A 288,358-nucleotide genomic window follows, 5' to 3' on the forward strand; every position below is an offset into this window, starting at 1 on the left:
TTTTATAACATATTATTATTAACTATAGTCCCCGTGCTGTACAATAGATCTCCAGAACTTAGTTATCCTGTCTAACTAAATCTTTTGTCCTTTGACCAACATCTCCCCATTTCCCCCATCAATAATTCCTTGCCATCAAATATGCACAGTCTCTTTCTCATGTTATAGTTGTGAATATTTTTCTCTATATAAGTATCTTTCACTAATTGAGAAAATGAAATCTAGACTGAGAGCACCACATGATTCTTACCTCTGGGGCATTCTGTTTGTTTATGATACTTGTCTCAAAACTGGATTGAAAAGGAATGTCTACATTTTTTTCAATAATGCACCAAAGAGACTTCCAAATTTTCAGAAGTCTAACAACATTTGAGTATTTGGCATCATACAGAAAAAAAGAAACAACCTCCATGATAAAAACTTTCATGTTTCATCTTGGTTAATCAATGCCTGGAAGGAAGCGAAGGAGAGAGGGGACAGGAAGAAAGAAGACAGTCAGAGAGGACAGAGGAGCAAATGAATATTTGTGGAGCACATTTATGAGCTTGGAACTGTTTGGCACAATGCAATACCAAAAATTAGTGTATAAAATAATGTTCTCATAGAGGCTGAAAATTGAGTCAGAGAAATTGGACATGTGAAACAACTAGAAAATAATTAACAGCTATATTATACCCTATAGATAACTACAATAATAATTAAGGAAAAGAGAGACCAGGGAAGGCTGACGAGATCAAAGAAAAGTCAAGATTAGAAAATGGGCTTGAAAGCAGAATAGCATCTCGATGAATGCAGAAATTCCAGACAAAGAATGCAGAATGAGCACAGGCAGCAAGGGGAAAGGAGCACAGCATAAAGTGTGACATAGGGAGAAAACAAGACCCGTTGGACTAACATGAAGGTGATTAACACAATGTAACAATGACAGCTTCTCTATATATTATACACATATTGATATGTGCTCATTTGCATTTCTACATGTAGATGCTGGGGGAAATGGTCTGCCATCCACAGATTGATTTCAAGCTCTTGGAGGGTGGGGGCCATATCATCCATGACCCACCTGATCCATTTGTAGCATCTTTCAGAACCTCCCTAAATACATCACAGAAAGAAATGGTAGTACCAATTCACTGTCTTTAGATGGAATTCTTTGTGAAATAGTTGGAAGAATCTTACAACAAAAATTACATGTATTCTTATGTCTCTATAAGGTAAGTAGATAAAAAGCTTTTATCTGCAATTCAGACAGGATGAATAAAGGTGTTAAGTGACTTGTCCATGATGTGTTTCTGGCTAAATTCCAGGTGACTCTCTGTAATTATTTAGCTTTTCAGGTGGCTTTGGAAATTTCTCCTCCTCCGTCCCAGCAGAGAGCTTCCTTTGTCTTCCCCACTCCTGCCGCAGGGCTAATAGGTCTGTGATAGCAGGCTGCAAGGGTGTCATTAGCCTCTCCCCACTCCAGCAGCTCACTTCTCGCCAAAAAGAGCTTCAAAACAGTTGGCTAGAAGTTTCCTATTTGATTTTTTTCCCCTAATTTTTTTAAACTTTAGTATGGTCTGGTTTTCCTGAACTGAGGCTATACATAGAAAAATTCAACTGGAACCTGAAGGTACCATTTGATCTATTCAACCATCTCTCTGTTTGAGACCATTTCAGGCACAAATCAAATTTTTAACAACCTTCAAATACAGGAACCCAATGCTTGCAGTATAAATTATCAGTCAACCCATGTTTTTAGCTCAACTGAGATAGGAGAGATATTGAAATTTTAGATCCTCTCCTTTTCGGACAATTCATGTATATAAAATTGCAGTCATTTCTGTTGTGTTGGAAATAGAATAAGCCTAGAAGTCAAGAAGGCTGCATTTTAGACCCAATTCTGCCAGACCTTGCTATTTAATGAAGTGGAAAGAGCACAGAGCTTTAGAACAGTACAGATCTGAGCAAAAATACTGATTGTGCTGTCTGCCACAGAGGAAGTTACTTAACTTCTCTGATCCAGCTGTAAAATATAAACAGTGCTATTTATTTCACAGGGTGATTGTAAGGATCAGATGGATTAGCTTATAAAAAAGCAATTAACAGTGCCTTATACAGGTGGTATTCAGTAACATCAGTTTCCTATCTTGTAAAATGAAGGAGTTGAATTAGATGAGCTTGAAGGTCCCTTCTGTTACTAACATTTTATGTTTCTATTATTTTTTTCCTAGGTACTATAAATTGTATACCAGCCTGGTTCCCTCTCCTAGCCTCCAAGCTGCACAGCTGCAAACACTTAACTCCCACCTGTAGGTTTAATATAGCTCCAGGCTCTGCGATTCTTATGACCAAATTTCCACATCGTACCCCATTTTCAAGAACTGGGTCACTGCCTGATCTCCTGCCTTGTACTCTACTCCTCCAGGACTTTAATTCCATCCTTTTCCTTCCACTCCTCTCATGATGTGAAGGCCAGTTCCTGAGCCCTATAACCATGGCATGATCAGAACTACCTGCTAGAAGTCCTCCCTGCACCAACCACCTGCCTGCTTGGACACTCACTGCTTAACGGATGCCAGTTTGACAGCCCTAACCCACCAGCCAGGACATCTGTCTACAGACCACTGCCAGGCCTCCCAGATACCAGCTACCCACCTGCTGGCCTGTCTCACAGCACTTGCTGTATGAAAACCCAGCCCTGTTCTCTCTTGCCCATCTGAGCCTAACCCATTTGTGGGTCCTGAACTAACAGCCTGAACATGGGCTTGTCATAGGCATGGCACTGACAGTAACACAAGAATATAATATTGCTTCTTATCTCTAAAAAGAATGCATGTTCTTTACATGTTGATAGGAACTATCATAATCTCTATATTTAGTTTATTATGTGGCCTATTTTTTATTACATAATTTGTTCCTTCAGTAATTTGCATTTTACGGAGGTAAAAGTCATACACAGAAAAGTGCACAAAACATAACTGCATAGCTCAATGTATTATCACATATCAAACATACCCAAATAACCACCACCAACAAGCTTCTCACTATGTCTTGCTTGGTGGAGAGACAGCTCTGGTGTCTCTTACTCTTCTTGTAAGGCGCCAGCCCTATCAGATTAAGGCCTTACCCTCAGGATGTCATTTAACCTCAACTACCTTCTAAAGGCTCTATCTCCAAAATATGAGTCACATTGGGGGTTAGGGCTTCAACATATAAATTTGCGGGGAAGGGAACACAGTTCATTCTGAAGCTGCTGTAGTAATACACAAAAGTAACAATCGCTAACCTTTATTTTGTGGTTATATATACCAGTGCTTTACCTGCAATATCTCATTTAATCCTCCAGCATCCTATCAGGCAATTACCATTATTGTCCACTTTTTACATATAAAAAACAGATCCCCAAAAAGGTTAAGTAAGAAAAATCAGAACATGACTTCCTCCTGATTAAAATTCTCCAATAGCTTCCTATTATTCTGAAAATTATATCCAAACTCTATCCCATGATGTACAAGGCCTTCCTCAGCCGGCACCTGTCTGCCGTTTTGTCCTTACCTCCTACCACTTTCCCCCTCTACTCACTGCACTCCAGCTATATTGGTCTCTTTCTGTCCCTCCCTCACACCAAGCATGTGCCATTTCAGGGGGAGTACTTCGACACTTCATGTTCTATCTAGAAAGTTCTTTTCACAGATCCTTACATGTTCAGCTGTTTTGTGATTTAAATCCTAAATGAAATACATCTTCTCAGGCCGGGTCACCCTCTCTATCTGCCCCTCCCAAATTATCCCCAACACAATGGTCTGTTTTTAACTTTCTTTGTAACACCATTTCAAATTATTTTCTTATCATTGATTTTACTCTACTTTTGGTTGTCAATATGTATTATTTCAATGGCAGAACCATAAGGATAAAGGCCTTGTCTTTCTTCTTCATCCCTTTATCTCCAGTGCCTAGAACCTGGCACATGATGGTATCAAATACATTGAATAAATGCATGAATAGATGAATGCATAAATGAATGAATGACTTGCCCATGGTCACATAGTTAAGTAAATGGTAGAACCTAGATTCTAAACCATTTGTTCTCATGTCAAATCCTACAAAGTAATGTGTGAAAGAATTTATTCCAAAATTATATGTCAAAGTTAAAAACAAAGAACAGATTAATTCTTGGAAGGATCTAGTTCAATTATAGTTACCATTTATGAAGGCCTATCCTGTGCTATGCAGCCTGCTAAGACTTTCTACGCACTGTTTATTTAATCATCAAAACCATTCTGTAAAGCAGCTGTTATTATCCTCATTTTGCACTGAGGAAATTGAGGCTCATAGAGGTTGAGTAATTTACCCATGTCACAGCTAACAGGAGACTGAACTGAGATGGAACCCAAGTCTATCTGTCTCCAAAATTTGAGCTATCATACTCCAAGCCATAAAAATTGAGTCTGTTTTAAAATAATGTGTGACATTGTATATATTTTCTGGTCTGAATATGTATTTCTTTGATACTTTAAAAATAAATTTAAAACAATTTGTGTCAAAAAAAATAATATGTAAATTTTATCATCACTCCTGACATTATTCTTATCTTCAATTCTTTTTCCCTCTAGAGAAATAAGATGTTATTTGATGGTGAGATTTTTCCAGCAATAAAATCTAATATGTTATATAGAAGGATGGTTCCACTAGACAGAAATTATAGATGGCAGATGTCCAGGACTAATTCATTGCCTTTTAAATGAAATAGCAAGAATGTCTTTGAAGAGACATTTACACTACCTAATAAGTAATCTTCCAAAGTGTAGTGCATTAGAGATTACTAACCAGGACAAACTGCTAAGGTTAATGAACAATGCTAATCTGAATCCATCTGCATAAACTTTTTCTATTCAGGATTTTTTTATTTCTAGTTTTCTCTTGAGATGGCTGTTTACAAGCTGAAGTAGAAATTAGAGACTTGCAAAGAGATATCAGACACTGAACACTCTTTAAACATCTATGGTTGCAGAATACTGACCTAGACATGGGGGAAACCAATAACAGAGAAAGTCTCTTGACTGTTTTTTATCCAAGTAGCCTGTCTCCAGCTTTCAACAGAAGCAGACAAGTTATTATCTGTTAGGTAAAGGATTCTATAAGGGAAACAAAAAATCAAAAACATACACAACTAAAACAAGTTGCCTATGCAACCCAGCAATGTTGACACGTAAACAAGTCAGAATGAGTTGCTAAACTGTATAATATTCTAAAGCAAGTAAATGAAGGAAAGACTACTGCCACTAGAAAAGAGGGGTGGGGGTACTAAGAGCTTCCTACCAACAGCATGGAAGAACATACCATTATGGCAGATGCAGCACACAAATCCAGTGCACCTAATTTCATGACCTTGAGGACACCAGGTGCTACCATCAAAATGGATTTTTCTTCACACTTAAATTTCTCTAAACAAACACTAACGCTTATCATTCCATTCAGTGCTTTCACTTCTCTCTCTAAACTGCTGTTGACAGAAGGATTATATTCAATGATGCAGACGTTCTTCGGATTCTCCAGAATAAATCTACAGACTAGATCCAAATATCTCTTTATTATTCTTCTTTAATATACAAGCAACATTAAAATCCACCTCTCTCAAAGACAAGAGAAAGAGTATGGAAAATGCCTCCCAATCCCACCCTTTATTTGTACCTGTTGGTTGTCTTTCTAGATGGGTAAACTGCCTTCCTAGTCTCTAGTCACTTCCCAAAGCTTTCTCTCATAACTACCACTGTTAAGAGAGTTTGCTTTCCCTCTTAAACTCAAATATAAACATATCTCTTGCCTACCCAAAGACTCTAATAATGCCTATTTTCTACAGAATAAAGTTCAAACTTTCCAGCCTCACCCTTCAGGCCCTCTACAGTTTGGCAATTTCTTACTTTGTGTGCAGTAGACCCCACTTTATAATTGTGTACTCAGTAACGCAATTATACTCAGTTCCCTAAATGACCTCTAGAGCTATTTATTTCTAGGCCAGTATTTCTTAAACACCGGTGCTCCAATGGGCTTCCCAGAAATAGTCTGGGAAATAATGTTCTGGCTTTTGCTCAGGCAGTCCCCTCCCACTGGACACCTTCTTTCTCCACACGTCCAAAGTCCTAAACTTCCGTGGAGGCCCACAGCAAAGTCTGGCAAGAAAACAAACAAATCTCTCTTTCCCTCAGTTACAGATCATGTGGAAGCTCTCTTTTATCCTTTTTTAAGCAGATATCTGAAGAATGCTTCATGATTTACAAAAAAAATTTCATATATATTGTCTCTTCAAATTATCACGAAAGTCCTGTGTTTCTAGTACTATTTTCTTAGAGAAAGAGGAAGAGATTTTTCAGGACCTCAGACAAATTACTTCTACCTGAACATCATTTTTATTTGTAAAATAGGAATAATAATAACACACGATTAAGGAATCATTGAGAATACTGTTATTTTTAAACCAAGGTACTTATTTCCAAGAACCTTACATAATTTTCAAACACAGAACATGAACTGATGAACTGTAAACAAAATTTGACTGGCATATAGAGTTTGGCCAGCACGGTATTTTTTTAATTGAACTAATATTTAAAAATTAAAAGAACTAAAGATTAAAATCCAGAACAACTATCCGGCTTCTCTTTCTTCCCTCAAAAGAAGGAGAAGGAGAAGGATTAACATTTCTATGTGACAGGACAATAACACCCTGGAGTTGTGTAGCTGATGTTCCCTTTGAAGGAGGCATCGGTCTCCAGTGTGTCACAGTCCCCATCACCTCTTATTGTCTCTCTGACACTAAAGCCAAGTGTCAGCCCCCATTTATCATTATGCACTGTTATTTTTCTCATAGAAGAGAAATGCATCTCAAATGTGCCTTATCAGAATTGGAAAAGTGAAGGATAATCCAATAGGAGTTCATGTTTCAAGAAAACCAGGAAATAGCACAAACTCTGTGGAACAAAAAACTATTTCTACACATTTAAGTCAAAGAAAGTGAATCCGTGTCTGACACCTGGGCTACTTCACTTATTTACATTACCAGCTTGGTCCCTGGAGGCACTTGGATTTGCAACATTTGGTCTAGACTGTAAATCCCATGGACAGAGAGACAATATTGTGTTGTTACTGTTTATTGCCATATCTTCCAAACCTAGAGCAATGCCTGGCACAAAGTTGGTCCTCAATAACTCTTTGTGGAATCAACACAGTCTAATGGGAAGGGAGGCAGCTATTTAAAAATAATAATTGCAATTGCACAGTGGCAAATGCTGTAGAAGAAGTACGATGGAAACACAAAGGACTTTGCCTCCTCATCCAGCATGACATAAAATAACGGTGAGCACAAACATGTCTATGTCTCCTTGCACATTACTTTCCACATCACTCCCCACACTAAATGTAAACTTCTACAGCAGGGATGAGTAAATGTTTTCTGTAAAGAGCAAGATAACAAATATTTTAGGTTTTTCAGGACATACTATCTCTGTTACAACATTGAACCCTGTCATTGTAACACAAAGGCAGCCATAAACAATATAGAAACAAATGAACATGGCTGTGTTCCAATAAAACTTTATGTACAGGCAGTGAGCCATAAGTGACCCATGGGCCACAGTTTACTAAACACTGTTTTAGAGGACAGGAACACCTTTTTATCATCTTTGTAGTTTGTTGAGTTGAACTGAACAATTTGGAGAACTCTATCATTTTGATTTTGGACTCATTGGGGTGGGGGGTACTTGGAGCAATAGTAACAGACAGTAACCACCGCCAGAAAAATGCTGCTGCAGAAATGGAAATAGAACATTTTCTATACAGCTTTTTAATGGAAACAAAATTCTCTGGAATTTCACAATTAAAGTCCAGACTCCATACTACTGTTTGGTCTTCAAAAGATCCAAAGGAATATCAGTTTTAAAACAACAGTACTGGTATAGAGACAATTGACCTTATTTTCTCTGATGAGAACTCTAGGAATGATATATACTGAGATTATATTGCTTCCCTAAGTTATAGTTTAGATACTTGGGGTAGAAAAAAAAGATAACAAATGGACACCATATTATACATATTTAATATCCTCTTAGTGGGAAAATAAGCAGTTTTTTCATCAAAGAAAACACCTCCACGTAGACATTAATAGTCTTTTTAGTCCTGACTGTCCCTGATGAGCCTGGAAAACAATTGTTCTATAACAGAAAATTAGGGAAAGTACAAGGAAAAGAGGGAAAATAAAGAGACAGAAAGAGTAAGTAAAAAGGGAGAGAATAGGAGAATAGGGGAAATAAATAATAAGAAATGGAGGAGAAAAGAGAAAAGGAAGAGAACAGTGGGCCTGCCATGGGGAGTGGCAGACTGTCAGTAATTCCTTCAAGGTCAGACAAAGATTCCAGGGTCATGAATGGGTTTACAATACTTCTTAAAATCTATTCCACAGTATCTTTACAGAAGTAAGGGTAATTAGTGTATTTCAATTCTGTGAAACAAAAAAAAAAACCTATTTTAAAACTCAGAGCGAATGTAAGTGGTTCAGTATTACCTTGGTGTGTCTGAGTCCTTCAAGATCTGTGCTGCTGTGTACTGTTCCTCCATCACTTGAGACTTCTGTTGTGGAAGAGTCACCCTGCACATGCCAATGAAAGAACATATAAGGGCCATAAGATAGGCCAGAAATTACTAGAACTGTACTGACTGCTATTTAACATAACGCGTCGATCCAGTCAGTGACTCCAGTGAGAACATGACTCTTGAAAGTGTAAAAGCGGTGTCACAGGAACTCCAGAGGAAATTAACTTTCATGTTCTACACTCTGAAATCAATGTTAAAAACAAAGTGGTGAGAGATTAATGTGTCTTCTTTCTCCTGTTTGTTCCAGGATAGCCACCAGGTCTTTAAGTTTTCTTCCCAGCAGAATTCATGCTGCATGGCCAAAGAAGAATTTGCCTGAAGATTATGCATGTTTCTGGATTTTTTTTTTCTCCCTAAAAGCCTAAACTCATTTAGAGAGTTATGCTAGGTCTGTGGGGAAAGAAGGGAAGGAAATCAAATGAATGCTTGGAGGAAAAGCTTTACCCAAGGCTAGCAGAAAACAGACTGAGATCTGTGGGTTCCACAATGAGGAGGTTCCACGAAATGAGGAGATAGCAGGACCCCTGAAAGGAATAACTGCATGGTATATATAGGGACTGGATGCTAGGTGCCTGGGTATTAGTCTCACAAAGACCCAGGCTACAGCTTGTAACAAAAGTAGCAGATTCTCTCCCCTTCATGGGCTTATGTGGGCTTGGGCAGAGATCCATTTGAACCAAAGACATGAAAATCCACCCTCCGCCCATCCCACCCTAAGCAGCTCATTTGCCCAACCCTGAAATGGAGAACTCCAATAATTACTGAAATTTAATTCCCAGCCGATATAGTGAGATAAAGGTTTGGGTCAGATTAAATTTGATTTAGAGAAGTAAAATAAATTTCTTACACCTAAGTGTTGGGGTGGAATGAAATTCATTGCTGCTGTAGCACTTTTTAATGAGTCACTTTAATTTTATACAGTTCAGTCACATCTCACATTAAATGCAAAGTAGAATCATTCTCATTCTCAGCCTCCTCCACTCCCAGCTCATGAGCTACAAGGTGTCAGACATAGTTCTAAGCACTTTACTTCAACCCCGTGAGAGAGATACTGTTATTGCCTGCACATTACAGATGAGGAAACTGAGGCAACGAGAGGTTAGATAATTCACTGAGGTCCCGCAGTTTTGAACAAGAGAACCAGGACTCAAAGCCGGACAATGTGACTAGAGAGGCCACGGTCTTCCCCAGACACTGCTTGCCTGGCTCCTCAGGCTGGGCAGAGCCTCTCCCCTTCAGACAAGGGAAGTCTAAATGACACAGAACAACTTCTTTGTGCCCTCCAAGTCCTGGTGTAGCAATGTCATAGCAGATGTCACAACTTTCAACATTAAAACAAAATAAGCCTCAATAAATAGCTGCTTGTTAAATGAAATCTCTTTGACAATCTCCAAAAACAGAAACTTAAAACATCTTTCTACAATAGTGCCTATTCTAGTGCATTTAAGATTTTAGAAAGGAGTTCTGACGTCCAACTAGTTCTCTTTTTTATCTTTCCATGGAGATAGAGAAAGCCTTCACAGTCCCTCTCTCTTTAAAGCACTGTGTGACCTTCCGCGGACGTGGGCGTGGCTCCGGCAGGGAGTGAAACCTACCAGGAGTGGCTGGGCCAATGGACTGTCACAAGACCGACTGGGATGTGGGGAGGGAACGTGCACACTCACGGCCTTGTCTGTGAAGTGACACGCCCCCTTCCTTCTAGACGCAAGAGGATGACCATGGTTTGCAGGATAGTAGACAGGGGGCGATGGGGAGTGGGGGAGGAGTGTTGTAAAAAAGAAGCAAAGATCTAATTAAAATCCCAAAGAATATTCTCAGTCTAATCTCCCTTTTTCTCAGCAACCCGATTTCAGCAATTATGTTGATCACTTTAAAGCCTCCTCTTGTTCATAACTTTGCTGATTCTCACATAGGCTGTAGACTGTTTACTCTAATTGTGTTCTTATTAACATCCCCATTTTAATTGACTAAAAATAAGACTTTGACCTTCCGAAATAAATGACTGCTTATTGCCCTTCCTCCAGGGGAAATTAACTTTGGATATATCTGCAAAGTATGTTTAGGGTGATCAGTCCCTTCATTTTTCTTCCTGTTTGTTTCTTCAAGGTAGAGTCTCCTTTATCTTTTCCAGAAGAGACATGAGGGCAAAAGATCACTGGACCCCAAAGAAAACATCAGGAAGCCATAGTGATGAATGGAAAAGGTTTCTGAAGGAGAATACAAAAGTGAATATTCATTTTCACAGACCCACTGATCTATTGCTTCTATTTTAGGAAAGAAATCAAATAATGAATCTAAAGTATTTTTCTTAATATATGCCAGTCATTAAAAATGACACCATTTAATTTCATTTTTTTTATATAAAGAGAAACTATCATTTGATCATTTCAGGGGGGGAAAAAAGCAGGATTATGCTTGCTGCCAAAAAAAAATTTTTTTTCTCCTTTGAAAAGTGGAACATGAAGAAGCAGGATAATGAGGTTTTTTGTTTTTTGTTTTTTCTATACAGACTGAAGATTAAAATATGAGTTTAATGTTTAAATATGAATAAAACAAAGATCAAAAGACCTATTTGTAAAGACTTAGGGAACCTAACCCAAGATATCCCCTGTGTCTTTACAAATGTGTGTAATAAGTGATGTGTCAGTGCCAAATAATAATTCTATACATTTTATTGATAATTGTCTTCAGCCTGACATATGGAAGGAAATATAATAGTTGCAGAGAATTGCAGCAATATATTTAGTTCCTTTAAACCTCTACTTCAATCATCTTTCATAAAGTAAAAGAAATGAAAGGGACTTTGTAAGACATACAAAGGAAACTAAACTTATTGATATATGCTAGGAGACCCAAACCAATTCCTTTCATCCAGAAACACATAATTCTTACTGCAGATCAGCCTCCATTTTTTTAGATGAGCAGTCACTCCCTCCTTTTAGAGCTCGGGAAGAATAACTATCTCTGACCATGTGTCACTATCATTAAAACTAAGGCAATATGCCCACCCACCCATTGCATATGAAAAAGAAAAAAAGTAAAAAATAATAATCACCAGCTTCTAAGCACTGACTTTTTATTTTGTTTACAGAGCCCCATGAATCTTCCAAAATTAATGACAATGGATAAACTTCCTCAAAGATTTTGCAGGATGCTGCTGGCACATTTCTGCAAGGTAAAGAGATTTACTTTGCCCTCAGAGGAGGAAAAAAAGGAGGGCTTAGAAAAATAAACTAGCTTGAAAATAAAATTATAAGGCTGAAGAAATAACATATGAAAGAAACATCCCACCTAGTCTCAATTTTAATCATCTCAAAACCTAAAGGAGAATTAAACTTATTTATTTCCACAACTGAGGCCATTTTTGCTGAAATTGGAAAACCCAGTCATCTTACAAAAGAAAGAAAATAAATTGTAAAGGTTCTGTGCTGTCCAGAGTAAATACTACATATTGAACAAGAAAGAGAAAAAATGAAAATGAAGCTCAGTGGAAAAGAATTTCAATGAACATATTCCCCATATTTTAATAATTAATTCATCAACATCCAAACTATAAAAATTTTCTGGCAAAATATTTCCTAAATCCATAGCTAACTGCAGGAAATTATAAATAATCTACAATGTTTTGAAAGTCAAGCATCCTTAAGATATTTACTGGCAATTATTCACAAATAAGCAAATAAATGGTCTTTCTGCCCATTATGAACTAAATACTGATGAAACAGTAAAATTCATTCAATCATTCTTTCACTCAAAAAATATTTGTTAAGGGTCTACCATGTGTTAAGCATTTTTCTAGACACTGGTGGTACAGCAGTGAATGAGAAGGGAAAAAACTCAGCCAGAAGGATGTAAGAATAGGGTTTAAATTCCAGTAAAGAAAGACAAAAAAAAAAAAAAATGAATGAATGAAATAAGACAAATGCATGTTAGGTGATGATAAGAACTATGGAGAAACAAGGCAGGAAAGCATGATGGGAAGTGCTGGGGTGGCAAGATTTGAGGAGAGTGAAGATGAGAAAACTGAATAATTAAGGCCTCACTGAGAAAGGAGCATTTTTGCAAAGACCTGAGAGAGCAAGACATGTTGATATCTGGAGCAAAACCATTCCAGGTAGAGGAAACAAGTTCAAAGATCCCGAGAGAGTGGTGTGGTTGACATTTTCATGGGACATCAAGGAGTGCAGTATTCCTGGAGCAACATGAGGCAGAAGAAAGTAAAGACGGTATCACAGAGGTAGGAGAATGGGCTCAAGATCATGTATTTTTTCAGGCCATTGTAAGAATTTTGACTTTTTCTCTAAGTTGGGAAGTTTTACAAAGGACTCAAAAAGAATGACATAATCTGACACTTTAACAGGACCACTCTGGTTGCCTTGTTAAGAAATACCACCAAGGGCCAGCCCATGGCTCACTCGGGAGAGTGTGGTGTTGAAAACACCAAGGCCACCCGTTCAGATCTCTATATAGGGATGGCTGGTTAGCTCACTTGGGGGAGCGTGTTGCTGACAACACCAAGTCAAGGGCTAAGATCCCCTTACTGGTCATCTTTTAAAAAGAAAAAATAAGAAATAACCATTAAGAGAAAGGAGCAGCAGCAGGAAGACCAGAGACAAGCCTGTTACGTTATCCAAATAAGACATGGTGGTGGCTGGGACCTGAGTGGTAGTAGTGAAGGTGGCAATTGATTACATTTTGGATGTATTTTGAAGGTAAATCAACAGAATACACTGATGGGATTTTGGAGGCACAGGGTGAGAAAGGGGAGTCAACTATAACACCAAGGATTTTGTCTGAGAGGGGTCAGCCAAACGATTGATCCTAATCCTTCGTGTTTCCCAGGATTCGTACTCTTCCCATGGCTTCACTGTGGGCAGTGTCATTTCCCCACCCCTTGACTATGGGCTCAGCCATGGACTTGGGCCAATAACGCGTGTGTGGAAGTGACTACCTGCCTGTTCTGAGCCTAGGACTTAAGAGGCCTTGCCTATTGTTTCTTGCCCTTTTGCACTTCCACCATCAGCATGAGAAGAATATGCCCTGACCATCCCTCTTATTCCAGGAAGATAAGAAACAAGTGGAGTAGAGCAGCTCAGGGACCAGCAGATCTGTGGTGAGAAGTAGAGCTGCCTTGGCCTCTGACACCTGCAGCAGAGGTACCTGGCCAAGCCCAGTCTAGCTCAGCCAAATCCTAACTAACCTTGGACATGAGAGTAATAATAAATCATTGTTGTTTTAAGCCTTTGAGAGTTGGGGTGGTTTGTTATGATGCAATGGCAAACTGACACACTGAACAACTTAAAGGATAAGGTTATATTTACTAAAATAGGGAAGCCCACAGGAGGAGCAAGTTTGGGAGGAGAAAATCAGAATTTTAGTCTTGAACATATTAGAGTTGCCAACTAAACTTTAAAATGGAGATTGAATAGGGATTGCATACACTAGGAAAGAGGTCTAAGCAAAAATATCGATGTAAGAGTCATAAGAGTTTAGGTGGTATTTAAAGCCATAAGACTAGTTAAAATCTCAAACGAAGTGAATATAGATAAAGAATAGATAATAAGATCCAAGTCTTGAGACACTTCAATGTGAAGAAGATAGGGAAATAAAGAAGAACTAGCAAAAGAGACTCACTGGGAGCAGACAGAGTTATAGGAGAAAGTCTAGAAGGGGATGGTGCCTGGAATAAAGTGAGGTACAGAGTAGGTGACCCACCAGACCAAATTATGTACTGATAGATCAAATAAGATAAAAACTGAAATGCTACCATTGGATCCTGCAATGTGGAGGTCTGCTGAAAGTCTGTGATGGTCTAACGAGTTTTGGTAGAGTGATAGCGGTAAAAGCTTGATTGGAATAAGTTCAGGAGAAAGTGAGAGGAGAGAAAGTGGGCAGTATGTCTAGATGGCTCTTTAACAAGTTTTGCTATATAGGGGAGCAGAGAAATAGGGAAGTAGCTATAGAGAGAAACGAGATTTCAAACGGAGTTTTTAGGGTTTTTTCAATACGAATGAGGATGGTTTTTTCATAGGCTGATAAGAATGATCCAACAAAAGAGGAAAACTTGATGGAGAGAAGAGGATCACTGATAAACAGGAGAGATGGCAGAGCACATGAGAACTAATGCTAGAAGGTGAGGGGTGCTGAGTGGAAGCACATGGAAAGTCTCTTTGGGTTGCCTATATTTTCTCAATGGAATAAGAAGCAAGATCAGCTAGGAGAGAGGATAGAGTAGGAGATATGAACATTCAAAGAGAGACGACCAGGAGTGAAATCATCAGCTAGGAGAGTGGAAAGGTAGATGGGCTACCCAAGGGCAGGCTGCAGAAGACCCCCTCGAGGTGAGTGATTACGAGTTTAAAGTGAGACCAATCAAACAGTTGTGTGTCTGTCTACAAACATGTTCTGTTACATGGGTGTAACCATAGAACAGGAAGATAATTAGATTTATCCAGAGTGAGAATTTTCCCCGACAAAACTTATAAAGCAAGAGAGTACGTAAAGGGAAATGAGGGTGCAGGTGATGGAGTGATAATGATTGACTATGGAATTTTAGGTGGAGAAGAAGGGAAATGTGTACAAGAGGGGAGTGAGGGAAAGTGGAAACATTAGGTTTAGAGTCATGGTCACTGAAGAGGGCTTCACAGTTGGGATGGTGATGACAGGAAGCAGTTGTTTGAAACAAAGTTGATGGTGAGGTTGCAGTTATTGACAACCACAAAGCTGGGGTGGGACTTGGAGAACGAACAGCTGCCCAAAGGGTGGAGGGCAACATAAGTGGAGGAGGGGAGGTAAAGGAAGTGAGAAGGCAATGTGCTGGAAGATTCATCTGGGCTTAGATATTGAAATTGCTAAGAGTTAGGTCAAGAGAAGTGTCCGAGAGAATGCCAGTGATGTAAAAGGTAAAATCTTGCAAGAACTCAAAAGGGTTTTAGGTTTTGCAAAGTATCTGTTTCATACCTTAACTGAAATCATAGCATGTAGCATTCAAATTCCTGTCTGAATCACTGAATATGGATCTTAGAAATACAATAGAACTCTCTTAACCCATCTGCTCTTAACCAACCTTCCGCATTACCCAGTGCTTCCCATTCCCTGCAAAGCTCCTGTTGAAACCCAGAGCCATGAGAAAGCCACTGGCAGAGACTGCTCTCTGGACTGCTTACCCAGCTCTTCCCCCACCAGTTCAGCCTGATGCTTGCCAAGAGTCATTTATGTTTGTTCCCAACACCGTTTATGCCTCTTAAACATGTTTTTGTAATTAATTACATCATTTAATGAAATATGTAAGTCAATGATATGTGAATGCAAAAAAAACGACTTCTTTTCAAAACTATATTGAATGCTAAAAAGATTTTATAAAGATGTGCCATTAAGAAATATGCTGTCGGATTAAGTGTAAGACAACTGTAAAAATAGTTTTAAACAATCATAAAAATATAGAAGATGTGGGCACTCAGATTGCTTTACTCGTATCTTTGGGTTCTTGCTCCACTTACAGAAGCCAAACTAGAACTCACAGACAATGAATTATGGGTGTGCTTGATGCAAGAAAGATGACACAGAGCTGCAATCAGGGGGCCCACACTAAAAATGAAGACAGTGGGTCTACATCAAGATATTGGGAAATAAATACAAGTTTATGTTCTTAAGGTAAGTAAAATCTTAAGTAAATCTTACCTTTTTAAAAGACATTCCATGCTATAACCAACTTCTTCAATTAACCTCTTTAACCATGTACTGTCCTTATTCAATTAGATTAAAGGGCTTCTGATGTTACTTTAAACAGTACCAAAATTTAGACAAGCAAAACACAGAGATCAAATGATTTATTCCTGCAGTAAGTCCTTTGTGAACATTGAAAAAACATTACTTGGATGAACTGGACAGTGACTTTGATTTTTGTTGTGATTTGTGTAAAGCCTCATAATTATTGGAATGGAAACAATGTTTCAAGAGAATCAGCTACACACTCACCTTTCAGGCAGGCTACTCCTGAATTCCTACATAGATGAGACTCTCTGCATTGAAGTTTCCCTTTGATTCCTTTTATGTCAGAATAAGAATTGTGCTACAATAAATTATGTTGTAACATTACATTCATCATCTACTAGTGTAGGCTACATAAATATGGTTAAGAAGTAATTAAATAATTAATCTGACTCACTCTGGTTCAGAAGGATATGTCACAGTGTGGCACAGGAAATATAACTACTGCACAATTGACCCAGTATTTCTGCCCAACTACAAAACACTAGATGAAACTACCATAACCAGGCAAGCCACAGAACAGAGAGAGACTGCAAAAGACCTTAAAAATAGGAAGAACATGGCTAGGGTGGTAAGGAACAGATGAGAAGCATTTAGCATGATAGGAAAGAAAAGCAGTCTCCTGAACACTGAGGGACTCTATAGTTTAAGAACCAGAAGGAAACTAAAAATTTGCTACAAATAGTAAGAAATGTCCTGTTCAAAGGAAGTAGCCTTCTAATGTAGAACAAGAACACTATGAAATACACAGAAAAGGATCAACAAAACTTGGATGGCACAGGAGAGAAAACTGGAACCAAAACTGTTCTCTCAGCCACAGTTAGCTAAGGTCTGTATTCATTCTTCAGTGAGGAGGAATTGAAATTCCAGTCTTACCATCATCATTTATAGTTTATCATATATGATTATACTTAGATTAACCAGATACTAAACTCTATATAGTTTTCGTTTCATATGACGAATTCAATCAAAATTAGTTCAAAGTTAAAGAACCCTTCGAGGTATTATAAGAGCTATGATTCAAGACTGAACTACACCACTATTGACTATTGCAGGCAAAATTCTGACACCCATTTGAAAAAGATATCTTTTTCAGAACAATTTAGTGACATGTATCAGGTACTATTAATTCTTCACACCTATTTATCATTACATTGAAGAATCTAGTCTATGGAAATAGAGAGGAAACAATCATTTATACACAAAGATTTAGAAACAACCCAAATTAACAACTTCAGGGAAATGGTTAAATTATGATACATTTAGTTGTTACTATTGGGTCTTTCATAGGACCAAATAAGTTTTAAAAAATGGGCAATGCTTATGTGTGCAGGGCAGAATATTTGTTATTTTGAGAGATGGACACTTTGTTCTTAACATAATAGAAAATGTTTCCAGATGGGAGAAAAGTAGCACTGCTCATATTCCTAAGCCAGTCAGGCAAGTGGCATCAATGAGTGAAATGGTCATGTCTAAGAAATAATATGGAACAGTGATAGTGGGAATATCTGTGGCACCCTGAAGAGCACTTGCCCATCTAGACAGACAACCAATACTCAGCTCCTGCCCAATTGTAGCCAGATATGTCCACCCAGTGTTGCCATCTCTTCTGATCTGTTTTCCAAAAGAGCTAATCACCTAGATTTTGCTCTGCTTTCTGTATACTGGCCAGTATTGTAAGGGTCCATTTTATATTAACACAAGGGATGCCTTGCATCTGGCTTAGAGGACAAAATAAATTAAGAGGCCTAGTGAGTGTGCTTTTTCTGTGACAAGGAGGCTCTCTAGGGATAGCGTGGAAAGGTTAGGGCTAGTCAGAATCACTAGCTAAACTGTTCTGCAAAAGAGGTTAATTTGAAGGGGGGGAATTGACAGAGAGAGAGAAGAGGGAACTGGAAGCCAAATAACGTAGCAGTAAATGGAGTAAGGACTTAGAACATGAATTTTTAAAAATACCCAATTCACTAGGATTGCTAGAACCTCCAGCAAAGTGTGCCATGCACATGAAAGTCTTGGATGATGGTATTATACTCAAAGGACAGCAGCTGTTTGTTCTTTCACCTGGATTGGTGTGGGGTGAGGAAGAAGAGAACCACTCCAGGAGTTGAGAGATGAGTGAATTTCAAGGGTTTAATAAAATAGGAAATCAGAGAGCAGAGTACCATAAAAATATAAGCCTCCAAGAGGTGACAGAAATCATAGCTAGGGCACTGGACACCCCATAAGACATAAATTAGTGAGTGTATTAAGGTAACCATACCTGCTATCTCAAGATCTTAGTGATTTAAAGCAATAGAAATTTATTTCTACTTCATATCACAGTTCAGTTGGTGGTGAGTGACAGGGTAGGAACTCTGCTCCACACAGTTATTCAGGTCCCCAAGCTAACAGAAGATGCAGCTCATGGATTCCAGAGTCACCCTGGGCATTCAGCTAATTCTTGATAGGAGAGTAATAGTAGGGAATCACCCAAGATATTTCTAATTTCCACATTCTATTGGTCATAACTTAATCATATGGCCACACTGTACTTTCTATAAAGAAAGTTAAGAAATGTGATCTAGGTGTATACACAGGAGGAGAGAAGCACTGTATTCTCTGACACAGTGAGTTCAAGCCAAGTTGATTTATCATGAATTTTATTTATTTATTTATTTTTGTGGGCCAGTGCAGGGATTGAACTCCAGACCTTGGTGTTAGCACCATGCTCTAACCAGCTGATCTGACCACCCAGCTCAAGCCAAGTTGATTTAAATGTCAGGAAAGTACTTAACATGTGGAGGATAAATGAATGGATGGATGAATGGATGGTGGATGGAAGGAATAAAGATAAGAACACATGACTTGAAGGAGAGAGAGAAAGACAAAAAGAGAAAAACAGAGAGAAAGGAGAGAGAGAATCCCCACATATTTGTGAATGTATTTACATGTCCAGATTATGTGTATGTGTGTGTGTGTGTGTATTCATAAACAAATGGGTAGTTTGTATGCTTTGCCCCTTCTTAGCTTCTCCCAGAACCCCTGCGATGTTCTGTAGTCCACATGAACCTGCCTCCCAAGACAAGGACTGATTAAACTGGGGTAGACAGCTTACTCAAGCTAGACCAATAAGTGCCCCATTCAAGAGAGTTTTAATTGAGGTAGAGGAGTTGTAGTTGGGTTCTTCAACTAGGAAGTCATAGCAAAGGCTGCTAGTTGTCCACCAGTCCCCTTTGTCTATACACAATAGGGCTGTGGCTGGACACAGTTAATTCAGCTAGATTTGACATCTCCCAGCCTCTTGGAATTGATTATGTTTATGTGGTTTAGTTCAATTGAAAGGACTTTGAGGGGAAGTCAGGCACACAACTGCTGGATTAAAGGTAAGCCATTTCTTCTGAACTATTCCTCTCTCCACCCACTCCCATGTATTGGAACATGGACATCCCCATTAACCAGCTTCAACCAGGCTAACAGTACAATCAATGCTCCAGGGAATGGAGGAACAAAAAAGATGGAAGAAACCTAGATCCCAGAATAACTGCATTGAGCAGGCCTGTCTCATCAAGCTAAAGTAAGATAGAAATAAACTTCTTTTTAAGCCACTGTGTTTGGGGGGCTCTTTGATGCAGCAGCTCAGTGTTTACTGAAACCTATACAAAAGCCATGGAAAGCCAGAAGTGGGGTAGCCATACATGTCCAAAGCTGAGAAAGCCAGTCTTCAAGAGCAGAAAAATACCAAAAGGGAGCAAATATAAGAAAACATTCTGCCTCACAGAAATGAAGAGATAAATTGTTACAGCTGTCTTTTCAATTACTAGTTACATTCGTTCTTGATGTTCTTGAATTTCATCAACAAACGTCCATTTTTGCTTAAGATAGTTTGAGTTTTTGTTGCTTATAACAATGAAAACCGCTAAGGCTATGACAGAGCAAGAATCAGAGCAAGGAATACACCAAAATGTCAAAAGTGGTTGTGTCTGTGTGGTGGGTATGCATATCACTTTATTTATCTATTTTAATTTTTCAAACATCCTGTAATGAAAAGATATTAATTTTCTAATAGGGAAAAGGTTATATTGTAAAAGTTTCTAGTGCGAGAAAGGACAAATTGGAAAAATAGTCCTTCTGATAGAATTCTCTCTTGCCATATTCTGTCTGGGTGTGCCAGATATTACAAGAATGACGATGCTCTTTACCAAACATCCATCACGTGAAAGGCACTGTACTAGGAATTTTTAATGTGTTATTTCATTTAATCCTTGCACCACACATATGAGGAAAATAATAGTATCCCCATCTTAAGGATAGGAAAATTGAAGCTCTGACAATTTAAGTAACTTTTCCAAGGGCACAGAGCTAGTGACCTGTAGCGTTAAGATTCAGACTTCGTAGAGTTAGGATTCAGAGTTAAGATTCTGCCATTTCTTGTCACTAGGTAACAAATAACCAATGCTTCAAAAAGGAAAGAAAATTACATGTGAGGGCCCCACCCAATTTTTTTTCCAGCAAGGAACTACTTTGCTTCTACTGGAAACCTTGTCATTAACAAGGAGACTAAAGATGTTTACTTGCTTATAATCCTCCATGAGAGTGGAGCTCCTGGAAACTGGGGAGTTGTCTGGCTTTTTCTGTAACCTCAGGCCTGTGGAAGGCACCTGGTCAAGAAGAATGAATGACTTTAGAAAGTAATGTGGTGATATTTTTCCGCCATTGATGTTTAGTTCTGTAGTAAATAATTTGGGGCCATGCAGATTTAGCACCCTTCTACTTAGCAGTGAGGAGAAAATTGAATGTCAACTTGAATAAGCCCAAAGATACTAAAAATAAATGGTTTTTTTTTTAATTAATTAATGAGGACTGTGAAATCTCTAAGACCATTAGAAAGAGAAACTCTGCTCAAATAAGCTTTCTATTCTAGGAAGGGATTCCCTTCTTACTGGAAATCTGTTAACCTTGTAAATAATAGAGGGTATAAAGAAGCCTTTTAAACCTAGTATCACCAACCTGGAGTTTTAAGCAACTCAGACAGTACCACTGTTGATTCCTTCAAAACTCTTCACTATTTACCTTGTGAGGAAGTATAAGATGTAGATGAAGCTGTGTAAAAAATCTAGATGGTAGAGCCATAGTTTTAGAAGATCTCTCTATTATGGTAGGAAGAATTATGCCCTTCAAACATGTTTATGTCATAATCCCCAGCATTTATGAATATTTTAGGTTACATAACAAAAGAGAACTAAGGTTGCTGATGGAATTAAGGCTGCCGATTGGGTTAAGATGGCTAATCAGCTGGCCTTGAAATAGGAAGATTATCGTAGATTATCCAGGTAGACTCAGTATAATCACGAGTCCTTAAAAGTGGAAAAGGGAAGCAGAAGTCAGAGAAGATGTGACTATGGAAGCATGATCAGAGTGACGCGATGTAACTATCCACCCCACAACTGCGGGCTTTGCAGACAGAAGAAGGGAGCCATGAGCCCAGGAATGCCACAGCCTCTGATAGCTGGAAAAGGCAAGGAAACAGATTCTCCCCTCCAGCCTCCAGAAAGGAGTGCAACCCTATTAGCATCTTGATTTTAACCCAGTGAGAGTGGTGTCAGACTTCTAACGATAAAACATAAGAATTTGTGTTGTTTTAAGCCACTAAGTTGATGGTAATTTGTTATAGCAGCAATAGAAAAATAATACACTATTAATGTGAGAAAGCTGCTTGTGAACATGGGTAAATGAGAAAGCAAAAATTAAAAGGAGACTGAAGTGAAAGAAAATCTATCTGCTGGTATGGCTCAAACTGGCATCTAGGGAGGTTTCCTAGAAGTGGTTAGAGGGAGGTGCAATTAGTAATGGAGGAACAGAGGGAAGGGACTGATGTGATATGATAGGAGGACATGCAGAAAGGCTTGAGAGTGTTAACACACTCTCTAGCAGATAAATCAGCTCTGACAACACCTAAAAAACCTTTAATAACCATATGACCAAGGAGTATATAGGTTTTGTGTAGTCTGGGGAAAATCTGTCCTGTTCATATTTGCACACACACACAAAAAAAAATCACAGAATCATGTTAAATGAACTTTGGATATGAAAGTAGTCTTGGAAATTATATAATCCAATTTTCTTTTTATACACAGAAAGAAACTGAGGCTCAGTGAGATGAAATGGCTTGCCCAGGCTAGTTAATGTCACAGCCAATACAGAAACACAGTTCTTGAAATCAGTAGATTTGCCTAAAAATTGAGGACCTGGTTGCAACTTCATGCTTAATCTATTTCCTAATAAACTCTAAAGATAAACTATTGGAGCAAAATACTTGTCTCTGGATAGTAATAAAACATAAATTACTCTAAATGCCAGCCAAAATGGAATATTAATTTTGGCCAGGAAGAAGGAGACACTCTAAGCTTGAGAGACACCACATCTTTGGGAGAAAAACAACTTTTTCAGAGTCTTGGTAGCTAAGCACTGTGAAAACTCCCAGTAATTTCCTTAAGCAAGGCCCTTTCATCTACCCGCATTTTGGGAATGGAAGGGAGCCCCTTTGAGATCCTGGCACTAGTCATGTTTCTTCCATGGGTATTATAGCCCAGTTGGTCTCAGCCAACCTCAGTAACAATGACAAGGACAGTAATAATATTTATAGCAGCTAACATCATTGAGCACTTACAGTGCTCACTGTCATGTACTACTACAGATGTTTTGTGTGTATTACCTCATTTAATCCTTGCAGTACCCTGCAAAATAGAAAATATTTTGTCTCCATCTTACACTTAAGAAAACAGAAGCACAGAAAGGTTGAGTAATATGTCAAAAGTCATTCAGCTACTAAGTGGTGGAGCTAGAATCTGGGCCCAGAAAGCCTGACTCTGGAGCAAGGCTGTGGACAGGCTCTGAGTTAGCTCTTTCTTTACACAGTGGACTATATGGGGGCAAGAATCAGGTCTTACTCATCTATGTGGTCCCAGTGTCTGGATTGTTTCAGCATGAATAGGGCAGAATAGCACAGACGTCAGAGACCGGGTGATGGGGCCAGTCATTCCAGGTTATAAAAAAAATGGCACCAGCACTCAGAATAACCTTGGGTAAGTTATTTATCTTTTCTGAATTTCAGATTATTTATCTTAAAAAAAAAAGAGCATAATGAAGAGCTCTACCTCATATGGTTGTTGTAAAGATTAATGATATAACACATTTAAAGGGCTTAGCCTAGCATTGTGTATTTTTAAATAATAAACAAGACGCTGCACAACTGGGAGTTATTTTTTGTTATCTTTCTTTGCCTTTCAAAATTATTTTTTAAATATTTTGAATACCTGAATGTCTTCCAAGTCCCCTCCCAAGTATAATGAAAAGTCCACTTAAAGAAGAACTTTTTAAAAAGTTAAAGAGAAGAAAACAGGTTAAGGAAAACATCTTTCAAAAGGTGTTTGACTCCCTTGAAGCTCAAAAGGGAAGCCAGCCTGTAATTTGGTAAAACTGGCAGTGGTGGTGAAAAAGAACTAACAAAATCCAGACCTTTTATGAATGTAGATAGGAGTGTATCGAGATAGGTAATCCACAGAGAAATCACTCAGATGGCTGAAGACAGTTCTGCCATCTATCAGTAGATATTCTTTTGCATAAATCTCCCTGTTCCTTCAGGTACTGCTCATATAATACTAGTTTCCAGAACCTGCTTTATCCTGGCCATCCATCAAAAAAATATTATTGAGCATTTACTTTGTGCAAAGCATAATGCTAGGTCTTGTGAGCACAAAAACACATAAGGCATGGTCCCCATCCTTAAGGGATTTACAGTCTACTTGAGGAGACAGAATATGTCCATGCAAAATAACGAAAATAACAAGTGCCATAGATTAAACATGAGGTAGAGAACACAAATGGGTTCCTCTTTTAATTATTCATGCTAGTCACTAATGTTGGTAGTTTTTCTCTGTGAACTAATAGACATCTCTCAAGGGTTGATCAGTTCAGTAGTTACTCTTTCAGAGCAAGAGAGATCAGAGACCAGCAAAATGCCCAAATTCATCCTACTATCTTCTCAGTTGTCTAAAATCTCATTCTGACAGTAGATGATATATTTACTTACAGATCTGTCTCCCAGCTAGCCAGGGCATTAGTTAAGGGAAATTCCCATATTTTGGCACATTTCCATATCACATAAAGGGGCTCAATTAATAGTGGTTAAATAGAAGGGTATCTACAGTTTATTAGAAAAAACTGACATTACTGTCCAAAGTTCGAGACTTTATCTTATTTGACGTTCCGTAATTTTCCCCGTTTGGTCTGATAAACCCAGTCATAGTTACACTCAATTATTTGCTAACAGCTATTACATAGCTCTGTGTAATCAAGAAGCTGGTTTACATGTGTCTAACATTTGCCCAAGGCATGGGTAAGGTCCAAGCGCACGCTAGGAAGAAAACAATGCTGTCCACGGCCACTCTGCAGGGACCTGTCCATCCTTCCAAGTGGCGCATGCTGTTGCCTCTTCTTGGAAAGCTCTTTCCTACCCCCCATCGTGTCCATTTATTTTCTTCACAAGTTTCTTCACATCTTATACATCATTCCCTTAGGAAAGATTTCCCAGGCAGCCTGTGATACTGCCAGAACCAATACATCTCCTTAGTAGCAATCACTATACAGACAAGCTAATGTTTTCCATTAATTTTTTGATTATTTTATTAATGTCTGCCTTCTGTTTCAGATTATAGTATCCATGTATGGGTGTAACATGTGTATTTTGTTCACCGTTATGTTTACATCACAGAGCAATATGTTTTGTAACATGCATATGTAAACACACACACAAGACACATTGCCCCATGATCTACATATACGAATGTGTAGTTGGTACTCAATAAATATTTTGAATGAATTCAACAAACTTCCTCCATGAATCTTAAAGGAAGATATGAGAATGATGCTACAGGCTCATAAGCAAAGAAATTTTTCAACTTACCACTTGTTCTGTTGTCTTATCACCCCAAGGAGACATGAAATGTGTTTCTGGAACAGCAGTACCCCAAACAGTGCTTGTGAGGGCCATATTGCCAGTCTACACCTACGAGGGGCAAGCCATACACTCTATAGCTCATCAAAAGGAAAATGCAGAGGGAAGTAGCAAGAACCTACCCACATCTTTGTGGTTCTGACTCTTTTTGATCAGGATATTAAGTTGCCTGGAAGCATAGGGCTTTCTCTCCCGCGCTAAGCACTATCACTTCCTAGTCAGCAGACCTGACATCCCCTCCCTCTTCTGCCTCTGTGTCTTTGTGTTTCTCTTTCTCTAATGCTCTTTCTCTGTTGCTCTGTTTCTCTCCTGGACATTATATATAATACAAATGTAAGAAGGCTCTGAAAGGCAAAGAGAAGTTGAACCCCCTAGAGAACTTGGGACCTGAGAAATAAGACAGCAGTGAGTTCCCTGGGTTTTCTTTTTGCTTTATGTAGTCCTAGCCTGAATGCTGGAGAAGCCAATAACATAAACACACCAACAGGTGCAGACCAAAAAAAAAAAAAAAAAAAAAAAATCCTCAGCAAAAGCCACTCTCACTAACCAAAGGACACGAAAAGGTACCGTCCAGAAAGACAACACCACGCTACTGCAGCCAAAATGGCAGGAAAAAAATGTGGAGATGTTAGAATTACATGACAAATATTTTTATATTTGATTAAATATATTAAGATGTGATTAAAATGCTTTAAGAAGCAATTATGAACATACTTGAAACAAATGAAAAATAGAAAGTCTCAGCAAAGAAAGAAAAAGTCTTAGCAGAGTTACAGAAGATACAAAGAAGAGCCAAATGAAAATTTTAGGACTAAAAAATACAAAAAACAAAATAAAAAGACAATGGATGGGCTCAACAACAGAAAGGATAGGACAGGGAAAAAAATCAATGAACTTGAAGATAGAATAACAGAAATTAAGCAATGTAAGCAAGAAAAAGAAAGCAGACTGAAAAAAAAAATGTAAAAGAACTCAGGACCTATGGGACTATAACAAAAGTTCTAACATTCCTGTCACTGGAATCCTGAAAAGGGATGAAAAATAAGGCAGGGCTAAAACAGTACTCAAAGAAATAACGCCTAAAAACTACCAAAGTTTGACAAAAGTGATTTAACCTCACTGGTAATTAAAAATGCAAATGAACAATAAGATGATCTTTTTATTCTTTGCTTCTCCATTGGCAAAAATATTTATGATTGATAATATTAAGTGTTGGTAAATAGATAAGAAATGGGGATTCTCATAGTTTTGGCATTTGAAATTGGTGACACATTTTTCATGAAGCTTTTTGTAAAAGGTATTTTGGTTATCACTATCAAAATTATAAACATTCCCTGTTGCTGAAATTCTACTTCCAGAAACATATTCCATGAACTAGTCAAACATTCAGAAATAAGCACATAAACTATATAAAGGATACATCTTACAATATCATATATAATAAAAAATCAGAAAAAAATGCCCATTAAAATGGAAATAGTTAATGAATTGTGGCCTATTTGTAGTAGAGATGTTATGCAGTTGTTTAAAAAAAATAAGAGGTACACTTACACATTTTGACTTGGAAAGAACTCCAAGAAGAAAAATGCTAGTAAAGAAACAATGTATACTGCAACCCCAAATACACCCCACAAAGGTGTGTGCTTGTGAATACGATGCATAGCAAGTGGATGCAGAGGATCCATAAGTGGTTAACAGTAGACCCAGCTCCAAGCTGTACTTGCTTGGAAATTTGCATAAATTGAAAAAGAAAGTATCACTATCAAAGATGGTGTGGAAGGACTGGTAGAGATTACGGGGAGACCAAAATCTCCTTAAACCAAAGATTGACAATTGCCGAGTTGGACGGGGGAGGATAACAAAGGGGAATGCTTATACTTTGTTCTCCACCCTCTGTATCTTTGACTCTTCCCCAATTAAAAAAAAAAAAAGGTAGTGATGTATTAATTGTATAATAAAAGAAAAGTTACAAAGATATAACCATATGGTTAAAAAAGAACATGAGTAGAATAATAACAGCTCACATTTATTGGGTATCTATAAATATCATGTGTCAGTCATTTGGCCAAATGCTTTTCATGTATGTATGTTTCTATTCATGAGAACCCCGTGAGATAGGTAGTAGGCACCATTCTAAGTGTGTTAAATACTTCATCTCATTTCATGTTTTCAGCCACTGTATAATATCAGTACAATTATCAGTTCCCATTTCACAGATAAAATAGAGTGCTTATGACAATTACCCTAGCTGGTAGCAGAACTGAGTACCCAATTGGGTTATCTGACCCCAGCATCTATACTCTCAGCCCCTAAATCACAGAGAAGAAATTCACACATCTGCTAAGCCTAAGCAAACCCATTTCCTTACCCACACTAGAAGAATACCGACGGCTATAAAAACTTTAAACCTGATTCAGGAAGAAGAAAAAGAAAAGTGGTCTATAAAATAAAAAATAGATATTTTTAACTATTTGTGTGTGTGCCTCTAAAATACAAGGCAATGTGATGTTGTGTTCACACAAATCCCCCATTACATTCTTTTTAGCTTCATTTTATGAATAGCAATTACACTAAAAATAATATATATTAAACTAATCCTGACAAAACAAGCTAATTAATATTAATGTGCCATTATCTAACTTTCCTTGGATTGAGATAGGTAATTCTAAATGATAAACTATGATTAGCTAGTGAAACACTTGATTAGCTAGTGAAACTCATTAAAAAAAAAAATACTACACATCTCAAAAAAGAGAAGTGGAAGCTATGAAAATCTTCAAAATTTGAGTGTGGTCATTCAAAGACAACATTTTTAGTAAAGGTAGAGGCTTCTACTCTGAAGTATCAGTGAAGTTAATGAGTACTTTATTTTTAGGATTAAAGAAGGCATTTGAGCCTCTGCCCTTATTTTTCAAGGTTGCATAGCCCAAACCATCACAGCACTAAGGTCACAGTATACCAAGGAAAAATGTTTTGGAAAAGTTTGAGACAGGAAAAGAAAGCAGGATGAAATTTTCCCATAGTAATTCCCACAAACCTCTCACATATGTGACATCTGGCTAGCCAAATGGGATTGCATCTGTTGTCTCAGCCTGGCTTTCAGGTAGTGTCTTAATGGAAACTAGGCTGCAATAAAATTTACCTAGCTCTTAAAACAAAGAAACATAACACTCCCGGAACGAGGCAGGAATCCCGGTAGGAGCACAGACTGCATATGCATGCAGCTTGCCTGGCTCTGCTTGTCATTATGCCCAATGCCCAGGTGCTCCACAGACACCTCTGGAGGGGCTGAGAGCTCATCTCTGCAGAGTCCATAGCTCCTTAACCCTTAGTTAAAGGGCTTCCTCCCTCAGCTTCTGGAACCACACATTCCCCGGCCTGCTACCTCCCCTGAGTCTCCTCCTCTGTTTCCCCTGTCCTTCCTTTCTGGCCACCACTTCACTGTAGAGTCCCCAGGGGGCTTTTCAGCCTGTATCCAAGATGATGTCAAGTACAAAGTGGTTAAGGAGCGGCGAGAGGGGCAGAATGGGTGGGCCAAAGGTGGTTCACCCCTAGTACGAGTTCACTTTACCCACTCTAAAAACTGGAGCATTTGGATGAAAAGCCAGCAAATCCAAAAGGGCATGATAAAAATGAGACAAAGAAGTAAAAACCAACCTCTCATATCCAAGTCTGACCATTTAGGATCCAAGGACAAGCTCCTTTAGAGATGGTGATTTTCAAAATGGAACAATAGTTGTAGTCTGGATGGTAACAATTTATTTGCGTTTCTGCCCAGCCCACCTTCTCCCAGATCTGCCTTCCCACCCACAGGTGAAAGTCTCTGCAGCCAATTTTAAACCACATTACCCTCCCACATTGGCCTCAGTCAATTAAATCGAGAATGGACAGCTGACCCACACTGGATCAATCAGATTCTCTTTCCCAAGAGTTTGGAATTTAAATTCAGAGGTGAGGAGTCTGTCTTTGACTAAACCTATAACATAAACTCAGGAGTTATGAAGTCACCATACTCAACCATGCAGATGGGTAAGTAGAAAAATCTCATCTGCAGAGAAAAAAGAATAAAGGAGAGTCATGAACATAGTATGAAACAGATGTGCAGAGAAGGCAGAGGTGAAAGTGGAGAGGAAATTCCAAAATCTTTCCAGTTATCAACTCTAGCCCCTTTTAGTGGCCCCACATCCCTGCTCTTGGGTTCCATGAGTCACATATAATAATGCTCCCCCTTGTTTGCCAAGAGAACCCAAATTGTACAAATTGTACAAAAATAAAAGTCAACAAAATAAATGTTTAGGAATGGAAAATAAAGCTAAGACTGGACTGATCTTTAATTATAAACCTCACTGAAATGAGGTGGGGTGTTGCAGGTCAGTTCTCCCCATGCCTAACCGAGTTCCTCATGGAAAGGCAAGCTATGCTGGCAATTGCTCTGTGTCTAAGCTGGTGGTTAGAATCAGCATTCCTTTCGACATTTTTTAGTTCACAAAAAAAGATGAAAAAGAGGCAAGAATAAAGCTCAAAGTGAAATTGAATCCAGCCACTGTTCCCCTTACCATTTTAGAATATTTTTCTAAAAGTGCATTCTCCAGAGAAGAGGACATCACAAAAGAAGCAGATGGTTACTTTAAGGCAAACAGGAGACACTCCATATTGCCTTTCCCTCGCTTCTTCCTTTAATAGGAAGGATTTAAGCAGTTGTGGTTATTCCTCACATACATTTCAGCCATCCTGTTTATGACATGCAGAAGACAGACAGATAATTGCACTACTGCACTACAAAACAAGCAGCTGAATGTGGAACGGGACTGAGAAATGGAAGCCTTGCCAGTCAGTGTTAGTGAATCATTGCATGAAACGAATTGTTCACTGTTTGCTCGGTCCATTAGCTGCAAGGTTGAAAGGAATTGCTCTCAACACGTAATATTCCAATTTCCTATATTCACTCAGCACTTCCCTTTCCTGTTCGTCAAATAAATTACATTTATATTCTGGAGTTAATTTGTTCCCTCTGACCAGGACTTTATTTTCGTAAGAAACAATCCTAAGCAATTGCTCTCTGAATTGGAGCCTTGGGCAGGCAGTATCTCTGACATAGAGGGGATTGTTTGGACCTTCCTTTTAGAAGATGGTCTAGTGACTGGAACCTCTGTAATGTCTTGAGTCACCACTCTGCCCACTACTTCAGTTTTTCTGAGACAGTTGTGGAATGGCTCAGAGCCAACTTGCCACAATTCAATATACATGACTATGATCGGTCTGTAAATGAGATAGTCTCATTCTTATTTTACAGAAAATAGAAAGTGTCAGTAAGTCTAAAGCAAGCACCTAGCTAGCTAGCAAGCAGAGAAACCAGAAGTTATACCTCTGTTTACTTGATGTCAAGCCCATATTCTCTTTACCATACTCCGGGAGAGAATTTTTATTTAAAGGTGCCCAATCCTGATGAAAACCAGATCTTCCTAAGAGTTACAGTGAAAAACTGGGACAGCAAAAGTCTTGTCCTGTTATCTAAGCTGCTCTCAGCTTATGTTGGACTCACTTTGATATTCTTTTTCCATGGAGCAAATCAATGATTTACAGATTGAATCTCAAGTTTTCACCTAGAACCTGATTAAACATTTGTGCTGAGCTATTTTGCTGGCCATATCTCACTGGAAGAAGTCACACCATTCCCAACATTAAAAGAGGATTAACAGGTTGGGCATCCCATATTTATATGGCACAGGCTAAGCCAAACAGACACAAATAGTACTTCTCCAGGAAGGTGTGATTCCCAGAACCAAGAGAAAAAGTGTGAACAAAGCAAATCTAAAATCTCCTGCCTTTCCTCTTGTGCTTTTACCCAGGGTGTTAGTACTTTTTTGGTGTCAGTGACAGCAGCAGAAAATTGAGAGCAGGGGAGGAAGAGCCGCTTATCAGCTCACAGACCTGGAAAGTCCAAAGGTACATCCTGCTACAGGTGCAGCTAAATCTGTGAGCTTGACAATGTCATTAAAACATTGCCTCTATCTTTCACTCTTGGCCCTGCATTCTGTATATGGTGGCCCACAGAAATACTAGATTCACATTACACTGCTTTACAAGCACAGAAACAAGCACCTCTTTCTCAATGGTTTGAACTTAATTGACCCAACTCAGGGCATGACCCATCCTTGAACACTGGGCAGGAAGATATAATATCTCATTGACCATACCTTGGTCATAAGCCCACCCTAGAACTGACAGGTAGAATCAGCCCCACCAAAGGTATGGACTAAGAGTCAAGGGCAAGATTCACAAAAGGAAAAATGGGAGTGCAGTCACTGGACAAAAAAGGTATGGATGCTGGGCAAACAACCGCTGGTCAGTATAAGCAGAGCAACAACCACCCTAAAAGGCATATCTCTGTCCAGGCTAAGAGTTCATATGAATAACCAGGATTTTTTTCCCTCTGTTCTCATGCAGAAACTCCAGAGGCAGACTCAGTCTGGCAATTAGGTGTCAGCTGATCACCAATTCAAATGTCCTGGAGTGGGCTGTGCTGATGATCTGTACTTGCAGTAATCATTTGGCTGGGTGAATCAAATTATACTCTCCAATGCCACTTCAAATCAGAATTGCTATGTCTGCACTCATTTTCAGCAGTAAGTATTATCATGCAAGTTATTTTCTTTGATATTTACTATATGTGGGCAAGGGAGGAATTTAGGCTTCTTTTAAGTTCTGCTCAACAGAAATGACCAAAAAGTTTTAGAGATTTGTGAGACTAATTAGGATCCATTCCAATTTAATGGCTAGGGTTTCACACTGAAATGGATAAGAGAACATGTTTTGCCATTGCAAGGTAGAGATTTTTCTTCCAACTAGCTATCTGATTTGGGAGCCTCATTCTTTCATAATGCCATATGCAGTGATCAATCAGACGTAATGATCAAAAGGAAGTTTGCCTCAATCAATCCCGATAAACAAATAGCTGCTATAGTGGCAAACCTAATGTGTTCTTCACTTCAAATTCACTTGCCAATAATTGGCCTCATTAACGTCTGTGAAGTTAGCTGTTCACTAAAATTGGGCAAGCTGTACATTAGATGTGTTCAGTGGTTTGCAAACCTTTGGGAATAATAGACCTACTGAATCAGCAACTTGCTAGTTCCGTGGAAATGAGCAAGCTAAAATTTAAAGAGACTACAAGGGATCTCAAAGGAGTGAAGGAGAGACCAGAAAATTCCTACCACCTTCCTATGATTAATGTTATTTTTCCCAGTATATAAAATGAGGGCTAGCTTTGTATCTTTCTTTAAAGATTTGACTTTGACAGCAAATGAACTTGATTTCTTCATGCCATCTAGCTTTCAAATTACCCTGCCCACATCTGTCAGATGTTTTTGTTGTTCAGTTATAAAAACTGTATCTAGATTGGATTATGAGAATGCTGTTTGCAGGCACCGTAACCACAGATGCCCTTGGGTTGAACATCAGGCTCACTGCAATCTTCCCAAAGAAGGAAATACTCTTCCAGCTGCTGTACCAGATCCATTCTTCTTGGAGAGAGGAAGAAATCACAGCAAGTGAACCTTTCTGGGAATATCTGAAACATGCATTTGGGGAGATGGGAGGCAGAGAGAAGCATGGAAACAGACTTAACTAATTCACTTACATTTGTATGGCCTATACCTACAGAAATGGCCAAAGTGGACAGTGAACACAAGTATTTAGTTTGTCTGAGGCGAGGGAGTTTTTCTGGCCTGAATTACCCTCTATGTCAGCACCATCACCAACATTCACCAATAATGTCTCATTTTCTACTTCATTTTTGCTTCTGCCGTCAGTATCTCTGAGTCACAACAGCAACAACAAAAAAATTGCACCTGCTTTCCAGTCTGCTTTCCAGTCTAGCTTCCTTAAGAGATAGCCAGAGAAAGTTTAACATGATGTTCTTTTTTCAGAGGAAGCTTTAAGTATTTGCAAGAGATAGAGAATATCACGAGCTGACTGCTTTTCCAGCCAAATGAGAACCAACCCTGGTACATTCCAGTTTCCCCAGTTTTTCATCTGATGTTTCTCACCCACCCACTTAACTTTGTAACTTATTTAATTACAACTATTTTTAATAATGTCTACCATGATCCAGCAAAATATTGACTTTGCAGATCCCCAGTATTGCAATGACCTCCTCATTGGTTTTAATGCTTCTCTTGTCCCCACCCCTACCCTCCAACCCCCATACAATACACTTCCAGACAGCAGCCTGAATAAACTCTTACAAATGTAAATCAGATCTTGTCACTGTCTTCCCTACAGCCCTCCAGTGACTTTCCACTGCGTTTAGACTACACCTGACCCCTCTGGAACCGTGTACAATCTCCTTCTTGCCTCCCGTGCTGCCCTTGTATCATTCCATCCCAGCACACTGCAATCTGTTTCATCTTCAGACACATACACCTGATTTCTGCCTTAGAGCCTTTGGTCTTGCTGTTTCCTCTTCCAGGAATGTTCTTCCCACAGCCCTCTTCGTGCCTGGCTTCTTCTCATCCCCTAGTTATGGTTAAAGGCCTTCCCAGGCCACCTTCCTTCATCTCTTTATCAAATTGCTCTGTATCCAAACACCCTGAGTATTTTCTTCATAAAACTTGCCACAATTACAAATCATCTGGTTTTTTGCCTGTATATTCCCACTAGAATGTAAGTTCAAAGTGGGAATAAACCTCCCTGATCTTATTTATCACTACATCTTCAGTGTCTAGAACAATGCCTGATACACTGCCTGATATGTTCTAAGAGACTGAATGAATGTTTTGAGACCTCAAGTCACATCATAAAGAATCATTTCATGTTCCAGAACCAGTCTCTTTTGAACATATGCAAATCTAATATTAGAAGAAGCAGTATCCCACTGTCAATTCCCTTGACTCTTCCCAGAATATGGCATTCTGCATAAGAATCATTTCCCAAAATAAGACAATGTCTTTGGAAATTGAAGGAGAAAAAGAAAAAACTCAGACAGACTGCAAAACTCTGGGGTGCTTTCTTTTTCATTATAAGTAAGACAAGGTTCACGAGAATAAGCATCAGCTCATGATTCTTTAGAAGTTGAAAATTAGATCAAATGAATTGGACGACAACTACATCTTGTGTTAATGTTTTCTTCCTCGAATGAAGAAAATGAGATGATGTGAGCCATGACTCCATTTGAAAATGAAACTTTGTATTTCTATTTACCTCCACATTAAAGCACACTGTTTTTCATCTCAGACTTTCATGTTGGTAAATGTTGCAATACTTTACATTCATTAGGCTCAGGCCCATTTACTATGTGCAAGCAAGACAAGCACAGATGTACCATCCCCAAAAAGCATCATTTCTAAATTACACAGTAAATAAATGAGACTAAGCCAGAAATGCAAGTCTCATGACCCTCACCATTAATGTAAAAACAAACAAATGAAAAAAAAAAAAACCTTGGGTCAAAGTTCCCCATTCTTAAAAATGCAATTTATAAACAGTCTATTATGTTCTTATTATGCCAAGTAAAATGAGCATTCCATAATACACTGGAGGCCTGACCCTAACTCATAACGGACAAAAAATGCTTCAAGAATAAAACTGGACTAAGATTTTGGCTACTTTTTGCAAAGTGTGATGCACAAGACACTTGGTCTTGCTATGAACTTTGTGTTGATTTCTAATTAGCTGATTACAGAAGTCAACAGCAAAGCCAAAATAAAGTAACAACTCACAGTGAGATGACAGTGAGCAAGTGTCTTTAAATTTATAATTGCCCTTGGATCTATTTAATTTAGCTTTAAGTCATGAGGCATAATTGAGACAAATGGTTACACTGAGCACATATCAGATATGACAAGAAGCTGGCGGTGATTATTTTGCTGCATGATTTCCATTCAGGGACTTTTTCTGCCAACGCTTTTCCTATAATGACGATTAAATTTTATAGGGATTTTCCCACCATTAGCTGTAATAGTATTTGCATGTTAAATGCTCACAACAAATGAAAACTATGATTCCACTGTTTCACAGGGTGAAAACCATGGTTACTGCTATTCCAAATGGAGAACAAATCTAAAAAGAATCAAGTAATTCCTCCTCTTTGTATGATACCTATATAAGCTCTGTGGGAAAGCCTATCTACTTTGGAACTCTTCTATTTTTGACACAAGATAGATTCTGCACATGTAAGGAAACTGAATATTTCACCATAAGCCAACCAAAAAATGTCTCAAATGTTATTTTTGTTAAAAGGATTTGTTTACAATTAAATATAACTCTCCCTAAAGTACACTTAACTAAGAAGCTCCCATTTAATGGGGCTAGAAGGGAAAAGCTTGATGGCTACTTATGGTTGGTTGGTTGTTTTTTAAATGAAAAAATATGACAAAACTCTAGGATTTGTGTCTAAAAGCTACACCAAAGTATAGAAACAACAGGGAAGGCAGATGTTAAGAGTTTCTTAGCCAATTTTCTCCTCTGAGAAAATTCAGCAACTAGTTCTAAAAATTGGGAGATTTTTTTGTTCTGGATAATTATTCTGAATTATAATTTATAAGTAAATAGTTATTCAGGGTCATTTAGATCTATCAAAGCAAGATATAAGAAACTATATATTTGTGGGCCTATAAAACTATTAAAATAGACAACCACTTGATCATTCTAGATCTTTTTAATTTGGTTCAGCTTGCTCATCATTTCTCTACCACCAATAATTTTTCAAAGCACTATCCCCTTCACTTATAATAGCATTTAAATTTTATGACTGTCACATTCCATCCACCAAATCCCTTCTCAAAAACTCAGCCCTTCTGAGAATGTTTCAGAAGGAAAGATCCACAATAGTTAAGATAGCCAATATTCAAACCTCTGAATTGTCATTTTGATTTGGCCTCTCCCTGATGTGTATTTTAACTCTTTTTCATGTTCCTCCTGAATATATTTAGTCCAAAGAATTCTGATCCACAATGGGCCCCATATGAGAGTATGAATTAGTTTGAATTATATGTAATTTCTTATTTTAAAAATATCCTTGGAATTTTCAAAAATACATATTTTAGAATTACTAACTTAAAAGTTACTTTGTCATATTTCTTCTCTCCTTTTTCCTGTCTCCTCCTTCCCTCATCCAGTATTCCGTACTACTAAATGTAGAATCAGAGGAACAGTGGTAGTGTTTGGTGAGGGACTCAGAAGAAGATGAAATTCATCAGTCCTTCAGCAGTTGTTTATTTGTTCACTTAATCACCTGATTTTATCACTTATGAAAAAAAAACCATCAGAAATTGGCAGTGTATCACTATCGTTTGCCCAAAAGTACTCAAATTTTGGGAAAGTGGGCAACCTCCCACAGATCTGTCCTGGTTCAGGGCTCTGAAGGGAAACAACATATGTACTGTTGGCAATCCTTGATCACAAACCAAGTGCTATTTAGTGATAAACATTAGTTTTGATAGGCATTAATTTCCCTTCTCTTTCTACATATAAACACTTGCAAGCACCAAGTCAAATTTCTCAGCAATCCAAGAAGAAAATGCAATGGACTGTGAGTGCTGGTGCACAACAAACTGTGCTACTTTGGGCAAATCACTTAGCTTCTCTGTGACTCAATTTCCATATCTTTGAAATCAAAGATGATCTTTATAGTTTTATGATGTTATTGTTCTCTGACCAGAAAAATGAGTTAAACACTTGAGTGTGCTAATTCACTTTATTACAGAGTAAAATTTGTAGCCCCAAGATTTACTCCCCACTGATTAGCCTTTCCTAACATCCTTTCTGGAAGTATTATCTTCCAAAAGACTTCAGGGAGCTTGGCACAACTCAGTTCAACCAGGTCAATGCAACTTATATATTCCATTTGTAAAAAGTTTTCTTTTCTTGTGTTGTATAAATACTCAGCCTAAAAATCATTCCAACCACCATGTTACCTCAACAATTTTTGAAACAGAATACCGAATCTTTTGTTACTGTGATGGGAAGTTTTCTACAATTCTGGGTCCATCTCAAGTAATGCTATGAAAACACTGCTACTATTGAAAATAGAAACCACTTCACTGCTATTTTCATTTTATCTAATGAACACAGAGAAAAGGCTCAACTCCGAGGAAGAAAAGAGCATAAGCTAGAATCATAAGAGGACTTTTTGTTACACATTTTAAATAGATGCAGTTTGGTTAAGGATGCTAAGCAGGAATGTCAAATCTATTTAAGACATTTAAACATATCACAATCTTTCATACAATGAGTGTTTATCTGCCATTGGGTTTCTGATGGTGTTTTACACATCAATATGGTAAGTTACAAGTAGGTATAGGATATACAGAAGTGTGTGCTTGCTAACCAAGCCATGACACAGAAAGTTTATTGGTGTTCTATGACATTGACTGAATTGCCACTAAGCCAAAAATGATCATGCTGGCAACAACACTGGTTCCAGGCATCAAATCCCCAGATATTGGTTCATTTTGTTTAAGGCATCACACACTGTGTTCAAATCGCTGCGGAGGTCCTGTACCACATTTTCAATACTTCTGGTGTCTTTCAGAATTTCAATACTCTGTGTGTAGGGATTGAAGTAGACTGAGAAGGGACGAGTAATTGACTTGGCAAAGTCCCTGCAGAATAAACAGAAATAGAAGGATATGTGATCAACCCCCATTGGTATAAGACATAGATAAATAGAAGGAAGGAAACAGAGTCAGAAAAAATAAAAAGTTGTTTTCTCTAGAAGGAAGAAAAGCAAGTTTACCTCATCTTTTCTTTGGCTTCTTCAAAACTTTCTGAAACAAAGTAGGCTTCCTGGAAGGTGGTGATAAGGCATTCCTGCAAGCAAGTTGTCTTTGGGTCAAAGGCTTTCACACACGCCTTGTCAGAAAGAGCATGCTGCAAAACACACCACAAAACCCTTTGATCACCATAATGAGATTCACAAAGTGCGTTGACGTCACGTTTCTACAACACAGTCAGTAGCTCAGCAATCCTACAAAACTGCTCAGTTATCAGCCTGCCATGAAATATAGAACTTCCCTGTGTGCAGGATAAATTGGGTGTTAAGTATCTTTTGGTGTGTTTTATTTCTTTAAGTCTGTTAGGTGCTGAGGGGGAAAATGAGATTATGGAGTTATTATATTAACTATCAGCCAAATTCATACTGAAGGACAATTCAGAGCTGTACCTCAACAGAAATGGAATTTTAAATCCATGCTATGAATAGAAGCAGGGGCAGCATAAATATGCTCCTAAATTTATTGCTGTAAGCAATGTACTGAAACTTCACTTAACTGGCAGAAGTAATAATTACCTTCATGGGGAGGTAATTGGGACTCTGAACTATTTGTGGACTCTGCGAGACATTTTGAGGCCAGGTACTATATAACAACAGTGTCTGGAGTGGGCCTGTATATTTAAGGATATATTTGCAAAGCATTCATTTACCTTCTACCAAGCACAACAGAGCAATATACAAAAAATAAATACTGCCAGTTGGGGGGAAAAAAAGAGCTAATATCAATAGTTACATTATGCCCAGAGCAAACATTAGAAAAACAGGAAAGCCAGTATAATTATTCTTTGAACTATCATTAGCTCTGTTCACCTCACTACTTGACTGGTACTAAGAACAGCAAGAAACAATAAATGACTGTATTCTCAAGGTAAATTTAGTGATGTTCAAAGTTAGTGGTCATTTCCTGCCACATGCCACCCGCCTATTTATAGACCAGACGGATAGTTGTGAAACATAATGTGCATAAGCATCACTGAGGACCCTGTGAAAATGCAAATACTCAGGCCTCAATTGTATTTGCTAGGTCTCAATGAAACCCAGAAATCTGCATTTTAAAGGCATCCAAGGTAACTCTGACATAAGTGGTTGTGAACTATATTTTGAAAAATAGTGCTCTAGATCCTGTCTTTTTCTTAATTCCAGGCGTAAATTGGTTGAGGGAGGGGGCAGAAAGCAAAAGGGGGTAGCAGAAACTGCCATGAACAGAGTTAGAAAACTGGGGCTGTTGCCCAGGTGCTGCTGCTAACTGCTGCTGACTCAACAAATCATTTAACCTCCCAATGCCACCGTTTCCTCCACATAAATGAGAAGTTTGGGCTGGATGATTCTGAAGACATTCTCTATTCCAGGCTCTGGATTTCACCCAAAGCACTTTTCTACCTTCTCAATCGCTAACAGCTAAGATTTCCGGAAGAAATTCTGAAAACACTTTCCTGTTCAATATTCTTGGTACATTCCCTTAACAATTTCAAAATGCATGGAATTATTTCCATCCCTCCATGAAGAAGGCTGTGGATCCCTAACTCTGAAAATGCAATTGAGAACTAAAGTACAGACATGTAAGAGAAAGGGCACACAGCCCTACCCCATGTGTGATTTGCTTTGCCACAAACTTCTGTTGTCCAGATCAATGCATATATGAATCACAAAATGCAGAGGGCGTCTCAGAATGAACTCATATTTTTGGCCCACAGAGCAACTTTATTATAAGCAGAAGGTCATTACACCTGCAAATGCATTTCCGCTAGATTCAATGCAATGCAGTGAACATCAGGGGATTTTGGTTCCACATGGCCAATAATTCTGTCCACATTTTAAAAACAACTTCACAGTTTCAAGAAACAAAATGTCCTTTCCTGAGAGCTGTTGCTTCTCTGCATAGAATTGGCTTCCTATTGGCTTGCCGTGGTTTTCAGAATTATAAGTTTTCTTTGCAGCACACACTCTGGTTACATTTAACTGTAGTGTGTTGCTCTAATCATCCATTCATCAATCATTACATATAGAGGGAAGGACAGTGGCTGACTCAGTGTTTTCGATCTTTCTACTCTCTCATCTCTGCATTCAGGGGCATGGATGACAGTGTGGTAGCAGAACAGGCTATAATAACTTTTACGTCACAGCTCCCCTGGGACATCCCTGCTGAGCCAAAGCCTTTTCATGGGGTCAAGCACAAGCACAAGAAGGAAGTGAAGCTCATCTGCTTGGGTCTCCAGTGCTTCCATAGGACATTAGCAACCTTGGCAGTCAGTATGTTTAGAGGAGGCCTCCAGAATCGATGTATGCAATAACAGAGATGGAAATCAGTGTGGCTTTAGAAAAACTCATCATGTCATGATTCCACTGGATATTCAGATGACCTCATTTTGTCATTTTAACAGGTAAAGGGGATTAGAGCAGATGAAGAAAAGGCCCGGAGGGCAGGGTGCTCTTCCCAAGACTTCAAGAAAAATCAGTGAGTTCATAGCATATAATTTGAGGCAAAGACCATTATACAATGTAGATCACACTTGCCTAATATAATATTTTAAGGAAAACTGGAAGTTGATTGTTTTCAGCTCTCAAACATGTAGTCTATGCTCAGAAGCCTGCTGTGCATGGTATGCTAGTTACCTGCTGGGGACCTCTCCATACCTACTGGTTATCTGATATGGGACCAGGGCTGCTCCTTGGCTGTTAACAAGTATGGGGATAATAATGTTACTCTTGCTGTTATTGGCCTGGATAATGGACAAGAGCCTAGAGTTGGGGGGAATAGCCAATGGATGAGACCAGTATTGGTGTCAGACTTATGATGTCAAATGAGGGAACTGCCCAGGTGGGGCTGCAGTTTCCTCTCTGGTAAACTGATGATGAGCTCTTCACTTGATGATGAGCTCTCCTGTGTAATGACTCACTGAAACATCCCTGCAGGCTATGAGGTCTCCTATCCCTGAATACCACAGTGTGGCCCAAGGGGTGTAAAACAGCATCTATGTCTCTCTTGATTCCAAAGTCCAATACTCTGGTTTCTCTTCAGATCGTATAAATCTTTCGCCTTTTTTACCAAAGTCCACTGCCCAGGGGAGAAGCCCTACTGAGTTTGCTTCTCAGCTCCTGCCCATTTCTCTCTCTAAGCTGCCTCAGTTTTGAGGAGCAGCTATTGTGCCCTCTCCTCTATGTCCAGAGTGGATTCTCTGTAAACATTCAGCCAAACTACTTGATGTCCCCAGGGTACTGTGGTGAATCCTTCCTGAAGTGTTAACAGTCTGATATCCTGAAGTCTGCAAGAATTAATCCAACTTCCTGCAGCGAGAAGCTTTATAATGCTGACAGAACGTAGCTGACAGTCTTTTACTCTCAAGCTTTTTTAAAAGTGCAAGAATGCTTGAGAGACACCAGCTCTCATCTGAACCCTCTCTACAAGGACTATTTTGGATTTACCCATAGTGTTAAAGACAAGGGTATAGGACTGGGAACAGGGAGACTGGGTTTTCAATGTAGCTGTCCCAGAGGCTAGACTAATCAAGTGAGTGAAATTACCTCAAGGGGGCTGCAAAGTCTTCTGATAAACTGAAAATATTGATCTACATGAATTCCAAGGCTCTTCTTCTGATACAATTTTTACAAGCCTGCAAGTACCCAGCACTCACACCATCATTCTCTCCCTCCATTCCAGACATGATAAATTGACCATAGCACCTCTCCCATGGGCGTGGGGTTGGCCTTTCCACCCTTCCCCACGCAGGTGGCCATTACCAATTAATTGGCTTTAGTGCACAAGTTAAGACTTACTTTTCATTCTAGCTTCTTTTTTTTTTTAAAACAGGAGAAGCAGGGGCCTTTATTAAGATATGGTGGGGGGTGGAGGTGGAAAGGCAGAGAGAGGCAAAGGGCCCTTGGGAGCAGGAACCTGCCCCTCCCTGCCTCCAACCCAGCACCGCTCCCCTTCCCAGGTCCCTTTCTCCACCTTCCTCCTGCCTCTGGGAACACACAGCACCAAGAACAGACAACCCAGGCCCTCGAGGGCCATGGCTTGGGGTGGAGTACAGAGTCCAGGCTTCTCCCTCCCCACAGTGGGAGATCTAGAGAGCTCAGTGAACCCTCTTCGCTTCGTCAAGACAACGTTGGGAAGCTCCTTCTCTGTCCCCCCAACAAAACAAACTCTTATTCTCTACGGTTGGGGAAAAATAATAGGGATTGGACCTCTAAGCAAGACGGAGGCAGAGGCTGAGCTAAACTCGCAGGGCCAGAGGTGAAACCCCCAGGGGAATTTCTGAGACTCCACTTTTACACTTGCTGTTTCTCCACTTTTCCTTCCCAATGACTCTGGTGAGCAGCTCAGAATCTGGGACCAGGTGACGGATGGGACGGTGGGGTTCTGCCCCAGAGACATCTGTAGGCTTCAGAGTGAGGGTTTCCTCAACACCAAATTCTACATGTACCCAGTGCAGTGCCCACCCATGGTCGGGGAGCAGCCACTGGGGCCTAGTAAGAGTAGCCACCCTTGGGACCAAAGGGCTGTGCAGGGCCAGCCAGCTCTGGGAGGCAGGTGGGGCTCTCATCCAAGAGGGACAAAGAAACTGTGTCCTCCTCACTGACCAGCTGGTCAAGTTCAGCCTAGAGAGCTGGACACTGATTTTCCGGGAAGGCTAGAGTGACGAGGGCCTCAGGCTGGCACACAAACTTGTACATGTAACGCTCGCCAGCCTCCTTCTACGTGATGCCCTTCTCATGAGAGTGCTGAAGTGAGCAGCTCGGCTTGTCATAAATCATGGCCAGCCAGTTCTCCTGGATGCCCCAGAGTCTGGCAACCTCCTCAGGCTCAATTAGTTTGAACTCCATTCTCTGGCCCATCCAGCCAATGAAATGGGCATTTGTTGGGTCATCCAGCAGGGCCACCAGAAACTGCCACAGCTGCAAGGCACCCCGGTGCTGGTAGGGCAGCACCTCTCCGAACACTCCAAGCCCTTACTGCTTGATGTCTCCTTGAAATTTCTCAGGGACAATGCAGACATTATCTGGGAATGGTTGCAGAGTTTTCTCATAGCCATAGCCCATGGCCCCATCAACAGGAGAGAGCCCAGAGAAACCTTCTGGGTGGAGGTACACTGATACACAACCAGGGTCATCTGAGTCGTAGGCAAAGTCCATCTGCTCCTGTTTGGCCACCACCCCTGCCCCTGGGTACCTGTGCCCATTGACCTCACCCTGGTCCACAACATGGTGGCCCACCTGTTCATACAGATGGTCATGGTATTCCTGCTTGACATTCTGCAGAGAGTAGGGGGGGCAAGGCTCCGACAGCTGGTGTTCGTAGGGGGCAGGTTCCCTCCCTCTTATTCCAGCCTTTTAATATAAAACATCTCTCTCAACATCAAAAATTTCCCAAAACCCAATTGTTAGTAGATAATATAAGGTAGTTAAGAGTACAGGTCTTTAAGATAAAGAATTCTTTATCCTAAAAATAGAGGTTCAAATCTGGCTCCATTCCTAACTTCGTAGTTTTGGGCAAGTTACTTTATCTCCATAAGCCAATTCCAGTATTCATCTAGAAAATGGGAAACTAACAATATCTATAATCCAGGGTTGTGGTCAGAATTAAATGAGGTAACAAATACAAAGTGCCTGGCATGGGAAGTGTTCAATATATTCAGTCATCATCACTAACTCAGTGCAGAGATGAAGCTTTGGTGCACGTGTGTATTCAGCCATGCCTTCCACCATTGAGTGGAACTCCTCTCCCCCAGGGGTCTGGAACCCATAAAGAAAGAAAAATGGCCCTAGCTATGAGACTTCCAGGTCCTAGACTGCAATAGTGTCTGCCCTGGGTTCATCAGTTAAAAATCTTCCTTCCTTCCAGACACCCGTGTTTGCAATGACACAGAGTTATCATCTCAACCCTTCTAGATGTAAACCCTGTGATCCTCACTCTCTATATTAGGACTGGTTAAAGTTGTAAAAAAAACTCAAGTGTGAAGTCAGGTCTATGGGTAGTTTGAGCCCTAGATTCTGAGTAAGAATTTCCAAACACTCCTAAACTCACACCACAATCATCTTTTCCCACATCAGAACAACAAATATTACATTCTTACAAGGGTACTTCAGAAAGGTTTGTAAAAAATATAATTAAAAGATATATAACACCAAGGTCAAGGGTTTGGATCCCCATACTGGCCAGCCACCAAAAAAAAAAACAAAAGATAAAATGAATCTTTCCTCGCATATGTATACATGCATTTAGTGTGTTAAGTAATATTTTTTTAACCTCCCTCAAATACTCATCTTGCTAACAAGCTAAACATGGCATTGATATCCCTACTGTCAAATTGGCCAACTCTGTACCAGACTTTTCTTTAAATCAGTGATGCTGCAGGTTTCATCAGTTTGAATAAGCCGCAGGGGCGAGAGCACAACCTTCCTCTTCAAGCAACCCCCTTGTAAAGGCTGAAGACACAGTTTTCCAGCTCCCAGTCCTCCAGCTTTGTCATCACTAACGGTGCTAGCTGCATGAAAAGAAGGGGAGGAGGAAGGGAGGGTGGGCTATCCGAACAGGGTAAATATGTGGGAGCTCGGCAATGCTGAGTCCTAACTCCAGCCATGCCACTGACCTACCGGCTGACCTAAGAGAACATGCATTCCCCTGGAGCCTCTTTTCCACAGGCTGGCAGTAATTCTACCCACCTCCCAGAGTTGCAGCAACTGGTAGTAAATACAAACGATTGTAATAAATATAAAGCTGTTCTGAGAATGCTGATTAATAGCTATACAAAGGCAATACAATAAATTCACCATGCAAGGATATCCTAAAACTAAAAAGCAAAAAAATACTAATTATTAAATGTTCTTAAATATTTGCTTTGTTATAACCTGAAAAACAAAACAGATATATTTACATGTAATATTCTAGCAACTACTATGGGGTTGGTGCTAAGGCCATTTACAAAAAGATCTAATCTCTGGGTCGACCCCCTGGCGCACTAGGGAGAGTGCGGTGCTGGGAACGCAGCAGCGCTGCCGGTTTGGATCCTATATAGGGATGGCCGGTGCGCTCACTGGCTGAGCGCGGTGCAGATGACACCAAGCCAAGGGTTGCGATCCCCTTACCGGTCACAAAAAAAAAAAAAAAAAAAAGAAAGAAAGAAAGATCTAATCTCTGACCTGAAAGAAACAAAGAACTAGACCTTACCCACACCTATGAAAAATAAGTAGAAATTGCCTTTTGCTGTTGAAATGGATTAATTTTCTGAGATAAGACTTAGCCAATTAATTTATCAGCAGTTATTTCCTTACAACCTAAAGTGAGCAAACTCTACTGTTGCTTCTCCATGAGCATTGGGTTCAACAAAGATCCATGTCAATCACTTTCTTAAAACTTCCCTACTAGATTCCAAGTTCCTTGAATTCTTGGGCCATCAATTTTGTGTTTGTTGAAAAAAGTGAATGAATGAGCAAGCAAATAAAAAATGAAAAAATGATAGATTTAAATAGTTTCATCAATTCTAGGATAGAAAGAAAAAGGGTGAAAGGAAAGATACATGTTAGACTATAGGTAAATGGTAATCAATTATCCTATTTCAATCTCTACTCTTATGTCAGTTTTCCAGAAGACTTAGATCATTATGAGCTGCTCTCCTCAGTGATGGAAGGTATGGAAAAGCCCCACCCAAACATGCTTTTGAAAGGCCTGAAAGCACACCACAGAACAGATCATTAGAACAAGAGAGAGCGCAACCATTGCTAAGGGAAAAATAAAAAAAGATCTTTACGGTTACCATATTTATGTTAGCTTTAATAAGCTTTTCCACATTTATTTTGTTTCTGTCTTCAAAGATAAAAATAACCATTGTCAAAAATAACAATAAGAAGAGAGAAAAGGGAAAATTATCCTCCAAACTATAGATATACTATTTGAAAGTACTTGGCCAGCTCTGAAGAGCAATGTGTATGCCTCAGAAAAAGTTAGCCTCTTATAGCACAAATTTTAGAATGCGTTCTGTCCAAGAAGAGAAGGTGAATTGGAGACATTTATGTCAAAGTTATAAAGATTATACCAAAATCTCCAGCAACGTAGCTGGGACCTACATTTGGGCTGTAATTACAACAGCATAAAATATTTTGCTGCCAAAAGTAACTGTATTCAAAACTGTAAGCGTGTTTACACAGCCGTTATGATAATGCTGTTAATAAAGTTATCCCTACCTGGGCCAAGGATCATCATTTGTTCATTCAAATAAAAGTGAGGAGTATGCACAAGTGCTGTGAGAGGGCTCTGGGTGCAGGTAGGAGCCAAGCAGGGATGGCTGGGGAAGGGTGCTTTGGAAGGGCCTCATGATATGCATTCTCTGTGCACAATCAGAAGGTATTTTTTATAGGAAGCATTTCTGAATTGTAAAAATGGTCCAAAGGAGCAATCACAGGGATACTGGAGTGTTGAACTTTGAGAATGGAAGAATGCTAATGACTGGAGGTGATGGACTAGAACGGGAAGATGAGCACAGCCACAATGCCCTTCGGTATACGTATTTCTGGCTGATTTCCATTTCGATGACTCTATCCACACCGATAAGAAAAAAAACAACAGATTCACCCCAGTGCTGCCTACACATGCCTCATTAACCAGACCAGAAGACCCTGTCAAAAGTTGGGGCCATGAGAGAGATTTGTTTCTGTTTCTGGTATAATTTATAAACCACCTGAGAAGAAAGTAAATAGATGTAGTTCAAGAGCTACATCATCTTCTAACTTACTCTTTTTTCAGAGAAATCTAGAAGCACCCTTTTGAGGGCATGGTCTTACAGGGATATGACATCGTTCCACTGCTATGGATTTGGCCACTGCACTGAGATTAACCCCAAATGGATTTTTCATTGAGAACTTAGTAAAAAGAATTTTACCACATTACATGAGTTTTTTGTTATGTTAAACATTATCTTCTATTGCAGCCATGCTGAGTCTCAGACAGTTCCCTAGATGGTCCAGGCAGCACACACAGTGTTCTCTGCTGACTGATCTGTGTGGCCCATCCTTTCCTCGTTCACCCCTTCCATCCCTCAAGAATCAGCTTGGGCAGAGCCCCCATCCAGAAGCCTTCTCAAGCATGGTCTACATGTGCCAGGCACATTTGTCACATTTTTTGTATTATCTGGTTGGTGGTTAATCTCTTGCACTGGAATATAAACTCCTTGATAGCAGGGATCCTTGGTAATATTGCCTAGTGGTTAAGCGCCCAGATCCTAGAGCATGGACTGCCTGGATGTGGGCCCAGCTCCAACACTTATTAGCTGTGTGACCTTAGGCAAATTCCTAATGTCTGTTTGCCTCAATTTTCTCATCTGTGATGATAATACCACTTATCTCATTGGGTTGTTGTGAGAATTAAGTGGATAAATATGTCTAAAACACCAAAAATACTAAGTTCTCTTTAAATGCATAGTGGGGTTGTGGTAGTTATTATTTTCTTATTATTCCTCATCATCATTTCTTTTAATACATATTAATTTTGAAGAAGCTGAAATAACCTCAAACTCCCCTTTAGGAAGTAGATATTGGGGAGTCCATAGAAACTGTGGAGGTGACAGAAATCAGAGTAGGCAAGCCACCTTCGTGAGTGAATTTCAATCAGTAGGATCACTGAAGGCTCGCTGCCCACTTTTCAGCTCTAAATTTAGACCAGCCATTTGTTAGCCAACATTTGAGCATACATTTGTCATTCCTGTTGATTTCTGCACATGGCTACTCATCCATCCATTTGAGTCACACCACAAACCCAGAAAGGCATTACCCATTTTCAGAAGTGCAAAAGTTAGGTCGGCACCCACATCCAAGGTGCCAAATCCTCTATGTTAAATATTTATGGGGTATCTGTGAGTAGAAATGCTCAGACAAACAAATCAATATTTTCCATGACCTTGAACCAGTTTGCTTGAAAAGGATATTTTCATTCAGAGCTTTATACCTGTAATTCCCCAATGGAGGAAAGTAGTCCTGCTCCATATGCCCGCAGTTGCCCTTCTTGCTTGCAAAGGCCAAACTCAATGGTGAAGAAATAGCACTGAAAAAAAAAAAGGCACACATCTAGTGAACTGGTCAACAAGTTCTTCAATAAAATAAAATGGTGCATCATGCATAATTTCTTCAGCATTATCAACTTAAATACACTTAAATCAAGAAAACTTATTGAAACCTATTCTCTTGCTTAATTATCTCTTCCTAGGCTTAAGGCATATGGAGAAAGTATTCACTACTAAGAGCCTTATGCTTCCTGGATTCAGAAAACTTATGGGTCAAATTATACCCCCTGAAATAATTTTTAAAATGAAAAAAAAACAGATTGAGAAATGAATGAATATATCACAGTGATAATGCCATGAGAATATTTACCAAATCATGTTTCAGTGACATAAATAAATTCAGGCAAATGTGGAAAAATAACTTGGAATCCAGTAATCCCAAACTTATTTTGCAGTTTGTTCACTCAACAAACATTTGTTTAGTACCTACCAGGTGCCAGAGCTTGGTAAAGAATTGTGGTAAAGAAAAAAAAGAGGAAGCATTACTACCTTCTGAAAGGAGAAGCATTTTGCATTTGTGAACAGTGCTGGGGGAGTGAAGTTCATTTTCCTGGAGCACTGCAGAACCCAGGCTGCTGTCAGGAACATCTCTCTGGATTCCCAGATTTAATAAAAGCCCAGGCAGGAGTTCTGGGCAGCCTCCACTGCCCAGCAAAAGGCAGGAGCACTCACAAGGTCCTAGGCAGGTGCCATGGGGAGACCTCACCACCCCCAGAAGGCAGGAGCATGCTGAAAAAACTTCTGTGTGGGTGGTCCACCACAGCTACTGCCACAGCCATGGTCACCACAAAAGCGGCTCACTGCCACAGTAGCAGCCACAGCCACTATGCAGGCAACCTGACAGCCACTCAACTGGTGGAGATACAAGGAGAGTGACCAGAGGAGAACAGAAAAAGAAGAGGAAGTCTCTCTCTTCAAAACCCAGTCCAGAGTAATAGAAGAAACAACTGCTCTACCAGATGACTAGATATCAATGTAGAAATACTGGAAATATGAAAACCCAAGAAAATATGACACCACCAAATGAATACAGTAATTCTCAAATACCAGACTGTATAGAGCAGGAAACCCTTGAAATGACAGAAAAGGAATTCCAAGCGACAATCTGAAGGAAACTTAATTATTTACAAGAAGACTCAGATAGACAACATAAAGAAACAAGAAAAAAAATCCAGGATATGACGAAGGAAATTTACAAAGTGATTAATACCTTAAAAAAGAATGTGACAGAACTCATGGAACTGAAGACTCATTCAATGAAATAAAAAACATAACCAAGAGCTTAAGCAGCAAGCTAGAACAAGCAGAAGAAAGAATTTCTGATCTCAAAGATAGTCTTTTTGAAATAATCCAGGCAGACAAAAAAAGGAAAATAAATTTTTAAATGGAAATCTAAGAAAGCTAGCAGACAACCTTAAGCACATAAATATTCAAATCATGAGTACTCCAGAAGGAGAGGAGAAAGGAAAAGGCATGGAAAACCTACTCAACAAGACAGTAATAGAAAGCTTCCCATGTATAGGGAGAGACATGGCCATTCAGACTCAGCAGGCTCAAAGATCCCCAGATTCAACCCAAAAATATCCTCTCCATGATACACTATAGTCAAACTGGCAAAGCTCAAAGACAAAGAGAATCCTAAAAGCAGCAAGAGAAAAGTATCAAGTCACCAATAAGGGAGCCCCTATTAGACTAATAGCAGACTTCACAACAGAAACTCTCTAGGCCAGAAGAAAATGGGATGATACATTGAAATACTAAAAGAAAAAAATTGCCAGCCAAGAATAATATACCCAGCAAGGCTACCTTCACAAATGAGGCAGAAATAGTGTATTTTCCAGACTAACAAAAACCGTGGGAGTTCACTACCACATGACCAGCCCTGCAAGAAATCTTCAAGGGACTCCTGCATCTGGAATCCAAAAAACAATAATCACTACCACAAACACACAAGAAAGAACAAAACCCACTGGTAGAACAAAAATGCAAACAAGAAAGGGAAAGAAACTAAATCTTACTACCTCAAAGAAAAAAAAAAACACACACACACATCAAAGACAAACAAAAAAAAGGGAAGAAAGGAACAAAAGATACATAAAACATCCAAACAAAAATTGATAAGATGCCAGGATTAAGACAATGCACTTCAATAACAACTCTAAGTGTGAATAGGTTAAATTCTCCACTCAAAAGACACAGACTGACTGATTGGATTAAAAAGCTAGACCCAACTATATGCTGTCTACAAGAGACTCACCTCACCTGTAAAGACATACACAGACTAAGAGAGAAGGGATGGAAAAAGATATACCATGTAAATCGAAACCAAACAAGGAGGAATAGCTATTCTTATATCACATAAAATAGACTTTAAATCAAAAACCATAAAAAGAGACAAAGAGAAACATTATATCATGATAAAGGAATCTATCCAGCAAGAAGACATAACAGTCAATAAAGGAATTCCAAGCAACAATCTGAAGGAAATTCAATGAGACACAAGAAGACTCAGTTAGACAACATAAAGAAACAAGAAAAAAAGATATATGCACCCAAACTGGAAAACCCAGATGTATAAAGCAAACACTATTAGACCATTATAAATGACTAGCAAATTTGAAAACCTGGAGGAAATAAATAAATTTCTGGACAGATATAAACCATGAAGAGTGAACTAAGAAGAAATAGAAAACCTGAACAGACCAATAACAAGCAACAATATTGAAGCAGTAATCAGCAGTCTCCCAAAAAAGAAAAGCCCAGGACTGGATGGTTTCACTGCTGAATTCTACCAGACATTTAAATAGAAATTAATACCAATTCTCTTCAAACTATTCCAAAAAATTGAAATGGAGGCCATTCTCCCAAAGTCATTCTATTAGGCCAGCATCACCCTGATACCAAAACCAGACAAAGATACAACAAAAAAAGAAAACTACAGGTCTCTAATGATTCTTTGTATTTTTGTGGTATCAGTTGTAATGTCACCTTTTTCATTTCTGATTTTTGTTATTTGGAACTTTTCTCTTCATTTGTTAGTTAGCCTAGCTAAGGGTCTGTCTATTTTGTTTATCTTCTCAAAAAACCAACTTTTTGTTTCATTGATCTTTTGTATCTTTTTGTGGGGGTCTCTACTTCATTTAATTCTACTCTGATCTTAATTATTTCTTTCTGTCTACTAATTTGGGGATTGATTATTCTTGTTTTCTAGATATTTGAGGTGTAGAAAGAATGAGACCCCAATATGATAATAGTTTGGGACCTGAATATCCCTCTCTCAGCATTGGACAGATCATCTAGGCAACAATACAAGAGAGAAACACAGGATTTAAACTACACTTTAGACCAATTGGACCTGGCAGATATCTACAGAACATTTCATCCAACAACCACAGAATATACATTCTTCATTTGGGGTCTTTTGTTGTTCCATATGAATGTTAGGATTTTTTCTATTTCTTTGGAGAATGTCATTGGTATTTTGATGGGCATTGCATTGAATCTGTAGATAGCTTTGGGTAACACGGACATTTTCACATTGTTAATTCTTCCAATCCAAGAGCATAGAATGTCTTTTTTTGTCCTGTTTAATTTCTTTCAGCAGCTCTTTGCAATTCTCATTGTAGAGATCTTTTACCTTCTTGGTTAAATTGATTCCTAGGTATTTTATTTTTTTGGTAACTATTGTAAGTGGACTAGCTTTCTTGATTTCTTTTTCTGGTAGTTCATTGCTGGAGTATAAAAATGCTACTAATTATTGCATTTTCATTTTGATTTCTGCAAATTTACTGAAATAGTTTATCAGCTGTATGAGTTTTTTGATACAGTCTTTAGGTTTTTCTATACATAGGATCATTTCATCTGCAAACAGGGACAGTTTGACTATCTTTTTTAATTGGGATGCCGTTTGTTTCTTTCTCTTACCTGATCACTCTGGCTAGTATTTCCAATACTACGTTAAATAGAAGTGGTGGGAATGGGCATCATTATCTTGTCCCATTCTTTAGGGAAAAGCTTTCAGCTTTGCTCCATTCAGGATGATGTTGGTAGTGGGTTTGTTATATATGGTTTTGATTGTGTTGAGATACTTTCCTTCTATACTTAATTTGCTGAGAGTCTTTATTATGAAGGGATGTGGAATTTTGTCAAATGCTTTTTCTGCATCTGTTGAAATAATCATATGGTTTTTGTGTTTGACTTTGTTGATGCGGTGTATCACATTTATTGACTTGCATATGTTGAAACATCTTTGCACCCCTGGGATAAGTCCGAATTGATCATAGTGTATAATTTTTTAAATATGTTGCTGTATTCTTATCGTTAATATTTTATTGAGAATTTTTGCATCATTTTTCATCAATACATGGAACATTCTCCAGGGTAGATCACACGTTACATCATAAATCAAGTCTCAACAAATTTTAAAAATTAAAACAATTTCAAGTATCTTTTCAGACCACAATGGATTAAAACTAGGAATCAATAAGAATTAAAACTCTGAAAACTATACAAACACATGGAAATTAAACAACATTCTCCTCAATGACCTGCACTCCCATTGTTATAGCAGCTCTATTTACAGTAGCCAAGAGTTGGAATCAACCTAAATGTCCATTGACAGATGACCGGACAAGGACATATGGTATATACACACAATGGAATACTACTGTGCCATAAAAAGGAATGAAATTCTGTCATTCACAGCAACATGGACAAACTTAGAGAAAATTATATTAAGTGAAATAAGCCAGGTACAGAAAGAGAAATACTGCATGTCCTCACTCCTAAATGGGAACTGAAAAAAACAAAAAAAGAAAGAAAGAAAGATACAACAACCACAATATTTCCTTGAATTTTCAAAAGGAGACAACAGAACTGAGGCCACCAGAAAAGGGGAGAAACTGAGGCCACCAGAACGGAGAGGAGGAGTTAGGGAGAAATTGTTAAAGGGCCACAAAAAAATGTTTACATTGTATAATGATAAAACAAAAATGGATAAATAAAAGTAATATAAAAAAATAGAAAAGAAAATCTGAAGATGGCTTGGTAAATAACTAATTAAGCCTTAAAGATCATCGGGGGGGGGGGGGGAGAGAAACCAAGAAAGCAAGAACATGTGTATGTCTACCAAATTACCAAAACTACAATTTTGGTATGATTTTTTAGTGAAATCTTAAAAGTATACCTATGTTTGCATATGTATATGCATGTGTGGGTTTATATATAAAAGTGTGTGTATTATTATATATACACATATAAAGAAATATACACATATCTAAATAACCATTTCATTGGCCTGAGTTTCATCAGCATCAACTTCGACAGCTTCCCCAAGATATTAAAATCTGCAGTTCCTTTCTGGGTTTAAGAAATCAACCTAGAAAGACAGAGAAATCTCTGCACAGGTAACAAAACTCACGGTGCTGTTGAGAGAGGCTGAAATCACACTATTTTTGCTCTGAGAGAAAAGTGAGAAGCTGACAACAAGCAATAAAAATTGCATCAAATTAACACTGTCCTGCATTAGTGATGATAGAGAACTGAAGGTGTTGAGAAGGAGAATTTAAACACTCCTGAAAAGGGGTAGAAAATAATTATTATTTCTAGCCCTGGCAGTTTGCTCTATTTTTACCTGAAGGCTAAGATGTCCCTTGGTTCAGAAGGGTTTTCTATATTTTTTCAATGCAAGGATCATCTCTGAAGTTGAGTGATCCAGTGCTCTGCAGCCCTGGGTCGTTACCCAGGTCATGAAGCTTAACCTCCAGAGGCAAAATTTCCTTTCCTGACTCACTTCCCATAGAGGCTAAAATGACAGCCCTTCCAACCCCAACACAACTAGCAATCCTTTTTACTCTGTTCCACCTTTTCTTTCTTTTCCATCACACCACTTTTTGACATAGTCTGTAATTTCTGTGTGTATGATATGTATTATTTATCATCTGTCTCCCTACATGAGACTTTAAACTCCTCAGCAGCTATCTCTGTCTGTTCATTTAGAACAGGGTTTCCCAACCTCAGCACTATTGTAAGCTAAGACTGCATAATTTTTTACTGTGGGGGGCAGTCCTGTATACACTGTAGGATGTTTAGCAGCATCCCGGGCTTCTAACCACTAGGTGCTGGTAACATTCTGGTTATTTTTATAACCAGAAATGTCTCCGGACATTGTCAAAAGTTCCCAGGAGGTGACATCACCCCTGGTTGAGAACAACTGATCTAGAAAAATGTTTAAAACATAGTAAGAGCTTAATGAGCATTTTGTGAATAAATGACAGTGAATGAATGAATGATCTCGAAATCAGGCTTGTGAATGGCAGCATAACCCGGAGGAAAGAAATACATGAGGAGACCTGAGTTCTAATCTAGGCTCTGCTTATAATTAGCAATGTGACTACACCCTTTTAGGGCTGTAGCTCTCCTGCCTGTGACATTCATCCACCCATTTATTCATCTGTTCTACAAACACTTCTTACGCAACTATTATATGCCAGACGCTGCTCCAGATGCTCAGGATACACGATGAGCAAGACAACAAAGTCCCTGCTCCCATAAAGATCACATGAAGACAGGCAACAGCAACAACAACAATAAAAATCAATAGGCAGGAGAACTTCAGGTGGAATATGCTCTATAGATGATAAAACCATGGCATGTGTCAGATGTTAAGCAGGAGACATGACTATTTTAGACAGAGTGACCAAGGAAGGCCTCTCTGAAGTGATGATATTTAAGGTGCAAGCTGCTTAACATGTAGGTTTTTTAAGAGATTTAAAAGGCAAAAGTGCAAAGATCTAGGGGCAAGAGTTTTCTCAGCAAAGAGAATAGAAAGTGCAAAGGCCTTGAGGCAGGGATAGATCTGTATTTCCAAGGGCAATGGGAAGTTATCAGAGGCAGGAGAAAGACATATCCAGATTTAGCTTTCAAAAGATCACGGTGGTGCTATGTGGACAATAGATGGTAGAGGGGCAAAAGTGGAAGCAGAGAGACCAGTTAGAAGGCAATGGCAGCCAAGAGACAAGAGTGGTGAGTGCAAAGGAATATGACTTGACCCAGGGATGGCAGGGGATTAGGAGAAGTCAATATCAGAGGCCTCATGAGGAGTACCAAGATAAGAGGTGTGAATATAGGTTGAAAAGTTAAAATACAGCCCTCAAGTCTACCATCCAGAAACATTTGCACAATCCTGGGTACCATGAAGAGAAGTAATTATGTAGTCATAGAACAAAAGGCTTGGAAGAGGCCTTGAAGTTCAGCCCTCCTATTTTACCAAAAGAAAACTCAAGTTTAGGAAGATGAAGTGATTTATCCAGGACCAAACTAGATGGTGATGTTTAAGAGATCTAAAGCTTAGTATTTTAAAGAGCTTAACATTGATATCTGTCACATTTTAAAGTTTCTAGGTAAAACATTAATACATGTATGACTTTCCTTTGCAACCCAATAATGGAGAAATAAAAGTTAAAACAGAGGAAAACTAGAATCTTATGGTATCTTCTTAATGGGCTAATTTTCATAATTTACATTGCATTTATAGCACATAACATGAAATCCTTGGAGTTCTAACATTGAATATAGAAGAGTTTGTGAAAAAATGTGCTGTCATGTTCAAAAGCATCGAAAATACACATATGAAGCTAGCTACAGGAGCATTTAGGTCAGCCAATTAAGTGCATTTTTAATTTTCCTTATACTACATCAATGCATACATAATACATGGTCATGGTTATGATCCAAATCAAAACAGGCTGAGAGAGCCTCTGAGAAAATCTGTAGTGCCATGCATACGGTCTTCACATAGATTTGGAAACCTGTCCTATTTTAAAGCAGGAATTAAAAGGCCTGCACCAATTCAGCTAAAGATTCAGAGCTAAATCTATCACCCAGTATGTCTTCGGTTAATGTGCTTCTAGAATCAGGGCAACCTCAGAGGAAGGAGCCATGGTGAATCTTCCTTCCCACTGCTCAGAATGTTCTCTGGCCCCACACCTCATCTGGGAGGACTTCCAGGAATTCTGCCCTTACTCAGCTCCATCTGCTCGTTTCCTACCTATCTTTCCTTTTGGTTTCCTGCTATCCTCAACCAAAGAAGGCCCCTAGGTGCTGCTTCTACAGCCCACTCTCCTCTGAGAATTAGACCTTTGCTTTGAGATGGCTTTCCATTTGCAGCTCCATGTGTGGCTAACAGATAGAGAGAAATGGTAAATTGCACCTGAACCTCAGATGTTAGCAAAACTTGAATTACGAACTTGCTGCGGATAATTTTTTCTCTTTCTGTTCTCAATACTGATGAAGACCTCAAAATGCATAGGGCAAGATCACTAATCAGGAGGAGGAGGCAAGGGCACATGTGTACTGTCTGGTTTTAAATGCAACGCCTGATTAAAGTTGAACTGGATGACCTCTTCAAGACCCTTCAGAATTCAAAGATAATTACTTCTTGAAAAAATTTTTTTAAATATAATTCGTTTTCTCAGAGAATTCTCCAGATTTGGATCTATAATACATTCTCTAGAGATTTACCAAACAAATATCCTACCTATTATCCAAAAAAAAAAAAAAAAAGAAAAGAAAGAAATTTTAAAAAATACCCCAAGCCTTATAAGAATATCTGCAAAAGAGAATCGCAGTTTGTTGCCCACTAAGGTCTTTTAAACAGAAACAAATAATAACACTAAGACTAATACCTCCCAAATTGAAGGATACCTTTCATCAAAGCTGATGTTCACAAGTTCCAAATCTTGCATACCACTAATAATATGTAATTATAAATTTTTTATTTGAATATAATTACATATAATCATTAAGTGAAAACCCAAACAGGAATGCTAGATTGTACCTCTGCCATAGAAGAAAAGCAGAATTATTTACATACATATACTCACTAAGCAGAAAAAAATGAGTGACAATCTGAAATCCAAACAGGGCTGTGGAACATAGCTTCTGGAATGTGCTCAGGAAAATGAGATAGGGTGCCCAATGCTGCCATCTTCGGATCACTACTGGTACTACACCATTCTGGCAAGAGTTCTGGCACAGCCGAATGGACAGCGGTAAAAGCTTGAGAGAACCATGTCCACAGACACAGAATCACACCAGCAAAATATGTAACGGTCCCACCTGGTGATTTACAAAAGCACTTCATGCCACACCCTTCTTATGTTTGGTGCTAAGTCCTTGAATCTATTGCTAAGGTCACATACTCCAATTAAAGACATGTATGACTTTGAAAAGGAACTCTTGATGGGAAAGAAATTTCCTGCTCCACTTTCCCTCTTGCCTCTCACCTGCCACACCCCCGTATGCCTAGAAATAATTACATAACCACTTCCTGAGTCATTCTGTATTCATAAATTAGATAAAAATGGTACACTCAAACTTTTCGGGGGAAGCTCGAGTGTCCAACTTCTTTCACTTTCTCCAGGAAATTGACTTACACACTTAATAAATTCCTATGAATGAATGAGTGATACATTTTCTCTGTAACCTTCCCTAAAAACTTGATCTTGCGTATTGGTAGCACATATTTTTAAATAATCCCATACAACATTTCACATCCAGAATTCCATTATCCACATATGCAGCACACCGGTAGGAAGCAAGAAGTTAGCAAGCAGAGACTGAAGAGCCCTGACTGAGATGCACTGAACTTAACAAAAAGTTATGTGCTAAATTGGATATAGTTTTCTTATAAGAGAATCTGTCAGGCTGTCACTCAGATCCTATTTATTCTTATCTTGTTCACAATTCTAACAAAGCTTAGTTATGTACCTTCCAATAAGAGGGAAGAAAGAAAAATATACAAAAAACAAACCCAACATCTCAAAAAGCACAGAAATATAATATTTGCTATTTGGGTAAAGAACTGTGAATGCTTCCATACTTGAAGTTATCACCAATCAACAGAATTCAACAATGATGCTACAACATCAAGATAGTAGGGAAACTTAGCCAGAAGGCAGCCCCTGTTAACAAAGTGTTCTCATATACATTATCTTATAACACACTGTGAAGTAGAGCTGTTATTGTTATTTCCACTTTATAGATGGGAAAACTGAGACTCAAAGTTCAACTGATGTGTCCAGGTTCCACAACTAGTGGTTGGCAGAGCCAGGAATCAATCTAAAGGTTCCCAACTTCAAATCCAACATTCCTTCCTCATCAGTAACTGCACCTGTGGATGCAGGGCCACTCTTAGCCAGTCACACTGGCACAGCAGTTCCTGTTGTTGAAATACTGAAATATTTCCAGGATAGGTGTAAATAGCTATTACCCCACACTTCTCAAGTACTCCCATCACCCACACTGCCCCAGCCTCTTTCTGGGTTCTGTCTCCTACACTGTCCCCACCACCGCCATCACTCCCTCATGATCTAGCAAATAAAGGCTCAATGCCTGTAGAGCTGAGACCTCTAGGCCCTTGCTCTGACATTAAGTCTAGCAAGCATTCATTCTATTAGGTGCCCATGTCATAACAAAAGGGTAAATCCCAGAAAGGAAGAATGCCACTCTACGAGGTTCGAACCTCAGGGGTCTGCACCTCTGGTAAGTACAGACAAAAACACGTAAATGGCATTCCATATTTCTGTGCCTTCCTTTCACAGTGTTCTTGCTAAGATTTTTCCATCTTACCTCAAACCAGCATGTCAAAGTATAAACTCGCAAAGTTGTTGCAAAGGTAGAGACCACTCAAAGTCCCCTCCCACCCGCCCCTCTACCACCCACCCCCAGCTACTAGAGTTTGAATTGTAGCTATATCAAAATATCAGTTTATAAGAAGCAAGTGTATTCCTATCTTCAGCCAAGATTCCTTAATCTTGATTAAATTGCAAATGATAATAGAATTGGAACAAGAATGAGGCTTAGAAATGCTAAGACAATAAAAATCAATGTTAGGAAACAAAAGTGGTAATGGAGGCTGAGTTGCTTAAACCAGGGAGGTCTCATTACCCCTGAAATGCTCCCTTCCCCTACTATAATACTCACTTAAACTCACACCAGACATCAGTTTAGGGCAGAGAACTTCCCACCAGACATCAGTTTGTGGTGGTGTTTCTGCAACCATTTAAACTCCAAACACTCCCAAGAGGCACACATAAAGCCAATTCACACTAGGATGTCAAAGACTACTCCAGTGCTTTGTTTTGCAGAGTAAGGTTGAGAGGGAGCGTTCTCTGGGGAGAACTCTCTGGGGCTGGGCTTCAAGAGATAGCAGGAAGGGTGTTTTTGCTTGCTATGTTATTTTGCCCTCGGATAGTACTATGTAAAATAAGAGTGTAAAAAATGCTAAAAAAATTAGAGCTGGAAGACATTAGTGTTGGTCCTGGTGTTGGTCCTGGTGTTGGTCCGTGGTATTACTTCCCACCAAAACGATCTTCTGTTACATAGTCCTGGGACTACAGCTGCTCTGCAATCACAAGCCACTCATGCTACGTCTTGAAGCCTCCCCTTGGCAAAAGGAAGTCACTGCTCTAGTGCTCACAGTTTTGGGCAGTTACTGTATAGATTCCAGTAAAACCCATCCAAATGCCTTATGGGACTATGACTCCACCTAGATTTCTATTCTTGTATTTTACCATATACTGTCCTTGAGCCTCTAAAGGAAAAACACCATGTAAGAAAATAATCCAAGTCATTTTCAGAAATGACTTATCTGAGGGTGTTTTATTTCTCCCTTCACAGGGCTTACGTGGGCCTTTTTCACGGGCTTGTCCTGAGCCCTCAGGCAAAGAAATTTCTTACAAGGGGGTAATAGATCAGGGTAATCTTAGGCAACATTCAGGAAGGTTGTGCAACCATAGTACTCTCAGCCAATGAGGAAGTGGGAGGAGGGACTTGCACACTAGGGAATAAATTGCTTGCTACAGCCCTTTTCCGTGTACCTGCCCTTCAGACACCAGAACCTGATAAGGCCGTAATTAAAGTCTTGCTTCACTGTACCTCATGTCTCCATGTCCATCATCTGGCATTGGACAGGTGAAGGCCTTTCTCACATACCATAGCTCTTGACAGGTTGCAATTGAATCAAACCACATTTTTTAAATTATATGTATTAAATTCTACTGTACAAAGCTCGAGTTGAGATTACAAAAGTAGCTAAAGAGATGGTCACTATGCTCAAGAAAAGCATAATGTGGATGGAGAGAGAAAACTCATGAAAATAATAAAGCTTTCCTATTTTTAATCCTACCACAAACTTCTCACTCTGTCTTGACATTGTGTTTGTTTATCTGTCTCAGGACATGAACAATATGAAGCTTGTGTTGGACTTTAAAGGAGAAATGGGATCTTAGATGGCTGTGGGAAGAGAAGTTACTAGAAAGAGAAGTATATTTCTTGGTCTAGAACAGAGGCCCGAGGTGTGGGGAGAAGGCAGGGGTGAGAGCAGGTGGTTTAAGGGAACCTAAAATGCACATCCTAAGAAGGTAGAGGTAAGTCTAGCATAAATTATGGAATGTACCAGATCGCAAGCTCCGCAGGAATCAGTACAGACTGGCTCTTTTGCCAAGACAGATAAACAACTGGAGAAAAAGAGGAAAAGGGTCAGGATTTGAGTAACGTCAGCTAGAAAATGATGACCCTGAATTGTGAAAGCAGCATACATTGTCTCGGGTTAAGAACAGCCATTGAGTGAATTAAAATGTAAAAACCTCGGCTCTGAGGAAACATTATGGCAAACCTTGTGGAAAATTGATCATCAAATATAAGAGGAACATCCATAGAGGGAAAAAAAAAATAGCATCAGCAGAAAACAACTTTTATTGAAGAATACGTTGACATAGGCAATTTTCAGCAGCACTGTTTCAGTTGGAATTTTTCTGTGTGTTTCTTAACTGTTTTCTATATCTTTTTGGTGGCTCTCAAGAATAAATGGAGGATTTTTGTTTAAGTGCCCTCTGCCCATTTCAGTTTTATTGTCCCTTCATCAGCTTATCTGGCAGCCTTTTCAACTTCAAAGAAGGCCACCTGACTTGCTATCATTTAACATTTACTAGTTCCTACACCAGGCATTAATGGTATTTTCTAAAATAAAAAGAAAGAAAAAGAAAAAAGAAACATCCCCTAACCTCTTCCTCCCACTAACAGGAATGTCACATATTCAGTTAACATCAGTGCCACCTAAGCAACTGGTCCACCCCTAAAATTTTGACAAGGTCCAAGACACACCCATCTCCAGGGCTCAATGTCAGGTCATAACGGCCATGTGGTAGCCCAGTGACAAACCTTCACTGATCCCACTGCCCTAGAGTAAAGGTTTGAAATTGTTCATATGACAGGAAAGACCCTCCATGATCCAGCCTCCACCTTCTTCAGTCTCATCCTCAACCCTCTTCCTCCCACCCACTGGGGAACTAGTGACAATTACACAGACTAACCTTGCTCTCTTCAGCTTCCCATCTGAGCCAATGTGTACCATGTTCTCTCTGTCTGGAATGCTCTTGTTATCGCCCAGACCCTTTGTCTAATTCCTGCTGGTCTGCCAGGTTAGGTGCCCTCTTCCCATCCCCAATGTAGTACTCATGGATTCATACTGAAATCACCAGTCTTCTTACCTGTCTCCTCCATCAGACTCTGAGCTTCCTGAAATCAGGGATAGGGTCTGACTTGCTTTGTTGTTGTAGTTTAATGTCTGGTTTCTATCACCCTGCCTGACCTGTAGCAGGTGCTCAGCAAATATTGAAAGAAGGAAGGAAAGACAGAAGAAACTGGCCAAGCAAGAGGAGTTTCCCAGCAGGCCATGCCAACAGGATCAGTGTCAGCCTTCTGGATCAGGAATCACTAATCCCAGCCTATTTATCAATAGTAAAGACTTTGACAAGATGGAGACCCTTCTACAGTAGCCATCAAATTGGTTTCCACTTACAGATTTACAAATAAATCTCTTCCTTGACCTCTTTCTATGTTCCTTGTAACAACAACCAATGGCCCTTCATGCCAGTGGGGAAGGGAGGAGCCAGCCTCCCTGCCACAGTCAAGCCCTGAGCCATTGCAGGCATTCAGGAGCATGGGAGAAGGCTCATTGGCAGGTATTTCCTATGGAGGCTCAGCAGTCTTGTGGTTAAGTGGCTCCTGGCCTCCTTCAATACAAGCAGCAACTGAAAACTCATTGATTCTGACATCTGGATCCTCATCTGAAAATGTCAGGAGGAAAGTTCTTTAGTTTGCTATTTCTGAAGATTGTAGCCAACTGGAGACTAGCCAGGGAAAATGCTGACTGTGTTTGGTCAGGGTACGGAGGAGTTTGTGACAGATCCAAACACCAAAGTGCCTCAGGTCCCAGACTGCTCAGAATTAGCAGCTACAAGGAATTTCTGTCAGCATCACCGCCCAGACCTTCATTTAGCAGAGGCTGACACATAAGATCAGGCAGATGCTGTTTTCTTCTGGAGATGAATCTGTGAGATGTCCATCCATCCAATTCAGTTTTCCACAAAATTATGTGGCTCTTTAAGAAAGGGTATTATGAATAAAAATAGGCTGTTTTTTATGCCTTCTAGATTTGCAGGTATTTTGAGCTTCACAAATCAAAAGCTAGTTTTATAGTCAGCAATATTACTCCTTGGAACCTGGGAGGAGGGTATGAGCCTCAGCACAACATCTCTCTAACAAAGCAATCCACAGAGTTTGGTTCTTTTAAAGCAATTCCATCTTTTTCCAAACTACCCTTGCTGAACCTATTATGTAACTATCTACCTTGAAATGGCTCAACTTCACTGTGAGCGCACGCACACACGCACGCACACACACACACACACCCATCATTTTCATACCAGGTACATGGATCAGCATTCCATTTATACATGTGCTTAATCTACTTTGCACAGAAGACCTACTTAAGCAAATGCTGTAGGTTTGGAAGTGCCCAAGAACTGACTTTTATAACCTAAGCAATTCTGAACTCCTTGAAGGAGAAGAAAACTGATGTGCACATTCTCAGACATTCATCCTTTGGCATGACCTAAAATGTTCTGCATCAAATCACACATTCTCCCCAGATGTGGTGATTTTAAAGGTCAGCTCTTGAATACTAGTATGAAAAATGAGGTTTTTACTGACTCCCAAGTGAGCTGTGGGGTAGTCAACACTGCCTTTAGAGGGCCGTTTTATTTTTATCTCTGCATTACTAAAAGCAACACCCTCCTAGATATTAGGGCTTAAAGAGCTTGCAGTTTCTCACCTATTTCTTTCCAGGCAAGAACGGGAATCCTGGGAGATGATTACATGACTGAAAACTGATGAGAAAGGTATGTTTAGTGGGGAGAGCCATTCTCACTGCTCCATTGCACTGAGCAGACTTCTATTTTAAGTTTTCATTAATGAAGTCATGTTTCTTTTCTAGTCACTAACCATCACCACTACCATCATCATTTCTCACACTCAGAGTTGACACCAACCATCTATACATGTAAATGGAGCTGAAAAGATAAACCTGTGAGTTGGGATCCCTGTCACAATGAGGGTCTGTAGGTAATTGAACCTCTAGATGGCATTTAAGCTCATTTGAGCTCCGCTGTCTCTAATGATAATCACTGCCAGTTATTGAAGCCTACACTCCACCGGACACAGCGCTGAGCACTTTACATCATGCTCACAACAACCCTGACAGGCAAGCACTGTGAAGGTAACATAACATGGTAGTCTGAGCACATTGACTTTGGAGTGAGAGACCCAGGTTCAAAGGCAGGATCTATCATTTACTTGACTTTGGGAAAGTTATTTAACCATTCTGAGTCTCAGGTTCCTTGTCTGTAAAATGGCGAAAATAAAATAAATAACTATCATTTATTGAATTCTTACTATGTTCCAGTGCTAAATTCCCCATTTCACAGATAAAAAAACTGAGACTTGGGTTTAGAAACGTCTGCAAGTTTAGGGGCAATTCCGAGCTGGACTGGAATCAGGTGTGTCTGATACCCAAAGTCCATATTGTTTTCACTATGCCACACTGTCCTCCTTCTGTCCTCAGAGTGTCTGAACACTACAGAACCCCAGAATTCACATTCACACCGTGTTCTTGACAGATGAATTTGGTGCATGCCAGGAAACATGGGGATTGTCTCGCTATCCTGCAGCCATCCTTTCATCGCTTGCCCTGGGGTAGGTGTTGCCCCTGAACCAGCCAAGTAACACAGCACAGGCCAGCTGGAAGCCATTGAAGAGTATAAACCAGTCATAAAAGGAAGCCAAGTCCTCTGAGTCTTACAGTAGGAAACAGCACTGCAATTAGCAGAGATCAAGAGAGCAGAGACTGTGATGAATGAGACTAGGTTGGAAATACAATACCCTGTGTTTATATTCAAAAGTCATATTCCAAAGCACAAAATTAAATACCATACAGTATTACTCTAAACTACAGTAATCTACTTAATTTGATTTATTCACATTATTTGATGGACACAAAGTTATTTTAGCAAGGGATAGTGAAAAATCATGAAACAGAATAGAATGGTATGACTTGAAATATTTCTGGTGTCTCATGACAAGCCATATTCTGGCTCTGGCTACCAAGAGAGACAGTGTGTTTGCCACTGCTTAAAACAATAATCCTCTGTTCTCTTTCCCTTCTAACCAGTGGAGCCTCCTCAACAATAGAGGAAGGACAGACAGGTGACTGAAGATGAAGTTCCAATTCCAATTGAGGATCACAAACCCCATCTAATGGGATAATAGCAACTCAGTTCTGGCCAATTGTCCCCATGTGTAAGGGCAATCTGACTGCCAGAGAGAAGATAGGAATCGATGTTCATGTGATAGCTTCTGGTGTATAAATGTAGGCAATTTTTTTTAAATGTAAGCAAAATGCAGGCTAAAATATATATATTATAAATATTTTATAAATATATATTCCACGGACATTAGCCAGACCAGAAGAGGCTGATTTGTAATCCCTTTAGAAGACAGTATGATTTAAGAGCCTGAATTCCACTTCTGTAACAAAAAAAATTGCTTCTCCAGAACACTAAGCACATGCCTTGACTGCCTCACCTGGTCACGACTTGCCCTGACACCGTAAACTCCTGAGAAGTGGTTTAGTCTGCTGGAACAGGACTCAGGAAATCTAATAGCTCAGCACCTGCTAGTACTTGGCTGTATGGTCTTGGGCAAGTCATTTAACTTGTCTGAGCCTCCCTTTATGCATCTATATCTGGGATTCCTTTTCTCACCAAATTTTTATTGTGTGTACAGCACCATGTGGATACCACGACTGTATTAAGGAATGTTATGAGCCCTGCCTATTTTGAAAGGTCATTGTGAGACTCACATGAATAAACCGATGTCAAATGCTAAATAAATGCAAGAGCTATAACTTAGGTGAAGGTTTGCTGATCTGAGGCAATAAAGACCATAGTCATCTGTGTGGCTGACTCATCCCCTCTCAGGGCTCTGATTCTTCAGAGAAATTACATTCTGAGTATGTGATTGTGGGCTTAATTACAGGTCAACGGTTCCTGAAACTCAATCTAATGAGCTTTCCAATATGGAGACAGCCCACTAAGATGTAAAAGTTTCCTGAAGTAGTAACTTCTATTCTATCAGTAGGCATAGATAACAGCAAATTAAAAATAACTAGTTTGACTACTGAGAAAGCCTTTCCCAGGAAGACACCTTTGATTATCCACCTCACTCCCTGAACCCACAAGACTGTAAACCCCAGAAAAGTAGGACCATATCCACCGGTTTCATGGTTGAATTCCCAATGCCTGCCACATACTAGATGCTCAGCAAATATTTACTGAATGAATAAATGGGCCATAATTGATCCTATCAGAGCTGCGAAAAAGGTATTTATGAGTCCAGCAAGGTTATGCATTTGCTACACCACCTTCGCAAAAAAGCAGAATCCAATGCCCCTTTTCTTGCCCATTTAGCATTGACTTTTATCTTGGAAGAACCAAAGCTTCTAAATTAGATTTGAGAGAGGAAAAAGTGAACAGCCAAAAATAAAGTTTCCATGAGACCTAAACATTTAAATGTTTCTAAAGTATGCCATTTTAAGGTACCTCCCGTTGTTTTATTACAGAGAAGTTTTAAACCTTGCTAGTAGACACCGACATAGGGCCCCTGTGTACAAACATGGAAATATATCCAAAATGCATCAAAACTAGATGCAAACAACATCTTTGGGAACTCTTCCAATAGCTTCTTAGCATCCCTTTATGTTAATGCAGGCATCTTACAGCCACACTGCAAACACCTGGCTTGAGTTCTTGGAAGCTTGAACTCATAAGGAGGAGCAGCCAAGACTTGAAACCTTAAATTTATTGCTTTGTTTGATTATTAAGGAAGGGTGCATGTATTCATGAACAGCATCACTCCTAATCTGCTTGAGAAGTTTAGTCAGGAATTCATCTTTCATGTGCTCTCACTGGCACAAACAATATTTTCTCATTTGTTTTCCTAAGCTATTTCCTGAAACTTGCCTTTCTCTAAGTTCACTCAGGGGAGGTATGCTATTAACTTGGGGGAGGCCTCCTCTCCAGGGAGAAGCTTGACATCTCTTAGGGGAGACCTTACCACTCTTACTTATGGTTTAAACACTTTATGTTGCAAAGTAGCATGCTATCTCCATCGAAAACTCCTTTGTAATATAAACTGCATGGTCTGCATTTCAGGAGGGAAAACCTGAGTTGCTGAAAGTTAGAGAATTACCCAAGGTCACATGGAGAAATAGAAAATCTTTCCAGGGGCCTTTCCTAGATGCTAGTGCTAACTGATATGACCACCTAGATGTCTAAGGGTACAATCACGGGAAATAAGCTAGCTTGCATTTTTTGAACACATCGCACTGTGCTTTGCAGCTTCATAATGCATCATCTCATTGAGTCTCACAACAGTTCTCCAAGATTAGATAATATTATGAGTCTCATTTTAAAGATGACAAAACAGGAGCACAGAAAGTTTAAGTAATTTGTCCAAGGTTACTTACAAATATTTTCTCCTCGACCAAACTCTAGCCAGGTTCCTCTGAGCTCTTTTTCAACTAGGCTTTAACTTTGAGGCTTCCATGCTCATCTCTGCATTGTCCAGTTCTATCAAGAATCCTGCTAAATCAGTTTAGCCAGAATCCCCCAACCTTGTTTTCCGATCCACCTTCCATATCTGGTCAGGTTCCACACCTTCCACCAGCCCCCAGGGGATGTCTGATGATCCTGGCCTATCTTCAATAAGAGTCCTATTAGGCCAGTTAAGCCAGAATCCCCTCTTATCCCTAATGTTTCTCTTAGTAATGCTCCAAGCACTGACCACTCCCCCATCCTGCTCTTTGACTATAAATTCCCACTTTTCTTTGTTGTATTAGGAGTTGAGCCCAATCTCTCTCCCCTACTGCAAAGCCCCATTGTGGTGGTCCCTATCACAATAGTCCTGAATAAAGTCTGCCTTACCGTTCTTTAAAAACAGTGTCATGAATAATTTTTTTTTTTTTTTTTGTCTTTTTTTTTTTTGTGACCAGCACCCAGCCAGTGAGTGCACCGGCCATTCCTATATAGGATCCGAACCCGCGGCGGGAGCGTCGCCGCACTCCCAGCGCCACACTCTCCCGAGTGCGCCATGGGCTCGGCCCTGAATAATTTTTCTTTAACATCACCCAGCCAGTAAATGACAGAGCCCGCATATGAACCCACATAATTTGACCCCAAAGCCTACACTCTGAATTACCACTGTACTATGCTGTCTCGCTAGCAGGTCCCTAAGGTGTACAGGCTCAGGAAAACGACACAGTAGGGATCATTCTACTTTACAGATTCCGGTTTCCCTTTTACTTCCTACCAGTATGAGTATCTGAGAGCAAATGCTATGGGGAAGCTTTAGAATACTTTTGCTACTGGCAGATGTTTATGATCTTACTCAAAAGCTTTGCACCCCATGAATATGTATAATCAATAAAAAAGAAAAAAACAAATTTTTTTTTAAAAGAGAACAGTAGGAGGGGTGAATATTAATTAGACTGGACAAAAATAGCATTCACTGGTGGTGACAAGACTAATGAAAAATTTGAAGATTGAGGAAAAATACATTGAAACCAATCCTTTAATTAAAAAGTGGTATCTGCTCATTTTTTTCTCAAAAGAAAAAGAAGGAAAAGCAAACAAAACTCATTAGCCACATGATGTTCACTAAAATACTTTGCAGCTCAGCTGAGCGTAAAGTCATACACCCCATATTTCTTGACTGCTTCCAATTCGTGCTTCCTTTTGTAGATATAAAAGGTAAAGTCTCTCCTGACAGCACAAGTGTTTGATAAATGGAGGAACACTGTTGTTCCTTTTTCCAAAACCAGGACTCTCTTTTACTAAGTTCTTATTTGACGTGGCAAAATGGCTTTTCAGAAAAACTGGAAGGCTATATGCTAAAATGTTGAGTGGTCACTGCTACTGTGTTAATACAAGTGATCTTTATTTTCCTTCCTTATCCCCTTTTTAAATGTTCTACAATGAATTTGTCACTTTTGTAATACGAAGGAGAAACAAAGGTTTTTGTAAAGACTAAAGACTTTTCAGTAAGAAGTTCCTGAGTCACCCTGCATCAGCCTCCTCTTCGTTGCTGAGAGGATGATTTTTTTATGGACACTATAAAGGGCAGACATTCAGACCCTGAAAAGAATGATGAGGCCCCCTGGGTGATTGATTCCTCTCATCCCTAACAGCATTTCTTACTTACACCTAGTCTGGATTCAAGCCCTCAAATGACAGCATTTCCATTTCCTGGGAGACCTTTCCCCAGTGTGAAATCCACCCATTGGAAATATTCCAGAAATTCTCATCCTTACAGTGACAAGCATATAAAACTAAACAAACTGCAGTATTTCTAAGAAGAGCGCAAAGAGATTTTTAATCACTGAGTGTTCAATCTCGTGTCGTTTTTCTTATTGTGCTACCATTCATTGTGGTGGCTCATAATGTACAGTAATACATTTTACATCTACTAAATATATTCTGGGTTTTGATATCACAGTTCAGAAGAATAGCTTTGGAAATCCTTTTGACTCCTTTATTTGAAAACTCTATTTGTGGAATGGGGTAATTAAATTCCTATAGTTTAATATACCATTACTTCTGCTATTCTAGCTCATAAAAAATCCCAACTGTCTTCTTTGTGCTTTGCTAGAAATGGAATTACACCAGATATTTCTGTTAATACAAGTCTAAGGTTTTAAGAGCCTACCCCATTGCAGTTAAAGCAGAAAACTCCTTCTTTTGTACGTCTTTATAAAATTAAAATGACTGCAGAAATCGTCTGTGCTTGATGAATGCATTCTAGCTCACTTTGAGAAAAAAAAGTAAGAAGGGCTCAATGTCAAGACTTTTGAATCACGGGAAGAACTGGAGCTTGAAATGACTTTAAAATTATTTAACCAACAACACAGCTCCTTCGGTGCAGTTAGGATTTCTTAGGTAGTGGTAAGATCAAGTACTGCCAGATCTGGATATAAAGTAGATGATGTCATGGCATCCACCAAAAACGTATGTCATCTCAATTGCTTCTGATTCAGCACCAGCTCGTACGAGAATATCCCCATTTTTTTTTCTCTTTTAGGCAATATCTTTATTTTATTTTTTTTAATTTTATTTTGTCAATATACATTGTGGTTGATTATTGTTGCCCCTTATCAAAACCTCCCTCCCTCCTCCCTCTTCTCCCTCCCCCCCAACAATGTCCTTTCTGTTTGCTTGTCGTATCAACTTCAAGTAATTGTGGTTGTTATATCTTCTTCCCCTGCCGCCCGGTTTTGTGTGTGTGTGTGTGTGTGTGTGTGTGTGTGTGTGTGTGTGTGTGTGTGTGTGTGTGTGTGTGTGTGTGTGTGTGTGTGTGTGTGAATTTATATATTAATTTTTAGCTCCCACCAATAAGTGAGAACATGTGGTATTTCTCTTTCTGTGCCTGACTCGTTTCACTTAATATAATTCTCTCAAGGTCCATCCATGTTGTTGCAAATGGCAGTATTTCATTCGTTTTTATAGCTGAGTAGTATTCCATTGTGTAGATGTACCACATTTTCCGTATCCACTCATCTGATGATGGGCATTTGGGCTGGTTCCAACTCTTGGCTATTGTAAAGAGTGCTGCGATAAACATTGGGGAACAGGTATACCTTCGACTTGATGATTTCCATTCCTCTGGGTATATTCCCAACAGTGGGATAGCTGGGTCGTATGGTAGATCTATCTGCAATTGTTTGAGGAACCTCCATACCATTTTCCATAGAGGCTGCACCATTTTGCAGTCCCACCAACAATGTATGAGAGTTACTTTTTCTCTGCAACCTCGCCAGCATTTATCGTTCAGAGTCTTTTGGATTTTAGCCATCCTAACTGGGGTTAGATGGTATCTCAATGTGGTTTTGATTTGCATTTCCCGGATGCTGAGTGATGTTGAGCATTTTTTCATATGTCTGTTAGCCATTTGTATATCTTCCTTAGAGAAATGCCTACTTAGCTCTTTTGCCCATTTTTTAATTGGGTTGCTTGTTTTTTTCTTCTAAAGTTGTTTGAGTTCCTTATATATTTTGGATATTAATCCTTTATCAGATGTATATTTTGCAAATATTTTCTCCCACTCTGTTGGTTGTCTTTTAACTCTGTTAATTGTTTCTTTTGCTGTGCAGAAGCTTTTTAGTTTGATATCATCCCATTTGTTTATTTTTCCTTTGGTTGCCCGTGCTTTTGGGGTCATATTCATGAAGTCTGTGTCCAGTCCTATTTCCTGAAGTGTTTCTCCTATGTTTTCTTTTAAAAGTTTTATTGTTTCAGGGTGTATATTTAAATCCTTAATCCATTTTGAGTTGATTTTAGTATATGGTGAGAGGTATGTGTCTAGTTTCATTCTCCCGCATATGGATATCCAGTTATCCCAGCACCATTTGCTGAAGAGGCAGTCCCTTCCCCAGTGAATAGGCTTGGTGCCTTTGTCAAAGATCAGATGGCAGTAAGTGTGTGGTTTGATTTCTGGATTCTCTATTCTATTCCATTGATCAGTGTGTCTGTTTTTATGCCAGTACCATACTGTTTTGGTTATTATAGCTTTGTAGTATAGCTTAAAGTCAGGTAGTGTTATGCCTCCAGCTTTATTTTTTTTGCTGAGCATTGCTTTGGCTATGCGTGGTCTTTTATTGTTCCATATAAATGTCTGGATAGTTTTTTCCATTTCTGAGAAAAATGTCTTTGGAATTTTGATGGGGATTGCATTGAATTTGTATATCACTTTGGGTAGTATGGACATTTTCACTATGTTGATTCTTCCAATCCAAGAGCATGGAATATCTTTCCATCTTCTTGTATCCTCTCTAATTTCTCTCAGCAGTGGTTTGTAGTTCTCATTATAGAGATTCTTCACATCCTTGGTTAAATTAATTCCTAAGTATTTTATTTTTTTGATGGCTATTGTAAATGGGCAGGCTTTCTTGATTTCTCGTTCTGCATGTTCACTATTGGAGAAAAGAAATGCTACTGATTTTTGTGTGTTGATTTTGTATCCTGCTACTGTGCTGAAATCATTTATCAATTCCAAGAGGTTTTTTGTAGAGGTTTTAGGCTGTTCGATATATAGGATCATGTCATCTGCAAACAGGGACAGTTTGACTTCATCTTTTCCAATCTGGATGCCCTTTATTTCCTTCTCTTCTCTGATTGCTCTGGCTAGTACTTCCAACACTATGTTGAATAGGAGTGGTGAGAGTGGGCATCCTTGTCTAGTTCCTGTTCTTAAAGGAAAAACTTTCAGCTTTTCCCCATTCAGGATGATAGTGGCAGTAGGTTTGTCATATACGGCTTTAATTATGTTGAGATACTTTCCATCTATACCTAACTTATAGAGGGTCTTTGTCATGAATGAGTGCTGAATTTTATCAAATGCTTTTTCAGCATCTATAGAGATGATCATATGGTCCTTGTGTTTGACTTCATTAATATGGTGTATCACATTTATTGATTTGCGTATGTTGAACCAACCTTGCATCCCTGGAATGAATCCCACTTGATCGTGCTGTATTCTGTTTGCTAGTATTTTAATGAGGATTTTTGCATCTATATTCATCAAGGATATCAGCCTGTAGTTTTCTTTTTTGGTTATATCTTTACCTGGTTTTGGTAGCAGGATGATGTTTGCTTCATAGAATGAGTTTGGGAGATTTGCGTCTGTTTCAATCTTTTGGAATAGTTTGTAAAGAATCGGTGTCAATTCCTCTTTGAATGTTTGGTAAAATTCTGCTGTGAATCCATCTGGTCCTGGGCCTTTCTTTGTTGGGAGCCTTCTGATAACAGCTTCAATCTCCTTTACTGTTATTGGTCTGTTCAAATTTTCTACGTCTTCATGGTTCAGTTCTGGGAGCTTGTGTGTGTCCAGAAATTTATCCATTTCCTCCAGATTTTCAGATTTGTTGGCGTATAGTTGTTTATAGTAGTCTCGAATGATTCCTTGTATTTCAGATGAATCAGTTGTAATATTGCTTTTTTCATTTCTAATTTTTATTTGAATCTTCTCTCTTCTTTTTTCTGTTAGCCATGCTACTGGTTTGTCAATTTTATTTATCTTTTCAAAAAACCAACTTTTTGATTCATTGATCTTTTGTATTGTTTTTTGGGTTTCAATTTCATTAAGTTCTGCTCTGATCTTAATGATTTCTTTCTGTCTGCTAACTTTAGGTTTGGATTGTTCTTGTTTTTCTAGTTCTTTCACGTGAAGTGTTAGGTTGTTCACTTGCCATCTTTCCATTCTTCTGAGGTGAGCATTTCATGCAATAAATTTCCCCCTTAATACTGCTTTTGCAGTATCCCACAGGTTTTGGTATGATGCATCATTATTTTCATTAGTTTCAATAAATTTTTGATTTCCTGCTTGATTTCTTCTTGGACCCATATGTCATTAAGTCGAATGCTGTTTAATTACCACGTGTTTGTATAGTTTCCAGAATTTCGTTTGTTATTAATTTCTAGTTTTAATCCATTGTGGTCTGAGAAAATACATGGGATAATTCCAATTTTTTTGAATTTATTGAGACTTGATTTGTGACCTAATATGTGATCTATCCTGGAGAATGATCCATGTGCTGATGAGAAGAATGAATATTCTGAGGTTGTTGTATGGAATGTTCTGTAGATATCTGCCAATTCCAATTGGTCTAGAGTCTTGTTTAGATCTTGTGTTTCTCTACTGATTCTTTGCCTAGATGATCTGTCTAATATTGACAGTGGAGTGTTCAGGTCCCCTGCTATTATGGTATTAGTGTCTATTTCCTTCTTTAGGTCTAATAGAGTTTGTTTTATAAATCTGGCTGCTCCAACATTGGGTGCGTACATATTTATGATTGTTATGTCTTCTTGATGGATCAGTCCTTTTATCATTAAGTAGTGTCCCTCATTGTCTCTTTTTATGGTTTTTAGTTTAAAGTCTATTTTGTCAGATATAAGAATAGCTACTCCAGCTCGTTTTTCTTTTCTGTTTGCATGGTTAATCTTTTTCCATCTTTTCACTCTTAGTCTATGTGACTCTTTATGGGTGAGGTGGGTCTCTTGTAGGCAGCATATAGTTGGGTCCTCCTTTTTAATCCAGTCAGCCAGTCTGTGTCTTTTGATTGGGGAATTTAAGCCTTTTACATTAAGAGTTGTTATTGAAAGGTGTTGATTTATTCCTAGCATTTTATTGGTTGTTTGGTTGTCTTAGGTGTCTTTTTTCCCTTGCTTTCTGATTTACTGTTTTTATGGCTTTTGGGGGTTTTTTTGTTTGTTTGTTTTTAAAGATGACCTGCAAGGGGATCTTAACCCTTGACTTGGTGTTGTCAGCACCACGCTCACCCAGTGAGCTAACCGGCCATCCTTATATGGGATCTAAACCCGCGGCCTTGGTGTTATCAGCACCACACTCTTCCGAGTGAGCCACGGGCCGGCCCCAGAATATCCCCATTTTAAAGAAGACATTTGAGGCTCAAAGAAATAATGTGTTTCTTTGTGCCTAACCTCAGCACAAGGTTAGGAAGTAACAGAGCAGGCACTCAAACCCAGCCATGCTAACTTCAAGTTCAGATTCTTTCCACCACATCACACACTGCCCATCAAACTTCCCAAATAGCGTCTTCATGCAGCTCTGACGAGGGCTGAGAGATCTGACCTGTTGACTGTGGTGCTACTGGGTGGATACAATGAAGTGGGTACAGAGTAGGGCAGGTTCAGCACTCACTCCACACATGAACAGAGAATGAAGAGTGACCAAAGGAGCTCTATTTTCATGAGTTTCCAAATGCCTAAAAAATAGGTGTGTTTTGTTTTGTTTTGTTTCTCATCTGCAGTTATATGGTCACTCTCTGAGGCCCCTAGGATATTGTTATAAATGATCAAGAAAGATTTGAGTTGCAAAAGTTGACAACTATTCCAGATTGCAAATGGATTTGTTTCTAAACACAGTGGGCAATGTATTCATCTTCTGTGGGCCCTTTACTAATTTCTCACTAACTGCCCCCCCTACCCCAGCTCATTTTTTAGAAGTCCAAATAACTGTGGTGTTTTTACCATAATGTAAAGATAGCAAACACCTCATAATAGGAAAAAATATATATCATAAGTGAAATATACCAAACAAATAGAGAAAAACAGCCTTGGCTACAATATCAAAGGTCTCAAAAGAGTGTCAGTCAGAGGGAAATATGGGAGCCCCCAGGTTGAAAAAGACCGAGGGAAGTTAGTGGTGAAAACAATGAAAAAGGATAGAAGTTAAGCTCTATGGGGCTAAAGAATTAGTGTTCCTTGCAAGATACTACTTTTCTATATGCACAGCAGACATGAAAGTGAAAGTAATGAGTTAGAATAGATATTATTAACTTTTAATTAAGTTACTCAGAAATAACACAAACTGATCATCCACCCAAACATCTCAATTAAGAATGTATAAAAGTGCTTTCCTTCCAGCCCTTCGTCAGCTTTGTGTCAAATGATCCAAACAGCTGAACTAGTTCAAAGACTCTACATGAAATAAGTAAGCCCGAGGCTTATTTCAAGCTTGCTATAGAGATACTAAAATGGCCATTTTTAATGTCACCCATGTTCAAAAAGAAGTACAGCTGGATATAAATCTTTTAGCATCTGAAGGTTCCCCACCCCCAGCCAGGTAGGCAACGACAAGCTAATGTCCTCCACAGGCAGGAAAATACTAATTAGCAATTCATAAACCAAGGTTCCCTTTACAATTACACTTCTAATGTGAATTACAGTTGATTATTAGTTTAACATTGACTGTACATTTCATTACCACTCTCAGCATGAGAAAGTACTGGTTATACCTAGAAATTGAAATATATTTGATTCATAGTCATCAAAAGCCCCACTCAATACAAACTCTTTTACTTGAAACAAATAAATTATTTGTTTTGATAAAGGAAAGTGGAAACAGAGCTCCATATTATTGATTTCCTGACACTACTTTTCTGCAAAAAATTTAGCTGATGATCAGGTCTTTGCTCACAATGAATTCCAACCTTTCAAAAAACATTCTAGACTTGTATCTCCTGAACTGTGCTCCTTAGAATATTAATAGCTTGGGATGCTAATATGCATCCCATAAAAAGAGACTGCTGTGACCAGATCATGTATTTTCTGTTTTGTTTATTTCCAAGATTTATATTGCTTTTCAAGTATGCCCCTTAGCCTTCAATATCTAAATGTTTAGGTTTCCAGCTTTACTGTTGTCAGAGCTCACATGGGGCCACAGGTCTCTCACCCTTTGCCTGGTCATATATAGAACCAATTTATGATCACAGTTCATTATCATTCTCTCTGTCTCTGTCTCTCTGTTTCTCTTTCTCTCTGTCTCTCTTTCTCTCTCTCTTACTCTCTCCCCTCTGCCCCCTTCAACTAGTGAAATCCGTGGTTCTGCTTATAATTGCAACACTGGCCACTTTTCCTTACTTGGCTGGGAGTATAAACAACCACTCTCCCTTTGCACAGCAGTTATCTTTTTTTAATGTTATTTTCGACTGACAAATCATAGCTGTATAAATTTATGAGGTACAATGTAGACAGCATTAACATTAATAAAGCAAATGTATTTCACAGGGCCTAGCCTCCAAAGCCCTGTAGTTTTAGGTTTAGCCTAACTTTTTAAAATTACACATAGAAATGTTAAGCTTGCAAAAGACAGGAAAATTTCCCTGGGCTAAAGTCTCTGTTGTAGATAAAGAATTGTAACACAGCAACATTGCTGGCTCAAGGACAGACGTCCTTGGTGCAGGTTAACCTACTGATTGATATGTTAAGAAAGTTACTTGATTGTTATGTAAATAGGCTAAGGAAATTGCTGTAGGGAAAGAAAGTGTTTGCTAAGAACAAGCTTTTGTTGGTGGACCGACTTAACTTTTTATAAATTGCATTATGGAATGTCACTTTGTTATTTCACTGATGTTACCAGCTTCTATTTTTAAATTATACTTAGCCATAACTCCACCTATGTTCCTTTTCTGTAACTTTCTGGCTGGGAGAATAAATACTGAGAAAGAACCCCAGTTCAGGGTTATTTTTCCAAGGAGGAATGCCTCTCTCATGAGGGCTCCTGGAATGTTAACCCCTTTGGGACTTCTCACTGCTCAGAAGAAATGGGCTTTGAGTAATCCTTTGCATCTCTGTCACCCAGGGAGAGAGAGGTGACAGCACAACATGATGTTTAATATATACATATCTGTCACCTAGTTTACCTATCTTTTTTTTATGGTGAGATATTTGAAATTTACTCTCTTAGTTATTTTGAAATGTATAATACGTTATTACTGACTATAGTCACCCTGCTGTGCAATAGATCTCAAAACCTATTCTTCCTGTCTACCTGAAACTTTGTACCCTTTGATCAACAATTCCAAAGTTCACTATTTTCACATTTTAACATTTCCAAAATAGAGCTTCATCTTACAAACAATGTCAAAAAATTTTGCTAGCTGAATCTTTTTCCCCCTAAAAAACAAACACAAACAAACAAAAAGCCACTATGTATGTTTTACAATCAATGGCATCTTAGAATGGAGGACATATGGTATGTTTAAAAAAATAACTTTTTATCACCTTTGGAGATCACTCTGCATTATTATCTTATTAAAGGTTCTGAAAGGTCCTATATTTCAAAAACATAGCTGTTTATTTAACCCAGTGTTTCTCAAATAAATTTTTTCCATGCATCCCTTCTTCTCAAGAACTCATCATGCCCTTTCATGAAGCTGACACTCTGGGAACACATTCTGGAAAGACTGCTTCTTCCTTCCTCACCCTTGGCCAAGACTCTCTCCTCATCAGCATTAACATGACCCAGTGACAGAATCTCATCAGTCAAAAAGTGAAGGTGAACACATTTCAGGGTCGACAGAACTGAATGGACAACCTAAAACTATCTGCAGAGGGAAAATTCCAACTGGGCCAGTGCCGATTTATTCTGCTTGGGAAACATCTGTGGTTATTCATACTGATTGCTTTCTCCTACAGATGATGCACAGCTTTGTCTGTTTCAAATGCCTTTATGATGTGAGAAATGAATAGACCGAATTGAAGCCATCTGCGTCATAGGATGGGATGCACCATTTGCTGAAAGATGTCCGTTTATGTTTCCTAACACGTGTGGGAAGGGAAACCAATACATTTCTAAGTCTGGTCCCTAAATTCACCTGATCAGTAAATGTTTGTAATTCCTATAAAAATGAATAATAGTCATATGGAAAAACAGTAGATGGAAGAAGAGTGTGAGAGCAGATACACAAAATAGAACCACAGGCATGGCTCTATTTTCAGGCCTGGAATGAGTAAGTCATAAATGAACTCATCTCACATTGAACAATATTTATCTGGTAATACCCTATTAATCCAGTTTTTAGAAAAAGTATCCAAATATGGAAATAAAGCTGAAAGATTACCATGCGCCTTTTGAAAGACATACTGGAGCATTGTCGAACAGGCCCACCTGTCTAAAGTGTCACCTGCTTGTCCTGCTACCAAAGTGTGGGTCTTGGACGAGCAGCATGAGCATTACCTGGCATCTTGTCAGAAATGACAAATCTCAGGCCCCACTCCAGACTATCAGAATCTGCATTTTAACAAGATCCCCACGTTATTTTATACACATTAGTTTGCAAAGCACTGATCTAAGAGAGAGAATCTTTCTCTGACTTCCTATTTATTATTGATTAGGGTCCACACTCTGTAAAGTTAAATGTTAACTTGTGAAGACTGATAAATCGCAAATTATTTTTGTCTACTAGACATACAAAAGATTTCTGCTTAGTAGAAAAGACAACCTCAAGGTTACAGTTGTATTGCCCTGTAGAGCATTAACTATTTTGCATCTAATTCCAGTATTCTTTCTTTCAGTTACTACATATTCTCAGTTCCTCAAATTCTTCTTTGAACTAGATTTGCCATCCTACTTTTCTTTCACTAATGAGTAAATAAGCCTTTGACACCTTCTTAGTGCATATGTATGAGAGTCATGTTTGTAACTGTTTAAAGTTATCATTCAAAACCAGTCACCTCTCAACTGTAATAAGATACTTATCTCTAACAAACACTGTAATAGCCATCTTTTCTTGGGAAAAATATTCCATTGCCCAGCAAACAGTATTAGAGAATGTACAATGTGAAATAAAGATGAATCTCGTATGGGCTTGTCCCTTAAAGAAGGTACAGTCTAATGTAAAATTGAACTAGATACAAGGGCTGGCCACTGAGAGCCTGCGGTTCTGTTTCAGCTTGCAGATATGATTTGCAGCCAGAGAACCTTTTGTTAAGTTTGAATTTTTGAATTTGAATGCCTTTGGGCATAATATATATTCTCCAGTTCTCTACAGGCTCTAATACTCTTTCTTATAGCAGGCTGTTTTCACATATGTTTGCTACCTACCTTGTCACTGAAAGCATTTAAAGTTTACAAGTCCCAATGTACACACTAATCTATTAAATTCATTTTAGCCAGACTACAGTGGGAAATAGCTGGTCTCAAAATTACAGTGCACTTTAAGCAGCCCTTATTGAGAATATTTTTGCATATCTCTCATGCATAGACCTTGGACAACTATGGTGAGCGTGAAAAGAGTACAGCTGCCAAAACCAGTGGCCTTATTCATTATCCACCCGAGGGCAAATTATTTACAAGTATAACAATGCATTTGAAATACATTTTCCAAGCATCATTATCAATTTCTTCAGATATAAAAGAGTTTCATTTAAATGGTTCTCAAAGCATAGAAACCATTGCCTACATAAAACAGCGAAGATAGCTTCATTCTTGAAACTGAGCATTATTAAAAAGTCAAAATAAATATCATGCAGAAATATAGCAAGGAGATACAGCAGTCACAGGCAATATAGCCTGGTCCCTCTGAAACTCAGACCCAGAAGTTCAAAAGCCTCTTTGGACAAAAAAGTTTGGTGGTGCCAATTAGTCCTAGGGGAGGTTGTTTTCTTCCTTCAGTGGATTTGTTGACACTATATCACAGAAAGTTATTAAGTGTCTGCTTTCACTAGGCATGACTCTCTTTTTCATAAGTCCTTAAATTCACTAAACAAGGAAAAACAGGCACTATAAAAAAAAGAGTCATTAATAATATAAATCTCACCTAGAGTAAAAGAATAATACAGCCTGTCTCATTGTTCTGCATAAATAGTGATTTCCGTGGTTTTCCATTTGTCCTCTCTTATATCTCATCTCTCATTTTCCTCTAGTACTTCTTCAAGAAACTGAATGCAAACAACTTTGAGGAATTAGCTAATAATACCTTCACTTCTCATCTGGCCACCACTTCCTACCACCATAGAACGTTTTAACCCCTGTCAGTAAACCCTAAACTCTTAATCTCTTAGTCTTTGCAAGTGAGTCATTAAATTTGCCTTCTAGCTTCAGTATATGGCTTGAGAGTCATTAATATGCATGTTATACAACAGGTTATTTATTCCAGGGTTTACTTTGAAATTGCCTGGTTGGAATCTAACTGCATTTTCTTTCAAAACTATCTTCCGGCAGTTTTCTATTCACTTTGTGTTTAACTGATGGATGGGATGTGGTTCTAGAAGTCAATAGCAATTTTAGCATTATTTCAGGAAAACTCTCCCTAGCCTCCTCACACCGTGAGTCTATCCTTGTCCATACTCTCCACATCACACAGAAAAATCTTCCCAAATTCTTCTTTTGTCTGCAAAACACTATTCTGAGTAAATGTGCAGTCTACAAAATTAGAAAGAATTGAAACTGTGAGGCTTGTGAGAGACAAAGGCAGAGGGAATCAGGTTGGGGGCTCAGGCAACATCAAGAAAAGAAAAATGAGTACATCAGCAAAACCATGAGGAAACACATCCCCCCTCCAAATTCTCCACTGCATTTAGAAGAGACTTGAAATCATTTGCATTAAAGTCTTTTGCAAGTTTACTGTCTTTGTGGTGTTGTTTTTTTTAACCGTCAGAGCCACTGCTGGATTGCAGGTGGGTTGACCTCCTTGGGAGACACTTAAACCTTCCTCACCTATCACCAATTATTTCCTCCATAGAGAAGACCATCACCATCTCTTCTGCTCCTGCCCCCAATTCTGAATCCCAGTCTCCAACACTGAACTCAGAACTCATTCACAAAACTGGGAAGATTCACCTTAAATCCACATCTCCTACATATCTGCTCATGCATATGAATAAAAATGTTACTGACTGGGTTTTCTGTATTTTTGTGTGAGTTCCTTGAAGCAAGTACTACCTCTTTGTCTTTTTCCTATCCCTACTGAGGATTCTTTAGCCACTTAAAGAATATCTGTTAACATACTGTTAACTTGAACTGGCTTTTGCAAAAAGGCAGGTACACACCACAGAAAGGACAATGAAAAAAGAGAAGGAGAAGGAAAGAGAGAGAGAAAGATGACTAACACGACTAATGACGGAATGATCTCTACCAGATGGAAGTGTTTTTAGCTGTTGGAGCTAGGACAACCCAAGGCCAAAGGTATTAGAATTGTGCTAAGGAATATAAGTTCCTAAAGAAAACCTACTCATCTATAAATCTGTTGGCCCTAGTAAAATAGGTTTCAAGGTACAAGTATTAGTTTTCTTCTTGCAAGTGTAAAAGAAGAAACAAAAAATACTGGCCCCCCAGAGATGTGCATGCCCTAATGCCCAGAACCAGTGAATAAGGTACCTATGTAGCTGTTGAAGGATATTGATCTTGACATGAAAAGATTATTATGAATTATCCAGTTGGGCCCAATATAATCACACAAGCCCTTAGAAGCAAAGGACCTTTCCCAGACATAGTCAGTGAGAGGGAGAAGTGACAACAGAAGAAATGTCAGAGTGACGCAATGTTGCTGGCTTTAGAGATGGAAGAGGGAGCCGTGAGCCAAGGATGTGAAAAAAAAGCTGAAAAAAGCAGCAAAACAGACTCTCCCCCAAAGCCTCCAGAAAGGAACACAGTCCTGCTGAACTACAGAGGTTTCTTATTCTGACTGAAACTGTCCTTTATTCCCCCTTTCCCTCTTCTCCACTTGGCTGACTTTTTATCATCTTTCGAGACTCAGCATGAACTTCCTTGTCTCTGAAAAATCTCAGTTATATCTATATAGGCTAAAGTTTCCAAAAAGTGAAGAGGATCATGTCATATTTCTTGTAAATGCAATTTGAATGACAGAATTAATTAATCATCATTTGAACAAAATAAAGGACAATAAAGCTGCTTTCTTGTCACTACTGTTGAAAAAGGACAAAGAGCACTCACTAGGATCCACCTACATTCCCATCCATAAACTCCTACGTTATTTCTTCTCCTCATCTGTTTGGACACATGCACACAGAGTCAGCTCCACACAGCCTGGAAGAGTTGAACCTTAGTTTGTGGATGTTCGGAGTCAGACCCGTCAGCAATATGTCCACTCCCGATCAAGGGTATGAGCTGTAGGGAGTCGAAGACTGAAACCAGAAAATTTCAAGGGATATTTCAAAGGCTTGAAAAAGATTTCAAAACATGGAGTTTAAAGCCAGAGCTAAAGCTTGAGAACAAAATAACAGGACGCATAAGGCGGTGCTTTTAAAATATGCCCACAGTACTTTGACACTCCTTTTTCCAAAAGGTGAAACCTAATTTCTCTCCGCTTGAGTGCGGACTGGAGTGAGTTCCTTCCAATGAATATAATATGGCCAATTTGAACAGCACTTGATCAACTCACAAAAGGCATTATGGCCACCTCTCTCTCTCTCTCTCTCTCTCTCTCAAGCCATAAAGCTACTCAAGTAGCTTATGGAGAGCCCCACATGGTAAGGAACTGAGGCCTCTGCCAATAGCCACATGATCAAGCCATCATGGAAGCAGATTCCCAAGCCAACATCTTGACTGCAATCTCATGAGAGTCCCTGAGCCAGAACCACTCGGCCAAGCTACCCTCAAATTCCCAACCATAGAAACTATGAGATGATAAATTTTTGTTGTTTTGAGCCACTGAGTTTTGCGGTAATTTGCTATACAGTAATAGGGAGCCAGTACACATGAGATATAATCCCTATAACAGAGGTTACAAATTGGAAATCAAGTCCAGATTTACAAATATATTTTTCAAGGTTAATAATTATTGTGAAGTTTGTTATGAGCCAAAATTTACAAATCATTAAATTACATTTAGAGATCTAGATTGTCAGTGTCTCTCAAAAATTTGAGAGATCTGGAAACACAAAGCCCTGCATGCCAACTGGCAACCAACAATGGAAGCTGAGGACCAGCCTTCTGCTATACGAGAGGCATGCTCTCCCTAGATCATCACAGTCCCCATGAACCCCTACCCATCCCCATACTGACACCAAGGGTCACTGCCATTTAGATGGCTTTTGTGCTGCTATTTCTCTTTTAGTAGAGAAATATTTCTCAGTTCCCACACCTATACACAAATAGGAAACAAAAGATATACTGAAAGGGCTATGTATTTTAAGAAATCTAGTAGAAAACATATTTCTTGGTGGGAGTGAAGAATATTCTTGCATATCTAATATCTATGTGTATCTGTGCCAAATACATATAATTTCCCATTTTTCTTCCCCTGGTGGCTTTTCTCATTTAGGCTAACGGACTCGTCCCTGTAGGTAAATGAGTTTGCTAAACCTGCTCTTTCTTTTCCTGGGCTCTGAAACGGAGCTAAGGTAAGGCATATAAGCATGCTAGATTGGCTCTTCAACATCTTAAAGGCAGCAGCCAACATTACACCTTTCCTCTCATTGCTTGTTTTAAGATGAATGTTGCTGATACCATAGCATCTATTAAGTATTTTTCTGGTTTTGTTCTTAGAACAATTGTTCAGTTCCTTATTGTTGTTGAGTTTCTTATTGCAAATTATATCTGAACACAACAATATCAACTAGTCAAAGAGATAATACCAGGTATAGCCCCAACTTTACCATGAATGTATACCTTCTGCTATTACTAACATTTCCACAGGAGTCAGCAAATTACAGCACACAGGCCAAATGTGGTCCACCACCAGCTTTTGTAAATAAAGTTTTATTGGAATACAGCCACACTTAGGTATTGTCTGTGGTTGCTTTCATACAACAGTGGCTGAGCCAAGTAATTGCGACAGAGACCTTATGACCTGCAAAGCTAAAATATTTACTAGTTGACCCCTGAACAAGAAGGATAAAATATGAATATTTTGGTGGTCAATAAGCCAAGAATTCACTATCCTTCAAAAAACACAAATGGGAAAGGGTAAAATCACCACACGCTTTCCAGAACATTTGCCTTATAATTCATAGTCAATAACTCTGAAGCTGTCTTTTTCTTACAAATGGACATAAATAGAACAGTTTTTAAGTAGAAAATGAACTCACTGTGGCTAGTTTCTGAACATCTCCATCTGATGCTCCCAGAGACGCCAGACCTATTTCTTGTGAAAACTGAGCAAACTTAGGATCCGCAAGTAGTGGAACATGTCCCAAGAGTTCGTGGCATGTGTCTCTGACAAGAAAAACATCACAAAGATGTGTTATATAAGAAGCTGTAAACTACCACTGGTAGAACAACATCTAAAATCCTAAATGTAACCTTGTTGCTATAAGTAATTATAGTTACTGTATTTCATAAATTCTAAGACTTTTAAATCATATTTTAACATCTCTGAAATTTGGATGCATCTTATAATGCATAGCATCTTAATTATGATATACAATATCTTAATAAAATAAAAGCAATGACTATTTTCAAGTGCTTCCTATATGCCAAGCACATGTGGTTTTATTACATACATTATGTCTTTTAATCCTCAAGACAACCTTAGAGAATTAAAGTAACTTATTAGTGCAAGATCAGGGGTGGGCAAACTACAGGCCATGGTCCAATCTGGCCCAATGCCTGTTTTTGTAAATGAAGTTTTACTGGAACATAGCCAAGCACATTCATTTATGCATTGTATATGGCCATTTTTTACTACAGTTGCAGAGCTGAGTAGTTGTGATTAAGATCATACGGCCTGGGGGGAGTTTCAAGATGGCGGCGGCTGCGGCGGCTGGCGCGGAGTAGCTGAGGTGGAAAAGGTGGCCACTGGGCCTCAGGCAGCCGGGAAACTTGTGGACCTTCCTCTGGCCATCTCTTAAGGGAGGACTGCTGCTGCTGGCGGTCGTGGGGGCTCAACGCCACTTTGCCCCCGGCAGGAGAGGCTGCCTCATTTACAGGCAACAGCTTTGAAGTGTGGAGCAGGAAACGAACTGATTCTTAGCTGCAAAAGTGAGTCTTGAAACAGGGAACACGGCGCCAGGGCTGCTGTGGATGCAGCCAGGATCCCGGAGGCTGGGGCCGCACTGAAGGCGGCCAGCTGCCCTATCCAGGATTCGAGGTTTCAGGCCAGCATTAAAGAAGACTCCTGGGAGCGCCCGAGCGGCGCCGCGACTGAACAGCCCGAGGCGGCAGCGCCGAGAACACGGAAGGCAACAAACCAGAGACAGAGCGAGCGCCCGACCTGGCACAGCACTGTGAGTGATCCCTGGCACAGCTCTGTTCGGGGGGTGGATGCCCACGCGGCTCCCCGCCTGCACCACCAGGCCACTCACTGCCCCGGTGCTGCCTCCATTTTCCCAGGTGCGGGCAGCTCCGCCCTGCTCGGCCATCACTGAGCCCATTTGCTTGGCCTGGCGCGGGGCTTTCCGGACCCTGCGGGCCGACCTCCTCTCCCACTCCCTCCACGGTTCTCTAGCAGGGCTGGGGGTGTGGGGCGTCCCGACCAGTTTTGGGAGGGCTAGGAAGTACGGGCGGGCCGACTGTCACTCCACCACACCCTGGACTCCGGCCCCGTAAACTTCCTGTTACTGGGAGGCAGATACCATCTCTGCGACCACCAGTTTGGAAAAAAGCCTAACGAATTTCTGGTTGGGAATAGTGTGGTAGGAGAGTTCCCAGGTCCGCTTGAACCTGCCAGAGAGCAGGCTGCAGGCGGGCACTAGACTCGGTTTATACCGGGGGGGATACAAAGGTGAACAAGACCCGAGAAAGATCTACACAGTGCTACAAAGGCACCCAGAGAGACCAGTCGTCTGTGCCTAGCAGAAACCTGGTAGACTTCCTGGGCGAGGCGGTGCTGAGCAGGGTCTTGAAGGCCCAGCTGATAGGCGAGGGGTGCAGAAGACACGCCCCAACCCAGCACAGTGTGCACAGAGGGGGGAGACGTGCGGCCAGGGAGGCGGAGACTCGACAGAAACCACACACCCGGTGGGGTCGCCACTGCACGATCTAACAGCCTGGGCCAGAGCACACGGAACGGGGAGAAGTCCTGTACAGAAAGTGAAAGCTCAACAGAGATCACACACCCTGTGGTACGTGATCCACCAGCCCAGCAAAGTACAAGCTGACCAGAAAGGTGGATCCCCGGAGAAGCCCAAGACCCGAGGCAACCACACACACAAGACACTAGAGGCCAACTGAGCAGTCACGGCGGGAGCCATACCAAATTGGCAACCACAGCAACATCCTAGTTAGTCATTAGTCTTAAACCGGTGGACTGTGAAACCCCCTGCCACAATGAATAAACACCAAAAAAAAGACACCAGAAATACAAAAAATCAAGAAAGTACACCACCAAAAGTTAATAAATCTCATACTCTAGATCCTATAGAACAAGAAGCCCTTGAAATAACTGACAAGGAATTTCGAGTGATAATTCTAAGGAAACTGAATGAGATACAAGAAAACTCAGCTAGACATCATGATGAAATGAGGAAAAGTATACAGGATCTGAAAGAGGAAATGTACAAGGAAATCAATGTCCTGAAAAAAAATGTAGCAGAACTTGCTGAACTGAAGAAGTTATTCAGCGAAATAAAAAACACAACGGAGAGTTTAACCAGCAGGCTTGTCGAAGTTGAAGAGAGAACCTCTGAACTTGAAGATGGGCTGTTTGAAATAACACAAGCAGACAAAAAGAAAGAAAAAAGAATCAAGGACATGGAAGAAAATCTGAGAGAGATATCAGACAACCTCAAGCGCTCAAATATCCGAGTCATGGGTATTCCAGAAGGGGAGGAAAATGGAGATTCCATTGAAAACATATTCAACAAAATAGTGGCAGAAAACTTCCCAGGTATAGGAAAAATCACAGATCTTCAGATCCAGGAAGCTCAACGATCTCCAAACGTATTCAACCCAAAAAGGCCTTCCCCAAGACATGTCATAGTCAAATTGGCAAAACTCACAGACAAAGACAGAATCTTAAAAGCTGCAAGAGAGAAGCGTCAAATCACCTATAAGGGAGCCCCAGTCAGGTTAACATCAGACTTTTCACCACAAACCCTAAAAGCTAGAAAGGAATGGGATGATATTTTCAAAATACTAAAAGACAAAGATTGCCAGCCAAGAATACTCTACCCTGCAAGGCTATCCTTCCGAAATGAGGGGCAAATAGTATATTTCTCAGACAAACAAAAACTGCGGGAGTTCACTACCACAAGACCACCCTTACAAGAAATCCTCAAGGGAGTACTGGGTTTGGTTCCTGAAAAATAACTACCACTGCCATAAAAACCTAAGAAAAATCTAAACCCGCTAGTACAATAAAAATGGCATTCATGAAGAGAAAACAAGCTAACAAAAACACTATCTACAACCTAAGGAACCAACAAACAAAGAAACCAAACAGTAAATCAGAAAGCAAGGAACAAAAGACACCTAAGACAACCAAACAACCAATAAAATGCTAAGAATAAATCAACACCTTTCAATAACAACTCTTAATGTTAAAGGCTTAAATTCCCCAATTAAGAGACACAGACTGGCTGACTGGATCAAAAAGCAGGACCCAACTATATGCTGCCTACAAGAGACCCACCTCACCCATAAAGATTCACACAGACTAAGAGTGAAAGGATGGAAAAAGATTTACCATGCAAACAGAAAAGAAAAACGAGCTGGAGTGGCTATTCTTATATCTGACAAAATAGACTTTAAACTAAAAACCATAAAAAGAGACAATGAGGGACACTACTTAATGATAAAAGGACTGATCCATCAAGAAGACATAACAATCATAAATATGTACGCACCCAATGTTGGAGCAGCCAGATTTATAAAACAAACTCTATTAGACCTAAAGAAGGAAATAGACACTAATACCATAATAGCAGGGGACCTGAACACTCCACTGTCAATATTAGACAGATCATCTAGGCAAAGAATCAGTAGAGAAACACAAGATCTAAACAAGACTCTAGACCAATTGGAATTGGCAGATATCTACAGAACATTCCACCCAACAACCTCAGAATATTCATTCTTCTCATCAGCACATGGATCATTCTCCAAGATAGATCACATATTAGGTCACAAATCAAGTCTCAATAAATTCAAAAAAATTGGAATTATCCCATGTATCTTCTCAGACCACAATGGATTAAAACTAGAAATTAATAACAAACAAAACTCTGGAAACTATACAAACACATGGAAATTAAACAGCATTCTACTTAATGACATATGGGTCCAAGAAGAAATCAAGCAGGAAATCAAAAAGTTTATTGAAACTAATGAAAACAATGATACATCATACCAAAACCTGTGGGATACTGCAAAAGCAGTATTGAGGGGAAAATTTATTGCATTAAATGCTCACTTCAGAAGAATGGAAAGATGGCAAGAGAACAACCTAACACTTCACCTTAAAGAAATAGAAAAACAAGAACAATCCAATCCTAAAGTTAGCAGACGGAAAGAAATCATTAAGATCAGAGCAGAACTGAATGAAATTGAAAACCAAAAAACAATTCAAAAGATCAACGAATCAAAAAGTTGGTTTTTTGAAAAGATAAATAAAATTGACAAACCATTAGCATGGCTAACAAAAAAAAGAATAGAGAAGACTCAAATAACAAAAATTAGAAATGAAAAAGGCGATATTACAACTGATTCATCTGAAATACAAGGAATCATTCGAGACTACTATAAACAACTATACGCCAACAAATTTGAAAATCTGGAGGAAATGGATAAATTTCTGGACGCACACAAGCTCCCAAAACTGAACCATGAAGACGTAGAAAATTTGAACAGACCAATAACAATAAAGGAGATTGAAGCTGTTATCAGAAGGCTCCCAACAAAGAAAAGCCCAGGACCAGATGGATTCACAGCAGAATTTTACCAAACATTCAAAGAGGAATTGACACCGATTCTTTACAAACTATTCCAAAAGATTGAAACGGACGCAAATCTCCCAAACTCATTCTATGAAGCAAACATCATCCTGATACCAAAACCAGGTAAAGATATAACCAAAAAAGAAAACTACAGGCCGATATCCTTGATGAATATAGATGCAAAAATCCTCACTAAAATACTAGCAAACAGAATACAGCAACACATACGAAAAATTATTCATCACGATCAAGTGGGATTCATCCCAGGGATGCAAGGTTGGTTCAACATACGCAAATCAATAAATGTGATACACCATATTAATAAACTCAAACACAAGGACCATATGATCATCTCTATAGATGCTGAAAAAGCATTTCATAAAGTTCAGCACTCATTCATGACAAAGACCCTCTATAAGTTAGGTATAGAGGGAAAGTATCTCAACATAATTAAAGCCATATATGCCAAACCCACTGCCAATATCATCCTGAATGGGGAAAAGCTGAAAGCTTTTCCTTTAAGAACAGGCACTAGACAAGGATGCCCACTCTCACCACTCCTATTCAACATAGTGTTGGAAGTACTAGCCAGAGCAATCAGAGAAGAGAAGGAAATAAAGGGCATCCAGATTGGAAAAGATGAAGTCAAACTGTCCCTGTTTGCAGATGACATGATCCTATATATCGAACAGCCTAAAACCTCTACAAAAAAACTGTTGGAATTGATAAATGATTTCAGCACAGTAGCAGGATACAAAATCAACACACAAAAATCAGTAGCATTTCTTTTCTCCAATAGTGAACATGCAGAAGGAGAAATCAAGAAAGCCTGCCCATTTACAATAGCCACCAAAAAAATAAAATACTTAGGAATTGAGTTAACCAAGGAGGTGAAAAATCTCTATAATGAGAACTACAAACCACTGCTGAGAGAAATTAGAGAGGATACAAGAAGATGGAAAGATATTCCATGCTCTTGGATTGGAAGAATCAACATAGTGAAAATGTCCATACTACCCAAAGTGATATACAAATTCAATGCAATCCCCATCAAAATTCCAAAGACATTTTTCTCAGAAATGGAAAAAACTATTCAGACATTTATATGGAACAATAAAAGACCACGAATAGCCAAAGCAATGCTCAGCAAAAAAAATAAAGCTGGAGGCATAACACTACCTGACTTTAAGCTATACTACAAAGCTATAATAACCAAAACAGTATGGTACTGGCATAAAAACAGACACACTGACCAATGGAATAGAATAGAGAATCCAGAAATCAACCCTCACACTTACTGCCATCTGATCTTTGACAAAGGCACCAAGCCTATTCACTGGGGAAGGGACTGCCTCTTCAGCAAGTGGTGCTGGGATAACTGGATATCGATATGCAGGAGAATGAAACTAGATCCATACCTCTCACCGTATACTAAAATCAACTCAAAATGGATTAAGGATTTAAATATACACCCTGAGACAATAAAACTTCTTAAAGAAAACATAGGGGAAACACTTCAGGAAATAGGACTGGGCACAGACTTCATGAATACGACCCCAAAAGCACGGGCAACCAAAGGAAAAATAAACAAATGGGATTATATCAAACTAAAAAGCTTCTGCACAGCAAAAGAAACAATTAAAAGAGTTAAAAGACAACCAACAGAGTGGGAGAAAATATTTGCAAAATATACATCTGACAAAGGATTAATATCCAGAATATATAAGGAACTCAAACAACTTTACAAGAAGAAAACAAGCAACCCAATTAAAAAATGGGCAAAAGAGCTAAGTAGGCATTTCTCTAAGGAAGATATCCAAATGGCCAACAGACATATGAAAAAATGCTCAACATCACTCAGCATCCGGGAAATGCAAATCAAAACCACATTGAGATACCATCTAACCCCAGTTAGGATGGCTAAAATCCAAAAGACTATGAACGATAAATGCTGGCGAGGCTGCGGAGAAAAAGGAACTCTCATACATTGTTGGTGGGACTGCAAAATGGTGCAGCCTCTATGGAAAATGGTATGGAGGGTCCTTAAACAATTGCAAATAGATCTACCATACGACCCAGCCATCCCACTGTTGGGAATATACCCAGAGGAATGGAAATCATCAAGTCGAAGGTATACCTGTTCCCCAATGTTCATCGCAGCACTCTTTACAATAGCCAAGAGTTGGAACCAGCCCAAATGCCCATCATCAGATGAGTGGATACGGAAAATGTGGTACATCTACACAATGGAATACTACTCAGCTATAAAAACGAATGAAATACTGCCATTTGCAACAACATGGATGGACCTCGAGAGAATTATATTAAGTGAAACAAGTCAGGCACAGAAAGAGAAATACCACATGTTCTCACTTATTGGTGGGAGCTAAAAATTAATATATAAATTCACACACACACATACACACATACACACACAAACCGGGGGGGGGGGGAAGAAGATATAACAACCACAATTATTTGAAGTTGATACAACAAACAAACAGAAAGGACATGGTTGGGGGGGAGGGGGGGAGGGAGAAGGGAGGGAGGTTTTGGTGATGGGGAGCATTAATCAGCTACAATGTATATCGACAAAATAAAATTAAAAATAAAAAAAATAAAATAAATAAAAAAATAAAAATAAAAAAAAAAAAGATCATACGGCCTGTGAAGTCTAAAATAATTACCAGCTGGCCCTTTACAGAAAAGGTTTTCTGATTTTTGCTATAGATAGTGATGAAGCCAAAATTAGAATCCAGCTTGTCATGATTTTTAAACTCTTGCTCTTAACTCTTAAGGCTGCACTGTACCCCTGTTAACACTTTGCCAGACACTGGGAAACAGCAGAGGATCATATCACCATCATCAAAGTGGCTTTTCCCATAGACAATCTATCTGCTTTAACACAAGCAATTCCCTTGAGACAGCACATTGGAAGAATCTCCCAGTTCTCTGCTTTGGTTAGTCTGAACTAGGTGACAATAGAATCTTGGAACCTCTCATTTGCCTGAGCTTCCCATTTGCAGCTGAATAAGTGGGCAAAGGACAGTTATGTGTCACAACAAAACAAGGCAGATGCCTTCCTGAGTCTTGCCATGAATAATGAACTGTTCCCTGATACCAAGCTATATTGGAATGAATTTCCCTACAACTCTCTGGGAATGAATCAAGATGCAGCCATATTTTATTTTCTTGACAAAAAACTGATTAGCCAAGTAGTAATTGAAAGATGTTTCTGATTTCACCTGTGCTCCTCTGAAGTGAATCACACTACAAATAGGCTATAATACAAATGCCAGGTGCTACCTCCATTATTACAAGTATAAAGTAGGTTGGACAGTCATATGGTTGAAACAATTGAATGGTGGTCAAGGACACCAGATTGATACCCACATAAAAAGATGGCATCACTCAATCAGAAAATCTTGTCCCTACAACTCTAACCACATCCCCAGTCTTTGCCAGCCACTTTGTAGACACATCAGATTAAAAGGGCAGCCAAGTAAGAACATGTGGACAGGATACTGAAAGAAACTCCAAATTCACCCCTTGTCAAGTGTGTGCCAATAGCTTCCTTTTTTGCACATACCTGAATTTGTAGAAAAGAATATGTGGTGGTGATTTTCCAATCACATTGCTTAAAACAGAGAATCAGAGTCACTGAAGTTTAGGGAATAAAAGATATTTAAATGTTATCCAAGCTGCATGTTTTACCATAGAAGAAATGAAAGAAAGAAAGGAAAGAAGGAAGGAAGGGAAAGAGAAAGAAAAAGAAAGGATATACTGAGCTCCTACTATGTTCTGGGTAATTTACTAAATATTTTCATATCATATTTATAATTTAATCTTCACTTATAAGGAAACTTTATTATTTCCACTTGATAAATGAGAAGACTAAAATTCAGTAAATTTAAGAATATTTTTCAAAGTCACACCTTTAGTAACAGAAACAGATTTGAAATTAAATTCTTCTGACTCCAACGTTACGCTCTTTCTGTTCTCTCTTTTAATTTGCAGATGTAGCATAAACAAGAAGGGGTGCAGGTGAATGACTTGGGCTGGAGAGAGAGAGTTTAACCAAGTTGGTTGCACAAGTAAAAATTCAGTCAGTATGTCCTAAGTCTTCTTTCCTGCCACTCAGTGGTTCTCAACCCTCCAAATCACTTAAGGAGCATTTTTAAAAATACTCAGTGGCTAGGCCCCACCTAAGACCAATTCCATCAGGCTTTCTGAGATAGACCTGAGCGTCTTTTTTTTTTTTAAAAAGCTCTCCAGGTGATAATAAGACACAGCCAGGGCTGAGATGCACCGTCATAACTGGTGATGCCAGAAACTCTCCTAGCAGGCTTCAAGCAACTAGTACTTAAAACTAAAGCTGAATGTTATTATGTAATTTTGAAATACTCAATTCTAATTCCCCTAAAATTACATCACGATACTGGAGACTAATGAAAGTTAGTGACCAAAAGTTAGTAGGTAACTAATTACCCCTTCACGTGCATTTGATTCAGTTACAGGTTGAATACTTCTGTGCCAGGCGTGAATCCTAAGAGTGGACTCACTTGTGATCAATTTTTTAAAGGGTCATGTGGGCTGCACCACTGTTGGAATTAAGATCAAGTAGCCCATTGTGGAAAAATCTGAATACTCCCATTGTAGTCCATCATGCAAATACTAAAGCACCACTATTGATCCAAGCAGACGTGGCAACAATAATTCCAAATTAGATCAGATGTCAAATTCCAGGAAAATACTGAAGATTTTCACTCACAGTATGAATAAACAAGGGAAGCAGAAACTATAAAAACAATTATAGGAAATGCTTACTATGGGCCAGGCACTGTGCTCCGTGCTCACAATTTAAGAAGAGAATAGGGTAGATTGTGGCTAGAGTGGTGGTAGATTCTTGGTGCAACATTGGATTTACTTTTGAGCTTGTTAAAAACTTGCAGAAGGTTGATGAAAAAGACAATCTTCTATCTACCTAGGTACTAAAGGACTCCAAAAGCTTATTGGTAGAATGTAAAGCAAAAAGCAGTTTAAAAGGAAAAAGGATGAAAAATATTAGAAATCCAAAGAGTTAAGGAGTCAATTCTCCTCGGTAGAATAGGAGCCATTACTTGGATTTTAAGTTAAAGGGTAGTTATCAGAAACCTATAACTCACTAGCCAATTTAAGAACCTTTAGTAGCATCACAATGACAAAGCAATCCAACTATACATAGAAGAGAATAAAGAAATTATAAATTTGAAAGAAAAAAGTCATACAGTACAGCAGAGTGAGTTATACTGTTTCATTAAGAATGAAAGCCTGAAGCAAGATGTCTAATAGAATTATTTATGGAACATTAGGGATGTCCTTTGCTCTAAGTAGAAATGACCATTCTGTATTTTGCTAGTTTGTGCTCTCTCCTCTCAGCTCCAAGCAGAAACCCCAAGAAAGAACTGCCCCCAGACCCCTGAACAAAATGTAAATGCAGTATGTAATTATGTACAGTAATCTCATTTCTCATGGGGCCAAGGCCTTAAGCACCTGTATTTCAAGACCAGGAGCAAGGTTATTATCTTTTACGTCTTTGTCGGAACATTCTCAGAAATAAACCCTGTATTGTTCACTATCCCACGGTCTTCGGCTAAAGCAAGTGTAGACAAAGGAAAGTGAAGTGACTGGAAATTCTTCAACCAAAGAGCAAAGAAAGATCTTTAATGTTACTAATAAAAGCAATTCATTAACTTTGAAAAGTTTACATGTTGTTTAGATTCTCTGAGACCAAACGACCAAAGGAATTGACCACCACTTTGGGGGGCTTAGAGAAATTTCAGGCTATGGGGAGTCTGAAGGAGAATGCAGACCACAAAGTCTTCTGTCCAATCTTTGTGCCAGTTTAGGTCTATTGAGCTGATATTATGCTATTTCACCCTAATTTACAAAGTGTAAACGCCACTGCTGCTGTGTCCTGCATGCAAAGTCAAGATTGTTATGGTGGCTGTATCATTCACAGCTGGACCCGAGTATCTAATTACAAACAGGTTTCCGATGGGAGTCCACAACTGTTGCCTTATCTTACAGATCTCTCTTAAAAGATTCAATTATTTGGCCATAATTGCACCTGTCAGCACATGCTGCTTCCAATCTGTACATCGGCAAACTTTTCTCTTTTTAACTCCCATCCCTTTGATGCATTTTCGCCTGAATAATGCTTTTCAGAGCGCTTTTCACAAAAGCTCTCTGTTCACTGGAAATGTAAGACCTTTCAAAACTGTTAACACTGTAAAACATCATGTCTCCTTTTAAGAAAAAAAGCTAGAGCTGATATCAGACACTAAACTTTTACTGCTCTAAATTGGAATCTTCTCTGATAAACCCTGTTGGGGGATTCTAAAACCTGTCAAAGTAGGACCACAAAGGGGCCTGGGCAGAATGTCTCCAGGAATTCTTAAATCATTCTAAGAAAGTTGCAAGCATTTTGCTTCGGGGGTGGGAAAGGGTCTTGGCTGTTAAGTTCAAATTCAAAATGAGTCTGGCATTTTTCTCCTCTTACCAGTTTTCAAAGCTGACTCCTCATGTTCTGTGTTGAACAACTCCTTTTTATTTTTGCTGTAAATTAAAGCCTTTAAGAGGCAGTGAGTGAGCAACCAATATTTGCTTTCCCATCCCAAGTCAGCACATCTGTCTTGTAAAACATATTTCTATAGGATTTGTTTGTTCTAAATGACACAGAAGGCAACACATTAGCTAAATCATGAAGAGAAGGGAGGGAAGGTGAGTGGGAGAAGTGGAGAGTTTGCATTGATAAAAAGACGCAGGAGAAAGAGCTTGGAGACTAAATAGGGTGGCTGGTTTTGGGGGGTTGGGGGGGTTATTCGTTTGGTTTTTTTCAGCTTTCACACATTTGGTGGGTAAATGCAAGTAATCTGGGATAACACATCTGGACACGTTGCAGGCAGGTGACTTTGTTTTCACTGCACTAAGATGGTGCAGGAATTAATTTGGTATTGAGGCAATTTGTTCTTAGTACTTGCTTTGGAGCCATATATGGAGTTTCCATAGTTTAGATTTAAAATAGCATACTGTAAAATCTCGCCCAGGTAAGCTCTTAGGTAGCTCATATGATCGCTCCCTCTTATATCCCTATCACAGTATAGATAAATACAAGTGTGGCCCTCTTTTTATGAAGCCGAGCTCCTAGATGTTGCCCTGGAGGAAATCTTTACTTTTCCCCACTAGGAATCATAAAGGAGTCCTGATGTTACTCTTCTTCACTACAATTTTTTTTGAGACTAGCAGATATTATAGTTATCTTTCTTTAAATTTACTTCCAGAAATATTTATTGTGTGCCTATTATGTAGTAGGTACTATACTAGGTACTAAACTAGGAACCAAAGCTTAAGAAGTAGGGCAGAATCTTAGAATAACTCTTAGCAAAAGTCACCTTACAGTCCCATAAAAGGGCAATCAAAAGGAAGTACTAACTTTCCTGATCCAGCGAAAGAAATAGTTTCCAGTTCTCACAAGGACCACAAAATAATTGCAATGGGAATTCTGTTGGTATGTCCCTAGATTCCCCACCATTTCTGAGATGTTTCTTATTTCTTGAAGATATAAGAGATATTTAACTTACCTCCCCCCCAATTTCACTAAAATTAAGGAAGCAATATAACACAATAGTTTAAAGCAGATACTCTGGAGTCAGACCTAAGTCCATTTCCCACATTCTAGCGTAGACAAATTACTGAGAGCAGCACTGTCCCATAGGACTGTCTGCAATGATGAACATTCCATATCTGCACCATCCAATATAACACCCCCTTGGCACAGTGTCTACCGAATATTTGAAGTGTGGCTAGTGCTACTGAGGAACTGAATGTATAGTTTTATTTAATTTTGGTTAATAAATGTAAACAGCCACATCTTAACATATTGGACAGGACAGATGTAGGGTTTTCTCAGCTTAGAAAATGGAGATTATAAGGGTCCCTATCTCTTGGCATTTTCAAACAATGTAGTAAGATAACGCATTGAAAACTTAAGTTCCCATAAGTTAGGTATTATTATTCATATTACATTAAGTTGTATTTATACCTAAGTCTATTGCACTTGAATAAGTTTTGCTCTTTTAGAAGATATTTAATCACTTAAAAAACAGTAAGCAGAGGTCATGCCATGTTCATCTTTGGGTTCCCACTGCTTACAAAAGCCTGGCACATGAAATATGCTCAACAACTGTTTTTTGAACTCAACTGAATAGAGCAGGTGATGATGGGGGACTCTATTGCTCCAAACAGAGGTGAAACTGAGCGAAACCCAAGCACAGTTTTCCTAATTTCCAGTGTCAGGTTAAGGGCTTTGGACCACATCTTGGTTTTGCTATTTTTTAGTTGTGTGACCTTAGGGAAATTACCTGACTTCTTTGAACCTCAGAATTGCCATCGGTAAAATGGTGACAATCCTGCTGACCTCACCAAGATGAATGATGACGTCTGGCAAACAGATGGTGTGTAGGAAATGTCAGATCCCTTTTTCCATCTCTCTTGAGGCACTTCTGTGCCTGACCATAGATGTAATTCTCTATATAGCAGTGAAGAGGTAGGAATAGTGATTACCTCTTCTTTGCCTAAAGTTCAATCATTTTATATTTCTCCTTCTGAACTTGCAATTTAAAAATGTAAATATTCCCGAAAAAATTTTCTCCCTGGGAATGAGTGCTAATTTTGCATTACGAGCATCACAAGGAAGACAAACTCAGGTGCAAGGGCAGGGGTAACAGAGGGAATCCTGCTTTGAATCTGTTTTTAAAAATAAAGGAAAGACAGCTGAAGCTTTATCCTAAGTCACTACAGATAACAACCTAAAAGAGCAGAAACAGGACTCCAGCAGAGACTTAGGCAAAAATTTGGTTTCAAAATGCACAGGTTGTAAATAATGTATAAGATTTTTTAAATAGAATGTGTAATGGTAGAGTGCTTGAAGCTCTTTAGACAAAAGACTATAAAAAGTTTTGGGGGTGATTTTTTGCTTATAGATACTTCACAAAACTAGACACAAAATTGTGATTGAAAATTTGGGAGTCAGGTCTGCAACATGGCCTTGTAACTAAGAACGTGCTGAAATTTTATGAGGTACATCAGCCTTCACACAAATTTAAGCATAAGAGTGGACCTATTTGGTATTTATATAAAGCTTTTTCTCTCCTAAGATCAAAGCATTATTTCATCATGCCTCACACAGGGAGGTTAAATGGCTTGCTGGCAGTCACACTGAGCACTGATAGTGGGGCTGGATTTCTGGGCATGCAATCCATAGGTCCTTCTGCCTGAGGATGGGACACAGCAGTCTCCTGTCTGCATGTCTACATCGTAGTGAGGTGCTATCCTCTTCTTTTTCCCAGTGACATAGACATGCCTCCTCTCGATAAATGGGGCAGGCCAATCATGGCCCTGTAAAGATCAAAGGAGAGAGTGAGCTTCTAACAAGCCTGGTGGTTGGGCAGGGACTGGATGGGACAGCACTACACTAGACTGTCCAATCAGCACAAAGAGTATTTAGGATTCTGGCAAAGCAGAGCCACCAAATAAAAGTAAGAAAGTGTCACTTTCAAATGTGTACTTAAATTTTAAAAATTTAATTAGAAAACTGAGAAAAAAACTATTCAACTTCAGTATACATACAAATTTTGAGTTTTTCTCTTTAGTGTTACTATGTGGCATAGAGTAGTGGTTAAGCCCACAGAGGCTGGCACTACTTCCCAAATTCAAATCCCAGCTCCCCCACTTACCAACTGTGTTACCTTAGGCAAATTACTTATCATTTCTGTGCCTCGTTTCCTCATCCATGAACTCAGAATAATAATAGTAACAACTCAGACAGTTGTAGTGAGTATTAAATGAGTTTATCCACACACAACACTTAAAATAGTGTCTGGCACTATTTATTAATAGCAAACATGTATATAGTCAATGTGTATGTTTGCTATTAATAGCAAAAAAGTATTGTTGCTGCTGCTGAGGTGGTGGTTGTTGAAATTATCCATGTTGGCAGATGGAAGAGATGATAATATTTTCAGGTCTTAGGGCCTCTAGCATCTCCACTGCCCTGAGGGAAGCCCAAATCAGACTTCTCCTGAGGGAGAATATGGCCACTAAGCTGGGGGTGTGAGCTCTAGGCTAAAAGCAAGAAAGAGAAGCCAGATGAGATGGGCTTTCTGAGAACATGCCATTGTCTGAGAATCCCTGGCAATAATGCTGTTCTGCGATCCTGAACAGCAAGGATGATAGAAACACCATGGAGGAAGCTGGCCGGCTGGGCCGGAGGCTTGACACCGAGCTCTTGTGTCCTACGAGAAGGAGCCAGTTGAAGCTAAGCAAAGCTCACAGGAATGAAGGTTAAACTCTGTAAAGCTCTGGTGTATCTTCCCAGCTCTGCAATAAGACCATGCCCAGACTTGACTTCAGCTATATCCTATTTTAAAAACACCCACGACAACGGGAGGCTTGAGTCAGACAAGTTTATAGACCCAGAATCTCTCAGATGGGAGCAAGGAAAAAAAGTTGGGACAGGAAAGAAGACCATATTTTTCCTTTCATTGCAAACCTAGTGAGAGGCATCTGTTCAATCAAGAGAGGAGCTGCCAGCCTTTTTTATGAATTTGAAACCTGTGCCTTTACCTGCTGGCTTCATTACTTAACAAATGAGGATTAATGTCTGAGTCACAAGAAAAGGATATAAGAAAAGGACATCGTCTGCCAGTTTTAGAGAGGGTTTTGTTTTAATAAGCAAAAGCTAAGCAAAAAATTCATTTACTTTACCTAGAAACAGATAAAAAATGTTGTCAGAAATAATTCACTTTTATTTTTCCTGTAAAATTGAAACAGCAGCAATTATAAGAAAAATCACCTAACTGCAAAGCTTTTTTTAAACTTTAAAACAGTTATATTTTAAAATAACATTAATTGCTCCCAAACTGTTTAACAGCAGCAAAAAAGATTTTCCTTAATGCAAAGATATTTCGTTGTATTATGGCAATATATGTTGCAGTATTAGTCAATGGTGTCACGAATTATTTCCTAATGTTGACAGTTCGCTCTTTGATTTGAAAAGTGACACCTCCAGGAAAGAGCAGAAGATATGCCCCTCATTAACATGTTTTGAATGATCAATCATCCCAATGCAGCCCTGAATCTGGAATTCCTTGATTTAATAAGCTTATATACTATGTTGTGCCAAATATATTTTTGTTACTAGTATGTTAAGCACAGCATCTGAAACATAAAATAGAATGAATATTTTTAAATGTTTTCATTAAAACATTTTTTAAAAATAAACTTCTGGTGCACAATTGCTTTATTACTTTGGCAATAGCTCTTCTGGAAAGACAGACATTGTACTGGCTTGACATCAACAATGAAGAATGCATGTTTATATTTTAAATTCCTGGTTGAAGAATGCGTGTCTATATTTTAAATTCCTGGTTGCTACTCCCTGCATTTCTAAGGTATCACTAGTCATTGAGGCCACAGATATAATTGCAAATTATATACACAGGGCTGGCCAGTTGGCCAGTTGGCTCAGTTGGTTAGAGCACAGTGTTATAACACCAAGGTCAAGGTTTCAGATGCCCACATACTGGCCAGCTGCAAAAAAAAAAGAAAAAAAAAAAAAACATACACACAGTATGTGTGCACATGCAAACTCAATTAGCAAGCATTTAACATTCATCTTACACAAAATACATTAGAATAGTCTGTAGGAACTACAAAGAACAGAGAGAACACATTCCTCCTAGAAGGAAGTGCCCTGGTAAGAAAAGCCAAACGAACTAAAACAGAGCTATGGGGAGTAGGATAAATATGAGGACTCTTTAAAAAATTCATGGAAAGATTCATATTATCTTTTTTTGAAGCTGGCCAGAATAGGGATCCAAACCCTTGACCTTGGTGTTACAAGGTGGCACTTTAACCAAATGAGCCAACCAGTCAGCCCCATATTACCTTTTACTCCTATTTTTCTCACAGAGTTTTTGAAGTACATTTATACAACATCTGAAAATCCAAAGGACTCTCTGAGAACCAGAAACCTGATGTCAGAAACCAGATCAGGCCAAAGCAAGCCAGGAATAAAGGAAAGATCCCTCCCTCCAGCTTGCTTCTCTTCCCTGGATGCCCAAGAATATCCTGAACTGAATCAACTCTGCAAAAATCCTCTAGAGACAAATCCAGAAATATTCCCACCTCTCTGATCCACTCTCCTGCCTGGGAAAGGAGCACTCACCACTTCAGACACTGGCGACATGCTGCCAACATGACAGACCCCGAGGGACCTGCACCAATGTTTGCCAATCTCATAATACTTCTTCTTAATATAATATTTAAAATAGTTCAAATGTAATTTTGAACATGTTACAAAGTGACATTATTTTTTAAGGTGGGTCAATGAGTGTTCTTGCCTTTTTGGTGGGACAGTATTTAGGGTTAGTTACCCAAATGAGAAAACAAATGTACTTCTTTTTAGCACCATGTAAAGTGCAGTTGGGTCTCTCTCTTACCCTCCTTCCCTCTCTCTTTCTTTCATTTTAATATGGGGGGGGAGGCGGAGACAATCTTCACATTTTCTTTAGCTCCTCTTGTTCACCTTCACAGTAAATAACCATTTTTTTATTCTGAGACTGTCTTTACCCCAAAAGCAAAATAGATGAGCATAATAGGTTGTCCCTTAGTAGATGTGATTTGAAGAGGCTATTCTGGTCCACATGGCCTATATTCATATCTTCCATCAAAAGGTTTACGATTTTGCCTGAAGATGCTGAACATGTAAAAATGTCTTATTCGAGGAAGGGTATTCAGGGTTGATCCATGAAATCAAAGTCAAGCTGTTGGGATGAATGGAGGATACTCACCAACATAGGGCTGCAGCCCTTCAGACAGAGGCCCCGCTACCACACACGTGTGCCCCAGACTTCACACGCACCTGCAGCGCGGACTTCTCCTTGTGCTGCCTCACCCCACAGATCTCAGATTGGGTCTGGGACTCTGAGTATATGTAAAACTTGGCACCTCCTGGTGGGAGTGTCATTCACGGCTTTAGCCCACTCTGGAATCAGTTTTCACTTTATATGCCAGGTTTGAGAATCCACTCCAAACTCAGTCTGGATTTTCTTGTTCTTGTATTGCCTTTGCCACCTGGCCTTGAGTGTGTTACTGTCTTATGAAGACGTCCGATACATGAACAATTACCAGGCACTGTCATAAGTGCATAAGCAGAAGGAAGGCAAAGTGCTACAGGAACACCTAACTGTGCCCGGAAAAGTGTTCCCAATGAAGGCTGCAACTGAGCTTAATCCTAAAGAATTAGAAGGGTGTCACCAGAGACATTCCAGGCAGAATGAACAACCTGTGCAAAGGGATGGAGGCATGACCCAGCAGGCTCATGGGGATGGTAAGAAGTCCAAAGTGGCTGGAGCAGAGGGTTTTAGAGGGGGTGGAAAGAAGATGTGGTTTGATGAGATCAGACTTTTTTCCTATATGTAACAGGGAACCAAAAAAAAGTTAAACAAGAGAATGCTATTTTCAGATTTGTGTTTTAGAAAGGAAACAAAGTCTACAGATTGCTTCTAAGAGGAAGGAACACAATAAATTGGCAGACAGAGCAGCAACGTTAACATGGCCTGTCAGATTTCTTATTCCAGCAAAGTGGTTCTCAACCAGAGGTAATGTTGTCCCCCAGGACGCATCTTGGTCAAAACTAGGGGGAGTAGATGGGTACTCCTGACATCTAGGTAGAGGCCAGGGATGCTGCTAAGCATTCTACAATGCACAGAATTATCTGGCCCCAAATGTCAAAAGTGCCAAGGTTAAGAAGCCCTGTTCTAAAAGAAGATGATGTGGCCAGGGGGCACCATAGGACAGAGCTCACAATGGACTTCCCAGAGAGACAAAGGAGATCAGGGAGATTATAGGACTTTTCAAATTTTTGTCCTGTCACTATACCTGTGCCAGGTGATGCTCACATGCTCATGTAACTTGGAAATCTGCATCTTTCCCTCTCATTCCAGTGAGTGAGAGGGATGGTGTTATTGGAATAACCTTGAATTTGACCTAATTGATTTTTTTAAAGGAAATCATTCACTAAATTTGATAGTTGATTAGTGGCAACATTGCTTGCGATCGCAGCTGATCAAAGCATGCAGCCAGGCAACACTATGGTGCAGAATCACTGCTCACAGGGAGAAAGAGCAATAGTCTCTCCCAGTTTCTAGCAGAGCAGTGACCTTTCAATCCAGGCATAAATACATGGAAGGCAACTGCTCCCACCAGGAATGCCAGGAGTCACTGGTTCGTCAGGACTTTCTCTACAGTCCTCCAGGCCAGAAAACTTTCCCCTGGGAACCAACCCAATCTGCCATCACCATTTTTTTTAATGCAAGTCCCACTATCTGGCCAGGTTTAGAGAACCCAGAATCTTTAAAACATAAAATATAAAAACAAACCAAAGACATGCTTAAAACCCAATGTGCATGCATTGAAAGCCATTATAGCAAAATACTTTCTACCCAGACTGAAAAGGGAAATAAAATTCTTTTTTCAGATAATGTCTTTTTTGCTGCTTTCACTTTTATTTCTACCTGAGTCTTCAGGGCTCACCTTTATCTTATTAGCGATGCCTCCACTACAACAGTTCAGCAATAGAAGGCAGTTATTTAGAAGCAGAATACAAACACGGAACACAGTAGCCAAGTTGAACTTCACACATTGGAGAACCTGCCCTCTTGTTGGTTTTCAATGGAGGAAATGGGATTTCATTACAAAGACAAGCCTGTGAAAGTGCTTGGGCAGGAAACAGCACTCCCAGTACGGTTCCCCATAGATTCAAACTATGTGGCTGAGAAGGGACTTAAGACTTTGCGATACACGAGGATTAAAGGAAACTTTACTGAGAATTTTGTGTGTGTACCATATTTCAGGAAGGATGCAATGGAAAGAGAAAGGAATTCACTGTTCACAGTACACTCTTTAGTACCCTTCGAGTTCCAAACCATGTACATGATTTACCGATTCATAAAATAATAAAAATTTAAAAAACAAATGAGTGATATAAAACATATGAAAAATAAAGAGCTTATAAAAACAATGCCAAGTTAGTGGATTCCAAGTTTCTATCCTCTGACTTAATCTCCTCTTGTCTGTGTAGTCATAGGAGTCTTGGAATTTTTTTTAAAAAAATCTATTGTGGGAGCTTTAAATTCCCTTCTGAACTCCCAACTTATTTCCAACTACCAGGGACTTCTCCATCCAGAGGTCCCACACATGAGCACCTCAAAGACAACATAACCCAAACCCAAATCCTTCTCTTCTCTCCCTCTTTCCATCCCTCTTCCCTCCAAGTCTGATTCACCTTTGATATTCTCAATCATTATTAGAAATGACTACTCTTTCAGCTTCCCAATCTAAAAACCAAACATTGTTCATTCCATCTCTACAGTGGTAAGAGGACATTAAATAGGTGTCCTCTTATCACCTATTAAGGTGCCCTTCCGTACTGTCCAACTCACCTTTTCTAGCTCAACACCTTATAAACCGTATTCCTTCACTGGAATGTGAGCTCCATTGTCCACCTCATTCACTCTCCACACTTCCCCAGCCCCGACCCCCAGCCAGCTCTCAAATAAACTTACCCAATCATGCTTAATAACCTTAGATAGTTCCCTGTTGCCTACAAAATTAAGCACAAATGTCCTAGTTTGACAAGTGACCATTTATAATGTGGCCTGAAAATACATTTCATTCCTAATACATAAACTGTACGCTGGCCACTCTGGGCTAACAAGATTTGCTCATTTATGCCTCTTTCATACCTTCACAACTTTGCGCTTGCTGTTTCCTTAACTTGGAAAGCTTCCCTTTCCTCCCCACCTGACCTCGTCCAAAAATAAAATTCCTATTCATCTTTCTAGACCCCCACTCAGGTTATGCCCTCTCTGAAAAGCCTTTAGGGACTGCTACCTCTCTGTGCTCCTCTAACATTTCGTACACTCCCCAATTATAGCCCTAACCACACTTTTTCCTAAATGTTTGTTTCTATCTCCCCTGCTAGAATGTAAGCTGCTTTAAAAAAAAAAAAAAAACAGCAGCTATATTTTATTCATCTTTGAATTCGCTGCACCTCCCTGCTAGCATTGCACATAAATGTTTGCTGAATGAATTGACTGAAAGTACTTTGGTAAAAATGTAACACATTATCCCCAAATTTTATAGACCTCTGTGGCTAAAATCTCATTTCTTTGCCCTCTCTCTCTGCATACCTATTGGCACGCTATCACAGGTCTCTGGAGGGCCAGTTATTCAAAAGGAACTAACAAAGTGCCTGCTATTTGTAAACAGAACCATTTGTAACCCCTCTGGGCTAGATTTAGAGATTGCCTTTCTAACTCTGACAACACCCCTTCGTGCCCTTCCTCCACTTTAAGAAGCATTTCTTTTCCCAATGCCTTGAGTCCTATAAGTAACCCTTGCTAAAAAGAGCTGAAAAACAATGTAGCAACAACCCTGCAGGGACCCACCTGGTCAGTGAGCCTCATGCCAGCCTTGGAGAGGGAGGGGGCTTCTGAGACTGGGCTCTAATCCCTGCCTACTTCTGCTGCCATCAGCTACATAACTGCTTGAACCTCGAAGGGCACCCTGCTCCCTGGTGATGACTGACCAGGGCTGCCCATTAATCACAAGCCTATTCAAGCAAAACAGTATCAAAAGCAAAGTAACAGCCTGAGTGGCCTGAAGAACAGTGGGCAACACATTAGATTAGTGGGTAAGATTAGAGGAGGCACTCATTTGAATGGAGCCCAAGGGGGCAGACAACTCCCAGACTCAGGACCTTTGCTTTTGCTGTGCTCATGGCTTGGAATTCTCCACCCTAGATATTCACAAAAAGCAGTGTCATGGCTCTCCATCTCCTGCCCCTGTTCTGCGAGTATTTGTCCTCACAACACTTATTAGCACTTAGCGTTAGCACTTACAGCTAACACCGTATTGCCTGTCTTTCTGTTTATATGCTAACCATGGTCTCCCCCACTCATCCAGGAGGGAAGAGACGTCTCATCCCCAAAAAAATCCAAACACGTATTGGTATTCAGATAAATGTTACATTTTTTAAAAAGCATACAAAGAAATACAACACAGGGCATTTCACACTTGAAGACTATGCAATCCCATGTATGATTAACACGTCAAATGATTAACACGTGGGAGTTGATGGCTTACCCCGCTTCCCACCCATGACAGAGCAGTACAGCATCACTTCTCAGCATCTTTCCCCACTCGGAGCTCACCCATTGTCCAGGAGGGACTGGATAAAAGCCCCAAAGAAGGATTCTCTCAAGGAAAGCTGACAGAGCCAAAGAAGAACCACAAACCTCACAGAGGTAATGAGAAGTATTAGAGGAACGTTCAAGAAACTAAAATAGCAGGGAGAGCATAGCACAAAGTTCTGAGTCTGGGGATGATGAAAAAGACCAAAGAGAGGAGATAAGTAATGAATTGCTATGGTGTGTGTACATATGAGGTGCCTCCTGATGAGAGGAGCCTCCTGGCTGCGTGTCAACGTGCACTTAACCCCTCTGTGCCTTCCCTTCCTCATCAGGAATGGAGAGCTGGCCAAGCAGAAGGTTCAGCACTGGGATAAATTTAGAGAGATGAGCCAGAGCTAGAATGTCAGAGTCCCCGTGCACCCAGCTGAGCAGTCTGATCCTCCAACAAGCCCCTCGTTCTTTAGGTGAGTGCTGTGACTCCCCCTGGCTAGAGACATGAAATTACTGCGGAGTAAAAGATGGCTTTAGTCACTTTCAAGTAAAACGAGCATTGACCACTTCACAGTGTGGTGGTCTCGGTCCAGCCTGGGCTTTGCACGTGGGTACTCACGGTTCTGGGGTGTACAGGGGGTCTGAGCCATGCCGGATGTACTGAGTACAGTGGAACACTCTGTAGGCCAGTCCTGCCAGAAAATCTCGCGGGCTCAGGTATCCAGCCACCGGCCTCACAGTGAAGCCAGACCTTTCTAGAAGGGCAACAGAAATAACCAACAAAATATTAACTTGACAGGACTTGAGGGTCCAATCAGGGGCTCCTGTTATCTGTAAGCATGTTCCAGAAACAAAATAAACTCTTGACAACTGAATGACATAGACTGTTAACAGCTATTATGTTTGGGGTTTCTGATGACTAAAATATACTCATGAATGATGGTTTCCAGGGGAACAAAACACTCATAAAAACAGAAAGAAAGGTGAAAAAAATATTTAGAACTCTAAAGTCAGAAGCCAAAATAGGATAAGAAACCTCAAATACACAGGAGAAGATCACAATCTAAAGTGATGCTTACCACGCATTACCTGATTTCTTTCTAAAAGTCACACCCTGGGATCCATTCTGCATGCGTGTGCTCAGCAACACACAGTTAAGGCACACCCTTCACTAGCATCTGGAATCAGTTCTCACTGGAGCTTCCTATTGTCAATACCACCTAACTCTTTCATTCTATTGCGTTGTTTTCTGTTATATTAATTATCGTGATTTGAAGAGGTACACCAAAACTCCACGTGCTCTACTGGTTTGTGTTAAGAGGAAACAAAATAAGAAGAATACAGTAAAATCTATGAAATTTCCCTGTGCCACTAACTCAGTTAGACTGTGAGTCATCAGTGTTTTTAGTTTAAGGGCCACCTACTGCTGCCTCCTCATGAAGGTCCAGAAAACTTACAACAAGAGGGCCATTCTTTGGGGGTTTTTTAAATACATATTTTGTAAAAATGTTATATACTTTGAAATGGCTGCTTTGTATTCTGTCCTCTTCTCACAAAAACAGTTCTATTTTTTTAAATAAAATTTGTATATATTTAAGGTATGCAACATGACATTTTGATATACATATACATACTGAGATGATTACTACTGTCAAGTTAATTAACATATTCATCTCCTCACATAGTTACCTTTCTCTGTGTGTGTGTTAAGAGCACATAAAATCTACTCTTAGTAAATTTCCATTATACAATAATGTATTAATAACTATAGTCTTCATGCTGTACATTAGATCTCTAGACATTCATCTTACCTAGCTGCAGATAACATCTCTTTGACCCACATCTCTCCATTTCCCCCACCTCTGCACCCTGGTAACCACCATTCTACTCTCTGCATTTATGTATTAAGCTTTTTTAAATTCCTCATATAAGTGAGATCATGCTGCATTTTTTTTTCTCTGTATGGCTTACTTCACTTTGCATAATGTCCAGAAGAGCTATTCTTATCCCTGATACCAGCACTGTAAAAGCTCCCATTCTGAATTCTTCAGTTCGTTAGGAGAGCACCTCAGAATGGTTGAAAATGGTCTTAAAAGGCAAGAACCAACTAAGCTTATAAAACAAGTTCACCCTGGGATTTCCAGTGCCAACATGGAACCAACTCTGTTCTCAGGCCTCCCCAGACTCATAATTCTAACATTATTATGTTCATTCCAAAAAAGTCTTCACTTTGGATTGCTCCCAACTGAATATAAAAAAGATAAGTGTATTTTCCTCTTTTTCTATATTACATCAATTAAGCCAATATATCCCACATGTGCAACATGACTGGTGGTACACAGAGGAACATTTTTTATTTTAATAGTTATTAATATATTTTTATGTAAAGTAGAAAAATATGAAATCATGACATCGAGAACTTGGAATGTATAGATAACATTGCTTAAAAAGTTTCCCTTTGAAACAAATTAGGTATTTTCAAAGTGAGTCAATTAAAAGAAATAAAAACACATAGAGTCACATTGTACTTGCTACGTGCCAGTGAGTGATGCAAGCTGAGCTCCGCATCCAGCTCCCTGAGGGTTGTGAAGAACAATAGTAAAAACATCAGCTAAGCCTCTGCTATGCTTAACGTGTGCTGGGCACATTCAGGCTTTAAAGTGTCTCAATTAGTTTTCCCTCCCAACCACCTTGCAAGGTACATAAAATTATCATCTCCATTACAGAGGAGGAAACTGAGATACAGAGAGGCCTAGAAAACTTTTCTAAGGTCACACAGCTAGGAAGTGGTGTTTCACAACCAGAATACACACTCCAAACCACTAAAGCATACTGCCTCTCATAAAAATACTAATTTGGGAGACAGATATGGCAAAGACTATGAGATGATATTCTAATTCTGGAGTTTGAAAAATAATAAAGAGTAATTTCCATATATGTTCAATAGAGCCCATGGTAAATATATAATCGGCACAACTGTAGACTGATTGAATTGTGTCACCTGAGTTTCATATATTGGAAGCTTAATCCCCACTGTAGCTGTTGAGGGTGGGAAACCCTATTATGGCAATTTAAAGGTGGAGCCTTGTAGAGGTGATTGGATTGTAGGACCATATAGTAGTGAATGGATTAAAAATGGGGATCAGGGGTGTGGTTCTGAGGGCTTTATAAGAAGAGGAGAGTCTCTCTCTCTCTCTCTCTCTCTCTCTCTCTCTCTCTCTCTCGCTCTCTTGCTCTTTCTCTCTCTCCCTCCCTCCCTACCCCTCCCTCCCTCCCTCCCTCCCTCCCCTCCACCATCGTGCAATGTGAGACCTCTGGGTCACTGTCACCACTACCAGATGGAATTTGGACTTTCCAGCCTCGGAAACTGTAAGCAATAAATTTTGTTTTTCTTTATAAATCACCTAGTTTCAGGTATTTTGTTATAAGCAACAGGAACAGACTAATAACTCAGGCATATAACTCTAAGGGAAATGAAGAGAAACATGACAGAAGCAGGGCCATTAGGGAGAATGTAATTTAGTTAAACAACAGCATAAGGCATTGTGTAATTAGGTGCCAATTAAGTGATACTGATCAGTGGTTCTCAATCTCTTTTCCTCAGTAGTGGAATTATGTTCACACTTGGAATCCTCTGCCACAGGCATCCACACAGCACCAGGTACGGTTCTCAGTGCCCCAGCTGTAAGGCCACGCCTCTCTCTCCCCAGATGTACACATAATATAGAAGGAAATCAGAGGAGGACAGATCATATTGGCTGTTAAGATCGGGATTTACGGAGGAGGCAGGACCAGCTCTGAGTCTTGAGGAACGGGTAGAATTTGAGTAGGTGGGAAAGAGAGGACTTTTTCTAATAAGAGACGGAGTTTAAACAAAGGTATACAGAGCCCACAGCAAGAGCAAAGGGTTTGTGCGTCGCAGCCACAGCAGGAGATGAACTTGGAAAGCTGGGTCAGGGCCTTGAACTGAGGCTGAGCAGTTCAGGCTCAATCATATAAAACAGAGATCAGCAAACTAAGGCCTTGCAGGCCAAATCCAGCTCACCATCAGGTTTTGTACATCCCATGAGTGAAGAATAATTTTTACTTTTTTTTTTCCCTTAAGGTATAATTTGTATACCAGAAGGTACTCATAGTAAGTGTAAACAGATTGAGGTGTTTTGGTAAATTTACATGGTTAGTCAACCATTGTCCCAATCCAATTTTAGAATATTTCCATCACCCCAGAAGGTTCCCTCTTGCCCATTTTCAGTCAATCTCTGATCTCCTCTCAGCCCCAGCCAACTGCTTATCTGCTTTGGGTCACTAGTTTTGCCTTTTCTAGAAATGTTATATAAATGGAGGCATATAATATTTACATTTTTTAATGGACACATTTAAATGGCTATATAAGTACCTACATTATAGTCTTGATTTTGCCTCTTGGCCCACAAAGCCTAAGATACTCACTATCTGGCCCTTTTCAAAAAAAAAAACTTGCTAATCCTAGTGAAAGCAACAGGCAGCCATGAGAGCTTCTGAACAGAGGTGTCAGGGAGAAAGTGATGTTTTAGGTATTGTTTTAGAAAGTAATGTTTATGTAGAAGCAGTGGGCAGGAGAGTAAAGGGAAGAAAATACAAGCATTAAGATTATAAAATGATGGGGACCTCGATTTGGGTAGTGGCAGTGGAATGGAAAGAAAAGGACAGATTCACAATGTGTCACAAAGCTGGAAGTGGCAATAGCTGAAAACTGTGGTAGGCTAAATAATGGCGCTCCAAAGACATCCACATCCTAATCCCCTGACTCTGTGAATATGTTACCTTGTGTGGCAAAATAGACTTTGCAGATGGATTAAATTAAGGATCTTGAGATGGGGAGATTATTTTGGATGATCCAGATGGGGCTAATATGATCATGGGAGTCATAATAAAAGGCAGACAGGAGGGCCAGAGTCCGAGAAGGAGATGTGACAGTGGAAGGAAGAGGTTGGAGTGATGCAAGGAAGAGGCCACAAGCCAGGGATTGCGGGTGGATCTAGAAGCTGGAAAAAGTAAAAGAATAGAAGCCTCCAGAAGGAGCACAGCCCTGCCAATACCTTGACTTTAGATTTCTGATCTCCAGAACCATAAGATAATAATTCATGTTGTTTTAAGTCACAAAGTTGGTGGTAATTTGTTCCAGCAGCAATAGGACAGTAATATAGAGACTGACTAAATATAGGAGGGGAGAGGGGAAGGTGGATAAGAACTCAGAGGGGTCCTTTGAGGCAAGCCCAGTGAATCTAGAGCATAAAGTATCACTGATAGAAACAGGAGAGACAGGCAAGGAAGTGAGTTCCAGGAAAGGACGGAGGCAACAAGGATTTTGCTTTTTGATCTGTTGCACTTCAAAGGGGAGAAGAGAGAGAAAAGAGCAGAGAACCCAAGGACTTAACCACAATGAAGAATGGGGGAAGTGGGACCACCATGACACTGCCTCCTCCCCAACCCCTCACAAGAATGATAAGTTTTCCTAGCTGTTGTCCAGGAGGGTCAGTAAGGAGAGTGGCCACGCAGAGAACGTGGAAAGAGGTTATTCTATGACTCATTTTGTTCATTACTGTAACATCAGCAATGAGTGCAGTCCCTGACACACAATTTATACTTGGAAATATTGATTGATTAATTGGTTGGTTAATTGATTGACTGATTTCCCCCAGAGGAAAGTCATTAATGTTCACCCTTATTCATGATATTTCTTCAACCTGTATATACATTTTTAAAACAGCAAATAAAAAGGCCCCTGTGAAGTCATTCCATACCCAAGCAGTTCCTAGATCAGAAAAAGCTCAAAGCTGAACTTGCAAATATTCTCTGAGGTTTACCATTCGTAACAGCCAACCACAGAGAGGCCTCAGCCAGCCCCTGAGCTGCATAAACAGCTAAGTCCATCTCCCCTGTCTGGAATCCGGGCTCTACTTCCTGCAGGTGACCACAGGTGATTATTGGCTCAATGATCTTCTTTTTAAATCACTATTTTTCCTTTTTGGAAAAAAGGCCGTTTTTGCAATGTGTGTCTTTGGAAGGCAAATGAGGCTACTGGCTAGGAAGAGACAGCCTGTGTGATGCCTTACCTTTCAGAAACACAGAGACATCTTCAAGTTGAGGCACGTTGTCCTCCCTGTAGCCACAGTATTTAGTCAGCAGAGGGAAGTTTTTCAAATACTCTCGGCAAGCATGAGTGGGATAGAGTTTGGAGAGCTCCCGGAATACAATACCCCAAGTTTTAGTTTCTTCTTCTGTGTACTCCACCCTGGGAATGGGTTGGCCACTGGGAGGGAGAGAAGAAAAAGGAGTAAATCTAGCTTTGGATCATTGAATTAAGTGTATTCCCACCTTAATTCTTAGCATAAATCAGATTCTTGTAAAGTGGAATATCAGAGTATCTAAAAGGATCCCAATAAGTATTATTCTTTAAAGTGAATGCTAACCCAATTTTGTGTGTGTGTATTTGGACTTCCATATAAATAATTTTTTAATGAAGTTATATCTTTACATATAGAAATTTGATAAGGTTTTTGTTATTAAATTGAGATCAGTAATAAATAAGAGCTCTGGGTTAGAAGGAACTGGTTTAGGTACAAAACTGCTCTGTGAACCTTTTCTGCAATCACGTGACAATAGTAATAAATGAATGTTGTCTCTTGAAAATAAAATTGCCTTGTGGGCTCTCTTTGTCCCTTGCCTAGATTCACCCCAATCTCCAACCATAATTTTGAGATTATTTGTTCAATGCCCAAAACATCTGGGAAATAGTAAAAGACTATGCTGAATTTAAAAGTGAGAGTCTCACAAAGCACAAAATAAGGAGCATTTATTGCAAGTTGTGCTGAAAGGTACACACATTAATCCCTCTCAGTTTAGGACAGGGGTAGCAAACTTCTTCTATAAAGGGCCAGAAAGTAAATATTTTAGGCTTGCCAGTCATACAGTCTACATTGCAACTGTTAGGTTCTGCCACTGTATCTCAAAAGCATCCATAGACAACATTTAAACAAATGGATGTAGCTATGTTCTATTACAATTTTCTTTATTTGTCCCACAAGCAGTAGTGGGCTAATGACTGGTTTAAAATATTGAGAGGTCATTCTGGACTGAGTGGTCAGGGAGAGCTTCCTGGAGGAGGCACAGCTTTAGCAGTGACTTGTTGGCAAGGTAGGGTCTGCAGGTTCCCTGACAAAAAGAAAGGTGAGGAGGAAATGCTGTTTACAACAGCCAGCAGCCGTGAGCATGGAACATGGCTCCATCTGATGCAACCTGGAACCAAGAGAAGGAGGGGACTATAAACAAATGCCTTTGCAAACTAGTGCTTGAGGGCCCAGAATCGGAATTTAGCTGCTGATTAAGATACCTACTCTGAAAGAGAATTAGGGTTTAAGAAATTCTCCCAAACATCCACCTGCACCTGCCCCTATTGCCCACCCAGGCCGCATGTCAGAAATTCTGCCTGGCAGTCAGCAAATACATGCGCACAACCTCTGGAAGTCCAAATATATACACGTAAAACTAGGAATTCAGCCCTTGCAATCTACTAATCCAGCATATGGCAGGCAGTCACCGCAGGAGCTCACACACAGACAGCAAATGCCACTGGGGCTTGCTACAGCTTCAGGGCACCTTCAACGACCTGGGATCGCTTCAGGAACACCCCTCGAGGTAGTAAAAAAGAGAAAGAGGAAAATAACTAGGCTATCAGACTGATCCTCTAGCTGCCCTCCTACATATTTCAGTGTTCTTGCCAAAATACTTTCTGTTTAAAGTTCAGGTTCAAATGTGTTTCTTACTGCCCCAAATTGTTTTTATTTAATAAAGAAAAAAAAAAAAAAAAGGACTGCAGTTCATGAACGATAAGGGAATAACACATACAGAAGAAAGAACCAGAAATTAACATTTGCTTTCTCTAACTACCACAACTAGGGTTTATGCAAACCAAATTAGAACAAGATTAGCCTTGTTTAAATTTGTCTGTTGACAACAAATAAAAAATTACAACCTAACAAATATTTGCTGGGAAGATCAAGACTTCTAAGATCTAGCATTGGTGATAAATTTAGAATGAAGGCTTGAAATGGAAAGATAAAAATAGAAATGATGTAAGGAAATAAATATATAAATAGGTCTGCCTCTGGTTCCAGAAAATTCAACTAAATCAATTTGAGTCAAGTAAGCCAATAAAGCTAATAAGAGCTGTGCACGACTGGAAAGTAGGAAGGCGATGAGGCTGAAACAATAAATGAAATATTGAGAAGCCATTTGAAAAAAATCGTTAGGTCAGACTTTTCCCTTCAATATCAATCTGCAAACATGCAGCGTTTCAAAGGGGAGCCGAATATACAAGATGCAGAAAGAGAACACGTGTGAATTAGGATAGGAAGAAAGAGTTATACAGGTCTGTCACTTAATCATGAACTTCCAGCATCACAATCTTGGGAATATGGATGGTTGCATGTATGTTCATCTGTTTCTGCTTGTGTGCCCTGCCTGGGTAAGTAACGAGCCTGCTCTTTGAGTTAGTGACTGGTGCAAAGTACTGCTGCTACGCAGAATCCAAAAAAGTCTGCAACTGATCAGATCCAGAGATTTCTCACACCACTCTAACCCACCACCCAGGTAACTCTTCAGGGTAAATATTTAAGAATCAACTTCGTCATAAAGTAAAGGCTGGTTTTGTCCATTTCATTTTTATTGAAAATATCCAAAATACAGAAAAAATAAGAAACTTCCCCTTTTTTTATGTAGTTAATACTGGTATATAGTAATTACTAATATTTGAGAACTTATTATGTGCCAGACATTTTTTGAAAGCTAAGTGTTTTTATATGAATTAATCCATTTTGTTCTCACAACAACTCTGTGCGGTAGATACTATTATTATCCCTATATCACAAGTGAAAAAATCGAGGCTCAGAGAGATGAAACAACTTGCCTAAAATCATGGAACCAGGCTTAAAACCTAATCAGTCTGGCTCAAGACTGGCTATAGTCTTAATTGATTAGTATATACAAATGAAATTAAAAATTTATTTTAGACACCAACTTATTTTCAGGTACCAAATTAAAATAAGGTTTGTAGATGTGTGTATTCACATATAGAAAATCTCATATGCAATCATATGTCATCATACTAGCATGTATTTGTCAATCACAAAGAGTGCTTTTATATTTATCCACTAACTCGACCTTCTCAGTGAGACTTTGAGATACTGTGGGTTTCCCAACAGCATAAACAAGAATTTGGGTCATGAGAAATGCAGGGGCATCCATGTATTTTTTTAAGACTTTGAAATTTGACATTTGGAAAAATAAAAATCGTAATCATAAGAAAATCAAAATGTTTTGCATTTCTTTGTACTTGTTATGGATTAGTGAGTTTTTTATAAATTGCATATGGGAAGAAAGGTGCCGGAGAGGTAGCCTGATTTTTTTAGGTCCTAGGATATATTCCTGTATATCACTATGCATCTATCTATGGCTACATGTTATAATATATATGTAACTGGTGTCATATTTCAGCATCCTATAACTTTGCTCTGGTCCAAAACAGAAGTCACGTTAGTACTCCACTTTCCAGAGAAAGCCCCCAGCAGTTGGAGCCAGCTATCTCCTTACAGGCCTTGTTAAAAGGCAGCAGAAATGGCGCTACCACCAACAAATTTCTCTCATACCACCCTTCCCACCTCTTCCCCCAGATCTCACCCACCAGTCTAACAGGGAATGAGAGATGCTCAGGATTGTGAGAGGGCAGGTTTGAGGGAAAGCGCAGGTCCCTTCCACTTCCCTAAGTCAGAAGGGCAGGCTGCTCCCTGAGAATCATTCCCAAGGACTGAAGATGCCTGCAAGAAGTGGGGTCTGGCATCTCCTTTCTCAACTGGACCCTTTGCTGAGCAGCAGGACCAGAGGCCCTCCCTGGTGCTGCCACCAGAGTCGAGCAGGGAAGAGACAATCCTGGGAGAACGTCTGGAAGCCTAGGAGTATGGCACACCGTGGGGGAGAAAAGGGAACCCTTGACACACATCCTCTAAAATTTGAGGTTCACGTGAACATGGGGCCCAAAGCCCAGCAAAATCTAGAGATTTCTGCGGGACCCAACTTGGTGTGCCTGGGAGGAAGATGGGGAAGCCCAACAGTTCTTCTCAGCTCTCAGAAGATACAAGAATAGCACAGTGGTTCCCATCAGCCTTCATGAAGAAGCACTGAGGGTTGCTTAAGCTGTTGTGTGCCCAAGAGGAGGGGTCGGTGGTGTGCCCACCGACAAGGCCGAGGGTGGACCGAGCACATCTCTGCAGGGGTAGAGGTGGAGGGAATGGTCCTGCCTCAAGAAAACTATACATACACCACTATGCAGAGACCACCCTTTCAAACACTTTATCAGAAAGTATCAGTCTGAAACAGGATGAGTTTGACCTGGGACCTGCCACTGCTGACATTCCAGCAATCATATAAGAAGACCTGAGCTTCCTCCTTCCCTCCCCTCAGCCCCCAGCTCCAGAGGAACTACGTCCAAGAAGGAAGAAAAGAAAGTGTCCCAGAACCAAAGCACCGCCCACCCCCCCAAAAAAAACACACATCTACACACGTTCACTTCAAATAACTGTGGGGGAGAGGGGATACGCTTTGAATCATATTTGAGATTAATCTTTTTTAAATAAACAAGACCAGGTCTTAAATACCCAAATGAGACTATACTCATAATTGGAAATGACAGGAAATGAGATGTTGCTAAGAAACTTGCTTCCCAGCAGGAAAGGAAAACTCCACACAATACAGTTGAAAGCAATGAGTGTGAAAATAAAACCATTTTATGTTGGTATAAACCCCAACATGATGATACTCCGCGACAGACTAATTATACGTAAATATTATAATCGGATATCTAGGGAGTCTTTTCCATTTACATGGAATTAGTTAGGATTTCAGAATTCTCAACAGCTACCATAATTGTTATTCACAAATTCCTAATTTACTGGAGAAAAACAGAGATGAGATTCAGTAGTTTCCATTCACTGCAGATTCTGCCCTCTTGTCAAAGAATGACAACTAAAGCTTTATAAAGGGAACCAACATCCAATGAAGACAGTGCTAGAAAACAGCTAAAAGGGGCACCGTGGGGATTTAGGCTTGACAATAGGAAAAACTCCCTGGTGGATTATGTTACTCAGAGATGACTAAGAACTTTCTTGGGAAATATTGAAGGCTGTGGGAAGCATCTCTCGGCCTGTATGGTTAAATCCCACTCTTTCTAGAGAGAGAGGAATGATTCTGAAAAACCTGCTTGTTCCTGCAGAGAGGAGAGAGTGGAAGGAACATAGACAGACATAATTGGGGGCAGGTGCAGATATAGTTATTCTGTGCGAAGTCCTGAGCTTGTTAGAGCAAAGTAGTTTTAACAAATACATTTTTGACATGGAAATCCAGGGACATATACCTCACCAAGACTGAAATTGTGGGAGTTCTTTCTATAGCCAGATGAATAAGCAACAACGCTTTCATTTTATTTACTTGTTTGATCTTCTCCTCCAACAGGGCCAATAGCAAGCTATTTTTCTTACACTTTTTTTTTTTTATTTGGGGAATTGGAAAATATTTGATTATGGTGGTCCATCCTGGCTGCCTCCTGGAGTCCTTGCTGCTAGAATTCCTAATGTGAGATGCAGTTTCCCTGCTTATTTTATCTTTAGAGGAACTCTAGTGTGGAGAAGCAATTCACTTATTCAGTGGAGGAAGATGTGACAGGCTGCAATTGATAGTATTTACATCAAGATGGCAAGACTGGTTGAAACATAACACCAGTTGTGTTCTTTGAAAACAGTTGGATTTTTTCAATGGCAAGGACCAAACAGAGCAGAAGGTAAACAGAGAACTGGTTAAGGGGATGGGTGAATCTGATAGAAACAGTTAGGAATGAGCTCATTTTCCATTTTATTTTATTACATGTTCCTTAGGGCAGGAGATGCCTCACTTATTCAAGAGTTGTTTATCTGCCGGGAATAGATGGTCCCTCTCATCCTTGCCTCTACTTTTCTCTTTCCCCACCTTCTGCTTTTCTTGCTTTATTGACACTCTTCCACCTGGGGGTTGCAGAAGGAAGATGAGAAGAGATGAAATGTAAAATCCATCAACTTTGCAACTCATTATCAATTTGCAGCTCCTCTAAGGATTTGGACAGGGCCTTTGGAGAAAGATTATGGGAACTTCAAGGCTAGTGGTCTCTATCTTTGTTACTTCTTGATTTATGAGACACATTTGCTACACTCCCCAATAAGCATACCCTGAATTCCGTATAATTTCCAGGGAGCTATCTGTAATTTATCCCCTTTCCTTCCTATCCAAGAAAGCACATAAGAGTGTAGAAGAGTGAGATTGATATTATTCTAACATTATAAGAATAACCTTGGTTTTGATCTAATGTAATTTTTTTTTAATTCACCCTTCACAAAATTTGCTATTAATTGCTAGCATTTGTTACACGTCTCACAATTAGGTGATACACCAGTATGTAGAAATTTCAATCAGTACTCAACGATTCTCACTTATAGCCAGTGACTGTAGTGTCACCCAGTACTATGCTGGTTGGTATCACCTTCATGAAACAGTATCACCTGCATCCAGAGGAGAGACAGAAAGTCAATGAGTGTTCAACAAGAAGATCACTTATGCCTCTGAGACTGGAAAAAAATGGGGCCAGAAAAAAAATATCCTAAGTGGAGTGGATGAATTTCATTAAGGTTTAACTAGAAAGCAAATGTCATTTTTTTCTACTGACTTCCAAGAATCTATAAGAAAAGTCTGGGGCTCGTGCATTTAACAAATTATACTTCAGAATTCAGACCATAAAGGACACTCAATAACTTTATAATAAAATATTATCAGTAATAGCCAGGGGGAGAAAAACACAGAGTACAACATTCAAAATATCACTCTGCTTTATGTCGCCCCAGAATATACGCTTCTCAGAGGCAAGGACTTTCGTTTGCTTTGTTCATTTTTGTATTCCTGCCACCCAGAGCAGATCCTGGATTATACAGGTGCTCAATAAATAATATTTGTTTAATGAGTAAATCAACCAATTAGCTTAAAATAAGCCACAAATTTAAATGTTGAGAAAAATTATAGTTGTGTATCAGAAAGTCTGGCAGATATGTGTTTGACCTTATCCTTGCCTCTTATATTTTAATTGCTATGGAAAAAGCAACCCCAAAGATTTTGAGATTTTAGTAAATTTTCTGGTAGCTTCCAATTATCCCTACATACTACTTACTTTACTTGTAAGGGTTTCTTTTTTCTTATTTTCTCAGCTGAGCTTTGCTAGTCCCTATCTAGACATCATCACCCAGTCACACTTGTAGCCAAAATTTTCACCAGGAAAGGAAGCAGCATACATAAACCCAAAGGGACATAGAAGTCCAAACTTAACTAAATAGAGAAGTGTTTTCTTGGCTGGACAGCCTAACAAATGAAATTTCAAAGATATTTTCAAAGCCACAGGGCATAATCATTTAATGATATTTTTCACAAAAGGAAATTCACAAAACAATACAGCAACTTAACAGCCATCTGAGTTATACCAAGATTCCAAAACATTCAAGTGGTCTGACATAACAGAGCTTGATGGGGGCTCATTTGGGGAGGAGGTTGGGAGTGACTGCTAAGCCACACCAGACAGCAAACGTAAAGGCACAAACACATTTTCAGCTAGTCCCCTAGGCCAGTCAGGTAAAGAGCATTTGTGATCACATATTTTATTTGCTTTTGCAAATGAGTTTTGCGCACATGAATTTTTGTAAATGAGTCTATGGGCCCTAAGGAATTTTCAGATGGTAGCAAACAAAAATGTTAGTTTGTTTTGTTCACATTGTTAATATCGGTGCTGCCTTTAACAGAGACTTAATGAAAATAAACTACTGCACCTATGAAGCCTAGGGGAGGGAGAAGATTTAACTCCTGGAAATTATTTGTTTTTATTTGTCCTGTGCACCACAGGATAGGGCTTCCCACCATTTTCTTGCCTTGCAGAAAACCCTCTTCACATCCTAGAAGAGTGATTTTCCTCTTCAAAAACTACCATGAAATTAAATATCAACAACAACAACAATAGGTCTAACATCCATCAAAATGTGCATGCTCAACATACACAAGGAGGTTGAGCTCAAAGAACTTGGTACAGAAAAGAGCAAAATTCCCAGTTACCAATGGCAGCCAACAATCTCAGTCCACTGGGATGAAGAGACCCAGAACTAGGGTCTCCAAGAGCTCCAAATTCAATCAGATACGTTTTGTACCTTGGCCAACAGGGACCAAATGTTACAAACTATTGGGTCTCTCCCTTTTTCAGCAGTGGATGAAGGAGTGTGGTCACCCTGCAGTTCATGGCTCTGTGCAAATTAATAATAGCATTCATTCATTCACCCATCCCTTTAACTGTAACAATAACAATAATATAATAGCTCATTACATGGATTATGTCATATAATGCTCATCTTACAGGGTGATTAAATGACTGCTAGTACCCCCATTTTATGGTTGAGGAAACTGAGGCTTACAAACATAGTGATCTGTCCAAGAACAAACAGTCAGTGGAATGTGGGGACTCATATTTAGGAAGGCTAGCTCCAGAGACCCCACTCTTAACCAATACACCTCAGCACAAGGTATTGAGTACCCACTATGTACCCAGCATTGGGGTTTGGCCTCCATGTCCTCATTTGAAACTGAGGGAAATAAGACTACTTCACAACACTGTGAGGATCAAATAAGATGTCATCTGTGAAGTACCTGGGCCAGTGCCTGGTACCTCAATATAACAGGTACTCAATATAGCTGATTTCCCTCCTCCAGGTGTACAAAAATGAAGGAAATTTCATCACTTCCCTGCAAGGTTGGGAATAGGTCTGTAGATGACAAAACTGCACTGTTCTGTGTAAATCCATTCATCTCTCAGACAGGACTTGTGGAAGTAATTTGAATCCTTCATGTTCATGGAAATCATCTTAAAGTAACAATACTCATACCTCTTTTCTTGTGAAACATGTTAGAATTTGGTACAACTGCTGTCCTTGTCAGTAAGTGATATAAGGCCATACTGTGTTAATGCTTTCCACAGCTGCAGGAACCATGCTACAATCAGACAGTATCCTACTGAGGCATTCACACACATCTAAAAGACCCTCCAAGCCCAGAAAATGAAAAGAAGAAAACTTTTCCAAATCAATTTTCCCTTTTGTTTTCTTTGCAACTCTCAGGCTCCCTTCCTTTCCATCATTGAGCTGAACTTCAGGTAGAGAAAAACATTTGGCATGAAAATGATTCTCCCAGAAAACCTGAAGTCTTTTAAATACTTACAAGAAACATAAGAAATGTAAGAATACTTACATTTCTAATATGCTGAGAATTCTGTAAAGAGTGAATAACTTTTTAAAAACCGAAGCCATTTAATTCTGCTGCCCTTGTTTTCAACTTGTGTAGTGATACCACCTATTTCAAAAGGAAGTTGCTACACAGATTGTTTACAAAGAAAAGGTGTAGCCTCTTGCGCAGAGAAAGACATTTAGATTCTAGAAAACAGGCACTCTTAAAACCCTTAATGTGACCTTCCTCAGAAACTATGCAAGTCATCTGGGAAATGACCCCAATACTACAAATATTTGGTTTTGTTCTACTTTTCAATTTACCGCTCCATTTCAGAGAAATTAAAGCATCAACAACTGGTTGTTTATGCAGGACTCACAAAGTACCCAAACAGCAACATATATCTCAGTTTCACTCAAAACTTGGGAAAGCAAATCAATGGAGGATAATGGAAAGGGATAAAATTAGCTCAGTCGGGGAGAAAACATATTTGCCTTCTAAGATGCCTCTTCTCAAAAAGGCAGAGAAGGGAAAAAATTAAACCTTGGTTCCACATCACAGTAGAGCCCACGATTCATCAAGTGACCATCTGCCAACGATACTGGTGAAGAAAATGTCATTAAGGATAAAAACTTGCAACTCTCAGTTAAGTTTTTTCCCTATTAAGAAAGTATAACCTTCCCTTCCATTCTTTTTCCACCTTCTATTTGTTATGTTTCCAATTAAGATTCGCCTATCTACAAATAGGTAACATGGCACTCACAATTCCTGTTTGTAATGTATTCCTTTAAGCTACATTCTGAAACCAAGCAAGATCCATAAATCATGCCTCTTCTCGCATGAAATGAGAAATGCTAAGGTCAACTGAAATTTCTGGAAAGGTGGAGAGATGGAGCCACCCCAGTTATTTTTCTGCAAGCTACAATAATTGCAAATGCCTCTTTAGGGAAAACTCAGCTTTGGTAATCCTCCAGCTCAAATGCAAAGCTAAACTGTCACAGCTGCCCATAAATAGAGGAGACCCAAATATGCTCAGTACTGAGTGCTGGGAGGTGAGACGCAGGGTGGCAACACAGCTCTACTCAAGGTCTGGAGCCCACCCTTGCTTGTCCATCATCATCATCTCCTTCCTTTTCTTTGCAGACCTATGGCTGATCCAGTTACTCATCTAGTGGAAGAGGAAAGAGAGAAGATCTCCTGAGAAATGAGATGCTAGCTTACAAGTCCCATATGTTTGTTCCAAGGCACATCCTTTCCATATTTATGTATCTATTCAAACATCTTAAAATGCATGGCGTATTACTGAATCTCAGTCCCAAAGGACATCATATAGTATTTAGTAGTGGTATTTGTGGGGAAAGGAGAGTGGCAAAAAATGCTCTTCTCTGCTTTGATGGGAAGAGGAGGTTAGAATCAACACCACTCCATGTTGACAGAGAAAGTTCTCTCTCTGATAGAGCTGAGTAAAATATTCACTAGCTCACCCAAATTGAATGTGCCTGCTGGGCTGGTGATTGCACTTTTCAAATATGCTAGTCCCCATTGGGAGCTGTTTTGTTTTAGGGTCTCTGTTTAGCTGTGCACTTATGCTCAGAGCAAATGAATCACAAAGGGTGCAGTTCTGTAAATCAAAAAATCAAGAAACAAATAGGCTAGCAAGTAGTAAAAAACAGACTGACAAATCCCTGGCAATTGTTTTTCAAGCCTCAGACCAGCTGTGTTTATTTCCATTCATTCTACATCCCATAAGCGTCAGGCTGTGAGTGAGAGGAAAAGAGCACAGAGCATGAGAGGGCAGAGGAAAATCACTGCACAGGATTGGGACATGGTTCTGCCATGCCAGAGCCAGGCAGATGTCCCAAATAACCTGCAAGAGATAGTGTAGCCTTGAAGTCGCACAGAGCTAGTCAGAATACCAACTCTGTAACGTCTTAAGTGTATTAAGTACTTGCAAGAAATGTGCATATCAAATATGCTGAGAATTCTGTAAGGGGAAGAATAACTTTTTAAAAATTCATTTATTTCAATTAAGAAAAGAATAACTTCTAAATGTCAAGTCACTTAGTTCTGTCACTATTTTAAACTTCCCACATGAAACTCTACCTAGGTCAAAAAGAAAAGGTATGACATTGAGCAAAGAAAGACATTTAGATTCTACAAGAGAGGCATTCCTGAAACCTCTGAAAGTGACCTTACTCAGAAACTATTCTGGTCATCTGAGAAATGATCCCAATACTACAAATGTTTGCTTTAGTTCTACTCTTCCATTTACTGCTCCATTTAGAGGAATTAAAGCATCAACAACTAGTGTTTATGCAAGTGGCACCACCAACTGTGTCACCTTTAGTAAGTTTCTCAATGTCTCTGACCTCAGTTTCCTCACCTTCAAAATGAGTGCAATAATGGCACCTACCTCAGAGGCTCATTGTGAGGTTAAATGACAGAACATTAGTGACACATTTAACACAGTGCCCAGAACATGGTGGGAATTTAAGAAAAGGAAGATAAAACTACCAAAAAATGTGAGCTGAGAGGTCAACCTATGATGAACATTTCTACCACCCTCAGCCGTTCAGGGACAAGCCCACCATAGCCCAGTCCCAAGCTGTACCCTCCAGCCTCAGCCTGGCTGAGGATCACTGCCTGGTAACCACTCCACACACTGCCTCCAGGATCTACAGAGAAAGTAGGGAAAGCAACGAGGCCCTCCAAGTTGGTCAGGGGTCTGAGTATACCCCAGCCAGTGGTCTAGATTCTTTGATTATTGTTTTGATAAAGATGAAAATAAGTACATTATATAGCAATGCCCCATTTATTTCATTTAATTCTTAAAACATTCCCAAGAGAGAGACAGAGGAGATATTTTTATCTCCATTCTACAGAAGAGAAAACTGAGGCTGAGAGATAAGGAAAATTTTGGATCCCTGAATTTGAAATCAAATGCATTTTCTTGGCAAATTACCAAATTTTCGAACTCTTAATTTAGGTCACAAATTCTGACATGCTGAAACTGTCTTTTTTACCTTACATATTGAAATTTGCATTTAGCTATTTACATTTCAGATTCCATAGACAAAAATAAATAAATCAAAAAGGAAGCAGCCCCATGAGAAGAACTTGAGTTTCATCTACCACCTTAATTTCAGCCATGAGAAAGTACATTCATAACAAAACGCCATCACAGTAATATTCAAAATCAATTTAAACAAACAAGAGTGGCATAATTAAAGTCAGAGCCCGGGGCCTCTTTCCAAGAGAATGAGATACATTGAAATGACTACCACCAAACCCCCATGAAAAATATAATTAAATTAAATATGTATGCATGTTGTTGAAGATAATCATTGTACGAGCCCCCAAAGAAAAATCTGTATTTTTCCAAAAAATTGAAAAAAAAAGTATTACTGATTTCCCCCAACAATATAGCAATTGTGAAATCCACAGAAATGTAGTGAAGTTAATGCCGAGGTTAAAATATGAAGGTGCCAATGACAGAAAACTAGGTGGTTGCAGACAAACCTAACAGCTCCAACCTCACAGTCATAATTTTCTCTTCCTCCACATGCCATCTGCCCCCCACGCACTTCCATTTCCTTTGAACTGCAAGTCTATATAGCCCATCACATTATCTAATCACGGGGTATGGTTTTTTCTGCTTATACTAGAATTTATTTTATTTGGGTGGGGAGGACCAGGTGCAATCTGCATGTCAGTTGCTCTAACAGGGGATTTTAGAAACGGTGGTGCCCTCTCCGTCCAGAGTGTTCCTTCTCAGGTCTTCTAGGAAGAATGATATTTACACTAATGAATGCTTCCTCTGCGATTATTGGGGAGGCAATTAGGCCTTGCCGACACTCCTGCCACCAGGCTCAGGCTTGTCTGCCGGCGGCTGCGGGCCTCTGGGTAATCAATCTTGTTTCTCAGCAGCGCTGTCAATCACAAACTCGCCTGAGTGGCATCTATCGACAGTTCTCAGCGTGCTGATACTTTCTCGCTCTCTCCTCTTTCGGGTTCACGGTAATATGGACTCTGAGCCTGCTGTGTTTTCATCATAGAGTGGAGTTTTTTTTCATTTTTCTCTGCTTGTGTTTATTCTTTCTCCCTGCTTTATCCTTTCAAGACTATCATAGAAAATATAGTATTCAACACGAATTCCCCCAGAGGGTCTCTTGACTGTGGTTTCAATATATATTTTTCTGCATTTCATTTATTTTCCTTCTCCTTACCTTAAGACACCTCAGACTACATCCTGCCGATCCCTACTACGACCCCAAAACATCTGTACTCCATCTTTTTCTATATTTCTATATTTCACACCACCCTGAACATACCCCATCTCATCTATATTTCTGATCGTATATTTGACTTTTCCTCAGTGTCCAGAAGGCCCTTCCTCATTATCAACAGGGAATGGAATTGTTTTCCACCTATCAGAATGGTCTCTAATTTTCCAAACTATATTTGCAAGGACCTCACATGCTGGATTTTTTAAGACTACCCCATTCTCAAACAATCTGCTCCTCAGACCAGTGGTTCCAAGCTTTGGTTTGGAAAATAAGGTCACAGCACACTGAAACGAATTTATTTACTTTAACTAATTATGCTATTGACGTCTCTCTCCTTTGTGCACTCAGAAAGCCATCAGCACTAGAAAAATACTTATTTCAATTAGAAATTGCATCTTTTTTTCTGTAAAATAAAGGAAACCTTACTTGCTACATGGCCCATTTAGCACTTGTTCGTATGTGTGCCCCTCCCCACCAGCACCACAGCAGGCATGTAAGCCCGGAAGTCAGCTCGCAAGCGTGCATGTGCACACGCGCGCGCGCACACACACACACACACACACACACACACACACACACACGACTGGCTAGCCCTTATCCATCCTCAAACTCATACTCAGAGGAACCTCAGCAGTGACAGATGAAGGGCATTAAGGAATAATCCTTTACTCTCTACTTTCCACAAATCCTGAGTTTGAGTTTTCCTGATTTAACTATTTAACTGGTAGGCACCATCCTAATTCCATCTACTCACCAGCCATACACAAGACAACTGGCTATCTGCTATCAGTATTCTGACAGCTTTCTATATGCACAAAAATATGGGAATATGACAGATTTTTGTTAACTCTCTCCATAAAGAGGGATGTTGGTCAGCACAAAAAGCATCACTATATGCATCACTAATGGGAAACTACAGAATTTCTTCCAACAATTACTTCTAGGGATGTTTGAGCTACATTATTTGTTAAGCTGGCAGCATAAACAATGGAATTAACATAGATTAAAAAAAGAAAATAATAGGTCAACTGGAAATGGAAGACAACCTCTGGAAAAGGTGGGGGGAAATGTAATGATACTGACATATATGATCACTCATCACATGTCAGGCAGCAAGCTAGGCACAGCACACGCGTTCTGCTTGCTACAACCCTGTGAGATGGGTCCTTCATTAGACACACTTCACAGATGAAGAAGCTAAGGCACAATGAGGTTGATCACCCAGATAGGAAGCAATGGAGCCACCACTGGAACGCAGACTGTCTGACTCCAGTGCCCCAGCTTTGCAACACTTTGTTTTTCTGCCTAATCTGGGCTCAGCACTGTCCAGGGGAGAGGGTTAAAACATTCCTGGATTCCAGACTTTCTTAGGTAAACACCCTTTGCTTTGACTCTATACATCGATAGCTTTCAGGTTATAATTCAACCTCCTCTGCTATCATGACAATAAGGAAGGTATGGTGAGTACTGTGAGAGTTGTTTCTCAGTGTAAAATAGTGAGTTGGCAATTTCCTGCCTACCACAGCCTCCTGAACATTTAGTTATCAAGAGCCATACCCCTTAAGCCTGACCATTCCCCAGCCCTCCAAACTAGGACCAGATCCCAAAAGGCCCCAGCTCCATTCAGCCTTCCTTTGTATAGAACTTCCATCAGTTCCAAACTCCAATTTCTACCTTTTTTCCCCATAGACATCACACCTCAATTTCATGCTTTAGCTATGGGAAGATGTCAAATGCAAACCCTCATTAACACTTGGAGAACCTTACCCTCCATCATTTTGACTATATGCTCTTTTCCTCTCCTCTCCATATAAATGTTTTCTTTAAAACCAAATGACTTCCTATCATCAATGTTCCTTGAAGCTGGTTGACTCATATATACATATTCTATTAGTGTCACCACAACATCAGCCTGCCTTTGTCCAGTTTCTGGGCTCTATCAAGAATAAACAAGTAACATTTGAACTAGTCCTTTAATCATTATGCTATTAAAATCCTACATATATATAAAAAATCCTATATTGCGCTAATAAAATCCTACATATATATATATTTAATACATACAGACATAGAGCATTTACACACACAAAAATACATTTTTATCTGTCTATTTTACCTAAAGGAAAAGGTTCTGTCAGCACCAAGCTTTTACCATGTCCTGGACAGGTCATGCCCCAAAGGACTGTCCTGCCCACGCCCCCTCTAAGGGTCCATCTATGAAGGCATGACTAGATTTCACGGAGAGGGTTATAAACCAGGGGGAGCAATCTTAAGGCTTGCAACCATACATCAGCACCTGATGTGAAAGAGTGAGCTCAGCCCATGAGAGTCCTCTCTTGGCAATCTGACTGGGAAACACTGAGAGATGGGGCTAGAGAGTGGTGATGCTGAGGGTAAAAAGGGGGCATAAGGTCAGGGTTAGGCCAGGGCAAGCCACGTGCACTCTGACATTGTAAAGGGTAGAGAGTCACAATAGAGAGGGGGAAGAAGTTGCTTGGAACAGAGATGAGAATAGAGTAGATACATGTGGAAAAGCACATGCCAAAGAGTCCTGGTTTTCAAGGACATGGTTTTCATAAACGTGGTAGAGAAAGGATGAAGGATCCCTGGGACTTGGAGAAGGAAGAGAAGAGCACCAAAGCACCAAGGTAAGTTAGGGATGAACAAACGATTAGCCCAGTGAGAGGTGGGATAAAGAATCCCTCGCTTGCTTTAAGCACCCGTGTACCATATTCCTTTAGAAAAACAAAAAGCCAACACTGATTCCCTCTATAACATACATGAAATCCTAAATTCTCACCATTGACAAATTTTCCTCTTAGGAAGTCAAGCTTCTCACCTAGTCTCATCTAGAGTAAGAAAGAATCCTTCCCCTACCGGATATGAAATTACATTTTGTTCTGATGACACATAGCTGATCACATACCAGACAAAAGAGAGAAAGTGTCATGATGGTCTATAAGTTATGCTCATTTGAGTAAAATAAACAAAGGCCTAACATCTACTCCATTTTCCTAGACATGGTCTGCAGTCAACACTACATTACTGCCAGTCACAAACATATCATTGCCACTTGTCAGCATGCACTATGCATAGTCCTTACCCAAAAAGCGAGATTCCCCACTTTCATCCCAACCCTGATCAGGGATGGGGTATGAAACTTTTCCATAACCTCTCCAATTTATAGGAAGTTTCCCTTTCCATAGAAAACAAACACATTTCTTTTCTATTAATGGCTGTTTAAATGAGCCCTTTCACCATTCTTACCAAATCCTCTCCTTTCATTGGGAAAGTTGGACATTGAAGGGGGTTACCAAAAATTCAAGTGAAAAGCAAAATTAAAACACAGTTTCCGAGCCCTACAGAATGTACATAAATGGCTCCTCGCCTTAGTGAACCTGTGAACACAACGATGTAAATGTAGCTCTTAGAATGTGGCCCGCAGGTCTCATTATTTTACAATTATACCCAGTTGTCAAACCTCGGTGTTGGCACTTAAAGCCTACGGAGTTGGTGAGTGTCTACTAAGATTTAAGTCTGCCTTCTGCAAAAGTTAAAGTGAAGAGAAGACAAGTTTGTTTAACATGGCACGTGTTTTTCCTAACTAGCCAGTGCCAAGAAAGAGTTATACAGGTACTTACTATTTATAACCCATGGCCACATCCACAAAATACTTTCTTCTCTGTCGATAGACATTGTCCTTAAATCCCTTAAACAGAAAAGAGATTAAGTTATTTAATAAAGTGCCCAAAAAATTAGCCACAGAAAGCCTAAAAGAAAATCACTGTGGTGTTCATTGTGTTCAATTCAAAAGCAGATCTTATCCTCTGAAGACCATCTTGATAATACAGACAGAAGCAAATTGTGTTTACAGTAAAACCTCATTAAATTTGTGCTGTACTAATTAGAATGTGTGGGAATTCATGCTAAAGTTTACCTTTCCACAAAGTAAGCAAAATAGCTAGATTAAGCACATTGATATTTTGAACAATATCTTTTGGTTTTCAAGTATCATTTACATGTAATTGATCTTAATCACAAGTTAATCTTATCCTGTTCACTACAACAGGAACTTTCACTTGGTTATTCAGTAAGTTAACCTAATTTTAATTGCTTCGTGTAAATAACTAATAAATGTAATATTTATTAAAAATTCTTTCATTCAGAATAATCATCCAATCCCCAAATTAGTATGAATTAAAGAGGTTTTGCTGTGTTTTATGACTACAGCCATGCAAAATTGATTATAACGGATCGTGCACAGGGTAGCAGCTTAGCTCCATTCCATTCTGAGATCCTGTAATTCTAATTAGTCTTCGCTAACTTCAAGATTTTTACCTGTCATCATCCACTTGGGAAATTAACCATCATGTCTGTCATTTTTCAGTCAGGTGGAATCTTTCTGAGAGGACTTCCTGGTTTATTCAAGAATCTCCCCTCTTGTCAACAGACTTTTCATTTTCCTTTCCTTCAGGTACTTTCAGACAATCAATTCTTTCCAGGGCTGTTTCTTTAAGCTACTGGAAGCCCAGAAGGAATTGTTTCAATTTAACTTCTTGCCTCTACAACCCCCACAACCCTGGAGGATAACCAGGAAGCAGTGGCCACTGAACATGGAAGCTGGTGAAGTCAAGCCAGTGGGATCATGGGGTTTGAGAGTAAGAGATCAGAGATGAGGCCCAGAAAGGCTCGACTACCTCTGCTGAACCTAAGACATTTCTGCAAGGTGGGCTGTTCAAGAGAAACCGCGAACTCACTAGAAAATCACCCCATTCTCTGGTCTGGCTAAAAGAGAACAGGCCTCAAGGCCAGAAAACCTTACAGGACAGTCTGCTGGACAGAAACAAATAACTTCCATTGCCAATGACCTTTCTTTCAGGAATAAGAGTTAATAGTGGGGGAGGTGGGGAGGGAATGCCCTAAGATCACCCTAATACCCTGCAGAAATGAAGTATCCTTGGCCCAGAAGCTAGCACTTTCTTTCTTGTGCTATGAATTGGGAGTTTTCAAACTGGGGTTCAGAGGCAGGCTTTAGAAGCACCAAAATGTCTATATACAAAATTTTTTGACCATAGTTACCGCATTCACAAATGGGCCTGTGACCTAAAAGAGGGTCTCCTGCTGTAGAGGGTAGATAAGGTCATGTTAGAAACTACGTGTTTCAACGCTCACTAGTAAAAGCAGACTACCTGGGAAGGTACAACTGAAGAATTCTGAGCACCTTTATTATTCAAAAAGAAAGCAGGCCATGACAAAAAGAAAAGTGTCCTGTGAAAAGCACAGCATCTGTTCCGTGGTTCCTGCCAGACTGGACACCATGGTAACCGCACTGCAATCTGCTGGGCTTCCTGAAGAATCTCAACTGTCTCTCCTCAGCAAACACCTGCACCTTTATCAGAGACGCAAGAGAGTGATTTACTCATCATGCCTCATTAGCCTAGTGTGGCGGTGATTACACAAATGTTGTGGGCGATCCAGAGCTTCCTGGATTGAATCATGGACTGGCAAAGTAAAACAGGGAAGCTAGCTAAACTAGCAATTACAGGAACACAGAATTCCTTGGCCATCTATTCGGAACTGAAGATCCAGCTTGAACCCTAAAGTGAACAGCTAAATTTACCTTGACACTCATGCAGCTATCCCAAATAACTCAACGTTGGTAGAGTATTAGAATCACCCATGGAGCTCTAACTATTCTAAACCTGGCCACGCTGTAAGAGGTTCTGACTTCAGATCTCTGGAGTGAGGTCTTAGCATCAGTATTTTTTTAATTCCTCATAGATGATTTGAATGGAAAGCCAGGGCTGAGAATCACTAAGCTAGGACATTAGTTTTCAAATGTTAGAACTCATCAGAATCTCCTGCAGATCCCTTTCAGTGCAGATTCCTGGGTCCATCCCTGAATGTTCTGATTCAGCAGACTTTAGATGAGCCTGAAGATACTGCATTTTAATAAGCACTTTATGAGTGAACCTTGAACCACACTTTGAAAGAGTCTCCGAGTCTAGATCCTGGCTACTCAAAACATGGTCCCCAGACCCTCCAGTGTAAGCCTCAGCTGGAAGCTCAGTAAAAATGTAGGATCTCAAGCCCAACAGAATCACTCTCTGCATTTTTAAAAGACCTCCCAGGTGATTTGTTTTTCCATTAAAGTTTGAGAGGGACTGACCTAGATACTGAACCCTTCCTAAGGAGCCTCAGCAAACTGACTCATATTCCAAGCCCCTTCCAAACTATCCTATTGTAAGGGTTCCTGTGTCTTTCTCAGGACTGGAATTATTCCCAGGCATAAAAAGTGCTTAAACAACTTTTTCCGTTCTCATCAAATAATAACTTACAAAATCACCAATTTACCAATATCAAATTTTGCATAATGAACATTTTATGAACTTATAAAAGAAATATATGTGGTAAAAAAAAAAAAAATGACAAGAGGTAGGGGATTGCTAAGTACTTGCAATTATTTCAAGAGGCTGCACAGAAAGTAAGAGAACATTTTATAAGATGGGTATAATTAGGAGTAATGGCATAAAAGTAAGCAAAAGAAAATTTACACTTGGTATTGGAACAAACTTTTTCACAGCAAGGTCAGTGTTTCCTGTGGTTGTTCCATTAAAATGGTTGAGCTTCATTTCTCCACTTCTCCAGGTTGAGTAACTATCAAACTAGACTAAGGGGAGCATTTGGAAATATGAGGTTATTGAAAAATCCTTTAGTGTCCTGGCATTGATCTGGATGATTTAATACAGCATCTCCATTACAGGAATTAAGCATTTACTTCTGCCAAAATGCCTTCCAGTTGTTTTATTAACTAGGCTTTTCAAACACCCCTTTGAGGTCAATAAGAATTTTATTTCCACTTTTTGCATAAAGAACTTGAGGTGCAGAGGTAGAGGGACTTGGCCAAGGTCATTCTGCAAGTTAACAGCTGGTGTCTGTGCAGTCCTAGTATTACTAATCTCTTAAATCAAGCTTCTATGTTAATTCTGACTCTTCTGGGGGTTGGGAGGGGAAGACAACAAATGGTTGATTATTAAAGGCACTTTTGAATATTTTTCTAATGTTCAGGAGCCTTACATATGAATCATTATGAAATATTCTGAAATTTTAGGCTATTCTGGCAAATATAACACACTGTGTCTTTGAATTAATTCAGCTTTTTAAAAATAATGCAATTATATTAGGTCTAGTTAACCATTTCTTTGAATGGTATATTTGAATTGGTTTGACTCGGTATATTATGCCAAATGACTGGTTTGACTGAAAATTTTCCTACTGTTGAAGTTGTCATAGTTTCCTTTAAAATAATGGTTCTCAAATTTAAGTGTGGATTTATTAAAACAAGCACCCAGTTGATGCTCATGCTGCTGATCTCGGGACCACAGAAAGCCACTGCATAGAATCATACTACCAGATTTCCAGATTTCCTCCATTTAAATAGAATGAATATCTATAAACTATCACCCTCGGATCACAAAGCCTTCCTGTAAGCATGACCTATCTTTGGTTTTACCCTTTTATCTGCCCACTCTTAGACAAGGGGCACTAGGGGGGAAAAAAAGTGCCTGCAATGAATAGCTGTATTAACTGTACTTTATTCTGACCATAAAGAAGTTCCAGGTTTCCTGTGTTAAATAAAAACTGAGGTAAAGGGGGTTGGGGGAGAATAATGGGAAATGCTTACCTGGGCATCATATTTCTTTAAAGGTAGTCATTTTTATTGGCCTAGCGGAGAGAATGGTGGTAGATAGATTCAGGGTAGATGTGGGAAAAGATACATCTTCCATCACAGCCTTATTCTAAAATCCTCTGCCTTTCCATTGAGACTGAAGTCAACCACATTACTTTACTCCTAACTACCTCTGGTCAAGAAAAATAGCAAGTAGAATTTTATTCTCTCACTGTGCACCATAATGCCTAGTCCTCCCTAGTTTCCCAAAAGTGTGATCAATTTCAGTTCATCGTTTTTCCAAGGGTCACCATCTGCAAGTATATTTCAGACTGTCTAATTCCACAGAAATATTCTCTAAGGTTTAGAATACCCTCCTCTATCCAACCCTTTTAAAAATAAATGCTACATGAAAATGCCATCCTTCTAACCTGCTTCCAGCCAGCAAACACACATACACGGGGAAGCTTAATCATTAGAAAGTCTGCTCTGAGTTATGGGGAATAAATAATAAGTTGCTCTATGATAAAGCAGTACAGCACAGAACACAGCACAGCGCCTGGCATATGGGCAGAGTTGGAAGAGCGTGTGAAATGAATTTTACTGAACACTTACTGGGTGGTCGGCATCAAGCTCAGAACCATACATGAGAACTCTGTGAGAGCATTTGTCTAACTCAGAGATCTTCCGGGGGAACCAGGGTGCATCCTCTAGCTCTGTTGAAAACACAGTGTAGGTTCAAAAATATTAGCTCACAGATTGCATTTTCCCCTTGGCAACATTTGTCAGATTTCAAAAATCACCCAACAAGCTAAAACTGCCCTTGCCTTCCTCCTGTGTCCAAATGTTCTCCGGCGGATTCAGCGTCACAATTGTGGTTTGAAATTTCAGCAACTGAATGAGCTCATTGAATTCTGTTTTGCCACACTCACAGTCCACGAAGATTTCAACCTCAGAGCTGCTTCGACGGGATTTCCTGGATTCGATATGAACCATGTTGACATGTTTTTCCTGTGGAGACATAAGCATCCTCTCTAAATCACCTTCAGGGCACAATAAAAGAGATGCCACCACCTGTTCTTGTTCAACTCCTAAGCAGAATTTCTTGCACAACTCTTAAGCAACTCTTAAAGTGCTAAGTGCCCACAAAAGAGGAAAAGACAATCTGCCTTTTCTTGGATGAAAACGTGGTAATGTTTCCAACCATCATCTCTATTAATGAGAAAATATTCCTACCTCTTCGTATAGGTTGTTCTGTGTTATTAAAAAGGGGGGGCATTTAAGATATATAAAGGGTCCTATAAAATGTAGTATAATGATAAACATCATCATTTTCCAGAGTGGTCCACATCCCACTGGTAGCACATGGTTATTTGGGGGAAAATTTTGTTTATGATATTAACATACAGTCCCCAGATTTATATTATTATGTTTCTGAAAGACATAACTAAAACTCAAATCCCTGATTTTTATACTGATATAAAATTTCCTTTTAAAATAAACTAAAGTTAGCTGGCCAGTTGCTCAGTCGGTTAGAACACTGTGTTATAACACCAAAGTCAAAGGGTTTGGATCCCTGTACTGGCCAGCCACCAAAAAAATAAAATAAAATAAAACAATTTCAATGATAAAAACACAGCTGAGTTTTTATTTACACTTCTCAAATTGTATTTGCCAATATCTTCAAAATAAAATTGAAATGTAAATAAATAAATAATCTCTTTAATAAGTAAATAAGTAAATAGTACAAACGACAGGCAGAAATCGGGAAGGTGGTATGAAACGACTGCAGTTTGGAAAACACTGGCCAAACTGTAGCCCACATTGTAGGAAAAGAAAAGGGAACAAGAAAAGCAGGAAAGAAAGGATCTCTAAAGCAAAAGGAAAACAAACAACTTACGGTAAAATAAGGAGACAAAAGAAAGGTAAATAAATAAAATACACCCTAAACAGGACCACTTAGTAATTGCTGTCTTTTGACAACCTCCAGGCTAGCCTCATCCAAGGATAACTGCTGGATCACCCTGTGATGGATCTCAGAGGTCAAAATCTCCTTACAATAAGATGTGTGAGGAAGGACAGGAATTTAATACGTAAAAATCAGGGTTAATTTTCCCGTGATGATTCTTTCTTTCCCCTTAGTTAATTGAAGACTAAGTTCTCCTTTCCTCCCCAACCCACTCTCAAATAAGCAGATGCTTCCCCATTACTCCAGAGTGTACACTCTGATTATCAGCACTATTCTTCATACAATCCTGGGTGATCTCAGAATTTTCAGCATAGGAACAGGCTATAGGTAGTTTCCAGCATCCTCTCCTATGTAAAAAAACTCCTATAGTCCTGTGACCAGAAAACTAAATGTTCTATTTCAGTTTGTATTAATCTTTGCAATAAAGCCTTATTTTCTAAATTAGCTGATAATAAAAATAAAATTAATATTGTTTAAGGTTCAAGAGACTTCACATACATTGTGTCACTTTGGGCTTTTAATGTCCTTTGGTTGAATCAGAGTAGGTATTTTTAGACAAGGGAACTGAGGTCTAGATGGGTTTAAGTGCTTTAGCTCAGGACCCATGAATAGCTGATGGCAGAGTGAAAACTCAGGGCTGCTAACTTCTTCAGAAATTTTTCCACTTCACTCAGCTATCTAATTGAATTGGCCTGCCTTTGGGCACTGTATGGACACAGCCCTGTTGACATAATTGCGTGTAAAATATTACCCCAGATTTCTATTACCACTGTTTATGGTACCTGATCCTTTCTTCAAGGTCAAAAGGAAACAAGGAAATATTTTTCTAATCAGGCTGCTAATTTCATCTCTATGATCATCATAGAGGCATCATAATAATGCCTCATATCTGTACACATTACAAAGCACTTTCACTCATATTAGTTCGTCCCAACAACCCCATTAGGAATTATTATTTTACAAATGAAAAAAATGAACCTGGGAAGCAGCAAGTGATTAGCCAGACAGGTTAACACAAGTCTGAATCCCCGACCGAATTCCAGCTATCTTTCCACTGCACCAGCAGCCCAAGGCACCACGCAGAGCTACACTCCTTATCTTACAGCTCTAATCAACAGCCAGTGCCACAAACAAAATGCATTTGTCAGGGAGGGTGTTTGCTGAAAGGTAGAGGAGCCATCAGGCATACACTGGCAAGAAGGCAATAGCTTTTCTGGACTTGTCTAGCCTCAGCCCCACCCAGGCTCTTTGTTGAGGATTCAAATCACGGATTTGGGCCTGGGAAGATGCTACTGCATTTCTATAAAATAAGAGAAGAGCTAGCTCTACAATTTACATGTAAGGAGAATAACTCATCTTCACAAAGAGACACATTACATTCATGAAACAATGAGGCTTAGGGGAATACCAACTCCTGTACTCATGTATCTCACTTTATGCAATAAATGTGAGCTTAGGACATCTGCATGATTCAAATTTTAACAAATCAAATCAAGCTGCAGCCTCTTGATATTTAAAGATACCCTGTTTGGCTCCTTTTGTGTTTGCATCTTCAGTTGTGAGGCTCACATTTTTGAATTACTGAATTTCTCATCTGGCAACAGTCTGCAGAGTTCCTAATAGGCTAACTCTGAATTAATAAATCATAGTTCATGCGAATCTGCTTATCTTGTTGTTTGGCAAACAATCTCCTCTTTAAAGCCTCGTGAAGTTTGATTCCTTTGAATCTTTTAACACATTATTCAGAAATTGATTCAGTAATGTTTCATAGCAGATAACAGGTTTGTAACCGGGCACACAGTCACTTTTAAAGTTATGTAATGATATTGCACATTCACCTGAAACAGCCTCAGTGCTTTTACCAATCCACCGACTTCATTTTTCAAGGAGAATATGACTGCTGTCTTGCCACTTTCAGAAGAAGTTTCACTTTTGCTGCCTCCCTGGTTGCCATTCTTGCCTTCATTTTTGCCAGAGGTAGCTTTATTTAGCTTCAAGAATGTAAAAGCACACAAAACAATATTAAAGATTCCAAAATCCTCCATAATTAGAGTTTTTTCCCAAATATTCCATTCATATGCTGAAAGCCCCACCAATCGTACAAACTCAAGGTGAAGTTGTCACCTCACTCATAACTTTCAACCATAAATATTGGTCTAACTTACTCTGGGACACTATTTTCCAGTGCTCTAAGATATCATCTAGTGGTTGAAATTAAAGGGAAATCAGATTTGCTTCACTCTAATAGGAACAAAAATCCAACCATCATAAAGTATCAAATTTGAATAATTCCTGCCTTTCTTTCTAGTTTAGTTCAATTATATGAAACTATATTAATTACTAAACAGAATAAAAATGAGAGTAAATGTATATTTTTGAGAAAAATAATTTTAGTTTCTATTAAATCTTAAAAATAAAATATCCATTTCATTCTGAAATATGTCAGGACATGCCCAGAAATTGATAACCTTACTTTCTGCAATTAGATCCACACTGTCAATGTGAATTATCATTGTGAATCTACCTTCAGAAGTTCAGCACAGAGGAGTGTATTCAACTAAGGCCATCTGTGTCAGAAGATATCTGAAAAGTGGCTGTTAAAATTCAGCTGCAGGGCTGACCGCGTGGCGCCCGCGGGAGAGTGCGGCGCTGGGAGCGCAGTGGCGCTCCCGCCGCAGCAGGTTCTGATCCTACATAGGGATGGCCGGTGCGCTCACTGGCTGACCGTGGTGCGGACGACACCAAGCCAAGGGTTGCGATCCCCTTACTGGTCACAAAAAGGACCAAAAAAAAAAAAAAATTCAGCTGCAAATAAAAGTAAAAAAATAAGAAAGGAAGTAATAAAGAAAACTACCTAGGCAATCATTAGGAGCAAACAGTAGAATCTGAGAAACTGAAAGAGAGTAGCACTTTATCAGCCATTCAAAATCCTGTAATACATTATTAAACAATTATTAGTACTGTTGTCTAAAAATAAAAATGACAGATTCTAGTAACTCAGATCACATTGTAAGAAATGCATTAAAAAAGCTGGAAACTTTCATTTGACAGACAGTGCAAAATTATGATGATCTGTTTTGTGCTCTTTATACACAAATACAGAGATGGGCAAAGAGAGAACTATCTCCCAGGCAAATGAAGATATAATACAATTACACTGATCTATTACATCCTCATTAAACTGAGAAATGTACGTTTGATATGGAACCTACTGAACAGTGACTTCCCATAGTCTTTCTCTGATTTCTCTACTGGTTTTACTTTCACACATTAGTATTGCTTCACTCACTAGAGTCATAGATATAATGGAAATGGATATTTTATTATTTGTGACTTGAGAGAGAAAGTTTATGTAGTCATTGACCTTTGACAGTATGTTTAGTGATTAAAAGCTCCACCGTCTTAGTATGCTCAACATCTGCCTCCTTCTTGCCACATAACACACAGATCTCATATATTTAAGCAGCATTTTTTATATGAAAGGGTCTTACCTTAACCATAAGTCTGAGTTTTCTTTGTTTTCTTTCCATCAGTTCATTATGACTTCAAAATTCTTCAATGTAATATAGTTCATCCAAATACTCATGATATTTAATTGTTAGAAAATGTATTTACATTTTTACCTCATTTTTGCAAACTGCTTTAAATAGTTCTACAAAAGTTGCCATGTTTACTTTCAACATTTTTAGAGTGATCATATATCAGTACAATGTGACCCTCTGGCACATATTTGGAGCTACAATATTGAAACAGATTTTTCTATGATATAGACTGAACTGGAATTGGTTGATGAATTCTGATATGCAGTAGTTACATACCATTTAATATTTTTAGTGAGAAGGAACCTGAATACATTTTTATTTCACTGCCATTTTTATAAAACCCCATGACAATTACCTCAAATCAGGATCTAAAATCCTGCAAATATTGCTTTTTTATCATGTAAATATTTTAAACATAAAAACTATCTTAAATACTGAAACAAGATGTGTATTGCTTTCATCAATCCATCAATTAAACTGGAAAAAAAATAGAGTAATGAATAACACAAAAAAACTTTTGAAAGGAATCTGATTTTTCTCTTATTCCACTAACCTTTACCTCTAGCCAAGAATAGAAAATGATAGTTCTATGTTTAAAAATCAGGCTTCGTAGACTGAAGAAGATGTAGGAGGCAAAATGACTTTGCGAGAACCATAAAAATCTATTTAATTTCTTCTTCCTATTCCTCCTCATCATACATGGACTTTCAAAATTGTAAACACTTTTTTTGTGTGTGGATTTAAAGACACTGGTTCATACAACCTCTCACTCTTAATGTTCATGAGCATCTTAACTTTCTTCTTATAAACTTTGAGGACGGAAAGCTCAGCACACAGTGATCAGTACACCTGCTTTACTTTATGGAGAGAAGAGGAACACCGGAGGGAGACAGGAGAGAAGTGGAGTAGAACAGATGATAAAGGAGGAGGGGTTGAGGTGTGTGGCCTTACTCTACCCTAGCTGTCCGTACGGTGAAGATAAGACAATCGATACCCTAGAGTGCCAGGTACTCAGTACTCACTGTTGAGCTGCCAAGTAGCTGATGCTCTTCAGGCACCGCTGAATCCAAGGAAAGCCCTCTCCTTGCCCAGTATTTACTGGAAAACATCATCATTGCCGGCTGCATGGATCCTGGTGTAATTTTCCTTCTCTGCAGCAGGGGGAGCTAGAGAGTAGTAGCAACGCTGGCGGAGATCGAGAGACAAAGGGAATGTGATCAGCAGGCTGCTCGGGGCTCTGTCCAGAACACTGGTGCTGAAGAGCAATGCTAATCTTCCCCTCCCCGAGCTCGTTTATATGAGTGACTGGGGGCTGATGAAAGGCTGATTAGAAAGAAACTCATTTCTGGTTGCCGATGGCCACGGTCAGATTACAGACCTGAAGCCTGGGTTATCTCTGCTCATGGTGCGATGTGTTTCTTAAGTCAAGTAGCCGTCTGGGCGAGCGTGGTGGAGAACAATACATAAGGGGGTGTTATTTGTTCCAGAAAACATCTGTCCCCTGATGTTTGCTCTGATCTCTTAAGCCTGCTACTGGCAAGTTAATCTCATTCTTTAAGTAACTGTGAATTCAAAGCTTTTGTGCTTTCTTTCCAAAAGTAAGAAAATAACAAGAAAGATCAGTACTGCCGAATCCTTAAGCCATTTTCTGTTAAAAAGCTATTTCTGACCTGATGTGTTATGATTGCGTCTGTACGAATGAATGTATGTGTGTGCATGTATGCATGATGGTTTTCATAAAAGGCACTGCTTCCTGATCCTGCGATGTCTGTATGATACGAAGAGTGATGTTCAGGCAATTGCATTGCAAAGAAAATGTGAGGCTTTGATTTAGCCACATGCGGATATAGCTCAGACACTAACCCTGAACTCTTCCTCACTAAGTGGGAAATTTTAAAAAACTAAATGTCCATATAACAATCATTACTTTGATGTTTGATGGCTACTGAGTTTTTTCTCTCCACTTGTAACTAGATCAAATCCACCAATTTGACATGCATAAATCCATTGATATTCTTAATATTCAAACTTCAGAAAGTCATAAAATTCCCCATGCCACAGGAAAATATTACCAATCTCCTGAAGAATGGAAAGCTCTTGACAGAATGTGATTGTCTGACTTAAAAATTAAACAAAATCTGGGACTGGCACTGCTTGTCTATGTAGAAAAAAATATAAACATTTTTCAGAACAGGATTAGTGAACTGAAATTGACTGGATTTTAATTGTTTATGGGGTCTTGAGAGAACATAATCATTATTAGATTTAATTCCTGAAATACAATTTGGCTTGAATTTCCTCCAAAGATCAGCTCTGATCAACTAATAGAAAAGGCAAGTTTAAATAAGTTGATAGAAGCAATGATGATAATAATAGCTAATATTATTGAGTGCTCAGTATTGCCAATTTCCATTCTAAGCAGTTACTATGCACTTTTGTAAGTCAAAATGTGATTATTACAACAACATTTACAAGGCAGTCACCATTGTTTCCATTTTATAGATGGTGATGCTGAGGCACAGAGAGTTTAGGTAATTTGCCAAAGGTTCACACAAAGAGCACTCAAGGCAGGATTTAAATTCAGGCAGTATAGCTCCAAAGTCCATGATGTCAACCATTACACTGTACAGCCTCTTGAGTATTACAACAAGGGAAAATATGTTAACAAAAGTAGGTTCTACAGACCATACACAGATTATTCCATCTAGACCAGGGTTTTGGAAGATGTGTAATTCAACAAAGATTTGTTAAGTACTCACTTTGTGTTAGGCATTGAAACTTAATCCTAGGGACACAAAAATGAATGAGATACAGAGCCTACCCTCAAGAAGATCACAGTTTGGCTGAAAGAAATATACACACAAATAAATAAGTGAAACAAAATATATTAACTTCTCTACAGAAGACATCAAGAGCACAAGCGACAGTGTTTGATGTACCTTAGGGGAGTCGGGAGAGGCTCCCAGGAGGACTTGTCTGAGCTGAATCTTCAAAAGTGAGTTTGTATTTGTCAATTAGAAGGAAACAGGAAATAATAAGGAGATGATTCCAGGCAGAGTGAACAACATAACAAAATATACAGAGAATTGTTGTGGCTCAATGATGATGAAGTATTTATAGGTTTGGGGCAAATGATATGAGGCTGAAGAGGAAGGCAGGGTTCAGATTACGATAAACCTTAATGATGTGGTGTGGGCTTTGCACTTTATCACCTTATCCTATAGGTGAAGAGAACAATTGAAAGGGATTTATGAAAGGCAATCACACAAATATATTGGTATCTTAGAAAAGTAGCAGATTGGAAGAGAATTTCAAGACTGAAGGCAGAAACCAGCTAGGATTTGAAATAGTCTTGCAGGAGATGACAATCTAGGTTAAGGAAATAGCATCAAGGATGCAATGAAAATAACCAGAGATATGAAGGGATAAAATCCATAGGAAAACGTCCCCATTTGGATATGGAGCAGAAAAAAAAGGTATTAAAAGTCATATGTTTAAGATATTTATTTAAGATATTAAAGATTTACCTAATTATGCTCCCTCCAGAAACCCTATTAAAGCAACATAAAGGATTCCCTTTTCTTTCTAAGGCATACAAGAATAGCATAAATTGAAAAACAACAGTAACAAAAAGAAGCTTGAAAGGAGATGAGAGAGTGATCAAAGACTCTGTAGACGTGAGAGCTGAAACTTAATCTAACAATGAAGACCAAGAAGCAACTCAGTTTACTCTACAGAATCCCCTAAAGGCTCAAATAACTCTGGAATTGGGGGTAGTTAAAACTGAAAGAGTGGTTTAAAGTCTAAGAAGCAGTTTGACAATTTCCAAACTTACAACAAAATTACAGTAATCGAGACAGTGTGGTACTCTGTATTAGTCTGTTTCTGTTGTTTACAAAAGAATGCCTGAAACTGGGTAAATTATAAAGAAAACAAATTTATTCCTTACAGTTTCAGAATCTGGGAAGTCCACAGTCCAGGGAACACATCTGGTGAAGGTCTTTTCCTGGTGATGACTCTATAGCAACACAGAGTATCACATGGTGAAATGGCTGAGCACGAGAGAGGTAACCTGCTCACTTGCTCTCTTAAAAAGGCCATCAGAACCACTCCCATTAACACTCATTAAACCATCAACTTATTACTACATGAATGAATCAATCCGTTCACTGGAGAATTATCCTCACAATCTAACCACCTTCTAAGGGCCCCACCTTTCAATTACCATAATAGGATTTCCCATCCTTAATACTGTTACAGTAGGATTAATACACAAACATTTGGTGGGCACAATTCAACCCATAGCATACTGCATAAGTATAGACATATAGATAAATGAAGTAGAATTAAGAGTCCAGAAATAAACCCTTATAGTTATGGTCAATTGATTTTAAACAAAGGTGTCAAGACAATTCAATGGGGAAAGAATAATCTTTTTAGCAAATATTTCTGACACAACTTTGGATATCCACTTGCAAAACAATGAAGTTGGGCTCCTATCTCATATCACACAAAAAAAAGAATTCAAAATGGATCATAGACATAAATGTAAGAGCTAAAACTATAAAACTCTTAGAATAAAACATAGAAGTAAATCATTGTGACCTTGGACTAGATATGTTTCTTAGATATGACACCAAAAGTATAAGCACTCAAAGAAAAAAATGAATAAATAGAATTTAATCAAAATCAGGGGGCTGACCGGTTAGCTTAGTTGGTAGAGCATAATGCTGATATAAATAATACCAAGGTCCAGAATTTGATCCCTTGATCCCTGTACTGGCCAGCCACCAAAAAAAAATCCCAAAACTTGTGCTTCAGAGGATGCAATCAAGAGAATGAAAGACAACCCACAGTATGGGAGAAAAGTTTATAAATCATACATCTCATAAGAGACATTATCCAGAATAGGTAAAGAACTCTTACAACTCAACAATGAAAAAAGAAGTAGAACAACTTCTAAATAAGCAAAGGATTGGAATACACATTTCTCCAAAGAAGATAGTCAATAAGCACATGAAAAGATGCTCTACATTATCTGAAGATATCACTTCAGACCCACTAGGATGGCTAAAATAAAAAAGAGAGACAATAGCAGATGTTGATGAGAAACCAGAAAATTTTGATCCCTCATACATTGCTGGCGGTATTGTAAAATGGTGCAGACATTTTAGGAAACAGTTTGGTTGTCCCTCAAAATATGAAACATAATGTTTTATGATCCAGCAATTTTACACCTAGGTATATGTAAAATGGCACAGTCACTTTCAAAAAACATTTGGCAGTTCCTCAAAAACTTAAACATACATATCTGTACTCCCATGTTTACTGCAGCACAATTTACAATAGCCAAGATATGGAAACAACCTAAGGGTCCAACAACAAATGAATGGATTTTTTTAAATGTGGTTTATATACACAATGGAATATTATTCACCCATAAAAAAGAATGAAATCTTGTCATTAGTGGCAACATGGATGGACTTGGAGGTCATTAATATTAAGTGAAGTAATCCAGACATAGAAAGACAAATACCACATGATCTCATTCATAAGAGAAATCTAAAAAAAATAAATAAAAATAAAAATAAAAAGTTGATATTATAAAGACTGAGAGTAGAAAAGTGGTTATGAGAGACTGGGGAGGGGAAGGGGGATGGGAGAACAGGGAGAGGTTGGCCAGTGGATACAAAATTGTAATTCAATAGGAGAAATAAGTTCGGTGATCTATCACACAGTAGGGTAACTATGGTTAACAATTAAGGTTTCTATATTACTTAACAGCTACAGGAGAGACTTTTAAACGTTTTTGCCACAAAAAAATGATAAATGCATGAGGTGATGTACACAAAAAAATGATAAATGCAAGAGGTGAATGAGCACAGACCTGTGACCCAGTGGCCCAGCCCACAGGGGGAATTATGCTGCCCCTGTGGTAGTGCATCTGGGGGTGGGAGGTACATGCACAGCCCACGCAGCTGATTTGATCTGGGAGAGACACACGTGGAATCCCCAGGGAGTGCAGAAACTCAGGATACCCAAATAGAGTAAGGAAGAAAATGTCCAACTACCACCAACCCATCTCCCAACTGGGGAAAGCAAGGACCCAGGAGGAGCCTCTGCCTATAGGAAAGAGAAAAGAGAAACCCCACCCAGGGTCACCCATTCAAATTAAGGAGCTCCAGTATGCCCCAGTGCACCCATCAGGGTTGTGAGAAACTAGTCAGAAGGCCAACAAGCCCATCCATGGTCACCCACCCCAGCCAGAGTGACAGAGCGCCCAGGAACTTCTCCCAAGAACATGAGAGTTCACCCACATTCTTGATGACCCAACACAGTGTCACTAATCTCATCAGGAAATCACTTAGTGCCCCAGTGCCTAGGCCACAGAGGCACTCACAGACAACTCTAATACTGAATATGGCCAAAGTACCCACAGAGAGATTACACTACTGCATCTACTTGGAACCAATACTAAAACACTCTACTCAATAGCCAATATAATACACATACACAGGAGGAAGTCTCTCTCCTCAAAGCCAAATCCAGAGTAATAGAAGAAGCAACTGTCCTACCAGATGACCAGACATCAAGATAAAGATACTACAAATAGGAAAGAAAAAAAATGAAAGAAAGAAAATATGACACCACCAAAGGAATGACATAATTCTCAAGTACAAGACCCCATAGATCATGAAACCCTTAAAATGACTGAAAAGGAATTGAAGCAACAATCTTAAGGAAACTCAATGAGATAGAAGAAGACTCAGTTAGATGACACAATGAAACAAGAAAAACTTAAGCAGCAGGCTAGAGCAAGCAGAAGAAAGAATTTGTGACCATGAAGATAGTCTCAACAAAATAACCCAGGTGGACAGAAAAAAAGGGAAAAAAAATTAAATGAAGAAAATCTAAGAGAGCTAGCAGACAGCCTTAAGCACACAAACATCCAAATCATGGGTGTTCCATAAAGGGAGGACAAAGGAAAATGTATTGAAAATATATTCAATGAAATAATACTGGAAAACTTTCCAGGTATACAGAGAGAAATGGACCTTCAGATTAGGGAGCTCAGAGATACCCAAACAGATTCAATTCAAAAGGGTCTTCTCTGAGCCATTACAGTCAAATTGGCAAAACTCAAAGACAAAGAAAGAATCCTAAAACAGCAAGAGAACTGTCAAGTCACTTATTAGGGAGTCCCCATCAAACTAACAGCAGACTTCTCAACAGAAACTCTACAGGCCAGAAGAGAATAGGATAATATTCTTAAAATACTAAAAGAAAAAAAAAATCTGTCAGCCAAGAATACTATACCCAGCAAGGGTATCCTTCATAAATGAAGGATAAGTAGTGTCTTTCCTGACAAACAAAAATTAGAATTTCACCACCACATGACCAGCCCAACAAGAAATTCTCAAGGGAGTTCTGTATCTGGAACCCCAAAAAAGATAATCACAACCATGAATACACAAGAAAGAACAACACCCACTGGTAGAACAAAAATGCAAATGGGAAAGGAAGAAACTATATCTTACCATCTCAAAAAAACAACAAACACCAAAGACAAACAATAAAAAAGAAATGATGAAAAAAAAATAATTGAACTTTAAAAATATTTTTAAAATCCAATGAAAATCAATAAAATGACAAGAGTAAGACAATATCATTCAATAACAACTCAAAATGTAAATGGATTAAATTTCCTATTCAAAAGACACAGACTGACTGATTGGAATAAAATGCTAGACCCAACTATATGCTGTCTACAATGGACTCACCATACCTGTAAAGACACAAACAAGCTAATAGTGACTGGATGGAAAATGATATACCACACAAATGGAAACCAAAAACGAGTAGGAGTAGCTATTCTTATATCAGATAAGATAGACTTTAAACCAAAAATCATAAATAGCGACAAAGAGGTCCTTTATAATGATAAAGGAATCTACCCAGCAAGAAAACACAATAATAAATATATATGCACCCAACACCAGAGCACCCAGATATATAAAAGCAAACACTATTATACCTAAAGAAAGAGATAGACCCAATATTATAATTGTTGAGAACCAGAACACCCCTCTCTCAGCACTGGACAGATCATCTAGGCAACAAATAAACAGAGAAACACAGGATTTAAACTGCACTTTAGACCATTTGGACGTGGCAGACAGAAAATTTCAACCAACAACTGCAGAATATATGTTCTTCTCATTAGCACATGGAACATTCCACAGGATAGACACAAACCAAGATCACAAATCAAGTCTTAAAAAATTCTTTAAATTAAAAAAATTTCAAATATCTTTTTAACAACAATGGATTAAAACTAGAAACCAATAACAAGTGAAACTGGAAACTATACAAATACATGGAAATTAAACAGCATGCTCCTGAACAACCTATAGGCCCCAGAAGAAATTAAACAGGAAATCAAAAAAATTCTGGAAACCAATGAAAATAAAGACATATCATACCAAAACCTGTGGGATACTGCAAAAATAGTATTAAGAGGGATGCTTATTGCAATAAATGCTTACATCAAAAGAATAGAAAGATTTCCAATAAACAACCTAACACTACACCTCAAAGAACTAGAAAAACAAGAACAATCAATCCCCAAATTAGTAAACAGAAAGAAATAATTAAGATCAGAGAAGAAGTAAATGAAGTAGAGACCCTCCCCCCCAAAAGATACAAAAGATCAATAAAACAAAAAATTGGTTTTTTGAGAAGATAAACCAAATAGACAAGCCATTAACTAGGCTAACTAAAAATAAGAGAAGACCTAAATAACAAAAATCAGAAATGAAAAAGGAGACATTACAACCAGTACCACAGAAATATGAAGAATCATTAGAGACTATTATAAGCAACTACATGCCAACAAATTTGAAAACCTGGTGGAAATGGAAAAATTTCTGGACACAAACTACCAAGACTGAACCAAGAAGAAACAGAAAACCTGAACAGACCAATAACAAACAAGATTGAAGCAGTCCTTAGCAGCCTCCCAACAAAGGAAAGCCCAGGAACAGATGGCTTCACTGATGAATTCTACCAAATGTTTAAAGAAGAATTAATATGAATTCTCTTCAAACTATTCCAAAAAAATTGAAATATTGGCCATTCTCACAAACTCATACTATGAGGCCAGCATCACCCTGATACAAAAACTAAACAGTTACTTCAAAAAAAGGAAACTACAGGCCAATATTTTTGATGAACACAGATGTAAAAACCCTCAACAAAACATTAGCAAATAGAATACAGCAACACATCAAAAAAATCATACACCATGATCAAGTGGGATTGATCCCAGGAATGATGAAGGATGCAAGGATGGTTCAACATATGCAAGTCAATAAATGCAATACACCACATCAACAAAATTGAACACAAAGATCATATGATTATCTCAATAGACACAGAAAACGCATTTTACATAATTCATCATCTCTTCCTGACAAAGACTCTCAGCAAATTAGGTATAAAAGGAAAGTATCTCAACACAATAAAAGCCATATATGACAAACCCACCTCGCATATCATCCTGAATGGAGAAAATCTGAAAGCTTTTCCTTTAAGAACAGGAACAAGACAAGGATGCCCATTCCCACCACTCCTATTTAACATAGTATTGGAAGTACTAGCCAGAGCCATCAGGCGAGATGAAGAAATAAAGGGCATCCAGACTGGAAAAGATGAAGTCAAACCATCCCTTTTTGCAGGTGACATGATCCTATATACAGAAAAACCTAAAGACTCTACAAAAAAACTCTTAGAGCTGATAAACAATTTCAGCAAAGTTGCAGGATACAAAATCAACATGCAAAAATCAGTAGCATTTGTATACTCCAACAATGAACTAGAAGAAAAAGAAATCAAGAAAGTTATCCCATTTACAATAGTCACCAAAAAAAAGTGAAATACCTAGGAATCAGTTTAACCAAGGAGGTGAAAGATCACTCACTGAGAACTACAGATTGCTGCTGAAAGAAATTAAAGAGGACACAAAAAGATGGAAAGACATTCTTTCCTATTTGATTGGAAGCAATAACATTGTGAAAATTTCCAGATTACCCAAAGTGATCTACAGATTCAATGTTATTCCCATCAAAATACCAATGACATTATTCACAGAAATAGAAAAAAAAAAAAAAAACTCCTAACATTCATGTGGAACAACAAAAGAACCCAAATAGCCAAGCAATCCTGAGAAAAAATAATAATAACAATAATAATAAAGCCAGAGGCATTACACTACCTGATTTTAAATTATACTACAAAGCTATAGTAAGCAAAACAGCATTGTACAGGCATAAAAACAGACACTCAAACCAATGGAACAGACTAGAAAACCCAGAAATCAACCTACATACTTACAGCCAACTGATCCTTGACAAAAGTACCCAGAAAGACTGCTTTTCTTCAAGAAACAGTGCTGAGAAAACTGTACATCCATGTGTAGAAGAATGAAACTAGGCCCATACCTCTCTCCATATATCAAAATCAACTCAAAATGGATTAAAGACTTAAAAATAAGACCTGAAACCATAAAACCCCTAGAAGAAAACATAGGGGAAACACTTCAGGAAGTGGGACTGGGCAAAGACTTTATGAATAAGACCCCAAAAGCAAAGGCAACAAAGGAAAAAATAAACAAATAGGATTATATCAAACTAGAATCTCCTGTACAGCTAAAGAAATAGTTAACAGAGTGAAAAGACAACCTACAGAATGGGAAAAAATATTTGCAAACTATGCATCCAACAAGGGATTAATATCCAGAATATACAAAGAACTCAAACAACTTAACAGTAAAAAACAAAATAAAACAAAAAACTAGTAATCTTATTATATGAATTATATCTCAAAAGAAATGTTATGTTTTTTATTTTTATTTTTATTTTTATTTATTTATTTATTTATTTAAAGATGACCAGTCAAGGGATCTTAACCCTTGACTTGGTGGTGTCAGCACCACGCTCAGCCAGTGAGCAAACCGGCCATCCCTATATGGGATCCGAACCCGCGGCCTTGGTGTTATCAGCACCACACTCTCCCAAGTGAGCCACGAGCCGGCCCAAAATGTTATGTTTTTTAAAGCAGCTAAAATTCCATATTCCCCTTCCCTATTCTAGATAGGCAAGCCACCTCCCATTTTACCCCAGGTAGACAAATGGAGCTTACTCTCTAGAAGGGGTAAAACAAAGTGCCTCTGTACACAAAAGCACCAGGCATAGTTGAGAATAGGGATACCATTCTGAAAAGACAGTGATTAAATGATGAGACTCCCAAACCTCAGAAGGCTGACAGGCAGGCATTTGCCTTCCAGCCAGATAAAGGGGGAAATCTTTGGAGAATCTGACCAAGATAAGAAGATAGACCTAAAGACAAATTGAAAGCTAAACCATAAAACATAGGGGAAACACATCAGGAAGTAGGACTGGGCAAAGACTTTATGAATAAGATCCCCAAAGCACAGGCAACAATAGAAAAAATAAACAAATGGGATTTTATCAAACTAAGAATCTTGACTGAGAGTTCTGAACAAAATGGTAAAATCAGATAACCTTACACTGAAGCTTACAGTTGCCAAGCCCCCATTTAAACATTTGGTAGAGTGTTGGGTTGGATTAGTGACAACTATTTATAAAATCAGCAAATGAAAAACCTTGATAAAATTTAACTCCCAAAGAAAAATGAAAGAACTGAAGAGGAAAATATCTCAGCTGAGAATTGCATTTACAAAGTCAACGTAATATAAGCAGTAGATATTGGCATAAACAATACTATATGAACTATATGGAAGATGGAAAGATAAGGAAGGATACATGTGAATAGTAAGGGCCTAGTGCAGGGGGTAAAGAGCTAAATCTCCATATCCCAAGATGGGAAATCAATAGTTAATGTCTAAAACTGAAAATCAAAGTAGTAGCAATACACACGTTACAGCATTGGCAGATACGGAAGTAAACACCAAAAGAAAGAGCTGAAGGTTGAAAGTCTTACCACTGGGAAGGAGAAATTGGAAGGTGGGGAGAAGAAAAGGTAGAGTTTCTCATAACAAATCTTGTGGAAACCATGTGCGACACTGATTATAAAAAATGTAGACTTTCAAAATAAATCATTCGCATAGAAATAGGGCATGGTTTTTGATAAACCTGAGTTTAAATCTTATCTCTGCTACTTGCCTACCTGTGCTTAAGCAGGAACCATTACTTTACATTTCTCAGCCTCCATTTCTGTAATACAAAGGTAATGATACCTACAACTTATAGGGCTGTTTATGCTGATTAAACTGGACATGTGTAGAGTACTCAACACAGTAGCTGGCAGATGTTGGATGCGCAAAGTGTTAGTTACATTCCTATACCTCATTGATTCTGAAGCCAGAGTGATATAAAATCAGGCATTGGTTTGGAATCTTTGGCATAAATTAAAGAGATGTGTGTGCCTAGGTTTTAATGAGGTGATTGTCCTCATAATCCATAATAAGCACGAAGCCAAGAGTCATAAGGGAAGCCAACAGTCATAAGGTAAGCTAACAGAATTGGTTTGCATCAAGCAGGTAAGGAGGCAGGAGTCAAGAAGTGGGAAATGGAGTGGTAAACCATAAGGTGAGATATTATCAGATAAGGAGATAGCCAATACAAGATCTCACAGGGGGAAGGGGGCCATGTGATCATGAATGGCCATGATAGTAAAGAGCTGAGCTGTGAGACAGGGGTCCACAAAATTAGGGGAGTTTTATGTTAAGAATGTCAATGGGCTCTCAACACAGGTATTTTTTGTCATTGAGGACAGTAGTGAAAACGAGAGAAATAGTGTAAGCCAGTCCTTAAATCACCTGGAAAATGAAAGTGGATAATTACAGGCTGTAGACTGTATGAACAAATAAATGGAAAAGAATCAAAGGGATGCTGAAGTACCCATGTTCCAACTGTATCCACAGTTGGAATAGTCCATCCTACCCATTTCTATTTTGCAAGCAAAATATGGAAGACCCTGAGGACTTCTTGTTCCTTCTTCCCTCCCCACTCACCCCCACCACCCTGACCATATAGGAAGCCAGCTGGAAATGCAACATCATCAAGAGAAAGCTATGTTTCACAGGTGCAAAGAAATGTGTTTGGTGGAAAGGATAAAAGGAAATAAATAGGCTTCTTTTAGGGAGAACTTGCCAAGTAACTCTCCAATGTGAATGGGGAAAGCAAGTGAAGTTATTGAAGGATAGAAATGGGATGTGAGAGTATGAAGATACTTGAAAGAGAAGCAACAGTGATTGTTTTGAGAATGAGAACCAACAAAAGTTCTGATTCCTTTTCCTTGAATAACTTGTCTTTTTGGTTTTAAACCATCATTCTAACCCATCGTTGGTGTCACAAGCAAATTTGATATGCGTGCTTTCTATGCTTAATTAAACCCCTGCTGAATCAGGCAAAAGAAAGGGCTGAACTCTACAGCCCATGACCAACCTAAAAATCAGTTTGGCTGTATTTTTTTTACATTGACATTGACTCCTAAAATTTATAGGGTATGCTTTAGGTTCCTTGGCAGGAAATGTTCACTATTACTACCACCCACTCCTAGTTTCTCCAACTTAACCACATGAATATCATGCAAAAATAAGCTTATACCCTATTTAAGGTATTTCCATGGTTTGGCAGTACAGTAATTTATCAATAAAAGGAAGTCAAATAAGCCTGAAATGACTTAACTTTAGGAGACTCAGGCAGGCTCTTATATAACACCATTTTCTTTCCAAGATATTCACAAACCAACATTATATATATAGTTAATGAAGTACTCGTCTATCCTGGCACTTTAAATATCTACAAATGAACTTTTAAAATAAGGCATTGGTGTAGGGGGGAAAAAAAAGCCATAGGTTCACTTGGGATATTAGAAAACCCCCATCTCCTTACTTTAGGTGAAAAGTCATGATTATTAGTCATGATGGTCAATATGAGTGATGAACTTGTGCTCACATGAAAATTTCCAAGTATGCCATACTCAAGTGGCTTTCAGCACTCCAACTCATATTACAACAGATGAAGGTGTCTACGACACAATGGAAATGTATTTATTCTTGCTGATTTTCCTTAAATACTGTAAAAACTGTCATTTTGGGGGTGGTGGGAAGCATAAACAGATATAAAGTGAACTTGAACTTTGCATGGAGGTTGTGTCAACCATCCAGATATCTAGATAATAGGAAAATATTTCAAAAAGTTCATGGAAATATTCAATTTTTCTGTGAACTCTTTGAAGTACCATCACATAATCTGAAGTTAAGTCAAAAAGAACAATCCAGTATCAGAATCTGACTGAATTGACCTAATGGTGAGGCATAACCAATAACAGCTGTTCACAACCTTCAGCATCAATTTGTTCCCTAATGTTCATTGATGGTCAAATAGACACTATAATTTTCCATACTCCTAAAAATGCTTAATGCAGACATGTCTTCATTTGTGATTATTTGCTATACTGACCAAGAAGGTTGTCTTGAGAATGATCAGACTTCATTAATAAGCAAAATATGAGATCTGTTTACTCTTGTGTTCTCATTATCATGTTTTTATAACCTTCTTCACAAAGAGAGAATGAATCAAAGGCAGGCACATTTAAACCCCATTTCAATAAGATAAAACTGAAGCACCAAAAGGATAGTGATTTATGTTGGGTTCAGTGAGGCAGTGGCTCAGATAGAACCATCATACATAGTTCATATTTGAAAACAAAATTGCCTCAAAGAGTGCCCCAAGGCTGCATCTGCAGGATATATGTTTTGGAAGGAAAAGCAAACCACACAGCTTTAAGATTTATAAAGATGGCCTGTGGCAGTATCTATGTGGTTGCTATCAGAAAATAATAATAATAGCACTTACTAGTGTTTAATCATGCCAGGTACCATATTATACATTTAATACGTACTCCATTTTCTCCTCACAACTGAGGTATTATCCACACCTACAGATGAGAAACTGAGGGCTGAGGGTTATGGTTACAAACCTAAGAAGTGACTGAGCTGGGTCTCAAATCTGACTCCAAATCCTGTGCTCCTACCCAAATAGTATAACCCTTCTTTTTCACATTCATAACTACAGTGGACATTTTCTAGTATGAACAATTTAATCAGTTTGACTAAATTTTTTTTTCTGGTATTTGACTCCCAAAGTTTATAGGATAAACTTTGTGTCCCTTGCAAAAATATAAAGTAGCTTACAAAATGACCCAAGCATCCACACCCCACGTTGCAGCCACCTTGGATTCTTCAAGGAAACAAGTGCCTAAAGCAAGTTGTACTATTTGTCCAGAAATACCACCTATCAACACAACTCACATTATTTGTGTTTACAGAGGTATGGGTCAGTGATAGCAAATAATAAAACAAGAAAAATAAGACGTAAAACTTCTAAAGTTTTTAAGACAAGCTCAACAGCAGACTTTTTTTAAAAAAAATCTATGGTGATGTTCTCAAGAAAAATGTGGAATACTTAGAAAAGAGATTAAAATAAAATGGACCCTTGTCCAAGGCCAGGCCTCTCCTGGATTTACTCCATATTATGAAGCTATCAAATAAAATGCTTATTATGATTCAAGCCCTCTCACCGAATAAACTCCCACTCTTCTGAACTGACCTTTTTATGTCTAATTCTTTAGGAGTTGAAGAGATGTGGAAAAACTCAGCAACCCAGACATGTGAAAAGCTTCACAAAATTAAATTTAGAGAGTGACCAATAGAAATGGGAATTTCTGTGGTAAACTAGAGAATTGCCTTTCTACAAGTGAGTTTTTGTGTTGTAGTTTTTAAGGAGTGTGTATTCTCATGTCCAGAATGGTTCAGTTGTAGTCCTGTCATGATCAAAAGGAATTAATTAGGAAGAAGGATTCCATCATGTCTGAATAGTGACTCCAGGATTTTGCCACCTGAACTAATCAGGCACATTCTCACTCCTCAAATTCTTTCTCTAAGAAGAGATATTCCTCTGTCAAGATTCAACCCACCCATTCTGTAAGCTGTAGTTTATTAAGCCCTTCTCAGGTATGAAATGTCAATAAAAAGGATTCTTTCCCCCTCTGTATTCAGCAGTCAGTAAAACATTGGCACAAGTCATACTAAACACAAAGTTTAAAGGCTAGCTTAGAAAAGACTATTGGTTAACAGAATATGAAGGGAGCTAGTGAGAACCATGAGATAAGAGTTTCTCCTTCTTTGGGAAGTCCATTAGCCTTTATATGGAATCCTTAAAAGCTGTGTTAACCAAGAGAATAAATAGCTGTCCCAAAGTTATCCAAAAGTTTAATTAAAATTGAGCAAGTTAACACAACTGTTTTTAAGACTTCATTTCTTTACACCTTGACATATGCAAAAGAACGCATCTTGGGTTTTGCCCTTTTGTGAGAGGAAGGTGTGGGGGGGGGGACGGAAGCATCTATGTATTTATAACAGCATTACTTCTATTCTTTTTAAAGTATACAAGAGTTGGAACCAGCCCAAATGTCCATCATCAGATGAGTGGATACGGAAAATGTGGTACATCTACACAATGGAATACTACTCAGCTATAAAAACGAATGAAATACTGCCATTTGCAACAACATGGATGGACCTTGAGAGAATTATATTAAGTGAAACAAGTCAGGCACAGAAAGAGAAATACCACATGTTCTCACTTATTGGTGGGAGCTAAAAATTAATATATAAATTCACACACACACACACACACACACACACACACACACACACAACCGGGGGGGGGGGAAGAAGATATAACAACCACAATTATTTGAAGTTGATACGACAAGCAAACAGAAAGGACATTGTTGGGGGGGAGAGGGGAGGGAGAAGGGAGGGAGGTTTTGGTGATGGGGAGCAATAATCAGCCACAATATATATCGACAAAATAAAATTTTTAAAAAATTTTTAAAAATTTTAAAAAATAAAGTATAAAAAGTAAAAGTGCTTAAGCAATTTAACTTAGAGAACTTTACAATTTAATCTCCATATCATCTATTTGGGTTAGATGCTGTTAACTGCTAATGACTGACTAGTAAGGAAATCTTACAATCGGCTCATTTAACACTGACTCATCTAACAAATAGCATGTGGCCAAAGTTTTCTTTGGGTATATATGCCATACTTGTGCTCCTGACAGTAACTGCAGCATGTATTGTAAGTGCTGAACACTAAGAAGGATCTTGATGGCTCCTCCACTGGACAGCAATTTGCTTTGCAGTGAGTCAGTGACAGCCATGGAAGAGATTCTAGTCTCTATACGATCAGGCCATACATCATTTAAAGCTGCCTAAAACAGCCCATTTGTGTTTGTAAAGCAGTCTACTAACCCACTGGGTCTCCTGCCTCCAATCAGTCTAGTGTAGTGATAAAAATATTGCTGACTGTCGTAGCAAAAGTTCATTTCTGACGTAAATAAGTCTTTTTAATTACAAAAGCTAGTAAACTAGACTGGGCTGTCATCTTTTGCATATAAAGAGATATATGAGGAGCAATATACGATACAGATATTTGAGAGAGGCATACTCAATAGCTTACCTCTTATTTTTCCAACATTCCCATTTCATCTGTAAGGACTGAACCACATTAGGCAAATATGGTATTTCTGACTCCTGATAGTGCTTAGGAAAGAGACTTTTTATTATAATCAGTTTTTCTTTACTTTGAGTTCATAAAGAGTATAATTTCCCACAGGCTGAAAGAGGTGCTTTGGATATCAAAAAACAAACAGTTGTAGAAGTACGAAGGGTTTTCAAAATTTCGTGGAAAAATTCATATTATCTTTTAATCCTATTTTTCAACAAACTTTTTGAAGTACCCTGTATGTATGTCCAGTATACTGCTCCACCCCCCACCCACCCCTCTTTGCATTTAAGGTCAGCACCCTATTTTTCCCTATGTCAAGATGGATAGCCTAAAAAATAGGAGTCTACTTATAAAACAATGAGAACAACATTTGTAACTAAAACAATCCTCAAAAATCTACAACTTAAAATCCCATTATAAGATCCCAAGGGGAGAACAGGCCAAATATGGTTGCATCTTTCAGACAGCAGCGTACTCACATTAAAGTACAAATAAGTACAGATGGTTAGTATCAGGTAATGATGTCAGATAAAGATGGAAACCTTTCAATTAATTTCAAATAATTTAAACCTGTTTCACATTCAGAAGTGACACTGAAAGTTTCATTTTCTTAAAAATGTAAGAATTGAGGGGAAAATCCACATAGAATAGGCTGAGAGGACAGCCATCATTTTTTTTTTTACTAAAAATGGCAACCAGAATAGAGCAAATCGACCTTAGAAAATCAAGTAACTGGGCCGGCCCCGTGGCTCACTTGGGAGAGTGCGGCACTGGTAGTGCTGAGGTCGCAGCTTTGGATCCTATCTATATAGGGATGGCCGGTGCGCTCACTGGCTGTGCTTGCTGAGGGTTGTGATCCCCTTACCGGTCAAAAAAAAAAAATAGAGAAAATCAAGGAACATCTGAAGACTTACCTTACCTACCTGTTCATTAATCAAAATTTTAACAAATGAAATACAATATATAATGGTAGTTTTCTAACTCTAGGGGGGCTCAGGAAACTCTGGATGCCTGTTAAAATGCAGATTCCTTGATCTCAATTCCAAAGATTGATTCAGTAGGTCTGAAGTAGAATCTGGACATGTATTTTGATAATACAGACCAAGCAAGGATCTGCAAATGAGCACTCTAAAGTTATTTTAATTAATGGAGGCTCAGCACATAATATCATTAGCATGAGTCATAAATTATGTTACTATTGTCACATTAAATGATTTATAACAATGGTCCTCAATTTTTGAGAAAAATCAGAGAATCTTTGAAAAACTGTGACCTCTCTAAAAATATGCACTTATGCACACAAGACTTTGCATGCAGTATGAGGTTCAAGCACCCTTTGAAAACCCCAAGTAAAGGTGCCCCAGCTAAATGACATTACCCTGTTACAGAGCTGCACACAAGTCAGGTGTAGTTCTAGGTTCCTCAAAAACATTTTGGGCTGCTTTACACAAACTATTTTTTTTAATAATGACAAATAAATTTCCCATAAGAATTAGTTGGTATCTATAAAAACTCTTTGCAATGTTAAGCAAGGAAGAATTACTATCTATCCCAAAAGGGTGTTTCCTTATTATTCGAAAAAGATTTAGTCTCTAATCATCAAGACTAAAGTTCCTAATATATAAAGAGATAAAGAATCTTAGACAAATGAAACCACAAAATGGTGAAGTTCTTAAATGCAAAAACGTTTCCCACGGATTCATACCAGAATTGAAAATATGTTCAACAGTTAAAATTGGAAACTACCTGAATTTTAACAACTTTAAATATCACATAATATCTTACATGTTATAAGGGTATCGACAGAGGATCTTGTGAAAACTGAAATAAACCTTCAAAAAGTTAAGACTAACAAATTTACCTGAACTATGTATTTTAGCAATCTCAATAGCTCAAGTTTAAATAGTATTTGCTAACTGGATTTTATAGACTAATTAAGACTATATAGTATTATTCTGTATTATCATCACTGTCATATCAAAAATGTGCTAGATAGAATACACAGTTCAGTAAAAATTATGTTCTAACATCTAGATTTATAATAAAACTTGATGAAAGCTCAACTTACCGAATGTATTAAGACTAAAAAAAAAAAAATCTGAAGTAGATATGATATTACATAGTAGGAGAAAAAAAAAATAAAAACCAAAAAGCCAATGTCCAGGAAGAACAAGAAGGACATCAAGATGTTCTTAGCAATTTCCTGAATATCAGGAAATGAAAGGCTGGAGATACTGAGTTTTTTGATCAGTTTACTTTTTTTTTTTCCTGAACAGGCTTACTCATTATTAACTGATGAAAGATAACACACATGATATTAAAAACTAAAACCTAACAGTTTTATTGTCATGACTGTCAGTTAATGATCAACTAGGAAAAAAGTTCATTTGGTTTCCTAACTTTGAGGGGGAAAAAAAATCTATCTACTAGACCATTTTAGAACTGCAAAACTTCTAGTTTACACTATTAGCATCAATTATTGTTAAGTTGCTTTACTGAGTCAGATAATTATATCCTCCAAGGCAACACTATGCTCATTTTCACGCTGATGTAAAACTTTTTCAGTTACTAAAGGGGTCATATTTCTTTCTCATTTCCACAACTCATTCAAATGATTATTTCAATCACATAAAAATATGAGAAACATTGAGGTCCATCTTGAATTTCTTCCTTCTGATGAAGAACTAACAGACTATTTCTAAATGTAATTTAACTGAAAACAGTACTTTGACTTCAAATTTATTTTAATGGTATACACAGGAGTTAAATTACAATTCAAATGGAATCAGTTATGTTAATTCCATATAACTTAAAATCATGCAATACTGCATGGTAAAAACAGCTTCATTTATATACAAAAAAGTATTTTGATATTCATGATCATATCTTGAAATTTTTGACATAAGCTTTTGCAAAGACTATTTTATAAAAAATTTAAAGACCTGATTAATCAGTTAATGCACTATTAGGAAAGATAATAAACATTATTAGTAAAGTGAGGTTACAGCAATTAATTTTAAAATTATAACAGGTACAGGGTTGAATGTAGTCTCATGAAATAAATGTTTGGTTAAGAAAATAGTTTTTAAAAAGATTTCATATTGAAGCCATGTATTAATTTTGTCAAACCAGGTTATATAAATCAATAGTCAACTTCATTCAGTTAAAGAAAATATGCCTATCCTCTCTTATACTCATAAATAAGTACTTACATATAGTCTTTATACACAAGTGAAGAAAAGTTCAATGTAAAAAATATATGGCCAGTCCACTTATTATGGTTGAAATAGTTCTTCACCTATATATTAAATTGCATTGATGAAAATGTCCAATTGAATCGCATTCAACCAGCATAAATATTTAAGCTGAGTATTGTTGTAAAAAATGGAGAAAAACAAATACTTTTATTTTTACTTCATCACTGGGTAACAATCTACTTCTCAGCTTAGAATGTTATAGAAAGGCTCAACATTTAATTTAATCAAATCTAAAACCCACTTAGAGTAAACAAAGTGAATGTTTTTCAAAGTGCATAATTTCCAACTCATCCACTTGTAATATTTATCTGATTCCAGTTCATCAGCAAGAAAATAAGATGTACTTGGCTATAAAAATACTAAGGAATGTTATTGAAAAGGAAATGCTATTTGGTAGAAGTAACTACAAAAATAATTAGTTTAAATCTTTGTAAAGCTTTAATGCAAGAACATCAGTACACTTTCTTTCCATAAACCTTAAAGCATGATCAACACCAAGCTTTTAAATTTCCACTGTTCAAGTACTTGAAAAAGAGTTGCAACGAAGTGTCTTGTTTTTTTTAAAAAAAAAAGCAAGAAAAATGATCATGCAGTTGCTAATCTGCTGACATTTGAGGACATTGTTATCTGTGTTGGTCTGTCATCTCTGGCTCCACTGGCAGCAAGTGTAGGCAAGGCATTACTCTTAAATGCAGAAGTAGGACAAGTCATGCCAACATTTTCATCTTCACCAGTGTCTGAATCTGGCGTAGTAACTTCACTGTCTTGAAGCCCCAGAATCTCACAAACTGCTTGTGGCAATTCCTGGATATGAAAAATCAAACACAAAACCATCATTCACTACAAAGGAAAAATAATCACCAAGTAACACTTCTATTTAAGACCAGATTGACTCCAGAATCCAGAAATTTGTTCTACTAGTGTAAATTTCATGTACCCTTCTCACACCTTCCTTCTCCACTCCAAATGAAATCCTGACCACTTTTTTTTTTTTCATAAGTGGTTCCTGGTTCTCTTCCAAAAGTCACTTGTCTCTGCCACGCCCCACACACCCCCCACCCCGTCCCACCCAGCTCTCCCACAAACATATAGTTTTCTAATACTTGGCATTCATCTCTTTTTCCTTTTTATAATAATATCTGATTTACATCATCTCTCCTTCAGTAAATAGAAGCTCCTTAAAGATAAGAAGTACCTCACTGATATGTTTTGGAAGAGAATAGCTATCAAATAAATCTTTGTAGGACCGAACCAAATAACTGTTTGAATCCATATACAAATGATACAAGGACCAAACAAGAATTCTCATAAAAATGCAAAAGCCAAAATACCTAAAAAGTATACTGATTTTGTTTGAATTCAGATAATACATCAACTTTCCCTTGTTTTTAAAAATAGTTAAGAGCTTGACTGACACAGGCTAAATACTATTCATTTATTATTTCCGACTGCAGTTATCTTTTATTTAGAAATAGTGTGTATTTAATATGAGATCCTATTCTGTATTCATTAATTCAATTGGGTAATATATCATCACCTAGTTAAATTCTTACAAAAATATTTTCATTACTTTTTGTAAATGTTGTGCAAAAATAAAGACATTTTGCCTTATTATTAGATATTTCTACTTGGCATAATTAGTCAACTGTTTTCAATTAAATACTGTAAATCTATAATAGTAAATAAAAAGACTCAATGCTTTGTGTCTGCCCTCAACTTGCTAAAACTGCCATTTATTTTACTTCTAAAAAGAAAAATCTTTCTTGATCTGAACCCACCAAAAACAAAAAATCTTGCAATTATTTGAAATACTGTATACCTTGCATTTTACCATCTGTAGAGAAATTGCTTCTGCCTTGCACAGTATATCTTCCACATCAATTTTCATGGACAATTCATTGATATGCTAAAAAGCATCAACAAAATAAAATGATAATCAAAACAAAGCACTATTATATTCGACTATATAAATAATTTATTACTAGTTATATTTCGCTGCAGGTAAAATCCTTAAAATAAAAATATTCACATTCTACAAATAAATAGGAAATTCAATATATCTTTCATTAGATTATTTCAAGTTTTAAAGCTAAAGAATAGCTAATAAGCTAATGGAATATTAAATTCAGCAGCTGTCACAAGTTTGCCATCTCAAAGTTATAAGCAAAAGATAACATAAAAGAGTATTTGTTGAATTTACTTTTCTTCCTAATTAGCCAGATAAAAATAATTGGCCAATATGCATTGGTTAAACTGTCATTCTCAGAGTCAGTCCTAGCACTAAGCATTACTGATGCAATTTACTCAAGAGATTTAACACTCCAAGAAAATGTTCTGTATATCAAGACCACCAAATAGAATAAAGAGCCAAAATACTAAAATCTAAATTAAAGAAATAACTACCTTAAGTATTTCATTGAAGCCATAATGCTTTTCCATTATTTGCTGCTTTTCTGATTCCAGAATAGCACAACAAAGAAGAAGATGAAAATTTTTACACGGTAGTTCAGTCCACATTACCTATAAAATACAGAAGAACTATTTAGCAAACTATATCAATTCTTAAATATTTTCCTCACAGATACAATGCTGAATGTTGAATGGCTTCTATGCAAAGCAGAAGTTGCCTACTTGCGGTAGTTTACTTTTTCCCTAGCTAGGAAATGAGGGGTGGGGGAGTCTTCCTTTAGCTACAAAGTAACTAACATCAGATCTAACATCATGTGAATATGATGTATTCCAAATGTGGCTCTTTAGATAACTAGAGTAAGCATATCATTGAGCCTAATAAATAAGATAAATGGTATTAATTAAGGAGACACAGCCATGAGGTTAAGTTTAAGGTGTAAGTGTTAGATGCATTTTCAATATTTTTCTGAACCTTCAGTTTCTCACTTGTAAATCTTCAGTCCCTGAAAAAAAAAATAAGTTAACTCCTGGAAATAAAAAAAGATTCAGTTATACAGTATATGGGATCAAAAACACCCAGAGATAGCTCTACATTCTAAATATGTAAAACCCTTACAATCACATTATGTAACTCGTGTGTGTGTGTGTGTGTGTGTGTGTGTGTGTGTGTAAATAAATCACAGTATTCCTGATTGTGACAAAAACTGAATTAACTACCCAAAATTTATACCCAAATGTATAAAATGTTTGATCAATAGCTATACTTCTTCCTAAATGTACACAATGCCCTCAAATTTAGGGCCTTAATTTCTGGCTGGTTAATGTATCTAATAATATCTTTTCTGGAAAGGTAATAAGACCCACACAAATAATGCTATTAGAGAATACCTAAAATGTTTTTACTTCTTTCAAAATGAATAAATCAAGTTGAATAATTTTCAAACAAAAGCCAATTTTTGAAAGTTTAATTACAATGCAATTAACTTCAAAGGTTTCATTAAAAATTTCAATTTATTTGGTAAACACGGATTGAGAAGTTATTCTAGCTATGTGGTAATAATATTCTTACTTCATCCTTTAAAGAAGGTGTTGAGACACTAATTTAACAAAACTGATAAATATTTAAGAATGATTCCAGGTACAGAGCATGTGTTTTACTTCTAATTTCAGAACAGAAGAAATGAACACAAAGCAATGATCCTTCAGTCTAATGGTAGCAATCATCAACAGTATAGGAATCAATTTCCAACTGTAAAAGCCTCAGAGAGCACTGGGGTTCCACTGTATCTAAATCTGTTTATTATCCAAATGGATTATATCTCTATCCTTCCCTTGGGAGAATTTCTGTCATCCCTTAGTTTTTATAAAGGCAAAGCAGCAATCATTATACAAATATTCTATTAAAAAGCACACTGATCTGGTACTAACATATACTTAAGAAAATAATAATTTTTGGTTTTTCATAAACAGTTGCCCTGGGTGCAAAATAGAATAAAAGGATGTACACCAAAAACATGATAATGAATTTCCACCATTACCAGAATGTGGCAGAGCCTCACATAAAGTCAAGTTTCCAAAAGAACATAGGCAGGAAATGGACTAGAGAACTTGTTCTGGGATACCTCTTGGCCCCAAATCCTATAGGAATTGTGATTTAAAGAAAAAAGCTCAAAAGACCAGATATTCAGTTCAAAATCATAAATTTTTACAGACAAGCTGCAAATTCATCAGAATTTTGGAGCGAACTTACCTTAGAAACTTCAGTTAAGCTATCACAAGTCATTTATACTCTACAGAATAGATCGTTTCATAATAAATATTACATTTGTATAATAACTTAAGAACTTACCTCCCATAATCGAAGAATATCTAGAAAACTAAATTCCCTTTTAAATCTTATTAAAAGCCATCTGAAGCAAAAATAAAGGTATCCAGAGTCCTGAGATTCTACACAGAAGAAAAAAATACATATACGGCTTACTCTTATGCTAATTATGTCAGAATACAGTGACCTTTCTCAAACTCAAATTTTTCTAGTATCTTAGGTGATTAAAGCCCTATATATTTAATTGCCTCCTACCAATTCAAGGAAACAATACAAGTTTGCAAGCTGTAGTAGGTTGAATTATGTACCCCCAAAACTCCCTGAAGCTTGAATTGTGTCCCCCAAGTTTTATGTATTGGAAACTTGGCTCCCACTGGGACTGTTAAGAAGGTGGGAAACTCAATTACGGTAATTGAATGGTGGCGCCTTGAAGAGGTGATCGCATTGAAGGACCATGCCGTAGTGAATGGATTAAAAATGATTGTCAGGGGTGCAGTTCTGAGGGCTTTAAAAGAAGAGGAGAGTCTTTCTCTCTCTCTGCTCTCTCTGCTTCCACCATCTTGCAATGTGAGACCCCTGGGTCACTGCCAACACCACCAGATGGACTTTGGATTTCTCAGCCTCAGAAACTAAAAGCAATAAATTTCATTTTCTTTATAAATTACCCAGTTCCAAGTGTTTTGTTATAAGCAACACAAAATGGACTAATACACAAGCTAACTTCTTTTTAAAAACAACCAAACAATAACAAATAGTTCTTTTATAAATAAAAAGTTTTAAGGTAGAATTATACAAAGATAGTCTGGTCCCACACTTTTATTCCTCAGAGGAACTGAGGCATCAGCAGTAAAATATGTAAGTCTTTAAAAGAGTTCTTTACATTTTTTTTTTTCTGTGTATTACCCTACAATTTACTGGGTATAGTTCTCAAATTACCTAAGTAGCTGCAAAATCCACTGTCCAACAATCGAAGTAAGGTACTCAGCTGAATTAGCTGGGTCTTCATGCCTTGCATTTGTTCTTCAAAATTTTGATGCTTTAAAAGAAAATAATTGTTACCACACAAGAATATTTAATAAATATTTTATAGCACGTGATCAATGATAACTAAAACATGATGTCTAAGGACAAATGTTGGACTTACACCACATTGGTTATCTTAAAAAACACATAACTAAAAAGCTGAAGCAACACTAAAAAAAGGGGATAAAAAGAAAGAATCCTTGTTCTCAAACTAAGGATTTTTTTTTTTTTAAACCTCTATTCATCTCATTTCGATAAAGAAGAACACAGGAATAGCCACTGTAAATGACCGATATACTTATTTCTCACATAGCATAAAAAACTTGGTGAAAGGAACATATATTTGGGAAATAAATATTTATCAAATTATTTCCATTGTTAAACATTCCTTCACATTATCATATGAAATAAAATTAATTTTAGTTTTAATATGTAGCTCATTTTAAAGAATTAATTATTACTTAGGTTTGATGACATTAGGGAATCTGAAATTAAAACCATTTTCATGACAATACTAAAACATTATTTGTATTTCACACTTTAATTCTCTCTCAAATGCAAAGACTATATGAGGTATAAAGTTGCAAAAGACTAAATAGAGAAGAAGATATGGAAATCCAACTGTCTTTTATTAAATCAGATATTTTTAAAAATGAAAAATTTAAAAAATCCCTCTTCTCAGTAATTTACTTTTTCATTTGGGAAAGCACTTTTCATTAAAATAATATATGTTAAGGTATAATAGGTTTATAGCTATTTTTAAAGAATAAAAAAGTATTTATAAATTTCTCAGTATTAATTTTTCTTATGATAAACATCAATAGATATAACCCACATAGACAAAAGCTCTTTGGGGTCCTCAATAATACATAAGAGTGTGAAGGGGTAATGAGATCACAAAGTTTGAGAATTGCTATGGTTTACATGCTTTAAACCATCTTCAAAGTCGAGTAGATTCCTTACCAACATTTGAGACAAGGGGCCATGGGGCACCAAAACAAATGCTTTGAAAAGCTTCTTAGATGATTCTGATCCCTTTAATTCATGTGCCCCAACCCCTCCACTGTGACCTACTGCCCTAACCCTTGTGAAAAGCCTTAGAACTATATCTCCCTCACACTTCTTTTTTAGAGTACACACCAATACTCTATCAGATTAGAACCAATTTCATTTTTGATTTAAAAAAAGAAAAAAATACACTTAAAGGCTACTAATTCTCAATAAGCTGCTTCTGTTTAGTGAATTGAAGAGCTCTTTTAATAGACTAACTCAAGCCTTCAGGATATAGTTTCTCCACATTTATCAGATGGACCTGTAGTAGAAGGACAGAATTAACTCTTTGATTAAGAGGATATTTTTTGTTGTGACACAAAGACTGGAGTTGGTCTGGGAATACCAACTTGGCATAGCCACTTTAACCCACTCTGCTACAAAAAAGAAGCACCCCCAAATGACAGACACCAACTTCAAAAAAGTAGTTATTCTTGGAGAAGAGGAAGTGGGATCAACAACAGATATACAAAGGGATTCAACTGTATCTGTAAATATACGTGTGTGCAGGCGTGTGTGTGTATACAGCCATGACAGGAATATGTTCTGAGAAATGTGTCGTTAGGCAATTTCATAGTTGTGCAACCATCATGGAGTGTACTTACATAAACCTAGATGGTACAGCCCACTGCACGCCTGGGGTACATAGTCTAGCCTATGGCTCCTAGGCTACAAACCTGTACAGCATGTTACTGTACTGAATAATGAAGGCAATTATAACACAATGGTTAAATATCTGTGTGTATCTGAACATATTTAAACACAGAAAAGAGAGAGTAAAAATATGGTATTATAATCTTATGGAGCCACTGTTACATATAGGGCCCATCCTTGACTAAAACATCATTATGTGACACATGAAAGTGGGTGTGTGTGTGTGTATATGTATATGTATATATGTATATATATATATATATATTAATATGAATGGAAGTGGGGAGAAGAAAGGGAGAAACTAAAACTATATGGCAAAGTGGATGATGGGTATAAGAAAGTTCATTAGATTGTATATTGTGACTATTTCCATAGTAACAGACAAAGTCTATGCGTAGACCTACATTAGATATGAGTAAATGTCAACAAAAATAAATTTATGGACATTAGGTTCAGCCATCACAAAAGTAGTAAAAACTTACATGAAGTAAAGCTGTAAAACAAAAACAAGGAATCAAGAAGCAGCAGCACAATTTAAAGACACCAAAACAACAGCAATGTAGTAAAAAATAATCATATAGATTATTTTGATTGCCAATATCGCCCTCTTATCCAAATATTATGAAAAAAAAAAAGATGTGAGTAGACAAGAGATCTTTTTAGAATAAAAACTAGATAAATCCCCAGACCACCCTCAGTAGAAAAGGCAAATACAGAACATTTACTGTTAAAAAAACCAGAAGAAATTGAATCTTCTTCATACACAAAAAAGACAAATAGACTATAAAGTGTATATTAAATATGTTCAGAAAGGAGTCTTTACATATGAGATCTAAATACATGCACACATATATATGTATGTATGTATGCATGCATGTAGCATTATATGCCAATGTATTTGAGCATGCCAATACTTTCTTAGCTGTATTGAAAACTATTATTTTAAGAAACTAAATGCAGTATGTTCATGTTAATTTTTTTTGGAATACATACTACAAGCAGAGGTTTACACTAAGCACTGGCGAAAGAGTCACATGTTTATTCTACGAAAATCTGTTGAACAACCTCAGGTCAGGTGCTAGGATAATTCTGGTATGCTACCAGTGAAACAAAGACATAATAATCCCTTTATCAAGGAACATACTAGCTCTAGTGAAAAGAAGATAAACAACACAAACACAAGGAAGGCAGATAACAGTTTTTATGAAATTAGTATCAGTCGTACAAATCTTTATAACAAATGCCTCAGGTTTCTAGAGCACTTGGGAGTAATTGGAACTGAGAAGGTAGGCAAGTGAATCAATCAAAAAGGAAGACAATGATATTACCAGATTACTGCAATTGCTAATCCTTCCAAATAATCCCAAGATATTAATTCATGGCAAAGGACTAATTTGAATATTTATGAATTTAACAGTAAAAGGACATTTTAAAACTATCGAATCTTACCAAATATACAATTGGAAAAGAACTAAGAAAAGTGAGGATGAGTTGAAACCATGGACAACAGACTTGAGGAAATAAACAAGAGTGGGAAAAATCGGAAGGGGAAAGAAAAATAGGCAAACAAGAGGGAAAGAATAGAAGTAAAGAAAAAAGAAGGGTGCCACTTCCAAATTTCACAGTTGTATCCCAGAAACCCTGAGTTAAACCCTATATTATAGGCAAATATTTTAGATGATTAGAGATTCTAAGTCTTTATTACCTACTATATCTGAAAGGCCCAGCATCAAGTATATTAGTTTTATTTTGAAAAAATACAGTGACCCATGCAGTCAGGTCTTCAGATTTCATATGCCTTTATCTACTCTTTACCCCCTTTTCTTCTTTCTCATGGGTTGCCTGCAAAGACTTTCCTATTTCATTTCTCTGTTAATACTCTCTCCGCACTGTCAGAACTCTGTCTCAAAGATATAGCGACGATAATAGATAAAATGTTCTTTGTACTAATATGTATACATAGACATGGTTCAACTCTAATAATCACATACTTATGGAAAAATAACAATGAATTGCTAAGAAAGTGTCAGAGTTACAAACAGCTCAAACGTATCTAGGGAAAAATCAGTTACTATAATGAAAAAATCCAAAATGTTCATAAAAAGTAAGGATATTACTTGGCATGACTAAGCTTCATCTCTGAAACAGATGATACGAAAGTTCGACTACTTCACAAAACTGAATTCATCTATTTCATCAATATTTTACAATGACTCATGGCTTTTCTGTAGAACATAAACATTTATTTATATTAAATCCCAATTATTCCTGTACTACAGGCACATACTGTCTACTTCTTATATTAAAAACAGTGCCAGTATTTCCAAGCCTCTTGAAACGCTATTAAAAAGAAAGAAAGAAAAGAAGAGGCATGGAATAATTTTTTTTAAGTTCCATCATAGTTGTCTAAATATAAAAATCAATCTTATATAATAAGATTACACAACTAAAATTTTCAAAATCAGTTTGATTAAAGGAAGGAATTCCTGTTCTTACCATTTGGTCCATGTAAGAGGCAAAGCACCAAAAGGCATCCACTTCATTTTCCATCACATATAAAAGAGGGGAGAGTAAGTCACTCATTCCTTGCACATATCCTAAGTAGAAAAGAAAAAATAATGTCTCTGAAAACCAAAGCTTTATTTACCCTTTTGTGCATATCACCACCATTTCACTTAAAACTACATCTTTTCTTTGGGTTCAGAAACTGGCGGATATTGATGTTCACCAAGAAAAGAACAAAAACGAGGAGAAAGTGTAGTGAACAGGTGAAAAAGATGAGATGTTTTAGATTGAGATGTCAAGCAGTAGTTGCCAGTATGTGTCTTACTGTAGACATCACTATCTATGTATACATTAGAGTGTATAATATAAAAAAAAAAACAACACCAATGTGCTTAGAGCATCATGAGAAAGGAGAGGTGAAGACAGAACCCAGAGGAACATCAAATATAAGAGTACCTACTTCAAAGGGAGATTTGAAAAGGAATACTCAGAGAGGTAAGGGAAAAAAATCAAGGGAGAAGAATGTTGCAAGAATGTTGCAAAAATGAGGGAGAAGAATGTTGCAAAACTCAAGGAGACAGTTTCAAGACCAGAGTGGTCAACAGTGCCAAACTACCATATACAAGCAAAGTAAAATAAGAACTGAAAAGGGTCCAAGTGCTTTAGCAATCATACCATTGGTAACCCAAACAAAAGGAGCTACAAACAAAATTATGCACCTCTTTTAAATAGTCCTATCTCGTCCTTCTCTCTTATTTCTCTTACCTTTTCTTGTTACTCTATAACCAACCAATGCTAGCAACTGGGTTTAAACTAATCAATATTTTATACCTAAAGCTACCATTTGAACTACCTTTCTCTTGATGTTATTATAATTTCTCAACCGTGACACTAATTAGGGCCCTTGATTAACAGAAAAATTGGGGGGGAAAAAAAGAGAGAGCCAGCCCGTGGCTCACCTGGGAGAGTGTGGTGCTGATAGCACCAAGGCTGTGGGTTCAAATCCCTATATAGGAATGGCCGGTTGGCTCACTGGGGAGAGCGTGGTGCTGACAACACCAAGTCAAGGGTTAAGATCCCCTTAACCGGTCATCTTTTTTTTTTTTTTTAAAAAAAAGGCTGGCCAGTTAGCTCAGTTGGTCAGAATGCAGCTTTATAACACCAGGTCATGGGTTTGGATCCCCATACCAGCCAGCCACAAAAATAAAAGTTAAAAATAAAAAAAAGAAAAACAGAAAAATTGTGAAGTTAAGAAATTAAACTCTTCGCTTAAAAACAAATAAAATACATTGGTCTTGCTTTTCACCTGAACATGCTGAGCTTCTTGCTTTTTACTTCCATCTTATAAAATCCTTAATTTCCTTGTTTACAATTTGATTTCAGACTTAAGAGCAGACTTTTAAATCAATGACAGGACAAAAGGTCATACTCAGCCTTTTCACTTTCACATTATTATTCAACTTTAGTAACTTTTGTACACTTGTTAAAATTACATAGAGATTTTTTGATTGGCAGCTTGAGAAGTCTGTGGAAAATATAACTGCACTGAAGCCATTTAAAGAGTACATAAGGGGGAGGAAATAGTTCTGCTAGAAATGATACACAATTATATATCACTCTTCCTGTTTTAGACAAAAACTTTTTAAAAAATGACCCCAGGAAGCAGGTAAGCCAAAATCTCTTCAGAAAATTCAGATCAAACACATAATAGAGAAAGGCACTCAGACAGCCGCACGATCTCCTTTAGTTCAATTGCTCTGAGCTGCTGCTCTATTATCTACAGCTATGCCTTTCCACATAGTGCTATTAACCTCATCGTGTTTACACTGCACCCCATGGAAATACAGGTCTACTCACATTAGCATAAAAGGACACCTGGGTTCCCATGAAGGACATCCAATTATTACAGTGGCAGACAAAGGCGTTACCAAGACACTTAAAGAGCTAGGAAAAAATGGCATTTGACAAGATATCTAACTGTAAGCATTTCTACAAACTTAGGCAGACGGTTTCTAAAATAATCCACACTTTTAAGAAAAGAATAAGTTAAGTAGAAAGGAAGACTAAATTGTTATCATCAGAATTTTCCAACCTAGCACTGACAGTGAAATCAACAACAAATATAAAGCCTAAACCAATTAAAGTATGAAAGAAATCTAATCTGAATTCAACAAAATGCAAGAGTACCACTTTACTGAGTCTGACTACGTATGGTCTATGACAGAAATATTTCATGGTCTATGACAGAAATATTTCAAAGTGTGCTATTCAAAAGATTTACAAAGCACCTTTCCTCTGTTTTTTTTTAAAAAAAAGGTGCTTTATTATTAAGTATAACAAATAAAAATTTCTAAGAAGTTAATTTAATCCTTTAAGTCTTCAGCTTTCATATTGGATCACTACCATATTTCTTCTGTAAGTCTTAGCTGAAGCAAGCAGTCAAATTAATCTTCTTGTTCTGGTTCTCTTTAATCTATTTTATTTTATACATGATATTCTTTGGGGTATGTCATGAGTTGCAGGGGTGGAATTAATGTACAAATTCCTTTTAATTAAAGAAAGATTAAAGCTGTTTAAATTAGCATTCAGTGACACTCAGATTCTGCACTAGTGCTGACTGATGCACATCTTAATCAGCACTACTACAATTTCTAAAGTAGTTCCCTAAAATTATTTTCCTAGCAAATTTGTTTCAGTGGGGAGGTCTGAGAAATAAACTCCTTATCATCCTAGTGTACACTTTCATACACTGAACAGAAAAATTTAATCTACAAACAGGTCAATTGTCCAGGTAACTGAAGCTTATCCCTTAGAGTATCAAACAAACAAACAAAAAAATTTTGGAGGTTGGAAATCATTTTTAAAAACATTAGACACTCTCCTGCCTTCTTACATACAATATTTCCAGAATAATTTAACCTTTATTGATTACTCAGGATCATCGTGAACATATACTATAAAAAAAAGACACCACCCATAAAAACTTCCTGAAGTACAGTGTCTTTGCACTAACTAAAAATTACTTAAGTTCTTTTTAAGAACTTAAGAACTTTTGATAATTTTTATCTCCTTCCTCACTACTGAGACTATATTCAATGTAAATACACCTACACTTCATCTATGGGCTAAGAAGCCAAACAACTCAATAAGATGGAATCGCCTATAAGGCAGAGTAAATTTACAACCCAGGTTCCTCTTCCACAAGTAAAGGGCAAGTATGTGGTCCACTGCTTTTATAAAAACTATCTTGGCTTCTCACAAGACCAGAGTTATTAGTGGAAACCTTGACTATGTTTCAGATAAATAAAGTACCTAAATAGAAGAGGAAGGGATTAGTACAGACGAATGGAGATCGCAAATTATCCAATTAGCTTGTTTGGGACTATGCCCTGAAAAAACTGAGCATTCACAAACTCCTGCTACAGAATGTGTGTGAATTCCTATCTGAGACAATGGAGCAATGCCATCTGTTCCCAGGGACGATGGTCCTATTCCCTACAGTGGTAACAGAAACTAAATGGCAATGGGTTGGGGTGCTTGAAGGTATAGAGGTAAGCACGCCAACCTGCAATAAAGACCTAGGTCTCTTGTGTGACCTTGTGTCACTCTCTCAATCAATATAACCTACTCATAAAGTGGGAATTATTTCCCCACTTCTTTAAAAGGCTACTATTAGAATTAAAATAAAAACCAACACTAGCATGACAGCACTCTGTAATCTGAAAAGAACTCTACCATTATGCTTTCAGTGATCCAATTTGAAGCTCACTATAGGGGTTATAAACAGGACTGCCTATATTTTACATTTTAAAGAGAACTCTGACTTTCAAATTATTGTAACCAAAGAGGCTAATGCCACAAGATCCACAAAAGAGTTTACATCTTCCCTTAATTTACATGTAAAAAGCAAAGAGGAATTTACAAAGATTCAAACAGTAAAAAAAAAAAAAAAAAAAAAGTACCCAAAATCCAAGGTTCATTTGGGTTTAATGTACTGAATAGCCAATCACCTTCTCCAAAAGCTGTCTCAAGCTCTACTAAAGTAATCAGGAGAAACATCTATTTCTACTAACCTCTAGCTGGGAGTCACTCACATAGTAGGCAACTCAAACTTTTCCTTTCTATTATTTATACTTATTTAAATGTTAATGGTTAGGAAATTTGTTGGTCCTTTAAAAAAAACAGCTCTTGCCTCTTAAAATATTGGTTCCTCAAGTTTTCTACCCCTTAGCATCCCTTTGCCATGCAATTTCCCACTTCTCCCTCAAGCATCTAACATTCCCAGTAGGAAGACTTCCCCCAAAAAAGAGTAGGCTTTACATGCCCTAAAAATTATCTGTACTGGTTGTCTAAGATATCAAATCAGTATTTTTTCTTCACAAAGGAAAAAGCATATCAAACAATATCAAACAATGATTCTCAGATTTTCTCAGCTCACGGCACCCTTAACATCTTGGTAAACTTTTTCCAAGGCACTCCTGGTCTCAAAGAAATAACAGCTCCATTTATTAGTTAGGTCCAAACAACTTAATATGTATTTATGTCCTATGAACTTAGCACTTGTTGAGCACTATACTACTTCTTAAGCTTGGAATTCAACTGGATACCACCATCCTCATTTCCTGTTCCTCATTTATTTTCACACAGTATTTTGCTTTGCAAATATCCAGGTTTGCAAAGATATGACTTAATTGAAATAAATGTAGTGATCTAATATTAAAAGAGCATCACCTTATAACACCACCTTATAACACCAAAGTCAAGGGTTTGGATCCCCATACCATCCAGCCACCAAAATAGTAATAATAATTAGTAGTAATAATAAAAACAACAAAAACAATAATAATTCCTAAAACCCTTAACAAATGCTAGTAGTTAGAGCAGTATCCTACAAACGTCACTATAATTCTCCCCAAAATTAGAAATTTCCCATGGTGCCCCTGTGAGTTTGCTGTAGCAATCCAAGGCTCCCACTTGGGAACCATAACATTATATGTCTCCAATTCCTATGGAACAACCCTTATAAAAAGTAGACCACAGAGCTATTACCTATGTCTAACTAGTTAATAAATTTCAATTCTAAAGTAAATATATATTAATCTTTTAAAATTAGGACTTTAGAAGAGAACTTACCTAAATCAAAATCATACATACAGTAGGTCATCAAAATGTCATGAAGCAAAATCAACCCTGGATTATCTTGGCCTTCATAAAACTTGTTTGTTCGATCTGTTCTGTTAACATCTTTTTCTGAAGAGCAAAATTATCGTGTTTGAAAACCTTTTGAAAAATAGATTCTTATAAAGCTCACATCTTGTAAGTACAGAATTATTTTTCCTGCTATTAATTTCACTCTCTTGACAAGCTTTATTTAATGAAAGAAAAAACTCATCAAAGTCCATTTCAAATATGCAATAAAATAACATTTCAGAATTTTTTCAAAAATCAGTCCACCTCCTAATGCGTAGATCTTAAAATATTTTTCAATTTTTACCTAAACATAAAAACCTTTTAATTGGATAGTAGGAAACATTTTCAGTCAATTAAAAGCAACACTAAATAATAATTCACATTAGTTAGCAGTAAAAATGCCAGTCATTAAAGCATGTGATAGGTAGTAGTACCTGAAAACAGTAATTTTAAAATGCTACTATCCAATCAAGCATAATCGAAGAGATTTGTTCCATTCATAATTGCTTCATTTATTATAAGAAGTATTATCAACTTATTTGTCATGTTCCACAATGACCTTTAGGATAAATTACTTCCTTATTTTCATAGATACACCATCCAGTTTGGATTTTATTATAAGCAATTTATTTTAATTTTGTAAAAATTAGAATCCACACTTTGCTGGAAATGACTTCATGATACTAAAAACAGATTTGGAAAAATCACCATGAGTGATTGACAATTCGATTCACAAACACTGATGCCTACTAAGTGCATCTTGTTGTGAAAGACCTTACAGATAAAGAGGCATTGTCCAAACTTGGATCCCTCAGTAAATTAGGAAGAAATCATTTAAATAAACTCGAAATGATTACTCTATAAAGAATCCTATTTAAAAGCCATAACTGCCCTACCCTGTGTTAAACTGAATAATTTGAAAACTTTCTCAAAGCTCTTTACAAAGAGACAGGGTGGTATTTTACAAAGGAATAGAATCTAACAATGTCATGATACAAGTCATGGTTGATGACATGAGTTTATATTCTATAAAGATATTTTTAAAAATTATTAGAACAATATTCTAGCTTTCTGTTAAAACATACTACATTTGATTTTTAAAAAGCAAGCATACATCTATAGAATTGTAGATATATTTCTCAAATAAGTAAGCAAAAGCAGTATCAAAAAACACTATAAATATAAAATTTCCATTAAAAATGTCAAAATGTTTCTTTTTTATTTCATAGTTGATAAAGATATACCCTAATAAGTTAATTTTTTTATTAACTTAAGCACAATTTACATAGTCATAATGCCAATATAGAATATGTCCCTTAATAGGTATTTTAAACATGGTAAAAAGTTGCTTAGACCCTCACGAACGATCAGTATTTCTTCTTGTGCATATATTTAGTAATGACAAAACAGAAAGGAATCAACAATGATGTTTTACACAGTATTTCTAGAAAGAAAATGAGTACTTAAGTTTTTTTTTAAAAAAAAGCCATAGTTAAATCCAACTCTCCATCTAAAAGGCTAAAGAAAAACACACCATGGTGACGCCATTTGATATTTACCAATGTTTTTTGGCTGCCCCCCTGCCAAAAAAAAAAAAAAAAAACCACTTCCATGACTGCAGCTATGACCAGCCCTTTCTCTTGTGCATGAGATCCATTCCCTATTGGCTACCAAAGGACTCTAGTAATTCTTACCTAGTTGCTCCAGTAATTCTTGTCTCCCTCTCTAGTTTCATCACTAACTCCCTCTCTTCTGGACCATTCCCATAGCATTCAACCATACTGTTGTTTCTTTCATCATCACAAAAATATTTCTTCACCTTACTTTTCCTTCTAACTGCTGCCCCATTTTCTCTTCATCTGTTTAGAACAAAACTCCTTGAAAGAACTGTACGTACTGTCTCCAAGTCCTCTCTTTCCATTCTCTCTTGAACTTGCTCTAATCAGACTGTCACACTTACCAATCCACCAAAATTCCGTTGTTTTTTTTTTTTCTGACCGGTAAGGGGATCGCAACCTTCTGCATGGTGTTGTCTACACCATGCTCAACCAGTGAGCACACCGGCCATCCCTATATAGAATCCAAACCCGTGGCCTGGGCGCTAACAGCACTGCACTCACCCGAATGAGCCACAGGGCCGGCCCCACCAAAATTCCTCTTTAATCAAAATCTCCAGTGATCTCCTCGTTACTCTATGCAATGGTCAATTCAAGTCTTTATCTTAATATCTCAGTAACTCTTTCTTGAAATACTTTCTTATCTTTTAGGATATCAAATTCTTATATCTTCCCTCTTTTTCTCTGCCTCTTTTCTCAGTCTCCTTTGCTGATTTCGCCTAATTTTTCCTACTTATAAATTAAAGTGTCTCAGGGCTTAGCTCTTGGACCCCTCCTTTCTAATTGTATTTCTAACTGTGTTTTTCTAACTATTTTCTTGGCAATTCCATCTATTTTCATAATTCATATTATGAAATGACCCCTAAATTTATCTCCAACCCCATATCTGCCATGAATCCCACTCTATATATCCACTTCCTACTCTACATTAACTTGTGCATATCCAATAGGCATCTCAAAATTTATGCTCAAAATTAAATTCTAAATATTCCCTTCCAAATTTGCTTCTCTCATAGTTTTTCCCATCTTAGTAAAAAACAGCAACTTCATTCCTCCAGTTGCTCACCCTAAAAACACCAGAGTCATCCTTAAGTGTTTGCTTTCCTTGTCTGACACTAATGAATCATTTAAATGTTTCAAAACACAGATCTCTCTCTTTCCACCGTTCAGATCTCCCACGCAACTCATTCTACTCCCCACCCTGCTTAATCCATCCCAGCCACACTGGTCTCCTTGCTCTTCTTCAAACATGCTGAGGTCCTGAAGCAGAAACAAGTCTAGACCTCACTGTTCCCCTCTGCACAGACTGCCCTTAACCCAGATAATTGCATGGCACACATTCCCTGCTTTGCTAAGTCTCTATTCAAATCTCACCCACTCACTTGATAGACCCTTAGATCAAGAAATCATCTCTCACTTGGATTTTTTTTTTATAGCAATAGCCTCAAATGGTCTTTCTCCTTCCACTCCTGCCCACCTACAACTATTCTCCAGACAGCAGCCAAAGTGATTTGTTAAAACGTAAGTCAGATCATGCTACTCTTCTGCTCAAAATCCTCCAGTGATTTCCCATCTCAGAGTAAAAGCCCAAGTCTTTACGATGACCTACAAGGTTCTATGTGATCTGCATCTAATCCTCCACCATTTCCTCTCTGACCTCATAAGTTTCTATACTCTACCCTCAACTCATTTCAGTCATACTTGCTTCAAATACGCAAAAGTCCTGGAGTGAGAACAAACCTAACACATTTCTTTCTGCTTGGAACGCCTTTCACCTGTATATCTACATAGCTCACCCTTCCCCTTTTCCAATTTTCTACTCAAATACCAATTTCTCAGTAAAAGCCTTCCCTGTTTGTCCAAGTTAAAACTGCAACATCGAACACAAACTTCCTAACACTCCTCCTTGCTGTAGTTTTCTATTTAGCACTTACCACTAACATACCACATATGTTACTTACTTATCTTGTTTACTGTCTGTTCTTCCCCACAGGAATGGAAGCTCCTTGAGGGCAAGAATTTTGCCTGTTTTGTTCACTGATGAATCCCCAATACCTAGAGGAAAGCCTAGTACATAATAGGCACTAAGTAAATATTTATTGAATGAATGTATGAATGAAAGCTTAAAATAATCAATGTGATTTTTAAAAAGATTCCCTGGTGATTCTTATGTGCAGCCAAGGTTAGAAACCACTGCTCTAAAGACTAGGATTCTGGACCTTCTAAACTGTCTCGTTTTTTCACTTGGGCAACATCATCTATTCACATGGATATTTATACTGATAATATCCCAGTTTATATTTCCTATTAGACTACTCCAGACTATTCAATTAGCTACCTGACATTCCATTTGTAAGTCTCATCTTAAGGTGTATATATATCTAACAACGAATTCAATTTCAACTTATCCCACTTTCTTCATCTCAGTAAGTGGCACCACCAATCACCCAATTTCTCAAGTCAAAAAACTGAGTCCTATCCTTGATTTCTCTTTCCCCTTCACATCCCACATTTAATACAGCAGAATGTCTTACCAATTCTATAATCAAAATACAACTTAAACCCATCTACTTCTCTGCATTTCCACTACCACCACCTCTTGCTTGGACTTCCACTTTCTACCAACTGGTCTCCCTATTCCTTCTCTTATCTTGATTCAATCCATTTCCACACAGCAGCAAAAATGATTTTAAAATATAATTAAAATGTTCCATAGTTTCTCATCATACTTGACGTAAAATCCAACTTCTTGGCATGATCTACAAGGCCTATAGCTTACTGCGTAGTTTTGTTTTTGACAAAGTGAATTTATACCCCAAAAAAAGCTTTTCATAATCATTCCCAAAAAATACTTTTGGTAAATATATTACAGAAAAAGAATGTTTTAACACTAACTTATTATATATATTTCTACTGGTATAAAGCATGGTATTGTTGAAAGGCCACTGAATTAAGAATTAGATCTGAGTATGAATGAGTCTGGGCTACAGAACTGGAGAGATGGTTTAAAACAATTTATTGACCTTCTCTGAGCTTCAGTTTTAGTATTTGCTAAAAATTGGCAAATTGGACTAAAGTATGGCTGAATTCAAATTATATTATGGGAAATTAAAATATCTAAATTTTCTTACGAGTCTCCTGGAAAGAGTGAGAATAGGACCGAAGAAAGGTTGAGAAGATCAGTCATCGTACTGTTGCCTGATATAAAGGGATGAGGATATGGCATTTGGAAAGAAAAGGCTTAAATATAGGCTTAATATAGGATTAGTTGACCTCTAAGATCCTTTTCAGCTTGAATATTTTATGGACAGGCAGGAAAAAAAAACAGAGTCCATTATCATTTTTTCTACTGAAAATGAAAATAGCAGGGGGCTTCAGTTGGAAACTTTAGATAACTCCATGAGTCAGGACCCCCAATATTTTTCTTAACGAGAGGAAGGACAGAGTTTATTCTGGTATAATTTATTTTTCAGAAAAATAATGTTGTTTTTCAATCAAAAGTACTATTGCCAAAAAGATCTCGGCACCTGTTGTTATGTCTACAAAAGCTACCAATCAATCTGTTATTGTTGGGCTTTCTAAATATAATTTAGAGAATTCTTTCTTCCACAGGAGGGTGGGGGTGGCTGTGGTCATGATGATAACACATCCCTCTAGCTTTATTTATGAAGCTGCAGATATACAAATCCAAACACAACAAAATAATTTCAATAATAATATCCACCACTATCCAAAGCTATCCTAAAATTATATAGACACATGTAATAAGATAATCAAGAACATTAAAACTGGACTCTTCACTTAATCATGAGACAAGTCATTTATACTCTCAATGCTAGTTTTCTCATCTGTAAAATGGAGATTATGAATTAAGACTTGGCAGTAGACAGGTACAGGAGTAACTATACACCCTAACTTATTATACCAACCTGGTCTTTATCATAAGAGTCAGACAACCCAGTACTGACTATTTGGAAATAAGTCTAATGCTTTTATGATAGAATTCTAGCAAGCATCTTTTTAGAGATCCGTTATTCCCAGGTGAATAATTATTCTCTTTTCAAATACTAACAAAAATTTACTATAGTCATTTATGTCATTAAAAAAAAAAATGAATACATATTTAAAGGTCTATAGGGATATAAACCGAAGCCTATTAACCATAATTATCTCAGGGTGACAAAAACAACACTCATTTTTATTTTCTTCTTTCTGTTCACCTATACTTCCTAACTTTTCTGTAATAAACAGAAATTGCTTTCACAATTAGGAAGAAAACTGAAAGGTTTTTTTAAGTGAAATTAATTCAAACAAGCAAATGAAGTTAAACAAGCTTTTTCTTAATTCACATTTTGGAACTGAAAATTAAATAAATCACTACCTATAAATACACTGACTGAATTCATATACCTATTGAAAGAGGAACAACCAAGAACATTAAACACACACTCCAATGTATTTTCCAATTCTGATTTCTCTTTTGAGCCCTAATGCTGTAACATGTATCTTCACTTCTTTAATTTTATTAAAACTTCAATGTAAACCCCTCTCTTGCATTTCCAAAGTTGTTAAGAAAAAAATTACCAATGAGACTTCTATAATCTCTTAACCTCGAATTTCTCTTCTCTTGCTCCTCGCTGACAGATTTCCACTGTAGTTTCATCCTGAAGTATTCATCGCTATAGAAAACAATTTTATACCAAAGAAAGCTGTTTGAAAACTTTATTTTTAACATTGCTTAACTGGGTTTTCTATAAACAGTACATCAAAGCATTTATGATGCTAGTGGGATGAAAGTTTATAAACATGATAGTGAAATGTTTTACATTTTGACAGATGAGTGAAAACAAAAGAAAAAAATAACCTTATACATGTCACAAAGCTGATGTAATAAACTTTGTTATACTACTAGAATAATCTTAGGTACACTTTCAAGGAAACATTTACATCAACCATTAAAATCATTTATAAAATATTCTAGTCATTAAATATTTGAAGTCTCTGAATAATCATAAATACCAATCTAAATGATTTTTCTTATAAATGTGACATAAGAGTTCCCGTTTCAATCAGTTCATTACAGAAACTTACTAATGTGAAAATATCTTAGAAAAACTGGTAAAACATGTTGGAAAGAGAAAGAATTGTTAGAGAATTTGAACATCCACATAATGATTGAAAGTAACTTTAAGTCAAAGACTAAACTGTCAACTGGGAACAAGAAATGTACCTGGAAAGTTGGTTTGTGTTTCTTATCTTTCCCAATCTGAGAAATAACTTAAAATAGAAACGCTCTTCTACAAAACAATGAAGGATCAGTTTATGCTACAAGAGCACCAGGAAAATAATTTAAAGGTAATTAACTTCAACAGCAAGCACACTTCTTATGAGCCAATTTTATGATTCAATACTAAATTATAAAAATAAATCAAGATGAATAAGATATATTTTTAAATGTATAAATACTTATCTTTCAAGTATGCAAAAAGCTTGTACAAGGCTTGTACAAAGGAACTAAAATTTTTTTTACCAACTGTTTACATATTCACCAACCTAAGTGCAGTGAGATCCTTCTAATACGTGTTTCTGGTTTGAAATAATTACAGTGCTCATAATTTTTAAGTTAAAATGATGAAAACAATCACAATAATATGTTGAACTTTTAGAAGGAGAGAACAGTACTGTAATTACTAGAGGTAGAAAGAGAAGGAGGAGGGGAGCGGAAGAGGGAGAGAGTAAATGAGAAATCAGTGAGAAATTGGTTAACAGACACAAAGAACGATTACATATTATAACAATAAATAAACTAACTATCCTGATTTGACTGTCACACATTGTACACAAATACTAATAGTCAACTTTGTACCCCACAAATATGTATAATCAATTATCCTTCAATTAAAAAAAGAAAAGAAAAGAAATTATTTTCTCATTCCCTAGTCTATTCCAAATCCTCACCTAGAAACCCTATACTAGTCTGTATGGGTGGATTACTTCGATTTCTTTGATGAACACACAAAAGGCCATTACTTACGTCTTTTGCTTTTGTAATTGAGTTCTTTCCTCCTTGGTACTGTCCCAAGGAAAATAACCCAGAAGAAATTTCCATGCTTGCTTTCTCAATGCATGACTAAGTCCCTGAAAGCATAAATATTAAACACATTAGTATAAACAAAATGCAATACTATAAATTCACAAGATTTGCACATAAACAGGAAAACTAAACTTTAAGAGGTCGTTTTATACATAAAAATAGTTCAATTCAGTGAACACTATCTTGTTCCTTACTTCTAGATTCTGAAGATGTAAGCAGTTGCCAGAAAGCTTAAACAATGCAGAGTATACAGCAGACTGTATAGTAGACAGTGGGACTGATGAGTCTTTCTAAGCCCAACCTTACCAGATAAGGTGAATACTACTGGGGTGCACAGTTCCTTCACATAACCCAAAGAATATCCTCCTCTAGGGTTAAGGCCATCCCCCAACCCCCAAGGACATCGTAAGTACCTCTGTCCACTCAATCCAGAATTCCTAAGGATCATTCATCAAAGAAATAAAGAAGTTCATTCCTCTTCTAAAAAAATGTTTAAGTTAAAAAAACAACGAAAACTTGAATACTAGCAGTTTATAATATAATCCACGTTGGAGTGTTTAAATTACCCCTCTAAATATCATCTGCTTCATACTGTCTACATTTAAAATTCTTCCTTCAGAATCAATGTTCTTAGTCCATTCTTCCAGAGATACTGGCTCTCTCCTTTGAACAACAGGCCGTTCTCCCAAATCAATCTAAAATAAGAAGATAAGGAATAACAAGTACATCTTTAGCCAGTGAAATTAAAATATAGAAACTAAATCTTAAAATACCATTTTTCAAGCCGGCCTGTTAGCTTAATTGGCTAGAGCGTGGTGCTGATAACACCAAGGTCTAGGGTTTGATCCCTGTGCTGGCCCCCCAAAATAAAAAATAAATAAGTAAAATAAAATAAAACACTATTTTTCAGAACTCATGTCTGAAAAATATCTAATATCTTCCCTTATTTTCCAATGCTTAGTTTATGAACTCTAGTGGGTAGCATTACATACGTTTTCCCTCCTACTAAACCGAATAACTGGGTTACAAATTCAGAGACAGGAAATCCCATAATAAAAACATTTGTTATTTTTAAAAAATGTTCTTTCCTCTCTTGTATTTCAATCACGTAAGTACAGAACATTCAACATGTAAATTCTATAAGAGATCCTTCAAACTAAATGGTATACTGTATTATTCAAAAAGTGAGAATATGTAATTATTCCATTAATCATATTCTAAAATCAGCTTTTCTTCCAAACTAAAGTTTATAATTCTCAGAACTGATTTATGACCCATTAGCCACACTTGCCATCTTCTATAGTTTTTATTCAATTAACAGATGTTGGTAATTTTAAAATACCATTTGCAAGACAAGCCCTTTAATTAAGTACTGCAATTTAAATATTTATAATATTCTAACTATGTGCAAGCCTAGAATTGTAGCAAATTCAAAAGTCTTGTTGAGGGTATATAAAGATTTGCCATAATTCAGGTCCAAAACCATCTTACTTAAAAAAAGAAAAGATTTACATGAGAATGGAAGCCCTAAAGTAGTGCCCCAACTAGCTGCTTATGATGCCTACTGAGAAACATGCAAATTAGGAACAGAACTAAGAGGCAATAGGCAAGAATCACTCAATCAATGAAACAACCAACCTGTTCATTATAATCAAAAAGTAATCAAAGAAAAGAGATTAATGAAGAGAAAGCATAAGAAAACAAATCAAGAAAGTGGTGGCAGGACAGGCATTAGTTGTTGGATATATTAATCAGCAAAAAGTTAAAACAATGGATTATGGGAAAGAGGCAGATAACACCAAAATAGACTTTCTATTTCTGCGCATTCAGTACATGTTTTCTTGCTAAAATATAAGAGCTATATTAATGCAAATCTCTACTCACTCTTGTAATGACTTCAAATCCCGGTTCTTCTTGTTGGTTTATCTTTAGACCTGGAATAGCATCACTAAGAAAATCTGCCATTTCTGAAGGTGGTCGTTGATGTTCAGAGGGATCGCTGCCTCTCAAACTATCAAAAATGTAGTTTGTGACTTTGGAAAATCCTACCATAGTTGCTGTATAAGGATCCTTTTTAATTTTCTATGTAGTAGGAAGAAAAATATTAGCATTATTAATTCAAATAAATAAAATATACCAAGACAGGCAAAAAAGCTTTTTAAAAGGGGAGAAATCAGAACTAAAACAAAGTGTTCTAAGATTATCTTAAAAAATTTTTTCTTGGAAGAAAAATTTAAATTTTCTAAGCCAACCTTTTCATTTGGTTAAAATGGCAAGTTAAAGCTACTGATTGAATTGCAGATAAACAAATGATTGGCAGGCTTCATTCAATCTGCATACATCAGAAATATATGCAGCGCTTACTTTCCAGTGGTGAATGGCCCACAACAGCTTTCTTCTGTCTAGCAGTCCTGCCTTCACAAAAAAAAAATTTCTTGAAGTGTGCACTACCACACTAGTCTAACACAAAATATTTAATAGCTAAATTTAAAAGCTCATGATATTTACACACTACCTGACATTTTAACCTAATCATATTAATAGTAAATCAAGGCAACTAGGATAATCTGTCCTGGAACAGTGCTGTCCTGGAAAACAGCAAAAGGTTATTCTATTGTTAAGTCCTAGGGTTACTTCTGAAGCCCAAACTGCCTGCTCATTCATATTAAGCAAAAATCATTACTTATTAAATAATAAGAAAAATTATCCCCTCAATTTTTATTTAAAACAATGTTTAGGTCTCTTGTCCTCCTTCCTAAAAAGCTTCCCTTTATCTTGTTAATCTTCACATCTTTAAAACCAAGAAAAAGAGTATCTGGGACACAGTAAGCATTCAAACATTTTTTAAATGAATAAACAACAGTCTCATTAATTTACAAAGTAATCTGAGTGAAAATGAACTAACTTTATTTCTGCCTGTGTTAAGTGTATATTCTTAGCCTAATGCAAGAACATACCCAAATACTTTTAGAGGAATTAGATTATCATGACCCCAAAACAATCTACTTGAAGATAAAAATTCAAGCCAGATTTTTACCTAAATACATCATTAATGAATTCAAAGTAGCTTACCCTGTGACCTTTCAACTAATAAAAGAAAGCAATGATAATAAAAATCTACTGATGTCCAATTTTACCATTGTGGTAAAAATTGTCTTAAGAATAAATAAGAACCAAGGAAGCATCCAGTCTTGCAAATAAAATGGAACATATTATTATTTCTATAAAATTAAATAGAATAGTTACACAAAGATTACATACCCCTACCTCATTCTGTGTACTCTCTGAGAAGGTGAGAGGTAGGGGGTATATAACATAATGGACTCAAATTAATAGATTAATACAGGATAGACATAAGTAACGTACTTGTATTAAACCATATGCTGGTTCATCCAGAAGATTTTCAAAAGACTGTGAAAGACTCTTATTTTGACAATTCACAAGAAATGTTCTTTTATCCTGTGGAGATCTGTAATAAAAAGAGGGATTTGTAGAAAATACTAGTATACTGCATCAATTACTACCCAATTACTAATGCTTAGTAACTTTTCCTAACTGAGAAAAAAAACTTTTTAATGCCCAATTCTAGAATAGCTTCCCATTAATACATTAACAAATATTTAGTAAGTATTTTATGTGAGCTCTAAATTTAGTATTTCATGTTTCATGTAGTTTAACAAATACTAAATTAATAAATTTTATATAACAAATGAAAGGGGCTGGCTGGTTAGCTCAGTTGATTAGAACACCAATATCCAAGGGTTCAATCCCTGTACCAGACAGCCACCAAAAAAAAAAAAAAATGAAAAAACCCCCCACAGAAATATAAAGTGTATTTTTATTCTAGGAAAAGCCAAGAAGAGTAAATTGTAAAGAACCCAAATTGTTTTTTTAGAATTGCAGTAGAAAAGCCTTAGAATATATCTGCCTTTATTATCATAAAATCTAAAGAAAGCCAAAACAGGGCCGAGCCCGTGGCGCTCTCGGGAGAGTACAGCGCTGGGAGCGCGGCGACGCTTCCGCCGCGGGTTCAGATCCTATGTAGGAATGGCTGGTGCACTCACTGGCTGAGTGCCGGTCACGAAAAAGACAAAAAAAAAAAAAAAAAAAGAAAGCCAAAACACATTTTAGTATTCATCAGTATATAGTATACAATATGTATAATATAGGAAAACAGGTCTTATTTTGAAACAGTTTCCAACTTCATTCTACGACTTGGTAGTACAGTACTATAATCTAAGATGTTAAAAATACAAGGTACAAATACATTCATTACTTGGTAAGGATCATTAATCATGCTAACCATAATTATAAACATACACATATGAACATATTTAATAAAGATTATTATGTATGGTTCAGGTAATATTTTTAGTGCTTGCTTATTAAACTCTAGAAGCAAGTCTCACCACATTTCTTAATAACTACAGAATAAGTAAAATGCTTTCCAAATAGACATCTAATTTCCAGTAATCATACAAATTATCCAGTCTTTTTTCTATTCAGTAAGTTTTATGACTTAGTCAGTTGTAATAAATCTACAACTTCTCTGAGTTTAAAATGAAAATTAAATGTGTTATTTTGCTGCTATAACACATTATAATAAATATTTGAGATAAGATCTTTAATAACAGTTATCTCTCCTCAATTCTAACATAACAGGATGCAATAGTAATGCTAGAGGGGATATGAAATCCAAAACAGCATCTTATTCTTACAGAGCCAGAAAAAGCATTAGTTCTACAAAAAATACTTAATAAGACCCTTGGCTTTTTGAGAGGAACTGATATTGAGTCACTTGACATAGGAAAAAAACAATACCTTTTAAAACATTCAATTTTCATTAAATTGCATTTTTCTGAACATTCTGGGGGACAGTGTTTAATACGAACAGCTACAGATTCTCACAAAGTATTTTTTTTAATGGTAGATCAACTTTTAAATGTAGCATCAAAAAAGGGAAATAGCTAATAAAGGAACGATTTTCTTTTACCTAGCACAGTGCTGCTAGCTCAATGGTTATTTCATTTCTAACAATAAATTAAGTAAACTATTTCCTTAAAATTCAAATTAAAATGATATAAAAATCAAAACACTGCCTATACATGCAGAAGGGAACAAATATGCAACCTTCAGCTACCCAGCCTCAGATAATTCAACGACTCCATATCTAAAACAGTGACTACTAAACCAGAGTTGGAAAGAAGAAATGACTGCCTTACCAACAAGCAACTACGAATACTTTTTTTAAAAGGGATGATTTCATTTTGATACCTAATACTCTGTGATAAGGGGTGGGGGGAGATCTCAGAGGAGGAAAGAGATGAAGACATTTAAAAACTGACTGCCCTGAAAGAAATCAACAAAACACACATAAAAAACTACCTCAGTCAAGGGACAAGTAATATACTGCTATTGCAGAGCTCACCAAGAGGAGGATTGCCATTCCAGAATATTATTACAATGCTTCCACCTGCCAGGTCACCATATTGATTAAATCTATAAATATGTATTTTGGGAAATTGATGTCTCATGCAAACATTATTCAAGACTTCCAAACTCACTGCAGGAGTAACATGAACTTTTTTTTTTTTAATTTTATTTTGTTGATATACATTGTGGTTGATTTTTGTTGCCCCTTACCAAAACCTCCCTCCCTCCTCCCTCTCCTCCCTCCCCTGCAACAATGTCCTTTCTGTTTGCTTGTCGTATCAACTTCAAGTAATTGTAGTTGTTATATCTTCTTCCCCTCCCTCCCCCGGGTTTTTTTGTGTGTGTGTGTGTGTGTGAATTTATATATTAATTTTTAGCTCCCACCAATAAGTGAGAACATGTGGTATTTCTCTTTCTGTGCCTGACTCGTAACATGAACTTTTAATGATGCTAACACCAGCAACTCTATTAGAGCCTACTAAGGAGTTTAAAGAAACTCATGGTCTAACATTCCAACTACAGAAGCATATCTCCTGAAAATTCTCAAGTATTTCCCAGGCTTTGGAGTGAGCCTCTCCCAAAGACCTCAGAATAAATTCAAAAATTGTAAGTTGAACAATGTTTGTGCACTGAGATGCAGCAGTAACTATTTTATACCACGACTGAGAATTCCCAATATGTAAGGCTAAATAAATAAATAAAATCGCATTGCAAAGGATATCAATCAAAAATATGAATAAAAAAGAAAAATACAGAATATTTACAATAACAAAATTTTATATCTAAAACTTAATCTTGTAAACAGTTGGTGCTGTATGATGATACAACCAATATGGCACAACATAATTGGGAAATGGGAACACTTATTTTCAGCCTAGAGGATGGAAGTGCCTGGATTTCAAAATATATGATGCACTGTTCTTACACATTTCAGACCATTCATGGGGGCAAAAAGTGAACTGCCCCCCAGTACTACAGGAGAATACACAAAGAAGTAGCTGACATTAGGGTAGTAGCTTTTGAAATGTCACTTCAGACAACTATCTTCTTCCTCAAAAAGAACAGCCACATTCTGGTAGATCATAAACTTAATGATTAAGCCTAGTCAGAAGAGAACAAACTGTAGGGAGTTTACTACCCTCTGCTAGCTTTCTCTCTCTGGCCAGGTCATTAAAGATTGCAATCAATCACTTATGCTCACATCTCCTCCCACTTTATACTCCCCTTATTGATTTCATTCTCTCCCAAAGTTTCAATTACTATAGCACACAGAAAAACTTACATATTATCCTGTTACATACTCTTATAGTACTATATACGTCTTATTCAGAGCACTTAATACAGCTAAAATTTTACATTTATTTAACTGATGTTTGTCTCCTCTTCAATACTACAAAGTTGAGGAAGGCAGGGGCCATATCTTTTTTGGATCATTGCTGTCTTTCCAGCATGAAGCACTGCTACGTCTAAGACATAGTAGGCCCTCAAAAAAACAAAACAAAACAAAACACTTGTTGAAAAGAAAAAAGGCATGTAGGAAGGAACCATTCTCATGGCTTCATGCTTCCAAAGGAAATAAGCACTTCTAAAAAAACTTTTCTTCCCATGGACTTTTTTATCTGCTGAGATCAAGAGTGAGTAAGGTGCATGCCTAGCATAACCTCTTCCAGGCTCTTTCCTTCTCTTGGATCTGTCTGCCAACAGAGAAGGTGCTTTCATTCCACTCTCATTCACGTCATAAATGGTCTGTCCTCACTACAGAGGCCTGTGGCTGTCTGGTACTGACAATAAGTGGACGAGTTCAAAACTAATTTGGGGTGAATTATTATTCCACATGTCAAAGCCTCACTAATAATGGTTTTTTTATCACCATCTCTGATTCTCATATTTATTTCTCATTTTACAAATTCACAAAAGGAAACAAGGTTTCACTTACTACCTCATTAAAACATCACCAACACACATTCAAGGTACACATACCCCTATACCTGCCTACATGGTAGTTGAGACTATCCCTGAACCCATCCAAGATAGAAAACTACCTCCTAAACTAAAAACTGTCTCCTGACTTCTCTTTGAAGTCATGCAAAATAAATCTACAATTTATTTCTCACAATAAACCTTTCAAAATTGTAAAATTGATAATGATCATACCATTTATTCATTCACTAACATTTACTGTGCATCTATTATGTACCAGGCACTGTGACTAGGAACTAGAAAGAAAATTTAAACAAGTTAGATGCAATCTCTGTCCTTATGAAGCTTACATTCTACACTAAAACACAAAAATAAATAGGCAAAATTATTTTATACTGTTAAGTGCCATGAAGGAAGCAAAGAAAGTAATGACATAAGGAGAAGGAGCTGAGGTAGGAATCCACATTAGATGGGAGAGGAGGCATCCAGGAAAGCTCCTCTAAGGAAGTTACATTAAACTGAGACCTCAGGGATCAGAATGAGAGGAAAATATTCCAAGCAGAAGAAACAATATATGTAAAAGACCTAAGACAAGAAAGAGTTTAAAAGGTCTTAGGAAATGAAAGAAAACCATGTGACTAGAACGTAGAAGAGAATAGCATGAGATGAGGTTTAAGAGACAAACAGAATTAAGTAGGGCAGGCCCTCATTGACCATGTAAGAAGTTTAGACTTTAGTTAATGTTGCACTGAGACTCCTCTTCTTCAAGTTAAACTCATCCATCCTTCAAATATTTTTCATAAGACCAATTTGATCCCTCTACTTAAACTAGTTATCACTTCAGTGCATTACAGATAGTATAGCACATTTAAAAAGCAGTGCTTAAAACTAAGCCTACTTCTCCAAAGTGTGATCTTACCAGTAAAAAGTAGAATGGGGCTACCATTTTCCTCATCCTAGATTCTATGCTCTAATCAACAGTTATGTCACAACACTAATTATTACCGAGCTCACTATGGTGCTAAAACTCCCAAGTCTTAAAGCCTGCTACACCAGTCATGACACTGCCTGTCCTGAAATCTACTTAACACTCTCGGTCATAGCCTATTCACAGCTTCTCACTTCAAGATACAAGATCCACATACCATCAACCAGGCCTGACATTTTTATACTTACTGGTACAGATACAGCATGCCTAGTGCCAGCCAGAGGTGATCAACACAGTACAGAAAAACTTTATACCAGTAAATATTTCATGCATAGTCAAAATCTTCCAACTCTTGGATCACTCCTAGCTTTCTATAATCTAAATTTAGGCAAACTATACAATAAAGTGAGAACATTATATTAGTAAAGTTAATTATCATCCCTACAGTTTCCTCAAGCCCAAAATCTCAACTTCTCCCTTCTCACTTACACATAAACAATCAATCACAAAATCTAATCCTACATATTTCTCCAATACTTGTATCTTTTCTGTCACGTTCCTAGTTTAGGCCACCTTAATCTCATCTACATGACTGGAATAACCTGTCATGACTTATAATCATGATTCTTCCTCTGGCCTTTACTCAGCTCTTTGGCCTCATCTTTAATGCTGGTACACTCCCTTCCCCACACTTTGCAAACCTGAAATATTGAACTATTTTGTTCTGTGATTACGTCATGTTTGTACTCTTCCCTCCATCTAAAACCTCCCTACCTGTAAATATCTCCTTTCCTTTCAAACTAACGTTCACTCATTTTTTCAGATCTCAACCTAGGTGCTACCTACTCCTCCAGGAAGTCTTCCCTGATTCCCACCCCCAATCTGAATAGCTTCCTCCCTTTCTGGGAGCTCTCAAAACACCTTGTACTTCCTCCATCTTAGTTCTTGAGTTTTAATTGCCATCTATATGCCAGCATCCTTCACAAGACCATAAATTTCCAAAATCCAGGAAGACTATTTTGTTCACTACTAAATATCAAGCAACTAGCATAGTTATTGGTATAGTGATTACTATAGTGAACAAATGAAAAATACTTGTTCAGAGTGACAGCAAGAAAGAGAGTGTCTGTACAGATGCACAAAGGTGAATAAACGTAAGATTTTTGGAAAGTGAGAAGGCCCTATATTCCAACTTATAAATAATTTCATAAAGGACTTACACTTGCCTGACTTAAAGTCACAAAATAACAAATAAACAATGTTTAAAAGAAAATACATAATAAAAGGTAAATTAGGTAGATATATAATCCATAAATTACTGACACATCATCCATTCATTTAAATGTATAAAAATACTGGACTACTCTTTACTTTAAAACAATAATATGGTGATAAGTCTCAGATTCAAATTAGTAAAATGAGGGCCGAGCCTGTGGCGCACTCGGGAGGGTGCTGCGCTGGGAGCGCGGCAACGCTCCCAGCGGCCGCGGGTTCGGATCCTATATGGGAATGGCCGGTGCACTCACTGGCTGAGTGCCGGTCACGAAAAAAGAAAAAAAAAAAAAAAAAAAAAAAAACCAAATTACTAAAATGGCGAGATCACTGGCGGTTTCAAGATGGCGGTGGCTGCGGCGGTTGGCGCGGAGTAGCTGGGGTGGAAAAGGCGGCCACTAGGCCTCAGGCAGCCAGGAAACTTGTGGATCTTCCTCTCGTCATCTCTTAAGGGAGGACCGCTGCTCCTGGCCCGTCGTGGGGGCTGACCGCCACTTTGCCGCTGGCAGGAGAGGCTGCCTCATTTACAGGCAACAGCTTTGAAGTGCGGAGCAGGAAAAGAACTGTTTCTTAGCTGCAAAAGCGAGTCTCTAAACAGGGAACACGGTGCCAGGGCTGCTGTGGATGCAGACAGTATCCCGGAGGCCGGGGCCGCGCTAAAGGTGGCCAGCTGCCCTATTCAGGATTCGAGGTTTCAGGCCGGCATTAAAGAAGATTCCTGGGAGCGCCCGAGCCGCGCCGCGGGACCGACTGAACAGCCCGAGGTGGCAGCGGCCGAGAACGGGGAAGGCGACAAACCAGAGGCAGAGAGTGAGCGCCTGACCTGGCACAGCCCTGTGAGTGACCCCTGGCCCAGCCCTGCTCGGGGTGCAGACGCCCACCCGGCTTCCGCCTGCATCACCAGGTAACTCACCGCCCCGGGGCTGCCTCCATTTTCCCTGGTGCTGGCAGCTCCGGCCCGGCTCGGCTTGACCCCTCACTGAGCCTTCCCACTTGCTTGCCCCGGCGCGGGGCTTCCCGGGGCCTGAGGGCCGGCCTCCCCTCCCACTCCCTCCACGGTTCTCTGGCGGGGCTGGTGGTGTGGGGTGTCCCTGGCCAGTGTCAGGAGGTCAAGGAAGTACAGGCGAGGCCGACTGTCACTCCACCACACCCTGGACTCCGGCCCCCGGTAAACTTCCTGTTACTGGGAGGCAGATACCACCTCTGTGGCCACCAGTTCGGAAAAACACCTAACCAATTTCTGATTGGGAATAGTGTGGTAGGAGAGTTCCCAAGTCCGCTTGAACCTGCCGGAGTGCTGGCTGCAGGCGGGCGCTAGACTCGACCCATGCCGGGGGGATACAAAGGTGAACAAGACCCGAGAACGATCTACACAGTGCTACAAAGGCACCCAGAGCGACCGGTCGTCTGTGTCTACCAGGAACCTGGTAGACTTCCTGGGCGAGGCGGTGCCAAGCAGGGTATTGAAGGCTCAGCTGATAGACGAGGGTTGCAGAAGACACACCCAAGCCCAGCACAGTGCGCACAGAGTGGGGAGACGTGCAGCCAGGGAGGCGGAGACTCGACAGAAACCACACACCCTGTGGGGTCACCACTGCACGATCCAACAGCCTGGGCCAGAGCACACGGAACAGGGAGAAGTCCTGCACAGGAAGTGAAAGCTCAACAGAGATCACACACCCTGTGGTACATGATCCACCAGCCCAGCAGAGTCCAAGCTGACCAGAAAGGTGGCTCCCCAGAGAGGCACAAGACCCGAGGCAACCACACACACAAGGCACTAGAGGCCAACTGAGCAGTCACGCAGGGAGCCATACGAAAATGGCAACCACAGCAACATCTTAGTTAGTCATTAGTCTCAAACCAGTGGACTGTGAAACTCCTTGCCACAATGAATAAACATCAAAAAAAAGATACCAGAAATACAAAAAATCAAGAAAGTACACCACCAAAAGTTAATAAATCTCAAACTCTAGATCCTATAGAACAAGAAGCCCTTGAAATAACTGACAAGGAATTTCGAGTGATAATTCTAAGGAAACTGTATAAACTCAGCTAGACATCATGATGAAATGAGGAAAAGTATACAGGATCTGAAAGAGGAAATGTACAAGGAAATCAATGTCCTGAAAAAAAATGTAGCAGAACTTGCTGAACTGAAGAAGTTATTCAGCGAAATAAAAAACACAACGGAGAGTTTAACCAGCAGGCTTGTCGAAGTTGAAGAGAGAACCTCTGAACTTGAAGATGGGCTGTTTGAAATAACACAAGCAGACAAAAAGAAAGAAAAAAGAATCAAAGATATTGAAGAAAATCTGAGAGAGATATCAGACAACCTTAAGCGCTCAAATATCCGAGTCATGGGTATTCCAGAAGGGGAGGAAAATGGAGATTGCATTGAAAGCATATTCAACAAAATAGTGGCAGAAAACTTCCCAGGTATAGGAAAAATCACAGATCTTCACATCCAGGAAGCTCAACGATCTCCAAACGTATTCAACCCAAAAAGGCCTTCTCCAAGACATGTTATAGTCAAATTGGCAAAACTCAGAGACAAAGAGAGAATCTTAAAAGCTGCAAGAGAGAAGCGTCAAATCACCTATAAGGGAGCCCCAATCAGGCTAACATCAGACTTTTCATCATGAACCCTAAAAGCTAGAAAGGAATGGGATGATATGTTCAAAATACTAAAAGACAAAGATTGCCAGCCAAGAATACTCTACCCTGCAAGGCTATCCTTCCGAAATGAAGGGCAAATAGTATATTTCTCAGACAAACAAAAACTGCGGGAGTTCACTACCACACGACCACCCTTACAAGAAATCCTCAAGGGACTACTGGGTTTGGTTCCTGAAAAATAACTACCACTGCCATAAAAACCCAAGAAAAATCAAAACCCACTAGTATAATAAAAATGGCATTCATGAAGAGAAAACATGCAAACAAAAACGCTATCTACAACCTAAGGAACCAACAAACAAAGAAACCAAACAGTAAATCAGAAAGCAAGGAACAAAAGACACCTAAGACAACCAAACAACCAATAAAATGCTAGGAATAAATCAACACCTTTCAATAACAACTCTTAATGTAAAAGGCTTAAATTCCCCAATCAAAAGACACAGACTGGCTGACTGGATCAAAAACGAGAACCCAACTATATGCTGCCTTCAAGAGACCCACCTCACCCATAAAGAGTCACAAAGACTAAGAGTGAAAGGATGGAAAAAGATTTACCATGCAAACACAAAAGAAAAACGAGCTGGAGTAGCTAGTCTTATATCTGACAAAATAGACTTTAAACTAAAAACCATAAAAAGAGATAATGAGGGACACTACTTAATGATAAAAGGACTGATCCATCAAGAAGACATAACAATCAAAAATATGTACGCACCCAATGTTGGAGCAGCCAGATTTAGAAAACAAACTCTATTAGACCTAAAGAAGGAAACAGACACTAATACCATAATAGCAGGGGACCTGAACACCCCACTGTCAATATTAGACAGATCATCTAGGCAAAGAATCAGTAGAGAAACACAAGATCTAAACAAGACTCTAGACCAATTGGAATTGGCAGATATCTACAGAACATTCCACCCAACAACCTCAGAATATTCATTCTTCTCAGCAGCACATGGATCATTCTCCAGGATAGATCACATATTAGGTCACAAATCAAGTCTCAATAAATTCAAAAAAATTGCAATTATCCCATGTATCTTCTCAGACCACAATGGATTAAAACTAGAAATTAATAACAAACGAAAACTCTGGAAACTATGCAAACACATGGAAATTAAACAGCATTCTACTTAATGACATATGGGTCCAAGAAGAAATCAAGCAGGAAATCAAAAAATTTATTGAAACTAATGAAAACAATGATACATCATACCAAAACCTGTGGGATACTGCAAAAGCAGTATTGAGGGGGAAATTTATTGCATTAAATGCTCACTTCAGAAGAATGGAAAGATGGCAAGTGAACAACCTAACACTTCACCTTAAAGAACTAGAAAAACAAGAACAATCCAAACCTAAAGTTAGCAGACGGAAAGAAATCATTAAGATCAGAGCAGAACTGAATGAAATTGAAACCCAAAAAATAATTCAAAAGATCAATGAATCAAAAAGTTGGTTTTTTGAAAAGATAAATAAAATTGACAAACCATTAGCATGGCTAACAAAAAAAAGAAGAGAGAAGACTCAAATAACAAAAATTAGAAATGAAAAAGGCGATATTACAACTGATTCATCTGAAATACAAGGAATCATTCGAGACTACTATAAACAACTATACACCAACAAATTTGAAAATCTGGAGGAAATGGATAAATTTCTGGACACACACAAGCTCCCAAAACTGAACCGTGAAGACGTAGAAAATTTGAACAGACCAATAACAGTAAAGGAGATTGAAGCTGTTATCAGAAGGCTCCCAACAAGGAAAAGCCCAGGACCAGATGGATTCACAGCAGAATTTTACCAAACATTCAAAGAGGAATTGACACCGATTCTTTAAAAACTATTCCAAAAGATTGAAACGGATGCAAATCTCCCAAACTCATTCTATGAAGCAAACATCATTCTGATACCAAAACCAGGTAAAGATATAACCAAAAAAGAAAACTACAGGCCGATATCCTTGATGAATATAGATGCAAAAATCCTCAATAAAATACTAGCAAACAGAATACAGCAACACATACGTAAAATTATTCACCACGATCAAGTGGGATTCATCCCAGGGACGCAAGGTTGGCTCAACATACGCAAATCAATAAATGTGATACACCATATTAATAAACTCAAACACAAGGACCATATGATCATCTCTATAGATGCTGAAAAAGAATTTGATAAAGTTCAGCACTCATTCATGCCAAAGACCCTCTATAAGTTAGGTATAGAGGGAAAGTATCTCAACATAATTAAAGCCATATATGACAAACCCACTGCCAATATCATCCTGAATGGGGAAAAGCTGAAAGCTTTTCCTTTAAGAACAGGAACTAGACAAGGATGCCCACTCTCACCACTCCTATTCAACATAGTGTTGGAAGTACTAGCCAGAGCAATCAGAGAAGAGAAGGAAATAAAGGGCATCCAGATTGGAAAAGAGGAAGTCAAACTGTCCCTGTTTGCAGATGACATGATCCTACATATCAAACAGCCTAAAACCTCTACAAAAAAACTGCTGGAATTGATAAATGATTTCAGCACAGTAGCAGGATACAAAATCAACACACAAAAATCAGTAGCATTTCTTTTCTCCAATAGTGAACATGCAGAACGAGAAATCAAGAAAGACTGCCCATTTACAATAGCCACCAAAAAACTAAAATACTTAGGAACTGAGTTAACCAAGGAGGTGAAAAATCTCTATAATGAGAACTACAAACCACTGCTGAGAGAAATTAGAGAGGATACAAGAAGATGGAAAGATATCCCATGCTCTTGGATTGGAAGAATCAACATAGTGAAAATGTCCATACTACCCAAAGTGATATACAAATTCAATGCAATCCCCATCAAAATTCCAAAGACATTTTTCTCAGAAATGGAAAAAACTATCCAGACATTTATATGGAACAATAAAAGACCACGCATAGCCAAAGCAATGCTGAGCAAAAAAAATAAAGCTGGAGGCATAACACTACCTGACTTTAAGCTATACTACAAAACTATAATAACCAAAACAGTATGGTACTGGCATAAAAACAGACACAATGACCAATGGAATAGAATAGAGAATCCAGAAATCAACCCACACACTTACTGACATCTGATCTTTGACAAAGGCACCAAGCCTATTCACTGGGGAAGGGACTGCCTCTTCAGCAAATGGTGCTGGGATAACTGGATATCCATATGCAGGAGAATGAAACTAGATCCATACCTCTCACCGTATACTAAAATCAACTCAAAATGGATTAAGGATTTAAATATACACCCTGAAACAATAAAACTTCTTAAAGAAAACATAGGGGAAACACTTCAGGAAATAGGACTGGGCACTGACTTCATTAATACGACCCCAAAAGCACGGGCAACCAAAGGAAAAATAAACAAATGGGATTATATCAAACTAAAAAGCTTCTGCACAGCAAAAGAAACAATTCACAGAGTTAAAAGACAACCAACAGAGTGGGAGAAAATATTTGCAAAATATACATCTGACAAAGGATTAATATCCAGAATATATAAGGAACTCAAACAACTTTACAAGAAAAAAACAAGCAACCCGATTAAAAAGTGGGCAAAAGAGCTAAGTAGGCATTTGTCTAAGGAAGATATACAAATGGCCAACAGACATATGAAAAAATGCTCAACATCACTCAGCATCCGGGAAATGCAAATCAAAACCACACTGAGATACCATCTAACCCCAGTTAGGATGGCTAAAATCCAAAAGACTCTGAACTATAAATGCTGGCGAGGTTGCAGAGAAAAAGGAACTCTCATACATTGTTGGTGGGACTGCAAAATGGTGCAGCCTCTATGGAAAACGGTATGGAGGTTCCTCAAACAATTTGCAGATAGATCTGCCATACGACCCAGCTATCTCACTGTTGGGAATATACCCAGAGGAATGGAAATCATCAAGTCGAAGGTATAACTGGTCCCCAATGTTCATCGCAGCACTCTTTACAATAGCCAAGAGTTGGAACCAGCCCAAATGTCCACCATCGGATGAGTGGATACGGAAAATGTGGTACATCTACACAATGGAATACTACTCAGCTATAAAAACGAATGAAATACTGCCATTTGCAACAACATGGATGGACCTTGAGAGAATTATATTAAGTGAAACGAGTTAGGCACAGAAAGAGAAATACCACATGTTCTCACTTATTGGTGGGAGCTAAAAATTAATATATAAATTCACACACACACACACAAAAAAAAAAAAACCGGGGGGGGGGGAGAAGATATAACAACCACAATTACTTGAAGTTGATATGACAAGCAAACAGAAAGGACATTTTTGGGGGGGAGGGGGGAGGGAGGAGGGCGGGAGGTTTTGGTGATGGGGAGCAATAATCAGCCACAATGCATATCGACAAAAGAAAATTAAAAAAAAAAAAAAAATTACTAAAATGGCAAAATTTTATTCAGTCATTGATCCAAAGAAGTCAATATCCCAGAAACAAACAAAGCTGCTTCTTCCCTCATATGCACGCACATAGGTCACTGATGCCCAATGACAAATAAAAATAATATGTCCTGGGGTTAATACAACAATCTAGTTTCAATAAGTAGAAAATAACTTGATACTTACTCACACAATACCACATATTTTTCAAGAGATTCAATCAGTAGTTTGCTATCTCCTTGATGAAAGTGCAGAGCAGGAAGAACGACGTCATCCTTTAGACAAAATACCAAATACGACCAGCCCATACCCTCTTTGTTTTGCTTGATTGATTTCAGGTCTGTCAAACTGAACAGGAATGACCATTTGCTTTTCCCATTTTTATGACTTGGAGCATCTTAAAAACAAGAAAGTGGGGCAAAATATTTTTGTTCACCTTTTTAAAAGGTATTGACAGTGCTCTTCATGACTGCCTAACAAAATTTGTTGAATCCAGGGAATCACTATAGCACTCACATTACTATGGCTTTCCACCTGTATTGGAAATAGTAACATACATTTTCTCAAAAACAATGATTTTTAAAACAATTATTCTACCACATACAAATTCAAAAAATATTATCCCAATGCAAAAATAGAAGCTTTGCCCAAAAATGACCATGGCTTTGAAAGCAGGCTGGCTGGATTCAAACAGCAGCACTACCACCTTACTAAATGAATAATCTGGAGCAAATAACAGAATCTCTGAGCCTCAGTTTCTTCATCTGTAAAATGGATATAATTATACTTACCTTACAATGTTATTCTAAGAATTAAGAGATAATAGTTGTCAACTAACTAGTACAGGCCAAATATATAGGAAATACTCAGTAAATGTTAATCTTTTTCATTTACCCCAAATAAGAATAGCATAATTCTCTTGGAGAGTCATTAAAAAAAAAAATTCTTCATTTCCCTTTGTAATTATTTTAAGGAGACTACACTGATAGTGAAGGTAAGCAAACTATTATAAAAAAAATAACACTGCAGTGACATTTTATTTGCAAAAAGACAAAAAACAGTGAGGAACTGAAAATGAAAAGATAGACTAAGTTGCAAATGCTTCAAAGAGAATGAATACATTCAATCTTCTTGCTAAATTAACTTTCTACCAAATTAACACCTCAGTTCAAACTAAACCATAGTTATTCAAAATATATCATTTTCTGACTTCGTGAACTGTTTATAGAAGCTAAAATTCTAGGCTCATAAACATTATTATAACTGATAAACAACTTAAAAATTAACTATTTAAATAACATTTTTTACTGCTACAATTTTTTTCTTTCTCACTAATGACACTATACTTATAATTCATTTCTAATCTAAAATGCCCCTTTTTTAACAGTTTAACTCAGACATGAGCATGTCAAGTTTCTGAAATTTTAAAAACAAAAAATCTTTTTCCAGATGTTATTTCATAAGAAGTGTCATACTATCCTGTCACTGAACACCTTTATTAATTCTGTCTCACTCTATCAATCCACAAAGATAAACTACATAAAAGACAGCTGCTTGTAAGACTGGATCAAAAGACAGGTTAATCACTGTTGATCTGCATGTATGCACCTTCCTATATAGCCAGAAACATTATAGCTCCATCACCTCAACAAGATCTCCTGAACTGACACATAGAAATATGCAGTTTACAGACATCTCTACCTGCAAGGAAGGCAGGCACCATCACTGTCTCATGGACACTTTAACGAGTATCATGTGAAGGAAGTCCAGAAAGGCTAAAGTAACTTATTTATATACACTGACCTGCCTTCCTACCATAACAGTTTGGATGGTAAATTAATACCTCAGGCTGGTACTAGATTAAGTGCCATGTATCTACTTGACTACTTTACATAATGTTTCACTGGTATTTATATTATAGAGCTCATAACACCACTATAAGCTAATATCAAAGTGAGAACAACTTTAAAATTCCAATTTATCCATGAATCATATAAGTGTCAATGTACTTGAACTACCTTGAAAGAATACTTATTACTAGCTTATTTGTGAAGACCAAAAATATTCTCACAGAAAAACAGCAATGAAAAACTAGATATAATTTTTTAAATTAAATTATTCAACTGCACAAAGAGTATTTAATCTAAATTATGCAAGAAAATCATATGGAGAACATTAAATACTAGGGGTAGGCTATGTGAGTTATCAGGAATTTATGCATACTCAAGAGTAAAGACAGTACACACATTTTCCCTCATTAATGGAGGGTACATATATTACATACAAAAGAAAATCCCTCACACATTTCCTCAACTAAAGCTCTGACAAAGATGAGAGAAACATTACAAGTCAATTCTACAAGTTCCTCCACTAGAATATAAACTTCATGAGAATAAGAACTTTATTTTGTCCACAGCTATATCTCCAGTACTAGAAGAATAGCTAGCATGTAGTAAGTATTCAAAGATGTGTTGAGTAAATAAATTAACAACCTAGCACCAAGTCAACAAAAAAGTAATCTGCAAATTACTCTGCTACCAACTGCTAACCAGAAATAGAAATGATCACAAAGGAAAACTAACAAAAGCCAAGAATTAACTCAAAATTTCCTTCTTTTTCATTAAAAAAAAAAGGTAAATAAGATTAATTAGTTCTAACGAATTTACTATGTCACCAAATAAAAGTATAAAGCATCTCTAATACACTGACATAGGAGAAGTGAATATAACAGCAAAAAAGTAAAACAAATCAGTTCAGTCCATATACTATTTTGAATAGAATTAACATCAAGAACATGACATTTTATTTGAATAGGTTTCCAGAACATGATGGCAGTTTCTTGTTCTGGGCAGAAATATTTTCAAAAAATTTAATCTAGTATATAAAAGCAAAAAATTGAGCAGTAGACCCTCTTATGAAATATAAACGCTCTTAAGAAAAACAAAGTTAATTAAGTCTTCAATAGTCAATTTTTTAAAAGGTATGTCCCAAGTTTCATTTGTGCCCTCACCAAAAAAAGTACAAAGTAAAAAAATATTAAGGCTAAAAAGTGAGAAAAATAAAAACTTTTTAAAACAGTAAAATGTTTCATATGGCATGAATAGCATAAATTTGAAACCCTCAAGCTTAAAAACAGCTCCACTTTTAATACAGTCATGTGCCGCCTAACATTTCAGTCAATGAAGCCGTATATATGACAGTGATCCTATTCGATGACACTGTATTTTTGCTGTACCGTTTCTATGTTTAGATACACAAATACTTACCATTGTGTTACAACTGCCTACAGTATTCAGTACAGTGACATGCTATAGAGGTTTGTAGCCTAGAAGCCATGTTATACCATATAGCCTACATGTGTAGTATACTTTACCATCTAGGTTTGTGTAAGTACTCTCTATGATGTTTGCACCACTATGAAATCACCTAACAACACATTTCTGAGAACGTATGCCCACCATTAAACAATCCATGACTGTAATTACAAAATAAAGTCTGTTCACTTTATAAGTCACTCTGTGGCCAAGCCACAAAAGCAGTATTTACATCTGTAGACTTTTGCTAAGCTGCATAACTACAAAGAAGTTCTCAATTCTGACCACTCATTAAAATCACCTAAATACCTTTTGGAAAATACAGATGGCCCATGCTCCATCTCCAGAGTCTGATTTTTGGTATTTTTTTTTAAAAAACTAACCTGAAGGTGACTTGGACATGCAGCCAAGCCTGCCACTAATATATTGCAAGATTATGCTTTTCTCATCCATGTAATGCTTCTTTCTTTTATAAAATTCTGAAAATTCACTCCTTTCACTCATTTCTGTAGCTTGTCGTCTTTCATTTTCAAGAATTTCACAATATTAAACAACAACAAATAAAAAACAACTCACATAAATCAATCCTGAAGCTCTAGTCTAGAGAAGACAAAAATCATCTCACATTCCACATACATTAAAATCCTGTGGTTTCATCTTTCCTTGATAACTTTGCATTCTGGTTCTGATAAGAACCTTCCCTTTCACTAGAAAGGGAAAGCCAAAAGAAAAAGAAAAAAAAAGGAGATACCCATGCATGGGGTGATTGTTATCAAAAGCTTGTGAATTACTATTTACCTCTTAATTGTCAGTTCCCGAGAAATGATAACGTACAAAGTCTAACTATTGTATACGAGAATGATTTCCCCAGGCCATACATGAAAATCAATTTTACTTAATAACAATGCTATATAAGTATAACAATACATATTTCTTAAGTTCTGGCCAAACCTTTGAACTGGCAAACATGGATTCTTCCTAAATTCAGGCCAAGCCAAACTCATTAAGAGAGAAAATATCTACTTCATTAATAAAACACAAATGAATCAATGAAAAAAAATAAAAACTAGACACTGTAACTCTATACATTTTAAAAGACATCACAAATAGGCTGGCCAAATCAAAGATGGGCAAGCTAGATCATATTTGGGGAGTATATGTGTTCTATGGTATATGAGCTATCTCTCTTACACGAACTAGCATATACAATAATGTCAGACTGTTAGCTTGACTCTTTCTTGTTAACTACATGTAGATAATCATTACATTTAGCAAATATAGATTTAAATATATATAGAAAGGGGATGTCAGTGAACATATATAAAGGGGAGACCACAATGAGTTGTGAAGATCCCAGTAAACACTGAAATCTGAATGGTATAGTTTAGTAGTATACTCCATCTCCCCCTGGTGCTTTAAGACTGAAATAACATGATTTTTTAAAATTCTACTGGATTAAGAAAAATGTACATGAAAGACAGCCAAGTGTTTCTATCTTCTGCCATAAATAACTACAAAATTTTTAAATCCTTTTTTGAACTCACAAACAACAACAAAAAAAGCCAGATGAAAAAGGAATATAATTAAAATATGAGTTATACATATTATCCAAAGCACCCAATCGTCCTTCTTCTGAGTAGCATTAAAGAATATTTTTTGTACTTTTGTTTATTAGTATATTGTAGCAAATCAGTTTAAAATTTCAAAAGATTTAATTCATACCTCCATTTGTATGTGGTTTCTTTTTAAATGAAACCGTATTAACCATGTCCCATTCTGCTTCATAACTGTTCAGATGTTCCGATCCTCGATGAGCTCTTTCTTTTGGGGCCTGTGTCCATTCTACAACTGAACTGGAGTCCTAAAATAATTATAAAATATGAAATATTTAAACTATAAAATTAAAATTTAATTTCAATCCATAACATCTCAGCTTCTATATAAATTAAGTTTGTAGGTTGTGGCAGACATCACTGGTAGGAAAACTGAACTCTATTTCCTATCCTTTTCAACCTTGCTCATCTTTATCAATAAAAAGCAAGAAAAGCTTGACCAGACCCCCTTGCTGTTAGGGTTGCCAATGAAACATAAGCAGAAGTCAACTAGGGGCTTCTGGAAATGCTTTTGCTTTCATAATAAAAACCTTATCCCTTTTCCCTTTTTTACTGCTTTGAATGTACCTGCAATGCCTAAATACATGGCAGTAATCTCATGACTATGAGAGACAAAGTGAACCACTGCAAAAAGCTCCCAACCTTCAGTCTTTAAGTTATTTGAGGAAAACAGCCAATGGTGGCTATTTCTTTAGCCACTACTGGTTGCATATTTTCTTATTGGTGATCAAAATTAGCTAAAAGCAACATATCTACATGTACAGTTCTGTAGAATTTTCAATTTAAAAAAAATAATAAAACCAAGTCTAAAACCCAGTGCTAATAGTTTGACTAAATCAAAAAGTTTAACTTTTGTACAAAAGAATAAACTCCATACATAAGTGTAAACATAAGCAAGACTGAAAGAAAATGTTTCTAAAATATGTGACAGACAAAAGAAAAACATCCAAATTACAAAACAACTCTTAACGATTTATGTAGAAATAGACAAGTATCAAAACAGAAAATCAAGCAAATGTCATAAATACGCAAGTCAAAGAAGAAATACAGACAAAAAATGTTCAACTTCAACAATAATCAAAGAAAAGCAAGTTAAAATAAGGTTTCTTTTTTCTTTTTTCGCCCTATTCAATTAAAAAAAGATAATATCAAATACAGAAGACAGCGTAAGGAAATGGACTATCTCACGCAGTTGTTGATGGTGTTCACTAGTACCGACTCCAAGAGAGTAATTCAGCCATATTTACTAAAATTCAAAATATGCGTGTGTTTAACCACAACTCTGTTTTCAACATTTGCACAAGAGAAATATTCACACATGTACATAAAGAGGCACATAACGAGAATTTTCTTTGCAGCACTGTTAACAGTAAAAAACCTGAAAATATCCTAATATCCATCAATGGAAGAATGAGTATATAAACTAAGGGGTAGCCAATGAAATATTAGGCAATAGTTTGAAGACTGATATATGTTTAAATTTATATACAGTCAACACATAATAGTAAATACAACAAAAATGTAGCAAAACAATGTTTGTAGTATGTACAAGGGTACTTCAAAAAGTTCATGGAAAAATGGAATTAAAAGACAATATGAATCCTATGAACATTTTGAAGACAATGTTTAATAACAATTAAATGCAGCATATGCAATTAGAAACACAGAAGACTAGGTTCTTCTACACACATATATATACATAGATAGGAAATATGTACCGATAAAGGTCTGGAAAGATACACTAAACAGGAAGAGGTGCAGGAAAGGTTCTGGTCAAGCAAGACTTCAACTTTCTGTTAGGTGAATTTTTGCAACAAGAACGTATTCACATATCTCTAGTGTAACTCTTTTTAAAAAGGGAAAAAGGAAAATTAGTAGGAATAGGAAGATATTATAAAGGCACAAAAAAAAATTAAGAAGAAATGTAAACAGACAGAAAACTGGGGGAAAACTGAACAAATGAAATTATAAAGTGGAGTGTTTTTTCTTCCACATCCTTCCTCAAATGTCATTTCTCAGGGAGCCCCCGTTGTTCACCCAATTTAAATTAAAAAAAAGCAACCCACCATCCCTACACCAACCCTACCATCTGTAGTGAGGAAAGCTAAGAAGCATCTATAGAACCACTCCATCCCCCACTTCTCTCCCACACACACACAAAAAGGTTCAGAATTGGTAGAATATGTCAATAATTAGGGAAATTAGAATAAAGGTCAAGTTGGAAACAGAACAACTAACCAAAGTCAAGAAGGCTCGAGTTTTATTCATTAGGGAAGGTAAAACAGTTGTCTCTGCATTCAAAGAAACCATGCAAAGAGCAAAGGGATAATACACTGAAAACAGGCGAATTAATTGAAAGCCCACCTATATAATAAAGTTGGTAAGACTACCAGTTCTGTTTCTTACTCAGTTATCAGAACACTGGCATCCAAGCTAAATCTTTCAAGGCAGGAATCTGCAGATTCTTAAATGTCTAGCCCAAAGAGAAAAGACTTGGATTCTGACATTAGGGATTCCCTAAGGAAATAGCCTAGCCAGATACACTAAGAAGGGCCCCACTATTGCCAAACGTACCCATACCTACAGAGTATAATCACTTTTGTGCATCTGCTGTTAAATATGAGCACCACACTACAAAAATCATCAAACATCAAAGGCAAGTGTCTACACAAAAGAATCCAAGTGAAACAAAGGGGTAGAGGATGGGGAAAGAACACTCAGAGGAAATGGACTATATATATGGAGATGACAACATCTAAAAAGCTATCCTTAATCGTCTCAGAAATAAAAAGAGATATTACATCCACAAAGAATAGAATGCTATTTTTTAAAAGGAGGAAAGGGGGACACTCAGAACAAGAGAGATATTTTAGAAATTAAAAATAGGATGTAACAGGAACCATTTTGGACGTTTTATTTTCTGTGTTGTGGAAGGCCTCCCTTAATCTTTGTTTTTGGTCTTTGTTGCTAAGAAGAGATATTGAAGGTCATAATACTGCAACTCAGGAGAAAGGCTCAGAGCTAAGTAATCTTGAAATTTTGGAAATAGAAGCTATAAAAAGATTTAAGAATTCTATAACAAAGAAGTTTAACAAATTATCCATATTGATAAGAGAATGGATGGGCAGAGACCTAGAAAAGTATTGGGGAGTTGAGAGAGTTAACAGAAAGAAGTACAAGGCTGGAATTGGCCACAAAATCAATTTACTAAAGTAAATGCAAAACAAGAGAAAGTCTCACAGAATGCAGAGAAAAAGGGAAAAGAAATCAAGAAAAAAAAGAGACCTAGAGAGTTGGTTCAGGAGATACAATCTACCCATAATAGGAATACCCGAAACAGAGGACACAGCAAATTGAGTTGAAACAGTAATTAAGGAACTAATTGAAGAAAATTTGCCAGAGTTGAAGAACAAACTAGATCTACAAATGGAAAAAGCATACAGGGCACCTTTAAAATTTGATGAAAAGAAAGCAACATCTAAGCATATTCTGGTGATATTTTTAAATTTCAAGTGTAAAGAAAAAATTCTACAAGTATCCAGAGAGAGAAAGCAAGTTACCTATAAAGGGGCAAGAGTCAGGATGACCTCAGATTTTTCTCTTGCAACTCTAAATTCCAGAAGACAATAGAACAATACCTACACAATTTTAAGGGAAAATAATTTTGAACCAAGAATTATATGCACTGCCAAGTTATCATTTCCATACAAAGGCAACTGGAAGACATTCTCAAATATGCAGAGGTTAAGAAAGTATGTCAACCAAGAACCTTCCCTGAAAAGTGTGGTGAATGACTTACTGCAGCAAACAGAGAACATGAACTAAAGTAACTCAACACCAGGGAGGCAACTGTATGAAAGAAATTAACATCAGCCTGGAGTTGCAAACTTGCCAGGACACATGTACTATCTAAACCCCAAGAAACCAAAGAAAGACATCAGTAAAGCCATGCCAGTTCCACCCTGAAGCACATCAAAATCCAGCAGGACCCTAGGATAACATCTATGATGGGAACAGAAACCAAGAGGAGCCTTGGCAAGACCTTACACCTGACTCCTTGCTCAGAGCCTCCACAGCTCACATTCCCCTCCCTCCTGCTTTTCACTTCCCAAATTCCATTCCCTCAACCCCCTCTTTAAAAACCCCTCAGTAAATCTGAGTCTTTGAGATGATTTTAGTTTGGCTATTCTCCTTCAGGTTTACCAGAGAGATGGCTTTGCCTAACATCTCCTCAGGTCACAGGTATTCCTCAATAAAATCTGACTTCCTATTCCACCAAAAAAAAATTTTAAATATAGCAAAAATTTAAAAGGCAATAAAAGACAGGAGATAAAGTTGAAAAAATATCCTACATACATATCATACAGTACATACCAAAAAAAAAAAAAGATAAAAAGTCAGAAAAAAGATAGAAAATAGAAAAAAAAGATTTAAAAATTACAGGACCAGTCAAGAACTCTAAAGATCTCCAGAAAGAGACAAAACAGAAAATGGAGAGGAAGAAGAAATCATTATAATAATTCAAGAATATTTCCAAAATCTAAAAGACAAGTTTCCTTATTAAAAGAGCCCATGACATTTCTATAAGCTCTTGACAAAATGTGTATCAACAAAAATGTTGACTTCAATATTAGAAAATAATAAAGAATAATATATTTTAAAAAAAAAAAAAAAAAAGAGCCCATGACACGACACAATGGACTTAAAAAAAACACAAAAATACCAAGGTCAAGGGTTCAGATCCCCATACCAGCCAGCCACAAAAACAAAACAAAAAAAACCTGAAACACAAAAGCACATTACCACAACACCTAGAACACTAGAAACAAGAGACAATCAGAAAAGCTTCTAGAGAAGGAAAAAACATACAAAGTATCAAGAATTACAATGCTTTAGACTTAACAAAGGAAACTAAACAAACCTAGCACAGTAATTTCAAAAATCTATGGGACAATGTACTTTCAAACGTAATTCTATGCCAGCCAAGCTATCGATTCAGAATAAGGCTAGAAAAGTCTTTAAAAAAATAAATGTTTTTGCTCCCTGTACCCTTTTTCTCAGGAAGAACTGGAGCTGCACCAAAACAAGGAAGTAAACCAAAATTGAAGTCAGTATGGGATACAGGAACAGGGAGATCAAAATATGGGAAAGAGGCAAAAAGAATCACCAGGATAATTGCTACACAGCACAAGAGAAAAGCAGTCCATAATAATCCTGTGAGAAGGCTCTGGGAGAAATGTCTCTAAGAAAATGAAATCAGAAGACTATTTGTTTAAATATTTTGAGAAGAAATGTAAACAACTGATGGAGAGTTTCAAGGTGACTTAGAGATAAGACAGAGCTAAATCCCTACCTTCCACAGTTAGAAGTCAATACATAACATGTAACTGAAAAAAAAATAGTAGGATTAGAAGAATTTTAATTATACATAGGGCTGTAACTACCCTAAGAAACAGCTACAAGGCTTGATTGTGATTGCCTTGGAAAATGGAAAACTTGGTGGGAAAGTGAGGGTACCTATAGCCTTCTAAAACTTATAGGACTTACATAGAAAAATGTATTATTTGGATTAGAATTTTATAATAAAATCTTTTATAAAATGTTGAGAAAATATTCAGCAGAGATGTATGAAAAGAACAAAAGCATAATAGAATTGGAAGTACAACCATTTAATAAATATATGTTCCCATTATAAAAGAGTATTCCCTATCACACACCATATACAAATATTAACTCAAAATGGATCTTAGACATAAATATGAGATAAAACTATAAAACTCTTAGAAGAACCAGCACTAAATCTTCATTCTTGGGTTAGGCAATGGTTTCCTGGATATAACACCAAAAGCACAGGCAAAAAAGAAAAAAAATATATACATTGGACTTCAAAATTAAAAATGTTTGTGCTTCAAAATACACCATCAAGAAAGTAAAAAGACAGTCCACAGAATAAAAAAAAAATGTTTGCAAGTTAAAAATCCGATAAGAGACTTGTATCCAGAATATATGAAGAATTTTCCCAACAATAAAAAGACAAGTAACCAAAAGGGCAAAGGATTTAGAACAGACATTTCTCCAAAGAAGAGATACACATGGCCAGTACACTCATTAGTCATTAGAAAAATATAAATCAAAACCACAATGACATACCACTTTGGTTATAGGTTGCATTGTGCTTCCCATCCACCACACATATCCACCCTTCTGCCAAAAGATATGTTAAAGTCCTAACCCACATTACTTCAGAATGGGACCTTATTTAGAAATAAGATCCTTACAGAGGTAATCAAGTTAAAATGAGGTTATTAGGATGGGCCATGATCCAATGCAACTGGTGTCCTCACAAAAAAAGGGGATCTTAACACAGACACAGATGTGTACAGATGGTGTGAAGACACAGGAAGAACACCATCTACAAACCAAAAAATGCTCAAGGCTACCAGAAACTAGTAGAAAGGCAAGAAACAGTTTCTCCTTCACAGCCTCAGAAGAAACCAATTCTGCTGTCTGAGGAAAATAGAATAGTTTAGTCAGGCCCCCTCGCCTGGGGTCTGGTTGGGGGGTGGTGCAGCACATTCTTTGTAAACAAGTTAGTGGAGTTAGTGCGCATGTGCCCATGTATCTTTTTAGTTTGTTGCTAGTGTGTGTTCTTTGGAGCTTGTGAAGCAGCAGCTAGAGGGCAGAGCTTGCATCTAAAAATAGAGCATGTTTAGTTTGCTGGCAGCTCCTCAGTTTCTCTTTGGACTTTGCCAGTAGCAGTTGAGTTTCTCTTTGTACTGCCTAGCTCTTAGACGTGTGTGTGCTGAATAAAGAATATTCTTTCTTCAACCGAGGCTCCAAGGACCTTTTTTCCAGTTACCTAGTTCATAGACCTGCATGTGATGGATTTGTGACCCAGTATGGACAACGGGCTTGAGGGGCTGTGAGCTGAGACCCAGCCCTAGCTCTACATGCTGACACCCTGATTTCTGACCTCTAGCTTCCAGAACTGTGAGACAGTAAGTTTCTATTGTTCTAAGCCAACCAGTTTGCAGTGCTTTGTTACAGCAGCCCTACAAAACTAATGCAACTTCATACCCACTACTTTTACTAAAATTAAAAAGACAATACCAAGTGCTGAAGAGGATGTGAAGAAACCAGAACCCTTATCTATTACTGGTTAAATTGTAAAATGATGCAACTGCCCAAACAGTGTGGCAGTTCCCCAAATGTTAAACACAGAGTTATATAACCCAACAATTCCACTCCTAGATATACTCAAGAGAAATAAAAATATGTCCTCACAAAAATTCGTACAGATGTTCATAGAAGCATTATTTATATTAGCCCAAAAGTAAAAATAATCCAAATGTCCATTAATTGACAAATAGAAACAAAATGTGGTATACCCATAAATGCAATATGATAGGATTTCAAAAAGTTCACTGAAAAATGGAATTAAAAGATAAAAATAAAAATATAAACTTCATTTCTCAACATAAGCTTCATCAAGTTCAAGACACTTTTGTGAGCGATGATACCAGCCATTTAGTCCATCCCTAAAGAACTGAGGGGTCCTGGGAATTTAACCACGTCAACAGTCTTTTTTACATTATTAACTGAAGAAAAATGGGTGTCCTTTAAACATCTTGTAAGATTAGAAAACAAAAAGTCAGAAGGAGCCAAATCAAGACTGTAAAATGGATGCCTCATAATTTCCCATCAAAACTTTTGCAAATTTGCCATTATTTGACAAGAAGAATGAGCAGAAGCATTGTTGTGATGGAGAAGGGTTCTCTGGTGAAGTTTTCCTAGGCATTTTTCTGCTAAAGTTTTGCCTAACTTTCTCCAAACATTCTCATAATAAGCAGACATTATCATTCTTTGGTCCTCCAGAAAGTCAGCAAGCAAATGCCCAGAGCATCCCAAAAAGCTGTTGCCATTATTACCTTCGCTCCTGACTGGTCTGCTTTTGCTTTGACTGGACCACTTCCACCTTGGTAGTCACTGATTTGATTGTGCTTTGTCTTCAGGATCATACTGGTAAAGCCATGTTTCATTTCCTGTTACAATTCTTCAAAGAAATGCTTCAGGATCTTGACCACATTTGTTTAAATTTTTCATTGAAAGCTCTGCTCCTGTCTACAGCTGATCCGAACACAATACTTTGCAGAAAATTTGATCAACTGTAATTTTCAGTCAGACTTGTGTAAGCTGAACCCACTGAGATGTCTACAACGTTGGCTATTGTTTCTGCTGTTAATAATCAGTCTTCAATTAGGGCAAGAACAAGATGAATTCTTTCCTCGAAAGTTAACATGGACGGTCTGTTGCTGCCGGCTTCCTCATCTTCAACACTGTTCCATTCCTTCTTAAAATGAGTTATCCATTTGTAAACTGCTGATTTCTTTATTTCTTTGGGGCACTGCCCCCATAAACTTTTCATAAAGCATCAATGATTTCACCATTCTTTCACACAAGCTTCACCATAAATTTGATGTTTCTTCTTACTTCAATTTTAGCAGAATTCATGTTGCTTTGATAGGGGCTCTTTTCAAACTGATGTCTTATCTTTCATGTGCTTAAAACTAGATCCTGTTCCGACATATTATAACAAGTTCATACAAGTTTACTTTGGTTAAAAAAAATTTTGCAATCCATGCAGTTTTTTCACAATAGATATTTTTCATGAATTTTTTGAAGACTCCTCACATTATTCAGCAAAAAGAGGAAACACCTGCTAAAATACAGATGAACCTTGAAAACATGATACAAAGTGAGTTAAGCCCGTCACAAAAGACTATATAGTACATGATTCCATTTATGTGAAATGTCCAGAATAGGCAAATCCTTAGAGACAGAAAGTAGACTAGCTGCCAAGGGCTGAGAGAAGGTGGGAATGAGGGGCGACTACTAATAGGTAGAGTTTCTTTTTGGGTGGTGATGAAAATGTTTTTAAATTAGGAATTGGTGATGTGTGCATAACTGTAAATATACTAAAAATCATTGAATTGTACACTTTAAGAGGATGAATTTTATGGTATATAAATTATATTTCAATAAACCTGTAATTTCAAAAAAATGGCATTCCCTTAGTCATACATTTTTGTTCTTAAATACCTTTCCAGCATAGAGAATACTAGAAGAATCCAATGCATCATCCAATGGTCTCCAGTCCACTATTACTTCAGCATCCTAGAGAATGAAATTATGCATTATATTTAATATTAGGCAACATGTTACATTTTTAACCACTTATTTTTTATTCCCTGAGCCCAAAATAAAATTTTGGCCCTTAATTATTAGCATTTTAAATATGCTATTATCACATGTAAACCACTCTTTGGGCCGGCCCGTGGCTCACTCAGGAGAGTGCGGTGCTGATAACACCAAGGCCCCGGGTTCGGATCCCATATAGGGATGGCCAGTTAGCTCACTGAGTGAGCGTGGTGCTGACAACACCAAGTCAAGGGTTAAGATCCCCTTACCGGTCATTTTTGAAAAAAAAAAAAAAAAAAAAAAACCACTCTTTGACAACAAATGTTATGTATATTTTAAAATTCTGCTTACTTTTCATTATGAAAAATTTATACTACTGCACTTTCTCCATAATTAGTTTTAAAATATTCCATATCATCTTACTGGCTTATCTAAAGTACTGTATTTTATTTCTAACATCATTTCCACGTTAAATTTACAACAGATGTTCAATTACATAACTGTACTTTATACATGAAATTTAAACTTTCTGATGATGTTCCAAAGATGAGCCACTACCATAAATTATTATTAAATAAAATCACTTACTAGAAACTTACCTTCTCTAAAACACGCAATATTCCTGAAATCAAGCTGTCTTGGTCACTGGTCTTTCCAAAAGATGAGTGAATACATACTCCTTCCTGTTCATATATAATCTGGAAAAATAAAAATAAGACTAATCACACCATTTTTATCAGTTCTATTTCAACATTTATTAAAAGTATTAAGAGATGTTTTCTTATAATACCTTGCCAAGTTTCTGATTATTTCACATATAAATGCATTACTTAAAAAATAGCACTCAGACTTAAGAGCACTTCAAACAAACATAAACTGGAAGGAAGTTTGCTTTGTCATACATGAAAGTTCATTTTCCGGATTAGTGATAGTCATAATCTTGATCTTCTCCATAAACAAATGTCAGAGTACTTGCTATGCGTTCAATATATAAATTACATTTTAAATTTATGCTTATAATGAATATTAAGGAAAATACTGGGTTCAAACTGAAAATGGACCTGAAAATATCCAAGAATAAGAACAAATGAAATACAATAAGGAATCAATGCTTTCTAACTATTCCCATAATAGCACGTTTTAACTATAAGATCATTTTGGCGTGTTTTTGTAACACAGTGGCATAAAAAAGGGAATAATATGACAATTTTAAAGAGTACTGATGAAGACTTCTAGGAATAACTAGTGTAAACTAGTTCAATTTCACAAATATTTACTGAGTATTTCTATACGTAAAAGACGTAACAGACTAGAAGTACATGAAAATGATTAAGACATGATCCTTGGAAAAAGTCCTATGAGAATACAGGAGACACTTAAGTTAATTCCTCATTAAGTTTAAACATTTACAGCTAAGCTTAATTTTATATAGGCATAATGTTATAAATTAAGATTCCATTCCTGGGACCCATTTCAAACCATTTAAAAAAATTTTTAATTATGAAAATAAGTAAAAGGAAAATAAATAGTCACTTCTAGACCTAAATACTTTTGACATATATAAGTTTGGAATAGTCTGTTTTGTCTACTTATGTAGACTTTTTATTAATATAGTCACATAACTTCAGAATAGCATGAGCCAACAATGCGAAACAAGCACCACCAGGGCCCATCACTCCATCATTCATAAATGTAAATGGACATGTATCCTCCTGTTTTTGGCTAACATTTAGGGAACACTTATGTACCCAAAACTCTGCATGTTATAATAATCCTTACAATAACCCTAATCCACAGATTCTATAGCTATATTCTACTACATCATTAGGAAGATGAGCCTATTTGTGTGAATAAGAAAACTGAAAGAGGTTAAATAACTTGCCCAAGGTCAGGGACACAAATAGTAAGGAGTGGTACTGAGGATGAAATCCAGGGTGTCTAACACCAGGAACTGCTCTTAGCCACTAAACTGTAAAGCTTCCACATTACTTTTACCTGCCTCTCCTGTGCATTTATGTTAATCAATCGCGAATGGACTTATATCATATCAGGAAAGAGTTCTTCTATTAATCAAGATCACCGGGGAAGTTCTAAGTTCAAAAACCTAATTGGCCTTCCCTGAAATGGTTGTTAAGCACCAGACCAGCATGTAAGCAGAAGGCAAAGACTGGGGATAAGATGAGCTGGAGAAGAGTGGGAGGCAATTCTATATTGGTTGTATATAGACGAAAACTTTTAAAGCATATAGATATATTCACACATGTGTACAAACAGATGCATAAGAATATTCACAGTGGAAGTATTTATAATATCAGAGGGAAGGGAGGGAGACATGAGAGAAGGAAGGGAGGATATGAGTCAAAATATCCAAAAATAGGGAAATGATCAAATATATCCTGGGATATACATTTTTTGGGAAATACTAATCAGGAGTTAAGAAAGGATGAAGCAAATTAAACGGATGGGCAAACAGGCAGTTGTACACATAAAAACCACCAATCCTACATAGTATGATGATATTCACACTTTAAAAAATTTCTGTCTTTATATCCGTGTGAAATATATAGAACAAATTCTGGAAGAAGATACTTCACTACTTCACCAGAGTAACCATTTTACCATCTATATGTATCCGATAACATCATGTTATAAGCCTCAAATATACCCAAAAATGTATTCAATAAAGATTTTATTGGAAAAAAATCTCAGGATTTTGTGACAAATGCATCAGACATATATACAAAAACAGCACATTAGCATAATTTTACTTAAGACTGAGCTATTAGAATAATCAAAAATTTCATACTCCTCATACTAGAAAATGGGACACTCATTTGCCAAGAAAATCTTGTTATCATTAACAATGCAATCTAAGGTTCTGTGATACCATTAACACTAAAGAGATTCTGGAACCTTAATGAAGTTAAGTGAACCCTATAGACTCAAATGAAGCACTCTACCTTACTTAAGCACATTAAGCAGCTCTTTCTTTCCATATATTTGTTAGTCAAGTGTTTCCTAGTCTCTTTTTTATACATTGAAAATTTCTTAAGTGGTTTAGCTTGGAAAATATCTAAAAAGTATTAAAGTAGTCGGTACCTTACAAAAAGGCAAAGCTGCATTCATCCCATGTTCTGTGATCCTCAACTCTTCAGCACTTTTTGAGGGACAAATTACATGTACAAAAATTCACAATTATAAACCAAATTTGTACTGTCTTTAGAAAAGTCATGTTTACCTTTCTAATTTCAGGGTGTTATGTTAACTGATACAAATTAATAATTCTGCCAGAAATGGCAGATAGAATGAAGTGAATAAATTTAACAGTTCCTAAACCTTATGAAGTCTTATATTCTATAAGACGTAATGGCACAGAAAAAAATACTATTTGCATCAGTACATAATACACTTCAAATATAAAATAACTTAACAGTAACAGTTTTAACTGAATAGCACCTCTTTCAAAGTACTCTGATCTCACTCAAATCCTCACAGCAGGGCTAGCCAGTGAGCTCACTTGGGAGAGTATGGTGTTGATAACACCAAGGTCAAGAGTTTGGATCCCCATACAGGCCAAACGCCAAAAACATAACAACCCAAATCCTCACGGCCACCCTGAATGAGTCAGAACAGATCTTATTATCTCCATCTCCATTTGATAGAATAAACTGAGGCAAGAGCTGTTCAGTGACTTTACTCAAGACTACATATTTATCAAAGGAAGGAGTGAGTTTCAAATTTCCTGACACCTTCCATTAAATCTCAACTGTTACTGCCTCAAGAAACTGTCAAAAATTTTCCACATGTCTTCTCTAGAGGAAAATTAACAGTTTCTGAACTTGCTTAGATGCAGAAAATAATGCTGCTTCAGAAATAAAAACCAACTTTCAAATGTCTTTATAAACCAATGCACCAGCTATTTAACCATTTGGCCTTTAAACAAAAACTCTTAATTACTCTCGCATCTGAACTTCTAAATATTCCTCCTCACAAGCTTAGTCCCTTTTATGCCATCTTGGTTTGAATCATTCACTTGAACATTATAGTCCTTTTCTATAAGGGAGTGATCTTATTTTTTATTTAGAGCATATGTCTATTCATCAGCCCAATGTCTGAGTACATATGTATATTAAAATACAAGTATCAGCTACTTAAGATAGTTAAAAACAAAAAACAGAAGTCCAATTAAAACTGATGTTATACAATAGCATGATAATGAAGATGATATGTTTTCATTAGACTCTATCATGAATTGCTTCCTGAAGAGTATCATTCTGCCATAGGACATTCTGCTTTGTATGTTTCTCCACAGTGATAATTAACATTTGAAAAGCTATCTCCAAGCTTATTTGGTATGAGAAATTATTTTGGTACATGGAACATTATGATGTCAGGAATTTCATTTCAGATAACATTTTTATAGAAGAGGTTTTACTCTGGTTTTATTCATGATCTCTAATGCAAAATAAAAAGAAATGTTCAAATGCTATAATCTGCTCTGTAATATTTTTATTATATATTACTTTACTAAAATATTTCTACATTATCATATTTGACACTCACAACTCAAATAATAATTATCATTCACATCTTGTAACTGAGAAAACTATTAAGGAAGTTAAGTGACTTGATCAAGATTCTTCTGCTACTCTGGGGTTGAAATTGAAAGGTCTGCTCTGACAAGTTTTATTTGTCCAAAGAGTACACAATGAAAAAGACAATCAACTTAAGGCTCATCACATACAGATGCTGACAAAACTGTTCCAATATCTTATGTGCCATGTGCATTCCAATCTGAAGTATCCACCAATTACCAGTACTGCAAACATGAGTAGGTCCTCCATGCTACCAGTAGGAAAGAAAGAGCATTGGCAATCTGTCTCTTTCTTTCTACTACCTAAGATTTAAGGGAGGATGAAGAGTTCACAGGCATAGTAGGCAAAAATTCAAGTCAGAAAGAAAGAAAAGAAAAAAATATATTCCAAGGAGATGAAGGGCAAGGAAACTGTCAGGAACTTGGTAAATGGAAAGCTGAAAGAAGAAAAGGACTGAGACAAAAAAAAAAGTCTGCACTACCAAAGATGCACATGTCTGAGACTCCTTCCACAAAGAACCCAGACTCCATGAAGAATCAGCACCATGAATCTTAAATAGCAAATAGATGTATTGGCATTAAAGACTTCCCATGATTACTACCTTAGAGAGTACACTACATTAGAGAGTACACTACCTTGGAGTACATACAGAGGCACTGATATGTACAAACAAAACAGCCTAATCATTTTTCTGGTCTACATATCTGAGATATTACTAAAAGCCTCTATAAGATTCTCCAAACCTGACAACTAACTAATTTGTGATATTTTACAAGGTAACAAATTATACGGCAAAAACTTATCTGGAATATGTCTCCAGCAGGGATATATATAATGTTTTCCTTTCATCTTCGAGTTTATTTGGTTGAGAAAGTTGGTTACAAAAACTGTATACAGCAGGATACATAATTGTTGTCAAAATCAAGATATGGGTGGTTTGGAGGTGTTTTGGTTTTTGTTGTTTTTCGTTTTGTTTTGTTTTGTTTTGTTTTTGACTAATTTCTGTATGGTCCAATCTTTCAAAATCAAAAAATAAGTATTTGATGAGAGGAATTTAAGTTGAAATTTGAAGATAATGAAGATACCAAGGAAAAATAAGGTATCAGATACCATAAGTGACAAAAAGTGTACATGAGCAATAAAAAAAAAAAATGGAAGAAGTACACATTAATAGTAAGTAGAAGACATGGAAGAAGGGCTTTAAAAAATACACAATAGCAATGTTTTTAAAACACTAGTGATAATAAAGAAATACAAGAAAGTGATTATGATAAAAGTTAGGATAGTGGTTACTTATGGGAAGAGAGGTCCATGGAAAGGCCCTTTGGAGTGGCTGATAAAGGTCTATTTCTTCACGTGAGTGGTGGTTACAAGGATGTTTGCCTATGACTCATTAAGCTACATGATAAGTATGATTTTCTGTATCAGTTTTGTTTTACAATAAAAATGCTAAAACTTACTGGTGATAAACACAAAATATAAAGTTTTAAATAGTATGTAAACCAAATCTCAAGTGTACTAGAGACATACTGTACGATGGAAATCATGACGCAAATTCAACAATGGAAAAATATACCTTGAGAAAAAGAAAGGGAGGAAGGACAGATCAAGCAGAAGATTTGAGGCAATAGCACCATCTATCACCAAGTGAACCTGAAAAAAAGAGAGAGAGAGAGAGAGAGACAAAGAAAAAGGAAAAAAAAGGAGAAAGGAATGCTATTGTTGTGGGAGTACATACAGACTACCAATGAGATGGGGGGAACACACTTTAACATAAATCACAAATCGGTACAAAGCCACACTATGAATGTGATTATGACCTTTAGCTAACTAAATACCTATTGGCACATTCTCTAAATACAGAGCATCTGATAAAAATTCTTGAATGTCTTGCTAAGAGTATTGCCTCTCAGAAGGTACAGAAAAGAATTTATGCAGACCAATAGGAAGGAAAAGGTTATTAACAAAAACCCTGGGAGAAAAAGACCGTCTTAAGAGTTTATAACAACAAAGGAAACAAATTTGGAGCATGGTCAAATATCCAGTCTAGGACCAAAGGGGTGAAAAAAAGATGTACAAAGAAACAGAAAGGAAAAAGAAACAAACAAAAAAATAAACCCTATATAACAACTTCCACTTCCAGCCAAGATGGAGCAACAGACACAAGATTTAACTTCCCACCAAAAAAAAAAAAAAATTTTTTTTTTTAACTAAATGAAAAAAAGACCAAATCTATGAAATGATGGTTTTCAAGACACCACCCATCAGGCACTGAAAAACATTAACTGCTGAAAGAATACAAATAAAGTGAGACAGTGAACCATACAACTGCCCTAGCTTACTGTCTTGAGAGTTTCCAGCCACAGCACTGGAAGAGAAAACACAGAAGGTATCCAGTGGGAATCAGGGAATAACAAGACAGCTGGAGTTCATAGGACAGAGTACCAGAGAAGAAAGAAGTACACAGACAGGGAACTCAAGAGATCAGCAGAGACTTCCTCAAGTATTCAGGAGAGTACCAATCAGTGCATGTGTGTCAGTAAACTACCCCAGGTAAGAAGGGAATAGAGGAAAGCCACCTAAAACCATTAGAAGAAACAATCTGCAGGTTCTCACAGCTGTTCACACCAGCAACAGTGGGAAAACTCATAATTCGCAAAGCAACACGTAGAGCATTCAGAATAATCTTACCTCAAGCGGAGAGGCAAAATTAGTTCTACACTAAACAGTGGGCTGATACCTTATAACAAAGGTTAAAAGAACCAAAAGTATCAAACTGTAACATAAGAGCATTCTAGGACAATACTCAAGAATATTTTACAGGCAGGAAAGGTGGGGCAAGATGGAAGACTTGAAGTACCCAACACACAATCCTCCCACAAAGAAGGCCCAGAGCAAGAAATGGACAGCTAAGTACAGGGGAGGTCATTGGTGGGAGAGCGTGGGAAGGTAGTAAGAGCCAGGTGAGGACCCTGTGGAGCACAAAAACCAAGCAGGGTGGTGTAGAGAAGAGAAAGAGGTACATGGATTCAGCCATCACATCTCCAACACCAGGATCAGCCAGGAAGAATTTTCCCTTGTGGTGAAAAGAATCTGCTCAGACATGAACATTTCCCAACAATAACCCTCCTCCTGCTCCTACCCCAGCCTGCCTTCACCACCACTGTAGTCGCCTATGCCACTGTCTAGTCCCAGAGCCATGGCATTCTCCCTGAACAGCAGTTCATCCTACACAGCACACCCATGCCACCCACATAACCCTGCCCAGCAGCCTGCACAACCCCAACCATCCATGTGACCCCAACTGCCCAGCCACCTGCATGGTCCACCTGGGCCCAACTGACCAGCCAGGCATGCCGCCCCACCCACTCACATACGCCCAGCCATCTAGCTGACCATGCAGCCCTAACCACCTCAATCACACACATGGACCCAAACACACACACAGTCCCAACCGCCAGGCTGCCCACACAGCTCCACCTGCTAACATTGGCCCAGTCACCTGGCTGCCCATACAAACCCCACCATACTATGTGGGCTCTGCCGTCTAACTGCCATGCAGCCCTAGCTGCCCCAGATGTTCTCACAGCCCCACCTCCACACATGGGCCCAGCCATCTGGCCAACCCACACCACTCCAGATGCTGTGTGGCCCCAGACATCCAGCCACCAGTGGGGTCCCAGCTACCACAGCCACCCACACAGCCCAACCTGCATGCGTAAGCCCAACCATCCAGCTGCCTGCATGGCCCCAGCCACTCCACCTACCCACACTGCCCCAGCAACAGATGTAGCTGCCTGTGCCCACCGGAACTACCAACTCTACTTGAAACCACTGAGCCTACATAGAACTAATGAGACAGCTGAGTCTACCCAGAACCAAAACAAAAGCACCCCACCCAAAGGCAATATACAACAAATCTAAAGGAGGGAGTCTCTCTTCTCAATAGTCACCAAGAGTAATAGAAGAAGCAACCACTCCCCCAAATGACCGGACATGAACATAGGAATATGAGAAATATGAAAAGATAAGAAAATATGACACCACCAAAGGAATACTGTAATTCTCAAATAACTGACCCAACACAGAAAACTATTAAAATGTCTGAAAAGAAATCCCAAGTAACAATCTTAAACTCAGATACGAGAAGACTCAGACAACACAACTAGATGGAAAAAACAATCTAGGATTTTTTTTTTTCTTTTATAAAATGATTGGTAAGAGGATCTTGACACTTGACTTGGTGTTGTTAGCACCACGCTCTCCCAAGTGAGCCAACCAGCCATCCCTATATAGGGATCCTAACCCGTGGCCCTGGTGCTATCAGCAGCACTCTCCCAAGTGAGTCACTGGCCGGCCCTAAGCCATGATTTGAAGGAGGAAATTTACAAAGAGATAAACACCATTAAAAAGAATGTTGCAAAACTCCTTGAACTGAAAGACTCACTCAATGAAATAAAAACTACAATTGAGAGTGTGAGCAGCAGTTTATAGCAAGAAGAAGAATTTCTGATCTTGAAGACAGTCTTTTCAAAATAACCCATGCAGACAAAATTAAAAAAACAATCTATGAGAGCCTATCAGACAATCTTAAGCCCACAAATATCTGAATCATGGGTGTTCCAGAAGGGGAGCAGAAAAGAAAAAAGACTGAAAACATACTCAGTGAAATAAACAGTGGAAAACTTCCCAGGTATTGGTAGAGATACAGACTTCCAGAACTAAGCAGCTCAAAGACCCCCAACAGATTCAATCCAAAAAGGTTCTCTCTCAGACACATTGTAGCCAAACTGTCAAAATTCAGAGGCAAAGAGAGAATCCTAAAGACAGCAAGAGAAAAGTGCCAAGTCTCCTATAAGGTAGTCCTCATCAGACTAACAGCAGACATCTCAGCAGAAACCCAACAGGCCAGAAGAGAACAAGATGATTCAATGTACTAAAAACAAAATTTAAAAAAAACCCTCCTGCCATTCAAGAATACTGTATCTAGCAAGGCTATCCCTGAAGGCTATCCTTCAGAAATAAAGGGGAAATAGTGTATTTCCCAAAAAGCTGCAGGAGTACATGACCAAGTCTACACTATGTGACCAGCTCTACAAGAAATCTTTGAGAGTCCTGCACCTGGAACCCAAAAAACAATAATCACCACATAGATACAAGAGAAAGAAGAAACATCACTGGGAGAACAGATATGCAAATGAGAAAGACAAAGAACCTATACCATACTACCTCAAAAAACAAACACAGATATAAACACAGAAGGAAAAGAAAGGAACGAAAATATTTAAATAAACCATACAAAAGGCAATTAAATGCCATGAGTAAGACAATACATTTTAATAAAACCCTAAATGTAAATGGGTTAAATTCAAAAGACACAGACTAACTGGATTAAAAAGCTAGACCCAACTATATCCTGTCTACAAGAGACTTGCCTGGCCTGTAAAGACACACACAGACTAATAGTGATGGGATAGAAAAAGGTATACCACACAAATGGAAACCAAAAACAGGGAGGAGCAGCTATTCTTATATCAGATAAAATAGACTTTAACCCAAAAACCATAAAAACAGACAAAGAAAGCCATAATACAATGATAATGGGATCTATCCAGCAAGAAGACATAACAATCATAAACATATATGCACCCAATACCAGAGAACACAGAGATGTAAAGCAAACACTATTGCACCTAAAGAAAGAGATAGACCCCAATATGATAATAGCTGGGAACTGGAACATCCCTCTCTCAGCAATGGACGGATCATCTAGCAACAAATCAACAGAGAAACACAGAATTAAAATTACACTTTAGACCGTTTGGATTTGACAGATATATACAGAACATTTCATCCAACAACTACAGAATATATGTTCTTCTCACCAGCACATGGAATATTCTCCAGGATAGACCACATATTGGGTCAAAAATCAAGTCTCAACAAGTTTTTTAAAACTGAAATAATTTCAAGTTTCTTCTCAGACCACAATGGATTAAAACTAGAAATCAAGAACAAGCAAAACTTTGGAAACTATACAAACAAATGGAAATGAAAACACCACGCTCCTGAACAACCTATGGACCAAGAAAAAATTAAACAGGACATCACTAAATTTCTTGCAACTAATGAAAATAAAGACACATCACACCAAAACCTGTGGGACACAGCAAAGGCACTACTAAAAGGAATGTTTATTGCAATAAATGGTACATCTAAAGAATAAAAAGATTTCAAATAAGCAACCTAATGCTATATCTCAAAGAACTAGAAAAACAAGAAGAATACAAACCCCAAACTGGCAGATGGGAAGAAATAATTAAGACAAGAGCAGATTAAATGAAATAGAGAACCCAAAAAAGATACAAAAGATCAATGAAACAAAAAGTTGATTTTTTGAGAAGATAAACAAAACAGACAAAGCATTAACTAGGCTTAGTCTAAAAAAAAAAAAAAAAAAAAAAAAAAAAAAGACCTAAATAACAAAAATCAGAAATGAAAAAGGAGACATTACAACCAATGCCACAAAAATACAAAAAATCATCAGAAACTATTATAAACAACTATATGCCAACAAATTTGAAAACCTGGAGAAAGATAAATTTCTGGACACAAACTATCAAGACTGAACTAAGAAGAAACAGAAAACCCAAACAGACCAATTGGCAAACAATAAGATTGGTACAGTCATCAGCAGCTTCCCAACAAAGAAAAGCCCAGGACCAGATGGCTTTACTGCTGAATCCTACCAAACCTTTAAAGAAGAATTAATATGAATTCTCTTCAAACTATTCCAAAAAACTTGAAATAGAGGCCATTCTCACAAACTCATACTATGAAGCCAGCAACACCCTGATACCCAAACCAGACAAAGATATGACAACAAAAGAAAACTACAGACCAATATCTCTGATGAGTTCTAAAAAAGGAAACTACAGGCCAATATTTTTGATGAACACAGATGTAAAAATCCTCAACAAAATATTTGCAAATAGAATACAACACATTAAAAAAATTATACACCATGTTCAAATGGGATTCATCCCAGGAACGCAAGGATGGTTCAACATATGCAAGTCAATAAATGTGATACACCACATCAACAAAATTGAAGACAAAACTCATAATCATCTCAATACACACACAAAAAGCATTTTATATAATTCAACATCCTTTCCTGACAAAGACTCTTGGCAAATTAGGTATGGAAGGAAAGTATCTCAACACAATAAAAGCCATATATGACAAACCCACCTACAATATCATCCTGAGTGCGGAAGCTGAAAGCTTTTCCTTTAAGAACAGGAACAGGACAAGGATACTCACTCCCACCACTCCTATTTAACATAGTATTGGAAGTACGAGCCAGAGCAATCAGGCAAAAGAAAAAAATAAAGGGCATCCAGATTGGAAAAGACGAAATCAACCTGTCCTTTTTGGCAGATAACATGATCCCATATATAGAAAAGCCTAAAGAGTCTAAAAAAAAAAAAAATCTTAGAGTTGATAAACGATTTCAGTAAAGTTGTAGGATACAAAATCAACATGCAAAAAAAAAAAAAAAAAAAATCAGCCCATTTACAATTGTCACCAAAAAAATAAAATACCTAGGAATCAATTTAACCAAGGTGGTGAAAGATCACTACAATGAGAACTACAAATCACTGATAAAAGAAATTAAAGGGAATACAAAAAGATGGAAAGACATTCCACACTCTTGGATTGGAAGAATTAACATTAACAGGGAAAACGTTCATAGTAGCCAAGGGATCTACAGAAGGGATCTACAGATTCAGTGCAATCCCCATCAATATACCAATGACATTCTTCACAGAAATTTAAAAAAAAAAAAAAATCCTAACATTCTGATAGAACAACAGAGGAGGCCAATAGCCAAAGCAATCCTCAGCAAAAGAAATAAAGCCAGAGGCATTATACTACCTGATTTCAAATTATACTACGAAGATACGGTAACATTCAGACCAATGGAACAGAATACAGAACCCAGAAATCAATTCACAAACTTACAGCTGACTGATCTTTGACAAAAGCACTAAGAACATACGTTGGGGAAAAGACTGACTGTTCAAGAAACAGTGCTAAGAAAACTGGACATCCATAAGTAGAAAAATGAAACTACTAGACCTGTTAACTCTCAACAAATACCAAAATCAAATCAAAATAGATTAAAGACTTAAAAATAAGACCAGAAACTATAAAATGCTTAAAAGAAAACGTAGAGGAAACACTTCAGGAAAGAGGACTTGGCAAAGACTTTATGAATAAGACACCTAATGCACAGGCAACAAAAGAAAAAATAAAACAAGTGGGATTATATCAAACTAAAAGCTTCTGCATGGCAAAAGAACTAACAGAGTGAAAAGACAACCTACAAAATGGGAAAAAATTTTTGCAAATTATGCATCCAACAAGAGATTAATATCCAGAATATGCAAGCAACTCAACAGTAAAAAAACAAGTAACCTGATTAAAAACGGGCAAGAGAGACGAGTAGACATTTCTCAATGGAAGATATACGAATGGCCAAGAGACACACGAAAAAATGCTCAACATCACTAAGCATCAGGATAATGTAAATCAAAACCACAATGAGATATCATCTCACCCAAGTCAGACTGGCTATCATCAGAAAGATAGAATAACAAATGCTGACGAAGATGTGGAGAAAGGGGAACCAACACACTGTTGGTGGGACTGCACATCAATGCAGCCATTATGGAAAACAGTATGGAGGTTCCTCAAACAACTACAGATAGAACTTTCATATGATCCAGCAATCCCACTGCTGGTTATATACCCAAAGGAATGGAAATCATCATATTGAAGGGATACCTGCACTCTCATGTTTTTCACAGCTCTACTTAAAATGGCCTAGAGTTGGAACCAACTTAAATGTCCATAAGAAAGATGTGGTAGGGCCGGCCCGTGGCTCACTCAGGAGAGTGCGGTGCTGATAACACCAAGGCCACAGGTTCGGATTCCAAATAGGGATGGCCGGTTAGCTCACTGGCTGAGCGTGGTACTGACAACACCAAGTCAAGGGTTAAGATCCCCTTACAGGTCATCTTTAAAAAAAAAAAAAAAAAAAGATGTGATATACATACTCAATGGAATACTACTCCACCATAAAAAAGATTGAAATTCTGCCATTTGCAGCAACATGGATGAACTTAGAGAAAATTATGTTAAATGAAAAAAGCCAGGCACAAAGAGACAAATACCATATGCCCTCACTCATAAGCAGGAGCTTAAAAAATAAACAAAAAAAAAGAAAGAAAGATACAACGGTCACAATAATTCATTGAACTTTCAACAGATGAAAACAGACACGAGGCCACCAGTGGTGGGAAAGGGGGAGTGAGACAAGAGATTAGCGAGAAATTGATTGATATAAAGGGCCACAAAAAATGATTACAATGTGTAAGGTTGAATATACTAATTTGAGTATCACATATTGCACACAAGCACTGATATTCAACACTGTACCCCACAGATATGTACAATTATGTTTCAATAAATTAAAAAATGAATTAATTTTTAAAAAAGAAAATAAAAGAATATTTAATTGGAACACAAAAATATCTACAACCCAACAAAACAGAATTCATAGTACCTGACTTCTGGTAAAAAAAAAAAAAAATTACCACCAAGGGGCTGGGTGGTTAGCTCAGTTAGCTAGAGCATGGTGCTGATACTTGCCAGCCACCAAAAAAAAAGAAAAACAAAACAAAAAAATTCTCATTCATGTATGCTAAGAGCTGGGAAAATACAATAAGCAGAAACATCACTCAATTAAAATGATCACAAGGGCCAGCCCGTGGCTCACTCAGGAGAGTGTGGTGCTGATAAGACCAAGGCCATGGGTTCGGATCCCTATACATAGGAATGGCCGGTTCGCTCACTGGCTGAGCGTGGTGCTGACAACACCAAGTCAAGGGTTAAGATCCTCTTACCAGTCATCTTTGAAAAAAAAAAAAAAATGATCACAAGATAACACAAATAATAAAATTAGTAGAGAAGGATATTAAAGCATTACTATAACTGTATTACATATGTTCAAGACACTAGAGAAAAGTCAACAAAACTTGGGGGGAAGGGGGAATAAACAAAATAAACACACACACACACACACCCACCCACCCACCCACCCACCACATTTTCTTCCCTATCCCCTTTCCCAAAGAAACAATATTGGGAAGTAGGAAGCATAAGGTAACATGTCTTTTTATGCCATGTTAACCATCTTTGATTACTATTTGACAGTAACAAGGTTTGTTTTTTAAAACAAGAATAAAATCAGATTTGTGCATTAACAAAATAACTACAGTGGTGGTGTAGAGACTGTGTGCAGACTGTAGACAAGGAGAAAAGTCAGCAAATAACTCAACACTAGAAGCAGACTAAAAGCCTGAATTACACACTGAGGGTAAAGAAGATACAGAAAATTAAGAAAGCTCTTGAAGTTGAACCAGTAGGACTTTGTTACTGACTGGACAGTACTGTTATATAAACAGATGCTTCCAAGTTTGTTTTACATACAACCAGGTGACTGATGATGCCATTAAACCATACATGAACTTATTGAGAGAAGAATAAGTGGGTTCTGCTGGTCATGATAGCAGGATTTGGGAGAGGAGCAGCATTCCCCCTAAATATAAAAAAAAAAAAAAACTGATAACACAGCCGAGAAGTAGGAATAATCCAAAAAACGATAACCAACGTATCATTTAAAAGAGCCCATACGGACAAGCATGCAATCTTTTTTTTACGTTTTTATTATTTCACGTAAGCTTAACAACTACCATATAAGAAATAATAATTGGCATCACCTCCATTCCGCAGATAAAAACATGAAGGACAGAAGTCATAACTGCCGAATTTCCCAAGGTCACACCTCAGATTAACAGCAAAACTAAGCCCATATTTGTTATTTTGCCACCTAGTCTAGGACTCCATACACCAAACAACGAACGCTGTCCAGTAATTCAAAATGGAGTGGAGAAGGCAGGAGAGAGAACATGAGTGAAACCCAAGGAACACAAGAAGCTATCTGCAACGAGAAAATAGCCCTTAGTGTTCGATGACTCATCACCAGTCAGTCCCAGCAGTTTACGAAATACTCCCGCACTGGGAAATGCTGCCAGTGGCGTGTCATAAAACTAACAGCCCTAAACATGCGTAAGACGTGCCCTCGGAAGGTGAATAGGCCCTATACAACGAAATTTCCTCCGCACCTGATCCTAGTTCCAAAAGACCTAGGAGGGTGTCGCTGACCACCTGCATAAAACAGCACGACAGATACCTCCACGGAAACATCACGGAGACGTCTAGGAAACAAATACTTTAACAAATGCCTTCCTAGACAAGGGTAGGATGGTAAATGTCTAGCTCCCTCAGTAGAAAAATGCCCTGCTGCTCATAACCATCAACTAACTGCAGTTTGATAAAAGGGACCCAATACACTCTTTTCTTCCAAGCACCCAGCTGCTCCCGAAGGAGGTATAGGCTCCTTCAATACAGTGAAGCAAAGAAAGACGGGCAAGACAGGCCAACGCCTCAAAGAGAGAAAAGACGTACAGTCAGGAGAATAGACATAAAGAACTAGGAACTAGTCAGGAAAAAAAAAAGGAACTAAGGAACGCACCTGTCTATTAGCAAAAATAATACGAATAAAGCCTCCCTGCTTTGGGGCAGGGCATAGCAATAAGAACGCCGAGGCCTACCGGGCCATGGAGCAGGAACCGAGTCTCTAACTCCCCGCTGAACAGGCATTCTTGGGTGAACAGCTGACACCACCAAGCTTTCTTCTCCCACATCCACCACGGGTTGTTCCTGATGCGGAAAGGCCCTTGTGTCCCTACCCGACCGATCCCCAGACAGCAAAAGCACCACCAAGCGACAGAAAAGCAGGGGTGTTCACCCGGGGCCGTTACCTACCTTCCCGCTCACAACACCCGCCGCCGCCATGTTTCCTGCGCGTGCCTGGTGATGACGTAGCAGCGTCTCACGTGTCTCTCTGACTCACAACAACATCCGGCAAAAATAGAATGACATCCGGGGGGGAAGGGGCGGGGAATGGCGGGAATAAAGCAGAAGAAAGGGGCGGTGCGAGAGGAGCGGTCTGACGCATGCGTGCTGAGTATGGCTCGAGACCGCTAGGGTGGAGTCTCTAGCGCAGGACTGCGCATGTGCCAATTTATTTCTCCTAGGAGGTCCCTTAGCAGAATCGTATCTGTGTTGGGGTTTTCCTGGAGAACGAGACTCCGAGTCTATCGCAAGCTACGTCAGTTTGGTGTGATGGAAAGAACACCGTATTGGGAACCAGCGAACATGGTCCTGGCTTTGTGGCCTTATGCCTGTCACCAGCACGCTCTGAATCTCAGTTTCTTCATTGTAAAATAGAGATAGTACCGTTGTGGTGAGGATTAAAGAAACCCCAGCCCTCTGTTTGAGGCACACACATGGACACTTCTCCCCACTGTATATGAGGTTTCTGAATTTGCGTCTGGTCACTGCCATTCACACAAGACCTTGAGCGAGGTATTTTGATAGGAACTTTGATGATACCACGCCCTCATTGCTCCAGAGTCCAAGGTACATGGTTTATAGCTCCTATACAGTTACTTAGCAGCTGTGTGACTTGAAACAAGTTTCTGAATTCAAGCTTCAGGATGTAGAGTTAGAATTATCCACGCATGGAATGGTTGTAGGAATCTCATAGGACAGTGCATATGTGGTAAGATGATTTATAAAAATAGTAAGGTAAGAATTTGATTTCTTCTCAGTGCTGTAAAAGAATGTAAAGAATGATTAAATACTACACCCTTTGTAGCTCTGACACAAGAGCTGGGACTTCTTTGGCCCCAGGACAGAAAAAAGCCCCTTGAACCAAAAACACCTGTGCCCATTGAGGTAGTTCTATTTTCACACAGTGGAGAGAAGTTAGAGGCTTTTGAATTTGGTTGAGGTAAATGGCAACCGAAGGAACAACAGAAAAGGAGGGTTGCAGGTTCTCTGACTATCAGGAACTTAATAGGTGAGGGAGGTGGCCAGGCCTTAGGTAGGAATGGCTGCACACAAGGCATCAGAGATTCCAACCACAACCAAGACCCCCATGCCCAAGCTTGGCCTTGAATCAGCAAAGCAGCTCACCTGCAAGGGACGAATGAGGTGGGAAAATGAACATATTAGCAGTAACCGGCATTGAGTGAAGACTAGAGATCCTACCCCAAATGTAATGGACGGAGGAAGGCCCCCAGAACCTTCATATAATCTTGGATGTGGAGTGGAGGGTCCTAATAATGACACAATTTAAATTTTACACGAGTTCAGAGTGATGACGTGTAGTTATAGAAAAAATTTAATGTGTTTTTTTAGATTCTGTGTTTTGGAGTAAGGTTGAAACTCTTAGCACAGTGCCAGGAATAGACTGCTCAATAAATGTTATTATATGATAAGCTTGGGAACTAAAGGCTTCTCATTTAAAAGCCTGCTTGGCATTCCAGGTTCATCTGCCACTTGTTGATCTTCTTAAGCCTCATCCTCCAATTGCCCTTTAAAGGCTGGGCAATCTTTGGACCTCTCTTCCTTTTTCTCCAAATCCTATTCCTGGGCCATAATCCTCATATTCTGGCATCATCATCTCCTATGTGCTGACAACTCCCAAATATCTCCAACTCAAATATTTCTTTCTTTCCTGAATTCTAGCCCCTACATCTGCTGCCTACTGGACTTTTTTTACCTGAATGACTGTAAGGCTATACTAATTGTGTGGCTAGGACTACAGGAGGCAATTGTCAGAATCCTGCCAGTGTAGCCCATTGTATTGTCAGGTTGGGGGGGCTTGGACCCTTCAATCCCATTGTACGTTCTGGGTCACCAGACCCCTCACAAGCCAGGCTGGGTCACCAGACCCCTCACATGCAGGTCCAAACTAGGTAACTGGGAAAGATCCCAGGAACCGTTGGCAGACAACATGAGCTTAGTCCTCAGTTTCCTCAGCAGCAGCAGTGGCAGTGGCCTCCCAGAGGGTCCCAGAGGTCCTGGCAGCAACAGCTTGCATCAACAGCCTCCAGCAGCAGTAGCAGCCTCCCTGTGGGGTCCCGGGGATGTCCCGGGGGCATGAGAGCCCTGTGGGTCATAGCCATTTGTCCTTTATATTCAAGTCTGATAACCCAGGACACCTGGGTGTAAGTCAGACAACCCAGGAACACCTGGGTGCACGTGCACAGTTACATTAGACAATAACCAAGGAATAACTGGGCGCACGAGCATATTTACATCAAATGCTCAGCAAGATTCCAAACATCTGAGGAAGCCCTGACCATTTTCCCATATTTTCCCTACAATGACCTACTCACACCTCAAAAAGTGCTAAACCTTTGCTACTTAAAGTGTAGTCTGCAGACTAGCAGGACCAGCAGCACCTAGAGCTTGCTAGAAATACAGAATCTCATGGGGGCCAGCCCATGGCTCACTTAGGAGAGTGTGGTGCTGATAACACCAAGGCCACGGGTTCAGATCCCTATATAGGGATGGCCAGTTAGCTCACTTCAGAGAGCGTGGTGCTGACAACACCAAGTCAAGGGTTAAGATCCCCTTACCAGTCACCTTTTTTAAAAAAAAAAAGAAAGAAAGAAAAAGAAAAAGAAATACAGAACCTCAGACTGCACCCCAGAACACAAATCTTCATTTTAACCAGATATGCAGGTGATTTGTATATACACTAAACTTTGAGAAGCACAATCTTTAATTAAACTTTATTTTACTTTTGTTCGAAAATTCGTACACTTTGCTGAACTAGAGGTGTAGTTACAATACAATTTCTCAAGGAAAGTGTTGCTATCATGTTATCTCTTTCAATGTGTCTTCTGGAAGGCTGATGGGAAGCACCCCCACTATGCCTCTCTTCTCTGTTCCCATTGCCATTCCCATGCTTCAGGTACCTCATTATCTCTGGTTTGGACAACTCTTATGACATTTTAGTTTATTCCCTTGCTTTCTGCTTTATCTTTCCCCAGCCCATCATTCACACCCTCCTACCAGATTAATATTTCTAAAGCATAAATGTGATCATGTGAATTCCCTGCTTATGATCACTTAATGCCTCCACATCTCTTCAGGAAAAAGTCCAACTTCTCCAGCATAGCATAGAAGGAGAAAAACACACTCAGTTTCTCCCACTGTGCTCTCACAACATGCTTTTGACACCAGATGTATGGAGGTTTCTCCCCACCAGTAATCAATCAATCAATCAATTGTGCAGCTGACACCATCTAGGTGCCCTCCAATTCAATTTTGACATACTTACTGCCCCATCCCCAAGACTGCCCTCCACTTCCAATGCCAATCACAAACCCCAGGTTTTTTTACCTATGCTTCTGACCCACCACCTATAAATCAGGGTTCCCATGACCCCCATCATGGATTTGACTGATTTGCTACAGCAGCTCACAAAACTCAGGGAAACACTTATTTACATTTACTGGTTTATTGTAAAAAAAATATTACTAAGGATACAGATGACGAGATGCACAGGGCAAGGTATGGGGGAAGGAGCATGGAGCTTCCATGCTCTCTGCAGGTGCACCATTCTTCAGGAACCTTCACATGTTCAGCTATCCAGAAGCTCTTTGAACCCTGTTTTCTTGGGGTTTTAGGAAGCTTCATTATGTAGGAAGAATGAACAATCACGTAGAGATGTGATTGGGCAAAAAGAGTATGATCTAGTACTAATAGACTGAGTGGAAAAACCCAGCAAGGTCTGTTTGTTCAGATTCTTCCTGGCCTCTCTGTAGTGTTCCTTTCTCCTAGGTATGGGGAAGGACCTCTTCTGGAATGGGGGTCTTATGACCTACACTCAGACAAGGTAAATCAGGGAATTTCTTTATGGCCAGCTCAAAGACAGAAAGGCAGAGAAAGATTAGAGTCCTGCCTTGAGGAGCCAGAAAACATACATGTACATATGTATATGTTGATGAAAACATACATGTGTATATATATGTGTGTGTGTGTATGTATATATGTATATTTATCATCATATTACACAATCCAAAGCTAAGGAGATAAATAACTGAACCTTCTCTGAAGATTTAATATGCAAAGGTTGTATTAGTCTGTTTCTGTTGCTTATAATAGAACACCTAAAACTGAGTGATTTATAAAGAAATAAAATTTATTTCCTACAGTTTCAGAGGCTAGGGAGTCCAAAGTTCAGAGAAGTCATCTGGTGAGGGTCTCATTCTTGATGGTGACTACAGCTACATAGGGTGTCATATAGCGAATGGGCTGAACAAGAGAGAGCTAATCTCCTCATTCGCTCTACACTTAAAGCCATCAGAACCATGCCCATGACCACCCATTAAATTGTCACTAGATTAATCCATTCACAAGGGTTCAATCCTCACAATCGAATCACTTCCTAAATGCCCCACCTTTTAATTACTGTATTAGTCCATTTGTGTTTGTTAACATAAATACCTGAGACTGGGTAATTTATAAAGGAAAGAGGTTTATTTGGCTTATGATTCCGGGACAGCTGCATCTGGCATGGGCCTCAGTCTGCTTCTACTCATGGTGGAAAGTGGCAGGCAGCCAGCAAGTACAAGCAGATCACGTGGCAAGAGGAAGCAAGAGAGAGAGAGAGAGAAGGTGCCAGAGTCTTTTAAACAACCTGCTCTCGTGGGAACTAATAGAGTGAGAACTCACTCACTACCTCTCTTCCCCCAGGGAGAGCATTAATCCATTCATGAGGGATCCACCTCCATGACTCAAACAGCTTCCATCACTGCCACATTGGGGATCAAATTTCCACATGAGTTTTGGTCGGGACAACACATCTAAACTCTATCAATTACCATAATAGGATTTCCCACCCTATCAACACTATCACAGTGAGGGTTAAGTTTCCAACATATGAGCCTTTGGGGGACACATTTAACCCATAACAAGCATACTTCAAAAAGTTTGTGGAAAAATAGATTTAAAAGATAATACAAATCTTTCCATAAACTTTTTGAAGTACCCTCATATATGATGTTCTAATCAGCCAGGTTTGAATCTGGCCAGGTATGAATCTGGCCAATTAGGTTTGAATATGCCCACAGTTCCACTCAAAGTACATGAAATGGGAGGAAGAACAATTCCCGGAGAAAAATCTTGGAACCACACCAGAGAAAAGGGGAGTGGTGCTGGGCAAGCCCAAACAGATGTCAATTACAAAGGCTGTGTTTCTGTGCTCCCATATTATCACACTGTAAAATACTTGATGATTTACTGGCCTGTCTTCCCTTCTAGGCCATAAACTATTGAAAGGCAGGAACCATGGTTTTCATTTCTGCAACCATCACACCAGGGACAAATACCTGACACATAGTAGACACTAAGTAAATGTTTGGGTAACAAATTACTTTGTATCAATTCTCCCATTTAGGAATGACACAGTTATACCTTAATGGAAAAAAAGAGACCTATTTTCCTTCTTCAATGATATCCTCTGAGTATATACAAAAGGGAAAAACAATGTCAGGATTTCAAAGTGATTTGTTTCAGGTTTTAGTTTTTTACTATATTAGAGGGAAAATACCATAGTGCACTTACATATGGCAAGTGAACAGAATTTTTTTCCAAAGTAGCATGCATATAAAATTTAATGTAAGTAAAGTCATTGAGTTCCCTATAACTTAAAATAATTAGTGTTTTCATGAGAGTGAGTAATTTCAAAGCTCCTAGGTTCACCCCCATGAACTATGTAATCATTCAAAAATTATAATTTATCACTTGAAAAGTCATACAATGCAAAAGAATCTTAATAGTAAATTCCTTGAAGAAATTTTAGACCTGGCAGGGACTATAGAGATAATCTCCCCAAGTTTTTTAACTGAAGAGATTGAGTATCTTAGAGATAAATGGCTTTCCAAAATCACAAGCTGCTCTATGACTGAATAGACTTTATTCCAGATACTTGTCTTCGTCAGCTGTGCTACATTATCAGCTAAAAGTGACCCTTCCTCTCTCAGAGCTACAACATTTAATTACCATTCAATTTGATTCTCTCTCACCTCAGTTTCTGGCTGGCATATTTGTCTTTCGGAGCTTATCCCATGTCCCGTTTCATCTTTTAAGATTCCCCCAACTTTTCCACTAATTGATATCTACTTTTCCTGAATTCTTTTTTTAATTAATTAATTAATTATTATTATTTTACAAGCAAAGATGTTGCTGTGGAGCAGTGGGAGAGGCAGGTGGAAGGGGAGTAGGGAAACAGAGGTAGAGGTGGGGGGCAGGGCTGGCCTGGTTGAGGGAGGATCGGGGGCCTCAACCCCGCCCCCTTTCAGGATCCTGGGGGGCTTCTGGTGTCAGGTTGGTCATCACTGGGCTGGATACGGATGTCAGGGGCATGGCTGAGACCCTTGTATCCCTCCCACCCTGTCTCAGTAGCCTGGGGGCTTCTGGCAGCAGCTCAGTCCCTAGGCAGGATGCAGACACTGGGGGGCATGGCTGAGGCCCTCAGGCTCCCATAACCCCAACTCAGGAGACCAGGGGGCTTCTAGCTCAGACATTTGTCTCTGATTTATGGATGTTTGGTGGTTTTTTCCACTTCTTCCTTGGATTATTAGCTACCTCCACCACTTAAACTCTGCACTTTGACTGGTTTGTTGTCCTTTGGTTACTTTTTAAATGGGGGAACTTCCTGTGGGGACCAGCACTTGAGCTCTGTAGTTGAGGGCCTTTGCGACTTTAAATTGCTGCTTTGATGCTGATTCTCTGGGGAAGGCTTTTTGTGGAGCTTGGGTTTGAATTTTTGGCCTTTTAAGTACATCCAAGTCTTGTGAGGTCCGATACACCTGGATTGTGTGGAAACTCTGGTCTGGGCCTGAGTCTTTTCAGTGAACTGCACCCCCTGCAGTTCTATATTCCTGACCAGTCTCCACTGAGTGGGCCTATGCTGATGGGAAGGCAGATCAGCTGTTCATGATGTGCCCAATGTTCCCCCAGTGGGTCTGTCTTCCCAATCCCCTGCACTCCAAACGCTTCCTGTGGGACAGGCCATGCACTGGTCCCTTGCAATGACTCACCAGCCTTTGAGTTGCTCCTTTTATCATTGTCTGTGGCTCCTTGCTCCTGTGTGGGTCCACAGGAACCCTGTCAGTGGTCTAGCTGGCCTGGGTTCCACCAAGTCCCTCCTCTCCCCTGCAGCCTCCAAGCAACTTCACACAAAGGGCACAGCTGTGGTTTTTGCCAACTCTTGCTCCATGTGCTCACCAGGGCCAGCCTTGAAATGCCCAGGGCTCGAAATGATTACAGCAGTCCCTTTTTTCTCTCATCGCATCTTCTCCCACCTTCGTGAACTCCGTAGGTCTCTCTTCCCCTTCCCCTGAGCTCTAGAGGCCCCAGCTTGGCTGTCATTGCTTTTTTAATAGTTATAGATTGGTCCATTGTGGGAGAGAGTGATGCTGGGGACCACCTGTTCTGCCATCTTGATTCCACCCTTACCTTTCCTGAATTCTAATAATAGTCACACTACAGACTTTATGTTTTAGCACTTAATTAATCAAGGTAGTACCAAGGAGAGAGTATGAACTTTGCTGACAGCCAATAGATCACAGGATTTCTCTCTGGAGAAATTGATCAGCTGAAGAAATCAGACATATAGGTACTAACAGCAAGGGATAAATGACACAACCACATCCTCCTACAATAAAGATGAAAGATCAACAACCCCCACCTTTATATCCAGAGCTTTCAATCACCTTTTGGTGCCCTTCTCTTAAATATGAACATACGCGTATAACCAAGGAACATTCCAAATTTGAAAAAAAAAAAAAAACTTCAATCAGAAAGGCAGGGCAAAAACAAAAGAACAAAAAGGCAGTTCAAGGCAAACAAACAATGCAGAGAACAGAATAAAACTTTTTAATTGTAATGAATGTTTTCAGAGAGATAAAAGATTTTCCATTCATAAGACAAAAATATCCTAAGAACAAAAATGAGCTCTTAGAAATTAAAAGTATAATAATATAAATTCTAAGAATCCATAAATGGATTGGAATATAAAGTGAGGAAATGTCCCAGAAATTAGCAAAAAGACAAAAACATAGAAAAAAGGTAGAAAAGTTAAGAAAATTGGTGGATTAAATCTTAACTTTTCTCTGTATTGAGGACAATGACAAAAGAAAATCCCTGTGTGACAGTGTGCAACAGGCATAGAGAGAAGCCAGTCCAAATTGGATCATAAATGTGAAGGGCCCCAAGAAGGATGTCACCAAGGAAAAAAAGAAACATTATTTGATAAATTTGAGTGTACTGAGATGTTTACTCTTCTGGCAGAATCTACAAAGATGAAGTCGTTTGTTCGCTGAAAACAGCAAAACAAAACCAAGATAACTTTAACTCCAGGAAAAACAAAAAAGAAAATAAATGTATTCATAATATGCAACACAGCTCAACTGTGAACAATATTACCATAGTCATAATGACATATACACTAAATATGGATCCAATAAAAATTTATAACAAATACACTGGAAGGGGAGAATGCATCTAAATATTGGGGTTGTGAAAATGAAAGAGCTAAATCATCTTCCAATGTCAATTGGTAACTGAAAAATCAAGGAATAACAGTATGATGATATTGTTTGGAAATCTGGAGAATACCAGAAGTAGCAACAAAAGTTGTAAGTGGTTGCCCCTGATGAGCAAAATCCAGGTGGAAAGGGAAGTGCTGGGGACTGATCTTTTTCATTATAAGCTTTATATAACTATTGTATTTATCAAATCTGAGATGCCATCAATTGAAAGTCACATTATTATTTTGTGTTTTTTTCACATTATTATTTTATGTCACATTATTATTTGCATGATTTTCTAAGAAGGAAGATCCTATCAATTAAATGAAGACATATTTTCTTTCACTTCAATTATATAACACAACCTGCCTTCAAAGATTATAACATATGAAAAAGTGTGTCTTAGAATCCTTGAAATACACACACACGCACACATATACTTTGATAAAGAACAAAATTGAATTTAAAAAGGAGCAGGTTCAACAAACTTCACACCTTAAAGAACTAGAAAAAGAATAAACTAAACCCAAAGCCAGCAGATGGAATGAAATAATAAAAATTAGAGCATAGATAAATAGAGAATAGCAAAACGATAGAAAAAAAATCAAGAAAACCAAAAGTTGGTTCTTCCAAAAGATCAGCAAAGTTGACAAATGTTTAACTAGTCTGACTAAGAAAAAAATACAGAAGACTCAAATTACTAAAATCAGACACAAAAATGGGGACATTACTACTGATTTTACAGAAATAAAAAGGATAAGAAAGTACTATAAATAACTGTATGCCAACAAATTGGATAACCTAGATGAAATGGACAAACTCCTAGAAACACACGAACTATCCATACTTAATCATGGAGAAATAGAAAATCTGTATAAACCTGTAACTAGTAAGGAGATTGAATCAGTAATGAGAAACCACCCAATGAAGAAAAGCACAGAACTACATGGCTTCACTGGTAAATGCTACCAAACATTTAAAGAAGAACTCAACATCAATTCTTCTCAAACAAAAAATAAAAGAGGATGGAACACCTCCAAAGTCATTCTATGAAGCCAGTATTACCCTGATACCAAAGCCAGACAAAGACACTAAAAGAAAATTATAGACCAATGTCACTTATGAATATTGATGCAAAAATCTCCAACAAAATACTAGCAAACCAAATTCAGCAGCATATTAAAAAGACCAAGTGGGATTTATTCTTGGAATGCAAAGATATTTCAACGTACAAAAATCAATCAAAGTAATGCACCACATTAAAAGAATGAAGGAAAACTCACATGATCATTTGTGATTGATGGAGAAAAAGCATTTGACAAAATAAACGCTCTTTAGCTACTATCCAGAATGTATAAGGAACTCAAACAACTCAACAGCAATAAAACAAATAACACAACTTAAAAATGGGCAAAGGACCTGAACCAACATTTCTCAAAAAAAGACATAAAATGGCCAACAGGAAAAATGTTCAACATCACTAATCATCAGGGAAATGCAAATTAAAATCACAATGAGATATCATCTTATGCCAGTTAGAATGGCTACTATCAAAAAGACAACAAATAAAAATGCTGGTGAGGATACAGAGAAAAGGGAACTCTCCTGCATTGTTGGTGGGATTGTAAATGGTACAGCCATTGTTAAAAACAGTATGGAAGTCCCTCAGAGAACTAAAAAAACAGATCTACCTTAAGACGCAACTATCTCACTACCGGGTATATACTGAAAGGAAATGAAATAAATATACTAAAAAGACACCTGCACTCCCTTGTTTATTGCAACAGATTCAAAATAGCCAAGACATGGATTTACCCTAAATGCCCATCAACAGATGAATGGATAAAAAAAACTGTGGCTCACAATTCTGGGGCAGCTGCATCTGGTGTGGGCCTCAGGTGCTTCCACTCATGGCAGGAAGTGGAAGGGCAGCAGGCAGGTGTAAGATAACATGGTGAGAGAGGAAGCAAGAGAAAGGGAGGGGAGGCGCCAGGCTCTTTTTAACAACCAGCCCTCACAGGAACTAATAGAATGAGAACTCACTCACCCCTGAGGATTAGCTTTAATCTACTCATGAGGCATCCGCCCTCATTTCCCAAACACCTCCCATGAGGCCCCACCAACACTGCCACATTGGAGATCAAACTTCAGCATGAATTTTGGTGGCATCAATTATATCCAAACTATAGCAACTGCATACCTATCAGAATGGCTATAATTAGAAATAGTGATAACAATAAATTCTAGCAAAGATGTAGAGAGACTGAATCACTAATACATTGCCAGTGTAAAATAGTACAGCCACTCTGCAAAATTGCTTGGCAGGGTCTTATAAAACTAAACAAGCATATGACCCAGCAATTGTACCCTTGGGCATCTATTCAGAGAAATAAAAACTACGTGAACAAAAAAACTGATACCTGAATGAAACAAAACAAAACAACCTGATACATGACTATTCATGTAAACCTTATTTAGAATAGCCAAAATTGGAAACAACCCAAATATTCTTTGACAGATGAGTGTCTAACTTGTGGTACCTTTATACCTCACAATGTTACACAGCAATAAAAAGGAATAAACTATTAATACATACAACTTGGATGGATCCCAAGGGAATGATGCTAAGTGAAGAAAATCCCAAAGTTTACATGCTGTATGATTCCACTTATATAACATTCTCAAAATAGCAAAATTATAGGTATAAAGAACAGATTAGTAGTTCCAATGGTTAGGGATTGGGGATGAAGGAAAAGGGGATGGGTGTGGCCATAAAGGATTACACAAGGGAGTTTTGTGGTGATGTAACAGTTCTGTATCTTAATTGTAATTATAGTTACATGAATCTACACGTGATAAAATTACATACTATACACACTACACACAAGTAAGTGCATATAAAACTGGTGAAATATGAGTAAGTTCTGTGGCTCGTACCAATGTTAATTTCCTGATTTTGATAATGAACTGTAGTAATTTAAGATGTCACCACTGAGAAAAACTGAATGAAACATATATGGCATCTCCTTGGACATTTTTTTTTTTTTTTGCAACTTTCCAAGGTTTACTTGTATGTTTGATATTTTTAAAATTCAGTAACATATTTTCATATATGTATCAGTTAGGATGCCTTTTGCTGAACATGGCAAACAATCCAAATAAAAATGTATTAAATAAGTGGATTTATCTTGTCTCACATAACAATTTAAGAGATAGGGCAGTTTTAGGGAGGGTTGGATAATTTACCATCTCAATATAGTCATCAAAGACCCAGCTTCTCACCATATTTCTGCTCTTTTATTTCTAGAATGTTTGCTTTTGTCCTAAAATTGTTCACTCTTGGTCTCAAAATGGCTACAGCAGCCCCACTCATCACCTCCTTCTACAAAAATGTCCAGAAGAAGAAACGGTTCCTTTTTCGAGTTCTTTAAGACTAATGAAAAGCCCTCAGGAGTCTTTCCCTCAAATCTTTATTGGCCAGAATTGCATCTCATTCTCATTCCTAAATTTAGTAGATCTTTGGGAATGGAAATACCATGATTTGCTTCAACTAATCAAGATCCCACCCCCATGGCTGGAGAGGGTGTCCAGTCTCTCCTGAAGTAGACGGTCACTGGATGAAGTCCTGGCTACTTTTTTTTGCCTGAACTCTTCAGCCTATTTACCACCATTCCCTGCAGAACTTTATATTCTAATGCCCCCAAACCATTTATGGTTCTCTGAATTCTATGCTCTTTTTTCCTTTGCTTCCTTTGCCTTTGCTTTCCGTCCCCAAACCTACCCTCTTTAACTAGGGAATTCTTCCTCATCCTTTAAGAATCAGCCTGGACATTGAATCTTTCTCCTGGAAGGCTTCTGGTGACATAGTTCCAAGCAGTGTCAGATCGTCAGTTCCAAGCAGTGTCAGGTCCTCCTCCTCAGAGCCACCACCACGTCCTGTTCCTATTTCCTTTAGAATTGTCAGGTGTCCAGTAACAAAATGTATACACAGCATATTTGCAACCTCTCTGGTAAAAAGAACATTTTATATTACAAATATTTGAGCTTCTCAACCTTCCAAATAATTCTAAAATAAAATCACGGTTCCCTAAAAATTAAACTATAAAGGCCTCAAATCAAAAAATAAATACAAATTATTTTAGAATTAAATATATAAACATCCACATCTCCAACTATGACCTGGTATTTTCAATTAATCTGAAAACCTGTCGCTATATCTATGCTATAGAGACAATGATCTCCTTGAGGGTGAAGATTTCTTATCCTGATGCCAAGCCACAGTAGACACTCATTAGCTATTTGAAAAATGAATGGAAGACTAGAATTCGTTGTACAAACTGGAAATGAGATTTTCAGGAAAAATCCTTGGATCATCTCCTCTCCCCTACTTAAAAGATTTCCATCCTACACAATTCTTCCATCACAGTAGTGACAGGTGAAAGGGTCTCTACTGACAGAACTGTAGGAGTTAGCTGCAAAAACAATAAAAAAAAAACTACTGAAAAATTAACAAAAACTTCAACCCCAAGGCATGATTATATGTAGGGAATTTCTGAATGTCAATTGGGTCTTAGTGACAGTCGGCACATGCCATATTTTTTCTCTGATGTTGTGATGCTTTGGAAATGAAAACTTGTTAGGCAAATAATAAAAAATAACTTCCCAAATTGCTGATTATTCATGAAATGTTTCTATTTATCTCTGAATCATGACATAGCTAGCTATTGAGAAATGGAATTATTGTTGAAGCCTGAGGTGGTATTCTTGTTTTCTTCTATTAAGCACGTATTTCCTAGTATCTCCTTTTCAGCTTCATTGCTTACCTACTCACGTTTTTCTCTACTTTAATATATCACGTTAAATCCTTTTTTTTTTTTTTTTTTTTTTTACTTTTTACAAAATGAAGAAAGAAAATTTATAAGCTATTTGGGGAGAGAAAGGAATACCAATGTAATTATTTAAAATTATATTGGCATGAATCTACAGCATTTTGTCCTCTGATGATGCTAACAGAAGACAAAACTAGCAAATTCAAATGTTTGCATAAACTGAACCCTTGAAAATAACAGCTGTTACAGTCTAATCACTCCATCCAGTGTTTGAGGGGGTATGTTTCCCTCCAAACGCTATTTAAGCATTATATGTGAACGTTCCCTAAGTAACAGCATGTGCATGCATAATTAGTGTAGTTTACTCCATACCCCCAACCTTGAGTCAGTATTAAACATTAAGAAAAGGCATACAGTTACACATGGAACTTGATGCAAGTAGCTGATGGATTCTGGAGTCATGCCTTCTAATCTTGCTATTAGAATTTAAAAATGCTTTGGAGCCAATCACTTCAGTGAATTACTTGATTTCCTTACCTGTTAAGGGAATAATAGGATAAAAGAGAAAAAATTAAAAGCCCTAAGAATCTGCACCGTTGATTTTACACCAAACTCCTAGGACTGTCAGAGGAATTCCACTCTCTACTTAAGGCAATTTGTATTGTCAGAAACTTTAACAGTGGGGCCAGCGGGCCAGCCCGTGGCTCACTTGAGAGAGCGTGGTACTGACAACACCAATTCAAGGGTTAAGATCCCCTTACTGGTCATCTTTAAAAAAAAAAAAGAAAGAAAGAAAGAAAAGAAAAAGAAACTTTAACAGTCTTTATTTCTTTTCCCCCCTTTTGTTAGAAAATTCTTTGTATTATATTGAAATCGGATTCCCTGTTGGCAGCAGAGCATGGTAAAGAGTGTGGTATCTGGAGACAATTGGGTGAATGCTTGCCAGCAATATGACTCTGGGCAAGTGACTTAATTTCCTGACATGTGTTTCCTCAATCCGTCAGAAGTTTCATCCTCAAATGCGAAGGTGTATGTGCTCCGGAACTTATGTTCTTATGAGTCAGAACACCAGCAGCTTAACAGGGCCAGCTTAATGGAAGTCCAAACTAGAAATCTTGATGAAGTCCTGGAGGCCAAGTATGGGCCAGCTCCAGAGTGTGAAGCTCCCGCGGGCTGTAGCCATGGTGGGGGTCGGTCTTTCCCCACGTGTTGCTGGCTTTATTTCCAGGAACCCCATCAGGGTTCTTTATGTAGGAGCATGGGAAGAATCCAGAGAAAAGCCCTGCATGGTGCTGGCTCTATATTATTTTCAAAATCATCAAATAATCGGAGTATTTTTAAGATATTATGTTTGGTGATTCTGTCTGCATCTTCTTTTATGAGGAGAATCGAGGGATTCAAGCCCCCAAACCCTCACACCATTTATTCTATACAAATAAATTTGAATATTTCACTTGAAGAGTAGGCTCTCAGAGTAAGAAGTTCTAAATAATTGGCTTAGTTCTTTACTTTAAAGTGTAGATATTTATTGATCCTGTATTTGCTCAGTGCCTGCTGTGTCAACACACTGTTCTAGGAACTGTGAGAATCGGGAACACGAGGGAGGGGCCCTGAAGAGGACCATCTAGAAATGGATTCGAGAGAGGTGCTACCATTTAACTGTTTTGTAACTTGTGGCAAATCAAGTAATCTCTAATCTAGGGGTTTCAGTTTCCTCATCAGCAAAAGGCAGAAATTGAGTTAGATGGTTTTTCCATCCCTGTGGTAGATCGCAAAAATAGCCACACTTCTCTATCCCTTCCCATATGCACTCCTGTTTGCAAGCTAACTTTATAGCTCCTGGAATCAAGAGGTGAAATCTATTTCCTTATCCCTTGAACCAGGCTGTCCTTGTGACTTGCTTTGGCAAATAGAAAGCATCAGAAAGAATGAAGAGCACTAGAAAAGGCAAATATGTAGGTAAAGTTAAAAGCCTTGAGGATTCTTATTTTTATATATATATGGTTTCAACAAACATGGTATTTTGTCCTTTTGAATTCCCCAAAACATCCCCAGACCTGTTACTAAAGCAAAGCTGTTACTAGAACTAAAGGGAGAACACCACCTTGACAGAATCTTAGTAGTGTCTCAGAAGAGGGAAGGAAGAGTGGAATATTGACAAGGTTTTGGAACTGGAGTTCAAGTGGTTTAAGATGGGTCTTTCAAAGCAGGGAACTGATTGGGATTAAGTAAATTTGATATAATTGTTTAGGACTGGTGGACACAGAGAAGAGAGGATCTTGAAGTGACTCTTGATAAGTAAACTGTTGCTGATATCCCCAAGCTAATTGCCAAAGTGAGCAGTCCATTGTCTCAGAAAAATTGATCTGTGGGAATTTTCTGAAACAGTGAAGTTATTTATTGTTTATAGCATTATGATTTCCAGGGAAACTTTCCTCCAACAAACGGCTAAGTCAAGTCGACAGCTGTGGTCTAGAGCCTTATAAAAGTCATATTGTCACAGATGTTCTCAATTCTTAATCCATTTCAACTTTATGGACATAAAGTTGCTGATAAGATTTTCTTGTTGTCTTTTAAGTTTCTAATGTAACCATAGTTATATTTTCTTTCTCTGTCATTATATTGCATATTTGTGCTTTCTTTTTTCCTTGAAAATTTTTCCAAAAGTTTTTCTATTTTGTTATGATTTTCATAAGACCAATTTCTGAACGTACCAATTCGCTGTTGCATCTAATCTCTTTCACTGACTTCTGCTCTTATTTTTTTATCTTCTTTCTACTTTCTTGAGGGTTTCTTATGCTATTCCTTTTCTAATTTTTTAAGTTAAACCATTATCTTATTAATATCTTGCCTTTCTTCTTTTCCAATACAAACTTTTAATCTATATATTCCTAGAAAGACCATTTTTGCCATATCTTACAAGTTTTGGGATTGTAGTGTTTTCATTTATCATTCAGTTTTAAGTATTTTTTAGTTTACAGTTTGATTTCTTCTTCAACCCATAAATTATTTTATGTGTTTTTAAATTTTTTTTTATATTTTGAGAGATTTCAAAACATTACCTTTTGCTAATAACATATAATTGAATTATGATATGGTCAAAAACATACTGTCTTTGATACATATCCTTTGAAATTGATTGATCCAGTACATAATCAATTTTTGTTAATGTTCTTTGTGTGTTTGAAGTAAAAGTGTATAATCTAGTTATGCAGAATTTTATATCATTTTATTATATCAAAAATAATAATTGTGGGGGCTTCTGGTCAAGATGGTGGAATAGACGGTCCCCAGTGTCACTCTCTCTTACAAATCAACCAATTTACAACTATAAAAAACAACAACAGCCAAGCTGGGACTGCTAGAGCTCAGGAGAAGAGGAGAGACCGATACAGTGCATGAAGGTGGAAGAAGCCATGATGAGAGAAAGAAAAAACCTCTCTGACCATTTTGTGCTGAGGCCGCTTTAAGGCCGGAGCTGCTGAGTGCACAGAGCAGGAGCTGGCAAAAGCCACAACTGTGCCCTTCAGATGGGGTTGCTTGGAGGCAGCAGGGGAGAAGAGGGCCTTGCTGGTACCCAGGCCAGCAAGACCACTAAAAGGGTTCCCATGGACCCACGTAAGAGTGAGGAGCCATGACAACTGAAAAAAAGGAGCCACTCAGAGGCCAGTGAGTCATTGCAAGGGACTGGAGCATGGCCTGTCCCATGGGAAGTGTTTGGAGCAAGGGCGATGGGAGAGATGGGCCCACCAGGGGAACACTGGGGCACAGCAATGACAGCTGGTCTGCTCCCCAGTCAGCATAGGACCACTGAGAGGAGACTGGTCAAGAATATAGAATTGCACGGGGTGCAGTTTGATGAAAAGACTCAGTCCCAGATCATAGTTTCTACACAACCCAGGTGCACTGGGTCTCTGGAGAGCCGGAAGTACTTATAAAGTCAACCAATATAATCTGAGCTGCACAAAAAGCAAAGCAGCGATTTAGCTCAACCACAGAGCTCAAATACTGGTCCCAACAGGAAGTTTCCCCACTTTAGAAGTAAGCAAAGGACAAAAAATTAGTACCTGCCCAGGCACACCACCAGCACCTCAGGGGCCTCGGGACCCAAGGTATGGAGCCAGGGCCTGGATCCCCCTCTCTACAACCAGGCGCACCACCAGCACCAAGGAGCATGCCATAATCATCACCTCCCTGTGGGTGGCCCATCACAGCTACCAAAATAACCATGGCTGCCATGAAAGTGGCTAGACGCCACATCACGCAGATGGTCTGCCAGCCACTGGAGTGCATTGACACAAGGAGAGTCACCAGCAGAGACCAAAGGAACAAAGAGGATGTCTCTTTCCACAAAGCCCATTCCAGAGTGACAGAAGAAGCATCTGCTCTACAATAATATTGGGGGACCTGAACACACCTTTCAGCATTGGTCAGATCATGTAGGCAACAAATCAACAGAGTAACCATTACTCTTTCAGAAGGAGAGAAGAAATCTAGGGTTATCAAAGGGGGCCGGGGGCAGGGAGAGGGGGATGGGGAAAGATCGGACAAGGGGCATAAAGAATAAGTATGATTTGTAACAGTATAGATGCTAGTAATATTGATTTAATCAACATATCTCAATGTTGAAACCCCAAAATATGTATAATCAGTTATGATTTGATAAAAATTAAAAAGAAAAAAAGAATATTAATTGTATATTTAATCTTTGCTCATATATTTATGTCTGCTTGAACTGCCAATAATTGAAATATCCTTTTGTGGTGTGGTAAGTTTGTCAATTTCTCTTCATAATTCTAACCTTTTTTGATTTATATACTTTGACATCTTATTAGGCAAGCATCTATGTTTAACATTATTAAGTATATATTTTTGATTAATTGAGCCTTCTATTGATATGTAATGATCCTCTATAAGGTGCTTTATATTAGAATCTATTTTTTGTGATAATATGATGCTCACACCAGCCTTATTTTGCTCGGTATTCACTATATATATATTTTCCCATTTTTTTACTTTCAGTTTTTCTGCGTTGTTATGCTTTAGCTGTGTATCTTGTCATTGAAAAATGGCTTCTTAAAAAAATCTAATCTGGCCATCTTTGTCATTTAAATGGCAAGTTTAGTCCATTTTTCTACCATTTTACTTTCTTAAATCCTATTTGTTCTATTTCCTTTTCCTTCTTTCTTGCCTTTTTGTCTTACTTTTCTTTTTCTCTACTGGTTTGAGATTTACATTTTACATATTTTTTATTGATTATTCTTAAATTACTGATTATTTTTATGCATACTTAACAGAGTAAAAAATTAAACATTGCAAGAATTTTGGGAAACTTTGGCTTCAACCTCCTCACACTCAATTTACATATTATTGTCCACCAATATTTCAGTCCTGTTTTTTTAACCCTAAGACAACATCATCACACTCATCATCAACATCATTTTATACTTCATGTTGTACTTAACGTTATTTATCATGACTTATTCAACCAGTCTCCTATTGGTGGATATTTGGGTTGATTCTTGTCTTTTGCTATTATATGTAGTTCTGCAATATATAGCCTTGTGCTCACATCTTTTTACATTTTTTTCAGTGTCTTTGATATATAACCTTAGAAGTGTAGATCAAAGGTAACTGTATAGTAATTTTGCTAGATATAGCCAAATTTCCCTTCATAAGAGTATTACCATTTTGTACTTCTACTAATAATATATGAGAGTGTATGTTTTCCCACAACTTCACCAACAGAGTATGTTGTTTTGTTGGTCAATTTTATGTGTCAACTTGGTTAGGCTATAGTACCTGGTTATTCAATCAAACACTAATCTAGGTGTTGCTCCAAAGATATTTTGGAGATATGATTAACATCTACAATCAGTTGACTTTTAAAGAACATTATCTTGGATTACCTGGGTGGGCCTGATGTAATCAGTTGAAAAGCCTTGAAACCAGAAATGAGGTTTTTGCTAGGAAGTGTCAGCTTCTGCCTGAAAGTTTCCAGCCTGCTTTTCCTGATGGCCTGCCTTGGAGATTCTGGACTTGTCTAGCCAGTCCCCACAGTCACATAAACTAACTCCGTGTGATAATCCATGTGTATTTGTGTGTGTGTGTGTGTGTGTTCATGTGTTTATGTTTGTGTTTATATTTATGTTTATATCCTACTTACTTCTCTGGTGGAACTCTGTCTGATACAATTGTCAACCTTGGGTTTTGCCAATCTAATACATAAAAAATAGTACCTTAGTTTATTACAAGTTGCATTTCTTTTGTTATAAATGAGGTTTAACATCTTTCGGTGTGTTTAGGGTCCTTTGTATTTCTTTTCCTGTGATCTTTGTACTGAAAACTCCTGTCCACTGTTTAATAGGATTAGCCTTTGTTGTCACAATTTTTAAAATTTATTTATTTTCTAATTGACATGTATTGATTGTACATATTTATGAGGTAGAGAGTTATATTTCATTACATGTATATAATATGTGATGATCAAATTAGGGTGATTTGCATAATCATCATTGGAAAAATGCAGCATTTCTTTGTAATGAGTGCATTTGAACTACTCTCTTCTAGCCATTTGAGAACATACAATAAATTATTGTTAATTATAGATGCCTAGCACTTATTTTAGAACTTATTTTTCCTATCTGACTAATTTTGTGTCTGTTAACCAACTTCTCCCTTTCCCTTTCCTCTCCTCTTCCCAGACTCTACTAACCACAATTCTACTCTCTACTTCTATAAGCTTGACTTTTTTTTTTAACTCCTACATATGAGTGAAAACATACAATATTTATTTCTGTATCTGACTTATTTCACTTAACATAATGTCTTCCAGGCTCATACATGTTGCCACAAATGACAAAATTTCATTCTTTTTTATAGCTGAATAGGATACCATTGCATATACACATCACATTTTCTTTATCCATTCTTCTGTCAATGGACACCTAGGGTGATTCTATATCTTGGCAATAAATAGTGCTGCAATAAACATAGGGAGGCAGATACCTCACAATTTTCAGAATACTGTTTAAATATTAAGCCTTAGTGTATGATATCAGTTACAAACATTTTTCTAACTTGTCTTTTTCTTTTTTTTGCTTGTGATTTCTTTGTGATTTATTTGTTTGTTTGGCTTGGTATTGGTTTGGTATTTTGCCATTATTTCACCTCCATTCTTGAATGGTAGTTTTGTAGAGTACAAAAGTCTCAATTAACAGTTTATTTTCTTTTAAGACTCAAAAAGCAAAACCCATATCCTCAAACCACTCAATCGTACACTTTAAATGGATGAATTGTGTGGCATGTGAATTATATATCAATAAAGTTGTTATTTTTAAAAAAAGAACAAAACATCCAATATCTTTGGCTTCTGTTATTGCAGTTGAGCCAGTCCTGCTGCTATCTCATATTGTGATTTGATGAAAATTAGGAGATGGCACCTCCCTGACATGCAGCCTTACATGAAAGAAGATAGCACAGTGAGTAGAGCACACGTTTTATTTCATCCCCTACTTCTGCCCTTGAATAGGTGCCTTTTTGCAGTGGCCCTATTTTGTGAAGTATGCTGGCATTCTAAAAATTGTTCTCTTACAGTGATCTTTCTCCCTGTTTACTTTCACAAATCTCTCTTTGTCTCTGGTGTTCTGCAGTTTTACCACAATGTATCTAGAAATAGAGCTCTTCTTATTTATCCTATTTAGGATATGTTGTGCCTCAGGTATTTGTGGGTTCACATTTTTCATCAGTTCTGGAAAATTTATGGCCATTTTTGATTATACCGTGTTAAACCTCATTTTAATATTCATGTCTCTAAAATACTAATCCATGTTTTTCATTTCCTTATTTCTTTTGGCTGCCCTGTGGCCCTGATTGTGGTTTACTAAGCTTCTCTTCAATGTGTCTCATTCGCTATTTTTATAATCTCAGACATTGTGATTTTTATTTCAACGGTTATATTTTTCTTTCATGGTTATTTTATTTGTTTGGAATGATACATAGGTATTCATTTTACAATTTTTTTTCTTGATAGGATAATTTCTTGTTGGAAGCTTATTATTGTCATTGCAATTTAAAAAACATTTGTGCACTAATAATCTGTTATCTGTTTCTGGCAGTTCCAACATCAAAAGTCCATGAGTTCTAAATCTGGTATTTCTGTCTCTGGATGGCTTGCCTTTTAGTGTACTTGGTATTCTCCGTCTGTGAACCTATTTTTTGTTTAAATATTCTCTTAGTCCATTCAGGCTGCTCTCACAAAAATACCATAAACTGGGTGGCATACAAACAGAAGACATTTATTTCTCACAGTTCTGGGGCTCAGAAAGTCCAAGATCAAGGTGACAGGCAGAATTCCAGTGTCTGTTCACGGCCTGTTCCTCATACCTGGCACCTTCTCACTGCATCCTCACATGCTTGAAGGAGCAAACAAGCTTTCTGGAACTTCTTTTATAAGGACACTAATCCCATTCATGAAAGCTCAACCCTCATGATCTAATCACCTCCCACCTTTTAATACCATCACCTTGGGGGTTAGTATTACAACATATGAATTTTGGAGAACACAAACATTGAGACCACAGCAAATATCTTGGAATTTTACAAGAAACTTTGGAAAGCTTCCTTCCAGGAAGCTACTTTTCCCATAGCTAGGCTGCATCACAGTCAGGAGCCCTACGGGCTCTTCCTGACAGTTTTGGCTAGTGCTGGAGTTGCAGTTTCAGCATTCCCAAAGTTCAGTATTCCAACAGCAATGTTGTTATATGGCTACAGCAACTCTGGCCCTCTCAACTTTCTGCATATCTATGTAGGCTTCCTGCTGCTCAGACTTGCTGCTACTTTATTCTGATTTCTTTTTCTGCAGTCCTGACTCTCCAGACCCAGACTACCTGGGCTACTCTAAACTCAACTCATATATGTTTGTTAGTCTGTGAAGGTGCATGCCCCTGGAGAACTCAGGTACCTTCTATGTGATCAGTAATGCCTCAAATAGTATGGTTTATTCAGTTTTATTGTGAGGTCAAGGATATCTAGTGTTTTATGACGGTATGAGTGAACCTTCTTAATTATTTCTAAAAATAACCAATAAAGTACAAATAAATCTGAAAATTAACCATTTGAAGAGCTTGAGAGAAATAGGACTAAGTCCAAAGACAATTATATAAGCTCCCTGCTATTAGTTGCTTGAGCATAACTGTGTAAAGTCTAGGGAAGTCCGGTGATAGGTAAATTTATAATCTTAGTGATTTTTTAGGAAGTATATCTGAATGGCCATTCATTAAGCCTAGTAATTTTCGGCCCAATTCTAGTGTTTTTAGGTTCTTGGCAAATTTTTCTCTTTAGTAGCTATGCTTGTAACGGTGGCCAAAATTGAATTGGCTTGAGTAACAGAGAAACAGTTACCATATAAACAGGATTATGCTGAGCATTAAATATTGGGAAAAAAGTGGTTGACTTCAAAATTGAGTCTTTTAGGGGCCGGCCCGTGGCTCACTTGGGAGAGTGTGGTATTGATAACACCAAGGCTATAGGTTTGGATCCCTATATAGGGATGGCCGGTTAGCTCACTTGGGAGAGCATGGTGCTGACAACATCAAGTCAAGGGTTAAGATCCCCTTACTAGTCATCTTTAAAAAAACAAACAAACAAAAAAATTGAGTCTTTTCCTGGGTTATAGAAAATCACATTTTCCTATAATGTATTTCACTAATAGTAGTATTTGGTGGTCAAATAAATTTGGAAAATTCTTATTACACTATTAATCTCCTAAAGATTTGCTATGCAAATTAGCACTTTATTGTCCTGAGAAAATAGCAGAAATCCTATTATAAAGCCCTTTCTGTATGGACTATTCCTCAGATTCCTTAGTATCCCATAGAACAAGTGTTCCATGAATACATTTTGGGAAATGTCAGTGTAGATGAATAATGAACAATATATGTTACTTGCCGATAAAATGTGTTACCCCCGGGCCAGATGCATAAGGAAATCAGTATTTCTTTACAGCTCTTCTAGTGCCAAGTAAATAGTTCCAATAGAACAAATGAGGAAGAATATCATGAGGATGTTTCTTTTAAAAAGGTTCTAAGGATCTCTTAACTGTCTGGTCTTATTATTTCATAAGAATACTTTTATTTTATTTTATTTTATTATTTTTTTTTCTTTTTCATAAGAATACTTTTAAAGGCTCAGCAAGTATGTTGGTAGACTACAGATAAAAAACAAATATTTTAAAAGATTTGACACAAAGGTTCTTATCCAAAGGAAATCTTGTTTTCCCTAATTTGTCCTTATTCCTCTACTACCATCCCTGGAATAGCCCAAAGGCAAATTCATAATGTGGTTTTATTTATTTTGACTTATTTATTTGCTTTTTCTACCTCTTCTAAAATTCTTTTGATGTATTTTTACATACTATGTTTGGTAATGAGAAAGACAAGAAAAGGAGGTATATTACCTTCAGTTTTGAATGCTACTTTCTTCTGTACTCAATTATCTAAATGTCTTCAGAATTAAAACATGTAAACACTCAGAACATGCAGTTACAATGGGAAAAGAAATTACCCTTGTTAAACTTTGTGAACAAACCAACTACAGTAAGAAATAGAAATTCTCTTTGGTTTTTATTCCCAAAGTAATACATATTAATTATAGAAAATTTGAAAAATATAGAAAAGGACAGAAATAAAATAAAAATTACCCAAAGATAAACAGTTATCATTTAGGTGATGATCACTGGAGTCATATTTTAGTTAGTTTATGGTTTAGTATAGTGAGATGTAAACTTAACCTGTCTTCCATTTTTAACATGTGGATTTATCCCCCCCCACCTTTTTTAAAAACTATTTTTGAAAAAAGAAATCTACCCTTTTTATGACAGAGGACACCTGATACCTCTATGTACAAACTCACCAAAATGCAAGCATTTCTTTCTCCAAGAAAGATTTGAAGACTTAAGTTTTCCCCGCACTTGGAGAAAGGAGGTATTTGGGGTTTCTAAGAATGTGGACTGAAAACAATTTGGCTGTGACATATAGCTTAATAGGATTAAGAACTAAGATGGAACAACACACTGCTCAACAAGCCCTCTCTTGGGACAATGGGTTGCTCAACTGGGCAAACTATTCACTTATCACACCAATGTTTCCTTTTCAAGAGTCCCTTCAAAATCCTTGCCTTGAGCGCGTTGGTGGTATAGTGGTGAGCATAGCTGCCTTCCAAAATCCTTGCCTTGCCGTGCCCATCAATATGAAACTATTATAACATGAATTTTGCCCAACCCCAGCCAAGACTCTGCTAGGCCCCCAAAATCTAATATCTACCTTTAACCTCTTCCTCCCAGGGCCATACTATGATTCCATCGAGGTGGTAGCCTCTCTTACTGCGGAAGGTAATAAACTTGGCTTTGCTTAATCAACTTATTTTGTGGAATTTGGGGGAACTTGACAGTTGACAGGGCTCTGATATTAATGGATCTTAAGGGACTATAATAAAGTGAAAAAAGAGAATATGTTTTTGTGATGTAGAATAAAAATAAGAAAGTTTTGGGGCAAGAACTCAAGTGAATACTAATGTATGGGTGAGTGGAGGTATAGGTAGGGACAGTTAGATCTGGAAACAGATCCTAAAAAATTGCCCAAGGCAAAGAATTTACATTGCCTAGAAAGTACCAGGGGAAGTATGCTATTTAGTTCAAATCTTGGCCAGTGGATGAGCCTTCACCTGAGTAAAAGTCTCCCACTGCTGTATCCAGAGTCTAGGGCTGTTGGTCTTCAGTCTGTGCATTGTGGAGAACTATGCTCCACGAGGAGAACTAAGCGTCACTGGCTTATTGCTGAGTGGGATTGCTGGAGACCAGCTCCAGTCAAGTTGTGGGTACCCGAAAAGGGAGAGGGAGGGTCGGAGAAAATAACAAACACAGAGACTTCAATGCATCAATATGCACGTTCTCTCTCTGTGAGCTGTCAGCTTGTTGCAGCTGGAGGACAGTAGAGCATGAGACAATGCCTTTTATTTAGTTTTTTCTCTGCAGGGGGTTTTTGGGTACTATTTTTATTACATCGGCAAGCTTAAATTAATAATTTAAAAAGGACAGGGGAAGCCAGTTTTTTGTTTTGTTTTTTTTCCTTTGTTAGCACGTCTCAGGTGATTAGCTCGTGCTTCCTCCTTTTGGTATCAGGTTATCAGATCGGGACCATATTCTCATTGTCTTGAAGTTAACCTGTGACCTTTTCCAGTTGGCAAGCTCTGGTTAATATCTACCCTATTAACAGGGTGGGACTATTGCTGTTGCAAAGTGATAGACAGTACTATCATATGACCTATGTCTATTGCTAAATGTAAGTACAAATTTGTTAAAAGGAAAAATGCTAACATTTAAATTCTAATGGGGGTCTAATGATTTTTTGTTTTAATGGAATGAAAAGGAACAATGGATATTTGAGCAGCATTATCATGTACATTTTGAGGTTATGCATTGGCTGTGGCACTGTAATCCTTATCTAAATGTTAAAGTGTCCTTGTGCACAGCACCATCCCTCACAAAACCAGTTACATTTACCTCTTAGGTCTAATTTTGCAGGTTTAATAATTTTACAGCCTATATTTTTATCCTAGCACCTGATTCTTAATGGTTTATTTAAAACTGGACACCAACAAGTAAAGGGAGTTCTACAGTTTCGTTCCCATATACTTAATTTGTCCCAATCATATAATTTCTCATTAATACCAACCATTCTCTTGCCATTAATATAATCTCCAGTAAATGATGTTTGCCAACTTACATTAGGCTGCAGCTCATATTTAGTCATGAGCAGTGCTTTTGGAACATATGTTGCTGTGGTCAATTTATCTTAAGGGGATAATTTTGAATTGTCCAATTTACTCGGACCCTCTGTGGGAATGTTTAGTTCAATGACCGCAAAATCATTTGTGTTATTTTTATAATCTTTTGGGAATTCAGAGAACTGCCACGCTAACCAAAATATCGAAAGAGAAGGCAAAAGCCATGAAGCCAAGGCAGGAACCCTTATGGTTGTAGCAAGTGCTCGTAGCTACGGCCTTGCTGACAGCTCTCCCTCCGGCGGCCTTGCCAACTCGGAGAGGGCAGCCCATGCTGACTCCTTTAGGATCCTGCCATGGCCTGGACCGTGCCATGGGATGACAGGATCTTGCTCAGCCCATTTGGGGACCTCCCTTATGATTCAGGATACCTACCTAGCAAAGTGGTGAGTAGTACAGGAGGCCTTGAATTGAGCAGGTTCAAGACCCCAGACTGAAACATGAACATGCCCATTATATAAGCACATAGAAAAAAAACTTTTTGACTCAGTCACCAAACTGAAGAATCTACATGACAAGCATGGAGGTTTGGAAGACTAAAAGCAAGAGCCTGGGAGAAAGATTAAGATTATAAAGAAAAATGAAAAGTCATCTATTTTATGGCCAGGTGCCTAGGGTAATGACTTGAAGGAGGTGAAATATAGCCACTTAGATATTTAGGGGAAAAGTGTATCCTCATATCTGCTAGGATGGCTATTATCAAAAAGACAAGAAATAGCAAGTGTTGGCAACAGTGTGGAGAAAAGGGAAGGAATCCTTGTACACTTTTGTTGGCAATATAAATTGGTTCAGCCATTATGGAAAACAGTATGGAGGTTCTTCAAAAAAGTAAAAATAGACCTACCATATGTCCAGCCATCCCACTTATGGGTATATATCCAAAGGAAATGAAATCAGTATCTCAAAAAGATATCTGCACCTCATGTTCACTGCAGCATTATTTACAATAGCTGAGATATGGAAATACCCTAAGCATCTATCAACAGATGAATGGATAAAGAAAATGTGGTTTGACATTTCAAAAAGTCGTTGAAAAATAGAATTAGAAGGTAATAAAAATCTTCCCTTGAACTTTTTGAAGTACCCTCATATATATATACACAATGAAATATTATTTATCCATAAAAAAGAAAGAAATGTTGCCATTTGCAACAACATGGATGAACCTGGAGGACATTATACTAAGTGAAATAAGCCAGACACAGAAAGACATACTACATGATCTCACTTATACATGTAATCTAAAAAAGGTGAACTCATAGAAGCAGAGAGTAGAACGGTGGTTGCTGAGGGCTGGGGGTGGGGCAATGTTGATCAAAGGGTACAAACTTCCAGTTATAAGGGGAATGAGTTCTGGGGATCTGATGTATAGCATGGTGACTGTAGTTAATACTGTAGTGTAAACTTGAAATTCGTTGATTAGATCTAAGGCATCCTCACCACACACACACACGCACACACACACACAGAGTAACTATGTGAGGTAATGAATGTGTTAATTTACTTGATTGTGGTAATAGTTTCACAATGTATACATGTATCAAGTTATCACTTTGTACACCTTGAATATATACAATTTTTATTTGTCAATTATACCCCAATAAAGCTAGGGAGAAAAAACAAATTCGAAAGCCTTCTCAGGATATCTGATGAGAATATGTTAGAGCCAACTTGTTCTTGTGGATGACACCACTATTTTGTTTTCTAGTCTCTTGTGCATGCATGTAGAAATTCTTTATTTCCTGAATAAAATAAGTTTCCTTGAATCTTAACCACAACATAAAAAGAGTGTACCATACGGAAGGAACAGTCAGTGAGAAGACACTACAGTGGGAGTATGTCTGGCATCCAAGAGATAGCAAGAAATCAAATGTGGCAGAGTAGAATGAGCAAGAAGAATAGCAGGAGAGGAGTTCTGAGAATATTGAGGGACCAGATTGTGTAAGACCTTGTAAGCCATGGGGGTTTGGGCTTTTATTCTCAAGAAGGTAAGGAGCTACTGGAGGATTTTGAGTAGAAGAATGACATATCATAACCAATTTTGCCCAATCAGAGGCAAAGTTGAGACTTGGTATAAGAGCAACTGGGAAGATCCACCACCTTCTCTGCTGAATTTGAATCTGTTGGACTATTGGGTTGGAACTTCTAGCTGCTACCTTGCTACTGAGTTCAGGAATAAAGCCAAAATGGTGGGTAGAGAGATGGAGCAAGACCAAATGGAACACTATCCTGCGGACATTGTTTGAACTTCTAAATCGTATGAACCTGTAAATTATTTTTTGTGTGTGGGTGTTTGAGATTTTTTTTTTCCATGTAGAACAAAGGAGTCCTAAGTAGTACAGCAGGAAAATTATAGAATAACTCAGATTACATGCTTCAGCTATGTTATTTCTTGGCCATGAAGTATCTCTACTCAGGTATTCATGTAATACATCAAGAGAGTCCACAGAAGATTTCATTATTGATGTGTATTTCTTTACTCTTAGAGCATGGGAGTTTAACAGCAGAGTGGCTTTCTGTGATGTTGTACAAAGAGGTTTACTCTTAGAACTAGTTCCACTTCTGCAACCACCTACAAGGGTAGCTATTCACAGATTTTATGTCTCATCCCCAAAAAGATTTGAATTAAAGCTAAGAAATGACCAATGATCTTGATTTCTCTAGGGTTTTTATTTTGTGAAATGAGAACATTGAACTACATTGTTCTATAATTTCTACTACTGTCCTCTCTCTCTTTCGTACACGAACTTTTTAAAATTTTGATTTATGCTTCTATTTTTTAAAGAGAAAATATAGCATGCTATATGTACAACTCTGCAGCTTGCTTTTCACTTAATAATATATACCAGAGATCACTCTATAGCAGGTATATTTCCCACAGAAATTCAATTAAGCATCATTAGTTCAATTCTCATAGATTGATGCAGAAATCTCTTCTTTTGTTATTGGAGATGAACAATCTCGTTAGGGTGCTCGTTTAGTAAGGAGAGCAGGCAATATTACTTGTTTGTTTCAAAGCTCATAAATACCTTTTTAGTTCAGTTTTAAAAAGGTATAACCACTTGTTTCAAACTTCATTTGAGTTTTATTATATTTGTTTAATGAAATATATGTCTAGAATATTTAAATCTTATCCAATCTATAAACCATTCAATTGTAGAAACAGTTTTAATACCACCAGTGTCTAGCATTGTGTCCCCATAGCATTCAATAATTTTTTTGTTTGTTTTTTGGTGTTATATTTTCTTTATTTATTTATTTAGGCAGCTGGCTGGTATGGGGATCCGAATGCACTCAATAAATGTTGATCATGCAGTTATAAATACTTCATCCACTAGAGCCTTCAATAAGCTAAATATATTTTCATTAATTAATTTTTTATTACAATTCTGATAAATGATGAAGTTCTTAAAATTTGTCTTCTTAAAATGATCCTTAATGCCTAATTGTTGTTGCTATTGTTATTATCTTACTTTTTTTTTTTTTTGGCTTGGAAAACAGCATTTAATATTTTACTTTCTGGTCTATTGTTACTTACAGAAAGGGGCTTTCCACAAATTTTTTCTTTTTTTATGCTAAATTTTGAATTAATGGTATTAAGGTTGTGAAACACATAATTTATTAGACTTCAACCATTTTTCTTGTTTCTGTAGTCATATTGACATTTTTCATAGAACTGATTAAAAACTTGGTTAAATAAAGCATGATCACAAGGTTTTCATAATTCCAGTCATAATGATGAATAATGAAACTGGAGCTTTTGCATTTGGAATTAGAGAGTGGTAACCCTAGTCTGACATCCATTTTTTTTTTTTTTTTTTTTTGGTGGCTGGCCGGCAGGGGGATCTGAGTACCTTGTTCTTGGAAAATTGAGCTCTTGACTGGCTGCTCATTTTTTTGTTTGTTTTTTGGTTTTTTTTGGTGGCTGGACTGTATATGGATCTGAACCCATGACCTTGGTGTTACCAGCACCATGCTCTAACCAAGTAAGCTAACTGGCCAACTCTGACATCCTTTTTATATTTCATTCATGCACCAAGAGGAAGAGCTGTCATTTAGCTAATATGCCATTTGAAGGATATCCTTTCATTCTCTTCCATACCTTGGTAACAGTTTCCCTGAATTCTAAGCATAATATTCTAGCACCATGATGCAGCTTAATAAAGCTGTTTTGAGCTGGAGTCTGAGCCAGAAGTTCCTGGGGTCCTGAGGCGGGGGGCCGTGGGCCTCAGCCCCACACCATCCTGTCCCCTGCAAAAAGGCCAGCAAATAAAGCTGTCTTGATAAAAGTGACTCAAGACAATCAGTAAGATATCACCACACAATTATGAAACCCCAAAATATTAAAACCTCCTTACATCCATTTTGACTATTTTAGGAAGAAGAAAACATCTGATGTGGCTTCTCTATTTTCATCTCTACATTTTATATACTCTTAATATAAAGAAGAACAGGTATCTTTTAGGTACAGTGTTTTTATTTACTTGGTGCTTCCTTTTACTTATTAATATTGTCATGAATGTATCCTAAACATTAAACCAGGCAGGACACATTTTTCAGATTTTCTAAATTAATAGTATGAGTGTCACATCTCCAAAAGAGCTCTACCGAATAGTTATTGTGGCATAACTTGAGCATCAGTGGACCAAGAAAAAAACATGCAGGTGGTTGGATTCAGAGCAAATCAAAGATTCTAAACTAATTCAGAGACAGAAAACCAAGGGTTATGATTACTGAAGACCTTTTCAACCCTGAGAGATTTTGATTAATAAGTCCAGAAGATCTGGTTTTTCAGATATATAAACCTTGAATTTGACGTGCTATCTCCCAGCCCATAGGCTTTGTATCACTCTTGTCAAATTCATCAATAACTTTCATATTATCAGATTAAATGGCTAATTCTCAATGTTCATGTTACTCAACCTATCAATAGCATTTGGTACAGCTAATCATTCCTTTCTCTTTGAAACCCCTGACACCACATTCTGCTTTCCTCCTACAACACTCTTCATTCCTCTAGCCTCTCCACTGGATTCACTCTCTTTTCCAGGCTTCAAATGCTGGAGTTACACAGTTCTCAATCTCTGGCCCTCTTTTCTAACTACATTCATTTCTCAGGCAATCTTATCCAGGTCTATGACTTCATCTATAATCTATATACTTTGATAATTTCCTAAATGGACTGCCTCTTATCAACCCTAAGAAGTCATTTTAATTGTTGTATTACCATTATTATACCTAAAACTAGCAAAGGAAAAAATTCTACCAATTAAATTATAACTCAATGCCTTAATGATATTTCTTTTTTTTTTTTTTTTTTTTGAGAATAAAAGGTTTTTATTTCTTTGTTAAAAATATAGTTTGAATAGCGTTTGTCATCTTCTCATTGTTTAAGTTGTGTTATAAAGCAAACATCTTTTCTATGTCTTGGTGAATTGCCCCACTCCTTTCTAGGTGTGGATTAGTTCTCTACATTTTATCCTTTGGGCTTTCAGTGTTGTAAAATAGCTCCGAGAGTTTCTTTAACGTAAGTTTTTGTGGGCATCACTTTAACTACAACATCTTCCTTGTCATCTCAACCACTTTGTTCACTTATGTTAATAAGTTTGCCTTCACAGTGTTCCTCTGGCTGCGTAGTTGGAGTCTCTGAAATGGCAGCAGCGTCAACATTCAGCCATTTCTTTTTTTTTTTTTTTTTTTTTTTGCTTTGATCACTTTCCTATGCTTGAAGTTTTATTTATTGATTTATTTATTTATTTATTTATTTATTTTTAAATTTTATTTTGTCGATATACATTGTAGCTGATTATTGCTCCCCATCACCAAAACCTCCCTCCCTTCTCCCTCCCCCCGTCCCCCCCAACAATGTCCTTTCTGTTTGCTTGTTGTATCAACTTCAAATAATCGTGGTTGTTATATCTTCTCCCCCCCCCCCCGGTTTGTGTGTGTGTGTGTGTATGTGTGTGTGTGAATTTATATATTAATTTTTAGCTCCCTCCAATAAGTGAGAACATGTGGTATTTCTCTTTCTGTGCCTGACTTGTTTCACTTAATATAATTCTCTCAAGGTCCATCCATGTTGTTGCAAATGGCAGTATTTCATTCGTTTTTATAGCTGAGTAGTATTCCATTGTGTAGATGTACCACATTTTCCGTATCCACTCATCTGATGATGGGCATTTGGGCTGGTTCCAACTCTTGGCTATTGTAAAGAGTGCTGCGATGAACATTGGGGAACAGGTATACCTTCGACTTGATGATTTCCATTCCTCTGGGTATATTCCCAACAGTGGGATGGCTGGGTCGTATAGTAGATCTATTTGCAATTGTTTAAGGAACCTCCATACCATTTTCCATAGAGGCTGCACCATTTTGCAGGCCCACCAACAATGTATGAGAGTTCCTTTTTCTCCGCAGCCTCGCCAGCATTTATCGTTCATAGTCTTTTGGATTTTAGCCATCCTAACTGGGGTTAGATGGTATCTCAATGTGGTTTTGATTTGCATTTCCCGGATGCTGAGTGATGTTGAGCATTTTTTCATATGTCTGTTGGCCATTTGGATATCTTCCTTAGAGAAATGCCTACTTAGCTCTTTTGCCCATTTTTTAATTGGGTTGCTTGTTTTCTTCTTGTAAAGTTGTTTGAGTTCCTTATATATTCTGGATATTAATCCTTTGTCAGATGTATATTTTGCAAATATTTTCTCCCACTCTGTTGGTTGTCTTTTAACTCTTTTAATTGTTTCTTTTGCTGTGCAGAAGCTTTTTAGTTTGATATAATCCCATTTGTTTATTTTTCCTTTGGTTGCCCATGCTTTTGGGGTCGTATTCATGAAGTCAGTGCCCAGTCCTATTTCCTGAAGTGTTTCTCCTATGTTTTCTTTAAGAAGTTTTATTGTTTCAGGGTGTATATTTAAATCTTTAATCCATTTTGAGTTGATTTTAGTATACGGTGAGAGGTATGGATCTAGTTTCATTCTCCTGCATATCGATATCCAGTTATCCCAGCACCACTTGCTGAAGAGGCAGTCCCTTCCCCAGTGAATAGGCTTGGTGCCTTTGTCAAAGATCAGATGGCAGTAAGTGTGTGGGTTGATTTCTGGATTCTCTATTCTATTCCATTGGTCAGTGTGTCTGTTTTTATGCCAGTACCATACTGTTTTGGTTATTATAGCTTTGTAGTATAGCTTAAAGTCAGGTAGTGTTATGCCTCCAGCTTTATTTTTTTTGCTCAGCATTGCTTTGGCTATGCGTGGTCTTTTATTGTTCCATATAAATGTCTGAATAGTTTTTTCCATTTCTGAGAAAAATGTCTTTGGAATTTTGATGGGGATTGCATTGAATTTGTATATCACTTTGGGTAGTATGGACATTTTCACTATGTTGATTCTTCCAATCCAAGAGCATGGGATATCTTTCCATCTTCTTGTATCCTCTCTAATTTCTCTCAGCAGTGGTTTGTAGTTCTCATTATAGAGATTTTTCACCTCCTTGGTTAACTCAATTCCTAAGTATTTTATTTTTTTGGTGGCTATTGTAAATGGGCAGGCTTTCTTGATTTCTCCTTCTGCATGTTCACTATTGGAGAAAAGAAATGCTACTGATTTTTGTGTGTTGATTTTGTATCCTGCTACTGTGCTGAAATCATTTATCAATTCCAACAGTTTTTTTGTAGAGGTTTTAGGCTGTTCGATATATAGGATCATGTCATCTGCAAACAGGGACAGTTTGACTTCATCTTTTCCAATCTGGATGCCCTTTATTTCCTTCTCTTCTCTGATTGCTCTGGCTAGTACTTCCAACACTATGTTGAATAGGAGTGGTGAGAGTGGGCATCCTTGTCTAGTGCCTGTTCTTAAAGGAAAAGCTTTCAGCTTTTCCCCATTCAGCATGATATTGGCAGTGGGTTTGTCATATATGGCTTTAATTATGTTGAGATACTTTCCCTCTATACCTAACTTATAGAGGGTCTTTGTCATGAATGAGTGCTGAACTTTATCAAATGCTTTTTCAGCATCTATAGAGATGATCATATGGTCCTTGTGTTTGAGTTTATTAATATGGTGTATCACATTTATTGATTTGCGTATGTTGAACCAACCTTGCATCCCTGGGATGAATCCCACTTGATCGTGATGAATAATTTTTCGTATGTGTTGCTGTATTCTGTTTGCTAGTATTTTAGTGAGGATTTTTGCATCTATGTTCATCAAGGATATCGGCCTGTAGTTTTCTTTTTTGGTTATATCTTTACCTGGTTTTGGTATCAGGATGATGTTTGCTTCATAGAATGAGTTTGGGAGATTTGCGTCCGTTTCAATCTTTTGGAATAGTTTGTAAAAAATCGGTGCCAATTCCTCTTTGAATGTTTGGAAAAATTCTGCTGTGAATCCATCTGGTCCTGGGCTTTTCTTTGTTGGGAGCCTTCTGATAACAGCTTCAATCTCCTTTATTGTTATTGGTCTGTTCAAATTTTCTACGTCTTCACGGTTCAGTTTTGGGAGCTTGTGTGTGTCCAGAAATTTATCCATTTCCTCCAGATTTTCAAATTTGTTGGCGTATAGTTGTTTGTAGTAGTCTCGAATGATTCCTTGTATTTCAGATGAATCAGTTGTAATATCGCCTTTTTCATTTCTAATTTTTGTTATTTGAGTCTTCTCTCTTCTTTTTTTTTGTTAGCCATGCTAATGGTTTGTCAATTTTATTTATCTTTTCAAAAAACCAACTTTTTGATTCGTTGATCTTTTGAATTGTTTTTTAGTTTTCAATTTCATTCAGTTCTGCTCTGATCTTAATGATTTCTTTCCGTCTGCTAACTTTAGGATTGGATTGTTCTTGTTTTTCTAGTTCTTTAAGGTGAAGTGTTAGGTTGTTCACTTGCCATCTTTCCATTCTTCTGAAGTGAGCATTTAATGCAATAAATTTTCCCCTCAATACTGCTTTTGCAGTATCCCACAGGTTTTGGTATGATGTATCATTGTTTTCATTAGTTTCAATAAACTTTTTGATTTCCTGCTTGATTTCTTCTTGGACCCATATGTCATTAAGTAGAATGCTGTTTAATTTCCATGTGTTTGTATAGTTTCAAGAGTTTCGTTTATTATTAATTTCTAGTTTTAATCCATTGTGGTCTGAGAAGATACATGGGATAATTCCAATTTTTTTGAATTTATTGAGACTTGATTTGTGACCTAATATGTGATCTATCCTGGAGAATGATCCATGTGCTGCTGAGAAGAATGAATATTCTGAGGTTGTTGGGTGGAATGTTCTGTAGATATCTGCCAATTCCAATTGGTCTAGAGTCTTGTTTAGATCTTGTGTTTCTCTACTGATTCTTTGCCAAGATGATCTGTCTAATATTGACAGTGGAGTGTTCAGGTCCCCTGCTATTATGGTATTAGTGTCTATTTCCTTCTTTAAGTCTAATAGAGTTTGTTTTATAAATCTGGCTGCTCCAACATTGGGTGCGTACATATTTATGATTGTTATGTCTTCTTGATGGATCAGTCCTTTTATCATTAAGTAGTGTCCCTCATTGTCTCTTTTTATGGTTTTTAGTTTAAAGTCTATTTTGTCAGATATAAGAATAGCCACTCCAGCTCGTTTTTCTTTTCTGTTTGCATGGTAAATCTTTTTCCATCCTTTCACTCTTAGTCTGTGTGAATCTTTATGGGTGAGGTGGGTCTCTTGTAGGCAGCATATAGTTGGGTCCTGCTTTTTGATCCAGTCAGCCAGTCTGTGTCTTTTGATTGGGGAATTTAAGCCTTTAACATTAAGAGTTGTTATTGAAAGGTGTTGATTTATTCCTAGCATTTTATTGGTTGTTTGGTTGTCTTAGGTGTCTTTTGTTCCTTGCTTTCTGATTTACTGTTAGGTTTCTTTGTTTGTTGGTTCCTTAGGTTGTAGATAGTGTTTTTGTTAGCTTGTTTTCTCTTCATGAATGCCATTTTTATTGTACTAGCGCGTTTAGATTTTTCTTAGGTTTTTATGGAAGTGGTAGTTATTTTTCAGGAACCAAACCCAGTACTCCCTTGAGGATTTCTTGTAAGGGTGGTCTTGTGGTAGTGAACTCCCGCAGTTTTTGTTTGTCTGAGAAATATACTATTTGCCCCTCATTTCGGAAGGATAGCCTTGCAGGGTAGAGTATTTTTGGCTGGCAATCTTTGTCTTTTAGTATTTTGAAAATATCATCCCATTCCTTTCTAGCTTTTAGGGTTTGTGATGAAAAGACTGATGTTAATCTGATTGGGGCTCCCTTATAGGTGATTTGACGCTTCTCTCTTGCGGCTTTTAAGATTCTCTCTTTGTCTCTGAGTTTTGCCAATTTGACTATGACATGTCTTGGAGAAGGCCTTTTTGGGTTGAATAAGTTTGGAGATCGTTGAGCTTCCTGGATCTGAAGATCTGTGATTTTTCCTATACCTGGGAAGTTTTCTGCCACTATTTTGTTGAATATGTTTTCAATGGAATCTCCATTTTCCTCCCCTTCTGGAATACCCATGACTCGGATATTTGAGCGCTTGAGGTTGTCTGATATCTCTCTCAGATTTTCTTCCATGTCCTTGATTCTTTTTTCTTTCTTTTTGTCTGCTTGTGTTATTTCAAACAGCCCATCTTCAAGTTCAGAGGTTCTCTCTTCAACTTCGACAAGCCTGCTGGTTAAACTCTCCGTTGTGTTTTTTATTTCGCTGAATAACTTCTTCAGTTCAGCAAGTTCTGCTACATTTTTTTGCAGGACATTGATTTCCTTGTATATTTCCTCTTTCAGATCCTGTATACTTTTCCTCATTTCATCATGATGTCTAGCTGAGTTTTCTTGTATCTCATTCAGTTTCCTTAGAATTATCACTCGAAATTCCTTGTCAGTTATTTCAAGGGCTTCGTGTTCTATAGGATCTAGAGTATGAGATTTATTAACTTTTGGTGGTGTACTTTCTTGATTTTTTGTATTTCTGGTGTCTTTTTTTTGGTGTTTATTCATTGTGGCAGGGGGTTTCACAGTCCACCGGTTTGAGACTAATGACTAACTAGGATGTTGCTGTGGTTGCCAATTTGGTATGGCTCCCGCCGTGAATGCTCAGTTGGCCTCTAGTGTCTTGTGTGTGTGGTTGCCTCGGGTCTTGGGCTTCTCCGGGGATCCACCTTTCTGGTCAGCTTGTACTCTGCTGGGCTGGTGGATCACGTACCACAGGGTGTGTGATCTCTGTTGAGCTTTCACTTTCTGTACAGGACTTCTCCCTGTTCCGTGTGCTCTGGCCCAGGCTGTTAGATCGTGCAGTGGCGACCCCACCGGGTGTGTGGTTTCTGTTGAGTCTCCGCCTCCCTGGCCGCACGTCTCCCCCCTCTGTGCACACTGTGCTGGGCTGGGGTGTGTCTTCTGCACCCCTCGTCTATCAGCTGGGTCTTCAAGACCCTGCTCAGCACCGCCTCGCCCAGGAAGTCTACCAGGTTTCTGCTAGGCACAGACGACCGGTCTCTCTGGGTGCCTTTGTAGCACTGTGTAGATCTTTCTCGGGTTTTGTTCACCTTTGTATCCCCCCGGTATAAACCGAGTCTAGTGCCCGCCTGCAGCCTGCTCTCCGGCAGGTTCAAGCGGACCTGGGAACTCTCCTACCACACTATTCCCAACCAGAAATTCGTTAGGCTTTTTTCCAAACTGGTGGTCGCAGAGATGGTATCTGCCTCCCACTAACAGGAAGTTTACCGGGGCCGGAGTCCCGGATGTGGTGGAGTGACAGTCGGCCCGCCCGTACTTCCTAGCCCTCCCAACACTGGTCGGGACACCCCACACCCCCAGCCCCGCCAGAGAACCGCGGGGGGAGTGGGAGAGGAGGCCGGCCCGCAGGGTCCGGAAAGCCCTGCGCCAGGCCAAGCAAATGGGCTCAGTGATGGCCGAGCAGGGCGGAGCTGCCCGCACCTGGGAAAATGGAGGCAGCACCGGGGCAGTGAGTGGCCTGGTGGTGCAGGCGGGAGCCGCTTGGGCATCCACCCCCCGAACAGAGCTGTGCCAGGGATCACTCACAGTGCTGTGCCAGGTCGGGCGCTCGCTCTGTCTCTGGTTTGCCGCCTTTCCCAGTTCTCGGCCGCTGCCGCCTCGGGCTGTTCAGTCGCAGCGCCGCTTGGGTGCTCCCAGGAATCTTCTTTAATGCCGGCCTGAAACCTCGAATCCTGAATAGGGCAGCTGGCCGCCTTCAGTGCGGCCCCAGCCTCCGGGATCCTGGCTGCATCCACAGCAGCCCAGGCGCCGTGTTCCCTGTTTCAAGACTCGCTTTTGCAGCTAAGAATCAGTTCTTTTCCTGCTCCACACTTCAAAGCTGTTGCCTGTAAATGAGGCAGCCTCTCCTGCCGGGGGCAAAGTGGCGTTGAGCCCCCACGAACGGCCAGCAGCAGCAGTCCTCCCTTAAGAGATGGCCAGAGGAAGGTCCACAAGTTTCCCGGCTGCCTGAGGCCCAGTGGCCACCTTTTCCACCTCAGCTACTCCGCGCCAGCCGCCGCAGCTGCCGCCATCTTGAAACTCCCAGCCATTTCTTCTCCTTAATGATATTTCTATATGACATATAAATCAGTTTCACCAGCCTCCTGTTGCTTTGACATTTCCTTCATCTTTTCCAGGCAATTTGTTAATTTCTCCCAACTTCATTAGTATGACTTGGCATGTGACAGGCGATTGTGCACCTATCACATTACTAAAACATAATACAGCTTTATCCATTTGATCGTTCTCTCTTAGATCCCTGTAAAGTCCTTAAATGTTGCTTTGTGAGAAAATGAGGAATTATAGCCAATTTTCCAAGAGTAAATATCTACTTTAATAATATCAAATTTTTGCTTCATTGATTTGTTTGAGCCTTTCTGGATATCAAATGAACTTTAGTTTCAATAATGAATCATAGTGTACTTTTAGAAAGCCATTTAATGGCAATTAAAACCAACATGTATAATTCCAACAATGTGCATAGTTAAGCTGAAATGACAATACAGCAATTATGACCAAATTTACACATATAGTCAATGAAACTACATTACTATCTGACCAACAGTGAGTGTAAAACACCATCATTTGTAAATACCTCCTAATTGCAGATAACATATATGTGTCTTTGAATTGACAAAATAAGGTATATTTTCAGAACCATTATTCATGCAACTAACTGCTCAGGCTGAAACCTTGTAGTCATCCTAGATTTCTGTTTCTCTCAAACCCTTGATTAATTCTAATCCCCTGATCAGAAAATCTTATCTGTACTACAGGATATATCCTAAATCACCACTTCTCACTACTTCCATCACCACCACCCCATCCTAATCCAAGGCATCGTGATCTCCTAACTGTACTATTGCTGTTCTGCCTTGTTTCCAGGCTTGCCTTCCTAAGGTCTATTTTCCACACATGACCAGAGTGGTCCTTTTAAGATGTATGACAAATCTAGTTATTCCTTTGCTCAAAAATCTCCAAGGATTTCCCATTGCACTTAAGAAACTCCCAACTTCAAAGCAATGGCCTTAAATAATCTCTCTCTCCGAATTCATCTCCTGTTCACTGGTTGAGAGTTAAACTGCCCTCCTGCTGTCCCTCAAATATGATAAATATGGTCCCAACTCTTGCCCTGAAATTTGCTGTTCCTTCTGCCTAGGAGTCTCTTCCCTCAGATAGGATAGCTAATTCTCTCACTGCATCTAGGACTCTACACAAAGATCACCTCCTCAAAGAGAACTTTCCTGCTTACTCTACCACTGGCAATTGCCTTTAATCTGGCTGATTTTTCTTCACACAATTTTTTGGCATATTGTATTTCTATTTGCTTACATTCTGCTACTCCAGGTAGATTGTAGACTGTGTACAGGTAGAGATTTTGCATATTTGTTTTGCATTAATTGTTATGTCTCCAGTACCTAACTCAGTGCCTGGCAGATAGTAGAAGCACAATAAATGATTTGAATGAATGGATGTGGAATTAAAATATACATAACCAACAAAGGATTAGTGCCCATAATTTATAAAGGACTTCCATTAATTAAAAAGGTAGACAAACAATTCAACAAAAAAAGAATATAGGCAATTCACGGAACAGGTGACTCAAATGACCATTAAATGTATGAAACGCATTAGTAACTAGGCAAAGGAAAATTATACCCAAAATGATAGGTCATTTCACATTCATCAAATAGGTAAAAATTTTAAATCAGACAAAAACGAGGATGTAGCAAAATGAATTATACTTCTTATGGGAGCAAGGTGGCAATATCAAGTAAAATAGAGCATGTACATACTCTACAAACCAGAAATCCCACTTCTGAGTATACTACCTAGTGAATCTTCTACATCTATGAAGAGTCATATACAAGAATGTAGCATTATTTGTAATAGCAAAAACTTATAAACAACCTGAATGACATCCAGGAAAGAATGAATAAATAAGCTGCAGAATATTATATGGCAATTCAAATGAACAAATTAGAGCAATTTACATGAGTATGGATAGATTTCAAAAATAATGTTAATTCTTAAAAATTTTGTAATGTTTTGTTTAAAAATGTTTTCCAAAAATTTGTGGCTCATTTATTTCATGCACTGTTAGAAAATTGAAGATTTTTTGCATCTTTTTTATTCTTAAATGAATGCTCTTTACCATCTTACCATCTCTATCTCTTTTCATTTGTTAAGAAATAATTTTCTTGCTGTTATAATATGAAGAACAATACTTGTTTCCTGGCTTGTTACAAGATTGTATTTCAATTCACATATTTGTCATGGTATATTAAAACACAATTGAGGTAGCTATAATCAATGGCAGTAGAACTCTAAAATACAATTACAGTGCTTCACAATTTGGCTGGAAATGACAGATTGTAATTTGGATTAGGGTGTATTACAATTAATGCAAAGTTGCCAACAGCAAATACATTTAACCCCCCTTTACACTTGTAATCAATGGAGCATGAGATAAAGCATATCAGTGAACACAAATCATTACAGAATAAAAAGTACAGGCACTTGCAAAAGAAATAATGCAATATCCATTTCTGTTAAAGTCAACTTTCATCTAATGCTTTTGTTTTCAAATTTAAATGGCAATTCTTGTCGTAAACAATTTCATCAATTTTACTCAAAAGAGCCAATTAACTTAAAGGGAAAACATACTTCCAATACTTCCTATGAAAATAGCTTTACTCTTTATAAAGAACTGTATTATACCATGTCCTTCTTTACATGGAGAGATTTTGTAATTGAAATGTATTCTTCACAAGAAAGAATATTAACAAGAACAAGGTACCTGTCACCAATATTATATAGCCTTTGATTAACCATATTTATCTTCAAGTTGTTAAGCTGACTAAGTTGTTAGCATATCTCAGATAGTGCCCATAACATATATTTGTCCAGAGTCTATATTGAATTACAGAATTTGGAAATTTTCCTTAGGAATAATAATACACCATGAAACTCATATACTCTTTTTAAGATACTAAGTTTCACTTTATAAATTTGAAATTGCATTCCAAGAACAAATTTTTCTCTGTATTGGATCATGCCTGTTATAAAGGTTATCATTCTGCATATGATTATCCAGAATTGCTCAATATGCAAGTTCAGAACAAGGATTAAGTTAGCCTCTTTGTGGTGAAAAATGAACAACAGGGTACCATTTAATAAGAAGAATTAATTTACAGTGGTACCACAATCTCCTAATAAAATTCATGCCCCTCTTACTAATCCATTCTCAGAAAGTAATTTAAGGGTTGAAAGAACTGGTTGATAATTAACCTTTTAGAAAGCTTTAAAGAAGAAGGATTTTTAAATATTTTTTAGTTGTTATTAGTGTCCTATAAACTAACCATTAAGTACTTGGTCTTGCTCTTATATCCCAAGTGTCTGGGTTCAATTACTAGTCGTGGCTACAAAAAAAACAATAACAAGGACTATCTATGACCCAGTATTATTAAAGAAGACCTTAATCAATTGTTGAGGACATTCTGCTTCTCTCACCAGATTTGCTTTTGTTTTCCCTTGTAGCCTACCCCATTTCTCAAGGATTACCTATTCCAGTGATTTTTAATCTTGGCTGCACATTAAGATCACCTGAAGAATTAAAAAGCATATCTATGTTTAGTCCCTAGCTAACCCTGACCAACATTTCTGGGAGTGGAGTTCTAGTCTCAGGACAGAAACCCCCCAAATGATTCTTTTATTTATTATTTATTTACTTATTTATCTATTTATCTATGTATTTATTTATTTATTTATTTATTTATTTTTATTATACATACATGTGGGGTACAATGTTGATTTTCAATAATTGTGTAGAATGTGTGGTGGTTAGATCAGTATAGTTATCTCATTCATCATTGCAATATGCAATCATTCTTTGTGTCTGTTGACCAATTCCTCATTAGCCCCCCTCTATCTTCCCTTCCCTCCCCTCCCCTTTTTCACCTCTAGTTTTCTAAAAGTTCAATGTATTACCGTGATTGTTGTTTCTTTCTTTCTTCTGTCTCTCTTTATTGTTCATCTGTTTATTAATGGATTCAGCTCCCAGGTATGAGTGAGAACATGCAGTATTTCTCTTTCTGTACCTGGGTTGTTTCACTTAGGATAATTTTATCCAGGCTCATCCATGTTGTTGCAAATGGTAGAATTTCCTTCTTTTTTGTGGATGAGTAGTATTCCATTGTGTATATATGCCACAATTTCCTTATCCAGTCCCACTGATGGACCTTTAGGTTGGTTCCATCACCTAGCTATTGTAAATAGAGCTGCAATAAACATGGGAGTACAGGTACTCCTTCGACTTCATGTTTTCCATTCCTCTGGATATATCCCCAGGAGTGGGATTGCTGGATCATATGGAAGTTCTATCTGTAGTTGTTTAAGGAAACTCCATACTGTTCTCTATAATGGCTGTGCTAATTTACAGTCCCACCAACAGTGCAGGAGTGTTCCTCTCTCTCCACGTTCTTGCCAGCATTTGTTATTTTCTGTCTTTTTTATAATAGCCTGTCTGATTGGGGTGAGGTGATATCTCAAAGTGGTTTTGATTTGCATTTCCCTGATGATTAGTGATGTTGAGCATGTTTTCATATACCTGTTGGCTATTTGTATGTCTTCCTTTGAGAAATGTCTATTCTGCTCCTTTGCCCATTTTTTTAATTGGATTATTTTGTGTTTTGCTGTAAAGTTGTCTGAGCTCTTTGTATATTCTGGATATTAATCCCTCGTCAGATGCATTTTTTGCAAATATTTTCTCCCATTCTGTAGGATGTCTTTTCACTCTATTAATTGTTTCCTTTGCTGTGCAGAAGCTTTTTAGTTTGATATAATCCCACTTGTTTATTTTTTTCTTTTGTTGCCTGTGCTTTTGGGGTGTTATTCATAAAGTCATTGCCCAGTCTTAAATCTTGGAACATTTCCCCTATGTTTTCTCCTAGAGGAGTTTTAAACTTTCAGGCCTTATATTTAGGTCTCTAATCCATTTTGAGTGATTTTGGCATATGGTGAAAGGTATGGATCAAGTTTCATTCTTCTACAAATGGATATCCAGTTTTCCCAGCACAATTTATTGAAGAGGCAGTCTTTTACCCAATGTATGTTCTTGGTGCCTTTGTCAAAGATCAGTTGGCTGTACATAGGTGGGTTGATTTCTGAGTTCTCTATTCTGTTCCATTGGTCCACATCTGTTTTTATGCCAGTACCATGCTGTTTTTATAATTACAGATTTGTGATATAGTTTGAAGTCAGGAAGTGTAATGCCTCCAGCTTTACTTTTTTTGCTCAGGATTGCTCTGGTATTCAGGGTCTTTTGCTGTTCCATATGAACATTAGGATTGCTTTTTCTATTTCTGCGAAGAATGTCTTTGGTATTTTGATGGGAATCGCATTGAATCTGCAGATGGCTTTGGATAGTATGGACATTTTTACTACATTGGTTCTTCTAATCGATGAACAAGGAATGTCTTTCCATCTCTTAGTGTCTTCTTTAATGTCTTTCAGAAGTGATTTGTAGGTTCCATTGTAGAGATCTTTCACCTCTTTGGTTAGATTCATTCCTAGGTATTTTATTCTTTTGGAGACTATTATAAATGGGGTTGCTTTCTTGATCCCTTTTTCTTCTAGTTGGTCGTTGGAGTATAAAAATGCTACTGATTTTTGTATGTTGATTTTGTACCCTGCAACCTTACTGAATTCATTTATCAGCCCTACGAGTTTTTTGGTAGAGTTTTTTGGGTTTTCTATGTATAGAGTCATGTCATCTGTGAACAGAGACAATTTGATTTCTTCTTTACCTATTTGGATGCCCTTTCTTTCTTTCTCATGTCTAATTGCTCTGGCAAGTACTTCCAATACCATGTTAAAAAGGAGTGGAAAGTATTGGCATCCTTGGCTTTTTCCTGATCTTAAGAGGAAAGCTTTCAGCTTTTCCCCATTCAGAATAATATGGGCAGTGGGTTTATCACATATGGCTTTTATTATGTTGAGATACCTTCCCTCTATACCTAATTTATGAAGAGTCTTTAATCATGAAGTACTGTTGAATTTTGTCAAATGCTTTTTCTGCATCTATCGAGATGATCTATGGTTTTTATTCTTCACTTTGCTGATGTAGTGTATCACATTTATTAACTTGCATGTGTTGAACCATCCTTGCATTCCTGGGATGAATCCCACTTGATCATGATGTATAATCTTTTTGATATGTTGCTGTATTCTGTTTGCTAGTATTTTGTTGAGGATTATAGCATCTAAAGTCATCAAGGATATCAGCCTGTAGTTTTCTTTTCTTGTGTATCTTTGTCTGGTTTTGGTATCAGTGTGATGCTGGCTTCATAGAATGAGTTTGAGAGAATGGTTTCTGTTTCAATTTTTTGGAATAGTTTGGAAAGAATAGGTATTAATTCCTCTTTAAAGGTGTGGTAGAATTCAGCAGTGAAACCATCTGGTCCTGGGCCTTTTTGGAAGATTTCTGATTACTGCTTCAATATTGTTGCTTGTTATTGGTCTGTTCAGTTTTCCTGTCTTCTTGGTTCAATCTTGGTAGTTTGTATGTGTCAAGAAATTTATCCATTTCCTCCAGATTTTCAAATTTATTGGTTTATAGTTGTTCCTAGTAATCTCTAATGATTCTTTGTATTCCTGTGGTATCAGTTGTGATATCTCCTTTTTCATTTCTGATTTTGGTTATTTGGGTCTTCTTTTTTTTAGTTAGTCTGGCTAGTGGTTTGTCTATTTTGCTTATCTTCTCAAAGTAAAGACTGTCTCATTGATTTTTTGCATCATATTTTTGGTCTCTATTTCATTTAGTTCTGCTCTGATTTTAATTATTTCTTTCTGCCTACTAACTTTTGGATTGGATTATTCTTGTTTTTCTAGTTCCTTGAGGTGTAAAGTTAGGTTGTTTATTTGGAATCTGTCTATTCTCTTGATGCAAGCATTTGTTGCAATAAACTTTCATCAGTACTTTTTTTTCTGTATCCCATAGGTTTTGGTATGATGTATTGTTATTATCATTAGTTTTGAGAAATTTTTTGATTTCCTATTTGATTTCTTCCTTAACCCATATGTCATTCAGAAGCATGTTATTTAATTTCCAGGTATCTGTGTGATGTCCAAAGTTTCTTTCATTATTAATTTCTAGTTTTAATCCATTGTAATCTGAGAAGATGCATGAAATGATTTCATTTTTTAAAAATTTGTTGAGACTTAATTTGTGACCTAATATGTGGTCTATCTTGGAGAATGTTCCATGTGCTGATGAGAAGAATTGGGTGAAATGTTCTGTATATAACCACCAAGTCCAGTTGGTCTAGAGTGTAGCTTAAATCCCATGTTTCCCTATTGGTTTGCTGCCTAGATGATCAATGTTGAGAGGGCGATGTTCAGGTCCCCAACTATTACACTATTGAGGTTTATCTCTCTCTTTAGGTGTAGTAATGTTTGCTTTATATATCTGGGTGCACCAATGTTGGGAGCATATATATTTATGATTGTTATGTCTTCTTAGTGGATAGATCCCTTTATCATTACATAATGGCCTTCTTTGTCTCTTTTTATAGTTTTTGGTTTAAAGTCTATTTTATCTGATATAAGAATAGCTACTCCTGCTTGTTTTGGGTTTCTATTTGCATGGTATATCTTTTTCCATCCTTTCACTTTTAGCTTGTGAGAGTCTTTACAGGTGAGATGGGTTTCTTGAAGGCAGCCTATAGTTGGGTCTAGTATATTAATCCATCCATCTAGTTGATGTCTTTTTAGTGGGGAGTTCAATCTGTTAATATTTAGCATTGCTATTGAAAGATATTTTCTGATTCCTGTCATTTAATTGCTTTTGGGTGGTTGTTTTAAGTGTCTTTTGTTTCTTTCTTTCCCTGCTGTTCTATGACTTCATAGTTTGTTGGGTTTTTAGAGTGGAATGGTATAGTTTTTTTTATTTTTTGTTTTTTACTCTTTCTCATTTGCTTATGTCATTTATCAGTGGGATTTATTCTTCCTAGTGTGTTCATGGTGGGGATTATTTTTAGGGGTGTCCCAGGTATAGGACTCCCTTGATGGTTTCTTGTAGGGCTGGTCATGTGGTGCAGGATTCCCATAGTTTTTGTTTATCTGGGAAATACACTATATCTCTTTCATGTCTGAAAGATAGCCTTGATGGGTATAGTATTCTTGGTTGGCAGTTTTTCTCTTTTAGTACTTTAAATAAATCATTCCATTCTCTTCTGGCCTGCAGGGCTTCTGCTGAGAAGTCTGCTGTTAGTCTGATGGGGACTCGCCTATATGTGACTTGACATTTTTCTCTTGCTCTTCTTAGGATTCTCTCTTTGTTTGTAACCTTTGCCAGTTTAACTACAATATGTCTTGGAGAGGACCTCTTTGGATTGAACTTGTTTGGGGATCTTTGTGCTTCTTCTATCCATTTTTCTACCAATACCAGGGAAGATTTCTGCTATTATCTCATTGAATAGATTCTCAATGCCTTTTTCTTTTTCTTCCCCTTCTGGAACACCCATAATTCAGATGTTTGTATGCTTGAGGCTGTCTGATAGTTTATGGAGATTTTCTTCATTTTTTTAAGTTCTTTTTTTTTTTTTTTTTTTTTTTGGTCTGCTTGCGTTATTTCAAAAACAGTGTCTACAAGGTCAGAAATTCTTCTGCTTGCTCTAGTCTGCTGCTAAAGCTCTCAAATGTTGTTTTTATTTCATTGAATGAGTCTCTCAGTTCCAAGAGTTCTGCCACATCCTTTTTTACAGTATTAATCTCTTTGTAGATTTCCTCCTTCATATCTTGGATTATTTTTCTCATTTCATTGTGTTGCCTATGGGTCTCTTCTTGTATCTCACTGAGTTTCTTTATGATTGTTGCTCGGAATTCTTTTTCAGACAATTCAAGGGCTTCTTGTAGATTGGGATCTTGTGTTTGAGTGTTATTACTTTCCTTTGGGGGTGTCCTAGTTTCTTGTTTTTTCATATTTCTAGTATCTCTACATTGATGTTTGGTCATCTGGTGAAGCAGTTGCTTCTTCAGTTATGTTGCCTGTTGGGTAGGATGGTTCAGTTTTGATTCCACATAGACTTCAGTTGGGAGGATACTTCTGGGTCTGCTGTCCAGTGATTCACACCTCCTGGAATGGGAGTTGTAAGAGGAGAGACTCTTGGGGCTGATGCTGAGCCTCTGAGACCTCTTGCAGGGAAAGCTGTGCAGGGAGGGATTCCAAAAGCTAGTGTAGGACTGTTCAGACCTCTCCTGGTAAATGCTGAGAGTTGAGAACTATACCCTCTGCTCTTTCTTTGTACTTCTTTCCTTCCCCTGTCTTTGGCTTAAACCTATCACTTCGAGAAGTGCTGCTGCCACCAAACTGTACAGCTCCCAGCCGCTTGAGCTCTTGTTTGCTGCCTTGTACTCAGTCAGTCTATCCACCATGATAAGCACCAGCTGAGGCATGGCAGCCCATCTTGAGGGCACCACAGCCTCCTGGGCTCCCATAGCCATCCACCAGCAGGATGGCTGGAGTGACTTTAGTCATGAGGCTTTTAGAATTGTTTCAAGGTAGTATTATGCATCAGAAGCAATCAAGGGAGCAGTTGTTAGTATTGATTTGGGTACTGCCAACTCCTGTGTGGCAATTATGGAAGGTAAACAGGCAAAGATGCTGGACAATGCTGAAGGTGCCAGAACCACCCTTTCAGTTGTTGCCTTTACAGCAGATGGTGAGTGACTTGTTGGCAGGGCAGCCAAACGACAAGCTGTCACCAATCCAAACAATACATTCTATGCCACCAAATGTCTCATTGGCTGGTGATATGATGACCCTGAAGTACAGAAAGACATTAAAGATGTTCCCTTTAAAATTGTCCGTGCCTCCAGTGGTGATGCCTGGATTGAGGCTCATGGAAAATTTTATTCTCCAAGTCAGATCGGAGCATTTGTGTTGGTGAAGATGAAAGAGACTGCATAAAAGTACTTGGGACACACAGGAAAAAATGCTGTGATCACAGTCCCAGCTTATTTCAGTGACTCACAGAGACAGGCCACTAAGGATCCCGGCCAGATATCTGGACTAAATGTGCTTCAGGTGATTAATGAACCCACAGCTGCTGCTCTGGCCTATGGTCTAGACAAATCAGAAGATAAAATCATTGCTGTGTATGACTTAGGTGGTGGAGCTTTTGATATTTCTATCCTGGAAATTCAGAAAGGAGTATTTGAGGTGAAATCCACCAATGGGGACACTTTCTTAGGTGGTGAAAACTTTGACCAGGCCTTGCTATGACACACTGTGAAGGAGTTCAAGAGAGAGACAGGTTGATTTGACCAAAGATAGCATGGCACTTCAAAGGGTGTGGGAAGCTGTTGAGAAGGCTAATGTGAACTCTCCTCATCTGGGCAGACCGACATCAACTTACCATATCTTACAATGGATGCTTCTGTACCCAAGCATTTGAATATGAAGCTGACCTGGGCTCAATTTGAGGGCATTGTCACTGACCTAATCAGGAGGATTATTGTTCCATGCCAAAAAACTATGCAAGATGCAGAAGTCAGCAAGAGTGACATGAAAGTGATTCTTGTTGGTGGCATGACTAGGATGCCCAGGGTTCAGCAGATTGTGCAGGATCTTTTTGGCTGAGCCCCAAGTGAAGCTGTTGATCCTGATGAGGCTGTGGCCATTGGAGCTGCCATTCAGGGAGGTGTGTTGGCTGGTGATGTCGCAGATGTGCTGCTCTTGGATGTCACTCCTCTGTCTTTGGGTATTGAGACTCTGGGAGGTGTCTTTACCAAACACATTAACTGGAGCACCACTATTCCAACCAAGAAGAGCCAGGTGTTTCCTACTGCTGCTGATGGTCAGACTCAAGTGGAAATTGAAGTGTGTCAGGGTGAGAGAGAGATGGCTGGAGACAACAAACTTCTTGGACAGTTTACTTTGATCGTAATTCCCCCAGCCCCTTGTGGAGTCCCTCAGATTGAAGTTACATTTGACATTGATGCCAATGAGATTGTACGTGTTTCTGCCAAAGATAAGGGCACAGGACATGAGCAGCAGAACATAATCCAGTCTTCTGGTGGATTAAGCAAAGACGATATTAAAAATATGGTTAAAAATGCAGAGAAGTATGCTGAGGAAGACAAGCGAAAGAAGGAATGAGTTGAAGCAGTTAATATGGCTGAAGGAATCATTCATGACACAGTAACCAAAGTGGAAGAATTCAAGGACCAATTGTATGCTGATGAGTGTAACAAGCTAAAAGAAGGGATTTCCAAAATGAGGGAGCTCTTGGCTAGAAAAGACAGTGAAACAGGAGAAAACATCAGACAGGCAGCATCCTCCCTTCAGCAGGCATCACTGAAGATCTTCGAAACGGCATACAAAAAGATAGCATGTGAGTGGGAAGACTCTGGACGTTTTGGCACTGGGAAACAAAAGGAAGATCAAAAGGAGGAGAAACTAATAGTAACAGTAAATTTTGGAGCCAAAGGACACATACTATGAAGCTTGGAAGTGAAGGGATTTCCTGAGCAGAAATTGGCAAACTTCAGTCTCTTTACTAGTGTTTTTGCAGTATTCTATATATAATTTCCTTAATATGTAAATTTAGTGTCTGTTAGGTAATGGTCATTTAATGGGTGATAATTCCCCAACAGTAGAAAGTTGACAATGTTCTGTCCCTAGCCTGTCATCATTTTTCAACTGCATGTAAGAGGGGGGTAGGACAATTTATTGATCATTATAAAGACTTAACATTGTTTTGTGCTGAAGTGGCCATATTTTCAAGGGGTGAAAGCATCTCACTCACAACAATGAAGCTGGTTAGTCACACCTGAAATGAGACCAAATAGGGATGAGATCCTTCTAGTTAGGTGAGTACTGCTGTACTCTGGCTTTTGTGTATATGGGGTCCTTCCACTGAAGCCTTGCAAGGTGAACCAGCTGTGCCATGTTTATAGGTGGGGCAGAGGAAGCTAGATCAATGGAAAACTAAGCTAGTTATTTATGTTAGGTACAGCTTGTAAAACAAGGTAGTAATGAGGCTCCCTAACTTTCCTACCTTCTGGCCTGTGTCTGGCATCAACATCCTTGATGATTGTTCTTTTTGATCCATTATGGATTTTTTAGAAAATAAAAATGAAAAGCAAAAAAAAAAAAAAAGAAAAGAAAAACCTATCATTTCAACTTAACAGCAGAACTCTTCTGAAGAAATCCCAATAAATAGTAGAATTTAAAGGGATAAGCAGTTTCTTTAGGCAACTTAAATCTCCATTGCTTGCAAAATCCTATCCTAGTATGGCTCTGTGGAGCACCAGGGTTGCACAGAAGAATTTAAACACCATTTTCTCAGGCCTTTCAGTATCATCCAGAAGCACTTACAAAAAATACTGGTACTATAGCGACGCCTCATGCACTCACCACATTCAAAGTGACCTATGGGCCAGGCTCTGAGCCAACAGGACTAATAAAGAGATAAGAACAACAGTTCCAGTCTTCAAAGGCATTCTTGGTCTAATGTAGAATATAGGAAAACAGATCATCACAGTTTAATGTCCATTCATTCAACAAATATTTAGTGAGTGCCTATGATGTGCCAGTAATTATTCCAGATACTTAGGATATAGCAGTGAACAAAACAAAATCCTTGTTCTCCCTGATTTTAATTCTAACCAGGGAAAACAGACATAAACAAAATAAGTGATTAAAAATTACACTATTTTAGAGGAAATAGGATATGCTGAAGAAGTTATAATTTTAAAAAGTTGCACTGGAAGTCATGGGATGCAAAGGGAAGAAGACACAGGAGAGGCATCTTGAAAAAACTTGTAATGGATCTAGGTAAAAGCAATTTAGTGGAGTGATGAGGCCAGGTCAAAGACTGCAGTAGGTTGAGGAAAGAAGGGAACAGGAGAACATGGAGGTACCAGTATGGACTCTCAATAAATTTGACTATAAAACAGGAAAGAAGAGAGTTTCACAACTAAGGATCAATTTTGTTATAAGTGGGAGGAACTTGATCATGTTTATAATTTTAGGAAAAGAGCCAGTAGAGAAAGTGTTATTCAGTATGCTGTGGGGAAAATGGCATCATCTATAAAAAAGACCACCAGGCTGGAGAAGGAGGGATGCAGGTAGTGAGAGTGTTAGCCTTGGGGAAAGGATAACACAAGCAAGATCTTTTGCTAATAGTAATAATTACTAATATTTATTAAAAACTTACTTGTGTCACAGTGTTCTAAGCACTTTATATGTAATAACTCACTTAGTATTCTTAGCAACCTTATGAGGTACATTATTATCCCCACTTATAAGTGAGGAAACTAATGCACAGAAAATTAAGCAAATTGACCAAGTCACACAGGGAAATGCAGAGTAAAATTTCAAACCCAGGCATCTGGTTTCAAAGTCCTCAGTCTCAATCGCCACCTTAGAATGGTAAGATAGAAAGGAGAAGAGGAGGGGGTTCAAGGAGTTTGAGGAATGGCTTAAATTTTATATAGATGAAGTTTCTAAGGATGAGCAAAGGATTAGGAATTTTCAGAGTGTCAGACTGAATACATGTCCAGAATTTTGAGACAAAAGAGAACTTAGAGGTTGTTCATTTTGTTGAGGCCTGGAGGCGCCCTCTACACTAAAAGCTATATCAGGACAGGGATCATGCCCATTTGGTTCACCACTGTGAATATATGCAGCACCCAGCACAGGACCTGGTGAATAGCAAGTACTCATTTAATATCTGTGCATTAAATTTTAAAAAATTAAAAGTAAATATGTGCCTGAGATATTGGATTGAACCATATGAAATTGCCATTTAGGTTAGTCTTACTTCTTCTGCAAAGCACTCCCCCACCTTACCTTTCCTTTTTATTTCCCTTACTAGGACCAACACTCCAGCATAGTTAATTTGTTGCTAAAATTTGCTGTTTACCATTTTCATGCCTTTGCATGTATCTTCCTTTTGAAATGTCTACTTCACCCTCAATTCATGTCCTTCCTCTTTCAAAGTTCACTGCAAATCCCAAGTATTCTTAAATGATTAAATCTATCCTTAATTTTTTCCTGTGTGATCTTGTGTCTCATTTTTGTTTTCCTTGCCAAAAGATTCAGTTTTTTGGTATATGCTTGCTATGATTGGAATGTTCCCCCAAAGTTCATGTGTTGGAAATTTAATTCCCAAAGCAAATGTTGAGAGGTGGGATGTTTAAGAGGTGATCAAGTCATGAGGCCTCTGCCCTCCTGAATAGATTAATGCCATTATCATGAGAGTGGCTTTGTTAAAGAAGGGGAGTTTCTCCTTTCTTCTCTCTGGCCCACGTGCTCTCTTGCCATACAATGACTTCCACCATGTTATGACACAGCAAGAAGGTTTTCACCAGATGGGGCCCCTCAATCTTTGACTTTCTAGCCATCAGAACTATGATTCAAATAAACTTTTGTTGTTCATAAATTATGCAGTCTGTGGTATTTTGTTATAGCAGCACAAAATAAACTAAGACAATGTTATTTATACACCTAGGCTTGCTTTCTTACATTTTATTTATTTATTTATTTTTGTGGAATAGGCAATACATTGTATGGCTCCTACTCCAGAAAATACAGAAAGGGGGGGGGGGACAGGAAAATACAAAATGGTACCCAGTGAGAAATTTGCTTCCCACCACTTCCTCTATCATTCCCAATTTCTCTCCTCAGAAGAAATCAACATCATCAGTTTCTTAATATCTTTCTGGAGATATTACAGGTCTATAGAAGCAAATATGTACCCATGGTTACTCTTTTTTTCTTTTTCAACAACAAAAAAAGATCAGGAATAAGACAAGGATGTCAATTCTCACCACTACTACTCAGTATAGTATTGGAGATTATAACCAGTGCAATGAGGCAAGGAAAAAAAAAAAAGCAAAACATATCTGAATTAGAAAAAAAAAAATTGTATTGTTTTTATTCATTGATGACATAATCATCTACGTAAAAAATTCTATGTAATCTACACAGAAGTCAGTAGAACTAATAAGTGAATGCAGCAAAGTTAGAGGATGCAAGATAAATATACAGAAATCAACTGTATTTCTATATGCTAGCAATGAATAATTGCAAATTGAAATAAAAAACACCTCTTACAATAACATCAAAAACATGAAATATTTAGAAATACATCTGGCAAAGTGTGTGCAAGACGTGTCACTAAAAACTACAAAATATTGCTGAAAGAAACTAAAGGAGACCTAAATAAATGGAGAGCTATACTATCTTCATGAATCAGAAGACTCATTATATGTCAACTCTTCCCAATCTGATCTATATTCAATGCAATACCAATCAAATTGCTAGCAGCTTTCAAATTATTTTGTAGAAATTAAAAAGCTGATTCTAAAATTCAAATTGGAAATGAAAGAACCTAGAATAGCCAAAAACAATTTGGAAGAAAACAAAGTTGGAGAACTAACAACTTGATATCAAAACCAACTATAAAGCTACAGTAATCAGGACACAGTGGTATTGGCATCAAGATAGACAAATCAATGCAATAGAAGAGTGTGCATAAATAGAGCCAGTCATATATGGACAACTGATTTTTAACAAAGGTGCAAAAGCAATGCAGTGGAGAAAGGATAGTCTTTTCAAGAAATGGTGCCAGAACAAAAAAACAAACTTCAATTCTTACCTTGTACTATATGCAAAAGAAATTCCAAATGAAAAATCGACCTAAGTAAAACCTAAAGATATAAAACTTTTAGAAGAGTACATATGAGAACATCTTTGTGACTGTGAGCTAAGCAAAGATTTCTTAAAAACAACACCAAAGTACAAAGAAAAGGATTAAGTTGTACTTAATTAAAATTTAAAACTTCTGCTCTTTGAAAGATGCTAACGGGATGAAAGGACAAGCCAGACAAGGAGAAAATATTTGCAAATCATATATCTTATAAAGAACTCTCAAAACTAAATAAAATTTAGAAACCCAGCAAAAAATTGGCAAAAGATTTGAACAGACATGTCACTGAGAAGATGTACAGAAGTCAAATAAGCACATCATTTGTCATTAGGAAAATGCAAATTAAAACCACAATATTATACACACCTATCAGAACGGTTGTAATTACAAAGGCTGATGATATCAAGTGTTGGTGAGGATCTGGAGAAACCGAAACTCTCAAATACTGCTGGTGGGAATACTGCTGTAAAATGGTACAACTACTTTGGAAAACACTTTAGCAGATCCTTGAAAAGTTAAACATATACCTACCAAATAATCCAGCCATTTTATTCCTAGTTACCCAAAAGAAATAAAAGCACCTGTCTTTACAAAGATTTGCACACAAAAGTTTACAGCAGCTTTGTTATAGCCCCAAACAGCTAGCAACCCAAAAGTCCATCAACAAGTGAATGAATACACAAAAAGTAGTTTATCCATACAAAGGAATACTTGGCAATAAAAAGGAATGAACTATCAATGCACAACATGGATGAATCTTTTTTTAAAATTGGTTATGAATATTCATGAGATACAAAGCTGATTGTCACCACTCATCCCAAGATGTGATGGCCAGATCCATACTAGCAGCATGCCCATTACCACAAATTGTCATTATACCCTGTCTCCCCTCCTCAATTATCCCCAACCTCCCTCCCCACTCCCCTTGCCCCAACTCCACTTTGTATCCCTAGGTGTTCTCTCTCCCTCTGCAAGTCCAACACACAACTGTGGTCTTTCTTTTCTTCCTTCTTTCTCTCTTAGCTTCCGCTTATGAGTGATAAACAAAGCACAGAGGGATACATGCAGTATTTATCCTTCTGTGCTTTGCTTATTTCACTCAACGTAAGTTTCTCCAGGCTCATCCATGTTGTCGCAAATGGGAGAATTTCATTCTTTTTTATGGCAGAATAGTATTCCATGGTGCATATATACCACATTTTCCTTATCCAATTATCCATCAATGGACATTTAGGTTGGTTCCATACCTTGGCTATTGTGAACAGAGCTGTGATACACACAGGAGTGCAGGTATCCATTCGACATGAGGATCTCCATTTCTTTGGGCATATACCTAGAAGTGGGATTGCTGGATCATATGGAAAATCTATCTGTAGTTGTTTGAGAAACCTCCACACTGTTTTCCATAGTGGTTGTACTAATTTACTGTCCCACCAACAGTGTAGGAGTGTTCCCTTCTCTCCACATTCTCGCCAGCATTTGTCATTCTCCGTCTTTCTGTTTATAGGCATTCTAACTGGGGTGAGGTGATATCTCAATGTGGCTTTAAGTTGCATTTACAATATGGATGAATCTTAACATAATGATGCGAGTGAAAGAAGCCAGACTCAAAAGTATACACACTATGATTCCATTTATATAAAATTATAGAAAATTCAAACTAAGCTATAGTAAAGGAAAGCAAGGATAGAAAGCGGGGAGGGATTACAAAGGACAAGAAAACTTTTGGGGGTGATGAATGTTAATTATCTTCACCATTATGGTGGTTTCACAGGGGAAACTTGCCAAATTGTGCACTTTAAATATGTGCAACTAATTATATGTCTATTATACTTCAACAAAGCTATTAAATTTTAAAAATCAGTATACACACTGTTCTGACCCTGGCTTTTCTAAAACTGAATATGCCTTGTTGATTGTTTCTTTTAAATACACAAACCTTTCTTATTCTTTTTAATAGCTACCTTGAATTTTATTACATACATCAACAATAATTGATTTTACTATTCCCCTACTGATGTCAATTTACAAACAATGCAGCATTGAAAAACCTTTTACAAACTCATTTCCTTCATTTACAAGCATAGCTACAGGATATATTCTTAGTAGTAAAATTGCTAGGTCAAAAGGAAATACATTTACAATTTTGATTGCTATTGCCAAATTGCCCTCTAGATCAGTCAGTTTTCAATATAGGAAAGAAAAAATATTCTACACATTTTAAACAGGAAAAAACTTGTTTTATGGAATTTGGTGCTCACAGTCATTGGAAGGGTTGAAGAAAGAAGGTTTAAGAATCTAGATTGAGGCAACCAGAATGAATCCCTCAGTGATACAGAACTGATTCACTAGGGGAGCTATAATCTCTGGGGGCATCATGGAGCCATGCTTGAAGCCATGTAGAGGCCACCACTACAACCTCTCACTCCTGGGAAGCTAGAGAAATATCTAGCACCACAATCCAGGGACTAAAATGTCAGATTAAGAAGCTACTGCTACTACTACTGCTTCTCCATATCCAGGAAGCTGGAGGATGGACAATTTATCACCACCGCATGGACACTTTATCACCGCTGCATGGAAACATGTTTCCCACTACCTTGAAACATGCAAGAACTTCAAGAAGATGGCCTCTCACTTCTGCCTTTTGAATCATGAAGAACTTAAAAATAGCTAAAATGTTAAAGCATGGTGCTGATTACACTAAGGTCAAGCACTCGGATCCTTGTACTGGCCAGCTGCCAAAAATAAAACAAAATAATAATAATAATAAGCAAATCACGAAGAAAGAGCATATAATTTGGAACACCTAATTAGCACCCAGAATCCTACCTGCATAAAAAAATTCTGGAAAATGTAGTATTTATTTTCCAACCTCTGACTAGGAGGACGGTAAATTGGTGGCTGGGTGAGTAAATCCAGAATTCATAACACACTGTCCTTAGTAGTTGTTCCAATTTTTGCCTCTATCAGCAAAAACACTTATTTCCCCCATTCTTACCAATACTATCTAGAAAAAACTAGTATCTCAGTATAGTTTTATTTTGTATTTCCCTTAATAGTGAAGTTGAACTCCCCCCCCCACCCCCCAGTTTGAGTCATTTTATACTTTTCTGTGAAAACTCTGTTCATAGTTTTGGACCTTTTCCTTTTGCATTGTTTTCTTATTGAATCCTAAATGTTCTTTATATATTAAACAATGCACGATATGATTTGCAAATATTTTTTCTAAATTTGTCATTTTTCTTTAGACTTATGCTTATGGTGTTTTTGCCATGAATACTTTTTAATTTTATATAGTGATATAAATTATCATTGTTTGTTTATATTTATAGTTTATTTATAGTGAAAATTTAATTTTTTATTATTGATTTTATTTAAAATTTTTTTATCAAATTCAGAAGTCTTTACCACACTTAAATCTTTTAAAATTCTTCCATGAATTCTTCGAGTGCCTTAAACATTTCAGTTTTCTCATTTAAAACAGTAATTTATTTTGGTATGAGATTTTTTTTTTATAGTTCAATCTCCTTTTAATGAATAAACCATATTTTCCCCACTTAGTTAAAATGTCATCTTTATCCTGTTTTAAATTTCCATATCTGGGTCTGTGACCTTTTATTCTGTTCTAATGATCTGTCTAGTCATATGCTAGTACCAAATTTTAATTATTGGAGCTATTTAAGCATTTCATATGGCTATTCTGCCCCTATTGCTTTTTTCAGAGTTTTATGGCTAGTATTGCTTCTTTTTGTAGTAATTTTTGAATCAACTGTCTAGTTTTTTAAAATCCTGATACATTTATTGGGATTGTGCTAAATTTATAGAATTGAAATGTATATGAAGTCTTCTTATCCAAAAATACGATATGCCTTTCTATGTGTTTGAGCCTTCTTTTCAGGCAAAACACATTTTTTTTTTTTTGTGGTCTTGCATATTTCTTGTTTATTCATAGGTATTTTCTCTTCTTTGTTCTTACTTTAAATAAAGCCTTTTCTTCTATTATATCTTCTAACTGGCTGTTGTTTATATAAATGGAAGATTTTGAGTTCTATGATCAATTTTATACCCAGTGACTTTATGTTTTAAGAGACTTTCAGTTTACTTAAGCTTTGCTTTATCACCTACAAATACAATTTTACCTCCTCCTCCATTTTTAATGCCTCTAAATTCCCTCACATCTGTTAAATAATTCTCTCCTAGGGTTTTAAGTTTTTTGAATTCATGAATTATAGTAGCATATTTTGTATTCCTTTCAAAGCACCAGTAAAATACTCTGCATAGAATGGTTTACAACTAACCCCATAGTGAAAATGAAAATACATAGTCTGCTAAATTCTGAATCTGCCCAATTCATATATTTATA

At 37.8% G+C, this 288,358-nt stretch overlaps 2 protein-coding genes and 2 pseudogenes across 5 annotated transcripts; 1 reads left to right on the forward strand and 3 right to left on the reverse strand.

Moving 5' to 3' along the window:
• Positions 1-37,523: 37,523 nt before the first annotated feature.
• Positions 37,524-140,044, reverse strand: TPH2 (tryptophan hydroxylase 2). Its single transcript, XM_063075761.1, has 11 exons — positions 139,940-140,044; positions 137,214-137,366; positions 134,234-134,417; positions 134,022-134,122; positions 129,379-129,446; positions 112,181-112,377; positions 106,705-106,840; positions 84,013-84,139; positions 48,097-48,192; positions 38,124-38,257; positions 37,524-37,989 (listed from the first exon to the last, which is right to left on the reverse strand). The coding sequence occupies exons 1-11, from the start codon at positions 140,042-140,044 to the stop codon at positions 37,815-37,817; spliced, it is 1,476 nt and encodes a 491-aa protein (XP_062931831.1). The 3' UTR covers positions 37,524-37,814.
• LOC134360927 (ETS translocation variant 4-like) lies at positions 42,627-46,950 on the reverse strand (annotated as a pseudogene).
• A 19,494-nt stretch (positions 140,045-159,538) lies between the features above and the next one.
• TBC1D15 (TBC1 domain family member 15) lies at positions 159,539-229,579 on the reverse strand. Of its 4 annotated transcripts, none has more exons than XM_063074601.1 (17): positions 229,497-229,579; positions 213,543-213,641; positions 212,845-212,919; positions 203,855-203,993; positions 199,005-199,215; positions 185,527-185,629; positions 184,045-184,242; positions 182,727-182,855; positions 182,101-182,204; positions 180,651-180,745; positions 174,394-174,510; positions 169,252-169,352; positions 164,965-165,064; positions 164,053-164,150; positions 162,198-162,314; positions 161,614-161,700; positions 159,539-160,598 (listed from the first exon to the last, which is right to left on the reverse strand). In XM_063074601.1, the coding sequence occupies exons 1-17, from the start codon at positions 229,524-229,526 to the stop codon at positions 160,380-160,382; spliced, it is 2,022 nt and encodes a 673-aa protein (XP_062930671.1). In that variant the 5' UTR covers positions 229,527-229,579; the 3' UTR covers positions 159,539-160,379. The 4 variants fall into 4 exon arrangements, with proteins under 4 accessions (XP_062930671.1, XP_062930670.1, XP_062930673.1 ...); XM_063074600.1 differs by lacking the exon at positions 229,497-229,579 and adding an exon at positions 229,283-229,354; XM_063074603.1 differs by lacking the exon at positions 229,497-229,579 and adding an exon at positions 229,204-229,224.
• A 48,127-nt stretch (positions 229,580-277,706) lies between these two features.
• Positions 277,707-279,779, forward strand: LOC134391655 (stress-70 protein, mitochondrial-like; annotated as a pseudogene).
• Positions 279,780-288,358: the final 8,579 nt, after the last annotated feature.

Source organism: Cynocephalus volans, chromosome 12, assembly GCF_027409185.1.
Source record: "Cynocephalus volans isolate mCynVol1 chromosome 12, mCynVol1.pri, whole genome shotgun sequence".
Taxonomy (NCBI): Eukaryota; Metazoa; Chordata; class Mammalia; order Dermoptera; family Cynocephalidae; genus Cynocephalus; species Cynocephalus volans.

Coding starts and splice junctions, on each gene's coding strand:
- TPH2 (XM_063075761.1), bottom strand. CDS start 140,044: ATGCAGCCGGCAATGATGATGTTTTCCAGTAAATACTGGGCAAGGAGA. Junction 134,123..134,233: donor CATTTGGACACAGGAGGAAG/GCAAGGGCAGTT, acceptor TGTTTTCAACAG/AGCTAGAGGATGCACCCTGG. Junction 106,841..112,180: donor TGTCTCTGTGTTTCTGAAAG/GTAAGGCATCAC, acceptor TTGCCCTTCTAG/AAAGGTCTGGCTTCACTGTG.
- TBC1D15 (XM_063074601.1), bottom strand. CDS start 229,526: ATGGCGGCGGCGGGTGTTGTGAGCGGGAAG. Junction 185,630..199,004: donor AAATATGTGGTATTGTGTGA/GTAAGTATCAAG, acceptor TTTTTATTACAG/ATCTCCACAGGATAAAAGAA. Junction 180,746..182,100: donor CAATTACAAAAGCAAAAGAC/GTAAGTAATGGC, acceptor TGTTTTCTATAG/CGATGAATACTTCAGGATGA.